The 231,692-nt window shown below is 44.4% G+C and overlaps 1 protein-coding gene and 4 non-coding genes across 12 annotated transcripts; all 5 read right to left on the reverse strand.

Annotated features, from left to right (window-relative positions):
• Positions 1–10,021: 10,021 nt before the first annotated feature.
• Positions 10,022–141,474, reverse strand: PUM1 (pumilio RNA binding family member 1). Of its 8 annotated transcripts, XM_073317829.2 has the most exons (23): positions 141,269–141,460; positions 136,733–136,799; positions 135,667–136,040; positions 106,880–106,948; positions 84,894–85,002; positions 82,760–82,938; positions 77,267–77,433; positions 73,993–74,263; positions 63,142–63,235; positions 61,736–61,852; positions 47,004–47,155; positions 38,694–38,832; positions 36,906–37,049; positions 35,410–35,706; positions 34,378–34,614; positions 23,771–24,038; positions 23,126–23,255; positions 22,282–22,416; positions 20,488–20,625; positions 18,232–18,357; positions 16,657–16,778; positions 15,426–15,618; positions 10,022–11,776 (listed from the first exon to the last, which is right to left on the reverse strand). In XM_073317829.2, the coding sequence occupies exons 3-23, from the start codon at positions 136,027–136,029 to the stop codon at positions 11,645–11,647; spliced, it is 3,582 nt and encodes a 1,193-aa protein (XP_073173930.1). In that variant the 5' UTR covers positions 136,030–136,040; positions 136,733–136,799; positions 141,269–141,460; the 3' UTR covers positions 10,022–11,644. The 8 variants fall into 8 exon arrangements, with proteins under 8 accessions (XP_073173930.1, XP_073173931.1, XP_073173932.1 ...); XM_073317830.2 differs by lacking the exon at positions 136,733–136,799 and having other exon boundaries at positions 84,894–84,999; positions 141,269–141,464; XM_073317831.2 differs by lacking the exon at positions 136,733–136,799 and having other exon boundaries at positions 22,288–22,416.
• LOC140900598 (small nucleolar RNA SNORD103/SNORD85) lies at positions 14,753–14,838 on the reverse strand. Its single transcript, XR_012155668.1, has one exon. It is a non-coding gene; the product is annotated as a small nucleolar RNA SNORD103/SNORD85 (small nucleolar RNA).
• LOC140900602 (small nucleolar RNA SNORD103/SNORD85) lies at positions 36,716–36,805 on the reverse strand. The gene has a single exon (XR_012155671.2). It is a non-coding gene; the product is annotated as a small nucleolar RNA SNORD103/SNORD85 (small nucleolar RNA).
• LOC140900601 (small nucleolar RNA SNORD103/SNORD85) lies at positions 40,533–40,606 on the reverse strand. Its single transcript, XR_012155670.1, has one exon. It is a non-coding gene; the product is annotated as a small nucleolar RNA SNORD103/SNORD85 (small nucleolar RNA).
• LOC140900600 (small nucleolar RNA SNORD103/SNORD85) lies at positions 51,620–51,706 on the reverse strand. The gene has a single exon (XR_012155669.1). It is a non-coding gene; the product is annotated as a small nucleolar RNA SNORD103/SNORD85 (small nucleolar RNA).
• Positions 141,475–231,692: the final 90,218 nt, after the last annotated feature.

Consider the following 231,692-nt stretch of genomic DNA (forward strand, 5'->3'; position numbering starts at 1 on the left):
AGCCAAGGCGCGCCAAGCAGACAAGGAGGGTGGGAGGCACCCAGGTAGCAAGCTGGACCTCTCCCATACACCAGGGTGCTCACCCCAGACACTTCCAGCCCTGGAGTGGAGGAGCATGTTTGGATCTCACAGCCATGCTCAGGAGCATGCTTTGCTATTGCTTTCCAGCCTATGACTGATTCCCCGTCATCCCCAAGCCCCGCCACGTTGCAACTGGGTGTCCTAAGATGGACGCCACCATCCCACTTTCCATCTCGGACCCCCCAGTACTCCACAACAGGCTGTCTTGCCTCCTTAACGCCCTCCTCAGGGCTGGTATGCTACAAGCACACAGTGCAAATGAGCCATAAGAAGAGTCCCAAGAGTCTGTTTGCCACCCCAGTGCAGAGGGTCCTTCAAATCCCACCACATCTAGCCCTTCAACGTAGCACATGCCACACTACTGCGTCTACCATCGCGCCTAGGCTCTTCTTCACTCCTCTCCTGTCCTGCCAGAGTGCAGCCCTGTCTTTCCCAGCCAGAGCCCCCGGCCTCTCTGCTGGGAGTTCATCCGATCATCAATCCCCCCATTCATAGATTCATAGATATTTAGGCCAGAAGGGACCATTATGATCATCTAGTCCGACCTCCTGCACAACGCAGGCCACAGAATTTCACCCACCACTCCTAAAAAAGACCTCACACCTATATCTGTGCTATTGAAGTCCTCAAATTGTAGTTTGAAGACCTCAAGGAGCAGAGAATCCTCCAGCAAGTGACCCGTGCCCCATGCTACAGAGGAAGGCGAAAAACCTCCAGGGCCTTCCAATCTGCCCTGGAGGAAAATTCCTTCCCGACCCCAAATATGGCGATCAGCTAAACCCTGAGCATATGGGCAAGATTCATCAGCCAGATACTACAGAAAATTCTTTATTCCATTAACCTCTCATCTCAGGCAGGCCAGCCAGTCTTCCCTGCCACTCTTCCCCGGTCCTCAGCCCTCTCGCTCCAGGACGGAGAGACATCAGCAGGGAAGCCTACTGCTCTGGTTCAATGCTCAGACAGCAGCTCCCTTCAGCCCCCATGCTCTAGCTCAGGGAGATCAGCTGGTTAGCTGGCCATCCCCTCTGCTACCCTTCAGCCTTTCACCAGGGGCCTCCTCCCTCTCCCATGTTCCCTCACCCTTTATAGCCCCAGCTGCTGCCCCACCCTCTTATGTGGCCAAACTGGGAGCATGCTTTCTGGCACAGGACTTGCTCCACTTACAGGGGCCAGCCCCCCTATGCCAGCCCAGGAGGCGTACACTGGGATGTCTGTGCCTAGAACATGAGTGTGGGAGTGAGGAGGCCCATGGGTGCCAGGTTTGTATAATTTTTGGTGGTGCCAGAACAGGTCCAAGCAGAGACGTCTCATCCATAGGATGGACCGGGGCAACCGCCCCAGGCCCCACGCTTTGGGGGGCCCCGCACTTCAGGAGGATGCAGGGTCCAGCGTGGCCTGGGGTGCTAGCGGGGGGCCTGGCACTGGCAGCAGCGAGTGACCCAGCCCCAGCACGCCCCCCTCCGCCACACCAGCTCCCAGTGCCGCTCGTGGGAGGGGGCGGTAGCCGGAAAGAGACAGGGCAGGAGGTTCGGGGGGGTGGAGCGGGCTGGGGCCGAGTCGCTCGCTGCTGCTGGTGCCAGGCCCCTCGCTAAGCCCCGAGGCCGCCCTGGACCCTGCATCCCCCCGAAGCACGGGACCCCCTGAAGCATGGGACCGGGGGCAGTTGCCTTGGTCCATCCAATGGATGGGCCGGCTCTGAAAATACAAGCCCAAACATTGGTGGAGCCGGGCCCACATTCCTGAATATTGGTGGAGCACTGGCACCATGGGCTATGCTGCAGGCCTGGGCTGACTGGCTTGCTGGGTGACCGGGGGAAAATCTCGCCGGCCTGTGGTTTCCCCCGTCAATAAAATGGGGAAGCCCATTCATGAATAGCCCAATGAGAGGAGCAGCCCATGTGCCTGTCACTGTGCAGCTGCTTTCCTGGGTCACCCTGAAGAGCTGACCGGCCCGGCCCAGCAGCCAGAGAGGGCTGAACTCCGAAACCGAAACCTGCGAAGCAGCAGCCTTGTAGTCCTGAACAGAGAGACAAGGTTGTAGCCAGCTGACAGTGCTGGGCTTGTGAGGTCTCCGCTCCCTGCATGGGAGGTTCTGGTTCTCAAGTACAACCTCTCCACCAGATCAGCACAACACTAAAAGCGGCCAAATATTGTGCTGAGACTCCCCAGGCCTGGGCACCAGAGTCTTGAAATCCTGTTGGTGTCCGATTCAGCTAAATGCAAATGGAGGAAGAATATAAGAACAGCTATCCTGGGTCAGACCAGTGCTATCCTGTCATCTGACAGTAGCTGGTGCCAGATGCCTCAGAGGGAATGAACCAAACAGGGCAACTATCGAGTGATCCATCCCATCATCTAGTCCCAGCTTCTGGCAGTCAGAGGTTTTGGGATACCCAGAGCAGGGATTGCATCCCTGACCATCTTGGCCAATAGTGATTGATTGATCTATCCTCCATTAACTTATCTAATTCTTTTTGAACCCAAAAAGAAAAGGAGGACTTGTGGCACCTTAGAGACTAACCTATTTATTTGAGCATAAGCTTTCATGAGCTGTAGCTCACGAAAGCTCATGCTCAAATAAATTGGTTAGTCTCTAAGGTGCCACAAGTCCTCCTTTTCTTTTTGCGAATACAGACTAACACGGCTGCTACTCTGAAACCTTTTGAACCCAGTTATACTTTTGGCCGTCACAACATCCCCTGGGAACGAGTTCCACAGGTTGACTGGGCTTTGTGTGAAGTATTTCCTTATGTTTGTTTTAAACCTGCAGCCTATTAATTTCATTGGGTGACCCCTGGTTTTTGTGTTATGGGAAGGGGTAAATAACATTTCCCTATTCACTTTCTCCACACCAAGGATGAGCCTGTACTTGGGGCACTGGACCGACTTGACTTGAAATTAGACGAAGGTTTCTAACCATCAGAGGAGTGAAGTTCTGGAACAGCCTTCTAAGGGAAGCAGTAGGGGCAAAAGACCTATCTGGCCTCAAGATTAATCTCGATAAGTTTATGGAGGAGATGGTATGATGGGATAACATGATTTTGGCAATTAATTGATCTTTGACTATTAGTGGTAAATAGGCCCAATGGCCTGTGATAGGATGTTAGATGGGATGGGATCTGAGTTACTACAGAGAATTCTTTCCTGGGTGTCTGGCTGGTGAATCTTGCCCATATGCTCAGGGTTCAGCTGATCGCCATATTTGGGGTTGGGAATGAATTTTCCTCCAGGGCAGATTGGCAGAGGCCCTGGGAGGTTTTCGCCTTCCCCTGCAGCATGGGGCATGGGTCACTTGCTGGAGGATTCTCTGCACCTTGAAGTCTTTAAACCATGTTTTGAGGACTTCAATAGCTCAGACATAGGTGAGAGGTTTATTGCAGGAGTGGGTGGGTGAGATTTGGTGGCCTGCATTGTGCAGGAGGTCAGATTAGATGATCAGAACGGTCCCTTCTGACCTTAAAGTGTATGAGTCTATGAGACAAAACAGATCTGTGATTCTGATACAGATTTCCTGTGAGGCCTTGGGCATGTCACTTAATCTGCCCTATTTCACAGATGTCTGTGAGGTGCTCAGACAGTCTAGTGATGGGGTATCTAGAGACACTGTAAAGCTTAAATCTCAGTCTGAACTTCCTCAAAACTGAGCCTGGATCTGGGGCTTTGGAGTTATCTTTAGTGGAACTCCGACCATTTTGTTCCCGAAAAAGCCTCTCCAAGCCATTGTTTTCAGAGGGGACAAAATGGTTTCACAACCATAGAAAAATCCTTGTATGTCCCACATGCCCTGCCCTTGCTTTGCAGACGACGAAGCTAAGACATGCAGCTTTGCTGATCTTCGATTTATTAACTCCTGTATTGACAGATGCTGCAGGCCTTTGTGGTTTGAAGCCCACGGGACACATGCAGCAAGGAGTGAGACAATTCCAGGTGCCGTCCATTATCAGTCCCCAATCTGGGGTATTTCCAATAGCACTGTCATGGACAAGCCAATTATTAAGGTCACTTTAGGTCACACACGGGAAATGTCGCATCAGTGGGATGTGGCACATTTGTATCTACACATCTCAGCACTTCGCTTTCATAGATTTTTAAAGCCAAGAAGGACCATCTAGTCTGACCTACTGTTTACCACAGGCCATTACATTTCACTCAGTTACCCCTGCATTGAGCTCAATAACTTGTACGTTTGACTAAAGTATATCTTCCAGCAAGGCAACCTGTCTTGCTTTGAAGCCGTCAAGAGATGGAGAATTTATCTCTTCCCTTGGTAGTTTGTCCCAGTGGTTAATCAACTTTACTGTTAGAAATCTGTCCCTAATTTGAATCTGAATTCACTACAACGGGAGGTGCTCAGGTTCTCTCCCCCTTCAAAGCTGCAGGACGAGGGAGAAGTTAAGCTGTGTAAAACTCTTCAGTGCTTCTAAGTCTGTTGGGTGGTAATGGCCCATGCCATATAGTTAAGGATAGCATCTCTGGATTCTCATATTGCATTTAGTCTTTCATGGGGTTTTCGGATGCACTGATTTAGGAAACTAACCGAAACAGTTATGAACACATGATACTGCACTAATACAGCAGAGCACTGGGGCCTCTAAAATGAGATTTAAAAAGAAGGCAAGAGGACTCCTGGTACATTCGGCCAGCTGCCCAATGCCACACAGTACAAAGGCGTGTGCCCCATTGGGAAGATGGCTAACACGGCACCACTCTGCTCTGACGCCCCAGCTCGCGTATTCTCTAGAGACAGCACTACAATCGGATCAGAAGAGAAGCACCTTTCAGCTAACTCTTGAGAAGTAGGGACTAAGGGCATAGGCACCAACTTCTCCTGGTGCCTGTGGGTGCTTGACCCCTCTGCCCTGCCCTGCCCCCATTCCAACCCCTTCCCCAAAGTCCCTGCCCCAACTCCGCCCCCTCCCTGCCCCTATTGGACCTCTGCCCCAAATCCCCGCCCCGGCCCTGCCTCTTCCCCTGAGCACGCTGCGTTCCCACTCACAGGAGGATCCTGGGAACTACAGGCCAGTCAGCCTCACCTCAGTCCCTGGAAAAATCATGGAACGGTCCTCAAGGAATCAATTCTGAAGAACTTAGAGGAGAGGAAAGTGATCAGGAACAGTCAGCATGGATTCACCAAGGGCAAGTCATGCCTGACTAATCTAATTGCCTTCTATGACGAGATAACTGGCTCTGTGGATGAGGAGAAAGCAGTGGACGTGTTGTTCCTTGACTTTAGCAAAGCTTTTGACACGGTCTCCCACAGTATTCTTGCCAGCAAGTTAAAGAAGTATGGGCTGGATGAATGGACTATAAGGTGGATAAAAAGCTGGCTAGATTGTCAGGCTCAACGGGTAGTGATCAAAGGCTCCATGTCTAGTTGGCAGCCAGTATCAAGTGGAGTGCCCCAGGGGTCGGTCCTGGGGCCGGTTTTTTTCAGTATCTTCATAAATGATCTGGAGGATGGTGTGGATTGCACTCTCAGCAAGTTTGCAGATGACACTAAACTGGGAGGAGTGGTAGATACGCTGGAGGGTAGGGCTAGGATAGAGAGGGCCCTAGACAAATTAGAGGATTGGTCCAAAAGAAATCTGATGAGGTTCAACAAGGACAAGTGCAGGGTCCTGCACTTAGGACAGAAGAACCCAATGCACAGCTACAGACTAGGGACCGAATGGCTAGGCAGCAGTTCTGCGGAAAAGGACCTAGGGATTACAGTGGACAAGAAGCTGGATATGAGTCAACAGTGTGCCCTTGTTGCCAAGAAGGCCAATGGCATTTTGGGCTGTTTTAGTAGGGGCATTGCCAGCAGATCGAGGGACGTGATCGTTCCCCTCTATTCGACATTGGTGAGGCCTCATAGAATCATAGAATATCAGGGTTGGAAGGGACCCCAGAAGGTCATCTAGTCCAACCCCCTGCTCAAAGCAGGACCAATTCCCAGTTAAATCATCCCAGCCAGGGCTTTGTCAAGCCTGACCTTAAAAACCTCTAAGGAAGGAGATTCTACCACCTCCCTAGGTAACGCATTCCAGTGTTTCACCACCCTCTTAGTGAAAAAGTTTTTCCTAATATCCAACCTAAACCTCCCCCACTGCAACTTGAGACCATACTCATCTAGAGTACTGTGTCCAGTTTTGGGCCCCACACTACAAAAAGGATGTGGAAAAATTGGAAAAAGTCCAGCAGAGGGCAACAAAAATGATTAGGGGACTGGAACACATGACTTACGAGGAGAAGCTGAGGGAACTGGGATTGTTTAGTCTACGGAAGAGAAGAATGAGGGGGGATTTGATAGCTGCTTTCAACTACCTGAAAGGGGGTTCCAAAGAGGATAGATCTAGACTGTTCTCAGTGGTAGTTGATGACAGAACAAGGAGTAATGGTCTCAAGTTGCAGTGGGGGAGGTTTAGGTTGGATATTAGGAACAACTTTTTCACTAGGAGGGTGCTGAAACACTGGAATGCGTTACCTAGGGAGGTGGTAGAATCTCCTTCCTTAGAAGTTTTTAAGGTGAGGCTTGACAAAGCCCTGACTGGGATGATTTAGTTGGGGATTGGTCCTGCTTTGAGCAGGGGGTTGGACTAGATGACGTCCTGAGGTCCCTTCCAACCCTGATATTCTATGAAGGTCTGCCTGAGCTCCTGCTGAATAGCTGCCTCCTTCGCATGCACAGCTCTGTCTAAGATCTTGAGGGTGAAGGCTGGGATGTGGAAGCAAATGGCAGCACAAATCCAGGTTTTCTCACCCTCCCCCCCCCCCACAAACTCACTCTCCTGCTGGTAATAGCCCATCCAAAGTGACAACCAGCAGGAGAGTGAGTTTGTATGTGGGGGGGGGTGGAGGGTGAGAAAACCTGGATTTGTGCTGGAAATGGCCCAACTTGATGATCACTTTAGATAAGCTATTACCAGCAGGACAGTGGGGTGGGAGGAGGTATTGTTCCATGTTCTCTGTGTGTATATAAAGTCTGCCACAGTTTCCACGGTATGCATCCGATGAAGTGAGCTGTAGCTCACGAAAGCTCATGCTCAAATAAATTGGTTAGTCTCTAAGGTGCCACAAGTACTCCTGTTCTTTTTGTGGATACAGACTAACACGGCTGTTACTCTGAAACTTGTTAATCATATTGTTCATTCCAATACATGTTAAAACCAAGCGCTCAGTTTAGTAAGGCTATGCTTTAGAACATAAGAACGGCCAGACGGGGTCAGACCAAATGTCCATCTAGCCCAGTATCCTGTCTTCCGACAGAGGCCAATAGCAGGTGTCCCACAGGGAATGAACAGAACAGGGAATCATCAAATGAGCCATCCCCTGTCATCCATTCTCAGCTTCTGGCAAACAGAGGCTAGGGACACCATCCCTGCCCATCCTGGCTAATAGCCATTGATGGACCTAGCCTCCATGAATTTATCTAGTTCTTTTTTGAACCCTGTTAGTCTTGGCCTTCCCAACATCCTCTGACAAGGAGTTCCACAGACTGACTGTACATTGTGTGAAACAATACTTCCTTTTGTTTTAAACCTACTGCCTATTCATTTCATTTGGTGGCCCTTAGTTTGTGTGTAAATAGCACTTCCTGATTTACTTGCTCTACACCGGTCATGATTTTATAGACCTCAATCATATCCCCCCCACCCCAACCCCGGTCATCTTTTCCAAGCTGAAAAGTCCCAGTCTTATTAATCTCCACATATGGAACCTGTTCCATGCCCCAATCATTTTTGTTGCCCTTTTCTGAACCTTTTCCAATATATCTTTTTTGAGATGGGGCGATCAGATCTACACGCAGTGTTCAAGCTGTGGGTGTACTATGGATTTATACAGAGGCAATATGATATTTTCTGTCTTATCTCTCCCTTTCTTAAGGATTCGCAGCATTGTTTGCTTTTTTGACTGCAGCTGCACATTGAGTGGATGTTTTCAGAGAACTCTACACAATGACTCCAAGATCTTTCTTGACTGGAAACAGCCAATTTAGACTCATCATTGTACATGTATAGTTGGGTTTATATTTCCCAGCGTGCATTACTTTGCATTTATCGACACTGAATTTCATCTGCCATTTTGTTACCCAGTCACAAAATCCTTTTGTAGCTTTTTGCAATCTGCCTGGGACTTAACTATCTTGACTAGTTTTGTATCTGAAAATTTTCCCACCTTACTGTTTATCCCTTTTTCCAGATCATTTATGAATATGTTAAATAGGACTGGGCCCAGGACAGACCCCTAGGGGACACCACTATTTACCTCTCTCCATTCTGAAAACTGACCATTTATTCCTACCCTTTGTTTCCTATCCTTTAACCAGTTACCAATCCATGAGAGAACCTTCCCTCTTACCCCATGACAGCTTACTTTGCTTAAAAGCCTTTGGTGAGGGATCTTGTCAGAGGCTTTCTGAAAATCTAAACGCCTGTATCCACTGGATCCCCCTTGTCCACATGCTTGTTGACCCCCTCCAGAATTCTAGTAGATTGGTGAGGCATGATTTCCCTTTACTAAAAGCATGTTGACTCTTCCCCAACAAATTATGCTCATCTGACAATTTTGTTCTTTACTATAGTTTCAACCAGTTTGCCCGGTACTAAAGTCAGGCTTACTGGCCTATAATTGCCAGGGTCTCCTCTGGAGCCCTTTTTAAAAATTGGCATCACATTAGCTATCCTCCAGTCATTTTGGTACAGAAGCTGATTTAAATGATACGTTACAGACAGCAGAACTCTTGGGTGAATACCATCGGATCCTGGTGACTTCTTAGTTTAGTTTATCAATTTGTTCCAAAATCTCCTCTAATGACTCCTCAATCTGGGAGAGTTCCTCAGATTTGTCACCTAAAAAGAATGGCTCAGGTTTGGGAATTTCCCTCACATCCTCAGCTGCGAAGACCGATGCAAAGAATGAATTTAGTTTCTCCGCAATGCCCTTATTGTCCTTGAGTGCTCCTTTAGCATCTTGATCGTCCAGTGGCCCCACTGGTTGTTTAGCAGGCTTCCTGCTTCTGATGTACTTAGAATTTTTATTGTTATTACTTTTTGAGTCTTTGGCTAGCTGTTCTTCAAATTCTTTTTTGGCCTTCCTAATTATATTTTTACACTTCATTTGCCAGTTTATGCTACTTTCTATTTTCCTCACTAGGATTTAACTTCCACTTTTTAAAGGATGCTTTTTTGCCTCTCACTGCTTCTTTTACTTTGTTGTTTAGTCACGGTGGCTGTTTTTTGGTTCTCTCTGTTTTTTGACTTGGGGTATACATTTAAGTTGAGCCTCCGTTATGGTGTCTTGAAAAAATTTCCATGCAGCTTGCAGGGATTTTACTTTTGGTGCTGAACCTTTTAGTTTCTGTTTAACTAACCTCCTCATTTTTGTGTAGTTCCCCCTTCTGAAATTAAATACTACAGTGTTGGGCAATTTTCCCTGTCACAGGGATGTTAAATTTAATTATATTATGTCCCTATTAATAAGCGGTCCAGCTATATTCAGCTCTTGGACCTGATCCTGGGCTCCACTCAGGACTAAATCAAGAATTACCTCTCCTCTTGTGAGTTCCAGGACTAGCTGCTCCAAGAAGCCGTCATTTAAGGTGTCAAGAAACTCTCTCTCTGCATCCCGTCCTGAGGTGATATGGACCCAGTCAATATGGGGATAGCTGAAATCCCCCATTATTATTATTATTGAGTTTTATTTTAATAGCCTCTCTAATCTCCCTGAGCATTTCACAGTCACTATCGCCATCCTGGTCAGGTGGTCTGTGATATATCCCTACTGCTATATTCTTATTATTCAAGCATGGAATTACTATCCATAGATTCCTTACCCAGTGCATCATCCTTTTAGAATTGTTTTGAGAGAGATCCTTAAGGCCAGAAAGAAAGAGGCAAAGGGAATAAGAAAATTTGTCCTGGTGGCACTATACTGAAAATGTTCAAATAAAGCACAAACCCAGATTCCAAAGTTCTGTATTTTTCAAAATAAAGATCACACGTTGTTTAGAGACAATCTACACAAGAGTTACAAAAAATAGTCGCCCAGGCATAAGCATACACAGGTTTGTTAATTATACACATATGGTTACAAGTGTGCTTGCAAAAAAGTTCATTGGAAATATACACAAGGCTCTGTAAATGTACACCGTGTAGTGTTACAATTCTATATTCAAACAAGGAAAATTGACAGTATGTTACATTCACTTACAAGTAGACAAAATGCAAAATACAGTTCATCTTCTGTACAAAAAGGGAAGGTGATTCACACTTTACAAGGTGAAAGGGGACTCTGATTGTAAGGAAAACTAGGGGATTCTGTACTTTTGCACTTTTTTTTACTGTCACAAAATAAGCAAAACATTACTTTTTTAAGATTCAAAAGAACACTATTTTGAACTGAATCATTCTGTATAACATTTAGAAAGGATCGCTACTGTTCGACTAGGTGACAAATAAAACCAAGCTTTTTTTTTTTTAAACATTAACTAGGCTGTATAAAGAGAACATTTCCTTCAAAAGAAAAAAAATTTACTTCTGGTTGAAATTACAATTTACAATATACAACACTATATGCTACGACCATAAAAGGTGTGAATATACACTGAAATGCACAGGTTTTGCTAATTTTTTTCTTACCAAAAAACGGGTTTATGTTGATTCAAACTTCTCCACATTTACATTACAGAGGTTTACAAATGTACAATTGTACAATCAAAAGTATGTTCCACTACTAGGGTACATTATAGATACAGATTAGACATCAAAACAAGAAAATACTACAAATTTTTATATATGTAAAGTCTACACCAAGTATACACTATATATTTATAGAAGCAAGACCAAAGCCGAGTTGGATTTTTTTCCCCTCATGCTAAATAATCAAATTTTGTCTTTCAGTGTTAACAGAACAAACTGAGTAGGCAGTAAACAAATACACCCGCCCTTCTTGATTTAAAAACTTTCTGGGTGCTTACGTTTTCTTTCAAAACTGACTGCTAAGCTACCTTCTTTAGCATGTTATGCTCCAAAAACAAAACAGAAAAAGCAATTAAAAAGTTTCAAAAACTTAAAAAATTTTTTAAACTGAAGCTTTAGCAAGTTGAATTTTTTTTTAATATTTATAAACAGCGTTAAATGCGGGTTTTTTGCCATTTAACTAAAATTCAAACTTCTTGCTGAGTTTTGAATAAAAGGAGAAAAACAGGTATTTGCAAAAAAGTCACCTGCGAGGCGGATGAATTAAAAACATTTTTTTTTCTTCAAACCAACCACCCTGAAAGTTTCCACATTTGGAATATAGATACAACAGTGAACAAAAATGTGGCCTCCCATGTACATCTGATACCTATGTACAAGTATTCTATACACCAGTAAAACAGCAGGGCAATTAGTTAATTAAAAAAAATAATTAGTACATGTTATGCATAATAAAATTAAAGAAATTTACAAAGGCTTATTTTTTGTTTGTATTTTTAGTAGTTTAGCAACCATAAAACATTTTCTAACTGTATACTGGAATATTGTCGGTTGCTGGTTTTTAAATGCCTGATGGCCAGTGAGTTTCTCTGAAATTCATTGTCTCAAATGATACCATTTGGTGGTCCACAAATTGGCCCTAAGTCAACCCCATTTTTCATGTAATATTTCTCCAGCTTGGCCAAAATGTGCTTGCCATAGGTGTACTTGCGCAGGGTTGCAATGTGAGGCCGGATCTAGGAGACAAAAAGGTTTATGGAAGTTTAGAAACCAGAACCACATACGCCCTGAGGGATTTCTGTACTCAGACTCCTTCAAGGACAGTCTTATACCATAATAGTCACCTCCTCTCCCATTCCCCATCACCCAGCCACAACTCCCCTCCCACTGATCAATTGCTAACATGGAAAAGTAATATTAGGAAAGTAATGTATTTTAGTGGCCTTTTAATAAAAACTTTAGCAGTTGGAAACAAGGAAGAGAGCCAGCACCATGTGCTCAGCCAGCCTTCTTTGGAACATCTGATCTATGGACTACACTTTAAAACCCTATTCTAATACCTTAGTGGTTTAATTTTAATTTATAGTTCAGTAACGTAAGTGCAGCAGTGACTTTAGCAAAGGAAAACTAAAAGCAGTTTGGGTTATTTTTAGGTGGGCAGCGTCCTCAGTTTAAGAGCAGTTTGATTTAGAGGTGACTGGAAAATGGAAATCCCATCCCACGAAAAACATTGTATTTTTGAAAAAGTTTGTCTTTTCATCCTGCTTTGGGACAAAAATGTGAAGTTTTCCGTGGGAAGGGATTTCCAGGAAAATCCCATTGAAAAAGATTGGAATTTTGCAGCTTTTCTACAGACAAAGTGAAACCAACAAGAGCCTTCCAGGTGGACAGCTGGCTGCCAAAGCTGGGAGGAGGCTGACAGCCAGGGAGGTAGAGAGTTGGGGCATTCAGCCTCACCTGGAAGGCTCTCATCAATTTCACTTCCTGCCTACTGGGAGTTGCTGGAATTTTCAGATGGAAAATTTCAATGTTGTGGAAAGGACATTTTCCACCAGAAAATCATTCTGATGGACAATTCCTGAACAGTTCTGATCAGATTTCTAACCCCAATGTTTACAAGGGACTTGTCTTCTTGGGGAAATTAACTGGCAGAACTATAACAGTATAAGTACCCATGAGGACACTATTCTGGGGTAAAAGTCACTTTTATTCTGAAATAGAGCATCCACACAGGGGCCTAGTACATGGAGTACATGTAATTATACCACTGTAGTTCTGCCACTCAATTTCTCTAGGTAGACAAGTCCTAAGAAAAGGATGAGTCATGACAGCGATACATGAGAAAGATCCACACTGCTTGTGTATTTCTTCAATGACGTAACTAGAAGGCATATTTTAATTTCAAGGTTGAAACTATAGGAATGGTGAGTAAATACATTGAAAATTGATGCATAAATATTTTCTCCTTCTCCTCTCCTCCCTAGGAAAGAAAAATACATTATTGTTCCATTTCCCTAAGGTAGGAAATCCTAAATCCACCCCCTCTTCCTTTAATTCAGGCACGAGTTGATTTGAGCCCATTTAACCTCAAGAACCCAATTATCGGTCTTGTAAACGTCACAAACCTTTTTGCCTTTCCCTTCCTCACCCTAATATTTCCAAAGCAGGTTCAACTGGATAATTTGGAAACTGGCTGTAGAAAACACGCTAACTCCGCAACGGTGTTTCTTTGTCTTATCCCTCAACAGCCTGCATCTGTGATTCTTTTCTGAGTTTTCACTGTCCAGTTTGGTGATTGTATACAGTTTAATGGTTTGGTCATATTCTTGTGTGTTAAAATAAATGTATCGTTTTTACAGTATAATGGCATTGCATCAATAAACTGGCTGTAGAAAACGGCCATTAAAACAATCTGCAAGCAAAGTCCATTATTTTGGATGAGCCCTGTAGAAGACAGACTACATTTTAAAAAGCCATGTTATTACGCCCATGACATAGTTACACAGAAACCTAATTAGCTGCTTATTCTGATCAAAGGAAAGGAACTGGCTTGACAGAAGGAAGCACAAGGTACTAACACCCCTCCCCCCAAGTGACAGTATAGCTATTGCAGAATTATATGCTGGTATAAATACCCACCTCCAGAATAAAATTACATTATTTCAGATTACGCCCTCCATCTTGGCAGCAGATAATTAAACCCTGTTCAGAATTTTAGTCTTTGCTTGTAGATTGTTTTAATGATAATTATTCCACCAAAACTATACCAGTTAACTTCCCCAAGCAGACAAGCCCACACACACTGTGGTGTACAAATTACATACATGCTCCTTTTATTTTAAAGGAACACTGTCTGGTCAAATGACTTAATGTCTAGCTTCAATTCTCAAAGGAGTCTAAAGGAATTCAATTTCATTAGGATTTGGTACCTGACTCCTTGGGTTCCACTGAAAATCCCAGCATTTAGATTTTACATTCCCATGTTGGCAACTCTCATAATTGTATTATTAGTCTAGCTATAATTGGTGCTTTTCATACAGCCCCAATCCCTGCAGTTGTGTGATTGTATGAAAATCTCAGATTTAGGGGGAGTTTTTTTAAACAAGTTTCTGTCCCTTGTGGTTGTAGAGAAAAACTTGAAAACACAATTGCTAAAGGTTCAAAAAACAGAAAGCAAATAAAAAGCCCAAAATTATTATTTTAAAAATCTCATTATTTTGAATCCAGGGTTGGTAGTATTGCAATATTTAAGACAAATTTGTTTCCTTATTTAAAAAACAAACAAATCTAATCTTGCAACCTTTGTAAACTCAAACACTGCAACAGTATACGAATAAACTAACAAAAGTAAAACTGACTAATGTATTAACTCACCAAGCTGACTAATGTATTAACTCACCAAAAATGCAGAAAGCAAACAGTGCAACTAAAGACAGAAAGCAAAATTGAGTTTTCAATTTGATTAATCTAAGGTGTTCTTGCTAACAAGGAAATTTGTTTAAAAGTAATTTTTAATCTGACACTAGCTTTTTAAATGCAGTGTATGCTGCATATTCCAAATGGATGAAGCATTCCATAGCATAGAAGTTACATCAAGTTTTTAAAGAAAGTCTATTTAAAGTGCTGTTGTAATGTTTCAGCATGAAATGACAAACATGGTGACTGTCCTTAGAATTCCTGTTAACAGCTCTGGATTCAGCTGTTTCTAGAAGTCTGACTCAGCTCCTCTGAGTACATGGTGAGGTTCTCATTATTGAACAGCGTTCTCAGTGAGGGCAAGTGTGTCATCATCGCCAGACCTCTGAAACGTACCTGAATTTCAACATGTCTAGCTGGCTTTGTTACAGCCCAAATTGTATCAGCACTTTTGTTATAAAACCCCATGTTCACATGCATGTAAGTAGGCCAGAAAAGACTGGTAAAGACCCTAGATGAGTTTTACCTCCAAGTGTGTAAATGGTATACCTGGTAGGAGGGATAAACCAATGGCAGTCCTCGTGATGAGACAAGTATGAGTCACTCTACAGAGAGAGATATATGCTTGAAATGCCAGCTTTCAGGGAATATTTTTAGGATCTCAGGACTGCCTCTCAACTCTCATGATTTTTGAAAGTGCCAGGATTAGAGCCACGCACAGCTCACTAAATATGAGCTTTATCAGGAGGAATTCCTCATTCTTACTGCTAGAGATTAATGAATTTGTCTTAGAATGTAACACGCAATGCTTGGCACTAAGCAGTTCAATGAGTTGAGAACCTGACTGATAGGTTGCACTCTGAAGAGGTTTAGGTTCCAGCCACTTAGATCTTTGTGCTACAAACTCCAAAATCTATGATGATTCCCAAGCACAAACCCTACTGTTAGTAACTGGTGGCAGCTGCTTACCTTGTGCATGACAATCTTCCGTTGAGCTGGTTCTGCCACATCAATCATTTTCTGTACCACGTAGTTGGCATACTGATCTTTCATCATGGTGTATAAGGCACTGTGAGGGCCGTCATTCATAGTGCACACCTCATCAATCAACATGGCACGCTCCGTGCGGGAGGCGTGAGTAACACATTTCTCCACAACATTGCTGCAACACAAGAAGGTGGTAGTATGTCACCCCACAATATCCCGATTTAGCTTTCCAGTCAACCCCAGAGTGATGATCTTGAGGTCTCTAACTGAGAATGGCCATTAGGAAAGCCAGGAAGTGCTGGTATGGAAACTCAGCAGCATGATATTTTGGAATCTTGACCAAAGAACTTTTGGTTTCTATTAACGACAAAGCTCAAAAGGCTCACATGGACTAATATTTAAAAGTTCATCCACATCCCTTTCATCTGGAAAACTCACAAGAACAAGGAGTGGGGCAAGATTTACAGGATTTCATGGTTTGGGCTGAGATGCATACATCCAAGAGCAGTCTTTCTAGAACCGCTGTTTCACATCCTGAGCAAAACTAGGAAGCATAGAAGCACATGCAAAAAAAGACGTTTACTGCACTATTTCAAACCTTGGATTTGATAAGCAATTTGAGCAAAGGATCAGCTCAGGTCTTATTTCATCCAAATTAACTTGTGCTTCCCTAGTTTGAAAGCCTATAGTGTAAAATTTTAAGTTTATATCCCATCCATGCTATCTGAGTTGTCCTTAGCATGTCCCTCTTAGCATTGTATTTCAACTTGAAAGGAGATCCTGGGTTAGAACAGGGAAATGCAGGACAATTAAAAGAGGGATGTGATATCTTAGTTTCGGTGAACACCTTCCATAATTACTCTGTTTGACAGGAAGGCAAATGACTGCTATTGCCTGTCATCTCTGGAGGTCCAAGTGTAAAATGTGACATACGAAAAGGGAAAAGGGTTTGCTGGTCTCAACTTCTGTTCTAGAGGACCTGGGTTTATAGCACAGAGTCACCAAGTGATTTGCTACAACTGTTGTGTGCTGCACAGGGGAGACAATGAACTGATTAACACTCTGCATGGGAGATGGACAGTACATCTCAGTAAAGCAAGCCAGGGAGGAAGCAATTTGGAATAACTGTGTTAAGATACTTCCCTGGCATGCTAGCACATGTAGGAGAAACAGTGTTTTTATAGGATTTGGACTTTACGAAGCAAATGCAAACCTGGCAAATTTATGTTGACTCAACACGAGCACGTTGCCTCTAATTTCTGCTACGATCTTGCTTTTGTCCTCAGGCCGACCATGTTCTAGTACATGTTGGATAACATAGTTCCCATATTGATCCTGTAACAAAGCGTATGGAAACCATTAACGCTAAACCAGCTCCCTGTGCTAGTAAGTTTTGTAAACTTTAGTTTAACTACACACTAATTAGTCTAAAATTAGCTGAAATGATATAATCAATATTTCTACTGCTAGAGAAGGTCACATTCTAAAATTTTAATATGACATAAAAGACTAACTCTGTGCCAATTATAATCCAGAATAATTGGTTCTTGAGCATGAAGCATGTTGATTATACTAACTGCTTAAGCAAAGAAACCATTTCAAATGTCCTCAACCTCCAAGTTCTAGAATACTGAAACACCTACACTAGAATACTAACACAGTTCACAGAGCCAATCCCCTGTCCTCCCCTCACATACCTTCGAGACACCCCACCTGCCCCGCCCTGCACTGTAACACCCAATGAGAATGGCTAGGTGTGTAGCCTGCCAGTGAGCCAGTAATTTCTTTTCTTCACTTTTCAAAAGGCTAAAAAGCTTTGATGCTTTCAACTTGTACCCAGAAGGTATATTTATACAACAGCTGGGAGGGTGCTCCCCAGCATGGGTTGCGAAACATGCGCTAGCTCTGCATGTGGCTTTGGCAGGCAGCATGAATGGTGGCTCAGACTAGTCCCCTGAGTACAAATGCGCCTGACCCCCCAGTACGTCCTCAGGTGGCTAGCCTGAACCCCTGTCCATGCTGCCACGGGTACACTGCTATTTTTAGCATGCTAGCTTGAGCACAACTAGTGCATGTCTATCTACGCATGCCGAGAAGCCTCTTCTACATACTGTCTAGACCAGCAGCTCTCAGCCTTTCCAGACTACTGCAACCTTCCAGGAGTCTGATTTGTCTTGCGTACCCCCAAGTTTCACCTCACTTAAAAACTACTTGCTTACAAAATCAGACAAGATACAGAAGTGTCACAGCCACACTATTACTGAGAAATCGCTGACTTTCTCATTTTTGCCATAGAATTATAAAATAAATCAATTTCAATATAAATATTATACACTGCAATGTAAGTATAGCATATAGAGCAGTATAAATAAGTCATTGTCCGTGTGAAATTTTAGTTTGTACTGACTTCACTAGTGCTCTTTATGTAGCCTGTTGTAAAACTAGGCAAATCTCTAGATGACTTGCTGTACTCCCTGGAAGACCTCTGGGTACCCCCAGGGGGACGTGTAGCCCTGATTGAGAACCACTGGTCCAGACATACCCTTATATTATAATACTTGCAACCTTGGGTTCCTTTTATGCTGCCACCCTTGTCTTCTCCCTCCTCCCCTGGTTGTGGGCTACACCCCACTACATCTTGTCCCTCGTCAGAGACTGTAAGCTCCCCGAGGAAGGGACTGTATGTCTGTACAGCGCCGGCAATACCAGAGCCCCAAAACTTCAGCAATCCAGAGCAATAACGAAAACAGGCTGTACAGCAATCTCCCTCCTAATTCCTGCCCACTACCTGCACAAGCTGCTCGGTGTGTTGATGAAGCTCCTCCAAGATGGGAAGAGTCTGCTCAGGCAGACAATGCTCTAGGATCCGCTGAATCACACGACAGCCGTATGGATGCGTAGACAATGCGAATACCTGCATTCAACAGATACAAGTCAGTATAGGAAACACTTCTTTTAGTCCCACTTTTTGAAGCTTAAGCATTCTTTATAATTGAATAGAAAAGTGATCGTAAAAATAGCAGCATCTTATTCACTGAATCTGTTCCACATATGTAACCAAAATTATGACTGAATGATTGCTAGTGCTCAGGTCTTCTGAGTCCCAATTTATTGCTCTACCTACCAGGCCACACTATGAGTAGTAAGGCTACGTTTATGTCATGGAAGTTACAGAATCTGTGACTTCCAGAGACCTCCATGACACTTTGCGCTTCAACCTTAGGATTCCTGCGAGGGGCAACAGCCTCCTGAGGCTCCCCCCACTCCTTACAGGGTTCCAGCAACAGGCGACAGCCTCTGAGGGGCCCCTCCCGTGGGACAGCATTGCACCACTGGCCTGCTGGGTGTCCTTGGACAAGCCACATCTCTGCCTCAGTTTCCCCATTTGTAAAATGAGGATAATGATATTAACCTTCCTTGTAAAGTGCTTTACAAGAGCTGGATGTTGTTATTATAAAGACTGATTTACAACTTTCTGCTTTGGCTGTATGGATACTTTATGCTGGTTATCAACTATAGTTACATGCCAAAAATTATGTAAGAAGTGGCTTAAAGAGGTGACAGGTAAAAAAGCTTAGTGGAGGGTGAAGTACATTCTGTCCTTCAATCAGTACTGAGGACACATGATAAAATACACTAATAACTGAATTTCCTCAACTCTCTGGGTTTATTTTACGACCTTACCATTTCATTGTAGGGGTACCAGGTGTCAAAGAATCTTCCCCCTTCCAAAAGCATGAGAATAGGTTGAGAAGAACTCACCTCCCTACTCAGTCAAGCACTCTTGCTCAACTTGTTATTTAAAGCAAAATATTCTCTTCAGCTGTTTAAAACCAATTAACACAAAGCCGCTACTCTATCTCAGCCGGATAGGCTATAAAAATTATAATAAAAAGCTTCTTCTGAATTGAACAAGCACACAAAAGCCTCTTCAAAGGCAGTTAAATTCTGACATGATCTTGAGGTGCCATGTTTACGCTTTCAGTATAAAGTCCAGATGGAACTGGCTCATTTCACAAGATGAGAGAAGATTTTTCTAATCGCCAGTGTCTGGGATCTAAGTTTCTAGCGATACTCTTTCTGCCTTTTAGATTGCCTCCTGCATTGATACTCCACTGGAAGAGTTAGAACGTAACTGCCTAGCTTGTTAAGGAACATGGCAGGCTAGAATCTTGCTTGCTGTCCTATAGCTGACAGGTTTTGCAATGCTAATGGTAATAAACGAACTGGGTGTGTTAGTAAAGAAAGAAGCAACTTGAAAACAACCATAGAGAAGACTCAATGTATAAGAAGGTGGTTTTTTTAACTGTTACTTTTCTGACCATAAGTGTGCTTTAAAAGGTAAGCGAAATGAGGACTGAAAGAGTCCTAGCATCAAAACGAAAACTCACTTTCAGGCTGGGATTTCATCTTTCAGCTTCAATTCAAAGCCAATTATGGCAGCAGAGCTGGAGACACTTAAAATAGGGATTTTATAATGAAAAGGTCAGGATAACTGAACTACAATAGCACAGATAAAGGCTGCTACATAATTAAATGGCTATTCATAAGCATACTAGGAGTTCCAGGAACGGAATGGGACAGAAATGGCTCTACATCTCTGGAGGTAAATTAAATTAAACTTTCTGGCCCACAACTGGACCCTTGGGAAAGCTTTTCAAAACAAATGTCACGATGAAAATTTACTAGTCCAGCCACAAAGCAAAGCATACTCATCATCCTTACTATGAAGACTGGTGGAAAAAACCTAATTGTTCACCCACCAAAAAAAAAAAATATTACTTGTTCCAGTGAAATAGATTTTTGCAAGGCTGCTCTGTGAGATATCTCGGCAGGCAAAAGGACAATGCTTGTGACTGAAGAGGTGTCCACCCATATTTTATTGCTAAATTCTTCCCAGGAGTGTTTGCAGGAAACAAGCCGTTACAGCTGAAAACCCAACGGTCTGAGTGAGTTATAGCAACTAAGCTTCTGTTCAAAGTGATACTAAACACCACAAATAATGAGGGCTCAACATTTTATTTCTATCTTCTCAAGAACTTACCTGCCCCTTAAATGCATCAATGATAAACTGCAGGGACTGAGGCTGTACACACTCAATACACTTCTGCACCACGTGATTACCATTCTGGTCTTTCACACACTTCAGTACATGGCCATCTAGCTCCCGTACCATCTCGTTCTATTGGAAAGAAAGACAGATACAAACAGAAAGCACCCCCGGAGTTCATAGCTTACAAATATCCATGCAGAATCTTCATTAATAACCCCCACCAAAAAAAAAACCCAACCAAAAAAACCAACTAAACAAACAAAAAACAAAGGACATCCACGCTAAATCTAAAGTTTAAAAGTCCTCCATGAAGAACTTGGTTGTGTCTCATCACTACCGTAATGAAAGTTTTCCAACAGTTGATGATGCAGTGATGCTATGCACTAAGCTTACTGTGCTACACAGATAACTAATAAAAAGCCATTTATGATTACAAAGTTAGGTGAAGCAGTTGTCTAGTTAAGGAACAACCGACAAGCATCCTGTCTCAAACATCCATATGCATTGCAGTTAGCATTCATATGAATAATACAGAACGCAGAGAACTTACATTAAAAAAATTTGAAGTGAAACTACATGAGAAATACTTTAGTCATCAGTGAAATGCAGCCATTGCTGGAGTAGATGGTGATAATTATTCAGAGCACAGCAATGCCATACAATAGTACAGGACAAAGTAAGTGGAACTTAGGTAAGATTAATCTAATTATAATAGGAGTTTAGGCGACAGTGGAGCTAACAGCTCCACTCTTATAAAACATGGTGTGGAATCTATAAAAACAACCAACGGTCAGGATTTCACTTTTACAACTGATCCACACCATGCCACTTTCAGGATCAGAGAACTGCTCCACACCATACTGGGACATTAATTCAGCAAAGACTTAGACTGATAGGAACTTCTCTTGGGCCCCCACACCACGATTTCTTGCAGCACAAACACCCCTCCCTATTGCTGTGCTGAAGAAATAGCCCAAAGTAAATATACTTCTAAATTAACAACTGAAATGGGCTTTAATAAGCCAATGAGAGATCCTTAAATTGTGATTCCCAAAAATCTTTGGTTTCAGAGTAACAGCCGTGTTAGTCTGTATTCGCAAAAAGAAAAGGAGTACTTGTGGCACCTTAGAGACTAACCAATTTATTAGAGCATAAGCTTTCGTGAGCTACAGCTCATGCACTGCATTTCTCATTTTAAATATCTACGTTGTTAATGAAATCCTGGATGAGGGAATGGGATCTTTGCCAGTCTGTTCGCAGCAGAAGCTAGGTGATTTCCCATGTGTGTCTAATACTTGGTCTCTCTGGCTAATATCTTGGAAGGAATAAAGAATTCCTCCCAAGTACGCAAGAGTGCATTAAGTATATAGTTGATGTTGAAAGGCAGGATTTTGACCTCCTACATTAATGCAGCAAAGTCCTACTGAGTGGGAACAATTTGGGAACAAAAAGCAACAATTTGGGAACTGTTTACTTGGAGGGATTTAAATAGACGTCTGCCAATTCACTATCAACGTCCCCACGTGCCACATTACAATGTGATTACAGGAAACACTGGAAATTGTTTAACTGTGAGATGGCACAGTCTGATGGCACTCCTTGTCTGTAATGGATTCACAGAATGTCACACACTTATCATGCACATGAAACATAACATATATACCACAAACCAAATCTAAGGAAAACCACTGACAGACAAAAACAATGCAACAAGTGTATAATAATTCAAGTACCAAACAGCAAGAAACATTCAACATCAAGAAGAAAGTTAAAATGGAAACTTACAATTACCTGCTGGTCTGGGGGGATAAACTCAAGAGCCTTCTGAATAACTCTGCAGCCGTACATCTGCAAAGCCAGGGACAGAACGTGCCCACGGATACGTTCTGCCAAGGCCAACTTCTGATCAAGACTGCCAAACTAGAAAGGAGGACAGACACTGTTGTTCTAACATGCACCAAACCTTTGTGAAGCCCAGGAATAGACTGGGAAAGGAGGGGCAGTAAGCAGGTTATAATGTTAAAGTCTCTGGTTTCGCATTTCAAAGCCCAGAAGAGCATGTGGAGTCCCTGAAAGAACTGCATGCTCTCTGGGTGTGTATCAACAAAATGAGGAGGTGACTGTGTGTCAGACATGCCCGATACATTCAACAGAAGTCAAGTGACAAAGGTACTGAACTCACCACATTCAGACACACATACCAGCTGATTAACACAGTGACACTGAAAAAGTTCCTGGAAAGACCATGCACTCCAAGCAAGCCCCCCCTAATCAGCCCTTCGTACAATTTCCATACAAACAGGATGTGGCCCTCAGGCCAAAAAGTTTGCCCACCCCTGTTGTAGAGGATCTAGGCACCTCCCGAGGGGAGAATTTTTAAAGAGCTATCTGACACCTGGTGCATCCTAAAGGCAAAACAAGTACTCTTCCGAAGCGTTTAAGAGCCTCAGGCCTGAGTCATCCCAGCAGGGAGAATTTAGCAGCATCTGGAGATGGAGTGACTACCCTGTCAGTGCTGAACAATCTCCTACCCTTATTTGGTGGCAGGGTCTTTACATAGCTACCCTCCAGCACCCCAGGATTAGTTCCTGTCGGACAGGAACTAGCAAACAAGGGAATGAAAACTCACTTCAAAGAACTTCTGTATGACGTAATTGCCAAACACATCGACCATCAGCTGGTAAGCTGCCTGTAGGATTTCATTGAACACAAGCTGGCGCTCAGCAGGGGTGGCACGCTCCAGTTTCAGCTGAATAAACCTGAGGAACAGGATTGGTGTGATGTTATAATTCGAAGGGCTACTGGCACATGCTCCCTCACTGTATTCATTCTACTAAAAACCCATTCCAAAGCCCCATGTTTTCTGGCTCAAAATAAACCGAGTTACATACAGTGCCTATTTGAAACTCTAGGTGATGGCACAAGTACAAATATCCCAAGAATCTCCCTGTTGCACAGCAAAGCACATCCTGACGCAGGGTTATTGGTTACTTCCTGCTTGGACAGCCCTTTGAACACTGGGAGCATGAAGTGATGCTGGCACAGCGAGCAGGTTAACTAGGTAATGAGACTGCTCCTATTTACACACAAAGCACTTGGGGACAAACACTGGTGGCAGAATATCTACAAAAAGGAGCATGAGAGTGAAGCAATTTGGTTGCACAGTTTCCGCTCCTGTGTAGAGCCTCCTTGCTTCTGATGTTCACTGCACACTGAGCTGAACAAGAAGGGAGTGTCCTAAAAGTGTCATATTGTGTATTGTTTTTAATCCCACCTGGATCCATGCTGATCCTGGGAAAACTCCATGATGTGCCCGGCAATCTCCCTGAGCTGCAGGTTAGGGTACCGGTTATTGCGGAAGTCTTCGAGCAGCCTGCTTCGGCCAGAGGGCATGACATCAGACATCCCGTAGCGCAGGCGAGAGGAGGGGAACAGTGTGCTGCTGGGGCTGAAGAGGCTAGAGGCACTGCTTGCACTGCGGTACTTGGCTTCAGCTCCAGGGGCAGCGGAGATGTAGCGGCCGCTACCATTTGTGAGCCCTCCTGTGGGTCACAAAAATGAGGATGTTTCAAAAGCTAAAGGTGAGCAGCTGAATGACTGGGCTCCAGACAGAGACAGGAGCTCTTTGTAAGACTCTTTCTATGCTATTCTTAGTCCAGCTAAACTGGTTTTGCTGGCAACCTGTTCTTGAAGACAGACTGGACAAACTGTCCCAGGAAACAGTTTAGCTAGGACTGTGTTTAAGCATGGTTCTTTAATTCGGCACTATTGCATTTAAGCAGAACTGCCTAAAGATTTCACTGGGGAGTTTGGTTTAAAACTGGTAAGGCCTTTAGTTCCTGAGACTGTTTAAAGGAGTCTAAAAATCTGGCATGCTGTCAGTTTCAAGTCTTTCCTATCACAATACAGCAACTGTCCGCATCCCTTTCTGACTCTCCTAGCCCATCCAGGGCCCACCCTGTACTTTAAAGTCCCTTTTAAGGATGTAGTGTAGTAATATGTACAAGTGTGAAAGGGTAACATCTGTATTTCCACAAGTGGCAGTCCTTGCTAATGCAATAGGAATTTAGCAGCTTTTAAAGTTGCAACAGTGTGGCTGGCCCATCTTGGACTGTCTCCCCCAGGACAAGACAGGCTCCCAAAGCTACTTTTACAACTTTAAAGGGATCCTCAGGTGCATTAGAAGTGTTTCAGATACATCTGCGCCAAGTCTCCCTGTCAACTTGTGTGGTTTTTCAATCATATTTTCCTAATTTTCCAATGTTTTTCTTTCCTCTGTCGTCGCGTGAAACGACTCACTCAAAATAAACACAAGAAAACAGTGAAATTCAACACAATGAGCTGCCAAATGCACAAAAGAAACAGAATTATTTATTTTCCACTACAGTCTTTCAGTTAGCAATTTTACCTCTTATTGGTTAAAGGGAGTCCTACTGTCCCTTCAATATATGTTTCGCTGGGAAACCTCGGTGAGCAAATATAATTATTGAAAAGCTTTCAAAAGTAGCCCCAAATGATCATCTTCCTGTTAGGAGAAGTGGGGAAGAGTTTAGGATTCATACTACATTTAGGGGATGCACAGGTGGATGGAAAGTCACTTAAAAAACCCAAACACCGTTTCTTTATCCATAACTGTAATTTCTCACAAAGTTCCATCAACTGTTACAAACTCGCCCGGTCCTGCCACCCACTCAGCTTCGCTGAAGACTTTTCCCCTTTACATACAGTAGTGTTTCTCAACCCTTTTGATACTAGGGACCAGCTTCCTAAACTGAGTCAGGGAGAGCTCACGGACCAGTCGTTGAGAAACACTGATATACAGGACCCAGGCTCCCTCTAGTGGACAGCTGTTGCAACTCATCTTGAGGAACAAGATTTTACTATTAAGAAAAAAAAAAAAAAGGAGTCCTTGTGGCACCTTGGAGAGGAACGAATGTAGTTGGGCAGAAGCGTTCGTGGGCTAGAGCCCACTTCACCGGATGCATGGAGTAAAAGATACAGGAGCAGGTATAAATATATGAAAGGATGTGGGTTACTTTACCAAGTGTTAGGTCAGTCTAACGAGATAAATCAATTAACAGCAGGGTACCAATAACTTTTGAAGTGGTGAGGGAGTGGCCCATTACAGACAGCTGAAACTACACCATCTGCTCAAGAAACTCCCTAAAGAAGCACAGGAACAAATCTGCACAGACACACCCCTAGAGCCCCGACCTGGGGTATTCTACCTGCTATCCAAGATCCATAAACCTGGAAATCCTGGACGCCCCATCATCTCAGGCATTGGCTCTCTGACAGCAGGATTGTCTGGCTATGTGGACCCTCTCCTCAGGCCCTATGCTACCAGCACTCCCAGCTATCTTCGAGACACCACTGACTTCCTGAGGAAACTTCAATCCATCGGTGATTTTCCTGTAACACCATCCTGGCCACTATGGATGTAGATGCCCTCTACACCAACATCCCACACAAAGATGGACTACAAGCCGTCAAGAATAGCATCCCCGATAGCATCACGGCAAACCTGGTGGCTGCACTTTGTGACTTTGACCTCACCCACAACTATTTCAGATTTGGGGACAATTTATACATTTAAGTCAGCAGCACTGCTATGGGTACCCGCATGGCCCCTCAATATGCCAACATTTTTATGGCTGACTTAGAACAACGCTTCCTCAACTCTCGTCCCCTTATGCCCCTACTCTACTTGCGCTACATTGACGACATCTTCATCATCTGGACCCATGGGAAGGAGGCCCTTGAGGAATTCCACCAAGATTTCAATGATTTCCACCCTACCATCAACCTCAGCCTGGACCAGTCCACACAAGAGATCCACTTCCTAGACAGGTTTCAGAGTAACAGCCGTGTTAGTCTGTATTCTCTGTAACCAGTTAGTCTCTAAGGTGCCACAAGTACTCCTTTTCTTTTTACTTCCTAGACACTACAGTGCTAATAAGCGATGGTCACATCACCACCACCCTATACCGGAAACCTACTGACTGCTATACTTACCTACATGCCTCCAGCTTTCATCTAGACCACATCACACGATCCATTGTCTACAGCCAAGCTTTAAGATACAACCACATTTGCTCCGATCCCTCAGACAAACACCTACAGAATCTCTATCAAGTGTTCTTAAAACTGCAATACCCACCTGGTAAAGTGAAGAAACAGATTGACAGAGCAAGAAGGGTACCCAGAAATCACCTACTACAAGACAGGACCCACAAAGAAAGTAACAGAAAGCCACTAGCTATTACCTCCAGCCCCCAACTAAAACCTTTCCAGCGCATCATCAAGATCTACAACCTATCCTGAAGGATGACCCTTCACTCTCGCAGACCTTGGGAGACAGGCCAGTCCTTGCTTACAAACAGCCCCCCAACCTGAAGGAAATACTCACCAGAAACTACACACTACTCAACAAAAACACCAGCCCAGGGACCAAACCTTGCTACAAACCCTGGTGCCAACTCTGTCCACATATCTATTCAAGGGACACCATCATAGGAACTAACGACATCAGCCACAACATCCGGGGCTCGTTCACCTGCACATCTACAAATGTGATATATGCCAACACTGCCCCTCTGCCATGTACATTGGCCAAACCGGACAGTCTCTACGCAAAAGAATAAATGGACACGAATCTGACATCAGGAATCATAACATTCAAAAACCAGTCGGAGAACACTTCAATCTCTCTGGTCACTCAGTAACAGACCTCAAAGTGGTAATTCTTCAACAAAAAAACTTAAAAAACAGACTCCAACGTGAAGCTGCAGAACTAGAATTAATTTGCAAACTAGATACCATCTGATTAGGCCTGAATAAAGACTGGAGTGGTTGGGTCATTACAAAACCTAAACTTAATTTCCCCAATACTAATTTCTCCCTACTGTTACTCACACCTTCTTGTCAACTGTCTGTAATGGGCCACTCTCTTACCACTTCAAAAGTTATTTCTCCTCCCTTGGTATCCTGCTGTTAATTGATTTATCTTGTTAGACTGACCTAACACTTGGTAAAGCAACCCACATCATTTCATGTATTTATACCTGCTCCTGTATCTTTTACTTCATACATCTGATGAAGTGGGTTCTAGCCCACGAAATCTTATGCCCAAATAAATTTGTTAGTCTCTAAGGTGCCACAAGAAATCCTAGGAGTTTTTTTGCTGATACAGACTAACATGGCTACCACTGAAAGATTTTACTATGTGGTTCAGAGAAAGACATTCTTATCCAAGTGGAACCCAGTCTGCAAAGCCAGTATGGGGGCAGAGAGGAGCACAGTGCCCGAAAATCCAATAAGGCATCTCTGACAAGGAGGTGGAAGAGAAAGAGGTTGAGTGATGCATACATCTGTAGGGCTGCCCACCTGAAGAGCATGCCTCCTTTAGCCAAGCTTGCAGCTGCCAGTGCTGGGAACAAAATTAACTGCACTTTCCCATGGTAATTAGTGAAGAGGTTCCCTGAGAGAGACATCCCATGGGAGTCAAGTAACTGAAAATGGTCTCACTGAGTTCCCACTCCCCTGGGAAGAATCTCCTTGATTGTTCAGCTTCTTCTGGATACAAGGGGCATATATGAAAATTCCCCATCCTGCACACCCCAGGAGAGAGAAGATCTCTCTGCCAGTGGTGTGGCTCTCATTTTCTATGTGCACAGTGGCTAGCTGAGCAGGAATTCTGGGAGAAAGTGAGCCAATGGCTTTCTTGACTACTGGTAAATCTAGGAAATTTATGCTTTAATAGTACTCCCTCCCAAACCAGTTCCTATGAAGGTCATTTTTCATCTGAAGTGGCATCTGATGAATACATATGATGGGAAGGTCTGATAGCTACTTAGAATCCTAGAATCTCAGGGTTGGAAGGGACCTCAGGAGGTCCTCTAGTGCAACCCCCTGCTCAAAGCAGGACCAATCCCCAACTAAATCATCCCAGCCAGGGCTTTGTCAAGCCTGACCTTAAAAATATCTAAGGAAGGAGATTCCACCACCTCCCTAGGTAACGCATTCCAGTGTTTCACCACCCTCTTAGTGAAAAAGTTTTTTCCTAATATCCAACCTAAATCTCCCCCACTGCAACTTGAGACCATTACTCCTTGTTCTGTCATCAGCTACCACTGAGAACAGTCTAGATACATCCTCTTTCAAACCCCCTTTCAGGTAGTTGAAAGCAGCTATCAAATCCCCTCTCATTCTTCTCTTCCGCAGACTAAACAATCCCAGTTCTCTCAGCTTCTCCTCATAAGTCATGTGTTCCAGTCCCCTAATCATTTTTGTTGCCCTCCGCCGGACTTTTTCCAACTTTTCCACATCCTTCTTGTAGAGTGGGGCCCAAAACTGGACACAGTACTCCAGATGAGGCCTCACCAATGTTGAATAGAGGGTAACGATCATGTCTCTCGATCTGCTGGCAATGCCCCTACTTATACAGCCCAAAATGCCATTGGCCTTCTTGGCAACAAGGGCACATCGTTGACTCATATCCAGCTTCTCGTCCATTGGAACCCCTAGGTCCTTTTCTGAAGAACTGCTGCCGAGCCATTCGGTCCCTAGTCTGTAGCGGTGCATGGGATTCTTCCGTCCCAAGTGCAGGACTCTGCACTTGTCCTTGTTGAACCTCATCAGATTTCTTTTGGCCCAATCCTCTAATTTGTCTAGGGCCCTCTCTATCCTATCCCTACCCTCCAGCGTATCTACCACTCCTCCTAGTTTAGTGTCATCTGCAAACTTGCTGAGGGTGCAATCCTCACCATCCTCCAGATCATTTATGAAGATATTGAACAAAACCGGCCCCAGGACCGACCCCTGGGGCACTCCACTTGATACCGGCTGCCAACTAGACATGGAGCCTTTGATCACTACCTGTTGAGCCCGACAATCTAGCCAACTTTCTATCCACCTTATAGTCCATTCATCCAGCCCATACTTCTTTAACTTGCTGGCAAGAATACTGTGGGAGACAGTGTCAAAAGCTTTGCTAAAGTCAAGGAACAACACGTCCACTGCTTTCCCCATATCATCCACAGAGCCAGTTATCTCGTCATAGAAGGCAATTAGATTAGTCAGGCATGACTTGCCCTTGGTGAATCCATGCTGACTGTTCCTGATCACTTTCCTCTCCTCTAAGTGTTTCAGAATTGATTCCTTGAGGACCTGCTCCATGATTTTTCCAGGGACTGAGGTGAGGCTGACTGGCCTGTAGTTCCCAGGATCATCCTCCTTCCTTTTTTTAAAGATGGCCACTACCTTAGCCTTTTTCCAGTCGTCCGGGACCTCCCGCGATCACAATGAGTTTTCAAAGATAATGGCCAATGGCTCTGCAATCACATCTGCCAACTCCTTTAGCACCCTCGGATGCAACGCATCCGGCCCCACTGACTTGTGCACGTCCAGCTTTTCTAAATAGTCCCTAACCATATCCCTAAGTTGGACAGACTTTTAGGGCCAGAGGGGCCCATTATAATTCTCTAGTCTGAGCCCTGGTGTAGCTTGGGCCGGAGCCTGCATTGAGTCCAGGCTTGTCGTATAAATGACAGGTTTAGGATGGTTTTATCTCCTTGAGCAAGGCAGAGGGCCTGGCTGAGGCTTGCTCAATTTGGGGTTGGAGTGAGAAGAGATGGCTCATTCAGAATGCCTGGCTTGGGTAAGAGGGAATCAACAGACAGGGAGTGCAAGACAACAGCTTCTGTATCCTGGTTTTGGGTAGTGGGGAGATCTGAGACAGAAGCAGCTATCCCAACACTGACTTTGCTGAACCAGTCAAGTCACTTCCCACTTCAGGCAGGAAACTTTTTGCTGGGTTTCTCCTCAGTGCATGGTGAGGGGCCTCAGGTGTTAATCTGATGGCACTGTTTTATTCAAGAGCCAGCCAGAGAGGTACTGAGATGGTGAATTCAAGGTGCTCCAGAGCTGTGCAAGGGAGGGCACAGGCCTCTGGAGCAGCAAAGTGACAGTTGCAGCCATGCTGCTCTAACTGTTCCTGGAAGCAGCACTTGGGGATTGCGTCATCTGCAGGGTCTCCAGGCTGCTCGGAATGGGGGAACTGCTGGAATGAAAGCTATTCCCAGCAGAAGGGCGATGAAAAGAAAACTCTCTGAGAAACAGCCAGCTATGACTCTTACCAAGGGAGACACTGAACTTGGGCTAGTGGGTGATATACAGTGGTTGTCCACTAGAGGGCACCTACATCCTGTTTAAAAAGAAAAGGAGTTTTCAAACCAAAATGCCTTGCAAACTGCAAGGAAGGGCAGGATTACCCAGCAGTAACGCCATACCAGCTGATTAACACTTCTCATTGGTGATCTTTTTGTACAATCTATTGCAGAGCCCTGAAGCGTGCCACTAACTGCAGCAGAACACATGGCATTAAAACCCATTAACTCAGATTAAGGTAGGGTGTGAATTTCAAGCAAAATATCTACTCCTGACTAACTCTCTGTGTAGATACCCTTATTCTGGAATAAAAGCATCCAAACAGGGATTTAATCTGGGTAGTTTATCAGGAATAACTCTAAATGAAGAAAAACCCTAAGGATTCAACAACTTTCTAAGCACCTGTTTTCCCCAACCCTGCAAAGGAGAGATCACCCATGCATTACATGTCTACATTATAGCCTCTCATTATGTGCTACAAGAATTTAAATAGCAAAGTTTCCACCAAGAGCCACAACATTTAAGACTTCAAAATTTGACCCCCGTCTCTCCTACATATCTGCAAGAATCAATATGTTCTGCAATGGAATTTGAGAGGTTAGAAGAAAAAAAATATTTTGTGCAACCTAAGGCAACAGCAGAAACACTACTGGAGAGAGACTGTATGTATACTGAACTAAAATCCATGGAGGGTAGCGTTACAATAATATATTTATCTTGCCTATGCAAATTTTGTACTTTCGAGTTGTGATATAATCATCTCCCTCAGGGTCTCCCTCTTGCAGTCTCTCTTTGTAGGCTATTTCAAGAACTGCTTATCTGCAGTTCACGGTACTTGGTACTGCCCAAATAACTCTCAGGATTACAATGCCAGAAAGAACCAACTTGGTTAAATATAAACCATATTTCACAGCTATGATATAATCAGACAACTGAAAGAACTGGGATGAATCTTCCTGGTTTGTACAGCACTCAGTAATAGAGAATACATCACTTCCCAGTTAAAAGACCATAGCCATGAAATGGCTAAGGGCATGTCTACACTACAAACTTAAGTCGACCCATGTTAGGTCCACGTACAGCCACCGCAGCAATTACTTAACTTTCTTCTTTTGGTGGTGCATGTCCTCACCACGAGCGCTTCCGCTGACTTAAGAGAGGCAGTGCGGGGGGCTGAGAGCCAAGGCTCTTAGCTCTGTGAAGCTCCCCACTGGGAACTCGGCAGCCCCTGTGGCTCTTGGCTCCCTGCTGGGAACACAGCAGCTGTCTGGGCTCCGAGCTGGGAGCTCTATGCCAGGAGCCCAGGCAGCAGCTGGGCTCCCAGTAGGGAGCTGGGAGCTTCGGTGCACCTGGGCTACTGGCCAGGAGCTGGGACCCTGGCCAGCAGCGAGCAGCTGGGCTCTCACTGGAGCCCTCCACCTGCTCCAGGGTGACAGCCCAAACTGTGAGTGGCTTTCTTGTCAATTTCATGGCTCCATACCTCTTGAGGAGGTGGAGTTACTAGGTTGGTGTAGTAGGACACTTACATCAGCAGGAGTCAGGCTATAGTGTAGACACTGACATAATTAGGTCGACCTACCTTACTTCGACCCAACTCTGTACTGAAGACCAGGGCTAAATAAAGGACAAATCTGGAACAACTTGTACACCATTTAACCAATAGGACTGCTGATTCTAAATAAAATCAAACCTCAACCTTATCTACCACCATCTCATTGTGGTCCTGAAACAAAGTTGCTTGCAAGAACTTGACTTTTCTTCAAGTTGATACATTGGTAGAACTTTATTCTACACCAGGTTTCTTCGATCCCTCTTTTGCAAACTGATTAGGAACAGGTGGTTTAATAATCCCTTATAACTGGCCCAGCTGTCTTTTAAATCTTCACTGAGTGAGAGTTCCTTCCTCTCCCCATCAGAAACTAGTTCCAATATTAAGCTCTAAAGGGGATGAGACCAGACTCTGCACTAAGTCAAGATGATGAATCTAGTGTTATCAGATGATGATTAAAACATCCCCAAACTCAAAGTGAACTGGGCATTCACGAACATGACGAGAGCTTTCACTATAGCGTGAAATCCCAAAGCCCCATTCTGCACTCATTGCATGATAGACTTGTGGAAGAAGCTCACTTAATTAACACCCAAATTGAGTTTGCATTAAAAAAAAAAATCAAACCAAATTAAAAAAATCTAAATGGCTAACAAACAAACGTTATTGAGAACAGCCATAGGCAGGGAGAGCAATTATCTGCAAGGGAACTGCTCTTAAATCTGCCCTTGCGTCAGACTCTGTTTCTAGACAGTCGATCTTTAGCTCCTATTTTAATGTTTTGTACTGATTTTACTGTGGGACATTTAGCTTCAGTCTGATGAGCACCCAACTATACAAAATAAAATCTACAAACTTTCCAAATATATTCAACCCCTGAAAAGCTCCAGGTTACACCAACTCCTCTCTCTCACATCAAAACTCACCTTCAGGGCTACTGTATCATAACCCCACTGCACCCAAAATCTTACATTCTACACTGATATGCCATTAAATACTGAATACAATGCTCATGTAGACCAGGAATGTGCTACACGCTGATACACACAAACTAAATTACAAGTAGGAGATATGCATGATAGACTCGTGGAAGGTGGTCACTTAATTTCAACACCCTGGTGTTGAAAGGTGCCTGTAATGGGAGATCTGTTCTAAATATTTAGGAGATTTGCCAATCTGGATGTGTGTTCATATGAAGAGTCAAAAACAAGGTAATAACCTGAATATTGAATAATTTCCTATTTTGTACAACACATTATAATGAAAAACCAGTTAGTTACCAGTCCCCCTGAATCACTCTAGAGGAGTGAATTCTCTCATGTGGGAAGGCAGTGCTTACAAGCCCATCATTCACATATGAACACATGCATTAGTTTAGTATATTATTATGAATTTTAGTCCAACAATTTTCTATATATTTTTGTACATTCAATGTCTACAACTCATTTCATTTCAATCTTTTCTAAGAACAATTTAAAAAGGCTAGTTGTTTTTAATGACATTTCTTACAAATTATTTAAGTCCTGGTTGGCCAGGGATGTCTTCATATAGCAATATACTAAACTCAACGTCCAACTATGAATTTTCTTTTGATAGGCCACATCAATGTGAAATTTTCATCAACTGAACAGCTACACCTAACACAGCATAAAACTAATGCTGCTCTGGAAATTGCTACGTTTGGTATAAACTATCAGATTGCCTTAACCTACTAATTCCTTATTCAAAAATCTTTAACCTACAGGTTAAAGGATAGCTTAAAACATCTAAAAAGGTTATGGGTCAAGCCTACCTGCTCTTTTTTTTTTTTTTTTAAATAAATAATGCTGGACACTTTTATTGTGCTTTTCTTCCATGCACTCAAAATGCTTTAGGAAGGGAGTTGAGTATTACCCACAGTTTAGAGACAGGAAACTGGGACACCGAAACTTGCATAAAATGAGAGTGAATCACTGGAAAAGCCAGGATTAGAACCCAGCTCTTTCAACTCTCCGTTCAGAGTTCTGTCTGGTGTGTGAAAGTAGCAGGTCTGCCATAAAAATACCAGGTGTGGACGATTCCCAGAGTGTGCTTATCTTACCTAAATAATTAAACAGTAGTTTAATTCTCAGCATGGAGAAAGAGCTCACCAGTAATTATTTCCATGTTGGGATAATATTCCTTACCCAGGTTTAAGCTTGAAGAGGATCCATGTGAAGATAAGGAAGGTGGTGGAGTCTGCGAATGGCCAGGTCCTTGACTAGGAAGAGGCATACCAACAGGCCCAGGAGAGGAGGAAAATCCAAGGCCATTATAAAAACTGTGTCCAATAGGCGTCAAACTGCTGGATGTCCTCTTGTACAGGTCACTGCTCCCTGTAAGGGAGTCTCGGCGGGAGCCACTGCCAGTGTTAGAGTTTGCAACTGAAATGGGAGAGAATAAAACTAAATTAAATTTACAAACCATTCAGGGTGATGGGAGTGTTGAGAAGTATGTAATAAACAGAAAAATGCACCTGTGTCCACTTTAACTGCTTGGCACAGGACTCCTCTTTTCATAAGTTAATGGGAATTGTGTATATGCACCTCCTGGCACAATCAGTCCCTAGAACTGTTTCCATCAATGCAAAGAGGCTGCTTGGCCCAATGCCAAGTTTGTTTAATAGAATTTGTTGATCTAATATCTCTAATACACTACCCATGAAAAAGGATTTTACAGAAAAACACTGACAGCTCTTGGAATTAGTAGGGGCCCAACAATGTAGCTTGTTCAGCCTCAGGTGATGAGGGTTTGTGTCACCCTTGACTGAGTCTATTCGGACCATCAGGCATGGATGGGCTGTGGATGGAAACATTGTTCAGCCACGGGAGAGGTCAGCCTCATGGGCAACAGGATGATGAAGAACTTCCCCGAAAGAGCATTACAGTATTAACACAGGAATTGCCAGATTGCATCAGATCAAGCCTCCATCTAGCTCAAATTCCTTTCTCAGAGCGAACAATACCAGATGCTTTGGAGGAAGGTAAAAGAACCCCGTAAAGACACAATTAGAACCTGTCTAATAAGGGAAATTTCTATCTAGCCCATGGCAGTCAGTTGGCATAAGCCCTAAAAAAGAAGGGTTGTATCAGCCTGGGCCTTCTCTAATTGATACTCAACAAGCACATTCAGCTTGTTCCGAGCTGTTCCATCTCCAACAGACCAGCTAACATGCCTACCTGCAGTTCCAAAACCTCCCAGAGCAGATCCCAGCGTGGCACCGAGAGAGCTGCTGCTTCCAAAGCCAAGGGAAGTGTTGGCAGCCTGGGCGGAGCCCTGAGAAAAGAGTGAGCTGCTCTGGGAATTGCTGCTCAGAGAGTTGTTGCCATAAAATGAGCTGGATGCCAGGTTGTTGGTGGGCTGCTGCTGGGGTTGGGGTTGAGGCTGCTGAGTTCCTAGAGGGCGAAATGGTCCATTTGTTGTTCCTGCCAGACCACCAGCTGCACCATTGGCTGAAGCTGCAGCTGCTGCAACCGCTGTAGAAAAGCAATTAAACAATATAGTCTAAAACAATCCATGTTGGGACTTAGAACTAGCAGGTATCATTTATTTACTACTGATTTTATTTACTACTCTTCCCTCTGGGTGATACTCTCTCCTATGCAGGGAGTTGTCATAAAACATACACATTTTCCACTTAAGCAGCACGCAGTGCTGCACAGGCCTTGTGTTGATCTTCTGTCTCTTGTTACACAGCTATGGTTTGAGATCACTTCAGTTGTGCTACGAACACTGAATGTTTCTTTTTTCCAGATAGTTTGTCAGTGTCTTGCTCATTTGCTGGCCTGCAACAGTATCCCCTCATAGCTCTGTGACACCTGGTCACTGTATTTGGGTGTGTCTCTTTTTCAAGATAATCACCATTTGTGGAGGATTAAGCAAACGGTAGCCAAAGCAAACCCAATCTGCTTCCAAGCTAAATTTTAAAGGGACAACTGTAGCTTGAATTAAATTTAAATTCTGTAAAAACTGAAGGCCAATAGACATATGTCCACCTAATTAAAAACATCCAATAAAAACAAATAATATTCCCCTGACATGCGTGAAACCCCAAACATGTAGTACTAAGGATCTGACAATCAAAATGATTTTGATTTTTAATAATCTAAGGTATTAAGTAACATTAGCCAACGTTGTTAACACAACATTAATGCTGAGAGTTTCCTTTAGAAATGAGTTATTTTATGATTAGGGAACGTTTCCTTCCACTCTTCGATCATTTAAAGCTGTATGAAGAGATCTGGCTCAAACCTCCCCATAACACCTCCCAAAATATCCTAATAAAAAACCCCCAAACACAGTAATCCAAAAAATAACCCTGGGAAATTTCAGTTAAAAAAGGTGACTGAGCATGGTAAATTATTATAATGGAAACTGTTTCAAAATCTTCATTTTAGTAGGTGCCCCCAGGTACTGCTGATAATATCAGAATTTTGCAAAGTGGTGCCAAAGGCTATTCTATGCTCACTCTTCAGTTACGTATTTTGAGGCTCAGCCCACAGAGTACAGAGAAAGTTCTCAGCAGCAATCCCTGTAATGAATCTCAGTGAGGGCAAGTGTGTCATCATTGCCAGAACATCTTCAGCAGAGTGCACAATCATCATTCACAGAATTGTCCCCGTCTTCCACATGGACGGGACAGATTTTCACATGTTTCTAGCTATCTGGAACTTACCTGCTTGCGCTGCTGAGGAACTGATGATGACAGGAGCAGGGGCTACCAAACGCACAGGGGCCCCCAAGCCATTCCTAGCCCCTGCATTCACCACCAGGGCACCTGTTTGGTCATAGTATGCTGCAGGAGCCAGCATAGGATAACCTAAGAATACAGAGACAAATTAACATATGCAACTAAGCCATCTACCACCAGGAGCTACTGACATTTCAGATTATTTCAAGAGAAGCTCTGATTACAGCTACAGGACATTTTCAAATGTAAATAGGTGAAAAATTGCATAAATTCTGCTTCTGCATGTGTACACTGTTCCACAGTTCAGACTAAGGGGGCGTAAATAGCTGTGTGCACTGAAGTGCTGAGCTGTAACTCCTCCATGTGGATGCTGCACGTGCAAACTCAAACGTGCTGAGTTCACACTAAAGGAGTCCTACCAGCACAACTTATTTCCCTTCCCTTACAGGAATAAGCTATACACGTGTAAGGTGCCTTTGATACCACACCACCGGTGTCCATACTGGTGAGGGCGGGGGCAGCTATACCACTTTACTACACCATTTGTGCACACACACGAACACGCCATTATAAAGCTTGGCTGACGCAGAACATCCCAACATCTGATCACGAAGAGGGGCTGCTGATACACATTGTCAATCACTGCCCTCCCAAAGTCAAGGGCCAGATTGTCAAGAAAGGGCAACTCCCATTTAGATGCCTCACCCAAGTAACTAGATTTTCAGAAGTGCTTAACATTTCTCAATGGAGGCTGAGCCCTTTTGAAAATTTGGCCCAAGTAGTATTAATAATGCCCAATTTGAGGCTACCTATAAATCAAACACACCTTGCAACATGCATGTTCCCTTTCACTCTATAATCAAAATAAAGCCTTCTACAGTTACACTCAAAGTCATATGAAGGCCTATACCCATATGGAATTCCCAAGCAAGAGACTTCAGGCTGACAAGTTATAGAACATTCACTTAACCTAACTCTGACCAACCAGACATACTTATATCCCTTTAGCATGCCAATAATGGCCTGTATACTTTACAATACTGCAGTTTATAGGACAAGAGAGTTTGTAACAGTCTTGTGGGTCACAGCTAATGTTATGGGAGCTCATCTTCTGCAGACCTTGGTGTTCTGGACAGCGAGGCTGCCTGCATGTGCCCCCACAGGAACAACTATTGGGAAGTGATGATGTAGGTTGCTGAGGAAGAAAGATGTCAGCCTACCCAGGCTCCACAAAAGACCCAATACAGTGGAAGACTAAATTCTCAGCTGATCGTGACCATCTTCCTCATTGGCTTCCATGGTACAAACAGAAACAGTTGTGACAAACCACATTAGACAACTTAATTCATTGTAATTATTATATTTAAAACCTCTAGCGTCTACATAAAATCGTGGGCGTATTATATGAGGGTGAAATCCTAGCTCCATTACAGTCGATGGGGGTTTTGCTACTCACTTTATTGTGGCCAGGATTTCACCCAATGCAAAGATCCATAAAGATACAATAGATACCCAAAACTTGAAATTTCAACAGAAGTCATTAATTCCTTCAAACAGCCAAGCTACCGAACGTATTCTCTTCTGACTTTATCCTAAGAGTAAGAGTATTTAACCTGTATCCTAAGAGTAAGTGAAGCAGGACAGGAGATAACATTTCTTTTCACCTTTGACAAAGGGATTTAAACCATCAGAAAGCATGGCTGGTTCAAAGAATATTAGTAATAGTTTATCTAGTGTGCTCCTTTGTTTAATGGGCATTGACAGAGTCCATACCTGGCATCCCTGCTGCCAGACCTTGTCCAAAAGCAAGAGCAGAGTTTACTGCTGCAGCTGCCACGAGTGGATCAGTCTGCTGTCCCTGCTGGTTCTGATTTGGAGTCAAAGGACGCTGACTGGCTCCTCCACGGAGAACCTGAGTGAAAAACAGGATCGTTAACTAGTCTGTCTGCTTTGAAACTAGTGTATAAGTCAAAATAACTGAAAACATTTCTACAACTTTCATGAACAATCTATTTAAGAAGTTTATGCAGTGTTGTTTTGGCCATGAATACAGCCCAGGATATTAGAGAAGCAAGGTGGGTGAGGTAATGTCTTTTATTGGACCAACTTCTGTTGGTGAGAGAGACAAGCTTTCAATGAAGCTTTCAGGTCACCTGAAGAAGAGTCCTGTGTAAACTGAAAAGCTTGCCTCTCTCACCAACAGAAGTTGGTTCCATAAAAGATTATCTCACCCACCTTGTCTCTCTAGTTAAGTGTACAGCTTCCTATGCACTATGACAGGGATTCTCAAACTTAATTGTACCACGACCCCTTTCCGACAACAAAAATTACTTCACAACCCCAGGATGGTGGACTGAAGCCTGAACCCGCTGAGCCTCACGGCCCAGGACGGGGGGCCAAAGTCCGAGCCCCATCACCCCGTGCGGGGGAAGTGGGTGGGGAGGAGAAGCCAAAGGGCTTCAGCCCCAGGCAGGAGGCCTGTAACCCTTTCAGCCCCAGGTGGTGGGGCTCGGGCTTCAGCTCTGGGCCCCAACAAGTCTAAGCCAGCCCTGGTGACCCCACTAAAATGGTGTCGCGATCCACTTTGGGGTCCTGACCCACAGTTTGAGAACCGCTGTGCTATGACAAATGTGTGACAATTAGCGTAGTTTTTCTTCTCTCTATTCTTAGTGGACTATGCTCTCAGTTACAAAGTCTTATACACACTGAAGTATTAAACTCAGAAGACCTGATGTCAAAATGGGTACAAATGCTTTCATGATACCTAAAGATGCCCCTGTCAAGTTTACTGGACCTGACCTGGGAAAATTTCACCCACTAACCTTTTCATTCCTGTTTCCATACATCTCTAACTTACACCATTGTAAACAAATCTTTAAGAAACAGTCACTGCTCCTGGAAAAAGATGGTTATTGGTATTTGCCCTTTGAAAATAACACATCTGGCTACTGATGTGCACAGAGACGACACTTAAAGCTTACCAACTTGAGCAGAAATGAAGAAACACTCAGTTTAGTTCTCATAGGCTAGTGAGACATGGTGGCTTGGCTTGAGTTTTTCCAAGCTGTAGACCCATCTGTGAAACAGTGACCCCTTCAATAACAAGATCACACAATGACTTTTACATGTAGCCCTTGCAGTTAAAGTGTGTGATGCACTAACTGCTCTGCGGTTTATCCAGGAAAGCCTGCTACTTCCAGTGATTATGAAAAGGTGTGCACCCACTTGTGAGTTCAGCCTATTAAAAGCTGTCACGTGGTGCCACGCACGTTAGACATTTTACAACAACAGATCACACAGAAAGGTGTCTCCTGCCCGCCTCCCTCAAAGTTATTAGAAGCAAATATTTATTTGGCGCACCAAAAGAGAGAAGAGTGTAGTTAACAGATTTTCACAAACACTCAACTCACCTCCAGTCTAAGTGGTTTCAACAGCTGCAGTGAACTGATGAGCACACACAATGCTGGTGCAATATACTGAACATTCATAATGAAGGACATGTCACAGCAAGTGAAATATTGGTGTTTTTATGAATCTGCCATCCTCTTTGGGATGTCCCAAGCAAGAAAGAGAAAGTATCCATATACATCATTCTAGCAGGTTTCCAAAAGTGCTGGCTCAGCTCTCTGACGTTCTCATTACCAAACAGCGTTCTCAGTGAGGGCAAGTGGATCATCATCGCCACACTTTTGGAAACCACTAAAGCACAGGGGAATCAGGGCAAAACTGGTATTTTTAAATGAAAAGCTAGGTTTCCCAAACGAGTTCTGAAAAAATCACAGCAACACGTGAGCAGCACTTCTTCAAAGTGCGCATCTGGGAGGATTTCCCTCAGAAATGCAGGGTGTGTCTCATGGGGGAAGAAAGGTTTGCGTTTAAAATATATACACACATTTTTAAGTCTAAAGCACTTTGGCCACTTTTGGGGCTGTAAAAATAATGACAGATACTACAGGTTATATCTATGATACATGGTTTTTGAACCAGACAATAACCACTCCAAAAGCCATTTCACATATACCTGATTTACAGGGTGCAGGACCCTACTCTGAATGCCAAGCCTAAAGTGGCAAGTCTGTCACACTTCGTTTCTTCTGCTTTACCAGTGCCTGCATTTCTTGGTGTAAGCGTGGAAGCTCAATTCAACCGCGCATGTTGGTGACTTGCCAGGTGCAGACGTTTGAAGATTGACTTTGTCGTCAGGAAGCAAAAATTGCCCTTCTCATAACTGGTCCAGAATCAATGGAGTGAAAGAGTATTGCTTTATTTTATCTGGAAGGGCTTTAAGATGGTACAAAGCATTTGTTTCTGGTTCTAGCAGTTCTAAAGACAGCAGCTGCTAAGTCCAGATGCTAGCTATATAGTGGAGAAGATGGCATGTAGATTCATAGATATTTAGGCCAGAAGGGACCATTATGATCATCTAGTCTGACCTCCTGCACAATGCAGGCCACAGAATTTCACCCACCACTCCTAAAAAAGACCTCACACCTATATCTATGCTATTGAAGTCCTCAAATTGTAGTTTGAAGACCTCAAGGAGCAGAGAATCCTCCAGCAAGTGACCCGTGCCCCATGCTACAGAGGAAGGCGAAAAACCCCCAGGGCCTTCCAATCTGCCCTGGAGGAAAATTCCTTCCCGACCCCAAATATGGCGATCAGCTAAACCCTGTGCATATGGGCAAGATTCATCAGCCAGATACTACAGAAAATTCTTTCCCAGGTAACTTGGATCTTACCCCATTTAAAAACCCATCACAGGCCATTGGGCCTATTTACCATGAATATTTAATTACCAAAACCATGTTATCCCATCATACCATCTCCTCCATAAACTTATCGAGTTTAATCTTAAAGCAAGATAGATCTTTTGCCCCCACTACTTCCCTCGGAAGGCTATTCCAAAACTTCACTCCTCTGATGGTTAGAAACCTTCGTCTAATTTCTAATCTAAATTTCCTAGTGGCCAGTTTATATCCATTTGTTCTTGTGTCCACATTGGTACTGAGTTTAAATAATTCCTCTCCCTCTCTGGTATTTATCCCTCTGATATATTTATAGAGAGCAATCATATCTCCCCTCAACCTTCTTTTAGTTAGGCTAAACAAGCCAAGCTCCCTGAGTCTCCTTTCATAAGACAAGTTTTCCATTCCTCGGATCATCCTGGTAGCCCTTCTCTGTACCTGTTCCAGTTTGAATTCATCCTTCTTAAACATGGGAGACCAGAACTGCACACAGTATTCCAGGTGAGGTCTCACCAGTGCCTTATATAACGGTACTAAAACCTCCTTATCCCTACTGGAAATACCTCTCCTGATGCATCCCAAGACGACATTAGCTTTTTTCACAGCCATATCACATTGGCAGCTCATAGTCATCCTATGATCAACCAATACTCCAAGGTCCTTTTCCTCCTCCGTTACTTCTAGTTGATGCGTCCCTAGCTTATAACTAAAATTCTTGTTATTAATCCCTAAATGCATGACCTTACACTTCTCACTATTAAATTTCATCCTATTCCTATTACTCCAGTTTACAAGGTCATCCAGATCCTCCTGTAGGGTATCCCTGTCCTTCTCTAAATTAGCAATACCTCCCAGCTTTGTATCATCTGCAAACTTTATTAGCACACTCCCACTTTTTGTGCCCAGGTCAGTAATAAAAAGATTAAATAAGATTGGTCCCAAAACTGATCCTTGAGGAACTCCACTGGTAACCTCCCTCCAACTTGACAGTTCACCTTTCAGTAGGACCCGTTGTAGTCTCTCCTTTAACCAATTCCCTATCCACCTTTCAATTTTCCTATTGATGCCCATCTTATCCAATTTAACTAATAATTCCCCATGTGGCACAGTATCAAACGCCTTACTAAAATCTAAGTAAATTAGATCCACTGCGTTTCCTTTATCTAAAAAATCTGTTACTCTCTCAAAGAAGGAGATCAGGTTGGTTTGGCACGATCTACCTTTTGTAAAACCATGTTGTATTTTGTCCCATTTACCATTGACTTCAATGTCCTTAACTACCTTCTCCTTCAAAATTTTTTCCAAGACCTTGCATACTACAGATGTCAAACTAACAGGCCTATAATTACTTGGATCACTTTTTTTCCCTTTCTTAAAAATAGGAACTATGTTAGCAATTCTCCAGTCATACGGTACAACCCCTGAGTTTACAGATTCATTAAAAATTCTTGCTAATGGGCTTGCAATTTCTTGTGCCAATTCTTTTAATATTCTTGGATGAAGATTATCTGGGCCCCCCGATTTAGTCCCATTAAGCTGTTTGAGTTTCGCTTCTACCTCAGATATGGTGATGTCTACCTCCATATCCTCATTCCCATTTATCATGCTACCATTATCCCTAAGATCCTCTTTAGTCTTATTAAAGACTGAGGCAAAGTATTTGTTTAGATATTGGGCCATGCCTAGATTATCCTTGACCCTCCACTCCATCCTCAGTTTTTAGCGGTCCCACTTCTTCTTTCTTTGTTTTCTTCCTATTTATATGACTATAGAACCTTTTACTTATTGGTTTTAATTCCCTTTGCAAGGTCCAACTCTACTTGACTTTTAGCCTGTAGAAAGAGCACGTAAGGTCCAGTAACTCTCAACATGCAAGAGCTAAAAAGCAAATGCTTTATATCACTGCAAAGATGGTACCTCTCTGATTTCCAGCAGTATAACAGATTTATTTTGTTTCTAGCCCTGAAGAACCATTAGATACTAGTTGTTAAACTATGTTCTCCCTGACTATGTTCTCCCTGACTAATGTTTTCAGCATTAGTTCTGAACTAAATATAGCAGGTTCAAGCCTCAAAGACATCTAACTTGCAATCTCTGGATATGTGCACAAGTTTTAGGTAAATACATCTGAGAGGGTCGATGCAGAGCTTGAAATTCAGATTAGCATGCATTTCTGAGGTATAAAATGAGAGGGGCAGAGACTATTCTTACTCATGTCATGATGGTAAGGAGGAGGACTATAAACAAAGGAACTGGTGCCACCAGCAGCCCTTTTATCATCCATCTTGAGCTGGGAGAGTTTAGCAACAATGGAATAATTTATTATAACATTAATCTGGAAGTTATTTTTGAAACAGAAAATACTGAGTTGAATATTAAGTTAACTTTCTGGATTTCCATACAGATGCAGACTATTTATGATGCATTTTTACTTTGCTATAATGAAAAACCACCTTAAGTAACACAATTTAACTATCGTTCCACATCACATTATATTAGTACTTTCAGAGTCATTTTCATTTTCCACTCTCACATGCTTGTAGGGACTAATTTAGCACTCACCTGATCTACATCTAATAAGGGTTGTTACTATTAATAAAATATGCATTTTAAAGAGCTAATATGTACTTAACTAATATTAATAGCTTAGCTAAGTTAGTAAGAGTTTTCAAAATGTTCTAACTCTCTTTATAGTTCAAGTCTTGCTGCATTAAAAATGGATATTAATATGCATTTTTATGACAAATGACTTGTAATACTGGAACAGAACAATGGTCCATCTCTCTGACAACGACCAAATATAGTGGCTTCAGAGAAGATATAAGCCGCATTATATATCTTATTTGCAATATTATCATGGGGAAATTTCTTCTGATTCCAGCTGGTGATCCGCTCAGTAGTTGGTCCTCATTACTGTTGCACACACTTATTTCTATAAGCATTGGTTAAATCACAAAAGTATTTGCCTCCATATTGTCCTGCAGTAGAGTTTCAGAGGCTAATTTTATGCTGATGTAAAAATGATTTCATTTTATTCATTTTGAACTTCTACTTCTTAAATGCTTTATACTCCTTGTTGTAGTGCAGATAAAGGACAAAAAAACCAAAAAAAAAAAAACCCAAACAACCTGGCTGGCCTTTTCCATATTGCATCGCCTCTCACATTCCTCCTTTCCATCTAGTTTTTTTCCCCTAAGTGGCCTTAATTTGGTTTGAATTAACTCATTTCCAAAGTGAATTAAACTAAATTAAATTAAGGTCATTTTAACTTTAATTAACAGAGTTCACAAAGGGGTTCAATGTGGTTTAACTAATCTACTTTAATACCTTTAGGTAACCTGGAATAATTTTTCTGAGTGTCCCTGTGTAGACAAGCCCTTAGAGTCTCCATAAATACTTACTAAAAGACCTAAGGGATCCAGACTGTTATGGCCTATCATCTGAACTCTCATACACTTCTATAAGGGATTTTCAGCTCTTAAAAACCCTCGTAAGAGAGGAATGAAACACACAAAAAGTAATGTTTAGGAAATACCAAATTTGTGATACAGATCAATGTAAGTCATAAGTAAAGATAAGATGTCACGAATTCCGTGATCTTCAGAGACCTCCGTGACATTTTCCACTTCAGCCCCAGCCACCCCGAGAGGAGGCTCCAGAGCCTCCGGGCACTGCTGGGACGGGGGGACCCCAGAGCTCCAGCCGCTGAGGCTGCAGTGGAGGCCCGTGGAGCTGCCTGCTGCAGCAGCGGGTGCTGGAAACCCCTTAGCCAGCAGCAGGGACTGGGCTCTGTTCCTACCCCAATCCCTGGGCTTCAATCATCTGCTGGCCAACCCAACCATTATTTTAAGTAAAAGTCACTGACAGGTCACAGGCTTCCATGAATTTTTGTATATTGCCTGCAACCTGTCTGTGACTTTTTCTAAAAATAACTGACAAAATCTTAACCTTAGTCATAAGAAAAGTTAAAGCCAAGGCAACGGAGCTCTCCCTTTGTGCCTAGGTATTGCAGGCATCTGAGCTTGAGGATTTACAAGCACGGCAACTTTGCCATTGGCAGCAAAAGCACTTTTTAATCGTGACACACATTTGGTGAAGATACATTTACATGTGTTGCATTACAGTAGCATCTCAAGGTCCTTTGTGTTAGACGCGACACAGACATATAACCAGAGATAGTGCCTGCCCCACAGAGATTACAATCTAAATAACCAAACTTGGCGCTAATAGTGTTGTGAAAGATCTTAAAATTTGCTCCATGTTTGGGTTCTTTGGGATCCTACATTTTCAGAACATATCTGCCTCTATGTCACGGCTAGAGTTTCTGCAAACAGACATGCAAGATCCACCTTGATTTGCGCAGTGCTGCTGCCATCTGAAAATGTGAACAAGGAAGAAGGAAGAGCAGCAAACTTCAAGGTTCTTTTGCTTCAGATACTGGGAAATGGGAATGTTAGTAGGTTTATTTTGTTTTTTAAACATTACAGTGAATGAAGGGGAGAGGGGAGGACAGATAATACACAAGTCTAAGAATATTCGTATTTTTTTAAACTGGGCAAATGTTGAAGCAACCCATATTTGCACAGAAAGAAATCTCATCCCTCCTTCTCAGATGGAAAATGGGTTGAGTATGAGGTGGGAAATGCATCAGTATGAAAAAAATGTACTGAGATTAAGCTGCTTCCATCATATTAAAACTGTTATAGCTTCAGAGCTGTAGATAGTCAATAGCAAGAGAGCTATGGCTATTGCTATGTGATGGAAACATCTTATTCCTAATGCAATTTTTTCACACAAATGCCTTTTCCCCATTAAACCTGCTTTGCATAATTTTAATTCTCATTCATCGATTTCTTTTTGCTGCAATATATTCACTTTTTTAAAACTACTTTGCTTAAACTTGCCAACAGCTGTCCCCTATCTCCTTTATGTGTTGGAATTGAAATAAGTTCTAACACTTCTATTCTACTGTTCTGCTAGTTACAACTTCCAACAGGGGTTCAGCCAGATATCTGAAGCAGCAAGAAGCTATTTTTAAATTTCCTTCTTTCACTGCTAACTGGTTTTGATTTGGCAGCAAATAATGTTGTGCAAAAGAGACCATCACTGCCAGACCGCATACAGGAAACTCCAAAACACAGAAAGAACGGTATGATCCCAAATGGTGACTTTACAGGTAATACTTTCTCCTCTATTCTACAGAGACAAGGTCTTTTGAATCAACTGAGTCTCACATATGTTCACGTGTTGTCACTGGAAATAGCAATTCTTTAACATATATGAGCATACTTATGTAAATCCCAGGTACCAACTGTACCTGCAAGACACTGCCACTTACCTGTTGTTGTCCCTGTTGGGTCTGTTGAGTGGTTTGCTGATTTGCTGAGTTAGTTGCAGCGGCAGCTGCTGCAGCTTGCTGTTGGAAAAGACTGGCAGGATAAACTCCCCAGGGAGTAACTCCATAGTACTGATGAGGGACTACTGCAGGCCCTAAAATGCCAAAGGAGGATTCAGTCAACTTCTATAGTAAACAAGACCTGCTCAACAGTAAGCCATGACCAAAAACACCTGCACACATCACACTTGATTCAACAAAGCCTATTTTAAAGATGACCTGTAAAGGATTTCAAAAGCACTGATGCTCAGGGGTGTAGTCCAGGATAAATGGAATTTACTCACTTCTCATATGGAGTTTAGTTGAGGTTACTTTACCCAGTTCTTGCTTTTTAACTACTACACCACAGATTGGGCTAGTGCCTATTTTTATTCCTTTATCACAACATAAAAATAGGGCTGGATGTTTTTTCTTTGGCTTGTTCTTTGCTTTTTATATACCAGGCATGTCAACATTTAGCAGGAATCTCAAGTGATTTTTATTGTGAGCTCCAACGCAGTAACTGAAGGTGCTGCTGATGAACCTTTAACAAAGGCATCTTTTCTCCAAAACAGAACGGTTAAGCTATAGGTGTGAACACTGTTTTACAACATAGTTATCAAAAAGTCACTTCTGCTCTCAAGACTCCTGTGGTGTCTGTCATTGAGCTCTCCAGTCACCAGGGAGAGTTTTCCAACCTAGAGAACCCCCGGATTTCCCATGCAAAAACAAGCAGAATCAAAAAACAAAACAAAACCAAAACCCCTTTCAGGCCTTTTTTATACAACACATAAACCTGTAATAAAAAAGGATTAAAGGGCACAGGTCCCACTTTTAACATTTTGTATGTCACATTTAAGAGCGAATGAATGATCAATAGAATTGTGAATTTTCATGTGGGTTGTGTCAATTTCCAGGACTCTCGGTTATTTTAATTCTGGCCTGGCTTAGCCTCTTTCCTTAAAAGTTTACCCAAAGAAGACTGGTGTACAATCAATCAGATGAGAAATCTGTACGCTGCACTTCCCGGTAGAATGCATCCCATCCAGTACAATAGCGTTTGGAAGCAATAGAATATTTTATGTCTGCTTCGTGTCTTTTGGAGAGATCAGCTGAAGGTTAAAATCTTCTAATTTCTACCTTTTTCAAAACCAATGCAAAGCCTGAGGGCTAAATTACTCACTGTTGCAGTGAAAATGACTTTAAATTGGAATGTGCTTGTCTGAATGAAATACAAGACTAAATTTTACATCAGATCCGCTCTCCACTGTAGCAGAGATGTGTATTTACTATGCTCAGACAGAACGCTCGCCTTCTAACAGAGGAATCAGAGTAGCAGCTGTGTTAGTCTGTATTTGCAAAAAGAAAAGGAGGACTAGTGGCACCTTAGAGACTAACCAATTTATTTGAGCATAAGCTTTCATGAGCTACAGCTCACTTCATCAGATGCATTCAGTGGAAAATACAGTGAGGAGATTTATATACACACACAACATGAAAAAATGGTTGTTATCATACACACTGTATGATGGACTACACAAAGATCGACTACAAGCCGTCAGGAACACTATCCCCGATAATGTCACGGCAAACCTGGTGGCTGAACTTTGTCCTCACCCATAACTATTTCACATTTGGAGACAATGTATACTTTCAAACCAGCGGCACTGCTATGGGTACCCGCATGGCCCCACAGTATACCAACATTTTTATGGCTGACTTAGAACAACGCTTCCTCAGCTCTCATCCCCTAATGCCCCTACTCTACTTGCACTATATTGATGACATCTTCATCATCTGGACCCAAGGAAAAGAAGCCCTTGAGGAATTCCTCCATGATTTCAACAATTTCCATCCCACCATCAACTTCAGCCTGGACCAGCCCACACAAGAGAGTCACTTCCTGGACACTATGATGCTAATAAGCGATGGTCACATAAACACCACCATATATCGGAAACCTACTGACCGCTATTCCTACCTACATGTCTCCAGCTTTCACCCAGAGCACACCACACGATCCATTGTCTACAGCCAAGCTCTACGATACAACTGCATGTGCTCCAACCCCTCAGACAGAGACAAACACCTACAAGATCTCTATCAAGCATTCTTACAACTACAGTACCCACTGTCTGAAGCGAAGAAACAAATTGACAGAGCCAGAAGACTACCCAGAAGTCACCTACTACAGGACAGGCCTAACAAAGAAAATAACAGAACGCCACTAGCCATCACCTTCAGCCCCCAACTAAAACCTCTCCAACGCATGATCAAGGACTTACAACTTATTACGAAGGATGACCCATCATTCTCACAAATCTTGGGAGACAGGCCAGTCCTTGCCTACAGACAGCCCCCCAACCTGAAGCAAATAGTCACCAGCAACCACACGCCACACAACAGAACCACTAACCCAGGAACCTATCCTTGCAACAAAGCCCACTGCCAACTCTGGCCACATATCTATTCAGGGGACACCATCATAGGACCTAATCACATCAGCCATACTATCAGAGGCTCGTTCACCTGCACATCTACCAATGTGATATATGCCATCATGTGCCAAGAATGCCCCTCTGCCATGTACATTGGCCAAACTGGACAGTCTCTACATAAAAGAATAAATGGACACAAATCAGATGTCAAGAATTATAACATTTATAAACCAGTCGGAGAACACTTCAATCTCTCTGGTCACTCGATTACAGACCTAAAAGTCGCAATATTACAACAAAAAAACTTCAAAAACAGACTCTAATGAGAGACTGCTGAATTGGAATTAATTTGCAAACTGGATACAATTAACTTAGGCTTGAATAGAGACTGGGAGTGGATGGGTCATTACAGAAAGTAAAACTTATTTCCCCATGTTTATCCCCCCCCCCCCCCCCCGACTGTTCCTCAGACATTCCTGGAAATGGCCCACCTTGATTATCACTACAAAAGGTTTTCTTCCCTCCCCACCCCCTGCTGGTAATAGCTCATCTTAAGTGATCACAATCCTTACAGTGTGTATGATAACACCCATTTTTTCATGTTGGGTGTATACAAATCTCCTCACTTTATTTTCCACTGAATGCATCCGATGAAGTGAGCTGTAGCTCACGAAAGCTTATGCTCAAATAAATTGGTTAGTCTTTAAGGTCCCACTAGTACTCCTTTTCTTTTAACAGAGGAATATACAGCTTAGACCAGGGGTAATCTATTATTTTCTGTCAAGGTCCAAAGGTATAGTCAAAGTCCAGATTCCAGAGAAAATAATACAAAAATAATAACAATAGCGATAAGTAAATTTCACAGTTTGTTCAAAAGCATTTGGCAGTCTGGATTTGGCCCACGGTCTGCTGTCTACCCCAGCTTAGATTGTAAGACAGACAAGCAATGCATTCAGACAAAATGTATTAGCGCATCTGATAAAAGTTCAATTGCAAAATGCTGCAATCAAGAACAAATTTTGTCTTTCATAGTGGGTATTTGGATCAGAGAACAGGGAAAATATTCCTTCCCCTTTCTACACTACACTTATGCTTGGAAGACAAAGAAAAGGATAGAAAAGAGGCTTTTAAGTAGCAGGCTTGGGCCTTGCAATTACATATACTTGCTCAAAAAAAATATATAATGTAACTTTTGAAAGCAAAACAGCATTCTGGACTCAATCTGTACAAATTGGTGCGTTGCCGGTTCAGAATCAGCATTATGCTGCAAGATGGTGAAGTTAAGCAACACTGTTACTCTGAGGGTGACATTGGTTAATCTTACTGTGCTGTCCTTATCAAATCATTTTACATTTGTCTGTCTACATAGGATTTTGTATAGGACCAATCACTGTACTATGTAAACAGTGTCATCACAGCCCCAAAAGCTCTTTTGCACAGCAAAATCACCTTATGAGTAGCCTGGGCTCCAATGCCACAAGGTAAATCAGGGTGAGAGCAAAGATCTATTTCCAGGCAATATCAGTTCATTTTGCACATTAAAATGCATTCCAGTGGTCTGGTGCTCTGTGAGAGAACTCCATTGATGGTGAGAAAAGCGACTATAGATCCCACTCAACAGATCTGCTCCGAGGTAGCAACAGCTTATTTTACATGTTAAAATACCTTTTAGCCCTGTTACCATTGCACACGAATACCGAAGCACAGCCCATTGAACAGTCCCAGCATGCTGTTGCCCATCTTCATCTAAGCAACCAAGGGTGCTTAGATCAAAATGCATCAGTGCCTGCTGGTATCTAATCAAAGCAGGTCACAAACTGGGACCTGTAGTTTCTGCAAGCCACAATTCTGTACTGACGAGAGGCAGCTACAATCTGCTTCATTTTATGCAAACAGGGTAGCTGTCAGGCTCCTGGCAAATGCATGGCAACCTTCATTTGGACAAAGATCAGGCATCTCTATTCCAAACCAAAAGAAGTTATTAATCTGAGCTCTAACTACCATACACACATAGTCTGGACTCTTCCTCGGCTACAGATTGCTCATTTGAACAGCTACAGCTTTAAGTGTAAAAAAAAGAGAAAAATTACTGAAAACTGCAGTAAACTCTTTGAAACAAAGCATTCTGAGCATTTTTGCAAGTCTGGCTTAAACTCATCTGAGCACATGGTGAGGTTCTCATTACTGAGTGGCTCTCTCAGTGAGGGCAAGTGTGTCATCACTGCCAGACCTGTAAAACTTGCAGTTATTCTTCACTTCAAGAGACTAACCTAGCTTTATACTTATGAAAGATCCCACAGAAAAGGAAGAACATCCTAGTGCATTTGAAGTCAAGTACTTCTACTGTGCTGTGCACCACACACACTGAAGAGTTTATGCACTCAAAAAGTGTGTACATGTTAAAGTGAGTTTAAGAAATACCAGTAAACTGAACAGCAAACGTGGTCACAGTAAAAATAATTCCTTTCAATATCAGTGTTACCATCATATCTATACAGATATTTGTAATCATGCCATTCATGTGAATCAGAGTATGACGACTCATACTCAGTGAGGAACTTCAACTACGAAGACACCTGTTGGGAAAATAACACAGCAGGGGACAGATTATCCACCAAGTTTTTGGAATGTATTGGAGACCATTTTTTATTGCACAAGGTGGAGAAAGCTATTAGGGGAGAGGCTGTTCTAGATTTGATTTTGACCAATAGGGAGGAACTGGTTGAGAATTTGAAAGTGGAAGACAGCTTGAGTGAAAGTGATCAAGATTCTAAGGAATGGTAGGAGGGAAAAGAGCACAATAAAGATAACGGATTTCAAGAAGGCAGACTTTAGCATCTCAGGGAGTTGGTAGATAAGAACCCATGCAAAGCAAGACTACCGGGAGGAAACAGTTCAAGAGAGTTGGCAATTTTTCAAGGCAACATTATTAACGGCACAAGAGCAAACTATCCCACTCCATAGGAAAGTTAGGAAGGATGGCAAGAGGCCAGTATTTGCTTAACCAGGAGATCTTCACTGATCTGAAACTCAAAAAAGAGTCCTACAAACAGTAGAAACTAGATCAAATTACGGAGGATGAATATAAACAAACACAAGCATGTAGGGATAAATTAGAAAGGCCAAGATGCAAAACAAGATTAAACTAGCTAGAGACAAACGGTAACAAGAAAACATTTTGACAATACATTAGAAGCAAGAGGAAGACCCAGAACAGGGTAGGCCCGTTACTCAATGAGGTGGGAAAAAACAATAACAGAAAACGTGGAAATGGCAGAAGTGCTGAACAACTTCTTTGTTTCAGTTTTCACCAAAAAGTTTAGTAGCGATTGGATGTCTAACACAGTGAACTCCAGTGAAAATGAGGTAGGATCTGAGGCTAAAATAGGGAAAGAACTAGTTAAAAATTACTTAGACAAGTTAGATTTCTTCAAGTCTCCAGGGCCGGATGAAATACATCCTAGAATAACTCAAGGAGTTGAGTAAGAAGATATCTGAGACATTAGCAATTATCTTAAAAAAAATCATGGAAGATGAGAGATTCCAGAGGACTGGAAAAGGGCAAATATAGTGCCAATCTATAAAAAGGGGAATAAGGACAACCCGGGGAATTACTGACCAGTCAGCTTAACTTCAGTACCCCAAAAAATACTGGAGCGAATAATTAAGCAATCAATTTACAAACACCTAGTAGATAAAAAGATAAGTAAAAGTCAGCACGGATTTGTCATGAACAAATCCTGTCAAACCAATCCAATAGCTTTCTTTGACAGGGATTGGGGTTGTCGAAGATGTGGTATATCTTGACTTTAGGAAGGCTTCTGATACTGTCTCACATGACCTTTTCATAAACAAACTAGGGAAATGCAGCCTAGATGGAGCTATTATAAGGTGGGTGCCAGAGAATAGTTATCAGGGTCAAACTGGAAGGGCATATCACCCAGGGTCCCGCACGGATCGGTTCTGTTCAATATCTTCAGCAATGATTTAGATAATAGCATAGAGAGTACACTTATAAAGTTTGAGGATGATATCAAGCTATTTGAAGGATAGCATTAAAATTCAAAATGATCTGGACAAATTAGAGAAATGGTTCAAAGTAAACAGGATGAAATTCAATAAGGACAAATGCAAAATACTCCACTTAGGAAGGAACAATCAGTTGCATACATACAAAATGGAAATGACTACCTAGAAAGAGGTACTACGGAAGGGAATTTCGGGATCAGAGTGGATCACAAGATAAATATGAGTCAACAGTGTAACACTATTGCAAACAAACAAAAGTGCAAATATTCTGGAATGTAGTACAGGTGTGATGTAAGCAAGACACAAGAAGTAATTCTTCTGCTCTACTCAGTGCTAATTAAGCCTCAAGTGGAGTATTGTGTCCAGTTCTGAGCGCCACATTTCAGGAAAGATGTGGACAAATTGGAGAAAGTTCAGAGGAGAGTAAGAAAAAGGATTAAAGATCTAGAAAACATGGCCTATGAGAAAAGACAAAGAACTGAGTTTGTTTAGCCTGGAGAAGAGAAGACTGAGGGGGGACATGATAACAGTTTTCAAGTACATAAAAGGTTGTTTCAAGGAGGAAGAAGAAAAATTGTTCTAGCTAACCTCTGGGGATAGGACAAGAAACAACAGGCTTTAATTGCAGCAAGGGAAGTTTAGGTTGGACATGAGGAAAATCTTCCTGTCAGGGTGGTTAAAAGCACTGGAATAGATTGCCTAGAGAGGATGTGGAATCTCTGTCATTGTCTAAGCTGCTTTCAAAAACCTCTGAACACCTGTCAGGCATGGTCTAGATAATACTTAGTCCTGTTGTGAGTGCAGAGGACTGGACTAGAAGACCTCTCAAGATTCTTTCCAGTCCTAGGATTCTATGATTCGATGACTCAAAACATCAGTGAGGTTGGCAACAGTATATTAGCAGGCTTGGCAGTACCACCACCATTTAAAAAAGAAAAATCTAAACAGATTTCACCATGCACACAAAAACAGACCAATATATTTCCATCAACAACAATCAAAATTTATAGGGTGGCAAAGTAAAAAAAAATCCTGTTTGAGAACATATTGGAAACAAAATCCAGTGAGTAAGACTTCTGAAGTAGACTTATTATATATGTGCTAGCAAATTAACAGTAAAAACAGGTATGATCTGTTGATTTAAGGATATTTAATTTGTATATTTTGACATATGTTGATAATTTGTGTTTTAACAGTTTAAAGCTTTAACTTTTTGAATTTTATCATAAAATAATTGTTTGACACGCCTCCAATAATCTTGCGCAGCTGTGAAAACTTAAAATAAAAAAATCTAAAAAATGCTTAAAAATAAGCATAGATATCAGCCAAAATTATAAAAAAATTCTTACTCTGCCATGTATTGGTTGATCATAGGATGACTATGAGCCGCCAATGTGATATGGCTGTGAAAAAAGCTAATGCGGTCTTGGGATGCACCAGGAGAGGTATTTCCAGTTGGGATAAGGGGGTTTTAGTACCGTTATACAAGGCACTGGTGAGACCTCACCTGGAATACTGTGTGCAGTTCTGATCTCCCATGTTTAAGAAGGATGAATTCAAACTGGAACAGGTACAGAGAAGGGCTACTACGATGATCCGAGGAATGGAAAACTTGTCTTATGAAAGGAGACTCACGGAGCTTGGCTTGTTTAGCCTAACTAAAAGAAGGTTGAGGGGAGATATGATTGCTCTTATAAATATATCAGAGGGATAAATACTGGAGAGGGAGAGGAATTATTTAAGCTCAGTACCAATGTGGACACAAGAACAAATGGATATAAACTGGCCACCGGGAAGTTTAGACTTGAAATTAGACGAAGGTTTCTAACCATCAGAGGAGTGAAGTTTTGGAATAGCCTTCCAAGGGAAGCAGTGGGGGCAAAAGATCTATCTGGCTTCAAGATTAAACTCAATAAGTTTATGGAGGAGATGGTATGATGGGATAACATGATTTTGGTAATTAATTGATCTTTAAATATTCATGGTAAATAGGCCTAATGGCCTGTGATGGGATGTTAGATGGGGTGGGATCTGAGTTACCCAGGAAAGAATTTTCTGTAGTATCTGGCTGGTGAATCTTGCCCATATGCTCAGGGTTTAGCTGATCGCCATATTCGGGGCCGGGAAGGAATTTTCCTCCAGGGCAGATTGGAAGAGGCCCTGGAGGTTTTTCGCCTTCCTCTGTAGCATGGGGCACAGGTCACTTGCTGGAGGATTCTCTGCTCCTTGAAGTCTTTAAACCACGATTTGAGGACTTCAATAGCTCAGACATAGGTGAGAGGTTTTTCGCAGGAGTGGGTGGGTGAGATTCTGTGGCCTGCGTTGTGCAGGAGGTCAGACTAGATGATCATAAAGGTCCCTTCTGACCTTAGTATCTATGAATCTATAAGCCTAAATATTAGCAACTAGTTTATTCAATGGGCTGAGGAGTAATTGCAAACAGAATGGTGATAACTGCCAGGGAAACCCAATTTCCAGACACTTGACACCAAAAACTTTTTAAATGTACCACACAAATTCTCATTTCTCTGCACAGATAGTGGTATCCCCAAAAGTACGTCAACACTAAACCCATAAATAACTTCTTTGTAAGACTTTTCAGCCTATATCTCCATTCAAATCAATATTCCTTAAAAATAGTTAATTTGATGCTTGTGGGGGGGAAAAACTTCACTGGATTGACAGTCCTGGAGAGATGACACAATGTCTCCTCAGTTGGCAGTAAATTAGCCAAACACCACCATAAAACGTCCCTTCTTTTTAAGGAGCAACTAAAAGGAATAAAACCTATAACTTAATTTCTGCCATTTCACCAACATCCACGCCCTTCAGTTTCCTTCCAGTCTAGCACTGCCCCAGGAAAATAGGAAGGCCTCTTCTCAGTAGATTTGGGGTACATCTTTAAAGGGTTCAAAGTAGCATCGTCAGTGTGCTACATACCCGTGTACAAAAAATACACGACTGCACCACAGAAATTGTTGACGGGGCAGCTATTTAATAGCTAATGTTTATATTTGTACTGCCGTCTTTAGATTTCAGAGTTAACACTCCAATGAGATTAACAGGTCAATTCAGACATCTTAGAGCTATGGTTCCAGGCTATGCTGCATAGAGTTACACTCCTTGTTTTTTTAAAGGTTCTCCTCTCACTCAGGAGAGGTAGATTTTTTTTTTTTTTTTTTTTGGGAAATGAAAGCTTAGATTCTGGAGCATAATCCTGGGGCAGGGGTGTGTATGCGGTGACAAATTCTGGCCAAGGCCAAAACACTTCTATTGCAGCTTTGACACTGCTCTAAGAAGTGTGGTCCTGAATAGGTTTACTACTTTCTAGACTTGTAAGTGAAGTTACAGATGGTCTTTCTGGTAAAAGTAATGTATGATGGTGCGTTCCTACCAGTAAGCTTTGGTCTATTTGTTACTAAAGCTTAACACGTTTCCTTCCCATGGAGAGTATTAGTCATTCATTCATTCACAGCTACACAGCCATCACATGGTAGTTCATTGACTCCTAGACTATTACAAACATCCTTGTTTAGGGGCCTATGAACTCTATTTTATTATTGCGAATTTTCAGATTTATTATTTTCTGACCCCCGCCATTTTTAAAAAATTAATTCTGTCTTTATCGTTTTATCAAAATTGTTTGACACATTAAAAATTAAGTAGCCTTACTATAAATGCATAAAAATGTTTAGAATTGGATTGCAACAGGAAAAACAGATTTTACAGAAAAAAAATCCTACAATTTAAATGAAACATCCTGTAGATATACAGTAAAAGTAATGTGTTTCAAATCACTCTTTAAAGTAGAACCCGGTAATATGATCAAACTGACATTGCTGAACAATAACACAGAAGTCCACAGAAGAGTCGATTTAACTGAATTTATATTTGAATAATTAAAAAATAAAAAATAAATGCACTAAACATAAAATAATTCATCTCTGCAGTAGTCACTGTTGCCATTTTAAATTAAACTCAGTACTTTCAAGCTTCCTATATTCTGAAGGAATGCTTAAATTAATTTCAAATTTGATTAAATAATTTCACACTATCAAGTCAACAGTTTACTGCTGAATAGCATTACAAACTGACAAACTTAAATGTCATTATTTTTCCCATCTCCAGCAGACTTCTCCATTGTGGTACATTATGGTTAGTCAGTCTTTTTGTGTTTTCCTCAGAAAGTGATTCCCTATTGTCTGTAAGTAGATTTTTATATTTACTAAAGCTTCTCTCTCTGTCTACAGAGCTGACAGGGAAGATGATGTAAGGTAGGGCAACCTCTGTTACTTTAGGCACTCATCCCTTCATAACTTTCCAGTAAGTGCAAAGGTCCAGTGGATCTGGAATGGGCTCATTCTGAGTGCTGTGCAGAAACACCAGCCATTGTTCATACAGTTCTGGTCAGGGGTGGGTGAGAGGTGGTAGCTTGCTGTACTGATTGATGTTTTGTTGCATGGGTGGAGTCTGCCTGGGATCAAACAAACAGATCAGTTGCAACACATCTTTTACTGGATGGACATCCCAGTGTTTGGAGAATTTGGTAAAAGCAAGCTGACAGGCTTCATGTGGATTGTCCAGGATCTCTCTCTCCTTACCTATGGAGAAGTCATCCAGGAGTCTGTCAGTTTCTTCACCAAACCAAAAGTTTTGGCTGTTCCAGAAATCAAGATCCCAGGTCTTCCAGAATACTGAAAGCTGAGACAGCTGTAGGGTGGTGGTCAGATGCTGACAGATGGTAAGGGCCGTTATTATTTTGGGGCAAGCTTCAGATATGAAAGCTGTCTTAAGTTTCAGCAAGTCTGATTTCTCCTGACTGCTAAGTTATGTCAAAAGGTTTGTCTCAGCCTGTGCTTTTTCAAAAAAGTCCCAGTCGAGATCAGTGTGCTGTGCATGATATTTTACTGCCTGAAACCAGCTATTCCATCTTGTGCGTACTGCTTCAGGAGGGACCTTCATGGTGTGCACTTCTTCGGACTTAAGAAAAGCAACCCATCTTTGCTTTTTTGACTGGCTTTTTGAAGAAGGCAGATTTCATCCAAGTAATGAAAGATGCCACATTGCTAAAGAAGTGAAAATGCTGCCATGTCTCACCTATCAGATTGATTATATGACACAGATATGTCACATGTACACTGTTGGGGCATGACTCATTTCAGTGTTTCTTTGTATGCTTTGATGCTATATGCAGCATTGTCGGTTACAACTGCACAAACATCACTGAGACTGAGCTGGTTCCTATTCATAGACTCCAGAACACAGTGTGAGAATGTGGAGTGGTTGCAGCTCTCCATGAATATGACATCGTCAAATAGTACTAATCTGTAACACCTAAAAATACACATATTCTGATGTCAAAATTTTTCTACTTGTTTGTTACTAAACAAACTCAAAAATCTGTAATGGAAAAAAAAATCCAGCTTCATATCCACTATTAAATCATTTAATGTTGAAGTTTTTTTTTAATATTATACAAGCATAATATTACAGCTGCACTGCAATAAACAATTAAATTTCCTAATGCAAATTAAATATAAAATGTTTGATAAAATTACTAACAAGCATTTTATAGAATAGCTCCAAAATCCCAATTTGGTGCTTTTTGGGGGAGAAGGGTTAAGGCTATTTTAAGGGGTTATAGCATCTTAAATGCTTTTTCTTAAATTATCTGTACTTTAAATTGTATAAGTGTTTAGTATTTTCTAAGTATAACAAATGTTTTCCTAAAGACCAATGCATACATTATAAAAAAGCACCTACTTAAGAACCTGTCATCATAGTAAAAGAAAAATAAACTTACCTATGAGAATATTTAGCACACTGCAGTCTCCGATATCTGTTGTCTTGTCGACCACTGGAATCTTTTCCACCATGGATTTAGGCCAGCACTGCCACATGTGCTCCTGATAAACACAAGGCAGAATCTGCCAAAGTTCTGCTTTATTTTCAGGCAATGCTTCCCACCATGACTGCAGTGTTTTAAGAGGAAAGGTCGAAGCGTCTTCATTTTTCCCCCTGAGATGACAGTCTCAGCAAAGACCACAAGAAAAACTGCAAACTCCCATCTGGCATCTGCAGATTTCATACTGCCTGCAACTGTTCTCTGTAGAGAGTGAGAACCTCGATGATTCTCATCATATGTGGCGTGATTCTTCAGATAGGGTTTTGATATTAGATGATCGTTGCAGGTATCTTTTCGGGTCCAGTCTACTGTATGTTGACAGCATTTGCAGAACATCATACCACCCGATTCATAGATATCATTAGGCAACAGACTAGCTCTGAACTTTGGTGTCAGTGCATGGTTTCTTAGCTTTTTTGGATGAGCATTTTCCAGTTGTAGAATGCTTTTTAGACATGTTTAATTGTGTACTGAACCATGGGGAGGGGGGAAACTGCACTAGTAGTAGCAGGCCATGTGTCTAAGCAACTGTCAAAAACGAATATACAGTACACCCTTGTTATAAATGCCCTTCACAATAGCAAACCTTGGGCTGTAGCCAACCCTGGATCCCACCTTGAATGAGCAGCGGCACACACAGTTTCTCCAGCCCTGGGGCCGTGTTGGGGGCACAGAGAGCTCCTTCAGCTCTGGGGCCACAGCAGGAAGGCATCATTATTATTTTGTATTGTGCTGGATTTAAAAAAAACGAAACAAAACCACACAGCTGGATTCAGTGTTACGGTTTTGATTCCGCAATTCCGTCCATGTTCTCGTTGATGCAGCTTCCATAGGGCTCTACTTCTTGGCTTTCTTCCATTTCATCTCAGCCTTACCTGTGTGCCAACAATAGGCTTTACCCTAACACCTCATCTTTCATTTTTATTATGCCCCGACCACACCTAACGTTCAGCTCTTCAAAATTACTTAAAAAAAATTATAATCCTGAAAGGACACTCTATAATCTTGATTCTTCATACTGTTTTATATACTCTACCAAAAACACCATGTGATATGGTCATACTTGTAATCCCATTTCATCATAGCTTGACTTTATGTTGGCCCCAAAGCTTAAAAGCTAACTAACAGTTATGTAACAGCTGGTAAATATTACAAAGAGTCACATATCAAACTTACTATCCCACATTGCGCAAACCAGAATACTGTAAAACTTGCTTATAGTAAATACAATCTAGCTTTGTTTTAACTGTATCTTGGAGTGGAAAGAAGCGACGGGGGTGTTATTTAGGTAAACCGACTGCATAAGAATTAAATGTTATGAGGTTGTGCAACCTTCACTGAGTAATGTTCTAATCTAACTCTGCACATTTTATTTAGAATCTCCTGGACTTCCTCTCTCCAGATGGCTCAGTGAAAGAATTAAATGTGGTTGTACAGAACTAATCTGGTTTTGAAAGAACCCGCAGGACTCTCACTACTTGGGCCAGAACTTCATGACTTTTGGAATAAAAATTCAACATGCAATGTATTTTTTACACTTTCTAATAATTGCTTACTGGAGCTACCGTTTCAAGACACAGCAATTTTGGCTCTTGAAGTTGGGAAAGGGTTCAGAGACTAGACAAGGTTGGAAGAAAGAGGTCCAGTATGAAGGCAAGAATGACCCACATTAGAACTGCTATCTAGAGCACTTTATATTCAGCCTCTGCACAGGTGAGAGATCTTTTGACATATAAGATCTGGAACAAGGTAATTAAGGGACTGGAAAGTATAAAGTTCAGAAAGGATCCTCCAGTGAAGAAAAAAGCATAATTTACCAAATTTATCATAGCAAATCTCAAATTAATAACAGTAACAAATTTTACTTAACACTTCTTGGCAGGAAAACTTTACTCTATACCCTGTAACGCAGGCTTCAAAAGTATTTGGCTTTCAGATGTCAAATAAAAAACTCATAACAACCCAACACCAATCACATATTTGTCACTATAAGTGCATATTTGTCACTATAAATGAAATGTCACCTCTCTTTCAGGATTTTTGTTCTTAATCTTAAACTGTAAAACAGAATCCATACTGAGCGTTACCGGTTTTGATCCTCTAATTTAGGCGTTAATCTATAGGGACAAGACTTTCAAAACAAAAACAAAATTCTACTTTAAGTTTTATAATACCCTTATATACCACACCGACATCCACTTATTTTTTCAGTAGAGCTCAAAACGTGCTAACAGATTACATTAAGACTGCTCTGATAGCGACAGTTAAAACATTTTAGGCATAGAAAATTTCATCTAATACACAAACAACTCTAAGTTGCTCACCTAAAGTTGCAGCTGCTGCAAGTCCTGCTGCATATGGATCTGTTCCTGGTGGAGCAGCACTGATGATGTATGGATTGGGGACAAAGGCAGCGGGAGCTAAACCTGCTGAAAACATACCTGTCAGTAAAAACAAACTTAACTAGAACTGCAGCCCTACCAGAATACCTACATGTTTTGGCTATTTACCCTGGCTGCAACTGAAGAGGATAAACAGGCTTGTGTAGCTATGATTTAAGAGTAAGAAAAGCTGGCAGCTACTTTGAGAAGACAAATTATGCATTTTCACATGTAGTTCTTTGTAGACAGCAGACAGTAAGTATCCAGGAGTCTTATTGAAACAATCAAATGTGAAATTCATAGCAATGTTACTGTCCATACGTATATGGGATTTGACTCCGAAGATGCAACATCCCTTAAAGGGCTGGGAAACTAGTCAACTAGAAAAAAAACAACGGGAAAATAAAGAGTAACTCCCAATTAATTTATACTGGTGGGTATTAATACATACCCATAAAATATGTTTTCCCTTGAAGTTCATTTTTGTCATAGGAGCTCAAAGCACTTTAGAGATATAAAAGCATTTTCATAAAAATTTTGTTCAATCTACTAAATTAGGGGAGAAGATGACAGGGGTCTACACCAAAACTGAACAAATATGGAGTGCAACATACATGGTACACGAGAAACAGTGTCTTCATAATTCTTTCTAGCACTTTAAAACTAAGTTCAATTCAATTAGGAAAACCTACAGTTAAACTCTTTGATGCTAGGAAATTTACTCTCACCATTAATGAGTGAGCCCTTGTGAGCGGTTCACCTATTTTTCTATAAACAAGATTATGTACAGTTTTCCCCGAGTCAGTATTTCTTTAATACTATGAATGGTAACATTTAAATAACTGCATCTTAAACTTCTAAGTCTCACCCAGAATAGCCTGAAATTCCATTCTGTGGGAGAGTTAATCAAGACTAAACCATAGTAATACATAAAATATGGACTCGAGTTTCTGTGGTCTGTACTAAAATGTGCATTCTTCTTCATTTCACTGTCCCATTTACCCCAATTCATGTCTGGCTCAGAGTAAATGAATACTTAGAAAATACTCTCGTTACTGAATAGCATTCTCAATGCGGGCAAAGCAAGGGTCATCACAGGTAGAGAGGAATTTTTGGATGCTTTTTAAACGTATAGCAAGATGTTACCAGAATTTTGCAAGATAATCTTCAAACGTGGTCTGCTTCTGAAATCTGCGTGCCAATTATCCATAACTGGGACTGTACTTTTAAAACCCCTCTAAAGCCTAAGGACCTGTTTTCACTGCCAGAGGCTATTCTGAAGGCAGCCATTAGCAAGTAGCAGCAGCCACCGCCAGCCATCTAATAGAGGCGTTAAATGAAGGACTTACCTATGTGCGGCTGATGGGCAGCGGCCAATGCGTACTGCTGCTGCTGTGCTGCCGTCAGCTGCTGAACAGCAAGTGCATTTGGTCTCTGAAATAACTGCAGGGACAAAAGAACAGGCTTGGTTCTTTATTTGTGCACGAGAAAAGTTCTCTCTGATTCCCTCCCGACGCAACCCTGACATGTTAGATTTACTATCGTAAGAGTACAGACACTCTTCATGATACGGAAACATGTCTAAAAGAGAGACTAACACATTTATTTGAGCATAAGCTTTTGTGAACTACAGCTCACTGCATCGGATGCGTTCAGTGGAAATGCATGGCATGCAGCCGATGAAGTGAGTTGTAGCTCACGAAAGCTTCTGCTCAAATAAATGGGTTAGTCTCTAAGGTGCCACAAGTCCTCCTGTTCTTTTTGCAAATACAGACTAACACGGCTGCTACTCTGAAACCTGTTTAAAAAGAGAGGTTCACAGGAGTTTTAAATTCATAATCTACCACAATCATCTAAAAATATTTTCATTCCAGCATTATTAACTTATCGTGAAGGTTTTCTACCTCCACACTCCCTGAAAGCTTCACTCATCAACTACTCTTTAAAGAGACTAAGACAAACTTCGTAAATGTGGCCTGTGGGTCACGGCAAGCTAGCAGCTCACCAGGCTGTTTCCAGCTCTAATACTATATTAGATATACTAAATACTTTATTACTTTCCCATGCAGGCAATTTCTGTTGCCACAGAGATGTTATGAGACTGCAAATGGCAGTAGAGATGGGCTGCAGGACTGGGAATGGGATGGCAGATACGCACGAGAATCTCTGTAAAACGTGATCCATGCTGAGAAGTTAAAGAACCCTAATATAACACGAGGGGGAAAGCTTTCCTTACCTGTTAATTTTCTCTCTAAGATCTTCTAAATCAGTCCAGACACTTGGTGCACATAGTTCTTCGCTGACAGTAGACAGAAAGCAGACACTGGGACTTTCTGGTGATATTATCCCCTGCATAAGGGTTGCCAGCTCTCACAGCTCAGCTGAATCTTTGAAAGCAGTTCACAGTATTATTTAAGTGTAATATAAAAATCGCACACCTTGAGACACTGAAAACTGCCATTTGCAAAACCACTGGAAATGCTGAAGAGAGCACCAATCTTGAAGGAAGGGATAAGGGCTGGCATAGAAAGTCTTGAAGCAAAAAAAGGGACAAAACGTTTCTCTCCAGCTTCCAATGCCAGTCCAGATTCTTGGGGCCTGCCAAAGGAGTGAAGTGCCATATAGAGGGGACAGCCTAATGCCTCTTGGCTGCCTGCAGCACAACAACTGGCTGATGCCTGAACATCAGCTTGTGAATATGAACACTGGAGAACACACATGCCAGGTAGCTGCCTTGAATAACTCTAGTAGCAATGCTTCCACCTAACTTCCTAGCGAAATATACTGTGAAAACAGAGGGAGCTGCCTTTGTTGTACTGAAGCAAGCTTTCCTGACTAGAAGCTTTATCCACTTGAAAAGAATGGATTTGGATGCTATGCTGTTTTCTGCCGCCTTCCTCCACTTCCATCCTTGTAGGACTGTGGGCTTGTCTACACGTAAAACATTGCAGCTGCGCCACTGCAGCGCTTCAGTATAGACCAAGGGTTCCCAAACTTGGTTCGCTGCTTGTTATGGGGCCACTTCCCGCAGCTCCCATTAGCCGGGAACAGCGAACTGCGGCCATTGGGAGCTGTGAGCGGCCGTACCTGCGGATGCTCAGGTAAACCAAGGCGTCTCATGGCCTACCAGGGGCTTTCCCTGAACAAGCGGTGAACCAAGTTTCGGAACCCCTGGTATAGACACTACCCATGCTGATGGGAGGGGTTCACCCATCGGCGTAGGTAATCCACCTCCCTGAAAGGCAGTAGCCAGGTCAACAGAAGAATTCTTCTAGACTTAGATCTGTCTATGTTGGGGGTTAGGTCAGTTTAACTATGCTACTTCGGTATGTGGATTTTTCACACCCCTGAGCAACAGAGCAGGGTCAACCTAACTTTTTAGTGTAGACCAGGCCTCAGACAGAGAGGCCTAGCTTCTTTATAAAATGTTAAGACTGGGGTAGATGGACAATAATAATTCAGCCTGATTCAGGCAGGATGTAGTTAACTTCAGCATGAAACACAGAACTGTTTAAAGAATGGACTATCTTGATAGAAAAGTCAGGTATAGTTCTTCACAGAGCACGGCTTTCAACTCTTATCCTCCTTGGTCAGGAGATGGCAAATACGAACAAGAGAGCAATAGCCTACGGGATATTCTTCTTCTGCCGCCTCCTCCTCCTTCTGTAGGTCCAAACTAAGGAACAGGATGTAAATTTAGTACAGTATTTTAGATCCAAAAAGGAAGAAGTTGTCTGAATACAAGTTTTGGCTTTTGGCAACCACTATATCAAAATCTAGCTACATCTCGGTTTAAGTACATCTGTGTTCCCTGAAGGCTGATGAATGCACCCGTAAGATGCTGGTGCTCATTCCTAAGTCTAGACCATTCCGAAGCAACTCCAGGATGTTGGCTATGGAGAAGCACATCGAATCCATGGTTCATCAATCACACCAGGGACACAATGTTCTCCAGATCTTACAATCACGGGTTGATATGGAACATATGCCTATGATAACCTTTACTCAAAAGCCCTTTCTTCCAAGAAGCATCCTCTCAACTGTGATGACCTAAGCCTAAAGAAATCTGGATCTTCATAACAAGTAGGGTCTTTGTGCCAATAAGTCATCTGTAGTAAGCAGGTGGATCAGTTTTGTATTGACATGCATGGACATTTCAAGACAGACAGGACATCTTGATTAATCTGAGACTCAGAAAGGTGTGCAGGAATGAGGGTTCCCAAGGATCTGCCAACTCTCTGCAGCACCCTCCTTATGGACCAATGTGAAAAAATGTATGACAGCGTGCTGGGTGTATTTACCTCTAGAACTCACATTCATAATCATGCTGTCTACCATTCTGTTGTCTCCTTCACCAAACACAAAGTTGGTCCAATAAAAGGTATTACCGCACATACCTTGTGTCTCTACCTTCCTGTGGTCATCGCATCTACTTGTGGTCCCCTTCACTACAACAAATCCACCCAAAGCTCTCTCAATTTTTCACTCTCCTTTACATATTTGGGATCAGTTTAGCCAGGTCACTGTGTTGTATTCTGGCTAGGTGAACAACAGATAAGTTAGATGGGTGTTTTTCCTGTTCGTACAATCAGCAGCTAGTTTGCCTCGGCCATATCCTTTTTCCTCATCAGTTTACCTACGTGATGGCAGTCAAGTTCTCAAACTGCATCTCACTGGAGCTATTTTTGAACGCATGGTGAAAGCACAGAAGAGCAAGCCTGACTGCTCTTACATCTGGAGAAGATTGAGCCCATTTCAGCTGAAGACAACATGGAAAGGATCTGCTGTTATACTTTGTGTTGTCGGTCTCCCATTTAAGAACATTCTTGCTGGGTGCTTAGCTGCACTCCCAGATGTATTAACATCTACATCAAGGTTTGCATACTTCTCTCGAATCAGTATTTAGGCATCTAGTTCCTGAAACTAGCACAATCTGGAAATGGCTGTCCTCGCTGTCCATTATAATTTGACCCAAAGTCATCCATGTAGAGGTGAGTGACAGCTTCAAGATGATGCATACAGGTTGAATACTATGTAATACTGAAAATAGTTCCAGGGCTGTGAAATGCTGGGAACATGAACACAAGTGCCAGAGCAGCATTGGGCATAAGTATCTGTAGACTCATCTGAGCAGACACTTCAGAGAATCATAGAATCTCAGGGTTGGAAGGGACCTCAGGAGGTCATCTAGTCCAACCCCCAGCTCAAAGCAGGACCAATCCCCAATTTTTGCCCCAGATCCCTAAATGGCCCCCTCAAGGACTGAACTCACAACCCAGGTTTTAGCAGGCCAATGCTCAAACCACTGAGCTATCCCTCCCCCCCATTCATTTGGAAACTCCCTCAAGGAAACTACTTTACTTTAGTTGGTACAATTAGATTGAACAAGGCTGCTGAAAGTTTTGAAACTGAACTCTAACTATGGATGATGATGCCTAATAGGCATTGATCTGATGTTATATGTTCCCATGCATGAAAGGAATAGAATAGCCTTCCTCCTATGAAGTCCAGGGATGCCTGGTAAGTGTACCTTCATTACTGCTATAAGGAGGTGGGTAGCAGTGTCCAGGTACCTATGTCCTCTTTTCTGAATGAAGGAGGTGCACTTGAAGCACCCCTTCCAGATGAACTGTAGCTGCTTTACCAGGGAATATGATCTGGTTTCTTAAAACTGTGCTTAGTGTAACTGAGACAGAAACTGCCATATATATGTTGTACCCTGCAGAAGGCTGAAGTTTTTGTCTGCTTTCTACAGCTTTAACTACAATGAGCTTCCTTTTGAAAGGCCATCATTGTACTCAGTGACCTCCTCTTCAAATATCTTAAAAAACACTTTTCACAAACATGCAGAATAGCAGGGCTTGGACTTAAATGCAGCTGAAATCTCAGAGAACAGCTGGCTAATTCTACAGATTCTCAGCTCTTGCCCTGTGAAGGGAGGTGGAGATAGTGTCTGGTGGAAGGAGTTTGAGTGGGTGTTTCCAAGGGTGGCAGGAAAGGAACAAGATATTCCTGGCCCTCTCCATTTGCACAGCACATCAGTCATGCTGTTCTCAGACTTGCTTCTAGCCTGGCATCGAGTGAGTCAAACTCACAGAGCTCTCAAGTGGAGATGTGACTTTGGTTGTCTGTTTGCCTTATCAGAAATAAAGTAATTTATAGTGACATATATTCTTCGTGCTACAGTCCACAGATCAGTTACAATGAGCAACTCCAGCCTGTTTGCTGCTTGGGGACAGAATCTGACCCATCCGTCACTGAGAGCAGGGGAACGTGCTGTCTCCTGAATTTCCTTAGTTATTTTCCATCCCCCACAGCTGCAGACAGGTTCAAACCTTGTCTGTTGCAGAGCTTGTCTTAAGAAGATTCCAAAATTTCAAGGGGTTTTCAAGAAAGCTTTCTGATTCAGTCCAGAGAATGGATTCCAGAAGGAGAATGCACAGCACCCACTAGCTGGAACACAGTTCATTAACGTTTCAGAGAATGGTTCCTTCCATGGATAACAGACCTGTCCTGGTTGCAAGAGTCAATGAATCTGACACGGTTTTCATAAAAACTGGGAAGAACACCATCGGCCCTAATAGAGAGATTCGCCTCTCTTGGGTACTGCCCACCTAGGAGGGGATGAACACTTACATGGCAGAAGTTAGACTAATAGAGCAGCTCCTACACCCAGAAATCTCTCTCTCATCGTAAGTCAATTTGGTTGGCCGGTGACTGAGCTCTTTTCATCTGGAAACAGCAAATTAAGAGCTCTTCAGCCTCTATCAGGACCAAGGAGGTGAGCTGAATAATATCTTACAAAGCTGGGCAAGGTCCCTAATGTATGCATTCCAACCTTTTCCACTGCTCCCCAGGACAATACAAAAGACAGGAGGGAGAGAGTGGTGACACTGTTTATTCCTTTCTGGCAGAAGAGGCTATGCTCTCAGGTCTGAAGACCCTATGCTCTCAGGTCTGAAGACCCTAGCACTGGATCTTTGGACGTCTCCCACAGAGGTCTGTTATTGTAAAGTTAATTCTCCACCCAGGACCAGACACGTTTAAAATGAATACTTGGAGGAAGTGATTATTGCTGGCATGGACCCCAAAAGAGATGTCAACAACAAAAACTTATTCCAGTGGCTGGTGCAAAGTCCATAATTTAACTGCCAGGTTAAACCAAAGAAACAGCCTTGATATCCTTCAGGAAGGTTTCACTGTGGGTGAACAAGAGTGTCCAAGCATAAAGGTCATATCTCTGTAGTATCATGTTCTCAGCATGTCCAGGAAAAGGAAGTTTGTACAAATCGCAACATCAAATGCTTCCTTAGGGCATCAACTTTATTCCAACTCCATAAGATCAGAGAGCATAACATTGGAAACTCTTTCTGCTCCTTATGGCACTACCCAGACAGATACCCCATAGGAGGTGTTGTACTTCCTATCCATTAGAGTAGGCCTCCCAAAGACTACTATTTCCAATCACGAGGTTTTTTTTATTTGACATTGCAAGCTTTCTCTAATGAGACCCAGTATTATACTTTTAATTCAGACAGATAGTCCTCAACTGGCATAGCAAATCACTCCTTAAGTAAAATCAAGAAATATTCTCTTTTCAGTTAAGCATCCAATTCCAGTCCTTAACAACACTGATAATCACAGGGCAAAAAAGCCACATCTCCTGTACTGAGACTGGAGAGAGAGCCAGATGACCATCAATATTTAAGTTCACCAAGTTCTGCCATTTCCTTTCTTTTTGGCAGAAGTTTTAGTGCCCAGGGAAAGATGGAGGAGATAGATTATTTATAAAGAATCTTGGTTTGGATGTCCATATTTAAAGAATACTCTGAAACCTTCCCTGCCAGTGACTGACAGGTCTGATCCTGCCACTGAACTGCAAGCAGGTGGAAATATGCATGGTACTGGCTCTATGGATCTTATTAATCAGGGAGAAGACATTTTCAGGTAGCTATGGATACATATTTCTCTGTATCCATTACTCTGAAACCTGAAATATTTCTATTGTCACTATGCGTGCGTGTTTACGGAAGCACAAGTGTGAAAGACAGCAGCAGTAGCAAACATCACTCTGGGATTCAGACCTAGAGGTACTGTTCCTAAAAGAGGGGTCCAACTAGGGGAGGCAAGGATGTCAACGGCTACCTAAGAGAGTCCAACTGCAGACTCTGGAAGGGATGAAGGGTGATGGGCTTGAGGCCTTGGAGCAGCTGGGACACCAGGAGACATGCCTAAAGAAAGCAGATTAAGGCTCTTTAGCAGTCCCTGGTGAAGGCAACAAGAACAGTCTCTGGAGGAGAGAATCCACCCTGTTCTGCATAGGTTACAGGCTCTTCACTCCACTCACTGTGGATATCCTGAGGAAGGCTGTTTCTATCCTAACTACAGTTTGTGGTCCCCCACAAAGTGCTGCAGAGGCTGCTGCATGCTGCTGTGTGACTAGAAATCCCTGTAGGCGTCCAAGGCCTGCTCTATTCTTTGCTTTGTTAAGGTCTCTCTTAACCAGCTGATACTCCACCTGCTGAGGCAAAAACAATTGAGCGCTGAGAGCCAGCAAACCCCATATATTCAGAAGATATTAATAAAGTCTCAATGCATTGTCTCCATCTGTTGGCAGTGAGGAACCTCCAGACACCTGGATTGGTAGAGAAGATCGAAGAGAAAAACCCAAACAAAAAGCTTTATTATAACCAAGTCTTGACCTTAAATTAAACTGTATTTTTATACTCCTGATCTACTGCTGGTTTTGGCTCTGACACGGATATTAGTTTGGGTGTCCTTCCCCTTCCACAAGAGATTTATTTTCACCTTTTCAATTAAAATAGTGAGAATCTAAGAAATAGTGCTTCAGTTACAAAAATATTTGAGCGTATAACATTTTAGCCTCATGTAAGTCATATTCATATACTAGGCCACAGCTCATGGCGCAGACATGTTTGGACGAGGTTTGTTGATATGTCTGAGATACTGTTTTAAGTCCTAAAACTCTCAGAGAGTTTCACCTACACATAAAGCTAGTGTCATAACACACCTTGTCAAGAGGTCATAGGAGAAACACTTGGAACAAACTGAGGCATCATAAGCTTATATTATGTCAATGTTATAAAGTTCAGATTTGCGTAGTCTAGTTTCTTCTGCAACAAACATCTGACATTTCTAATCAGATTATGCACAGTTAAGACTCCCCCTTCTTAATATTGCTTTTAGCCGCACAGATTTATAATCCCTTCAAAGTATATGGCATCTTTTTCGATGCCTCATAAAAGGTGCTATACAAATGAGGTCCTTTTGATTAAGATATATTTCCTTTTGGAAAGAGTTAAATGTAAGCCAGATTTTACTACAGGTCTAAACACAATCACAAACTCCATTTGGTATAGCTTCCAATTTTACTTAGCAATATATTCTACTCCAAAGTACAATGTGTAATTGGCAGACAATGGCACCAGAAACTATTTTTGAACAGACCCCTGGAAACATTGGCTGCTGGACACATTAAGTAAATCCTCCTCTGGTCTTCTGAGCCAAGGATATTGCATTTTATACTGACATATGTTAAGAAGTGGGAAGTTACAATTAGGAGTTAAGAGCCACAATAGTGAAAGCCCTACATTAAATATAGCGCATGTTTTCAAATAGTATAATATAAGGTTGCTACAAGTGTAAGTAAATAGATGAGGCTGCTATCAAAACATAAAAATAAGGTTGACATATCGAAGTACTAGTTCCCATCAGACAGTTTCGGATCTGGTTATTCACAATATCATTACCTTGATCTGAGTAGCTGAACTGAGTGCACCAGATATGTTCAATGGACATATACTACCTGTTGTCTAGCTTGCTTGTGCATCCTCATGTTCCAGTGAAATCCAAGTAGTTTGAAAAGGCAGTATAGAACTGTGGCGTGTGTCAAGGTGTGATGGCAAGAGAGGTAAAGAGTTCAGCAGTGAAATAGTTAAAGTGCATACGTTCTGAAAAAGGCTCTCTGTACTGGCAAATCTGCTTCAGGTGTTATCTGCTTAGTTTACATTTAAAACAAAAAACAAAAAAACCCTTACTGCCATCTATGCAGATCTAATGGAGCCACAGAAAAGAAAACTACTCTTATTTGCTTCACGTAGTAGCAAGCTTTCCAATGAGGCTCTGCTTCCAGAATTTTATTGTCAGTGGTTAGGTACAAAACAGAAACAGATATCTGATTTGGACATAACAGAACTTGCAGAATTGCAGAAAAAATAAAACTTGATTTGACTGGTCAGTGAGTCCCATTTTATATGCAAGACATTGAAGGAGAATATAAAGCTAATTACACAGGTGTCAAATTTCTGCAGTGTCCTTTCTGACCATAACCATACCTTAAAAAACAATTAATCTTAATAAAAAGAAAAGGAGTACTTGTGGCACCTTAGAGACTAACCAATTTATTTGAGCATAAGCTTTCGAGAGCTACAGCTCACTTCATCGGATGCATCCGATGAAGTGAGCTGTAGCTCACGAAAGCTTATGCTCAAATAAATTGGTTAGTCTCTAAGGTGCCACAAGTACTCCTTTTCTTTTTGTAAATTCAGACTAACACGGCTGTTACTCTGAAACCTAAAATTAATCTTAATAAGCTCCAACACAGGCCCACAGTTAGGACTGTGTGAATATTTCCACTACAAACACTGGTTTTCAAGTGTGTAGGTTTCATTATAAAAATGTTTTCTGAGGTGATTCTTTGCATCAAAGCTTTTACTCAAGAGATTAATACCACATTTAAAAAATAAAACTGGTTTGATCATTTCCAAGTCATTAAATTATGAACTAAATATATGCTTTACTAATACCAATTTGTACTCGTGAACCCTAAAAACATCTTGTATAAAGAAATTTCGAACAACAAGAGAACATTATGGGCCACTAGATTACACAGCATATGGGCTACCGAGAAGTGCAGTCTTTCATTGACTGTTTGCGAGGCACACCACCAACACAGGGTTTATGAATTGGCGACTAGATGCATGCTCTTCAGCCTGCCATTACAACGTTTTTGTTTTAAGCAGTAACATTTTTTTTGAAGGCTTTAATACCAACAAAAGAAAAGGAACAAAAGTTTACGGTTGTTACACAAACCAGCACGAACAGGAGCAGATTTAGAGTGGATCCTTGAATCTAGGCCTAGCGTTCAAAAGGGGCCAGAACGTAGATCAAGGACTAGTCCAGGGGTAGGCAACCTATGGCACGCATGCCAAAGGCATGATTTTCAGTGGCGCTTACTCTGCCCGGGTCCTGGCCACCGGTCCAGGGGACTCTGAATTTTAATTTAATTTTAAATGAAGCTTCTTACTCATTTTAAAAACCGTATTTACTTTACATACAACAATAGTTTAGTGATATATTATAGACTTATAGAAAGAGGCCTTCTAAAAACATTAAAATGTATTACTGGCACACAAAACCTTAAATTATAGTGAATAAATGAAGACTCGGCACACCACTTCTGAAAGGTTGCCGACCCCTGCACTACTCTGTCCAGGAAGCATGAGACTGGGCTGCCTAGGTAGGAGGAAAGGTGAAGGAACCCTTTTGGGCTGAGGAAAAAAAGTAAGGGGGAAGGTCCTCAGAAATTACACTGGATCCGGATCTCGTTTTGTCTTAACCCATGATCAAGCAAAAGCAATGTAGTTCACACTTTTCTTCAATTACCCTACAGTGATTTGGTATTCCAGAGGTCCCCAACCAGTGTTGCAACATCTAGGCACAAATGTACCCAAAGGCTTAAGTCAGTTTCTTTGCCTTTGTTGGTCTGTTATTTGAAAGCAGCTTTTTCAAATATCAACTGTATGAAGTCACAATAATTCAGCAGCAGTTTGTTTCCTTCTCTAATAAAACAAACGTGTAGGTTTCTATTTTAACTCAATGCAACTTTATAATTACTGATATTAAATGTGCTTAATGCTACCTGAGATGTGTTATTTTGGCATTTTCTGTTTGCCACTGATCAGATAAGTCTCCTGTACCTGGCTCACTTTAGCAGAGTCCTGAACATGTAATCTCACTCATTATTGAACAATGTTCCTGTTAGGCTAAGTGAGTCAGCGCCTCCAATCAAGTAATGAAGTAACATGCTACCTCTGGGGCGACTCAAACCAGTGAGTTAGATGTGACCACTGGAAGGGCTGGGGAAGGAAAGAGGTGGATTATCTGTGTGAATAGTTTACCTGTTGTTGAGAATTGTAGTCAAAGAGTCCCACAGTTGCTGCTGCTGAGTCCACAGGTACTTGAGTGCCGGAGTAATCAAACTGAAGCGGCTCCATGCCAACATGCTCCATGGGATCCAGGGGAACACTCTGGGATTCCATGTTGGAGAAATCCTCCACGGGCTTGGCACCATTAGTGCTAGTCAGCTGTGCTAAGCCCTCAGATCCGTTCTGGTTTGGACCCAGAAGATCCACTTCGTTAGCAGAGTTCTGGCAGTTACCAGGCGTACGGCTACACAAAAACAAAAAGTTAAGTGTCACTAAAATGTATCTGCTCAAAAAGATAAACTGGCAACACCTTATTGGCAATGTTAACGTCATATCAGTTAGCATCACTAACAGCCGACCCTAGTGCCAACCAGAATTATTGGCAGGTACTTTTTAACTCAAATGCTCTGAAAAGAAACAGCTAGATGTGGTCAAGTTAAGCATACAATCCAAGTATGCTACCAACATATTTCCTCTGAAACAGTTTCTTTCCTACAGATAGTTAAACAAATGAGGTCATATTAATATTTATTTTATCTAAAGATCTGTACAGATGAAGACATCTGACTGCAATGAATTAAGCCATTTTAAAAAAAACATTCTCCAACATTTCGGATGCTTTCCTAGATGCTTATCCTTCCTCCTAACAATGTTGTCATTTTTGCACTTGGCAAACAGCATGCATTTCAAACAGAACTGAAATGAGCATAGTTGTATTTAAATAATTTTATATAGAACCATTTGATATCTAAGTATCTTGGTACATGTTGATCATATAATTTAATGAATATTTGTTAGCTAATTATGTTTACTGCACAGCCACTGATTTTGGTGAGCCCCATCAAAATATAGCCTATAAACAATTGTCAGCAAGAGAAAAATTTAAAAAAAACATCCCCACATTTAAACTCCAGGACACTTTAAATAGGCCCAATTTGGGAAACAAAACCCATGATCTCTTTACCAAGCAACCAATTTGTCACATTATGAGAATTTAGAATATAAATTTAATGAACCCTTACACTGAGTTTAATCAAGATTTAGAAATGGGGAAGTGAAAAAGAGAAAATGGTTGTTCAAAGCCTGTATAATATTACAGGCATTTGTCTCTAACATCTCCTATCATTTCTACAGGAAGCCCCCGCCCCCCCCCCCCCCCCCAACCCTCCAAAATAATAAAAACATCTTCCTTCAGATTAGGATCTCAAACACAATAAGCATTACAATTCTGCAAAGTGAAACTGGCCATTCTATTTTGAGCATAAAGCAAAAATCACAATCACATACAGTAAGAAAAACAAAAGCAAACGTTGGCTCTGATTCTGGGCTCCAATGTGGTTCTTTTAGAGTGCCAAAGCAACATAAGCAGCCCACCTGAAAACCATCAAGTGCAGGCCTGGCATAATGGCCCTGTCATGCCCTTTGAGGGTTGTGCACGGGCACTGCGAAATCTGACTATTCTGGGCTGCCAAACAGCTCTAGAAAGAGATGCCGCAGCGTGCATAAGATAGAGCAGTTCCAGAATCATGCCAAACCCCAGACCAGACTAGAATCCTGAAGGTGTAACTCATGTGCTATGCCACCTAAGCAGAACACAGAGCCTAGCCCACTCAATTATCAATTTTTAGATACTCCGAGCTATTAACACCACAAAGATATGTTATAAATAGGTGCTGTACACCACAGAACTGAAATACTGACTTAGAGAGAACTGGAGATAGCCTCTATAAAGCCTCGAGCCTCTCAAACTGTAACTACTCTAGCTGTATGCTGAGCAAATCAGATTTGGAAAAGGTTTGTAGTAATTCACTGGGTAGCAAGAAAAACAAAAGGAGCTGTGACTGGTTGAAAAGCTTTTGGACAAGACTGCTCTCCTGTGATGACACATCACCCCTCTAAAACAGAGAGCTAACATGGGAATTGGAGATTCCCCACATTATCAGAACAGACAGCGAGATGGTAGTCTCCTGGCAGATCCAATCAGCGGACACATTTGCTCACACCTGTATAGAAATGGGTTCATGAAAGGTCCACTGATATACTCTGAAGTGTTCCCCCACCCCATTTATAAAAAGCAATTTTCTGTGAAATGTGTATGCAATTCCACTCCTGTTTTAAAATGCTTTTGCTGATATTCAATTTATAATTCATAAATGTTTGACCTACAAAATAAGCTTCTCCTCATTTTGCAACTTGCATTTGTAGTTATAAGGAATCCAAGAAAAGGAGATCCCTAACTCCACCACTTGACTTGACTTACTTCAATGGACCCTCCTTCCTGAACACTTCATTAAAAAAAAGAAAAGAAAAAAAAGAAAGATTATTTTGGTGCCAACTTAAACCATTTCAGTTGTTCTCCCTTCTGAAGTCAACTATCATTATGTCCCTTCCTATGGTTGGTTTCTAGGTCAGGAGAAGCCAGTCATGACAACAGTTCTAAAAACTGATAGAATTAGAATTTTTTCAAAAGGTGTGTCATCTTTGCAGAGCTGCTAGGTAATTATTCCAACCAGTTAATGCTGCTGGTCTACAAATCACCTCTTAAAACATTCCTAAAGCTCCTCTCATAATATCTGAATTGCATTATGCAAGGACTGGACTGAAATGTGGAATGGTTCATAGTAATCCTAAGGCCAATGGTTTTTGATCAATTGTTAAAATGGATGCATTTCTCACAGCACCTAATATTTTATTTTATTCTATAGCAGTTTTCATTAGTTTTGAGAGAGAACACGGCATAGCAAGTAGGTAATTATACAGTAACACACACACAGTTTAACGGCCCAAATTCCAGGAGATTCTACAAATCTACAAATGTAATTTTTTAAAAGTTAGACGATGGTCCACAAGCAAGGACAATATCTAGGGACAGTCTCCCGCAGGGAAATAGCTGACCTTTTCATGCCATTGCATGAAATGTTTAAAAACAAATATATAGTATGGAACCAGTCCTGCACAGGTCAATGGACGGACTAAAACTAATAGGTGTTCTCCATCTCTAACTTCTGTAATGATTCCCTCCGCACAGGAAAAAATGCCTAAGATGCCATGTCAACTCGCTGTCTCAACACACACATTCCTGAGCCAAAAAACAGTCTTTTTGGCATTGCCACCACAAGGCTTATTATTGGATCAGGACTCCATTATGTTAGGTGCTGTACAGACAGAACAGAAGACAGCACTCTTGCAGGATTTCCAACAAAATTAAATGCAACACAAACTAATTCACAGGTAACAAAGCATATACCTGAAATCTTTGACATCTGCATCAATCCCATTTTGTACAGGCAAACCATTGGTCTTATCCATCACATCTCCCTCCTCCTTTAGATCTCCTAATTTATCGCCATCAAATGTGCCCTTATTTTTCTTATCACCTTTATCATTTTCATCATTCTCTGCATCCCTTGGACCCTGGAAAAAAATATAGCATTTTAATGTATTCATTTTGAGATCAAGTTTACTTTTTTCCCCCGGGGATTTCTACCTTAATAAATTACAAAGTTAAAGGGACATGTCCCCTTAAAAAGTCATTTTTACTTGTAACAATAATAGGTAACATTTAACATTATCATAACTGGAAGCAATTAGGGAATGAGTATTTTTTTCTTTCTAAGTCTACTTTGTGTATTTTACAACATTACATACAATCAATTTAACAGTTTTCTCTATGTAGTAAGTCAGGGCCTGATTCTGTTAACACATTAAACATTTACTTTAATGAGTAACATTTTCAAGAGCACTCACATTCTATTTTCAAAAGTGACTAGGCATTTAGCAGTTTAAAGAAAAGGAGTACTTGTGGCACCTTAGAGACTAACCAATTTATTTGAGCATAAGCTTTCTTGAGCTACAGCTCACTTCATCGGATGCATACTGTGGAAAGTGTAGAAGACCTTTTTATACACACAAAGCATGAAAAAAATACCTCCTCCCACCCCACTCTCCTGCTGGTAATAGCTTATCTAAAGTGATCACTCTCCTTACAATGTGTATGATAATCAAGTTGGGCCATTTCCAGCACAAATCCAGGTTCTTTCTTCCCCCCTCACCCCCCCACAAACACACAAACCCACTCTCCTGTTGGTAATAGCTTATCTAAAGTGACTTTCAATAAGACTTAGGTTTCTAAGAACCTACAGTCACTTTTGAAAAATGGGACTCATTCTTTTTAAAATTTTGCCCAACGGGACTACGGACATAATTAAAATTACTCTCATGCTTATGTGTTTGCAATGGGCCATACTACAGTTTCACATATTTGTGTGTGGGGAGGGGGGCGATGTCTTCAAACTGCACACAGAGAAAATATTTTCCACTAAAGAAAGCTGCATTCATTAACAGTCTACTACTACAAATAAGGGAAAAGTAGTTCACACATGACACCAGTGGTGCCTGAACCCCATGAAAACGATAGTAAGTTTCCATCCTGCCTTACTACAGGATTATCTATTGGGAGAACCTTGTTTCATATTTGAACTAGACATTTTGTGTTTAGAAAGTAAAGTTCTTCTGATGCCACCAGTCAGCAAAACAGCATTTTTATTAATTAGCATCACCAGTAGAACTAGGAAATGCCAGTTCAGTTATGGATATGAATTGGGACCAATCCTGCAACCTTTACTCACCCAAACAGGACCGTCAAACAAGCCTATTGGTTTCAGGAGTGACCCTCATTCTCAACTTCATTTCACAGTTTAAATATGGCAATAATAGATAGTTATTCCGCACATTAATAATAGTGCATTGAGCTTCTTGGTGTATGCAGTGTTGTTGTAGCAGCATCAGTGCTAAGATTTTAGAGAGAAGGTGGGTGAGGTAATACCCTTTATTGGACCAACTTTCTGTTGGAGAGAGAGACAAGCGCTCACTAACAGAAGTTGGTCCAACAAAGGATATTTGCATCTGTCTACATGGCTCAGGATGTGAGGGAGATTTCCAAACCTGAGCCATTCTTTTTAGGTGGCAAATCTGAGAAACTGTCCCAGATTGAGCTGTCATCAGAGGACTTCTGAAACAATTGAACAGTAATAAGTTACCAGGACCAGATGGTATTCACCCAAGAGTTCTGAAGGAACTCAAATGTGAAATTGCAGAACTAACAACTGTAGTCTGTAACTGATCATTTAAATCAGCTTCTGTACCAAATGAGTGGAGGATAGCTAAATGTGACGCCAATTTTTAAAAAGGGCTCCAGCAATTATAGGCTGGTAAGGCTGAATTCAGTACCTGGCAAACTGGTTGAAACTATAGTAAAGAACAAAATGGTCAGACACATAGATGAACAGAATTTGTTGGGGAAGAGTCAACATGGTTTTAGTAAAGGGAAAATCATGCCTCACCAATCTACTAGAATTATTTGAGGGGGGTCAACAAGCATGTTGACAAGGGGGATCCAGTGGATATAGTGTACGTAGATTTTCAGAAAGCCTTTGACAAGGTCCCTCACCAAAGGCTCTTAAGCAAAGTAAGTTGTCTTGGGATAAGAGGGAAGGTCCTCTTATGGATTGGTAACTGGTTAAAAGACAGGAAACAAAGGGTAGGAATAAATGGTCAGTTTTCAGAATGGAGAGAGGTAAATAGTGGTGTCCCTCAGGGGTTTGTACTGGGCCTAGTCCTATTTAACATATTCATAAATGATCTGGAAAAAGGGGTAAACAGTGAGGTGGAAAAATTTGCAGATGACACAAAACTACTCAAGACAGTTAAGTCCCAGGCAAACTGCGAAGAGCTACAAAAGGATCTCTCAAAACTGGATACATAGGCAACAAAATGGCAGATGAAATTCAATGTTGATAAATGCAAAGTAATGCACATTAGAAAACATGATCCCAACTATACATATAAAATGATGGGGTCTAAAGTAGCTGTTACCACTCAAGAAAGAAACCTTGGAGTCATTGTGGAGAGTTCTCTGAAAATATCCACTCAATGTGCAGCGGCAGTCAAAAAAGCGAACAGAATGTTTGGAATCCTTAAGAAAGGGATAGATAAGACAGAAAATATCATATTGCCTCTATATAAATCCATGGTACACCAACATCTTGAATACTGTGTGTAGATCTGGTCGCTCCATCTCAAACAACATATATTGGACTTGGAAAATGTTCAGAAAAAGGGCAACAAAAATGATTAGGGGTATGGAACAACTGCCATATGAGGAGAGATTAATAAGTCTGGAACTTTTCAGCTTGGAAAAGATGACTAAGGCATGATATGACTGAGGTCTGTAAAATCATGACTGATGTGGAGAAAGTAAAGAAGGAAGTGTTATTTACTCCTTCTCATAACACAAGAACTAGGGGTCACCAAATGAAATAAATAGGCAGCATGTTTGTTTTAAACAAAAGGAAGTATTTTTACACACAATGCACAGTCAGTCTGTGGAACTCTTTGCCAGAGAATGTTTGGAAGGCCAAGACTATAACAGAGTTCAAAAAAGAACTAGATAAGTTCATTGAGGATAGGTCCATCAATGGCTATTAACCAGGACGGGCAGGGATGGTGTCCTTAGCGTCTTTTTCCCAGAAGCTGGGAATCAGCGACAGGGGATGGATCACTTGATGATTACCTGTTCTGTTCATTCCCTTTGGGGCACCTGGCATTGGACACTTTCAGAAGATAGGATAGTGGGCTAGATGAACCTTTGGTCTGACCCAGTGTGGCTGCTCTTATGTTCTTATTACCTTAGCCACCTTATCTTTCAATCATATTGGGACAGTTTTCCTTTAAAGATAGTAAATTACATTCTATGAGTTTGGAATTGTAAGGACATGTATGAAGAATCCTCTGTTTTCATCATAAAACACCACTTAGACCATTCTCCAACATTAGATTAGTTAACAGTTTCCCCGCTTCCTTCAAATTTTTCAGATTTCTAAGTACCTGTCAGCATCCAAGCCCCACTTCTTTCTTATTAACAGCCAGGGCTCAACAAATTTACCAGGCACCTACTAATTAGGGGCTGACAAAAAAAAGAAACTGACAACGTTTGTGGACGATACCAAGCTGGGAGGGGTCACAAGTGCTTTGGAGGATAGGATTAATATTCAAAATAATCTGGACAAACTGGAGAAATGATCTGAAGTAAATAGGATAAAGTTCAATGAAGATAAATACAAAGTACTCCATTTAGGAAGGAACAATCAGTTGCACACATACAAAACGGGAAAAGACTGCCTAGGAAGGAGTACTGTGGAAAGGGATCTGGGGATCATAATGGATCACAAACTAAATATGAGTCAACAGTGTAACACTGGTGCAAAAAAAAGCAAACATCATTCTGGGATGTACTAGCAGGAGAGTTGTAAGCAAGACACAAGAAGTAATTCTTCTGCTCTACTCCACGCGGATACAGACTCAACTGGAGTATTGTCCCCCATTCTGGGTACCATATTTCAGGAAAGATGTGGACAAATTGGAAAAGGTCCAGAGAAGAGCAACAAAAATGATAGCAAACATGATCTATGAGGGTAGATTGAAAAAAACTGGGTTTATTTAGTCTGGAGAAGGGAAGAGTGAGGGGGTACATAAAAGGTTGTTACAAGAAGGAAGGAGAAAAATTGTTCTAGTTAACCTCTGAGGGTAGGACAAGAAACAACGGGCTTAAATTGCAGCAGGGTGGTTTAGGTTGGAAATTAGGAAAAACTTCCTATCAGGATAGTTAAACTCTGGAATAAATGTCTAGGGAGGTTGTAGAATCTCTCATTAGAGGTTTTTGAAAGCAGGTTAGACAAACAGCTCTCACGGATGGTTCTAGATAATACTTAGTCAAGTCTTGAGTGCAGGGGACTGGACTAGATGACCTCTCAAGGTCCCTTCCAGTCCTATGATTCTTTGGAATGAGGTTCTCCAGAAGGATGCAGAAGCTATGTTCTGATGGGAAACTCAGAACAACTAGTAGGAGTGAGTACAACACCTGATATGATAGATGAGGCACCTGTGCTCCACCATACCCCTCCTGTATCAACCCTAACTAGTAGATGTCTGGGAGTTTTAGAGCTATTCCCTCTTGGCAGTTTGAGGGTGTAAGATTTCTTCCCACTGCAGTGGGATGGGACTTGAATATACCTTTCTCCCTCCACACAAGCGGGAGTGGGGGGGCGGCGGCTAGTTAACAGGTAGTATGAGCTGGCTGCTCTGTTCCCTTCTTTGCCAGAAGTGCATTGTGGGGAGCAGCACACTGGTCGCAGAAAAGAGAACAGTCCTTTAATAAATTCCCGCTATGTAATGTCAGGCTTCAGAGTAACAGCCGTGTTAGTCTGTATTCGCAAAAAGAAAAGGAGGACTTGTGGCACCTCAGAGACTAACCAATTTATTTGAGCATAAGCTTTCGTGAGCTACAGCTCACTAATGTGCAGTGATTTTTGCAACACTTTTGAAAACAGAGAACAAGTCTCATAGCAAAGCATGCTTTACAGAATATTCAAGAACACCAGCATTTAGCCAAGTATTTTTGCACATCATATTTCTAGTGTCTCAATATGGCAGGTGTGTTCACCAACAGGATCAGAGATGGCTGGCCATCTCACTCCTGCTGTATTTCTTTCTTCTATATCCCATTACGTAAGCATGAACAACAACTAAAACGGTGGCTTACCCTTTTTGACATGCTGGTGGATACAACCATAACACCCACAAGAGGTAGAATATCTGTCTTTAGGAAGGAAGTAAAAAACAGCAACAAATGGAGGGGGAAAAAAATCACAGAAACCCAAATTTCAGAATCAGGCACACTTACAAATCCTCCTTTTCTGAGACAGGAATCCCCAGGAGATGAGCTCAACACGTATTCCACCATGCTAACTCCAAGTCCTCCGCTCTCTGACCGTGGCGACAGCACCGAGTTGACATCACTGTTCACATGAAAGCCTTGACCAGGTCTTCTCTGAACCATTATTGGTTGAGAAACAGAATGATCTACAACACACACATACACATATCTTTAAGATTCATTATTAGTAGTACTACCTTACAACGTCGTGGCCCCATTCACAGACCATGGTACAAACAGAACAGAAACAGTCCCTGACCAAATGACTACATTTCATTAAAAGTCGATGGGATGTTGCAGCCTACATCCTATTTTCAAAAGTGACTTATGCCTTCTCTATACTACACAATTAAGTCGACCTATGTTAGGTCGACTTACAGCCACTGCTGTAATTACTGCGTTTTTTCATGTCCACACTATCCTCCTTCTGCCAGTGGTGTGCGTCCTTACCAGGAGCACTTGCACCAACTTAAGAGCAGCAGTGTTGGGGGATGAGAGCCCAGGCTCTCAGCTCAGTAAGAAGCTCCCAGCTGGAAGGGCACAGAGCGGACAGGTGAAGTAAGTAACAGTGTTTATACAGACACTGCATCAGTCTAACTACATCAACCTAGAGCGCTACGCCTCTCCCGCAGGCGGAGTTATTAGGTCGGTGTAGTGAGGGGACTTACATCGGTGGGAGCAAGGCTGTAGTGTTGACATTTACAGAATTAGGTTGACGTAAGATGCTTTATATTGACCAAACTCTGTAGTATAGACCCTGAAAACTTTATCCTAGAACTCATGGTCTCTTGGCTCAGCACACCCTCCCGTAGGCCATGCAACGTTTTGATGGGGGAAAGAGGCAGACTGGGGTAAATTTTACTGGTGTCCTTTCTGGAGCTAGAGATCTGTCCAGTTGTTTGGAAACATGCATGAGGCTCAGTGGGGCCTGGGAGCATGTTCAGTATAGATGGAACTTACAGAAAATTGAGAAAGGGCTTAACATGTTCTGTAGAGCATGTGCAAATGACTACTTCTGTGACTTAGAACTTATCTTTGTGGAAAAGGTATTCAGATTTGGTCAAGGCACCTTTCTGATCACTGGATCATGCCCCTAACAAACAGCTTCAGTCTGCCTACTTCAAACCACAGAGGCACTGGAGCTATTGATTTTAAAAAGTTGATTTTTTTTTTTAAATGTTCACAACACATTTTGCGCTACCCTCAATCTCTGAAATGGCTGCACTGGAGGATTTATAATTGATTTTTAGGCATCCATAATAATTGCAACTGTTCCACCTATATTATACATGTACACATGTATGATTTAGTAGACTAAATATCTGAGTGACGATTGCTAAAATTTTCTTTTAAACTATCACATGGTGCACACAACCCAAAATAAAGTGGTAAACAATGGTTTAAGAATGCTTCCCACGATACACATTAGAACAGGAGTTCCCAAATGTTTTACTAAGGCAACACACCATACTGTGTCTTTTTTTTTTTTTTTGAGACCCACCATTACATATATGCACTGTAATCCTAATCCTGACCCAGTGAAGAGGGGATATCCTGTAGCAGAATGGGAGGAGAGGGAGGAGGAGAGTCAAGTGAGGTGGAGAGCGAACCCATCTCACACTCACTCCACCGCAGTGGCTCCTGTCCCACAGGGCTCAGCTCAATTCCCCGCTCTGGACATTGCAACCTGGTGCACAAAGTCACAGTGTCACTCAGGTTTGGCCCAGCCACCCCTCCATCACATCAGAAAGGCCAAACCTGAGTGGTTGTGTGATCCTATGGACTAGGTTGTAATGTCCAGAGTGCAGAACTGATGGGTTAATCTGGCCCTGATGACAGATCTAAAATGTTCCTGCAACACATTGGTGAGTTGGGACCCACTGTTTGGTGAAAACTGAACAAGAATGTGGATTTTCTTATATTCAGAATTATTTAAAACCTATCTATTTCTACTGATCCTTTTGTGATTTTTTTCATCTTTTTGTTAACTTCAGTTTTACACAGGACTGGTATATGAATAGCAATAATCAGAGACAACCAGGTTTTTGACATATTTGGTAGCTGTGAAATTCAGAATTAGCCAGCTTGCTGAGGAAGTTACCTGATGTTCCCCAAGCACTGTCTCTCCACTGATCTCCTAGAAATATCCCTTTTGGTCCATCTTTGCTTGAATCATCAGTTTCCCAAAACTTTTTACCTGGCAACAGCTGCTGCAAATAAAAAGGAACAAACATGTTTAATGTTAGCATAAAAGTGCAAGTGTAAACCATAAACATTTTCCTTGTGGAACCAAAAAAATCAGTCATGTTAAAACAAGCTAATAGACACTTTACAATCAGAGTGCTTATGCTTTCCCAAGGTGAGAGCGATGAAGCGATTGTGACACCCTGTGGAAGCATAGAGTAACTCAGAAAAATAGGAGGGATCCTATATGCATCAGCCCTTTATGCCTAACACACACACCCCATCAGCACTCTCACATTTCTATGCATGAAAGCCATTTGTAACAAATGTTAGTAAGAAAGATATGCTCTCATCAGAAGTGCATGTTTTAATGAATCAGAATTGCATCTGAATTGATTATAGTTACCTATAGAATCTTCACTCCAATATGGGGGACTGGGAATTTCCATCTCTCGCATGCAAATATTGTGGGTCTGATCTCATAAGGTGCTCAGCGCCCTCAACTCCCAGTGCATTCCATGGGAGTTAAGGGTACTTAATGCTTTGGCAATATTTGTAAACAGTGATGAGAGTGAACAGTTCTAAGCCACTGCTTCTGCACAGCTTATGTTATTCTGAAAAGGTGCTTAACTTTTCTTCTAATTCAGGGGCAGCAGGACAGAAAACTACCCTCAGGTTAAATCAATTCCAGGAAAGTGTAGTGACAGCAAAAAGGACAAACTTCACAAACATATACCAGGCATAACAGATGCTTTTTAAAAATAGCAGTTCCATACGGCAAACATCTGCCTTATGGCAACTACATATGGCAAGACGAATTCCAAGTGCTGCTTACGTGCCTTAGATAGTAACAGTACAATCTTTAAATTAAATCCTCTGTCTCAATGGGAGTGGTGTGATTCAGAGAGAGAGAAAAGTAGCACAGTCACAGCAAGGACTTCAATAAATAAGACTATCTGCTGAATTCGGGACAGAATGGAAGGAGCTGGAAGATTAACAAACACCTGAGAATCTCTCATTTAGATTACCGCACAGTACGAACTAGAAGGACGAGTCAAAGTGTCCTATATATTAGAAATGCTAAGCAGCTCAAGTCTATATAATTTAGCAGAAGGTTTGTGTAAACTCAGGGTGTTACAGGATAACAGAGCCAATATTCACTCCAAGACAAAGAGATACATTTGATGAAGCAAGCTTAAATATGCATAAGCAGCTTTTAAATCTATATTTGGGGGGAAGGAAGAAGCAGCTATACAACTTTTGTTTAGTACGTATTTTTAACTTAAAGTCTTATCTGATTCAGATACACATTTTAAAACAATCTCTCCATGACAACGGATACTTGAAGGTACATGGATTTGGATATCAAGAGTAATAGGTTGCACAAAGGACAGCAAAACAGGTACTATAATAAAACTGCTACCTCACCTATGAAAAGCAGAATTCCCTATACTGCACCGCTTTAAAAGTTACAAAAGATAAAAAGGTAGGTTATATTCAGATACATAATCAACAATCAATGATACTGTGGAGTATCTAACACCAAACAACACTACTGTAAGTCCTTGCTTACAGACAGCCCCCCCCAACCCGAAGCAAATACTCACCAGCAACCACACTCCACACAACAGAACCACTAACCCAGGAACCTACACTTGCAACAAAGCCCACTGCCAACTCTGGCCACATATCTATTCAGGGGACACCATCATAGGACCTAATCACATCAGCCACACTATCAGAGGCTCGTTCACCTGCACATCTACCAATGTGATATATGCCATCATGTGCCAAGAATGCCCCTCTGCCACGTACATTGGCCAAACTGGACAGTCTCTACGTAAACGAATAAATGGACACAAATCAGATGTCAAGAATTATAACATTCATAAACCAGTCGGAGAACACTTCAATCTCTTTGGTCACTCGATTACAGACCTAAAAGTCGCAATATTACAACACAAAAACTTTAAATACAGACTCCAATGAAACACTGCTGAATTGGAATTAATTTGCAAACTGGATACAATTAACTTAGGCTTGAATAAAGACTGGGAGTGGATGGGTCATTACAGAAAGTAAAACTTATTTCCCCATGTTTATTCCCCTCCTCCCCAGATGTTCTTGTCAACTGCTGGAAATGGCCCACATTGATTATCACTAGAAAAGGTTCCCCCCTTCCCCGCTGCTAATAGCTCACCTTACCTGATCACTCTCCTTAGAGAGCATAAGCTTTCGTGAGCTACAGCTCACTTCATCGGATGCATGAAGTGAGCTGTAGCTCACGAAAGCTTATGCTCAAATAAATTGGTTAGTCTCTAAGGTGCCACAAGTACTCCTTTTCTTTTTACTGTCTTGGTGCCATGGCAAGCCTATTATAGAAGCTACACTGGGAAGCAACTGAATGAAAGAGACCATTACAGGATCTGCAACCAAAAAGAATGATTTCTGAAAGTAAGAAAACAGATGGAAGGGCACTGGCCAAGCAAAACTGAACCCTTTAGAATCACAGAATCATAGAATATCAGGGTTGGAAGGGACCTCAGGAGGTCATCTACTCCAACCCCCTCTTCAAAGCAGGACCAATCCCCAACTAAATCATCCCAGCCAGGGCTTTGTCAAGCCTGACCTTAAAAACTTCTAAGGAAGGAGATTCCACCACCTCCCTAGGTAACGCATTCCAGTGTTTCACCACCCTCCGAGTGAAAAAGTTTTTCCTAATATCCAACCTAAACCTCCCCCACTGTAACTTGAGACCATTACTCCTCGTTCTGTCATCTGCTACCATTGAGAACAGTCTAGAGCCATCCTCTTTGGAACCCCCTTTCAGGTAGCTGAAAGCAGCTATCAAATCCCCTCTCATTCTTCTCTTCCGCAGACTAAACAATCCCAGTTCTCTCAGCCTCTCCTCATAAATCACGTATTCCAGTCCCCTAGTCATTTTTGTTGCCCTCCGCTGGACTCTCTCCAATTTTTCCACATCCTTCTTGTAGTGTGAGGCCCAAAAGTGGACACAGTACTCCAGATGAGGCCTCACCAATGTCGAATAGAGGGGAACAATCACATCCCTCGATCTGCTGGCAATGCCCCTACATATACAGCCTAAAATGCCATTGGCCTTCTTGGCAACAAGGGCACATTGTTGACTCATATCCAGCTTCTCGTCCACTGGAACCCCTAGGTCCTTTTCCACAGACCTGCTGCCGAGCCATTCGGTCCCTAGTCTGTAGCGGTGCATGGGATTCTTCCGTCCCAAGTGCAGGACTCTGCACTTGTCCTTGTTGAACCTCATCAGATTTCTTTTGGCCCAATCCTCTAATTTGTCTAGGGCTCTCTGTATTCTATCCCTACCCTCCAGCGTACCTACCTCTCCTCCCAGTTTAGTGTCATCTGCAAACTTGCTGAGGGTGCAATCCACACCATCCTCCAGATCGTTTATGAAGATATTGAACAAAACCGGACCCAGAACCGACCCTTGGGGCACTCCATTTGATACTAGCTGCCAACTAGACATGGAGCCATTGATCACTACCCGTTGAGCCCAACAATCTAGCCAACTTTCTATCCACCGTATAATCCATTCATCCAGCCCATACTTCTTTAACTTGCTGGCAAGAATATAGTGGGAGACCGTGTCAAAAGCTTTGCTAGGGGAAAGCCTGCACAAGTAGCAGGCACAGAACAAATTTAAATAAACTAATGAACAAAATGGAAATTAGCAGCACTGCTGTTTATAATCACAAGTCTTAATCTATATACTTCAATGGGGAAAACTCAGGGGGCAACAGGAATTATTGTACATGATTCACTCCCCACGTAGCATTACCACTGAACAAATGCTCCAAAGAGGTGGTGCAGAGAGAGGAGGAAACAAAAGCACCATCATGCTGGAGGTGGAAAATACATCAAACAGATCACACACGCAAATCAGAGGATACAAAAAAGAGATCATGGTCAGTAATGGTCATGAACTAACTTGCAAGGAGCCTCAAGGTCCAAAATATGAAGTGTCCAGTTATATGATGATGTGCACCAATTGGTGGCAATGCCAGATGGCATGGAGTGCTTTGGGTCCCAGCACAGAGACCTGTTGGCTCCAAGAGCCTTTAAAAGGGATGTGATTTTCCTACAGGAAGATTAGTGTACCACACAGGAACACAGACAAAACCTCAATTTCTCTATCTTGAGTAATGAAAGGCCATGCATCAGAATGGCACCCAAACAGGACATAAATATAGATAAATCTAGGAAGCTGAGACTACTCAATGGTATTGCATTTCCTCTTTTACTGAAGGCATGCACTTCGGTAAGTTCTGCCATAGCCCAGCTTCTCCTTCTACCTCATCATGCAGCCAAAGCTTTCCTTTTTGCCACTGTCTTGCCACAAACAAATTCAGTTATGTAAGAAGTCATGCTTCTGAATTTGAAAGAAGATAAGCTATACCCCACAGTTCTTGAAACACTTACCACTTCAGTCATTATTAGATATTAAAAATCCTGCAGTATCTCCACTACTCTTTAAAACAGGTTAACTATCTCTATCAATAGTGAAATAAAGATACATTTGAAGTGCTTTGTAGTACTGTACGTACTATGAAATCAGACTCTGAAAGGCTCCTTTTAGCACAAGAGGAGGATTATTTCCTTTCCTAGATTCAAAACCAAGATGGTATAACACTATCGGATATTGGCTTTCTGCACCAGAAATTCGAAAGTTCCAGTTCTCAAGAACCATACTTTTAATTGGATTCTCCTTCAGTTCAATGTATGAAGCCCCACTCACTTCAATATGGTTTCTATCTTGCATGTCATTGTCTGGCCAAGACCACTTATCCATTTAATAGCCTCCTCTGAATTTTCCAATTTACTCTCTCCCATTTTCAGATACAAGGCATTCCCCCTTGCCAAAAATTTAATGATCTCAAAATTAGCATTCTATTTGGTGGCACTAGCTCCCTTTTTCATCTCCTTCCTTTAAATACAGTGCAACTGTAGAAGGCAGACACACCTTGCTCTGTTTGCACCCGTAGCTCCATGGGAAGAACATACCCTAGGTTTTCCCTTTCTGGTCCTTTATACTCTGGTTTAACCCCTAATACAACCAGTGACTATTACAGTTGGTAAGCGGCAAGGGAAATATCTATCCAAGAACAGTATTAGGGGGACAGTATCAAACTTTTTAAAAAAAACCGAACAAATGAGTTTGTGGGTGAATCTAGGTCTCAAAAAGGTGCTGGATTGACAGCCTTACAGACTAGTCTTAGTTATTCAAACTACAGGTGAGGAACAGGAAGCAAAAGTGCGAGCAGACCCCATACTGCCCTCCAACGTGCTCCAAAACTAATCTGGAGAATCAACTCTAGGGAGGAGAAGACAGTTCACTCTCCACGGCCCATGCAATCATCGTTCATCTTTCTGCTAAGAGAGAGTCAAACAACTGGGTCATTTGGTTTTTGTTAAATGGATAATTTGTCCTCTGGAACTGGACTAAGCCTAGGTCATTTCAGACAGACAACAAGAAGCAGGAGGGTAGAAACTTCTGATCATTATAGTATACCAACCAGCAACCTAGAAGCAAAATGGTTCTTTATCCATTTTTTAAATGTCTTTATGGAGACTGAATGGCTCTCTTACAAATCCCTTGAGATATTTAGTTCCCAATAACATAGTCAAAGCAATTCTCTAATCTCTGGAATATTACTTGTATTGCAGTAGTGCCCTGAAGCCCCTAACACGGATCCCCTATAGTGATACCTACTGTACACATCTGTATTTTTTTTAAAGAAGTCCCCAGCCCCAAGAGCTTACAATCTAAACATAAGAAGGAGTACTTGTGTCACCTTAGAGACTAACAAATTTATTTGAGCATAAGCTTTCGTGAGCTACAGCTCACTTCATCGGATGCATTCAGTGGAAAATACAGCGGGAAGATTTATATACATAGAGAACATGAAACAATGGGTGTCACCATACACAGTGTAAGGAGAGTGATCACTTAAGATGAGCTATTACCAGCAGGAGGGGGGAGGGGATCCTTTTGTAGTGATGATCACTACAAAACTCCGCCCCGCCCCGCTCTCCTGCTGGTAATAGCTCATCTTAAGTGATCACTCTCCTTACACTGTGTATGGTGACACCCATTGTTTCATGTTCTCTATGTATATAAATCTCCCCGCTGTATTTTCCACTGAATGCATCCGATGAAGTGAGCTGTAGCTCACGAAAGCTTATGCTCAAATAAATTGGTTAGTCTCCAAGGTGCCACAAGTACTCCTTTTCTTTTTGCGAATACAGACTAACACGGCTGCTACTCTGAAACCAATCTAAACATAATTAGGCAACAGGCACAGAAACAAGGTGGTGTGTGGGCGGGAGGAGAATTAACAGAGTACAACTTGCAGCTGCTTCACCATCTTCTCTGTGTACAAGTAGTAGTAATTCCAGCACAGATAAAGATAGTGTTAGGGGGGTGAAGCATTTACAAACAGGGCAAGATTTTCCAAGCCTTCCAGTAGTGTTGTGTGTTAAAATAGTCATTAAGTATCTACTAGCCACAGATCTGAAGGAATTTATCGGCTGTGTCTCTCCTTCTGCTTCCACCACCACCTCAACTCATCAGAATTTCCAGTACAGAAAAAGACTATTACCCAGCCACACTGAGAATCAGAATTTCTCAGATGAAGTGAAACAGAGTTGCTAAATTAAAATTCAGCTGCAATGAGCCACTCATTTAATAGGATGGTAACTGTAAATGTAATATGATGCAGTGTTCTGAATAAACCACACCCCCTGTGACGCCAACGGAAGCTAAATAAGGCAGAGTGTGGGCGTGCACACGCATGAACTAAGGAGACAAAGGAGAATCACATAGGCTATGCTCTTTCAATAAAATACTCTTTGTTGGTTTACAATGAAATTGAACACCCTTCAGGAGCTTCCAGTTGCCAGATTTTTTCCACCATGGAGGTTACATAAAATGTAGTGTTTGGTTCAGCAAATTCTCTATTTACACCTTCAGGAAAATCTGCTTTAAAAAATAATCAGTTTAAAATACTGACTTAAGAGTCAAAAGAGAAGCACTTGTGTTTAAGAAAATTGCCAGTTAGTTGTTGGAGTCATAATTTTTCAGGTCACTTTAAATACCAATACTCCTAAAAACAATCGCATCCTCCGGAACAAATGGGACTGTAGCCTTAAGAGCTGGCTTTTTTTTACCCCCAGAGAGAAGTATTGTAAATGACTAGGTTCAACCTTTGTTGAATTTTTAAGAGGTCAATGTCATTTTGTCTTTTTAATGGAAGATAAATTAGTTTTAGGATCAAAAATTAGATTCTTAATTTTAATGTTTGATATTTTGAACTTTCAACTGATCTTTTAAACGCTGTGGATTAATGAAAACCTCTAGTCTTTTTTTTTATATCAAATTTAATATATTTTGCAAACAACTTACAAATCGCAATTACACCAAGCCATGCAATGAAACAAGTGGGGAGGGAGATTTTTACACTATGAATCATTATGTGTTTAATTTTTCTCAAATACAATTGCATATAAACATCTCGGCATGCCTGTCCAGTTAAAGGTTAGGAGTAGGGGAATACCCTTATGCAGTCCAAAACAACAGGTTCTTAAACACCATAGCAAGCCATCTTTAGTCACAGAATCACAGAAATGTAGGTCTGGAAGGGACTTTGATAAGTCACCTAGTCCAGTACCCTGCTCTGAGGCAAAACTAAGAATTATCTAGACCAGCTATTCTCAAGCAGAGGTCCGCAGCCCCCTTGGGGCCACGAGCAGGTTTCAAGGAAGCCACCACACAGGGCAGGCATTAGACTGGCTAGGGCCCAGGGCAGAAAGCCGAAGCTCGAGTCCCTGTGGCAGCGGGTCTGAAGCTGTGGTGGGGCTGAAAAAAACCCACTTGTTGTGGCACAGATGGACCCCAGAGTTTTTATACCATATTGGGGGGAGCCTCAGAAATACAAGGGTTGAGAACCCCTGATCTGGACCATTCCTGAGAAGTGTTTGTCAAGCCTGTCCTTAAAAATCTCCAACAATGTAGACTCTAAAACTGCCCTGGGCAATTTGTTCCAGTGATTAACTACCCTTATGGTTAGGAAGTTTTTCCTAATGTCTAAACTAAATCTCCCTTGTTGCAACTTAAGCCAATTACTTCCTGTCCTGCCTTTAGTGGATAAGGAGAACAATTTATTGCCCTCCTCTTTATAACAACCTTTCATGTACTTGATTGAAGCTTATGTCCACACTCAGTCTTCTCTTCTCCAATCAAAACTAACACAAGTTTTTCAATCTTTCCTCCTAGGTATATTTTGTAGATCTTTAATAATTTTCGTTGCTCTTCTCTGAACTTTCTTCAATTTGTCCATATCCTTCCCAAAGTGTGGTTCCCAGAACCACAAACAAAACTTCAGTTGAGGCCCTATCAGTACTGAGCAGAACGGAAGAATTACTTCTTGTGTCTTGCTTACAACACTCCTCTAATACAGTCCAGAATTATGTTCGGTTTTTTGTTTGTTTGTTTTTGGCAACAATATTATATTGTTGATTCACTGGGTAATGGGCCTACCCTGTCCCTGATCTTCCTCTTGCTTCTAACTTATTTGTAAAATGTCTCCTTTTTTACTCTTTATTTGTCCCTAGATTGTTTAATCTCATTATTTATTTAATTTCATTTTACCATTTAAATTATAATACTTTTTTTTTCTTTTAAAAAATAAACCTTTTTAGAACAACATCTGAATTTAATACAAAATCTGTTAAGGCCTAAAATTATAATCTCTTAAAACATTTAAATAAAAAATAAAATATGCTAAATCCATGAGCCTCTATCAAAAAAAAAATTAATTATAGACTGTTTTTCAAGAAACAGGAAAAGAATTGGGGGGAAAACATCTAAATTTTGAGGTCAAGTTTTATAAATAGGACACAATAGGTCATATACTGTAGTAAGGGCTTGATCCTCTGGGGGGCCCAAGGGCTGTCCTACTGGGTGCAAGAGTATCATCACAGACTAGGGATTTGGCCTCTGACTTCAGGAGACACCATCATGTACTGATTAAGATCATCCACTGAGCACACCCGGGTGATCTCATGCTCCTATTTTATAGCCTCTCCCTTTCTGAGCTGACTGGCTCAGTTCTCAAAATTGTGAATATTCATTCACCATTTTCTAACATACTAAAGAAGCACAATTAGTAAGAGTCTGAAAATATTAAGCTATATATTTGCTTAAAATAAATGTATATACTTATAGTGTGCCCTCCTAAGCAGTAAAAAGATATACCAAATCGAGCATAAAGGTACTATTTAGTTGTAAATCAACATGTTTTAATGGTTACATCTACAAATGAGAATGCATTTGTGTTTAGAAAAGAACTGAGGTACAAAAGAAAAGTTGCTTAAAATCAATGATTGAAATCAATCCACCTTTTTTCTTCAAGAACTTTACATCCCAAAGTGTTTTTTTTTTTATAATTTTGAAGTGAATCACAAGCTTGGCCTGTACAAAATACTGATACAAACATTTTCACTGACTATCACTCAAACAACCTTCTCTCTGCCTTTGTAGTGGTTATCTGCACAAAGTTGCCTAGTATTAACAGAGCATACCAAAACATCAGAACACTGAAGAACAGTCCTGCCTTCACATGGAGATTACAGTATCTGTTTTTGTTCAACGTGTGTAAAATCATTAGAATACAGCATTTAACAATTTGATGGATGATGTTAAACAACTCCTCCAGCCTCCAAGCTATCAAGAGCTGCTGTACCCAAACTTAAAAATGGCTTGGCAACAGACACAGCTATTAGCAAAGTGTAAAATTAAGGAATAGGCTTTGACCATAAGAATTTTTTCATGTAAGTGCTTTCAGTTGTGATAAAGAATTCTCTCAAGGAAAATCATCCATTTCTGATCAGCCCTGCAGTACGAAAGTTCAACAGGTAAGAAGCAAATCTATGAACAGAAAATATTTGAAGTTTTAAATTAAAATGGGCCTGAGTTGAGCATGGGAGCCAGCCAACTTGCTGAAAAAACATAACTTATACTTCTATTGTATTCTTTCAGCGAATCAAAGGTCATTGCACAATTAGGCTAACACCAATAGTTGGGCACAGTTAAGGGGCAAACGCATTTCTTTTAACTTAGTTTTTTAAAATGGCAACATGGAGCATTTAAAAAGGTTAAAATGAAGTATAATTCCACACTTAAGGGGTATGATGACGTAAGGATTCCCACTGATACACGATTATAAACTGGGCAAATTAAGTAAGTGGCTGATTTAGATATTAAGCAAGTAGGCTCATATTGTGACACAAGATGGTGATGCCATTTGAGAGACTATAGTAGCAGGGTGAGAACACCATGGAAAATCCCACAAATAGACGCTCTGTCCTTTTATAGTATCTTGATCATGGTTAGAAAACTCATACATAGCATTGCAAATTTACTGTTTTACAAATAGAGTCAGATATCACCTGCCCTGAAGAGGCTGCAGTCTACACAGCACTTTAGTGAGGGGAGTACAACATGCTTTACAAACTAGCCAAACTTCTTATTTTTAAGGTGTCCATCATCATGGTACCTAAGTGCCGGTCACAACTAAACTAAAACCAGCATTTGCGTCCGTCTCCTAAAGGATAATTAATTTTGGAGAGTACAGGAAAGTCATTACTGGAGAAGCTTTAGCAAAAAAGGGGAGTTTTGCATTCTGGTACGAATACAGACAGGCTTGGGCACATTTTGGCAACGAGTTTATTTTTGGTGCCCCCACTACTGAGAATGCTCTTCATTAATGGAAATGCAGCATCTTGTTTGAGGCCTCTCCAGATGAGTGGGTCACAAACGGGGAAGTAGTCTTCAATATCTCACAGCCATTGTTGCTTAACAGGTTTGCGGCTGTGTGCTGTTCCAGTTACAGCTATCATGTAGTATAACCTTTAATGCCAAATACAATGAGTTGCAGTACAGCAACCTGGAGGTGGCAAAAACACAGATCACAGTAGCTAAACCCTTGTCAGGAAAAAGTCCAAACCTGGGAAGACATTCCTCACCCACTTGTGTCTCCAACATTACGGAGGGGCCCAGCATGATCCCAAGTCTTCGCACTACTTTGACAATTTGTGAGCTGATACTTTCAAATTGTTGGTGAGGTTAGAGTATTGGTAAGGTCCTCTAAATGCTTCTTTGTTCCCATTATCCTTGTCTTCCTTGGATTAAGTTAAAGTCGGGTGCTTACCTGTGTGTTTCTTTTTGGCATTGGGTTATCTTACTGCTGGCAGAAACTGCATAAATCGAGGAAGCTGCATGCAGCTGAACATAGTCTTCATACATACTGGTGGCACAGGAGACCATGACATCTCACACTTCCTCTAAACCATTCCAAATATTCAAAATGAGAAGTAAGAGCGGTGTTTCCTCTAAGCTGCGCAGCGGCCCAAGAGTCAATCAAGTGAAGCGCACATCTGGCGACATGTGTTCAGGTGCCCCTCCCCACGCTGCTCTGCAGCTGTACTGCTCCGGCCCTCTGTCTTGGAGCCCCTGGCCAGCTGCTCCTGGGTCCCTCCTGCTTGCTGTGCAGAACAGGGAGAGGTGGGGGGCGCTGATGTCAGGGGCAGGACAGAGCTACTGGCAGCTGTCACAGCCTGAACTACCCTTCTGGTGAGTGCCGCTGTGCTAAAAGAGACAGCGCACAGTCTCTCAAATTTCCCCAGCAGCCAGCACGGATACACAGTCTCTCTCACACTCACCTCCCAACACATACTTGTATTATTGTTGTTACTTCTTCGTAATTCCCATAATGCACGTATATTCTCTGTAATTTTATTCTTTCCAAGTGATGTTGTTTTAGTTTTTTGACTGCTCTGGGCTTCTGTGTCTTTGCACACTCTTAGTTCTTCTCCCTTACCAACTGCTCCTTCAAGATCTCCTTTAAGTGACTCTTCGGCCCAACAGATATGGGGAAAGAAGGTATATCAAAATGGGTGCAGACTTCCTTTACATGTCAATGGTTCTCGGTATGCTTCCTAAATGTCCTTGTTTTTATTAAAACATAACAGCACAGTGTAAGACAAAGCACCCTGACAAATCTAAATAAAAACAGAACAGATGTAGATATTAGGGGGGAGGAAAGAGGTGCCATAGTGCTCTCAGAAGATGGCCCTCCACAATGATGATCACTCCCACTAACCAAAGAATCCAAATCTCTAGCTTTCAGACAGAGTGCAAGGCTCACTTTTTCCACAGGTATGTGACCGAAGGGGAAGTGTTAAGGATGATAATTTTGTTTATGGGGTAGGGGAGGGGTGGAATGAAGTTGGTTTCAGTAGGTGGGTTTTGAAGATGGGTAAGGTTACAATGTAGAAGAGAAGCGTGTTTTTAAAATATCCTGCACCTCTATCCCAATGAAGCAGCAATGCATGTTATGAATTCAAAAACTATGTATTGTCAGGTTTTGTTGTTTTAAAAATTATGACAAGACATTAAACTCTCTCAATCTCATTATGATGTCTTGGTTTGTATACAGCAGATGTGGGCAAACTACAGCCCATGGGACCGTCCTACCCAACCCTTGAGCTCCCAGCCGGGGAGGCTAGTCCCTGGCCCCTCCCCTGCAGCCACACGGGCAGCACTCTGGCCCGCCACTCCTACTGGGCAGCGTGGCTGGCTCTGGCCAGATGGCGCGGCTGTGAGCTCCTGCTGCTGGTAAGGGGGCAGGAGGTTTGGGTAAGGGAGCAGAGGGTCCTGGGGGGCAGTCAGGGAGTGGGGGGCAGTCAGGGAGCGGTTGGATGGGGCACAGGGAGGGTTGGGAGTGCGAGACTGGAGGGAGGGCGCCTCTCAGGGGACAGGGAGGGTTGGATAAGGGGGTGGGACCCTGGGGGGCAGTTGGGGCGGGGGGTCCCAAGAGGGGGCAGTCAGGGGACGAGAGGAGCAGAGGGCGGTTGGATAGGGGGTGGGAGTCCCGGGGGGCTGTCAGGGGGCGGGAGTGTGGATAGGGGTCAGGACAGTCAGGGGTGTTGGATAAGGAAGGGGCGGTTGTCCCAGGAGGGGGCAGTCAGGGGACAAGGAGCCGGGGGGGGGAGGGGTTTGGAGGTTGAGGGGGGCAGTCAAGGGGCGGGAAGTGGGAGGGGGCGGGGGCCAGGCTGTTTGGGGAGGTACAGCCTTCCCTACCTGGCCCTCCATACAGTTACGCAACCCTGATGTGGCCCTCGGGGGAAAAAAAATTTGCCCACCCCGGTATACTGGCTTCAGAAAACTCCTCAAACGAATTAACACAAGGTGCTGATGAATATTGCTACAAAATCCATATAGAGGGGAGCAGGAATAGAGGCAGGAGGAAGGAAGAAGCATTCAATGCCTTCTTTCCCAACAGAAGAAAAAGGGGCTGTCTCTTACTCATCCTTCTCTTTCTGTGAACTTGCCAGTCTTAGCTCAGTGTGCAAACAAGTGTTAATGAGCTTGCATTTCCTGCAGATGACATTCAAAAATCAGGAACTTATAATCTGAACATTCCTTCTTTTCCTCACACATATCCCAAACATTAGTTTCTTTTCTTTTTTTACTATTATTTGTTTAGATATTTTTGTCAGTGTTCTCTCCTTCACATTCAATAGAAACACAACGCAAACTAACAGCATCAAGCTAGTGCAGTGTCTAAGAAAAAGAGAAGTGCAGTTTTCTGCATAGCTCTAAAGCCTTTATATTAAAAACACACTCGTCTATAAAGTCAGTGCATGCAGCCCTGCATTGATCGCAACTAACCCAATAGGGCTGACTCAAGAAGCGGTGGATGTGCACTAGCTTCATCAGGGATACTGAAATACCGCTAAGAACTGAGCTGGTAAACTGCTGCACCAAAGCCAGAGTATGAGAAAAGGAAGCACAAACATATACATAGTGGAGAGGGAATCTTGTGGCCAAATCTGACTAGGTAAACAAGAGCAGTGTTATCAAACATTAGTCTTTGCTTTGACTAGAAAGCAAATTGAAGTGACCTCCCTCTCCCAAACCTCACACTTCAATTTGTGGACTAGCTCAATGCCTGAACAGTGCACTCTGTGAAATTTCTACAAATGTCCTTACTAACATAAGACGTTGTAAGAATACAAACTGTTATTATATAGAGACCTTAGCACTTGGAGGAAAAAAAACAAGAGAACCACCATTTGGAGGGTTAAGATGAAAACACCAACCTCTGACAACCTATTTCCTCAAAAATACTGTTAAGCCCCAAATTATGTAACATGACCATATATACAGGAATGTCCTTAGATTTTTAGTCAACTGACTAATATGGTCAGATATCAAATAGAGGTGTAGCACAGGTGTTTCCTTGGTCTTAGCAGATATCCTCAAAATGTCTGTGCACTTCACTAAAGACAAACATCTTAATCAAGTGATGTACTAAAATAAATCTACGTATGTCCTCACTTCTAGTAATTCATCTTTGAGATTTTTCATACCACATGCAATGGATATTAGCAGTTCCAAGTCCAGTCTTCAGAGCACTTAGTAACATAGATCTCTTATCATTCCTTCTTCCACTGTCTTGAGCCAATAGTACTACAAACTAAGGCCTTAACCCTACCATCTGACCCGTGGGAGTGCTGCCCCAGTGGCTTCAATGAGCTTTCATACTTGAGCAAGGGCTTCCTCACACAGATCATACTGCAGGATCAGGACCTTGCTAAGCAGAAGAGAAGTGTTTTCTCCAAGGTGATCCTTTTAATGGAACTGGGGGATGCCTTTTCACTTGGGTCACAAATTTGATGTTGGGGATCAGGAGGACGAATATAAATAAGCATGATCTTTACAGATCGGCACAGAAAAAGGGAGGCTCTCAAACATGGTGGTTCTTTCGCTGATCATGTAATTTTAAGGTGGATTCCTCACTTATAGCTTTTGATGGATTTTCTCTGGAGCATTCAGAATGCTCTTTTAAATCCAGTGGATTCATCCATAATATCCTGAGCAGCTACTTTTTAAATCCAAGTTGCAAAGATTTTTAGAAAAAAGAACAGGAGGACTTGTGGCACCTTAGAGACTAACAAATTTATTTGAGCATAAGCTTTCGTGAGTTAGATGCATCCGATGAAGTGGGCTATAACCCACGAAAGCTTATGCTCAAATAAATTTGTTAAGTCTCTAAGGTGCCACAAGTACTCTCTTTTTCTTTCTGCAGATACAGACTAACACAGCTGCTACTCTGAAAGATTTTAGAAGATCAGAACTGCTTTTGGTTGTTGGAGGAGGAGGGAGGCTCTTTTTCCAGGGCTGGGAGAGTTTGCTAGATTTTTTTAAATTCTAAATTTAAAGGAAGAAGTTCTAACATCTCAAATTCAAGTTGTTTAATCTTTATTTACATGCAAATATTTATCTGTTCTAGTTAATCATTCACTGCCACAACTGTCTCCAGCTAGCATAATTTTTTTGTTGGTCTTCTAAGAATCTTCAAACATTGTTTTGTAAGACAGTGAGTGTGTTTTTGGCCTTTTGATAAACCAATGTACGGTTTCAGAGTGGTAGCCGTGTTAGTCTGTATTAGCAAAAAAACCCAGAAGTGGGTTTTAGCCCATGAAAGCTTGTGCCCAAATACATTTGTTGGTCTCTTAAGGTGCCACAAGTACTCCTCGTTTTTTTTCAATGCATTGTTGGAATCACTAGCATAGAAGTATCCTTATGTTGTTTTAAAGTTTGCCACTTTTCAGCATGGTTACAATCGAGAAAAGTTTAACAGCTGAATAACATGCACAGATGAAAACGTTTTGTAGAATAAGGAGAAGGAATCCAACTGGGAACACATCTAGCGTGCTTTAAAGCCAAACCACACCTCCTGGACTCCTCTCTCAACACTCACTGTAATCAAGCGAATTGATATTCTCTAGATTCCAAAGAATCTGACTACAGAAAGGATGGGAGAAAACAGAGACACAGATCGAATTTGCATTCAGTTCCAGCTTTTCTGTCAAGGCAGGAAATTTATAATCAGAACTAGATCAGCACAAGAAAAAAAAACCCAGCAAGCAAAAGCATCGACTGTGCTAAAAACAAGTTACAGATAAGCTAGACGCAAGAATCACCAACATCGAACACTGCATCATTTGCTTTGGTAATAATGTGGTTGTAAAGTGAGCAAACTGCTCTTAAATTGAGTAGATGAAGGAGTTAAGTGACAGAGATTCATTCCTGCAGCAAAAGTCAAATATCTAGATTCCTAAAGGTATGGAAGCTCAGGACTTAAACTTACCCTCCTGTTAAAGGGTCAGATAGTTTCGCAGGTGGAGAGAGGAGCCTGCAAGGAGCCTTCCTCACGCCCTCTTGTGCAGCCCACTGGTGTGTGCCTAAGGGATACATGATGCCCCAAAGATTCTGGGAACGAGCTGGGACCATGAACCTCTTTCCTTGAGAGACTGGATCAGCCTCTGGCATGCCAGTCTGCTTGGGTGGGATTGTGCCTTCTTAAGCACTACTTCCCTGCACTCCTCATTGGGCAGAGAGGTTCTACACAGAGCCATCGTGGGCCTATGACCAAATGGCACAATTTGGTCAGATGGGTCTTGCAAAACGGATAAGAACTCTACTCAGAGAGCACCCACACAACACTGTTTCCTGATCTTTATGAATAGTGGATGGAGGGACCAGATCTCAAACTAGTCATGTGAAAGTCACTAACACAGCACGTTTAAAAAACACAGAGATGGTGTAATTCGGGAAGCAGCAATATTTTGTTCTGAACTACTACTGTATGGAACTACAAACATGCATTTTTACCCTATGTCATTCAACATCTGCAAAGGGATGGGGAAGAGCAGCCATTTACAGCCTCCCAAAGAGGGATCACAATTCCTGGGAAGATTGAATTTAGCAACTGAGAAAACAACATCCAATCACATGACTTTAAAACAAGCATTTTAGGGGCTGGGTCAGTGAATCTGTAATGAGCTATTAAGCTTCTGCAATTCAAATTGGTTGGTTTAAATCCACCCCAACTTGATAGTGACTAAGAGCTACAACAGGCTGCTAAACAGCTTTTAACCAGTATGTCAAGTAAGTTTGGTAGCCTATTGGGAACCGGCTGGAAAGAACAACCAGTATCAACACTCCAAGATTCTCAGCAAAGGCCAAGGACTGAATGGGCTGTACAGACTGAAGTATACTTCTCACAGTCCAAGGTAGTCCCTGCAGCTACACTGATGGAGCTGTGCAAGAGAAGCTTGGGCTGGTGCTGTCCCCCTTCTATGGGTACAGAGCTGCAATTCTGCACTTTTCACAACATACCAAATGTAAGAAGAAAGGTATTTTGAAGAGTAGCATTTGTCAAAGCAAAACGGAATTGTCACTAAAGGGTCACCAATGGAATCTACAGCCTCCATGGGACTGGTCTCCACAACAGACTAGAATGGGGGTGGACAAGCAGAATGATTTTTAAAACTTCCTTGTGTTAGTGAAAGAATAAAATTTAATGAAAAAAGAAGCCACTACACACTAAAGCTGCCTCTTCTGGAATCAGAGTAGCAGCCGAGTTAGTCTGTATCCACAAAAAGAAAAGGAGGACTTGTGGCACCTTAGACACTAACCAATTTATTTAAACATAAGCTTTCGTAAGGTGCCACAAGTACTCCTTCTCTTCTGGAATGTATATGTAGTAGAGCTATACTACAGAGTAGAATTGGTAATATTGTGTATATCATCCAAAGTATTTCTGCTTAGCTTGAGGAAAGTAAGTACTTTTCTTTTTTGATGTCTGTATACTGACAAAAAGAAAAGGAGGACTTGTGGCACCTTAGAGACTAACCAATTTATTTGAGCATAAGCTTTCGTGAGCTACAGCTCTAAGGTGCCACAAGTACTCCTTTTCTTTTTGCGAATACAGACTAACACGGCTGTTACTCTGAAACCTGTATACTGACAATAGTTCAAGGTGGAATGGCAGGATTTTTGTAGTTCCATACAGCAGATTTCAGCATATTAGCTGCACATAAGGACTGGATGATGTTTGTAATCCAAGGAACTTTGCCAGGGGGACTTTTTGCACTGGAACATATTTTAAGATCCTCTGAGGACAGGATCAGACTTTATGATTTATCTTATTTCCACTTAAGAGCTTTGTTACTTGCCTCTTGCAATGATTCAAACACTGAAAATACCTTGGAACAGCTATCTTGGTGTGTAGCTCTGTTCTTTGAGTACTATACTGAGCATAAGCCTGTTGAATCATTTGCTATTTTGCAGTTTTATTTTTGAATAGGTCTATCTACTTTCATACTGGGTATCAACCTCACTCTGGTATTTGACCAGCAATTGAATGCTGGGACTAGTTGGGAAGCTTGATGAACTGTTCTTATTTATCACATAACTAAAATGATATGGAGAGGAGTGTTCGACTTATGAGGAATAGTTAAAACTAAACATGCACTGTTTGGTTAAGCAGCACCTACGTAGGAGGGAGGGGACAGAGAATGGTCTACAAATATATTAAAGGTGCAAACATTAAGGATGCAAAGGAATTATTTAAAGATGTCACAAGAGAACAAAACTTCAGGATAGAAGAATTCCCAATGAATGTTAGGAAAGCTTCTAGGGATGTACTGTGCTATAAGAGTCTAAGGCAAGGGTGGGCAAACTTTTTGGGCCGAATGCCACATCTGGGTGGGGAAATTGTATGCAGGGCCGGGGCGCGGGAGGGAGTGCGGTGTGCAGGAATGGGCTCAGGGCAAGGGATTGGGGCAGAGGAGGGGTGTGGAGTGCAGAAGGGGGCTCAGGGCAAGGGTGCAGGAGGGGTGCAGACTGCAGCAGGGGGTTGGGGTGCAGGAGGGGTGCGACAGGGGGCTCAGGGCAGGGAGTTGGGGTGCAGGCGGGGTGCGAGGTGCAGGCAGGGGGCTTAGGGCAGGAGTTCGGGCTCCAGCCCGGCACTGCTTACCTAAAGCAGCTCTGGGTGGAAGGGGCGCACACCGGGGACAGGGCAGGCTCCCTGCCTGCCTGTCCTGGCCCCATGTTGCGCCACTCAGGGAAGCAGCTGGAACCATGTCCATGCAGGGCCCCGGGGAAGAGAGGAGAGGGGGGAGCAAGGACACGCTGCCCTTGCCACGCCTTCAGGTACCTCCCCCGAAGCTCCCATTGGCCACAGTTCCCCGTTCCCAGCCAATGGGAGCTGGGGGGTGCCTGGAGGCAAGGGCAACACACAGAGCCCTCTGCCCCCCTTATGGTGCCAGCTGCTTCTGAGAGCGACACGGGGCCTGCGGCACCATGGGGAGCAATCCCACGGGCCGGATCCAAAGCCATGATGGGCAGGATCCGGCCCACGAGCCGTAGTTTGCCCACCCTTGATCTAAGGGATGTAGCAGAAGCCCAACTGCTTGGGGTATTTAAAACCTGACTGGACATAGCTCTAGAAAATGTGCTGAAGAACAAAAAAAAGTCTTGCCCTGGCTGGAGAGGGACTAAATGGAAATCAACTTTCAATCTATAATATGTGATACAGTACATCTATGTAGACTGTGGACCCTCACACAGTCAATACCAAACAGAACATTATGACCAACAACGAGACAAGTGTACATGTTAAAGCTTTCCCTAGCAATGCTCCCCTACTGAAAACCAACAAGAGTGTGGAAGATCACTGCAGATAGCTGAGCTGTTCAGCCAGGGAACAGAGACATCAAAGGCATTACAATCTGAGGAATAAGCAACGTGGATTTTTTTTTAGAAATTAAATATACATTACACCTAAACTGCTAATCCCATGTAGCTGGCATGGATAAAGAACAATAGCACACTGTGCAAAGTTGTTTTGTAAACAGCAGTATCACTCTCTTTACAAAAATTAAGAGAGATCAGAATCAGCAAGCAGGAAGCCTTGATTTATATCTATCTATTTTAATCTCTTTTTGCTTCTGTACTTCATTATTTTCATAAAGAAAGGTCAAGTTTCATTGGCTGGTAATCATTAAAACATGTTGATTTTCAACTAAATACAGACTTTAAACTAATTTTTCCCCTAATTAGGAGGATATCTCTGTACATGTTCTTTTAAGTAACTTCATAGCTTAATATACATTTATTCTGATTCTTAATATTTACATTATGATAGAGAACAGTGAATGATGCGGTATTTATTAAATGATTAGTGCCAAGATCATTTAGATGGAAACTGGAATTCAATTAAAATGCACAACCCATTTTTAAATGATGTTAAATGTGCTAGATATGTAATATTTATCAAAACACCTAGGTTTATTTGGTCCTGCCTCAGCACTGGAACTGATGACCCCTTCCAACTCTAGATTCTATGATTCTACATTTTACGTTTAAAACTGATTTATTAAAACAAAATATTTATATTTAGCAAACTGAAATTATCCCCAACAACCATGTCCTTCAAGATTTAAGAATTAGCAGATCTCATCCTCACCCCTCCATTTTTATTCAGATATTTGAAGAGGAAAACAGACTTTCCTGCTTTTTCCAACTCCAATAGGTCACTCAACTTTGAATGAAGTAGTGACTGAATTGAAATAGCGACTGAACTGAAAATAAATATTCTCTCTGCACCTACAGCTATAAAAAAACTGGTTTGGCTCTTCAAACTCTGGTTCCAGGTGCTTAGACAGACATTTACACCTGTTCAATAACTTGACTCTCTTTAAAACTCTGGCAGCAAACATTTACTACTTGAATAACTGAACTGAATTTAAATTATTTTAATAGGATTATAATAAGTTCAGGCCTTAACATAGGTTGTCTATTTCAAATTTAATTCTAAATAAACCTGTATTTTGGGGTTTTTTAAGAATCATCGATTTTCATCCACTCTGACAAGAACACTGGCTTGAGGAGCCAGCCAGCCAACTCACAAGACAGAAGAGAAAATAAACTGGTCTTTGAACAACAGAAGGAATATTAAAGTGAGCCAGAAGAGACCGGGAGAGCAAAACATGTTTTGCAACTAACATGGACATTTAAAGTTGGGCTGGTCATTTGCGTTGTTACATTTCACACCATGTCTGAAGCTAGTAATTCTACATTTCCTCTTAGGATACAAGAATCAAGTAAATTATTATTACTTTTTTTCATTTAAGACCTGATAACCTTCTTTCTAACTCTTCTGCTGGCATTGGTAAACTCACAAGAGAACTTTTTACCCACACAACTTCATGGACTGAGGATCATTTTAGTGGAGGGGGGAATCTTGCTTTTTGCCCCAGTTACCACCCTTGATGTTGCCCCTTCGCCGTGTTCTTATTAACTTACACAGAAATAGACACCCATCAGTTTTGAAGCATGAGGTTAAGATGTCTAACAAGTTTAAAGCTGCAAGATCTCCATGTATAGCTTTTTAAACTTCATCACAATAGCTGAAACTGCCTATAGAAATGGAGAACAATCACTTATAGAGAAAAAAAAAAAAGCAGCAGCCTTGGTTATGTTGTCTATTAATTACCTGTATACCTAAAAGGAACATGGGACAAGTGTATGATACCTCGTAGCAAGACATAGGAACACAGGCCATACAACTGGAAGGGATCTCTTGGGTCATCAACTCCAGTTCCCTGCTATTGCAGACAAGCCCATCATATAAACCCCTTCACATAAACTAAGCAAGTTCCATTCTAATGTTTCCACCATTCAGCACAAGCACCATTTTATTACTTGCTGATGGTAGAATACCTGGAGGGCTCAGATGTTTCTCTTCCTAGGTTGGAGTGCCTCCTAACAGACTCTTTGCAACAGCCATGATGCAGGACTTCCTCAAGGGAGGAGTAGTGGATGTAGTTTTGAGAAGAGAATCCACCTCTCATTTCTGAAGAAAGAGCTCTTCTCCCTTCGTTCCATCACACACACACACACACACACACACACACCCCCTGTTCTAAAGATGTTTCACTTACCTCTCCCATAGCCCTTCCCTCCAGAGCTAGTGCTTGAAAATCATGGTTCAGTTCATCCATTGAACGCACCTATTATAAATAGAGGAGAAAAATATGAGGAACTGACTATTTCATTCCTATTACAAATAAAAAGGTAATCATAATTTATAATTTTTTTTCAGACATAAAATGCCAGTGAACCTTACTCTTTAATAAAGTACACCACAAGACTGTTTAGGTGCAAAATATGACTTACCTTTACAACTCTTAAAATCTGGAGTATATTTTCTACCAATTCTACAAATATATTCAAAAGTAAATATAAGCAACTTTAAGACAGATAAGAGTGATTTCCCTTGCTACAGTAAAGATTAATATTGAAAAAAGAGCTGCATTAATATCTCTGTGCACAAGCAAATGAAAAAAATGCAGAGGTTAATATGATCTCCATTAAAAGACAGGATAGAATCAACATTCACAATATTAAATAATGAAAAATAAAAAAAATTTTGAAGTAGCACACTAACATTTAAAATCAACAGGTTGGCAGAGTATATAGCATAAAATCATCAACCTTAAACAACACCTCACCATCTGAGCTTACAATGGCTCTTTACTAAAGTTTACCTGATCCACATAGATTGATATCACACATTCTGCCTGCGAGGGATAGGAAGTGCAAATTCAGATGCACGTTAGTTTTAAAACAACACCAGATTCTCTGAACATCTTTATACTACTCCAAGTTTACAATAAGCCTTAAGAAACAGGTTACAACTGTTTCTTCAGCAACTTAGCAGGTCTTCTGAAGTCGGAAATCACACTATAAATAAAAACTCCTCTCCCAAAACAAACTGTTTAAAAATGGTTTTGCATAGTGAAACATTAATAAAGGCTTTCAACATAAGGACTATTCTGAGAGAAAGCACTGTTTGTAGTGTTCTAATATTTCTCAGCGGTTACACAGCATTTTTCATCTATACAATTCAAAGTGCTTTACAAAGGTGAGTAAGAATCACTCTTCATATTGCAGATAGACACGCTAGATCCAGGAGGGAAGCAACCTGCCCAAAGTCACAGTGTGTAAGTGACAAAACCTAGATTCAAAGAGAGGTCTCACGACTTCCAGCATATAAAATGTCTCCCTAAAAGTAGGAAAATGTGAACTGAAACATTGGCAGCACAGGCCTGGTAGGCACTCATGTAAGGTGTCAACAATGTTGCCCAACTTTTGCTCCATGACTTCTACTCTAGACTCTTCTCACGCCCAACTCCTTACAAGCAGCAGAATCATCTCTAAAAAAAACAGGAGGACTTGTGGCACCTTAGAGACTAACCAATTTATTTGGGCATAAGCTTTTGTGAGCTACACTCCGATGAAGTGAGCTGTAGCTCACGAAAGCTTATGCTCAAATAAATTGGTTAGTCTCTAAGGTGCCACAAGTCCTCCTTCTCCTTTTGCGAATACAGACGAACACGGCTCCTACTCTGAAAAGAATCATCTCTGACTCTGTGAATCACCTTCCTTTCTTCCACACTTAACTTCAAGAAAGAAAAAACGTGGTAGCAGCAGCAACCTTAAGGAACTCCATCCTTGGAAGCCTGTCTAAAGATGAAGAAGCCAACCCTTAGAGCCAACCGCAACATCCCTGGAACTACAATGGGAGGAGACTGAGGGAAGAATCTAGGGGAGTGGGAGACAGATACTGTTTTCCCTTGACTCAATCTATCAATCTCAAAAAGCTGGGGAGGGGGAGACAAACAGATAAAAGTCATAGCAGGAAGACCCAAGGAGTTAAAGGAAAGAGGTGGTGAGGGGATAATGGCAGAAAAAAAGAACTGCAAACAAAATATAGAATGAAACATTTTAAAAATGAAAAAGTGAGGTAAAGGAAGAAAGCAAGACAACATGTACGCAGCTTAAATTTAAGTCTATATTAGGGATGTTCCTATATTTCAATGTCTTTCTATGGGCAGTTATCAGCAATACAAAATTTACCAAATCTTTTCAAATTATATTTTGAGAACAAAATATTGACTTTTCTTTTGGCTCACGATCACCTGCCAAAATTATTATTTGCTTATGGCACCGATACACTTAACACTAACTCTGGTTCCAAAATACAAAATTCAATATGTAATGACTGAACTCCAGGAAGTGTCATCATAGAAACTTACATTTAAACTACAGGTAAATCTCCCCTATAAACACAGTTTACTTCAAACAATCCAACTATAACAACAGACTAGAGGTCCAATGTTGCAAAGGTACATGTAACTTAACTAATATAAGCAGTTCCATTGAGTTTAATGGGACTACTTGAAAAAGTGACTGGTGTATGTTTGCTACAGGGCTCAATAATCTAATCAGACATTCCAGACACCCAGGTACAAGAAACTAGCAATTTCCTTAATGATTACCAAGTGTAATGCACGGCAGTTAACATGTTCTTATGTGCTGCAGTGCTAATCTTTCAAAGTTGTCAGGCCTAAAAATTCAACCATCTTTTAATGACCCAAAAGACACAGTACTGTTTTAAAATTTAATCTAGATTTAGGAGAGAAAGGTGGAATATCAAAACAAGGGCTGCATCACATCAATCCTCCACTCCCACTTAGCCCTGGTCTACACTAAGAGTTTAGGTCGAATTTAGCAGTATTAGATCAATTTAACCCTGAACCCATCCACACAACAAAGCCATTTTTGTCAACTTAAGAGGCTCTTAAAATCTGTTTCTGTACTCCTCCCCATGGAGGGGATTAGCGTTGAAATCAACATCGCTGGATTGAATTTGGGTTAGCGTGGATGCAATTCGACAGTATTGGCCTCCGAGAGCTATCCCACAGTGCTCCATTGTGACCGCTCTGGACAGCGCTCTCAACTTGGATGTACTGGCCAGGTAGACAGGAAAAGCCCTGCAAACTTTTGAATTTCATTTCCTGTTTGGCCAGCGTGGCAAGCTGATCAGCACAGATGACCGTGCAGATCTCATCAGCAGAGGTGACCAAGGAGTCCCAGAATCGCAAAGGAGCTCCAGCATAGACCGAACGGGAGTTACTGGATCTGATCGCTGTATGGAGAGAAGAATCTGTGCTATCAGAACTCCGTTCCAAAATACAAAATGCCAAAATATTTGAAAAAATCTCCAAGGGCATGAAGGACAGAGGCTATCACAGGGACCCACAGCAGTGCTGTGTGAAACTTAAGGAGCTCAGGCAAGCCTACCAAAAAACCCAAGAGGCAAACGCCCACTCAAGGTCAGAGCCCCAGACATGCCGCTTCTATGATGAGCTGCATGCAATTCTAGGGCATGCCCCTACAACTACCCCACACCTGTACGTGGACTCCTCTAAGGGAGTCTCACGCAACAGGGATGAGGATTTTGGGGACGAGGAAGATGATGAGGAGGGGGAGGTTGAAGATAGCGCACACTAGGCAAGCGGAGAAACTGTTCTCCCCGACAGCCAGGAACTGTTTATCAGCCTGGAGACAGTACCCTCCCAAGCCGGGCTCCCGGACCATGAAGGTAGAGAAGGCACCTCTGGTGAGTGTACCTTTGTAAATATAAATATATGGTTTAAAAGCAAGCGTGTTTAAAGATTAATTTGCCCTGAAGACTTGGGATCCATTCGCAGCCAGTGCAGCTACTGAAAAAGTCTGTTAGCATGTCTGGGGATGGAGCAGAAATCCTCCAGGGACATCTCAATGAAGCTCTCCTGGAGGTACTCCCAAAAACTTTGCAAAAGATTTCTGGGGAGCGCAGCCTTATTACGTCCTCCATGATAGGACACTTTACCACCGCAGGCCAGTAGCACATAGTCTGGAATCATAGAATATCAGAGTTGGAAGGGACCTCTGGAGGTCATCTAGTCCAACCCCCTGCCCAGAGCAGGACCAATCCCCAACTAAATCATCCCAGCCAGGGCTTTGTCAAGCCTGACCTTAAAAACTTCGAAGGAAGGGGATTCCACCACCTCCCTAGGTAACGCATTCCAGTGTTTCACCACCCTCCTAGTGAAAAAGCTTTTCCTAATATCCAACCTAAATCTCCCCCACTGCAACTTGAGACCATTACTCCTTGTCCTGTCATCTGCCACCTCTGAGAATAGTCTAGAACCATCCTCTTTAGATCCACCTTTCAGACAGTTGAAAGCAGCTATCAAATCCCCCCTCATTCTTCTCTTCCACAGACTAAACAATCCCAGTTCCTTCAGCCTCTCCTCATAAGTCATGTGTTCCAGACCCCTAATCATTTTTGTTGCCCTTCGCTGGACTCTCTCCAATTTATCCACATCCTTCTTGTAGTGTGGGGCCCAAAACTGGACACAGTACTCCAGATGAGGCCTCACCAATGTCGAATAGAGGGGAACGATCACGTCCCTCAATCTGCTGGCAAATCGCTCCATAAGAAAACATGGCAGAGTGTGGTCCAGGTGTTTGCTGGCATTCAAGAAACATTCATTCTTTATCTCTCTGTGTTATCCTCAGGAGAGTGATATCATCCATGGTCACCTGGTTGAGGACAGATGGCGGGATCAAGAGGACAGATGGCGACAGCATGATGAGAGGATGCAATGCTGAGGCTACTGGAGGATCAAACTGATCTGCTCCGGCATATGGTTGAGATGCAGGAAAGGCACAGACTGCCACTGCAGCTCCTGTGTAACTGCCCTCCTCACCCAGAAGCCCAAGAACGCTGGGGAGAGAGGGGCATGGCAGCTCCAGGCACCCAACCACTCCACCCCAGAGGACTGCCCAAGCAACAGAAGGCCGACATTTAATAAGTTTTGAAGTGCAGTGTGGCCTTGTCTTCCCTCCTCCGCTACCCCACCTGGTGCTTCCCTCCTCCCTCACCCCTCCCGGGCTACCTTGGCAGTTATCCCCCTATTTGTGTGACAAATTAATAAAGAATGCATGAATTTGAAACAACAATGACTTTATTGCCTCTGCAAGTGGTGATCGAAGGGGAGAGGGGAGGGCGGTTGGCTTACAGGGAAGTAGAGCAAACCAAGGAGGCGGGTTTTCATCTAGGAGAAACAAACAGAACTGTCACACCGTAGGCTGTTCAGCCATGAAACTGGTTTTCAAAGCTTCTCTGATGTGGAGCACACCCTGCTGTGCTCTTCTAACCACCCTGGTGTCTGGCTGTGCATAATCAGCAGCCAGGCGATTTGCCTCAATTTCCCGCCCCGCCATAAACATCTCCCCCTTACTTTCACAGATATTGTGGAGCACACAGCAAGCAGTAATAACAATGGGAATATTGGTTTTGCTGAGGTCTGAGCGAGTCAGTAAACTGCGCCAGCGCGCTTTTAAATGTCCAAATGCACATTATACTGCCATTCTGCACTTGCTCAGCCTATAGTTGAACAGCTCCTGACTACTGTCCAAAGTGTCTGTGTACAGTTTCATGAGCCATGGCATTAAGGGGTAGGCTGGGTCCCCAAGGATAACTATAGGCATTTCAACATCCCCAACAGTTATTTTCTGGTCTGGGAAGTAAGTCTCTTGCTGCAGCTGTTCATACAGACCAGAGTTCCTGAAAATGCGAGTGTCATGTACCTCTCCTGGCCATCCCACGTTGATGTCGGAGAAATGTCCCTTGTGATCCACCAGTGCTTGCAACACCACTAAAAGTACCCTTTGCGGTTTATGTACCGGCTGCCTTGGTGGTCCGGTCCCAAGATAGGGATATGCGTTCCATCTATTGCCCCACCACAGTTAGGGAATCCCATTGCAGCAAAGCCATCCACTATGACCTGCACATTTCCCAGAGTCACTACCCTTGATAGAAGCAGCTCAGTGATTGTGTTGGCTACTTGGATCACAGCAGCCCCAACAGTAGATTTGCCCACTCCAAATTGATTCCCGACTGACCAGTAGCAGTCTGGCATTGCAAGCTTCCACAGGGCTATCACCACTCTCTTGTGAACTGTGAGGGCTGCTCTCATCTTGGTATTCTTGCGCTTCAGGGCAGGGGAAAGCAAGGTCACAAAGTTCCATGAAAGTGCCCTTAGGCATGTGAAAGTTTTGCAGCCATTGGGAATCATCCCACACCTGCAACACTATGAGGTCCCACCAGTCTGTGCTTGCTTCACAGGCCCAGAATCGGCATTCCATGGTATGAGCCTGTCCCATTGCCACCAGGATGGCCAAATTGCCGGGCCGTGCTTTGAGAGAAGTCTATGTCCATGACCTCATCACCATGCTGCAGTCATCTCCTTGCCTGCTTTTGCAGGTTCTTCATATACTGCGTGATAATGCACGAGGTGTTTACAATGCTCATAACTGCTGCGGTGACCTGAGCGGCCTCCATGCTTGCCGTGGTATGGCGTTTGCAGGACAGAAGAGTTGCAGGGGAAGCAGTGGCTGGATGACCAGTTTTGCAGACCTACTGCACAGTCTGCTGCCAGGACACAACAGCTAAACGGGCTGCACACTTGCCGGGGTATGGCGAGACAAGAGCAGCTGAGCAGAGTTGCAGCGGAAGCAACCCTGAGAGATCACCAGGAGAGCAGAGTGCCAGCGGAAGCAGTGGATGACGATGGTCATGTTCAGAGGACCTGCGAGGTGGATTCATAGCATCAAGAGAGCAGAGTGGCAGTGGAAGCGGTGGATGACAATGACGGGTAGCAGTCCTACTACACCGTCTGCTGAAAGCAGTATGGCACCCGCACTGAAAAAAGGAGCGAAACGATTGTCTGCCATTGCTTTCATGGAGGGAGGGGCGACTGACGACACGTACCCAAAACCATCCACGACAATGTTTTTGCCCCATCAGGCATTGGGAGCTTAACCCAGAATTCCAATGGGCGGCGGAGACTGTAGGAACTATGATATAGCTGTGTCCACAGTGCAACGCTCCAAAAGCTGATGCTAGCCTCGGTACTGTGGACGCACTCCGCTGACTTAATGCGCTTAGTGCATTACTGTGGGGACACATAAAATCGACTGTATAAAATCACTTTCTAAAAAATCGACTTCTATAAATTTGACCTAATTTCGTAGCGTAGACATACCCTTAGGCAACCAGCTGCAAACTTTAGGCACGGAGAGCTTGTGTAAGAGCAAAGCAAGCAGAGTGGGAGGGGATAGAGGACAGAGGCCACAGAGGTGTATGCATGCATGAATCCAAGAAAGCGGACAGGATTTGAACTAGACAGATCAGCCTCTCCAGTTCACAATTGCATATTAAAGGGGCAATTAGTAAAATGGTTCCCGATATTTGGATGGCACACAAGCAATATTCCAGCATTCCCAAGGACTTAGTTTTCAATTTTTACAAAAAAATCCTGGGTTTTACAAAAGCTATTAGTTGGTTTTGTTACACTGATTTTCACCAAAATCTAGACCACTCAAACACATTAAAATACTGATTATGTTAACAAAAACCAATACACTACATTGGGTCGATCTGTTTATGCTAATAAGTTAGTCTGAGTGTAAATACCAGGCTGCATATTGAAGTAAGGCAACGCAGAAGATACACATATGCGCAGACATGCATGTACGGGGTTATGTCAGTGCTCGAGTCCTAAAAGAAGTAGTACTGAACCCAGCTCCCTGCTCTGGAAGGAGAAGGCCAGTTTTGGGCTCTGAAGGTTCCCTCAGAAGGAGATGGTGGCTTGGTAACCTGGGTGGTCCCCAGGGTAACCCCCTGGGCCTGGTTCCCCACTCTGGAAGAGAGATGCTGGAGGAAGCAGCATGGGGACACAGAGACCTTGCTTCCTCCGCCTCTTCTGGGCCCACTCCATAAGGGGAGAGAGCAGCTGTATTCTCTTTTTGTGGGGGGAGAGGTGGAAGCTTAGTGCATGTTGCCTCTGTAGACCTAGGTTCTTCAAAGTGGATTTGGAGAAAGACATAACTTGCACTCCTGATAAGACCCCACACAGGGACCTCTGGGGGTAGACTCTTTCACTCCTGAGTCAGGTTGATGTATGGTGGGGTCCCCGAGCCTGGGTCCGACCACGGCCTCATGACCTTTTCCATTAGGTGCTTTGTAAGGTGAAGTTCTTGCCCTTCCCAGGTACAGATAGGGAATGAAGAGCATATACTGGATCTTGCTGTGATGTGGGCTACCCCAAAGTAGTACAAGCAGCACTGGTAGTCACTGATGACCAAGAAGGATTGCAGGCAGGAAGCACAAATTTTGAAGCCCAGAACTTCAATAGAGTACGGGGGTTGGGGAGACTACATAACACAAACTGTCATATAAAAATTTTAAAACTCAAGAATGTAAAATCTATTTACAGATATCTAAATATATTTTCACTATTACAGAAGAAAGCTGAAGCTTCAGACTAGAGGTTCCAATCCAGACGATGTGGCAGTGATAAGAAACTGGAGAGGCCGTCAGTCCACCCCACCCTCTATCTCCATGGTCAGAGGCACTAAGTGAGCCAGAGGACACATGTGGACCAATGGACATTGCTTGCAAAATTCCTCAGCTCTGGGGGCAAGGAGTACATAGGTACTCCACAGAGGAACACACATAGAGACTAGCACTCAAAAAGAAAAACCCTTCTCAATCAAGTCTCACTTCCTTAGTGATTGTAATTTCATAATCCTATTAATCTTCCACAGTCTTCCAGGGTAGGAAAGACCTTAATTTCTAATGTAGGTCACCTTTCAAGTAAAACGTTAATATTGGTAAATGATTTATTTAATTTTTACTAGAAAAATGCTAACAAACTACCGTCAACAGCCTTGGTGATAATACAAAAAACATGCACTGATTTGACTGTATCAATGTAGTTAGAGCACTACAAACCCCAAGCATACACCCACATGACATACTTCAGTAATAAGCCGCACCAGTGTAAATTCAGCTTTGCACAGGTGCAATTATCTAGGATACAAAACCAGGACAAAATTTTTCAAAATGTCATCAGGGCCTAAAAATTTAAGACTTGTCAACTTCCACTGGAAGTCACTGCAATTTACCAGTTAAGTGCTATTTCCTGGGAATTAGAGGTAGCTTCCCCCAATGCTAAAACAATGCAAATCTGTTTTCTAATTCAACAAGTACTGTTTGTCCTCACCCAAATCATGCTACAATAGTTTAACATTTGTGACAGGGTCGGGCCAGATGGCTATAGGAGAGTAATAGAAGGCACACATATAAGCCCCAGGCTAAGGAGGTCCCTTTTCCCTGGGTAAGGTAACAGGGAAGGTTCCAGAACAAACACGAACCTTCTGGAGACAATTAAAACAAGCTGATTAGAACACCTGCAGCCAGTCAAGAAGCTGCTAGAATCAATTCAGGCACGCTAATCAGGGCACCTGCGTTTTAAAAAAGGAGCTCACTTCAGTTTGTTGGTGTGAGTGTGAGGAGCTGGGAGGAAGAGGCACTAGGAGCTGAGTGTGAGAACGCGGACTGTTGGAGGACTGAGGTGTACAAGCATTGTCGGACACCAGGAGGAAGGTCCTATGGCGAGGATAAAGAAGGTGTTGGGAGGAGGCCATGGGTAAGTAGCCCAGGGAATTGTAGCTGTCACACAGCTGTTCCAGGAGGCACTCTAGACAGCTACATTCCACAGGGCCCTGGGCTGGAACCCGGAGTAGAGGGCAGGCCTGGGTTCCCCCCAAATCCTGGTCAGACACAGGAGGAGTCGACCTGGTCTGTGAATTCAGAAAAGCGGCCAAGCTAAGGGCTGCCATGAAGCTCCAAGGCCAGCAAATCTGCCAATAATCGCAAGACCCACCAAGGTAGAACAGGAACTGTGTCACGCATTACTGTTGATGTTGAAACAGAAAGAACTCGTTTCCTCTTGACTTAACACACAAACAACAGCACAATAATCGTAACAGCCGAACACACTCCATGATGTTGTCTTAGAACTGGCTTAGCTGTATTGCTTTCTAACTGTGTACTAATCTCTCTCCTCTGAGGAAAAAAGGCTGCCCCATCATGCTGTTCTGTGGCAAAGACACCTCCTCCACCGAATGGAAGACGAGTCAAATGGCCTGCAAATGTCTGCAGAGGTCTAAAACCCATGCCACCTCATTTCTCTTCAAAGCTGTGCCTTCTCACTTCCAACAGCAGCAGAAAATGTCAGCTACTCTGAAGTACATTCAGCTACCTTTTCAATTTTAACAAAAAGGTATCCTCAGGTTTATTCTGTGAATTAACTGGAAGGCATCAGAAGTACACTATAGACAAATGCAAACAAAATAAAGACGTCTGTTTACTTAGCAAAGGCCCTAAAATGCTTCTACCTGTTTTTATGGTCACAAAACTTTCAAGGCAGAAAGGTTGGAGGGAGGGATATCTGTGGAGAAGTTTACAAAGTTTAACTAGGTTAACTAACTTTGAGCACCATGATGGAACCCATCATAGCCTTGTCTAGATTAGAGACATTTGACAAGTTTGCCACCATATACTTAAGCCAGTAACAATTTGTGTGTACACAGAAAAGTGCTCATAATGGTGCACCGGTACTACAGCCACCATCTGAATTACATTTGCTTCAAACATGATTAACCACCAAGTGGTCCAAGAGAACCATGCCAATCTCCAAGTATGCAGTCTCAGTGTAAGCTGAGATCACGTGCAATACAGTTCTGCCATGAATGTCTCTCAGTGCATAGGTCACTCACTGCTTAGGTGTCTTTCTGATCTATTTTCACAATTCCACTGCACAGGGTTCAAACTGGCCAGAAGGCATACCTGTAAAAACAGCATTACTTGTGCCATGGAGCTCAGTTGAGAGTTATTTTCACCGTGACTATCATCTTTTACCTACCACCTCTGGTCAATAAATTTGTCATACCACCACATCTCAATGGAGACCATTATATAATCAAATTGCCAGCTGGTCAGAGGCAGACATTTAGGCATGACTGGTATAGCTCTGGGGAGAGATGATGGTCCAGGGCCAGCTAAACTGGGTCATAGCCATTTCACTCAGTCTATGTTAAGCAACTGGAGTGGCATCTCCACAGGTAGCAAACATATTTCACATAAAGATACATGACTCAAGATGCAGTTCCAAATCTAAAAAACTTCCTGATTACATGAGGAAATGGACCAAATCCCTTGGACTCACCCTTCCACAAGCCTGAGGTGCTATTAGATAGCATGGAAGCGCCTCTTGACTTAATCCTGAGGCAGAAGGAAAAATTGATTGCAGAAGCCATGCAGGCCAGGGAACCAACAAGCTGGACTAGATTCCCAATAAAATGTGCAAGATGTCTTATTGCAGGTGTGGCAGGGACCAGGGCAGTGGAGACAGCAGCCAAGCTGAGGAGTTCAGAAGAAACGGAGAGCAAAGGAGCCCTTTTCTATAGTCTATATGAGTCTTGGCAGAATTTGATTTTTAATTTTTTTAAAAAATGTTTTAACTATTTTTACAGCTGTGGGAAATTAAGGGGAGAAGGGTTGGGGTTAGAGGTAGGACAGCACTGACAGTGGGACTGCAAGGGCCCAAGACACCTGAGAGTCAGGTCTGGGGGAGGCTGCGGTCCTGGGCTGGCAAACCAGAGACCCCCAGTCCAGGCTACAAGGAAGAGGACAAGCCCCTGGTCATGGGGGAAGCCACCCTGATGCGGAACAGTCCCTGTCCAGGGTCAGTCCCCGCAATCCTGACTGGTGAGTGAGCAGGGCCGTGACAGCAGAGCTGCACAGGACTCCCTGCACAGCAGCAGGGACAGTGACACCCAATCCCTGCAGACGCAAGATGCAGGCAGGCACCAAGGGGTATTTTTTCATCAATTTCAGTGTGTCAGTTTACTGACAGCAATCAATTTAAACTGAATTCTGACAAGCCCACCTATTTGTAGCCTTTGATTTTAATATTTACCAACCAGGGCAGAATTTGCAGGGTCAGGAGCACAGCAAAGAAATTTTAGAGTTCTTACGAATTCCATTAGTGTTTATAAAATGGCAGATGGAACCTCATGAGGGTGTAAATCTTCACCTCTCCCTCTACCCCACAAGTTCCTATTCCACTGATCTCCAACATTCCCCAAAGTCCCTGCCTCCAAGGCACAAGCAGCAGCTGTAACGGCTCATCGTCAGCACTTCCAGGACAGTTACTCCATAATTTCAAAATCTTGACATTCCCCTATCTTGGTTACAAGGGCTGTTATTCCCAGTCAAGGCAGAAGTGCCTGACTTGGCATTTACCGTGGCTAGCTGGCCCACACAATGTGGCTGGACTTGCACTTAATGGAGGAAAAGGGGAGGAGGAATGCAAAAAAGTAACAAACTGCAAATCTAAAAACAGGATAACGTTCTGCAATAAAAATATACACTATTCAGTATGGCACACACACTTTCCTTTCATGACTGAGTCAGTCCATATGCTGGACCATGGCACTTCAGTAGCATGTTGCTATTATCTTTCTGCTATCACAGGGCACGAGTTGAGGGTGAAAATGACTGACAGAACTAACTAGGGATGTAAATATTTTAAAAGACAACTGTTTAAACTACTAAAATCATATCATTTAACCAGTTAAAGAGAGAGGGGCCACTCCAGCTAGTTGGCTCAGCACCGGGGCTGCTCCAGCCAACGTGCAAGTGTTTAACGGTTAAGATGGGTTAACGGTAAGACTAATATTTACCAGTTAACCGTTTCATATTTTACAATCCCTAATTCTAACCCCTATTTTTCCCCAATCCTGAACGGTTATGTCTGAAAATATTTCATAAAGCAAGTCCTCCTGCCTTACAGTTAAGTTTTTGGGCAAGTCAAATTACACCCACAGAAGCTCACACAACCAGTCCTCCAATATCATTATGCAAATATCTAGTACAGATTATCAGTCCTTCCTCTTGCTCTCTCAAACAGTTCCCTCCAGAGACGTTTTCCAGGCAGCCTATAATGAAGTAGCCTGTATTACTCCATGTGCCAAGACTATCACCAGAGGACTCTCCATGAGTCTTCCCCACTTTTCTGGCATTAAATCAGCACCACCACCACCACCCCTCATATTTGTAAGAGCTGTGCATGAAGGCTAGTCATAGGTCCTTTACATTTCCATCCCAAAAAGAAAGCAGCTCCTAAGGCACTGGAATCTGAAACTGAAGTTGCAACTTGAGTGAGGAATTAAAATTCAGATGGGTGGGGTATTAAAATAATAGTTAATAAACACAGGTTGTGTACCTTTCCCTATTCCCAAAAAATATCTACTCCACAATCGATATCTCAGAAGGGGGCAGGTGGATCAAACCCATAGAGATGGAACACCTGATAAAGAAGGATATCCAGGAAGAGGAAGAGCAGAGGAGGTCTATTCATGGAACTGCACCCAGAAATGAAGAGAGAGGGATTGAATTAGGAGTCTGAGGTGCATAAAATAAAAGGATCATCACTGAAAGGCAGAACAAGAATGCTGAAAAATGCAGAAAGGCAAGACCAGCACAGACAGGCGGACAAAGAAGTGATTCTGCAGCATTCAGATACTACAGTGATGAGGGCCTTCTAACTACAGTAGAACCTCAGAGTTATGAACAAAAGGGTTACGAACTGACCGGTCAATCGCACCTCATTTGGAACTGGAAGTACACAATCAGGCAGCAGCAGAGACAAAAGAAAAAGCAAACACAATACATTACTGTGTTAAATGTAAACTACCCAAAAAAGGGAAAGTTTAAAAAAACTGGCATGGTAAGGAAACTGTTTCTGTGCTTGTTTCATTTAAATTAAGATGGTTAAAAAGTAGCATTTTTCTTCTGCACAATACACTTTGAAACTTCATTAAGTCAATATTCAGTTGTAAACTTCTGAAAGAACAACCATAACTTTTTTTCGGAGATATGAACATTTCAGAGTTACGAACAACCTCTATTCCTGAGGTGTTCATAATTCTGAGGTTCTGCTGTAGCTGGAAATACAGATAGTGCAGAGATATGTTAGGAGAACATGTGACAGTTGCAGCGGAAGTTTTTAATGAGCAATTAAAGACAAAGAAAAACTGACTGCTGCTTTGACCTTGCAACTGGCCCCTTTATTATTATAGTGGCTGAAGGTATTACAGTTGCCCCACATCTTCAGCTCCTTCACAACTTTTCCTCAGGCACTCCACCCCTTCGCAAGAGGAAAATGCGTCTCCTAATGAGTGCACTTGCAAGACAATATATCGCTTACACCCTCTTCTACATGATACATTCCTTCTGATAATGCAAACAGGCCTGCACGTGTTTGTGTATAATAAAGTTTATTCTTGAAAACAAGGGCTGAGTATTTTGCACATCATTCACTCCTCCAAGAACTGTTCCTTTAATATTAATCTTTCTTAACACCATCCAATACATAACCCTGCCCAAAAAACACAATACCTGAATTATATAATTATCTACAAACGTCCACTAAGGCTAAGTATCATTATGAATTAAGAATATTTTTTATACATAAAAATGAACCAAGCTACGTCACACCATATTCTACGAATTCCAGTCACTTCACTGCTCCACACAAAGTTCCTGGCCATCATTTTGAAAGCATGTGCCCAGAGCATTTATTTGCTCAAAGCTCTGCTGACTGTTCTAAGAGCTTCAAGTATAGCTACTTGCTTGTCCAGCTTTTCATAGGTTGACACCAGCCCAGCTGTCTTGAAAGTCCACTGTTAATTGAAAATGTTAAGTCAACTTTCATGTCATAAAAATTAAGGCAGATAAAAGACATATTAGTCCCTGAAGAAAATCACTGTGGATCAAACATCTCCATCTTATTTTCAGTCTCCAGAATGAATAACATTATTCTGTACCCCCTGAACTTGTGTCTTTGCAAGTTTCCGCAACATACCCTAACCCTTTTTTGTTTTGTTTTGTTTTGTTGGGGGATGAAGATGACAGAACAGGCAAATGGGTTCTATAAATAATTACTGCAGAATTCAGGAAACTCAAGTACTTAAATTTCCTAATCATCTCTGGTTCATTGGCCACCATGAACCCATGCCTATGTAATACTATATATTGCCCTGCAGACTTCCACAACAAGAGCAATCACTGGTGGACTTCCCAATCCCAAACCAGTCACCTACTAACCAGTAATTATCTAAGGTAGCCAGTTTACAGAGGGTAATTGCAACTTGCTTTTTCAAGTTGAAGGAAGTTCATCATGATGGTCTGGAACTTCAGTGGCAGCATACCAGAGACACAGAGCCTTTCTTAGCCTGAAGTTATACAGCCATTACTGGTCTTGAGCATAACTTTAATGTACCTGTATGGAATTGTGGTAGGACCCAAAAGCAAGATCCACCCACTAATGATTGTTTGTAAAAACAGCACATTGCCATCTAGCCGGATGGTGGGTGCACAACTACCGCATCACAAACTCACATGAACCACTCTTTCCAGTCTCTGGCTCTTTGCACTTAATGCAGAAATATAATTTACACTACTATAACATCTAGGAGCCTGTCATGGACCAGGACCAATCTGTGCTGTACAAACAGAACAAAAAGAGACAGTCCCTGCCCCCCAATAGCTGCTCTGCTAGACAGCAGAAAACAGATGTACACACACGAGGAGTACAAGGAAACAATGAGATTATACTGGTCAGCAGGCTAGGCGGCAGTCTCAGCATACCTCCTTCATTAGCCAACTCATGACAACTTTTTGAAACATTCCAGAAGCCTTTCCTGTTAAGCAAGGAACAAGAACCAGGCATCCTGAACTCCATTTTGGGAAAAGGACTAAAAACGGAGCTGGCAATGGGGGACTTGGGGACGTTTCCCTGAGGAATATGGCCTCTTCTCCCACAGTTCTCCTGTACCCGTGATGGATCACATAAAACCTTTTGAAATCTACCACAAGCCACTGTTTCATGGAGTTGTGCTAGGAACTGTGGGAAAGGCACTCAGAGCACAGTCATTCTACAATACTGTAGCAAGGGCACTAGCGCACATAGAGACAAAAAATGCAAACAAAGTGCACCTGAAACATCATGATTAATGTGCACTAGTACTGTCAATACTCCAACCTGTGCAGTCCCACAGAAAAATTCTCTAGCGAAGACGAGGACCATGGTGCTAAATGACACTGTTGTCAGTAAATCAAAAGCCAGAAGGTTAAATACATAGGTAAACAGTGCCACAAGCTGTCTTTTTGACCACTCTCAACAGTGGCTTCACATAACTTCTTGTTAAACCAATGTGAAAGCAGCATCAGATCTACTTTTTAGTTTCTTAGTGTTTAGTTTAGTTAAGCTCCCATATTTCTGGTGTCTCAGAATAAGTCAGTTTTCATCAAAATGACAACCATTAGCAAGGAACTTGAATGCTAATTTAAAATAAATTTTAATGTTTATGGCTAGCCACTTGATGTAAACTTTGCATGTTGCATTGAGAAAATTTGGATGCTACAGTCTCTTCGTATGAATTTCATTTAAAAGTACTGCAGTATGATACCAAGTCTCATTTAACATGTGATCCTTAAGTGTCTTAAGATATTAAAAGACCGTAATAACCTTAAAGAAATGTAATTTATGTAAGATTTATTTTCTCCCAGACAAACAAGTAGTAAAACCACCCAGAAAGTCTAACTTCATCCAAAATCCCTTAGGCCACATTTGATGGACTTCTCCCTTCATAACAGGAATGCTTCCATCATGCCAGACACACTGCTAGCCACTTTTACAAATGACCAGGAGTGGACCTTGAACTTTTTTTTTTTTTGGGGCGGGGGTGACAGGAAGAAGAGTAAAACAAAACAAAAAAAAAAAAACACACACACACACACACACCTTGAGAGTCAAATAATTTTCTTCTTTCCTGGAAGTCTTAGTACAGACTTTTTGCTTCATAAATAAATATTAGATCTTCTTGAAGAATTTTATGTATTCTTTCCCTATTAGGGCTGGGGGAGCTTCAGGGTTTGTTTTTTCTTTGGTAGTGGAGAATATTAAATGAGAGATTGAATTTCTGCATTTATTAGTGGTAAGGATGTCTGAACGGGACTTAAACTGTCATCTATTTCCACTGATGCTGCATTAAATAGAGCATCCAAGGATAATCTAAACTAAAATAGAGGGTCTCACTGTGTAATTGCTGTAAGCAAAGTTCATTGCACACACATGGGACTGTTTCATTCCCACCACCACCCCACCTCCTATCCCCCTCTATTTCAGGGACTTCCTGCAAACTCCCCAATAGGGGTACTCTCTGAATCCCCCTCCATGGTACTTTGTATGCACCCCATTCCCTTTTTTTTTGCCCTCATTTCCCCTTCCTCCCCACTATTCTTATTTATCTTCTTTCTGCTAGAGTGAGAAGTCATTTGGGGTGTCAATTTGCAGTATCTCAAGACAGTACAAAAGGAATAAATGCAAACGATAACAATGCGAAGGAAAGATAGGAAGAGGCCAATATAACTGCCTCAGGAGCTCTCTAATGACCTGAAAATCAAAACAGAATCCTGCAAAAAAGTGTAAACATGGATGAATTGCTAAGGAAGAGTACAAAAGAATAGCACAAATATGTAGAAACAAACATCAGAAAGTGTAAGGGAAAAAATGAGTTATACCTAGCAAGGGACATAAAAAAAAGCAGTAAGACGAGATTCTTTAAATACATTAGGTGCAAAAGACAGACTGAGGAAAGCATAGGTCCTCTACTTAGCAGGGAAGGAGAGCTAATAACTGATGACATCAAGAAGGCTGAGATCTTTAACACCTATTTTGCTTCAGTCTCCACTAAAAAAGTTAAAAGTGACCAGATACACCACACAATTAATATTAACAAGAGGGAAGGAACACAAGCCAAAAATAGGGAAAGGACAGGTTAAAAAATATTTAAATTCGATTTATTCAAGTCTGCAGGGCCTGATGAAATTTGTCTTAGAGTAATTAAGGAACTAGTTGAAGCAATCTCAGAACTGTCAGCTATTATCTTTGAGAACTCATGCAGGGCAGGCGAAGTATAAGAAGACTGGAGAAGGACATCGTATCTATCTTTAACAAGGGAAACTAAGAGGACCAGGGAATTCTAGAACAATCAGCCTAACTTCAGTACCTGGAAAGCTACTGGAACAAATTACTGAATAAGCACTTAGAGGATAATAGGGTTAAGGAACAGCCAGCATAGATTTGCCAAGAACAAATCATGACAAACCAATCTAATTTCCTTCTTTGACAGGATAACTGGCCTAGTGGATGGGTGGGAACAATAGATGTAATATTTCAATTGCATTAAGGCTTTTGACACAAACCCACATAACAGTGTCATAAGCAAACTAGGGAAATGTGGTCCAGGTGAATTACTATAAGGTGGGTGCGTAAAGGTTGAAAGACTATACTCAAAGAGCAGTTACCAATGGTTCACTGGGAGGGCGTATCTAGTGTAGCCCCTAAGGTGTCGGTCCTGGATCTGATATTAGTATTTTCACAAACATCTTGGATAACGGAGTGAAGAATATGCTTATAAAATCTGCAGATGACACCAAGCTGGGAGGGGTTGCAAGCACTTTGAAGGACAGGATCAGAATCCAAAGTGACCTTGACATATTAGAGAATTGGTCTTAAATCAACAAGATGAAATTCAATGAAGTGCAAAATAGTTCACTTAGGAAGAAAAAAAAAACCATCTAATGCAGTTCCAAAAAAGACTAATCTTATTCTGGGGTGTATTAACAGGTGTGTTGTATGCAAGACATGGGAGGTATTTATCCCGCTTTACTCAGCACTGGTGAGGCCTCAGCTGCAGTATTGTGTCCAATACTGGGCACCTAAAATGATCTGTAAGGCTAGGTTAAGAAACTGAGCATGTTTAACCTTGAGAGAAGAAAACTGAGCGGGGACCTGATAACAATCTTCAAATAGAGTAGGGCAGTGGTTCTTTAACTTGTTCCGCCGCTTGTGCAGGGAAAGCCCCTGGTGGGCTGGGCCGGTTTGTTTACCTGCCCCATCCACAGGTTCGGCTGTTCGCGGCTCCCAGTAGCTGCGATTCGCTGCTCCAGGCCAATGGGAGCTGCTGGAAGCAGCGCGGGCCAAGGGACGTACTGGCCACCACTTCCAGCAGCTCCCATTGGCCTGGAGCAGCGAACCGCGGCCACTGGGAGCCGCGATCAGCCAAACCTGCGGACGCGGCAGGTAAACGAACTGGCCTGGCCCGCCAGGGGCTTTCTCTGCACTAGTGGCAGAACAAGTTTGGGAACCACTGGAGTAGGGTAAACTGGACGGTGATCAATTGTTCTCCATGTCCACTGAAGGTAGGCCAAACAGCAATGGACTTAACCTGCAGCAAGGGAGATTTAGGTTCAATATTAATATCTAACTATAGGGGTAGTTAAGCTCCAGAATATACTTCCAAGGGAGGCTGCAGAATCCCCATCACTGGAGGTTTTTAAGAATAGGCTGGACAAACACCAGTCAGGAATAGTCTAGGAGGTTGACTTGGTCTTGACTGAGTGCAGGAGGTTGGCCTGGATGTCCTCTCGAGATCCCTTCCAGCCCTACATGTCTATGATTTTAAACTGCATGGGGGGGATGAGCAGAACTGAGATAGGGATACTGTTATGCTGGAAGTCATTAATGACTACCATCAACCAGTTCTTCATTACATCCAACAGAGAAATGCCATGGCGTTGAGCATAAGGCCTTGCATCGCTTGGCCGCTCAAAGCAATCAATCTGAATTACAACTCCAATTGATATGTTCTTTCTTGAATCATTGAGGATATTGGCCCCAATCTTGAAGAGATGGAGAGAGCTGCACTAATTTCAGCGAGACTTTGCACAAGCTTGGTAGTCCACTTATACAGATTGCTTGGCAGGTTCAAGACCAGACACAGTACATTCATCAGGTCAATAACCTCAGGTGAAATCTTGACCCAACAGCTATCAAAGGCAAAATTCCCACTGAAGTAAGGGCAGCCAGAAATACCTCCCTTGTGTCTAAAGTACACTTCTTGGTGCTATATAAACAGTCTAACTGTAGCATCAGTTTTCTATTTTTTATTCCTGGAAAGTAATAAAGAGTAAAGAGTTTCTTTTGTTATCTGTCTGGATGGATAAAGTATTTGATTTCTGTTTTTATGATTAATAGTTTATTTTAAGACTGAGGCACCTGAGTCTGGCCTTCTCACTTACCTCTGTGGTGTAATCACACAAGCAGATGCTCACCCCAAGAAATAGTATCCCTAATACTGCTTACTTTTGACCTATATGCATTTGTATGACAATCACTGCACTACCCAAGTATCTTGTGAAATTTACATATGGGCTATCTCGAATGTTAATAGTCTTCCATTACATTTTTTAAAAATTTGCTGAATTTTTAAAGTAGAAAAAACTTATGTATTCTAGTAATACACAATTCTCAAATTGTAGCATATACTGAACATTTAAAGTTATCAGTATTATGAGAGCAAGGACAAGTAATATGAAAATGTTGAGCCTGATTGTAGCACTATGCAACTAAATCTCTTTTTTAATCCCCAGGAATGAAAGGTAACTTCATACAGTGGAGATGTCTGAATTGTTCAAGGTAACTGTTTTAGGATATAAAGAAGGTTGGTTTACAAACCTTTTGAAACAAAAAAAATTTTAAGCTAACCCTTTGTGAAGGTTTATAATACATAGGCAGCAGCAGCCAACTGCTCTTATTAGTTAGTCTAGAGGAGATTTTGACTCGCATCTCTTTTTGTCTTGCCTGTAACATACATGCGATGCTATACACAATACCAGAGACAACATTTACCAATTCGTGACAAAAAAGCCCCATACAGGCTTGTCAATGGCAATTAGGTGCCAGGGTTAAAATATGTTGTTCCATCAACTGATTACTGTACTATTTTTAGTCCTCTTCTATAACAATAGTCAGGAGAGAAAGAATGTGAAGTCGCAAGTATCAGACAGGATTAGAAGCTTTAACTACTATTTTTGTAGTAAAGAATTCATAATTAGAACTGCTACTACCATTAGCATTTGAAGCAAAATGCTATTAAAATTACAGACGGGCTAACATTTTACATGGCATTTAGCCAAGATGGTTAATAGTTATGGAAATACTTAAGACAGACAGTCTTGTTAAACTGCTGTTTTTGGTTCGTTAATAATAGTTTTTTACTTTGATTTTATAGAACGACTAGAACATACCCCTTCACACACCCCACAAATTAAAATAAGCAAAACCCCCACATATTAAATCTGTGCACAGTATTTAACTTCAAGATCAGTTGAAGAAAAAGCGTATTTTTGTTCTTCCTAGGCAAGGAGGAGTCAAGTAGATTAAAAGGATATGGTACCATATAATGAAATCACAAAGACTGCACAAGTGATCAGGTGTGCTCTGTGAATTAAAGCTAGGTACCTTGTAATGGATTTAATTGTTAGCAGGGCCAATATAAATTTACAGACTCAAAAACAAAAATATCAACAAATCCTGAAGAACTAGCCAGTCCCTGTAGATTAAGGTTTTCTACAGAAGATGATATATTCTAATTTCAAGCATTCATTTCAACACAGTGTTAACTTCGCAGCCAAATAATTTAAATGGTAACACTGTCAACTATTTCACTGCTACCATAACACCCAGCTATTGTGCTTACCATGAAAGTACATGGAAATTCCAATGGAAATTCCATTAATTTGAAAGGCTGTTTCATGGTATAAGACTACAGATATTAAATATGCAAACAACTGAAAACTGAATGTGCGGTCACAGGATTTCTTTCTTGCCTCAAGCTGCAGTGACTCTCCTTGGCAATGTGGGCCAGATTGCAGTAGCACCTAAACTCTGCTAGGCGCTTTCCAAAAATGTCTCTGGACGAAAAAGCTTACAATTAAACAGCACTTCCTTTGGAGCAACACTGGAGCCTGTCTCTGCTTGGCTTCCCAGATCGTTTGAGAGAAAGAGGAGGTGATCCCCTCCTTAAGCAAGCCTTGACCATGTTGTTTGCCATCCCAAGAACCAAACCTAGCCCTTCATAGAATATCAGGGTTGGAAGGGACCTCAGGAGGTCATCTAGTCCAACCCCCTGCTCAAAGCAGGACCAATCCCCCAACTAAATCATCCCAGCCAGGGCTTTGTCAAGCCTCACCTTAAAAATATCTAAGGAAGGGGATTCCACCACCTCCCTAGGTAACGCATTCCAGTGTTTCACCACCCTCCTAGTGAAAAAGTTTTTCCCAATATCCAACCTAAACCTCCCCCACTGCAACTTGAGACCATTACTCCTTGTTCTGGCATCAGCTACCATTGAGAACAGTCTAGATCCATGTGGTAGTGAAACATAGTAGGGAGGCTGCACGGTTTAAATAGTGGATTTGGAGAGAAGTGAGGAGTCAGGAGAACTGGATTCTACGCCCAGTTAAATGTAAAGTATTGATTAAGAAGTTCAGTGCTCCCCATTCAGAGGGCTTCACAGAGACAAAACCCAAAATGAACTCCAATCCTCACCCTGCCACTCTCACTATATTTCTCTTACTGAGTGCATGGATAATTCCTCAGATGTGAGGAGATAACTAGGGACAGAAGAATGCTGCAGGGATTAGCTAATTAAAGAAGCTCTCAAAGAAAGTAAATCCCTAAAAATTGTTCTTGCATCTTCAAACCATGACAGACTTCCATATTACTCATTTACTGTAATTTGGACATAAAGCCCTGCATTTACTGTAATTTAGAAGGGGATATCACTGAATATTAAGGAACAGCGACACTTGACTGAAATGTTGAAAGATCATGGTCAATGTCTTCATTTCCCTGTAACATCTGTGTGCAAGGGGGAAAAAGTAGCTTTTCTTAGTTTTCGTTAAGTGCTAAAGGTAACTCTTCTAAGATCTCTAAGCCAAGTGCCTTTTTTGTACTGGGACTTGGTGGCCCCAGGGATCTGTAATAAGATACGTGGTCTTTCAGCATCAGACCAAATAAAGCCTAGACTGGTAGTCATCAGAACTCCTATGTGATATCTGTTTAGTGACTTATGTGAAATGAGTTACTGGTCTCAATTCAAATTTTTCTGGATAAGTGCCACAACAAAAAACACCATCACAACAGCAACCTGGGCAGATAGTCTAAAGAGTCAACAGACATAAAATACGCATTGAACTTTCATCCTTTTCCTGTTTAGAGGTTAAATATATTGGCAGAGCAGACCTTGTTGCCAAGAAATTTTAAAGACAAAAAGATACTTGTTTTGTAGTTACTTCTAGACCCTTCGGGTTTTTAGGAAATCAACCTATAGTGCACTGGTCCCCAAACTGTGGGGGTGAGTCCCCCTATGGGGGCATGGAGGAACGGGGGGGAGAAGGGGGCACAGCAGGGCTGAAGCCAGCCCTCCCTGGCGGGGGGTGGGGGAGCTCCACTACCAGCCTCACTCCTCCCCCAAACCTGTTCAGCCCTCAGTCCTGCTCTGCCTCCAGGCCCAGCTCCACCCTCACTCCCTCTCTGCCCCCAGACCAACTCCATCTCAAACCCCAGCTCCTCCCCCATGCCCAGTCCCATCCCCAGGTCCACCTTCAGCAAATCTCTGCTGCTGATGAAGCCTTGGCTATTAATCGGGGTGGGGAGCGCGGCCACATTCCATTACTTGGGAATGGGGTTTGAGCACCATTGCTATAGGGCAGGAGTTGGTAACCTATGGCACGCGTGCCAAACCCAGCACGCGAGCCAATTTTTAATGGCACGCTGCTGTCTGCCCGGCTCCGGCCAGACAGCAGCGTGCCACTAAAAATCCTGCCCGGCCCGGCCCGGCCCGCTCTTTTCAGGCCTCCACCCACCGCTCTCTCCTTGCAGGGCAGGCAAGCTTCCCCCTCCCACCACCTCTTCCCGAGCGAGGGTGCTGGGTTCCTGCCCCTCCTCCTCTCCCTCCCTGCAGCTGATCAGCTGAGGGCGCTTGCTACGGAGGGGGAGAGGTAAAAGTGAAGGAGGGGGAGAGGTAAGAGTGGAGCCGCAGCATGCTCTCTGCTCCGGGGACCTTGGGGAAGGGGGTGGAATCCGGGCATATCCCCTCCAGCCCCCTGCCATGAGCCGCTCAGGGCAGGGGGCTGGGAGCACCCCCACACCCCCAGCCCTCTGCCCTGACCCCTGCACCCCCCTCCACGCACCCCCCAGCCCCCTGCCCTGACTCCTGCACCCCCCTCACACACACCCCCAGCCCCCTGCCCTGACTCCTGCACCCCCCTCACACACACCCCCAGCCCCCTGCCCTGACTCCTGCACCCCCCTCACACACACCCCCAGCCCCCTGCCCTGACTCCTGCACCCCCCTCACACACACCCCCAGCCCCCTGCCCTGACTCCTGCACCCCCCTCACACACACCCCCAGCCCCCTGCCCTGACTCCTGCACCCCCCAAATCTCCACTCCCACCCCTCGCACCAAACGGGAGCTCCTGTACACACATACCCACATTCCCACCTGCACCCCTCGCACCAAATGGGAGCTGCCCAGGTAAGCATTCCACACCCAAACCTCCTGCCCCAACCCTGAGACCTCGCCCTCATTCTAGCTCCTGGCCAGACCTGCACCCCAACCCCCAGCCTGCTCCTTCACCCTCAGCCCTGTTCTCAGCACACTCCCACCCTCATCTCAGTGCAGAGAGAGGAAGAGAATGGCTAGAACCAGGGAGAAAGTAAGCACCTATTCTATGTGGACAGGGCCAGAACTCCAGACTGGCAGCGGGCTGAGCGGGGCCGGAAGCCGGGACCCTGGCTGGCAGAACCCCAGACCGACAGCAGGCTGAGCCCACTGCCAGTCTGGGGTCCTGGCCACCAGCCCCGCTCAGCCCACTGCCGGTCTGGGGTTCTGGCTGCCTGCCCCTTGCCAGCAGGGGTCCCGGCCGTAGGCCCCACTCAGCCTGCTGCCGGCCTAGGTGAACGGAACCCCAGGCTGGCAGCAGGCTGAGTGGGCCCACGGCGTAAGATCAGCATTTTAATTAATTCTTAAACATTTTGAAAACCTTGTTTACATATGACAACAGTTTAGTTATATAATATACAGACATAGAGAGAGACCTTCTAAAAAACGTTAAAATGTATTATTGGCACGCAAAACCTTAAATTAAAGTGAATAAATGAAAACTTGGCACACCACTTCTGAAAGGTTGCCGACCTCTGCTATAGTGTGTCTGAGATCAGGAACCTTTCAAAAGCAGTTACATCAGTATCTGTACACAACAGCAATACTGGATTTATAAAATACACCACATGCACCAGATTAACCAAGATGAGAACGGAGTCTTGGTTGATAACATTTTTACTAACCAGAAAAACTGAGATTTTTTCCTGAAGGGGAGAGAGGAAAGGTTAGAAAAACTACACATAAAATAGCAATTGAGCGAAGACACATTTTTTTCTTCCATTTTGAAGGTTATTGTTTGGAATAGGATGACATTGTCTACTTCTTTTGGAGCACTGAGAAATGTGTTCTTTGGTTACACCTGTCAAAGCCATCCACCATTTGAATTCTTTACAGCTGTCATTCCAAGGAGGAAACAGCAGCAGCAGACAGGTGAAAAAATAAAAACATGGTAAACAATGAAAAGCAAGCATATTGTACATGTACTTTAACACACGTGTTATATAACCATTGCTGAAATGTTATTTACTGAATTTGCATAAGTGTCTTCTGTGCCACAGAGAGAGAGAGCTCCCAGCCCCAAAGTGCTGACAACAGGTTACGTCTGAACAGTTGACACAAAGACACAGGAAAAGGGATTAGGAAGCAGCCATTTAAAAAAATATCAAAATCTTCCCACCGTTTGCTACAATCTCCTAAACCCTGCACATTTCACGCTAAACTGTATTAACGCATAATTAACCTGCACAACCTTCCGCTACCACTGATTTTCTCACTTGATGCCCAGCACCGCCCTCCATTTTACTGTCTGCAGCACAAGCCCTATACCACTTGCAGATATGGATACACAGTCCAAACACAGCCAGATGGTCCCCGCTTCAAAGACTTTACAAATCTGAAAACCTGACCCATAGGGTGCTCAGCACCCTTCAATTCCGATTGACTGCAGTGAGATTAAAGGGTGTGGATCAGGCCCTAAACAGATACCATACCAACAAAAGAGGAGTGAAAAGATACTACACAAGGCGGGAGTTTTATTTGTTCATTAAAAATTTGGTTTTTAAATTGTGTCCTAATTTTTAATCCTTTACTGTTCATTATCAACCTGTTCCGATTTTTCAAGTCATCTTATGAGAACTTAATACCTCCAACCTGGACCCCAGATATTCTCCTTCCACCTCCTTAAAAGTGAGTGACACATGACCCAAGATGATATATACAGGACTAAGGCACTGATTCTGCGAGCGTATGTTGGCAGACACCTGTACACACATGGAACATCTTACAAGATCAGGGCCCAGGAGGGAAAGAAATGACAAAAGTCATACAACTTAGAACATTTGGGAAATCACTGCGGGATAAGGTGCAAAACAAGTCAACACAGGTCACTGTCCCATACCATACCGATGACCTTAAATTGACCTTTAATTTCATTTAATTAAAAAAGGATATGCTGAATGCAAAAACTGGTTAACGTAAAGTTAAGTCTGCACAGTTGAAACCACAATATTAGGAAACTAAACACTTATGGTCGTAACGAAATTAAGCGTGTTAAGGTGGAGTATTGTAAAGCATATATATCACAACAGTAATATTTGAAGCTACCATGAAAAAACAGAAAAAAATGCTATATACTTGCAAAACCGCTATATTGATACTGCTATATATTTCCTGACTTTGTGATACTAAATGGCAGCCTTAATGTTAGATTATATTTGCAGTTAATATCTTCATGTTTGGGATTTAAAACAAAACCAAACAAAAATCCTACACATAAATGCTTTAAAAAAATAAAACAAAAAAAAACTAAACAGCCCCAACTAGATTTTCAAACAACATGTTTTTCAATAAGCCGTTACTTGTGCTGTTATTTAACTCGAGAGCTTTCTGCAAAAGAACAGCAGCAGTACATTTGTGGCAGCGTAATAAGTCTTTGAAACAGTTGAAACAGGTCAAATTAGTTTTGTTTTTTTTTAATTAAAGCTTAAAAGTTTACAGACTACTACAGAATGCAGTGAAGATTGCAGACACCTAGAAACCGCAGGATATAATTTTTTATAGCTGCAATTTTCTACCATTTTTGGTGGCGTTGCTACCTTTTGGGGGGCAGGGATTGAGAATTTTGCTCATTTGTGCATTTCAGCATGACAAAGCCATCCTCACACAAAATATCCCAATGCTACTCCAACCAATGTGTAACCAGTGTTTGGTGCCTACTGATTATCACTTAATAGCAGCAAATTTGAGAGACCATAAAATATTTAAGAAGTAGATAAGAATCATCCTCTGACCTACATTAACTACGTCAAAAGATTTAGTTAACAGATAAAGCTGGAATACAACTTTTATCATTACTCAAATCTTCAGTTAGATGATTTTTTTTAAACAAACTAATGGCAGTCATTCCAGACTGGAGTCCAACCCATCATTTTTCTTCACGCACATTTTAGCTAAATACTTGTATTTGCATGGAGGAAATAATTAGGCATAATATTTCTGAAAAATAAGTTTAAAAGACACTGCCAACTTTTTTCCTAGCTCTATTTCATATTCTGGATTTCATCCTATGCTTCTTAGGGAACTGAAATTAATGCAGTTCTTTGTTTACTTCTTTGCTTATGCATGTGCTGATATTACTCAAATTGCACAATTTTCACCATAGTGTTTACTTGTTAGACAGCCCTGTGGAGAAAGCAGAACACTTTTCTAGAGGGACGTGGGGTTAATTTCTGGTTTATTTTTCAAACTTTGTGATAGGGTGATTCACTTTTAAATAAATTAGCTCTTTGAGAATGGAGGTGGTGTCACACCAAGTTCTAACAAGTTGAATATTAAGTCAAATTTTGGCCATGCTCCTTTAAATAGTGAATTTAAACAATCTTTTTTTCTATTTTGACAGAAAACCAAAAAGCTATGTAAGCAATGCTGAGGTTTTAATGAGGTTACAGAAGCTTTGTTCCTGCTGCTTTTAAGAGATTTCTGGGAACCGCTGACTTCAAAAAACATGCTTACCTCTAAATGCTGTTGCTGTATCTCCCTTATTAGAGAAAGCAGGTTTTTTAGTTCATCCCTGTACTTGAAGAGTTACCCCTACATGTCACAGTCAGATAGCTAAGGAGTGGTACATGCACTTGTTTAAGCCCCAGCGTATAAAATAATGCTGTGATTTAAACCATACCTTTGGTTAATGGTTAAATTCTCTTTTCTCTTTCTTCATTTATATGCACAGTAGAAGTATCCGATTATTCTTTAGGACATTAAATACATGTGAAAGCAAAGTTCTGTTCCTTAGCACATGGTGAAACAACTGTTTTTTATAAACTGCTTTCTTCCTCATTCAATTAACCATGCCCTGCCCCCTTTCCCTCACTTCTCCTTGTGCTGCAGACAAGTACCAGAACTGTGTGCATTTCAGTATTAGAGTGTGAAGCTTTCACCATTCCTACATGCTTTAAAGGACAACACAGTTTTGTAATACCATTACATAAAAAATAATGTAACCACAGCATTAGGTTTGATAAGAAGCAACAAAGAACACTAAACTGGTTCACACATACAAAAATCAATAAAGAGGACTGATGAATTTTGCAAACAGATTCATTTTAACTACTGTCACAGAGTGCAGTGGGATTTCCAGTTCAACACCATCAAGAGTGAGAAAACATTTCATTTATAACTAGTGAGGCATTCAAATTCTGAAAAGAAAGAAGTCTGGCTGACACCATCCAAACCACACAATAACCGGCTTAAGCTTTAAGAAGGTTCATTAAAAGCAGCAACCCTAGCATGATTTGTTCATGTATTCAGTCTGAAATATTGAATTTTTTTTTTAATTTTATTATTACCTGATGTTCTGCATGAATGTTATCCCCAGTAGGCCAGCGATGTTTGCTGTTATTATAGCCGCCTCCACCACTTCCTCCTCCCCCAAGCTGCTCACCATGCTGCCTCTGAAAGAAGTAATCCACCATAGCGTCGTCCTGAGAGCGGCCTGCAACTCCTATGGATCCAGGGACAGGACTGGAGTGGGTCCCTGCTGCAAGCGCTTGATTTGCAGCTGGCTGTTGCTGAGCCTGGGACCCTGTTCCAGATGTCAAAACAACAGGCATGTTGGGATTAGCTGTATCTTGTGTGTGCTGCTTCAGGTGGGGGCTGAACGAGTCCTGCCAGAGCACTGCTTTTCTCTTCAAAACACACGCAACGCTCATTCCACCAACACCTAAGGAGACACAGGGTTTTCCATGGTTAATCGTTTTAATAACTGATTAAGCACACATTGCCTACGTCAAGAAAAAAATCTTTACTTCTTTTGACATGTTTATGCTTTCCTGTTAGTCACAACTGACCCATATCTCAGAAAGCTAAATTTAACAAACTTCATTTCAGTAAAATATATTAAAAATACACACTAGCCAAAACAACAGTTAATTCTACAAGATGCTGCCAATACAGCTAAGATATTCACAGTTGCCTGTTCTTGGAATCAGACCACCAAGTTGTGCAACTGAAATTTCTTGTGTGGCCAGCACACTAAAATTTTGTCTCAGTTTAATCTAAAATTGAGCACTGAAAACTTCTCGGGGAGAAAAACCTGGGGCATGTAATGGAATTCAAAATACAACATCAATGTTTATAAACTTCTATATTAATGGCAGTTCTGCTACAGAATCTGTCATTTGCATGTAAATACTACTAGATTACTACTTCCAATAGTTAGATAAACCAAAAAAGAAACTTAAAGCAGCCAGTTTTTCAAATTCAAACCTAAAATATTATTTGTACACATGCTATTAGTCATGCCCCAAACATAACTTGCACTGTGTTGCAAACACTAAGGCTGGCTTTGGCCATGAGGCAGTAAGATATACGCACATATTTATGGGAGATTCCCTGAAGAAAAAAGCAGCTAACCTCTTAGTGACTGGGACACCAACAGAATGTTCCAGAGCTAGATCAGCCGACAGCCTCAATTCAGTTACTGATGGGAGAGAAAAAAACTAAACTCTGACTGTAGAAACTATCTAGCATAGCAAACAAAGCAAAAAAGAGAATCCATCCCACACAGCGACCAGAATACTATGACAATAAGTGGGTAAATAATATTGCTAATCAGTTAATAAATCACTATCCCCAAAATGTTCTGATACAGTATGAAATACTGATTTCATGCTGCTGTGGTAAGCCTTTTTTGTTTTGTGAAAGCAAAAAGATCAATAATCCAACACGGACAGTGATACCACAGAAGATTCTATACACCTTGATGGTAAAGTGCTTTTTTTTTCTTTATGTAATTCCTACCCCATTAAAAAATATATATATATACAATCAGGTATTTAAGTCAGAAGAAATGCATGCACTATTAAAAATGCTAAACAGACCTCGGACTTCTAAACTTCGTGTCAATTATTGCCCTGGTCACCCAACTGCAAACCCACAAATATCATGAATAGTTAACAAAGATGGACTGACAGCAGAATTTGCCCCTCATTCATTATCATCACAACTGCATACCATCATACAACTTCCACATTCATGATATGGCTCTCCCTAGCATATCTTGACTGAAAACTTTGGCCCAAACCTGCAAACAGTTCTGTGGGCTCTGAAGGGAACCTTTATCTCCTCTTTTCATCACACTACTTTTTAATAACCATCAAATTCTACAAGTGACTCTCAGGAACAACTTCATAACTGCACTGGAGTGCAAGATGGCAACAAAAAGAAAACTTAATTTTGCTCAAAAATTATCTGGATTTTCCCTACCAACATGAAGTGTTTTTTCTCTTATTCATCTGTTAGCGGAATCTGAATATAGAAACTTCAGTAATAGGATTTTTTTCCCTCTCCTTAAGTTTCTTTTTTTTTTCCTAGAGCAATGTAAACGGGTAACTTTGCACTTATGCACACCACTTTACATGTTCAAAGAGGTGTACAGACAAATAAATTTATTTAGCAAAACCTCATTGGTTCTAACTTTGATGTAAATCTTACCACAAAACCTGGTAGTCTCATTCCACTTCTCAAATATAGCACTATAGTGAGGTCTCACTACTAAAGCTTTATTATTTTTACAAGATACTCTTTTACCAACATACACTATTTAGCTTTCCTATAGTAAGTTCTACTCACACACAAAGCAAACAAAAAAAAAAAACTAACTGAATCAAACTCTCCTACAGAAGGAAGAAGAAAGATAGATTATTTCTATCATTAATTTCTTATAAGGGACTCATACTATGATGATGATGGCAAAGTACTTAGGTACTTGTGGGGTAATGTTATGGATAACTAAAACTGAACCAACGCCTGTCAAAATAAATGGAAAAATATATTGTGAGGCAGTCTTAAACACACGCACAACCCGCCCCCCAACCTTCCCATGGTCCCAATCCTTCAAAGATTCACATATGTGAATAACTTTATGCACTGTGACAGGTTTCAGAGTAACACCCGTGTTAGTCTGTATTCGCAAAAAGAAAAGGAGTACTTGTGGCACCTTAGAGACTAACCAATTTATTTGAGCATAAGCTTTCGTGAGCTACAGCTCACTTCATCGGATGCATACTGCCGATGAAGTGAGCTGTAGCTCACGAAAGCTTATGCTCAAATAAATTGGTTAGTCTCTAAGGTGCCACAAGTTCTCCTTTTCTTTTTATGCACTGTGAATATTCCCACTGAAATCAATGGGACTACTCACAGCACAAAGTTAAGCATGTGCATAAATCTTTGCAGCATTAATGTCCAACTTAATTTCCTTATTCACAAAATTTTGTCATCTGCAGTCCCATTCCCTCCCCACCCAGTTAGAGCAAATTAGCAGGGATTTAATCACTCAGAGACAGTGATCCCCTTTTAATTTTTCTTTTAAAAACGTCCATATTACACAAAACTTTCCAAATGCTCTAACCAACTAATATGCCATCATTTTCTATTACGGCCATGATAGATAATAGCACATAGTTGAGAAGTAACAATAAAAGGTTTGGCAGTTGTGGCCCAATTGAGGGATTTCCCTTAATGACCTAAGTGATACCCCACACGATACGGAGAAATGCAGCATCCTGATTTTCAAAGCTTTTAATGGGGAAGGGACCTGCCCTTTTCTATGTTTGAGACCTGCTCCTTCTTTAGCCTCAGCATGCTACATATCTACATTTACATAAAATACCTTTTAGAGGTTCCATCACCACTCCTGAAGTTAAGGGGTGATCAAGCTTTATCTTTCCCACATCTGAGGGGCTGTCACTTGCTCCCTCAAATCTCACCGGGGAGGAGAAAGTGTTATAAAATTATTATTCTCTTGACACTAGAAAATCCCAGGCAAGAGCTAACAAGAGCATTATTACGTTCTGTACAACTGTCTGTATTCTCAGAAACCTCCTCTTTCATTTAACATGGATATGGCAATCTCAAGTCAGAACAGAAAACTTGGCACAGGAGACATTTTGAAAGAGAGCAAAGGGGGAAAAAAGCATGATGGGAAGTTCCAGTTTAGTTCTGAGATATATGTTTTAACAGAAATGTTGTGATAAATGTAGCACACAGCTGAATACTGTCATTCAAAGCATACAGAGCATCAGAAATATGTTAAGTCACCTACACAACACATACTGGTTAACTAACCAGCAGCTGCAACTCATATCACTGCAAGTGTCTTATAGCTACTCAATCTCTTTTACTTTTCAAACTCTTTCTGTATTTTCCATATAAAGAGTTTCCCATGAGTGTTATTCATTTACAAAATAAACAGCCTCCTATAGGACATTACAAAAAGGGATTGCCAGAGTGAAATTACTATTAACATACGTTTCTTTCCCCTTACACACACACACACACAGGTAAACAAGATGTTTTATGTTATCATTACCATAAGACTGCATGTAATTTCCTGTCTGTAAGCAACATAACTTTGAGGACACAGCTAAACAAATTCTAACTACAAGAAGCAATGGCCTTAGAAAAAATAGCTGTATTCTGCATGTAGCATAACTACTACTAATAAATTCAGAACTCAATAACTGATCTCCAAGCGCTCCGATTTAAAAAAAAGTTTGCAGTAGTATTTTAAAAATTGGAATGGACATGAAATGTATTTTGCAAAATTAAACTATGGAAAAATAGAGGCCTTTACAGATTCCTAAAGTTAGACTACGAATCAAAGCCACCTTACCCATTGTTTAAGAGGCATCTGGTGTACAAAAACGTAAAAGTTCACATTTTCATTAAAACCTAAGGAGACACAGCAGGAAGTGGGTAAATTGATAACCCACTAAACTTCTTAAACCAGCATTAAAACACGTCATAAGACAAATGCTAAACCACCCACCCTCTCAGTAAAAGGAAATTCCTTACTCATGATCTGCTTAATAAAATTTCTACTTGGAACCAAGTTATTAAGCACTGAACAGAAAAAAATGAAAATGGGAGTCTCTCTCAGTGTGGGGTAAAGAACAAGTTCCAATGTTGTTCTCTTCAAAACAAAACTGCTTAATTAAAAATGATCCAACACAAATACTACAGAGGGAGTAAGGACGAAGAGAGAACAGCACTATGTACTTATAGCACATCGGAAAGTATTGTGTGTGTTTTATTCCCTTCCACTTGAAATGATAAAGACCTTCTCTTACAGACTCTCACACACCAAAAAAACAACAGGGCTTACACACACAAAAAAATCCCAACCATTACAGAGATAAAACACAAACCGTAGGAATACTGGGACACTTATGACAATAAAAATAGATCACTTTTTTATTTTTGAGAATTAAATGCATGCACCTCCAGAAATCCCAGGTATATCTTATATACATTACACACACACACATATAAATACACATACACACATATACAGTTTCCCAGCAATTCCTGTTGATAGGAATCTGAACTGTGTACAAGCTACGAAAGGTTTGGACGCTATTTATCACATTTACTGAATCCCCCCCCTTCCGCCCCCCCCCGGCGGCGCCGTACAGCCAGGTTAAAATGCACACGATGAATTACATGCCGAGAAGAACCCCCACTCGGGTATTGTTTTTTTAAACCAAAATAGCTTGAATCCACCCCCTGCACCCCCCAAAATAAGGATGATTTCTTCTCCCCCCAGGAGGATCAGGGCAGGGGATTGCCCCAACTTCACAGGGACCCAAGAATAAGGGTTAATGGAGTTTGTGGGGGGGGAGTGGAGGGATTTAGGACACATTATGGGGCCCCCTGCACCTCCCCACTCCCCCTCCCTCCTTCCTTTGTAACAATAGGGGCCTTGCTCTGACTCCAAAACATGTACAAGGAACAGAGCGAGAGGAGAGACCCAGGCACAGCGACCGGCGGGGGCTGCCTTTCGGGGCCCCATCAACCCCCACCTCGAGCCCCTAACCTCAATATGACCCCACCGACTGGTCCCCTGGGGTGTGGGGCCCAATTTAGTCCCGGTCCAGTCCGGATACTTACGGGCGGAGCGGTAGGATGAAGCTGGATCTCAGCCCCCCCCAGGCCTCTCGCTGGCTGCCTCTCCCCCTGCCTTTCACTCCGACAACATGGCGGCCCACTGGGCACTGGGACGGCGCGATGCATCATGGGATGGCTAGGCAGGCCCAGCTTGCCGCTGAGCCTCCTTGTCCCTGCTCCAGGCTGGGTGGCAACCAGCGCAGCATCAGCTCCTGTGCTGGGGCTCAGCTAGACTGGGCCCTGGGCCTTCTCTCCTGGGCAGCTGTCTGTGTTAAACACAAGCCCAGATCCAAGGCAGTTCGTCCGCATGCCCGTAAGCAAGACAGAGAGCTAGCGTTGCACGGATACGCCGAGCACACCATATGTACACCCTGACTGGGCGTCCCAGCCTTATACACACCCCAAATGGGTTTTACACACACCCTGACTAAGTTGATCTACCCAATACACAACACCCCATGATATTTCGGTGTGGGATTTTTAAAGCCCCTGCTCCAGGAATGATGTTATTAGGTGACCATCTCAGCTTTCAACATTTAAAAACTAAGTTCCTATTCCTCATAGTTGTAGAAAAAAGATTGAAAACATGACCTGAGCCTAACCTAAAGACTCAGGAACCAGAAGATAAATAAAAAGAACACTTTTTTTTAAATCTTATGATTTTTTGGGGTCCTGACTCACAATTTTTGAACACTTGGGGTTGGCAATGTATAAACCAAACTGATCCTCTCCAGCTGAGAGATCCATATTTGCAGAGTGTTGAATATCACACAAAAAACACGTATCAATTCTCTCCAGCTAAGACTGAGCTCTTATTTTAATAAAAACCTAAAGTGTTACACAACAACAACAGGGATATTGCAGTATGCACCACTGCAAACTATAAAGTTCCTTTCTATAGTCCCCTACATTCAGCAATCTCAAAGCATTTTAATTACATTATAATTAATTAAGCTACATGATACCTCCATGTTGTTGATAAATATTATTATCCCTATTTCATAAGGCACAGAAAAAGAAAGGGCCAGATCCTCAGAGGTATTTAGGCACCTACCTCAAACTGAAATCAATGAAAGTTAGCACCTAAATACATTTGCAGATCTGGGCCAAAGTGACTAGGGTTGCAAAGACCCTGATCCTACAAAGACTTTGCGTGTACTTAACTTTACCACCATGAGTACATAGATTGTAAGCTTTTTGGGACTGGGAACCATATTTTTGTTCAGTGTTTGTACAGCACCAAGAACATTGGAGTCTCGGTCCATGGGTGGGGTGCTACTACTGCAATACAAAATAATTCATTATTGTTATTAAGCATTTCTATTTATTTCAGTCAGACTGCTCATGGGAGCAATGTTAAGCATGTGTGTATGTTTTTGCAGGGTCAGGGCCTAAGTGTGTGGCAAAACTGGGAATAGATCCCAGATCTCCTAACTCCCAGTCATGTGCTTTGATGATGCTTCTTCCCAGAATAGGATACGTAGGATAGGGAAAAGCAGAGGCTGTTGTACCAAATTCCTAGCCAGTCTCCCACCAATTTGGAACTAAGTCCTGACCTAGAGGCAAAATCTTCTATTTATCCACAGGATAGTTACAGAGCTAAGCTTCTTGCACACGCTGCCTGAAAACTTTCTTCAATTCCTACTGTAAACTCTCTCTGTACTCTCTTAAACATAGCCAAAACCCCAGTCAGGATCAGAGCTCCATTGTGCTAGGTGCTATATGAGAAGTTACAGTCCCTGTCCCAAAGTTCCTACAGACTGATCCCTTGAAACAACCTGTGTCTCATTTCTCTGGTGTGAATGAGAAATATCCAGTTCATAAATGGCCCATCTAGTAAAGCCAAAGAAAAAGACTTAATCTAGATCACTGATAACAAGATAGGGAAATATATAAAGGATTATATATAGTATAGCATACTAATACTGCATACTCAGTATGTGAGATATAAGCCCATCACTTCTGAACCAAACAACCCACAGCCGTCTGCAATGTGTCCCTCAGCGTCAATACAGAGATAAAGCCAGTGGGGACTACAGATCCCAGCATGCCATGCTCTTCCTGAATCGAGGTTTAGGTCGTTGCTATTACAATAAATCACTGCATGCTGGCTCTTGTAGTTCGTGTGATTGCATGTGCACATTAAACGGGGACAGTCAATTTGAATTCGTCTAATTTTCCAAAAAGAAAGGTAAACATAAGTTCAGATACTACTCCTACGCTGAGTCTCCTGCAATTTTTTGAGGCTTTACAATTTCGTTTTCCTATTAAAAATGTTTTCCCACTCCTGCTGGTGCATGAAAAGCTCACACAATCAACAGAAGAAACCAACTTTACTGGGGGAAAAGTGAAAGTGATCAAAATGGTATTTCATAGAATCATAGAAATCCTGGGCTGGAAGGGACCTCAAAAAAGTCATCCAGTCCAGCCCCCTGCGCTTTGGCAGGACCAAAAGTAAACCTAAACCATCAGGACAGGTGTTTGTCCAACCAGTTCTTAAAAACCTCCAATGATGGGGATTCCACAACCTTCCTTGGAAGCCTATTCCAGAGCTTAACTACCCTTACATTTAGAAAAAAGAAAAGGAGGACTTGTGGCACCTTAGCGACTAACCAATTTATTTGAGCATAAGCTTTCGTGAGCTACAGCTCACTTCATCGGATGCATACTGCTGATGAAGTGAGCAGCTCACGAAAGTTTATGCTCAAATAAATTGGTTAGTCTCTAAGGTGCCACAAGTACTCCTTTTCTTTTTGCGAATACAGACTAACACAGCTATTACTCTGAATACAGTTAGAAAGTATTTTCTAATATCTGACCTAAATCTCCCTTGTTGCAGATTAAGCTCATTACTTCTTATTCTACCTTCAGTGGACATGGAGAACAATTGATCACCGTCCTCTTTATAATGGTGCTTGACATATTTGAAAACAGCTATCAGATCCCTCCTCAGATTCTGTGAGCTGGATACTCTCTGCTGGATAACATCAGTGCAACAATGCCTGATGTTATTGAACAGGCAACCAAATTCATGGTTGTGTGCTACAGACAATCAAACCGTACCACCATGTCAGTCAGCAGAAACCATGGGCAGTGAAAATTGGCAAAGGTACCACATCAACACCAAAGCTCAGCTCCCTACTACCAACAACAGAAGCATTTATGGGAAACACAAAATGAGCACAACTTCAGGCACATGTGTGTAAAAGTGGTTTGGATCCAGATACACCATACCTTGATCCGCTGCAGTATGGATGGATATGCAATGACAGTTCCAAATCTATGTTCCCCAAAACTGTACCAGACAATGTTGTTCTTCCTCCTCCAAATATTTTGAAGTTAATCAAATGCTCCTGAGAGAGTGATGTATGTGTACTTTGTAAATGTATGAGATGTGGATGTAATATATTCTTCACATGCCAGAGAGGTGTGGTGGATTGCAAGGACCTGACAAAATCAGCTTCAGCATTTGCAGCTGAAAACAACAATGGCAAGCAGTGACCTGTAGTACTCATTTTAGGACACTCAGGTGTAGATTGAATGAGAAAGAACACTAGTAACCATTTATAATGATTCTAAAATGAAATATTTGGTTAAAATTATTACTATCATTATAATTTTCTTAGTATTTTTCCTTGTATGGACCCCTTAAGCAAGGTTGACCAGAATGGCTGCCGGACTAAAGCCAGTTCTGACACAACCTGCCTCTCTCAAGCCAAGATAACTGTGACTCCAACCTACACTATTGAAGTACTCATTAATGGTTCCTAAATGCTACTGATAACAGTATCATTGTGAAAATAGTTGCTCCTGTTATAAGACTTAGGGCTTGTCTACACTGGCAATTTACAGTGCTGCAACTTTCTCGCTCAGGGCTGTGAAAAAAACACCCCCCTGAATGCAGCAAGTTTCAGTGCTGTAAAGCACCAGTGTGGACAGTGTACCAGAGCAGGAGCCGTGCTGGTAGCTATGCCCCTCGTGGAGGTGGGTTTTTTAGAGCACTAGGAGAGCTCTCTCCCAGCGCTCTGCTGCGACCACACAAGCCATGTTAAAGTGCTGGCATGGCAGCCCTTTAACGTTGCCAGTGTAGACAAGCCCCTAAGGCTTGCCTGCCTACACTAAACTGTTTTGCCACTTTAGCTATACAGGTATAGTTGAAGTGACCAAAAAACCACAAAAAACAACCCTAGTGTGCATACAGCTACACCAGTGTAAAAGTGCTTATAGCAGTATAACTTATTCTAGTTCAGCACATTTATACCATATAGCTGTAGTAAACCAGTAAAAATCACACCCCTAACCAACATAATTATAGCAGTATAACTTTTCTAGTGTAGACCAGGCCTTGCCCCCACTGCCTTTCACATGGAAAGTTCCCAAAGCACTCTGGGAAGTGATACACAGGCTGTTTATGAGGATTCCTCCACCCATCACTGGAATTCAGACACATCTGGGGTGAGATGCAGCAGCTATTTAACACAATGCTGCACAACACCCGAGGACAGGAAAAGAAGATCATTTACAACTGCAGGGGGCATTTAGGGAGGCAGAAGGTAACACCTGATACCTTCTTCTACTAGGGCCATGTCTACATTAGCAAGCTTACAGCAGCACAGCTGTACTGATATAGCTGTGCCGCTATAAGAGCGCTCGTGGAGCCACGTTATGTCGACAGGAGAGAGCTCTCCCATCAACAAAATAAAACCAGCTAAAAGAGAGAGCAGCATCTCCCACCGACATAGTGCTGTGCGCACGAGCGCTTCTGCCGACAGAACTTACATTGCTGCGGGGGTTCACTTCCCTGAGTAACAAAAGTTTTGCTGACATAAGTGCTAGTGTAGACATGGCCTAGATAAGAATATACTAGAAATTTAAAAATCAGCTTTCTCAAACCAGTACAAAGTGCTAACATAATAATAATTCTTAGCTCTTACATAGCCCTTTTCATCAGTAGATCTCCAAGTGCTTTACAAAGTAGTGCAGCATTATTATCCCGGTCATAGTTTCAGAGTAACTACACTTGTATTTCCCTTCCATGGTCTACCAAGGGCACCCACTTTAGGCTTCTGGTTCCCAGCTGTCACCTCTCTTTGGCAGAGACTCACATCTCACACCGTAACTAGGGGTTCTTTGTGGCTGAACTGTTCCCTGCCTACACTGTGATATCCCCAGCAAGCCACACTGCCTAGAAGGCCAGCATCTGCATTTTGCTTTCTCTTCAGAGGCTTTTTCTTAGCAGTATATTGCTTCTTAAGGCAAAAGCATTACAGACTTATTATTGTTATTATTAAAAACAATAAAAGAACCTACACTCATGCTAAAAATCTTACCAGAGGTTACTCCTACTCCAGTCTCAGGCTCTGCTAGGTGTCAGTCCTTCAGAACTCACAATTGGGTTTCCCCATAGTTACAAGTTCATAACTGTCTCAGCTTCAGAACCAGAACACCAGCTGAGCAGGTTAGCCATTTCATTACACAGCTCTGGCCTTTCATTTCCAGTCTCTCGGAACAGGTGATCTACAGACAGTGATACTCTCCTCAGGGCTTAGCTTCAAAAGACTGGGTTTTTGCATAACCAGAGGTGAGGGATTTGCATTACCATCTCCCTAGGGATTCCCAAGGAAATCTACTTCACACTTATAGGCTCCAAGATTCCATTCTTGTCTGGCACATTTTCGAGATAGTCCTTTGAACTCCCAGGCCTGACATCACATCTTCCCCCTAGAGAGGTTACGTACAATTCTGGCCCACAATAAAACACAATCTTTGCATTTAATATAACGGATACAACAATACTTAAACTTAACTCAATAAGATCTCCCAAGGATATGCAGAAAATTGCCATATCTCTCACAATCACCATTTTAAAGACAGGGAAACTGAGGAACAGAGCAATGAGGTGACTTGCCCAAATTCACACAGCAGGCCATTGACAGAGCCAGGAACAAAGCACTGGTGCTTTATCGCTTGCTTATATGGATCTAAAGTAAGCAGGTAACATACAGACCCAAGCTAACCTGATTTAAGCATTAAACTGTTTTAACTGCATCTATCCTGGGGATTTGCACCATTTTAACTAGACTGATTTTATAAATTAAACCTGTGCACTTTTCTAGTGTAGACAAGGCCTAAGTTGGAATTTGCCAGGACATCAAGGAAGAACATAGACCAGAACTTGCCTTTCAATGTCCTCAATTGTAGAGATTTGATTTGTCAGCTCCATTTTTGTAAGGGCAGGCGGCCTCTTAGGGAGCTGTTCCTGTTGGTATTTCATGATCCTCTCCCAGACATGAGGGAGATCCCAGCCCCACAGCATTGGCTGGGTTGCATCTAGGGTCTTTGCTGAGCCTGCATGTAGGGTCTGAGCCAAAGCCTGCGGAAAACAATGGAAAGATTTCCCTTGACTTCAGTGGATTTTGGCTCAGGCTCCTAGAGCTCCTGCAGCAGGAGTGGAAAGCAGAATTGACTAGAGGGTTGTCAGTTTCATTTTGCTCCTGTTTTACTCCTGGGGGAATTCTGCGGTAAAATATTAAAAAATCTGCACACAATATTTTAAAATTCTACAAAATTCTGCATTTTATTTTAAAATAACCATAATATAATCATGCCAGTTTCAATTATTTTGATAATTTATTTCAAAATATCTGTCAGCAAGTATACCTGTAACAATACAGACACAAAAACAGATTTTTTTTTGACAAATATATTCCTTACTAGACATATTAATACAGGACTTTGAGTAATTCATTTAAATTGCAATACAGAACTGTATTTCCTGCACTTGTCAGAAACAGTGCAAAGGCTTGGGGGAATCAGGGGTAATGGAGGAGCTAAGGGACAGGGAAGGAGCCTGGAGTGAACCTGGAGGGTTGCTGGGTGTGGGTGGGAGAAGTATGGAACAGGATTTTTTGGGGGGAGGGGCAGGATTGTTGAGGAACCTCCCCCATGCTGACCCCAAACCTCTGCCATTCAGTAAGGCATATCTGCCCCTGTCGCCATACCCTTCATCCCTGTGGGTCTCTGCAGCCTCCTCCCCCATCCCCATGTGTTCCCGCAGCCTCCCTCCCCTGTCCCCAGGTTGCCTTGCACCTCCACTTCCATTCAGCCCCTGGCTCAACACTGTCATCCCACTAGCTCCTGAGCCAGTCTGTCCCCCCCACTAGCCATTCTGAACCCCATTTGCCCCACTCTGTGAGCCCCTCAGCAGCCCCATTTGCCCCATTCTGTCTGTCCTAACCTGGCTCTGCAGCTGGGGTGCTGTAATGAACATCTGCTCCTGGGGAATTCTGTGCCACTGCACACACAAAGAATTATTTTTTCTCACATTTTCTGCTGGAAAAAAATTCTGCAGGACACATGAATTCTGCACATGCACAGTAGCGCAGAATTCCCCCAGGAGTACTATTTTTACCAGTTCACATGCAGGAACATTAGCACAGGAGCAGGAGGTTGCTAGAATTGGTGGGGAGAGAGGCACAGGAAAATGCAGGATTCCTGTGCTCTCTCACCAGCTACAAAACCCTAGCAAGATGAAAGGGTTTGTGTGTCATTGCCAAATGCCTGAACCATCTTGTCCCTTCAAATGCAAGTAGGTATAAGGAAAATGCCACCACTCTTGCCAAGAGATTTCCACAATCTCCCTGGGCATGGAAGGGCTCACAGCTGTTTACAGGGCCGGCTCTAGGCTTTTTGCCGCCCCTGCAAAAAAATTCTTGCCCCAAGCTCCGAGCGCGCAAGTGCCCAAGGATGGCTGGAAAGCCGCCCCTGGAATTGTGCCACCCCAAGCACATGCCTGTTTGGCTGGTGCCTAGAGCCGGTCCTGGCTGTTTAGATGCTTGCACAAGGTGACCAGATTTTCAAAGTGAAACCATAGGACAGCTGCCGTAAGGCGGGGAATCGAGTGGGCATCCAGGACATGGTTTGGATGTGCATCAGGGAGATGGGCATGGAAAGAATAGGATCCTCGCCTCACTCATCCCTCTTCTCAGTTTATTGAGCCCCTCCCTCTCCTTTCCTGCCACGATGTGGATTTGACTGTACATGCAGGGCTGGTTTAAGGATTCATGCATGTCAGGGCTCACCAGGAGGGTATCACCATGTGACAATCCTGGTGGGAGTGCATCCTTTATGATTATTATCTATCACTCACCACATGCCAGGCACTTTCCAAGCACAGAGGAGAGCATAGTCCACATAGCATACAGTCTGAAAAGACAGATGAACGGTGAGGGACAGAAATCGCAGTGCACATGCCCTCAGGGAGCCAGCTTTTTCACTAGCTCATCTGCCCAATGGTTCCTTTAAATAGCCAGAGCCTGCATGGAGTGACAAAGCACAACAGGGACACCTGGAAAAGGCTCCTGTTTTGGGGAGACACACGGGCACCCTATTAGCTTGCAAGTATGAAGGACAGTCCAGCTTGTACCTATTTCTCTTTTTCCTGGCCAGTTCTCTCTCGAAGCAGAGCAGCTATGCATACCTGAGGGCTTGTCTACACTACACAGTTTTAGCGAGAAGGCTGTATCGACACAGCTTTGTCGCTAAAAGTCAGTGAGTGTAAACGCTCTCTGTCGGTATTTTGTTGGCACTTTTGCTGAAAAAATACTTCCAGCCCCGCAAGCGGCGTTAGCTTTGTCGGTAGAAGAGCGCTCCTGCTGACAAAGCCACATTCACACTGCCTCTTGTGTTGGCAAAACTTTTGTCTTTCGCGGGGGGGGAGGGGGGGGGCTTTTTAAAGTACCCATTAAAGACAAAAGTTTTGTCGACAACATCACAGTGTAGACAAGCCCTTTCGTGTTTCCAGGTGGGCTGTTCCCACCCAACCCCAGCTTGCTGAGTGCTGAAATGATTCTGGGACATGAGCAGAGGCAATGGTGATATTATCTGGAGAGAATGAGTGAGAACGGCTGAGCTTCACATGTGGGCTATTTAACACTCATTGGCTGGAGGGCCAGCAGACTTTGATTTAAGGTTGCCAGGCATTTGTGTTTGACCTTATTTTTTTCAGCCAGATCCCATCCTTCATTCTTGTAGTCAGGGAGCACAGCATGGCTCAGGGAATTAACAATGAGGCCACAGAGCCCTGACGCATAAGGACACTAGTTCAAAGCCAATTCAAGTTAATTGTAGCTAGTGTACTGTGCTGGGAGTCTGGATTGCTATGGATCTGAGCCTCCTCTCCTAGGTACTTCTCTCTATCCCAACAAAACTTCATTGTCTTTACCTGGGTTACTCCTGATTTACAGCAGCGTGTGAGCATAAAATCAGGACGCCGATTCTGCCACTCACTTACCTTGTAACCTTCAGCAAGTCACTTCCCTGCTCTGTGCCTCAGTTTCCACATCTGTGAAATGGGGGTAATGATACTGACCTACCTTTACCAAGCACTTTGAGATCCTCAGACTAAATGTGCTACATAAATGCACAGAATGAAAGCCATTCTCCATATAAGCAGCCACCAATGTAGATGGGCTATTGGGTCTCCTGCCCTCCTCTGTGAAGGTCATAGAGGTAGTTTTGCTGAAGGCTTTGGTGTTCCAGAACACGTGCTATGGAAGCAGACCAGGGCACTGGAATGGACCGGGGCATGGGAAAATTGTCCTGTGCAATACTTGTTGCATGTATAAATAGAGGCTGTTGATTTCCAGGGCTGGCAGTCCCAGCACTAACTCAACAGGCAGTGACCTGAACTTCTTGTCTGGGTAGCTCTCCAGGGGCACTAGGCTCTTTTAAAAACAAAGAGATGATCGCAGTCACAGACAATCCTTCTCATCAACCTCAGTGGGGCTAGACAATATACTGGGGTTCCCATGCCACTTCATGATATTGGGTAGAGACCCTCTCCCCCTTACCCTGCCTTTCCTCCCTCCTCTTCCTCCCACTGCCCCCAACCAAATCTGTAGCCCAATCTGTGTCCTTGTTTTGGAATGGCACTTCTCCAGGCCAGCCAGATTCGGCTGTCACTCCAAAACAAGGACACAGATTGGACGACAGACTGGGTGGGTTTGAGTCAACGAGCAGATGGGCTGGGGGCAGGATGGGACAGGACACAAGCCCCACAAAGTTTGAATGAGGCTTTCTTCCGGCAGCTCGCAGAAGCTACTAGATCGCACGCCCTGGTTCTCATGGGTGACTTTAATTTTCCTGATATCTGCTGGGAGAGCAATACAGCGGTGCATAGACAATCCAGGAAGTTTTTGGAAAGCATAGGGGACAATTTCCTGGTGCAAGTGCTAGAGGAGCCAACTAGGGGGGAGCTTTTCTTGACCTGCTGCTCACAAACCGGGAAGAATTAGTAGGGGAAGCAAAAGTGGATGGGAATCTGGGAGGCAGTGACCATGAGTTGGTTGAGTTCAGGATCCTGACACAGGGAAGAAAGGTAAGCAGCAGGATACGGACCCTGGACTTCAGGAAAGCAGACTTCAAATCCCTCAGGGAACGGATGGGTAGGATCCCCTGGGGGACTAACATGAAGGGGAAAGGAGTCCAGGAGAGCTGGCTGTATTTCAAGGAATCCCTGTTGAGGTTACAGGGACAAACCATCCCGATGTGTCGAAAGAATAGTAAATATGGCAGGCGACCAGCTTGGCTTAATGGTGAAATCCTAGTGGATCTTAAACATAAAAAAGAAGCTTACAAGAAGTGGAAGGTTGGACATATGACCAGGGAAGAGTATAAAAATATTGCTCGGGCATGTAGGAATGAAGTCAGGAGAGCCAAATCACACCTGGAGTTGCAGCTAGCGAGGGATGTTAAGAGTAACAAGAAGGGTTTCTTCAGGTATGTTGGCAACAAGAAGAAAGCCAAGGAAAGTGTGGGCCCCTTAATGAATGAGGGAGGCAACCTAGTGACAGAGGATGTGTAAAAAGCTAATGTACTCAATGCTTTTTTTGCCTCTGTCTTCACTAACAAGATCAGCTCCCAGACTGCTGCGCTGGGCATCACAACATGGGGAATAGATGGCCAGCCCTCTGTGGAGAAAGAGGTGGTTAGGGACTATTTAGAAAAGCTGGACGTGCACAAGTCCATGGGGCCAGACGAGTTGCATCCGAGAGTGCTAAAGGAATTGGCAGCTGTGATTGCAGAGCCATTCGCCATTATCTTTGAAAGCTCGTGGCGAACGGGGGAAGTCCCGGATGACTGGAAAAAGGCTAATGTAGTGCCAATCTTTAAAAAAGGGAAGGAGGAGGATCCTGGGAACTACAGGCCAGTCAGCCTCACCTCAGTCCCCGGAAAAATCATGGAGCAGGTCCTCAAAGAATCAATCATGAAGCACTTACATGAGAGGAAAGTTATCAGGAACAGTCAGCATGGATTCACCAAGAGAAGGTCATGCCTGACTAATCTAATCACCTTCTATGATGATATTACTGGTTCTGTGGATGAAGGGAAAGCAGTGGATGTATTGTTTCTTGACTTTAGCAAAGCTTTAGACATGGTCTCCCACAGTATTCTTGTCAGCAAGTTAAAGAAGTATGGGCTGGATGAATGCACTATAAAGTGGGTAGAAAGCTGGCTAGATTGTCGGGCTCAACGGGTAGTGATCAATGGCTCCATGTCTAGTTGGCAGCTGGTGTCAAGTGGAGTGCCCCAGGGGTCGGTCCTGGGGCCGGTTTTGTTCAATATCTTCATAAATGATCTGGAGGATGGTGTGGATTGCACTCTCAGCAAATTTGCGGATGATACTAAACTGGGAGGAGTGGTAGGTACACTGGAGGGCAGGGATAGGATACAGAGGGACCTAGACAAATTGGAGGATTGGGCCAAAAGAAATCTGATGAGGTTCAATAAGGATAAGTGCAGGGTCCTGCACTTAGGACGGAAGAACCCAATGCACAGCTACAGACTAGGGACCGAATGGCTAGGCAGCAGTTCTGTGGAAAAGGACCTAGGGGTGACAGTGGACGAGAAGCTGGATATGAGTTAGCAGTGTGCCTTTGTTGCCAAGAAGGCCAATGGCATTTTGGGATGTATAAGTAGGGGCATAGCGAGCAGATCGAGGGACGTGATCGTCCCCCTCTATTCGACATTGGTGAGACCTCATCTGGAGTACTGTGTCCAGTTTTGGGCCCCACGCTACAAGAAGGATGTGGATAAATTGGAAAGAGTCCAGCGAAGGGCAACAAAAATGATTAGGGGTTTGGAACACATGAGTTATGAGGAGAGGCTGAGGGAACTGGGATTGTTTAGTCTGCAGAAGAGAAGAATGAGGGGGGATTTGATAGCTGCTTTCAACTACCTGAGAGGTGGTTCCAGAGAGGATGGTTCTAGACTATTCTCAGTGGTAGAAGAGGACAGGACAAGGAGTAATGGTCTCAAGTTGCAGTGGGGGAGGTTTAGGTTGGATATTAGGAAAAACTTTTTCACTAGGAGGGTGGTGAAACACTGGAATGCGTTACCTAGGGAGGTGGTAGAATCTCCTTCCTTAGAAGTTTTTAAGGTCAGGCTTGACAAAGCCCTGGCTGGGATGATATAATTGGGGATTGGTCCTGCTTTGAGCAGGGGGTTGGACTAGATGACCTCCTGAGGTCCCTTCCAACCCTGATATTCTATGATTCTATGAAGAGAGAACAAAGAAGCCACAGCGCTGCATGGGGGGAGGCACTCCCAAGCGCCAGGATGAGGGGTTTGACTAAGGCAGCTGCTGCAGAGGGGGCTCCTGGGACACCGCCAGGAGCTGGTGGGACAGCTGAGAGTGCGTAGCAGGACTCACTCTCCACCGCCCACAGCCAGAGTGCACGGGCTGTTGGACTGACCCAAGGAGTTGTGCAGAGAGTCTGTGTGAGTGTCTAACTAGACATGTGGGGAGCTGGGTGCTGTATCAGGGAAAGCAAGTCTGTCTAACCCCTGCTAAAGGTCCTTCCCTGGATTTAGTGCTGGCTTTGGTGCACGTGTTGCTCTCTTGTTAAGCGTGGTACTTGCTCCGGGGTTAACTCGGACTCCCCTCGAAGGATGGGCTGGTATTCATGCAGAGGCATCTCTCGGTTGTGGATCTGGGACCTCTTCCTCAGCCCTGAGAATCTGCCACCTGACAAGTGGCGTCACGAACGGGCTTTGGGGAGTTAGGCAGGGACCCTTGGGAACGTGCCTGCTGTACAGGCAGTTGGAGGATTGAGGCATTTTTGAATAACACAGCCCCTCGGCCAGCCTCCCCCAACCCAGCCCCCTCTGGGTGGCCTGCCCTTTCCACTGTGGCATACCCCATGCGGGCTGCATGCTTACCTCCGTTTACAAGGGATCCCCAGACCAGCTTCCCGGGCAGCGCTGGAGTCCACATTTAACATGCACTGCCTCCCTGAGTACAAGATGGTGGGGATCCTGGTAGGCCAGGTGCGGGGAGCCTCCCGCAGGGAGGTGCAGATGACCAGAATGTTACAGTCAAAAATATTTTTAAGCAACTGGATCAGATTTATGGGCCCTCCTCCCCTCCACCCCCGAACAGATGAGAGAGTTCTTTGCTCGGGCTCAGAAACCTACTGAGACACTCAGGGACTTAACCAATAGCCTCCAGTGACTCTCTGTTCCATCACCAGGAGGAGCCCTCCCTGGTCCAGGGCCTAGAGCAGAACTTGGCCTGATGATTGGCAGACATAGCCCAAATGGCATAACTAAAGACTCAAAATGTCCGAATCAAGCATGGAACACTGTCATCCACTCGTTGCCTTCCTTGATACGGATCTAGTTGTAGGCGCCATGAAGGTACATAGCAAAACCTAGCCCAGCAAAATCTCTCAAAAGTTCATTAGTAAGTGGCAAAAGGCAGTGATTTCAAACTGTCACTCTATTCAGAGCCCAGTAATCAACACACGGATGCACGGAGCTGTCTTTTTTTGCCACGAAAATGATCCGAACTCCAGCTGGAGAGGTAGGAGGATGAATAAACCCCTTATCTAAATGATCACTGAGGTATTCCCGGAAGAGTGTGGAGTTCCAGTTGAGAGGGAATAAATACAGCTGAACAGAACGTCAGCCCCAGGCTGTTGGTCCATGAGGCAATCATAACTGTGATGCGATGGTAAAACATCTTCCCTCCTTTAGTCAAAGACATCAGTGTAGTCTTGAATTTTCTCCAGAATACCCAAAGTAGATAAAGGTAGATGCTGCCTTCTCTGTCATCCCTTCAAGTCCCCCTGTCAGCAGATGCATCATGAGGGGGTTTGGGTCTGACGCCTGACCCTGGGAGACATAAATGGGAGCAGAATCTTGATGCAAAGTGCACTGTGCCTGATCCCCACTGGATGCGCAGGTCATGGGTGACCAGCCAAGGAATACAGAGGATAGAGGAGAAACGAGGGATGAGATCAGTCCAAATTGCAGAACTTCCCAGTGGCCCTGGAGTGTGGCCATTGTCAGCAGCGTTGTTAGATGAGCCACAATCAGCAGTGTTGTTAGATGAGCGAAAGGAGAGAGGGGACCCATCAATGCGTTCCACCAAATCGGAGAGGCTCTTATGCTGAGTGGGAAAGTTATCAGTCTGAGCAAAATCTCGGCCCATGAAGTTGTCGGATGCCCCTGAGTCCACCTCAGCTCAACTTCAGACATGGCAGGATGTCAGAACTGAAGAGGAAGTTCGAAGACGGTGGCTCGCTGGCTAACCATGGCCAGGGTTCCAGTTGACAAAATGGGCTTTCCCGACTGGGTCAGGAAATGAGTCTTACTGGGGCATCTCTGGATATAGTGCGCAGGCTCCCTGCATGATAGGCATAAGTCTCAGGCTCGTCACCGGCTCCTTCCTGCATCAGTAAGGCAGCGTCAAATCTGGTTGGCCTATGGGGGTAAAAAATGGACTCCCTTTCTAGTTGGCGTTTAGCCAGGCGATTCACAGCTTGACCAGGGCATCTAGGTCAGATGCTGGCTCCACCCATGCCAGTTTTTCCTTAATTTCATTCAAGTCATGCCAGAAATGGTAGTGCCATCTAGTGTCATCCGCTAGGTGCTGGAATTCTGCACCAAACCTGGTGACTGCTCTATTCCCCTGGCATAGGTTCTGAAGAGCGCTCTTGGTGGAGCGGGTATGAGTCAGGATATCACAAACCAATTGCCATGGCGTCAATGAATTCCTCCAGCTGGCCTAGCCAGGGGCTGAGAGTCTCCAGGAGGGGGGACGCCCAGGCCAGGGCCTCCCCAGTTAGCAGGTTGACAGTAAGCCCCACTCGACCTAGCCAATGGTAAATGACAAGGGTTGTAGCATGAACAGGAGCAGCCGCTGATTCAGGAAGCCATAAAATTTCCCACAGTCACTGTCAAACTTGGCTAGCAGCAGAATCTTCATTTCCCAAGGGACCATGGCCCCAGGTGAGTGAGACCTGTACCCACAGGGCCACAGTCTGGGTCTGTAGCCTCTGCCAGGTGTCCATCACCTCCATCAGGAAGAAAGAACCTTTAATGGGGGTGAACCTCCTAGCTACTCCTTGCTCTCTGGGGCTGTTCAAATTGTCAGGGACATGATTGGGACATGGGTAATCAGATCTAATGGTCAGAGCCATGGGGGTAGCCTTGCCTGGAGATTAGAGCAGAGCCCAGCTGGAGTCAAGGATCAGGACCATGGGACACCTGGGGTCGTAGTGGAGAACACTGCTAAGGGTCAGAGCCAGGGATCCGCAGCCAAATACCAGAGCTAGGGGGTGAGCGGGAGATGCGGTCAGGAAGTGGCACCAGGAGTCAGAGCTGGGGTGTCAAGGATAGAGAAGGGCAGGGGCTGAAGTAGGCACAAGACCAGGCAGGAGGCAAGGCCAAAGCAGCTGCAGGCAGAGAATGCATTGGGCAGCCAGTGAGCTCTAGCTTTTGTGGTTATGGTTGTTCTTTAAAAAGTTTGCAATGGAACATTGACTTAATGCAGCTTTGAAACTTTACTATGCAGAAGGGAGCGCGGGGGGGAGCAATAGCTCAGTGGTTTGAGCATTGGCCTGCTAAACCCAGGGTTGTGAGCTCAGTCCTTGAGAGGGCCATTTAGGGATCTGGGGAGTTGGGGATTGGTCCTGTTTTGAGCAGGGGGTTCGACTAGGCAATTTCTTCAGGTGCCTTCCAACCCTGAGATTCTAGAATTCTGTGAAGAAAAGTGCTGCTTTCCCTTTATTTTTTTAGTAGTTTATGTTTAGGGCTGCCAATTTTGGTTGGACGTATTCCTGGAGATTTAATCACATGACATAATCTTTAATTAAAGATTAATCTTTAATTCCTGGCAACTCCAGGCCAGTCCTGGAGGTTTGGCAACCCTGTTTATGTTTAACACAGTACTATGCTGTATTTGCTTTTTCTTTTTCTTTTGTCTCTCCTGCTGCCTCCTTGTGCACTTCCGGTTCCAAATGAGGTGTGTGGTTGACCAGTCAGTTTCTAACTCTGGTGTTTGTAACTCTGAGGTTCTCCTGTAGTGTCCATCCCCCCACCAATCAGACAGGCTCTGTGAGATCAGCTGTCTCCAGTGTGTTGCTAGGAGACTGACCCTGCTGCAGCTGGCTCCCTGACACTTATGATCCAGAAAAGGATATTACTCTGGCACAGGTGGCCATAAGACTTATCGAACCCCGCAACAGCTGGATCCAGCTACTTGCGGGGAACAGGCTCAGCATCCCTTATATGGGTCCGGGCTTGCCGGCATACAGCTGGACTCCAGGATGCTTTGTCAACAGGGGATCGTTATAAGTGACACTGAAACAATGTCCCGTCCGCTGTTGTTTTAGGCATGAGCCTGCTGCAGCTTTGCTATTACGAACTGCCGGAGGCGCTGCGGGCTCATGAGTCCCGGCTACTCCGTCAGGGGAGGAGGGCGTGGCAGACGCCATCAGAGAAAGACAGAACTGCCCCACTTTGCCAACATGCACCGTGAGATTGGAAAGGCTAAGATCTGGGACACGTGCCCCTGTGAGGAGACCATTCTCAAGTGTAAAACAAAGACTGGCATAAGGGGCAAGGATTAATCTGCCAGCTGGAGCCATACCCTGGCACTGGTGCAAAGCCCATTTTGGTGGCTCGCAGCCTAGTGTCTGTGAAGAAAGGGGGGTTGCCTCAGAGTTGACTGGGAAGATGTGGTGATCCCCAGAAAGAGACCAGAGGCTGGGAGTGTCTGCATTGCCTTGCTGAGCAGTGCCAGTGAAGGCCCTGGAGAGGCCTGGCTCCAGGAGATAAGCATGGGCACTGCACTAGTAATCATGGAACAGAGGGAATGTCTAATCGAGCTGATTCGGAAACACTCTTCTGCCTTCTCCAAGCACCCAGCTGCCTCGGGTGCATGACCCACATCCAGCACCAGACGGTCACCAACCATGCCCTGATTAGAGAGAGGTTCTGCCAGTCCCACCTGCTTTCTACCAACCAATGAAAGAGATACTCAATGAAATGAAGCAGGCAGGTGTTTTCAGGCTATAGTGCCTGGGCAGCCTCCATTGTCCTGGTCAAGAAAAAAGATGGGAAACTCCACTTCCGTGTAGACTGTCAGAAAGGTACCCGAGTTATGCAAAAGGGTGCATGCTCACACCCGGCACACAGCACTGACCGCCCTTCAGTCTGCCTCCCTGTTCTCCCCCATTGACCTGACTAGGAGGTATTGGCGGATAGTGATGGTGCTGAAGGACTAGGGAAAAAATGGCCTTCACCACACCCATGAACTCTCTAAGTTAATGCACATGCTGTTCAGCCTCTGCAATGCTCCAGGGACATTTCAGTGATTGCATGGGCAGGAAGAACTTCAGGACAATCTTCCTGTACCTGGGCGACATCATCGTATACTCAGAGACATGAGAAGCACCTGAAACACCGGCAGTGGTGTTCACCCAACTAACCTGATATGGACTGACAATCAAACCCTCCAAGGGCCAATTTCTGAAGGAGAAAGTGGCATATCTGGGCCATGTTGTGACAGTGGGGGGAGGGGGTATCCCGCAAGCAGAGACGGTGCAGGTCGTTGAGATGTGGCCAATGCCCACCACAATATGAGTTGTCCAGAAATACTGGGGTTTGTTGGATACTATAGACATTTCATAAAAGACTTTGCCAAGCTGGCTGCTCCTACACGCCCTGCTACGGGGCTCTCCACGGGTGGGGCTGCCCGGAAAGACCCTCTGAACTGGGACTTTTGAATGCTTGAAGTCTGCCCTGGTGAAGGCACTGAAACTGGCCTACCTGGATTACACCCTCCCATTCAAACTGTATATGTAAGCAAGCCATCAGGGCCTGGGAGCTCTGCTCCCCCTGGACTATGACAATCAGAAGAGGGTGATCGCCAGCTGGGAATTGAAACAGTCAGAATGGAACGATGAATGCTACAGCTCCTTGGAATTTGAATTCCTGACCCTGGTCTGAACCATCACCAAGAAGTTTAAGGGCTACCTGGCAGCTGTCTTCTTCACCATATACATGGACAACCATCTCTGGAGCAAGTGGGCTCTGCCAAGCTGGCAGCACGAGAACAATGCTGGGCCTCCAGACTGGCCAACTACATCCACTCCATGGAACTCTGGTCTGGCCAGAGTAGTGCCAATGGTTACCTTGTTGACTCACATTTAGCTTGTGATCCATAGTGACCCCCAGATCCCTTTCCGCACTCCTCCTTCCTAGGCAGTCATTTCTCATTTTGTACATGTACAACTGATTGTTCCTTCCTAAGTGGAGTACTTCGCATTTGTCCCTAATGAATTTCATCCTATTTATTTCAGACCATTTCTCCAGTTTGTCCAGATCCTTTTGAATTATAATCGTATCCTCCAAAGCACTTGCAACCCCTCCCAGCTTTGTATCATCTGCAAACTTTATAAGTGTACTCTCTATGCCATTATCTAAATCATTGATGAAGATATTGAACAGAACCGGACCCAGAACTGATCCCTGCAGGACCCCACTCGTTATGTCCTTCCAGTTTGACTGTGAACCACTGATAATTACTCCTTGGGAATAGGTTTCAGAGTGGTAGCCGTGAAAAGAAGCCCTTGAGGAATTCCACCATAATTTCAACATCAACCTCAGCCTGGACCAGTCCACACAAGAGAGCCACTTCCTGGACACTACAATGCTAATAAGCGATGGTCACATAAACACCACCCTATACCGGAAACCTACTGACCACTATACTTACCTACATGCCTCCAGCTTTCATCCAGACCACACCACATGGTCCATTGTCTACAGCCAAGTTCTACAATACAACCACATTTGCTCCAACACCAACACCTACAAGATGTCTATGAAGTGTTCTTACAACTACAATACCCACCTGCTGAAGTGAAGAAACAGATTGACAGAGCCAGAAGAGTACCCAGAAGTCACCTACTACAGGACAGGCCCAACAAAGAAAGTAACAGAATGCCACAAGCCGTTACCTCCAGCCCCCAACTAAAACCTCTCCAGCGCATCATCAAGGATCTACAACCTATCCTGAAGGACGATCCCTCACTCTCACAGACCTTGGGAGACAGGCCAGTCCTTGCTTACAGACAGTCCCCCAACCTGAAGCAAATACTCACCAGCAACCACACACCACACAACAAAAACACTAACCCAGGAACCTATCCTTGCAACAGACCCCGTTACCAGCTCTGTCCACATATCTATTCAGGGGACACCATCACAGGGCCTAATCACATCAGCCACACTATCAGACTCATTCTCCTGCACATCTACCAATGTGATATATGCCATCACGTGCCAGCAATGCCCCTCTGCCATTTACATTGGTCAAACTGGACAGTCTCTATGCAAAAGAATAAATGGACACAAATCAGACATCAAGAATTATAACATTCAAAAACCAGTCGGAGAACACTTCAATCTCCCTGTTCACTTGATTACAGACCTAAAAGTCACAATACTACAACAAAAAAACTTCAAAAACAGACTCCAATGAGAAACTGCTGAATTGGAATTAATTTGCAAACGGGACACCATTAAATTAGGCTTGAATAAAGACTGAGAGTGGATGGGTCATTACACAAACTAAAAACTATTTCCCCATGCTTATTTTTCCCCCTACTGTTACTCACACCTTCTTGTCAACTGTTGGAAATGGGCCATCCTGATTATCACTACAAAAGTTTTTTTTCTCCTGCTGATAATAGCTCACCTTAACTGATTACTCCCATTATAGTTGGTATGGCAACACCCTGTGTGTGTATATATCTTCCTACTGTATTTTCCACTGTATGCATCCGATGAAGTGGGTTTTAGCCCACGAAAGCTTATGCGCAAATAAATTTGTTAGTCTCTAAGATGCCACAAGTACTCCTTTTCTTTTTGCGGATACAGACTAATGTGGCTGCTACTCTGAAATCCATCTAGGTTGTATTTCCCTGGTTTGTATATGAGAAGTTCATGTGAGAAGTATCAAAAGCTTTTCTAAAGTCAAGATATACCACATCTACCGCTTCCCACTATCTACAAGTCTTGGTTACAATAGACTTCATCTGCCTGCCAGTGGATACTGACCCTGCTATGTGACAGGAGTATTAAACTTTTGCAACTCTCACCCAGGACAGGTAACTGGGGCCAGGAAATAAAGACCAGTTTCTTATCAGAGGCAGTGTTGTCTAGTGGCTAGGGCATGGATGCGGATAACCCCTATTCTATTCTTTGTTTGGCCACTGACCTGCTGTGTGACCTTTGGAGCAGGGACTCTCTTATCTTATGTGTCTGTACAGTGCCTAGCACAATCGGGCCCTGATTTCAGGTGGGGCTTCTAGCTACTGCTGTGATCCAGACTCCTATTACAATGTTGCTTCTCAAGCAAATATACAGAAATACACACAGAGTAAAGAATCCAGATAGTTTAGACAGCAGAAATCATGACTATATAAATCACACAAAGGCACGTAAGGAGCCTGGACTAGAACCCAAGTACTTTAGCTCCAAAACCACAGGCTTCAATCACTTGAGCAAAAGGAGAATCTTTTAAAGCTACCACTAATAGTAGGTCCATAGCCTACCTGTGGTCAGGCAGTAGTACACAACATATACATATCCTATACGCAAAGCCAGTACAGTAAAAGATACCCAAAGAGGGGAGACCATTATTAGATGACCCCAAAATTATGTGAGTGGGGCAGCAACATGTTGTTTTCTACTCTTGTCTGTGATAGACGGGACCCCAGACCCTCTAGTCCAGGGGTGGCAAACTACGGCCTGCGGGCTGGATTCGGCCCACAAGCCATTTTAAGCCGGCCTGCGAGCCGCACCACATGGCTCCCGGAAGCCACAGCATGGCCCCGCTCAGGCTCCTACATGCTCCAATGGGAGCTCCAGGGGTAGTGCCTGTGGATGCGGCAGGGTGCAAAGCCGCCTGGCCGCACATCCACATAGGAGCCAGAGGGGGGACATGCCGCTGCTTCTGGGAGCCGCTTGAGGTAAGCGCCACTTGGAGCCTGCATCCCCTGAGCCTCTCCCCACACCCCAACCCCCTGCACCAACCCCCCACCCCAGCCTTGATCCCCCTCCCGCCCTCCAAACCCCTCGGTCCCAGCCCAGAGCACCCTTCTGAATCCCAAACTCCTCATCCCCAGCCTCACCCCAGAGCCCACACCCCCAGCCGGAACCTGCACCCCTTCCCACACCCCACCCCAGCCTTGATCCCCCTCCCGCCCTCCAAACCCCTCGGTCCCAGCCCAGAGCACCCTTCTGAATCCCAAACTCCTCATCCCCAGCCCCACCCCAGAGCCCACACTCCCAGACGGAACCTGCACCCCTTCCTGCACCCCTGCCTCAGCCCTGATCTCCCTCCTGTCCTCCGAACCCCTCGGTCCCAGCCCACAGCACCCTCCTACACCCCAAACTCCTTATCCCCAGCCCCACCCCAGAGCCCGCACCCCCCTCCTGCACCCCAACCCCAATTTTGTGAGCGTTCATAGCCCACCATACAATTTCTATTCCCTCATGTCGCCCTCAGGCCAAAAAGTTTCCCACCCCTGCTCTAGTCTGACCTCCGGTATATCACAGGCCACTAAACACCATCCAGCATCCACACAAATGCAACAACCAGAATTAGACCAAACTATTACAGCCCTCCAGAGGCTAAACTGTTGTGTGCCCCTGGCAGAGAAGAGGAAGGACTGAGGTTCACCAATGCTGGGAACTGATTCAGTGAGATATCCCCAGATGAATAAGAAATGGCTTTCAAATATGCAGGCTTGACCAAAAGACTCAAGAACCAGAAACACTGCTGCATTATTTGGACATTGCTTTATGAAACTCAGCTGTCACGTGACAAAGAGTAATATCAGTCCTGAAGTCACCCACTTTATTCAATACCCCATGCAGCATGATGGCTCAATCAGCTAGTTTATTAGAAAGGCCAGGAAGCTAAGGGTTGGTCAGCGGCAAAGACCTGATTTCCACAGGTAGCGGTAAGTGTTCAGTACTAGGAGGAGCTTCTCTGGGTTTAAAGCATTTTCATACATGCTGCTTCCAGGAGGGAAATTGCAACCTCACGGCATTGTGAAACAATCTCCATCATTCCTGGAAGTACTGCTCTTGGACTACACCCTCTACAAACCCTTACATGCACAACTGCTCATGGGCATAAGTATTTTCAGGATCAGGCCCTAGATTTTAAACACAGTTGGCCAGGAAATCTTATTGTCCCTGAAAAAAACAAAACAAAAAAACCCCCAAAAAACAGCAGCAACAAAAAAATTCATTTTCATCAATTTTTTTCTTCAGAAGTTTTCAGGTTTTCATTGAAAAACTGTCCATCAAAAATTGGATTCAGTACCTGCAGATTGAGAAAGTCCAGAGGAAACTTTTCAGGTTTTGGTTACTGCAAGGGGAAACATTTTCAGGTGTCATAGTTTTGATGAAAAGAAAACAAAACAAAAAGTCAAAATCCAACCTTTCCCGCTGAAGTACCCATTTTGACAAAAAAACAAAAACAAAAACAAAAACCACCATATTTTGTTGAATGAACAGTTTGAATGAAAAATTTCAACCATCTCTCAGAGCAAACTCTTGAGGGCAAGGACCATGTCATGCTTGGTGTTTGTACAGAACCTAGCGCAAAGGATCCTTGATCCTGACCGGAGCCTCTGGATTCTGTAATAATAATAAGGGAGTGCTACCTTGGAAAAAGACCTCAGGGTCATTGTGACCAAATACATGACAATTTCCTCTCTCTGTGCAAAACTGGTCAAAAAACCAAACAAAATTAAGATGCATATTGAATGGGATAGGAAGTAATAATAAATACATGCAAATGCCATTATTTATACCACTGGTATGTCCTTGCCTGGGGTACTGGGCTCAGTTCTGGTTGCTACATCTCAGCAAGGATACTGCAGAAATAGCCACGTCCAGAGACAGACAACAAAAATGCACAGAGAAACCTCTGTATTAGGAGAGATTAAAGGACTTGTGTCTGTTAAGTTTCAGGAGAACGTGGATAAGAGGACATGGAAGAGATCTATAAAATAATAAGCCGTTTACTAGGGCTCCAGCCAGCCTCGAGCTATTGGGAGTCAGAGGAAACTTTCCCTGGGATCAGGTTATCACCTAACTGCTGCTCTGGGGTTCGTAGCACCTTCCTCTGAAGCACCCAGTGCTGGCCACTGCTTGAGACAGGAAGCTGGGCTAGATGGAGCCTGGCTCTGATCCGGTCTGGCAGTTACTGTGGTCCGTTTTACCCTTTCTCATAATAGAACAATAGAAGACCAAGGTGTCAGTCAGTGAAACTGACAGACAATGGATGTGAACCAGATAAAAGGCAATACCTTTTATACAACATATATGTAACCAGTGGAACTCACTGCCACAAAAAATTATTGAGGTCAAGGCCCAGATTTGCAAAGGAATTTAGGCACTTAGCTCCCATTGAAATCAATGTAAATGCCTAAATGTCTCTGAGGATCGGGTCCGAAGAGCTGAATAGGATTCAAAGAAGGATCGGACATCCCCAGTGACAGGAGATGGGATGAAAAATGTTTGGAAGGCTTCTAAACCCTCCAGCTGCAAGACACAATCCAAGTACTAAGTGAGGGGATCAGGAAGACTCTTCCTCTCTGGGTAGATTATTCCACAGTTGCCCATTGCCATGCTTTTGAAGCATCTGGTGCTGGCCACAGACAAAAAACTGGACTAGACGGACCTCAGCTCTGACCCAGTCCATTCATAGAATCATAAAATATCCAACCCCCTGCTCAAAGCAGGACCAATCCCCAACTAAATCATCCCAGCCAGGGCTTTGTCAAGCCTGACCTTAAAAGCTTCTAAGGAAGGAGATTCTACCACCTCCCTAGGTAACGCATTCCAGTGCTTCACCACCCTCCTAGTGAAAAAGTTTTTCCTAATATCCAACCTAAATCTCCCCCACTGCAACTTGAGACCATTACTCCTCGTTCTGTCATCTGCTACCACTGAGAACAGTCTAGAGCCATCCTCTTTGGAACCCCCTTTCAGGTAGTTGAAAGCAGCTATCAAATCCCCCCTCATTCTTCTCTTCCGCAGACTAAACAATCCCAGTTCCCTCAGCCTCTCCTCATAAGTCATGTGTTCCAGTCCCCTAATCATTTTTGTTGCCCTCTGCTGGACACTTTCCAACTTTTCCACATCCTTCTTGTAGTGTGGGGCCCAAAACTGGACACAGTACTCCAGATGAGGCCTCACCAGTGTTGAATAGAGAGTAACGATCACGTCCCTCGATCTGCTGGCAATGCCCCTTCTAAAACAGCCCAAAATGCCATTGGCCTTCTTGGTAACAAGGGCACACTGTTGACTCATATCCAGCCTCTCGTCCACAGTAATCCCTAGGTCCTTTTCTGCAGAACTGCTGCCGAGCCATTCGGCCCCTAGTCTGTAGCGGTGCGTGGGATTCTTCCATCCTAAGTGCAGGACTCTGCACTTATCCTTATTGAACCTCATCAGATTTCTTTTGGCCCAATCCTCCAATTTGTCTAGGGCCCTCTGTATCCTATCCCTACCCTCCAGCGTATCTACCTCTCGTCCCAGTTTAGTGTCATCTGCAAACTTGCTGCGACTCGCTGTCATGGGATCCTGCGTGCTGTGTATACATACCGACAAAGACCAGGTTCAATCACATGAGCGCTTGTCACGTGACTCGATTCATTTTTTCCACCTGAGGAAGCAAATCAGCTGCTGCAAAGGTGTTGCTGAGACCTATCTCCCTTTAGAAGGGCCAGCCGCCCTGGGCCAGTGCCACAGGATGGAATTTCTGTGTTTTTTTTCAGTTGGCTTTTTTGAAAAACTCGGAAATTATAGAGCAAAAAAACTTCACTAAAAGAACATTGTTAAGGTTGAGAAGTCAAGCGTTCAGAAGTTAGGAGATGTGTCTGCAACCTTAATTCAACCCCTAATGTGTATGCATTATGACCCAGTCTTCAATTACATGATCATAGACTATTTTTTCCACAGGACCCCTGCCGCAGTCAGTGCACAGGATGGACCTGCTTTGGGAATGATTCAGCATTGTTCAGTGAAGAAGACATCTGTGGGATCCTGCCTCACTTGTGGCAGAAGTTGGAAGGTGTGCAGGGAATGAAGCAGGGGACTGCAGGAAAAGAAAGGATGGCTGTATGGCTAAGGCAGTTGAATGCTGCCCTGAAGAATGGGATTCTACCCCTGCCTCTGCCCCAGGGTTCCTACATGATGCTGGGTTTGTCACTTAAACCAAACTTTTCACAAGTGGCCACTAAGGTCACGTCTAGACTACCGACATTTGCCAGCATACCTGTGTCGGGTGGGTGTTGAGGAATGATCCCTGGCAGAAGCCCCTTGTGTAGATGCAGTTACACTGGCAAAACCACATGTTTACTGGCAAACTTGTTTCACTCTGGGGTATTGAATTAGATGTGCTGGTAAAGGGGCTGTTTCGTTGGTATAACTAAGCTGTGGCCATGTTAGAGGCACTTTGCCGGTGTAGTACAGCGTTGTGGTTGCACTAGCAAAGCGCTCATAGTATAGACCTGACCTCATTGTGTGCGGCTCATTTTCGGCGTTTGAGGCACCCAGGGGTCTGATCTGCGATGTGCTAAGCACCTGAACTCTACGGAAGCTGTGCTCTGAGCTCACAAAGTGCCATATAGTGCGAAAAGTCAGGTCCTAGGTGTCCCCAACTGGGCACCCAAAATTAGTGGATCCCTTTGATGTTGATTTCTCTGGCCCAGATCCTCAAAGGTGTTTTGGCTCCTAACTCCCACTGATTTCAATGGAAGTCAGGCGCCTAAATACCTTTGAGATCTGGGTCTCTGGGTCTTAGTTCCCCAGCTATAAAATGAGGATTACACCATTCCATCCCCTCATTGGCTCGATGGGAACATAAAGCCAGTGTCTGTGCAGCACTCTGGTGCTCTAGTGATTGGCGTGACAGAAAAGTCCGTAAGGAAATGGAGAATATTGTCTCCAGAGCAGGGTATGAATAGTGTGCAGGAAATGAGGCCTGGGCCACACACTGACCAACAGGGAGAAAACAAAATATTGAATAGCTGCTCGTTGGTTGAACACATCCTTCCTGTGCACCAAGCGCGGGAGGGCCCTGTGGAAAAAATAGCCTATGATCATGTCAGCAGAGACTATATCTGCAGAAGGGGGCTGAATCATGCTTGCAAAGGCAACTAACATCCAGAATTTCCTAACTTTGGAGTGCTTGACTTTGCAACCTTGACAACGTTCTTTTGTTTTGTTTGTTTGTTTGTTTTGGGGGGGGGAGTGTAATTTTATAGACTTTTATCATGTCCCCACTTGTTCATCTGCTTTGTAAGGTAACAAGCCCTTTCTCTTCAGTCTCTCTTCAGTGGGAGTTTTTCCAGGCCATTGATCATTTTTGTTTTTTCCTCTGAACCCCTTATAACTCTTCAGAGTCCTTTCTGAGCAGGCGTGACCAGTCCTGTACACAGGATATTGGAATATGCTCCGTCCTGTTCCTTGTGCATCCCAACATGTCGCTGGCTATTGGACTTGCTGCACGTTGTAGACAGCTCAGTAGAGACCTCTGATCAATGATCCTCAGGGTCCCTTCTACTAATTAGGACAAACAGACAACTTCAAATTCCAGGGTTTCCATCCTAAACTGGTTGCAATCCCATTATTTACTAGATGCTGTGCCCCACCCCAGAGGCGACCACGCTTAAGAGATGGACAATGTGACTTCTGTCTATATGGTTTGTAAACAGCCTTTTCATCATGAGAAACAACTGGGGCTGGAACAGAGTCACATCCTTGGTGGATTGGGTCCAGAAGAAGACCTGTCATGCACACTCACCAGCAGGTTGCATGGCCATAGCCCTTGAGTTGTCCCACTGAAGTCAATGGGAGTATTTCCAAAGTATGGTTGTGACAGAATGTACCTGCATTCACAACCAACACACAATTGTAATAATGTTTGTACAAGGCATCATTGTTGTGAGGCGTTATGTAAAAAACTCAATTTGCTGATCAATAATGTCATGGCAAAATGCACGTAGCTGCATTATATGTGAATTTATAAACATAACCTGAGATCATGACTAATAGTAAGTTTTCCACATAAGTCTGGGGAGTGGTCAAAGCAGTTCCTAAGAGACAAAGGGCAAGCTGATGCCTCAGCCAGGTGTAAACAAGGCGGATGGGCCATTACCTGCTAAGTGGCCATTCTTTGGCAGGAAATGGGGCAAGGACAAAAATCAACATCTTAACAAAGAAACAGCGTGGAGCTTCCTTCCACACAGACAGCCGGTCACCTCGTTCCCAGCTGGAGATACTTCTCAAAGGGGGGACAGGACTATAAAAAGAAGGGGCAGATGCCCCAAGACACCCCTTTCTCCCCTAGCCCATCATAGAATATCAGGGTTGGAAGGGACCTCAGGAGGTCATCTAGTCCAACCCCCTGCTCAAAGCAGGACCAAACCCCAATTAAATCATCCCAGCCAAGGCTTTGTCAAGCCTGACCTTAAAAACTTCTAAGGAAGGAGATTCTACCACCTCCCTAGGTAATGCATTCCAGTGTTTCACCACCCTCCTAGTGAAAAAGTTTTTCCTAATATCCAAACTAAATCTCCCCCACTGCAACTTGAGACCATTACTCCTTGTCCTGTCCTCTTCTACCACTGAGAATAGTCTAGAACCATCCTCTCTGGAACCACCTCTCAGGTAGTTGAAAGCAGCTATCAAATCACCCCTCATTCTTCTCTTCTGCAGACTAAACAATCTCAGTTCCCTCAGCCTCTCCTCATAAGTCATGTGTTCCAGAACCCTAATCATTTTTGTTGCCCTTCGCTGGACTCTCTCCAATTTATCCACATCCTTCTTGTACTGTGGGGCCGAAAACTGGACACAGTACTCCACATGAGACCTCACCAATGTCGAATAGAGGGGGACGATCACGTCCCTCGATCTGCTCACTATGCCCCTACTTATACATCCCAAAATGCCATTGGCCTTCTTGGAAACAAGGGCACACTGTTGACTCATATCCAGCTTCTCGTCCACTGTCACCCCTAGGTCCTTTTCCGCAGAACTGCTGCCTAGCCATTCGGTCCCTACTATTGAATCTCAACAGATTTCTTTTGGCCCAATCCTCCAATTTGTCTAGGTCCCTCTGTATCCTATCCCTCCCCTCCAGCGTATCTACCACTCCTCCCAGTTTAGTATCATCCGCAAATTTGCTGAGAGTGCAATCCACACCATCCTCCAGATCATTTATGAAGATAGTGAACAAAACCGGCCCCAGGACCGACCCCTGGGGCACTCCACTTGACACCGGCTGCCAACTAGACATGGAGCCATTGATCACTGCCCGTTGAGCCCGACAATCTAGCCAACTTTCTACCCACCTTATAGTGCATTCATCTAGCCCGTACTTCTTTAACTTGCTGACAAGAATACTGTGGGAGACCGTGTCAAAAGCTTTGCTAAAGTCAAGAAACAATACATCCACTGCTTTCCCTTCATCCACAGAACCAGTAATCTCATCATAGAAGGTGATTAGATTAGTCAGGCATGACCTTCCCTTGGTGAATCCATGCTGACTGTTCCTGATCACTTTCCTCTCATGTAAGTGCTTCAGGATTGATTCTTTGAGGACCTGCTCCATGATTTTTCCGGGGACTGAGGTGAGGCTGACTGGCCTGTAGTTCCCAGGATCCTCCTTCTTCCCTTTTTTAAAGATTGGCACTACATTAGCCTTTTTCCAGTCATCCGGGACTTCCCCCGTTCGCCACGAGCTTTCAAAGATAATGGCCAATGGCTCTGCAATCACAGCTGCCAATTCCTTTAGCACTCTCGGATGCAACTCGTCCGGCCCCATGGACTTGTGCACGTCCAGCTTTTCTAAATAGTCCCTAACCACCTCTTCCTCCACAGAGGGCTGGCCATCTTTTCCCCATGTTGTGATGCCCAGCACAGCAGTCTGGGAGCTGATCTTGTTAGTGAAGACAGAGGCAAAAAAAGCTTTGAGTATTCCACAAAGCATTCCACAGGACAGAAGCGACTTTGTCTGTACAAAGTGCAAGCTGGTCTCCATATTGGAAGAGAAGATTGAAGGTCTGGAGCAACAGATAACAACCCTGCGTTGCATACGAGAAACTGAGGATTTTCTGGACAAAACTCAGGATAGGCTTCTACGGGCACAAAGCTCTAAAGATATAGAGCAGGTTGCACAGAGGAGCCAAGAGGCCAGTGAAGAAGCTTGGCAACATGTGACCTCCAGAAGAGGTAAGCGGAATGTCCGGGTTCCAGTAACACAGACACAGGTAACTAACCGCTTTCATGTTCTCTCCACAGGTATCGTTGCGGAGAGTGGACCAGATGATATGTCTGGGGGGAGAAAGCAGAAGGAGATTCCGCTGGTTGGAAGGCATGAGATGCTATGTCCTGAGGTTGGGGGTTCCACGACCACCACTCCCAAGAGGAGAAGTCGGGTGGTGGTGGTCGGGGACTCTCTCCTCCGGGGGACTGAGTCATCTATCTGCCGCCCTGACCGGGAAAACCGAGAAGTCTGCTGCTTGCCAGGGGCTAAGATTTGCGATGTGACGGAGAGACTGCCGAGACTCATCAAGCTCTCGGATCGCTACCCCTTCCTGCTTCTCCACGTGGGCACCAATGATACTGCCAAGAATGACCTTGAGCGGATCACTGTGGACTATGTGGCTCTAGGAAGAAGGATAAAGGAGTTGGAGGTGCAAGTGGTGTTCTCGTCCATCCTCCCCGTGGAAGGAAAAGGCCTAGGTAGGGACCGTCGAATCGTGTAAGTCAACGAATGGCTACGCTGGTGGTGTCGGAGAGAAGGCTTTGGTTTCTTTGACCATGGGATGGTGTTCCATGAAGGAGGAGTGCTGGGCAGAGACGGGCTCCATCTTACGAAGAGAGGGAAGAGCATCTTTGCCAGCAGGCTGGCTAACCTAGTGAGGAGGGCTTTAAACTAGGTTCACCGGGGGAAGGAGACCAAAGCCCTGAGGTAAGTGGGAAAGCGGGATACCAGGAGGAAGCACAGGCAGGAATGTCTGTGAGGGGAGGGCTCCTGCCTCATACTGGGAATGAGGGGCGATCAACAGGTTATCTCAAGTGCTTATATACAAATGCACAAAGCCTTGGAAACAAGCAGGGAGAACTGGAGGTCCTGGTGATGTCAAGGAACTATGACGTGATCGGAATAACAGAGACTTGGTGGGATAACTCACATGACTGGAGTACTGTCATGGATGGTTATAAACTGTTCAGGAAGGACAGGCAGGGCAGAAAAGGTGGGGGAGTAGCACTGTATGTAAGGGAGCAGTATGACTGCTCAGAGCTCCGATACGAAACTGCAGAAAAACCTGAGTGTCTCTGGATTAAGTTTAGAAGTGTGTGCAACAAGAGTGATGTAGTGGTAGGAGTCTGCTATAGACCACCGGACCAGGGGGATGAGGTAGATGAGGCTTTCTTCCGGCAGCTCACGGAAGCTACTAGATCGCATGCCCTGATTCTCATGGGTGACTTTAATTTTCCTGATATCTGCTGGGAGAGCAATACAGCGGTGCATAGACAATCCAGGAAGTTTTTGGAAAGCGTAGGGGACAAATTTCCTGGCGCAAGTGCTAGAGGAGCCAACTAGGGGGGGCGCTTTTCTTGACCTGCTGCTCACAAACCAGGTAGAATTAGTAGGGGAAGCAAAAGTGGATGGGAATCTGGGAGGCAGTGACCATGAGTTGGTTGAGTTCAGGATCCTGACACAGGGAAGAAAGGTAAGCAGCAGGATACGGACCCTGGACTTCAGGAAAGCAGACTTCGACTGCCTCAGGGAACGGATGGCCAGGATCCCCTGGGGGACTAACTTGAAGGGGAAAGGAGTCCAGGAGAGCTGGCTGTATTTCAAGGAATCCCTGTTGAGGTTACAGGGACAAACCATCCCAATGAGTCGAAAGAATAGTAAATATGGCAGGCGACCAGCTTGGCTTAATGGTGAAATCCTAGCGGATCTTAAACATAAAAAAGAAGCTTACAAGAAGTGGAAGGTTGGACTTATGACCAGGGAAGAGTATAAAAATATTGCTCGGGCATGTAGGAATGATATCAGGAGGGCCAAATCGCACCTGGAGCTGCAGCTAGCCAGAGATGTTAAGAGTAACAAGAAGGGTTTCTTCAGGTATGTTGGCAACAAGAAGAAAGCCAAGGAATGTGTGGGCCCCTTACTGAATGAGGGAGGCAACCTAGTGACAGAGGATGCGGAAAAAGCTAATGTACTCAATGCTTTTTTTGCCTCTGTTTTCACTAACAAGGTCAGCTCCCAGACTGCTGCGCTGGGCATCACAAAATGGGGAAAAGATGGCCAGCCCTCTGTGGAGGAAGAGGTGGTTAGGGACTATTTAGAAAAGCTGGACGTGCACAAGTCCATGGGGCCGGACGAGTTGCATCCGAGAGTGCTGAAGGAATTGGCGGCTGTGATTGCAGAGCCATTGGCCATTCTCTTTGAAAACTCGTGGCGAACGGGGGAAGTCCCGGATGACTGGAAAAAGGCTAATGTAGTGCCAATCTTTAAAAAAGGGAAGAAGGAGGATCCTGGGAACTACAGGCCAGTCAGCCTCACCTCAGTCCCTGGAAAAATCATGGAGCAGGTCCTCAAAGAATCAATCCTGAAGCACTTGCATGAGAGGAAAGCGATCAGGAACAGCCAGCATGGATTCACCAAGGGAAGGTCATGCCTGACTAATCTAATCGCCTTTTATGATGAGATTACTGGTTCTGTGGATGAAGGGAAAGCAGTGGATGTATTGTTTCTTGACTTTAGCAAAGCTTTTGACACGGTCTCCGACAGTAAGTTAAGGAAGTATGGGCTGGATGAATGCACTATAAGGTGGGTAGAAAGCTGGCTAGATTGTCGGGCTCAACGGGTAGTGATCAATGGCTCCATGTCTAGTTGGCAGCCGGTGTCAAGTGGAGTGCCCCAGGGGTTGGTCCTGGGGCCAGTTTTGTTCAATATCTTCATAAATGATCTGAAAGATGGTGTGGATTGCACTCTCAGCAAATTTGCGGATGATACTAAACTGGGAGGAGTGGTAGATACGCTGGAGGGGAGGGATAGGATACAGAAGGACCTAGACAAATTGGAGGATTGGGCCAAAAGAAATCTGATGAGGTTCAATAAGGATAAGTGCAGGGTCCTGCACTTAGGACGGAAGAACCCAATGCACAGCTACAGACTAGGGACCGAATGGCTAGGCAGCAGTTCTGTGGAAAAGGACCTAGGGGTGACAGTGGACGAGAAGCTGGATATGAGTCAGCAGTGTGCCCTTGTTGCCAAGAAGGCCAATGGCATTTTGGGATGTATAAGTAGGGGCATAGTGAGCAGATCGAGGGACGTGATCGTTCCCCTCTATTCAACATTGGTGAGGCCTCATCTGGAGTACTGTGTCCAGTTTTGGGCCCCACACTTCAAGAAGGATGTGGATAAATTGGAGAGAGTCCAGCGAAGGGCAACAAAAATGATTAGGGGACTGGAACACATGAGTTATGAGGAGAGGCTGAGGGAGCTGGGATTGTTTAGCCTGCAGAAGAGAAGAATGAGGGGGGATTTGATAGCTGCTTTCAACTACCTGAAAGGGGGTTCCAAAGAGGATGGCTCTAGACTGTTCTCAATGGTAGCAGATGACAGAACGAGGAGTAATGGTCTCAAGTTGCAGTGGGGGAGGTTTAGATTGGATATTAGGAAAAACTTTTTCACTAGGAGGGTGGTGAAACACTGGAATGCGTTACCTAGGGAGGTGGTAGAATCTCCTTCCTTAGAGGTTTTTAAGGTCAGGCTTGACAAAGCCCTGGCTGGGATGATTTAACTGGGAATTGGTCCTGCTTCGAGCAGGGGGTTGGACTAGATGACCTTCTGGGGTCCCTTCCAACCCTGATATTCTATGATTCTATGAGTACATTAGCTTTTTCCACATCCTCTGTCACTAGGTTGCCTCCCTCATTCATTAAGGGGCCCACACTTTCCTTGGCTTTCTTCTTGTTGCCAACATACCTGAAGAAACCCTTCTTGTTACTCTTGACATCTCTCACTAGCTGCAACTCCAGGTGTGATTTGCCTCTCCTGATTTCATTCCTACATGCCCGAGTAATATTTTTATACTCTTCCCTGGTCATATGTCCCACCTTCCACTTCTTGTAAGCTTCTTTTTTATGTTTAAGATCCGCTAGGATTTCACCATTAAGCCAAGCTGGTCGCCTGCCATATTTACTATTCTTTCGACACATCGGGATGGTTTGTCCCTGTAACCTCAACAGGGATTCCTTGAAATACAGCCAGCTCTCCTGGACTCCTTTCCCCTTCATGTTAGTCCCCCAGGGGATCCTGGCCATCCATTCCCTGAGGGATTTGAAGTCTGCTTTCCTGAAGTCCAGGGTCCGTATCCTGCTGCTTACCTTTCTTCCCTGTGTCAGGATCCTGAACTCAACCAACTCATGGTCACTGCCTCCCAGATTCCCATCCACTTTTGCTTCCCCTACTAATTCTTCCCGGTTTGTGAGCAGCAAGTCAAGAAAAGCGCCCCCCCTAGTTGGCTCCTCTAGCACTTGCACCAGGAAATTGTCTCCTACGCTTTCCAAAAGCTTCCTGGATTGTCTATGCACTGCTGTATTGCTCTCCCAGCAGATATCAGGAAAATTAAAGTCACCCATGAGAACCAGGGCGTGCGATCTAGTAGCTTCTGCGAGCTGCCGGAAGAAAGTCTCATCCACCTCATCCCCCTGGTCCGGTGGTCTACAGCAGACTCCCACCACTACATCACTCTTGTTGCTCACACTTCTAAACTTAATCCAGAGACACATTCACAAGAGACAAAGGAAGCAGCCATTGGACTCTGGGGGAGGGGTCCTGACCTAAAGAGTTTGGTCAGTAAGACTGCTGAAAGCATGTGGTGAGAGAACTTTGCTTTACATCTAACATGGTTTGTTACGTTAGGCACCAGTCAGTGTTTTATCTTTCTTTGTCTTGTAACCACTTCTGACTTTTATGCCCCAATACCCGGACTCACTTAAAAATCTCTCTTTGTAGTTAATGAACTTGTCTGATTGTTTTATCTCATCGAGTGTGTTCATGTTTTAGCGTCTGGGTAATGCCTTTTGGAGTAAAAAGTTGTGTGCGCATTATTCCCTTAAAGGAATAACGGACTCCGTGTAGTTGCACTGTCCAGCAGCTGAGGGCTGGGCAGCACAGGACATCCGCTTCTGGGGGAAATCTGGGGCTGGGAGTGTGTTGGAGTCACCCTGTGGACTCTTTAAGGCTGGTAGGAGCCCAGGTGTGGCTGGCTGGCTACAGCACACACAGATGGAGCCGGGAGTGATGTACATGCTAGAGGCTGCTTGTGAGCAGTCCACATTGGAGGCTGCCCCAGCAAGGCATTGCAAAGGGGCCCCCAGGTTACGGGCAGGGGTGACCCAGCTACTCATTGGTCTGGATTGTACCCCGCTATCTCAGAATCTGATGCACAATGATCCTAATAGGAGGAGGAAGCTGCAAATCTGGGATCAGCTGGATAATCTGCACCCAGGCGACAAGAGCTGGTGTAAAATCTGCTGATTTCCCATGGCTTGGAGTGGGCAGCGCGCTGCTGAGTCCACCTTCATGGGGAATGTTACAATAAACATTCGCTCACAGGCAAAGGCGTAAAACAGCTGTCAGTGAAAACAAAAGCCCTGGAGAGGCTAGAAACGGATCAGAAAGGTAAGGGGTGGGGGGAACCAGGAAGGAGGTTAAAAGTCTCTTCCAGGATTGTAGCCCCAGCTAATTCTCTCCGCACTCACCGCAGCTTGACTGCATTGACTTCCATGGAGTTACACCTGATTCACGTCAGTGTGCAGAGCCCAAGTGTCGCATCCAAGGTGATGGATGCAGGGTACCCCTGTGCAAGGTGTTGAAGGGGCCATCTAGAACAGCTTTCCTACATCCTTGCCACCCCGGTACGCAGGAGCCAGAGGACCAGCCTTCAGCTCCCATGTTGTACTGCATCATGGCCCTTTGCCAAGCAACTGGCCCAACCCTCACTGACCCGGAAGTGAGTCTGTCTTCAGCCTGTTCCCCACTCGCAGAGGGTCTGTTCCTGTTGCCCTTGCCTCCAATGGGGACAGGGTTGAGCCCAGAGGAGTATCGCAGCATCCCCATACGGGACAGTATTGCTGGTAGAGTGAAAGCTGTGCAGCTTGGGGGTGTAGAGACGGTTGAAGCAGAAACAACTAAACAGGAAAGAACAAAAGCAAAGTCTCCCTGTGCCATATGTGCTGCGCTCTCTCAATCTCAGTCTCTGTGCTCTCAGCACCCAGGGAGCAAAGGACATGGGTGCCAGCAACAGCACTCGAAGTCCCATGTGGAACAGAGGGGTGAGCACAGGCCCCACTTCCCTCCCCCCCGGGCAGTGGCGCTGGGGTGGCATCAGGTAGGGGAGAAGGAGCACACATCATATGCTGTTGCAGTGATCACCACTATGTGCATTGCCCAGAGGCAAAGTGAAGTGGGAGAGAAGGCGCAGGGATCTCACACAAACAATGGATGCAGCTCCCTGCGGAGTGGGGGGAATGTTAGTCTCTCTATGGATTTGGAAACTGAGCCACAGAGGGGAAACATGTCCTCCAAGAAAGACTTACCCCAGTGAGCTGGGAATGTAACTCAGCAGCCCTGATAGCCAGGCCACTGCTCCAACCACACTCCCACCCTACTTGACTTTTCATGCCTGTTCCATTTGCAGATCCCCCTGGCTAGTCAGCATGTTGTGGGAGTTTGGGAGCTAAGGAGAAGATCCACATGGACCCTGATGTGGATTAGGAGTCTTTGGACAGACTCCATGAGGAACCCGAGAGTAGGACAGTGGTTTGTTTAGACAATGGCATCATGGGGACACTACTGGGGGAGCAGTTAAGGTCAGGACAGCAGCACTGGAATATTTAGCTACTGTGTGTTTCAGAAAATTCTGATTCTCCTGGCAAGCAAGCAGACTCTATGGAAATCATCACACAGATCTGTCTGTGCACGAGCTAGGATCCATGGCATGCGCCCATCTCAAGCCATCACTTGGGAACACACCCGCAAGCGGGGAACATTTAAGTGAGTCCATAACTGCACATCTAGAAATCAGATGTCTGTCAGTCAGCAATTAGAACCCAACCAGTGATCAGGACTGCATGGCTGAACTCAACTCCTATCTGTCATGGCGGCCCTGGTCTTTGTGGGTCTGTGTTCACTCCCCCTCGAATCCCAGAAGGATCTGTTACATGCTTTCAGAGCCCATCACCGTGCCAGTCTTTCCAATGGTGATTCAGTAGGTGGCGCTCTTCCCACTGCATCAGCACTGAACCAGGGCCCCTGGGTGGTGTCAGGGGGTTCTAGCTGCTGAAAGTGCCATCTTCGAGATGAGGCACAAAACTGAGGTCCTGGACAGCTCTCGTTTTGCATGCATCTGGTGTCAGGGTAAGGGGATGAAGATCACATTCTCCGAGCATCCTAAGGTCCAGACCCTCAAACCTATGGGAATTAGGTGCCCAAATACCTTTGAGGATCTGGCCCTCAGTCTTCTAAGAACCTCGGTGTGATTCCCCAGCTAAATTAGAGGCGTCAAAGAGCCCAATTCACAGGTGGGGTGCAAATCATGCTCCCTCACACCCACTTCCCAGTGTGTAGGTGACTGAAAGAATCTGAGCTGATGTAGCCTGACATGCTGAGGAGACAGAAGAAAGGGAGCCTCCTTCAACTTAGACCCTCCTGCTAATTGCTTTTCTTGCAACATTCCTTGCTCCCTTCTGGCCCCTTGGGGTGTGAGTTACACCAGCGTACATCCCCTTTGACTGAGTTAGTCACTGAGCCCAAACCAGAAGTGATGTGTAAAGGGGTTGTAAGTTACACACTGTAAGGGGGCATAAGTCTAAGTAGAGGAAATCTAAGCTTGTGTAACACACCCCGTCTACTGGGGCCCTCAGCATGTGCATCTTCCTCTAGAAGGGTTATCACATCTTGTGCGTCTTGCAATGTCTGGGGCTTTTCTTAAAGTCCCAGCTTCTGGATTCATGTGATTAGAGCCGAATCCCAGCTTGCATATGAAAAAAGAATGTTTCTAGCCCTCATGATTGCAGGGAAAAGCTTGAAAACAGGACCCATACAGCAGGTGCAGACTGGGCATCATCCAACATAGTTATCCTTTGGAAAACATCCCCCTAGACTCTCTCAATTTCAGAGGGTATAAATGCTGAGACCCAGAGAGATAAAGTCACGTGACTCAGCTGGGCCCTCAAAAAAAGTGTGTGTTTGTGGGTCCAAATTAGCATCCAGGCTACCCATTCTACACATTAAGAGCCTAATTCTGTTCTCACTCATGTCAATGGGCATTTTGCCACTGACTCCAGTAGGCGAGAGATTGGGCCCTGAGTGTGAAATTGACACACACACTCTCACAGCCAGAGTTACCCCCCACCTCAAGGGGGAGTGTGACATTACACCCCATATTCTTCATAGAAATATTATTATGATATGAATATGACCTAACTAAGGTGTGTTTTAGGCAAGATGGGTCATGTGAGGTGTCATTGGAAATGTTATGATTTACTGGATATTATTATCCTATTTGTAGGCATGTATCATTTCTGTATTAGAGGTTAGGAGTATAGACTATGTATCAATTACAAAAGTGCTTGCACCTGGGGAACGCCCACCAGACAATAGGCAATCAGCCTGGATGGGCCGTTAGGGAGAACAATATGACTCTGAAGATACTAATCTCTCTCCTTCCTGAGAAGTTTCCTGGGATGCTGCTTTGACACTGGAGGGTCATGTGATCATGTCACCTGGTGCAGGATACCGTCTTGCAATGCTGATATTTTTCCTATGGAAGGGGTGGGGGCCAAACTAGGAAACAAAGGATTCCCACCATATGTAAATCCTATTTAAGGCTGGGGAGTAAGTTAATCTAGGTTCTTCTGCACTGCACCACCACCATGGGTGGTGGGTATAATAGGCCAGGGGAGGCGCAGCTGGCGCTGCTGTGGCAACCAGACTTCTGGTTGTGGGATTTTGGGGAGGAAGTTTTGATTTATTATGCCCCATGCAGGTTCCAGGGTAGCTGAGGAGGCAGTGTGTGCTATTCAGCTTCATAGGCTCCAGGGAGATTTCTGATGAACCCAGGAAGCTGAGTAGCAAATACCACCTCCTCAGCCACCCTGGAATCTGCCTGGGGCACACCAAAAGCTTCTTTCGGAGGAAAGTCTGAGAGACACTTTTCTCTTGGGGTCTGGGGACGGGAGGTTCAAGGTGGCTTCGGCTGGCTCAGCTCAGGGCTCCTCTGGATGGGCGGGCTGGGGCTCGGGGCTTCAACTAGCTTGGGGCTCCTCCAGGCAGGTATGGGGGAGGGAGGCTCAGGGCTCCTCTGGGCATGGGGGCTCAGGGCTTTGGCTGGCTCGGCTCAGGGCTCTTCCAGGCAGGTGGGGTGGCTCAGAGCTTTGGACAGCCTGGGGCTCCTCTGGCTGGTGGGGGGGACGGGAATCTTGGGGTGGATGTCTCAAATGTAGTACAAGAAACTGCTACATGTAGGAATTTGCTACCTATAGCAGTTACTCATATGAAAGGGATTGTAAAAAACTGCTGTAGCACACTCCTACAGATGGCGGTTTCTAACACTACACCAGCCTTGGGGCTGGGGCTGGGGCTTGGGCTCCGCCTCCAGCCGTGGGGGGAAGGGAGTCTTGGGGCTTCTCTGGGTGCAGGGGTTGGAGCCAGGGCTAGCCTCCCTGAAGGAGGGCTCCACCCACCACCCATGCGCCCCACTTAAGAAGGAAGACTGCTGAAAACACCTACAGAAAGGGAACTATGCTGTGAGGGTGTGTGGGGGGGAGGCAGGGGATAAGCCCAGGAGAGAAAGATCTAGCCTGTAAAAGGAACCCCTGGAGATCTGAGCTGCTAGCAGTGCAGTTTACCTTCAAGAAACTCTACAACCTGCTTGAAACAACATTTAGGGTGAGAATTTGCTACTTTTAACCAGTTAATTTAGTGTATTAAGCTTAAGTTGCATGTTTTGTTTTATTTGCTCTGCTTTGATCTGTTTGTGATCCCTTATAATCACTTAAAATCCACCTTTTGTAGTTAATATGTTGGATCATATTAAAGAAGTTCTGTATTAAAATCACAAATGAGTTTGATTCCCCATAGTTTAAATTCCAGGGTATTACTAATTAAGAGGTCTCTTGATTTTTGGTGCTGTTTCTCTCCCTCTATGAGTGAAACTTGCAAGCTGCTAATTGTGTTAGTACATTCTAAGACAGAGTCTGTTCTCAAAGCAATTCTTTGTAACAACAACAACTACTCACACAGAGAGATTCTCAAAGCAATACTCTGTAACAACAGAAACAGCACCCAGAGACTCCCCACCCTTTTGTTGTATTCATCTCGCTTTGTTAACAATTGTGATTAAAATAGAGATAGAGGATGTATGTGGATGGATGCTTGGTGTGGTTGATAACTGAATGATCAGGGAGGTGCCAACCTAAGAATCCAGTGTCTGTTGGCTGAAGAAGGCGTCAAGTGGAAATAACCAGAGGACCCCTGGAGGGCAGACTGGAATCCACCCAACAGCCTCAAGAATGGGAGAACCAAAGAACAAGATAACATCTGGCAGCACGGAGCCCTCAGGAATGTGCCATCTGCTGATTGATTCAGCAACAGCACAATGAAGCAATTCCCATAGACTGGCAAAGGAAGAAATTCCTATAAAAATGGACTCTAGAAAGTGAGAACTTTGGGGGTCTGATTCTGCAAACCAACTTCCAGGAGCATCAGATGAGCATCTGACAAGGCCCTGCTCCCTCCTCATGTCCAGGCCACCTGGCCAGTGGCTTGGCATGAGCAACTCTAAGGCTGGTAACTATGATAACAACCTTGCAGAACCTGTGTGTGTATGAATGAATGTGTGAATAAATAGGAAATTGAATAGAATGTTATAGCTATAACTAACTGCTTACTATGATTCTTTCTGTATTCACAATAAATGTGGCATTTTGCCTCTTCCCCTTTAATAAGATCCTGCTGGATTTTATTTTATTGGTATAACAAATACACTTAGTTTTTGGTTATTCTAAAACCCAGTTTGTGCAATTCATAACTGGAGCGGGGTGGAGGGAGAAAGCTGTGCATATCTTCCTCCACATTGAGGGAGGGAGCGAATTTCATGAGCTTAAGCTGTGTAGATCTCTATACAGTGCAAGACATACAATTTTGGGTTTATACTCCAGAGGGCGTGTGCACTTGAGTGCCAGGCAATTCCCCAGATGAGTCTTCCCACACAGAGCTGATTGCAGACTCTGATTCTACAGCTGGGGGTGTCCCTATCTGCGTGTGTACAGCAGGAAAGGGTGAGGGAGCCCAGGCTGGTGGAACGGACAGGCTCAGTGGGACCCTAGTATATCAGGTGGCACCCCGGAAGGGGGGTCCAACCCGCCACAGGGAGCTCCTCAGCTTCTGGTGTAGTCATTACTACAGTCTGTAGAAATTCCTTACATGCTGGACCTTGGGCCAGCACCTTCCTCCAACCTCCTTGCAATACACACATAGGACTGGAACAAAGACTGTTTTTCTTATGCACACCAAACGGCTCCGATTCTGAAACTGATCTGCGTGACAGCAGCTGTCCACTCGCACACTTTCGATTGCGGGATCGGGGCCTAGGGGAGGACTTCTCTTACATGCCCCCTCCACAGCTGCTACCCCCAGGATGAGGGAACTAGGGAAGTTCTGATGGGCTGAGGGACCTTCATCTGGCTCTGCCAGCATGGTGGGATTTCACATTAGGAGCTGTTTCCACATGCTTAGTGCAAGATTTGGGTCACTCACATGTAAAGCTTGCACTGCATCCTCAAACACCTGACCCCATGACCCTAGCACCGGGCATTGGTGAGGTACAATGCTTAGAGAGGAAGGATGGTAGAGTGGTCAGGGCACTAGCCTATAACTGAGAAGATGTGGGTGCAAGTCTCTGTTCAAGGGACATCATCATAGGACGTAACTACATTAGCCATACCATCAGGGGCTCATTCACTTGCACATCTACCAATGTTATATATGCCATCATGTGCCAGCAATGCCCCTCTGCCATGTACATTGGCCAAACCAGAGAGTCTCTATGCAAAAGACTAAATGGACACAAATCAGACATCAAGAATTGTAACATTCAAAAACCAGCAGGAGAACACCTCAATCTCCCTGGGCACTCAATAACAGACTTAAAGGCGGCCATTCTTCAACCAAAAAAAACTTCAAAAACAGACTTCAGCAAGAAGCTGCAGAACTGGAATTAATTTGCAAACTTGACACCATCAATTTAGGCCTGAATAAAGACTGGGAGTGGCTGCATCACTACAAAAAATAATTTCCCCTCTGTTGATACACACACCTTCTAGTCAACATCCACCCTAACTGAATTGGCCTCATTAGCACTGACCCCCCACTTGGTAAAGGAACTACCATCTTTTCATGTGCTGTATATTTATACCTACTTACTGTACTTTCCACTTCATGCATCTGATGAAGTGAGTTACAGCCCACAAAAGCTTATGCCCAAATAAATCTGTTAGTCGATAAGGTGCCACAAGGACTCCTCATTGTTTGTTCTGCTACAGATGTCCTATGTGACCTTGAGCAAGTCCCTTAGTCTCTCTGTGCCTCAGTTCCCCATCTGTACAATGGGGATAACAGCATTGCCCTGCCTCACAGGGGAGTTATGTAAATAAAGATTGTGCAGGGCTGTGATACAACAGTAATAGGGGCTGTGTAAGTACCTAAAATATCTAGCTAGCTAAGGTGGAATTAAAAAACGAGCCACTGAGATGTCTCTGTAAAGCAATTTACAACTGGACACTAACAAGTGCCGATGAAACCTGTCCCCAAGGCATAAAAATACCTTCCTTGCAATTCAGTCATTTCACCCTATTGGAAATGTTTCTATTCCATCCTTTCATTTCCTCTAATTGCATCTATTTAAAACCAACCCACCCAGGGAAACAACAGTCATAATGCGCAGGTCTTTGTTCACATCACATAGTTCCTATATGTTCCCCAAAACAGATGTTTCCTTCTTCCCTTCTGCTTGTTTATTGATGAGTTCTTACACAGCAGTCAGTCAGGCTGGATTTTCTTTCTCCCTAAAGAATTGGAGGTTAAGCGTTTGGCTGAGGAAGTAGGCAGAGAGGCTCTAGACATACAGGAGGCCCTGAAAAGAATCTCTAGGCCTTTGTTTGATTTTGTGAAAAGTGGCTTTTTTACTTCTGGACATCTGTGATGCACGGTAATTCTGTGGCTGCAGGAGGGGAATGCCATTTCTTTGCTGAATAAATTAGCCCTTTGTTGCTGCTCCTCTATTTCATTTCTTTTGCTTGGGTTCAATAAAATAACTCACTTTTCATCACGCGCTTCCTGTTTACGACAGCAGAAGATTTCTTCACATTAAAGCTGCATGAGATGGCTGGACTCTTCAATTCCATTGGAGGCAAAAGAAACAGTAATGGCAGAGCGAGGGGCAAGGTGAGCTGGCTGGCTGGCTGTAAAGAGACTAGCTCTAGCTACAGAGCCAGGGCTAGAGAAGAGACGTCCTTCCAATTTTCAGTGCTCAGAATTCACAGAGCCATCCCTGGCCTCTGCAAAATTTAGATTTTAAAAAGGAAATGAACTCGTAAGGCATGTGCGGCACCCTGTGCCTCAAAGCAGCACCCTGGAGCCCTCACCTTGGCCACTGTCCTGTAACTAGGATATGTTTTGTACAAGGTCTGCCAAGTGAGGTATCGTTTGAAAAGTCTTGATCTGTTGAACATTAATGTCCTGTTGGATTGTGTGTGTTGTCATTGTATGGGAAGTTATGCTGTGTTACTGAAATAGGTTGAGAACAGCCACAACCAGCCTGTCAGTTACAACAATGGACCAGCCAGATGCACCGATGGCCCGTTAAAGAGAATCCACACTCCTAACACTATCCTCTGCACTGTGTACAATGGAGATTTCTCAGAGAGAGCGTGTAGACAATGGAGAATGCTTGACCCACGAGGTGGACCCCCCTGTCACCAGCAAAGATCTTTTCAGCAAGCTGGAAGAAACTATAAAAGAGGGAAAGTGGCATAATCACTTGGCCTCACTCCCCACACAACTCAACACCTAAGCAGCAGTTCTGCAGAAACTGGTTATGAGCCAGCAGTGTGCCCTTGTTGCCAGGAAGGCCAACGGCATATTGGGCTGCATTAGTAGGAGCATTGCCAGCAGATCAAGGGAAGTGATTATTCCCCTCTATTCGGCACTGGTGAGGCCACACCTGGAGTATTCCATCCAGTTTTGGTCCCCCCACTACAGAAGGGATGTGGACAAATTGGAGATAGTCCAGCAGAGGGCAACAAAAATGATTAGGGGGTTGGGGCACACGACTTAGGATGAGAGGCTGAGGGAACTGGGGTTATTTAGTCTGCAGAAGAGAAAAGGGGGGATTTGATAGCAGCCTTCAACTACCTGAAGGGGGGGTTCCAAAGATGATGGAGCTCGGCTGCTTCCACTGAGAACAGATGACCGAACAAGAAGCAATGGTCTCAAGTTGCAGTGAGGGACCTCTAGGTTGGATATTAGGAAATACTATTTCACTAGGAAGGTGGTGAAGCACTGGAATGGGTTACCTAGGGAGGTGGTGGAATCTCCATCCTTAGAGGTTTTTAAGGCCCGGCTTGACAAAGCCCTGGCTGGGATGATTTAGTTGGTGTTGGTCCTGCTTTGAGCAGGGGATTGGACTAGAAGATGACCAGTTACCCATTCTACACATTAAGAGCCTAATTCAGTTCTCACTCATGTCTCCTGAGGTCTCTTCCAACCCTAATCTTCTATGATTCTTTGACCTAGAAACACATCTGGAGGGCAAAGACTGACGAGGGGAAGGTGGTCCCAGGCTGGAGGAGAATCCCAGCCTGTGTATGGAAGAGCTGTAACCTGCTTGTTCTGTTGATCAGCATGAGACACTGCTTGATTCAAATCCTGTTTAGTTTACAGAACTTCAATTGTGCACTTGTTTTATTTTATTTAATAAACCATCTCTATCCTTTATGCCTACCTTTTATAATTGCTCAAAATTTATCTTTCTGTAGTTAACCAACCTGTTTTATGTTTTACTTAGAACAGTGTTTTGCTTGATATGCTTGGGAAATCTGCTCAGGAACAAAAACTGGTGCACATCCACTCCACAGTGAGGGAGGGGCGGAGTGGGTTATAAACGTATACTGGTCAGGCTTCTGACCAGGGCAGGACAGTGCAACTCTGGGGTCCTAGGCTGGGGAGCTCAGGGGAACTGGCTGGAGCCTCTCTATTGTTAGTTCATGAGTGGCTGAGAGAAGCATTCATGTAACTCACCTGAGTGTGTCCCTGCCTATGGATGTCTGTGTAAGTACAATACCTCACAGAGGTTTGTGGCTTAGCAACAGCACCACAGTGTGAGAGGGAGCCCAGGACGGAGGACTCAACCATTGCACAGTTCAGATGGCACCCTGGAGAACTCATCACACCATGTCTTCCCTAGGAGTGTTTTACCAATATACGAATACCAGAGGACTCGGATTGTAAGCGCCTTCAGGCAGAGACCACCTGTTTGTTCTGTGTTTATATGGCACCTAACACAATGGGGCCCGGTCTGCAACTAGAGCTCTTAGGTAAGACAAATAAACAAACTATTATTAATAGTACACTATACAGGCAAAACACGCCTCAGATGGATGCAGCTTAGACTGGCCAAACTGCACTTTTACTGGTATAGCTTATTCCACCACCCACCCTCAGGCAAAATAAGAGATGCCAGAAAAAGCATGGCTTAGCCAGTAGAACTGCATTTACTCGAAGGGCTTCTGCTGGCACAGCTCCGTCGGTCACAGCTCACATCTCATCAACACCCTGACTGACAAAGCTATGCTGGCAGAAGTCTCTAGTGTAGACTGGCTTTACTGTCACCTCTCCCTCCCAACCCCACCTCATCCCACTCTGACTGTTTGGCCCCTGCTGTCTGACACCTAGCCTGGGAGCTCTCCTGGACAGGGTCTGTCTTTGTTTTTTCTCTGTACAGCACCTAGCACTGGGGCCAATCCCTGATTGGGTTTCCTAGATGCTACCATGACCACCCCCTTTTTTTCTGGCCTGAATGTCAGGGGTGATCAGCTGGAGCTCCCATTGACTTCAGTCCTTTAACTGAAGCTGTAGTGGCTCGTAGTTAGCTATGGAGACCCCCAGTTCAATCCCCAGAGAGAGGCGGTTTGTCACATGTGGAAAGCGTGCCGAGGATGGGCGAGGCGGAGTGATGTGGTAGGAAAGGAAGATGCTGCAACCTGCAGCTTTGGGATGGACTGCAGAGACAAGAGAGGAGATACAGGCAGGCCAGAGGCAGGCATGGCAGAGACCCAGGGTGTAACAGCTCAGGTGAAGGAGGAGCAGGTGTCGGAGGAAGAAGCTGGATTTGTGAGAGCAGATACGGGGGTGAACTCCATGGAGTGCAAAGAAGCCAAGAGTGGTGGCCTGTTTGGCTCTTTATAGAGAGAATGTGCAATGGTGTCAGGTGCTGCAAAGATTTAATTGCCACAAATCTGGGGAAAGCACATTAGTGGCTCTGAGCTGTGTGGGGAGAGTCAGATTGAGGGTTTCTGCAGGGCAGACTGGTTATGAGCAGATATTACTGTGTAGCACTGTAGGGCGGGAGGTGCTCCTCTTACTCCATGCTCATTTCAAAGACTTTTCCTCCCTATTATTAAAACAAGAGGAATTTTTGCCCCAGCAGGAAGTAAGAAGGGGAAAATAAATCCCTCAGCTACTAGGATTCACTGGAAATGTAACAGCTCCAAAATTCAGATCCTGGGTCCATTTCATGAACATTGATATAGTTGAAGCTTAGAGTGCCCAGCTAGCATTGGGACCCCCTCACGCTGTAAATACATGTAACAAGAGGCAGCCCTGGCCCTGAAGAGTTTCCAGTCTGAATACACAAGACAGCCAAGGATGGGAGGGCAAACGGGAGAGCAACTTGCCTGTGATGATACAGTAGGACAGTGGCAACGTCAGGATTAAGACTGAGAGACTCTTAAATCCCTTTCCAGCGCTCAACACACTGGACCATGCTGCCTCTCAAGGCATTATTAAATGTTTTCCCACCCCACCACCGTCAGCTGCCACTCAAAATGCTGCTCACATGCACAACATAGAAATAACCATCGAATGCTGCATAAAGCCTGGAGCTCAATGTTTGCTTCATTCACATGCCTCTTCTCCAGCCAAAGGAAGCATGGAACTGGGTTCGTCAGAGGAAGTCAGGCATACTTCTAAACAGCGTTATAAATGTCACAAGAGAAACAAAAAGAAAAAAGGAGTACTTGTGGCACCTTACTGACTAACCAATTTATTTGAGCATAAGCTTTTGTGAGCTACAGCTCACTTCATCAGCAGTATGCATCCGATGAAGTGAGCTGTAGCTCACGAAAGCTTATGCTCAAATAAAGTACTCCTTTTCTTTTTGCGAATACAGACTAACACGGCTGTTACTCTGAAACAAGAGAAACAGGTTGTTTGCAAGTACAATACACCCACCAGTCAGATAATGGGCTAGCATTAATGATGGGCACATCAAAGGCCCTATAATGAAGTCTACCCAGGCACCACATTCAATGATTCATATGGGAGTTCAGACACAATAAAAACATCCAACCAGCAGCTAGGATACGAATTACAGGCCAGATTATTGGCTGGTTTCATTGATTTCAATGGAGTTGTGCCAACAGAGAATTTGGCCCAAGGAGAATAGCATGGGCCCCAGAATGCACTATGAACTACATTCCGCAGAGGAATTACTTGACCCAGTGTTGCAATGCAGCCACCTCTTAGTTGGAATGTGGCAGCTGCTTAACAGCAGCAGTAACAGTTTAAGACAGATACAGTACCCCTGCACTTTCTATTTGAATTTCCAGAGGGAATATAGGGAAATTATATTAATTACAAATTGACTGGAACATCAGTTTATATCCCAATTATATTTTTTCTAATCATGGAATATTTTGAAAACTTCAAAGTTATTTGCATTTATTTTTTCCACCTGTTTTGGTGGAATTTTTATTCACATGGTTTCCGCTGACATTTTTGTTTCTTGTTTTCCATTTCTGAGACATGAAACATTCAAAAAAAAAAAAAAAGTTTTGTGGGCAGTTTAGACCCATGATGGGATTTAAAAAAAAATTCAGAGATTAAAAAAAAAGAAAAGTTAAGTATTTCTTCTTTCAAAACCAGAAAAGAAAAGGAAAAGGCTTCAGAAAAAAACAAAATCCATTTTTGGTGAAAAGTTACAATACTGAAATAAAGGGCATTTTTGACAAAAATAAAAATCACTGAACAGGTTTTGACTAGCTTTAACTCACTTTTTGGGGGAAATGACAAGGGATCTTTAACACCCTCAGTGATCTGAGTTTTTATACTCTTGGTATCACCCTAGTATAGGACCTTGGTTTTATTTTTCATAAATTTGTGCCTTGCATACCTTAAACTCTCCAGGCCTGATTTTCCAGCATCTCCCAGTGGTTCCCAATTCATTGTAACTCTGTTGACTTGAATTGGTTCTGATTTACACCCATGTGAGCAGGAGGAAAATTGAGACATAAAAGCACTTTTCAGATTGCATATATTCAGATCACCTTAGTCCATCAATGAAATGCAGCCAATTCTGGGGTGAAACACAGCTGTGCAGTGCTAAATAATATTTTCAGACAAATTGGTGCAAAAGGATCTTTTTGCCCTTGGATGAAAGGAACTACAGAAGGGTAAAGAATTAAGTATTGTCAGGGCCTGGGTCACCAGATGGCAGTGTTGAAAATAATCTTACAGGACTTAAAAGTGGCAATTCTTCAACAAAAAAAACTTCAAAAACAGACTCCAATGAGAGACTGCTGAATTGGAATTAATTTGCAAACTGGATACAATTAACTTAGGCTCGAATAAAGACTGGGAGTGGATGGGTCATTACACAAAGTAAAACTATTTCCCCATGTTTATTTCCCCCTCTACCCACTGTTCCTCACATGTTCTTGTCAACTGCTGGAAATGGCCCACCTTAATTATCACTACAAAAGGCTCCCCGGCCCCACTCTCCTGCTGGTAATAGCGCACCTTACCTGATCGCTCTTGTTACAAAAAGAGAAGGAGGACTTGTGGCACCTTACAGACTAACAAATTTGTTTGAGCATAAGCCTTTGTGAGCCACAGCCCACTTCATTGGATGCAAGTGAGCTGTAGCCCACGAAAGCTTATGCGCAAACAAATTTGTTAGTCTGTAAGGTGCCACAAGTCCTCCTTCTCTTTTTGCGAATATAGACTAACACGGCTGCTGCTCTGAAACCAATCTTACAAGTTCTCTCTTAATGTGAGAGTAACAGCCAGCACTTGTGGGGAGCATCACCTACTGGTTAGGCCCTTTAAAATCCAGAGTGGGGGGTTGGTAGGGGTGCTCCCACTCCACCAGGCTCCAGCCCAGGGCCCTGTGAGGGCTACCAAAGGGGTCTGATCCTCAAGAGCACCTTAAGGCTGCCCTCCCCAAGCCATTTCCGACCACCCATCTGTTGTCCAAGGTTTGCAGCCTGTAGCAAGAAGGTGTGAAGGGAGGTCAGCTAACCACTTGGTGCCTCTTCACAGCCTGATGTGGCCTGGCAGCTCAATCCCACTTGGGGGACAATTTGTCCCCTTCAACCATGTCAGGACCAAGCCTCTCCCCTTCCAGGGTAGTCCACAAACCAGGGCCAGCTCTAGGGTTTTTGCCACCCCAAGCTCTGAGAGTGCAACTGCCCAAATAAAAAAAAAAAAGAAGGCGGCGGCCAGAATGCTGCCCCTGGAATCATGTCATACCAAGCACATGCCTGCTTGGCTGATGCCTAGAGCTGGTCCCACCATAAACAGAACAACAGAAATTAACACCAATAGGCTGAGAGAGGGAAATGCTTCCCTCTCTGGGTATAACAGCAGCAGCAGGTCCTCCCTTTCCTCAGGGATGGCGCTGCAGGCAGCTGTTGACAGGCAAGATCCTACCTGCCCCTTTCATAGACGCTGCCTGTTAAGAGTCCTTTCTCCTCCCTAGACTGCCCACAAACAAGCTGCTCTGCTCCCTTTTAACTCCTCCTCCAGCCTGTGCATCTCTTGCAGGTGTGGCGGGGCAGGGCGGGGCTGGCTGAGCCCACAGCAGCTCCTTAGCCTCTTGTTGCACAGCATGGGATTTGTAGATCCATCCCAGAAAGCAAGTTTTTAGTGGTTGAAGAAATGCTGCATTGTTTTCTGTTTTGCGATGTAAATTCTTTGGATGGAGCTGTTGCAAGCACAAGGGACTTTGCTCCCTCTCTCTCTTTCTAACTAGAGACAATTCTTGAGGCAGAGCTGATCCCTGGGAACCAGGCACTGGGGGTTGGGCTGAAACCCCTGAGAGAGGGGATTGCCTGCATGCTGTTTGTGATATCTCTGTTCCAGGATTAGCGTACATAGTGTAAACAATTAAGTTACACTAAGAATATACAGACTCCACATCACTGATTTTTTCCAGCAGGAAGTCAGCCTGCAAACCCCCCATGTCTGCTATACCATTTAGCAGAGCTGTGACATTATTTAGGACCATCTTTTTGCTCTGTATTTGTACAGCGCCTAGCACAATGGGGTCCTGGTCCATAGGCACAAATAATAATGTGTAGTAGTAGCACAGAAAGAGGGGGAAGGGATAATACACCAAATTCCAGCTAGTTTCGGCTCCCCACTCGCTGCATGGTCACAATAAAAATAACAGTAACTAGCGCTTCACGCTGCACTGCTTTTCATCTTGACAGCCACATCCTCAGACACAGGTACATACAGGCTGCTCTTTCCTTGCCCTGCATCATTTACCCTGTTGCAAAAGTGGGTATGGTACACGACCGTTCCAATTTTACTCCCCCTTTGCACTGGCATCTGTGATCGTATGAGGTGCTGGGCACAGGAGAGTCAACCCCAAGTTGAGCCAGGGAGGACGGTCTCAGATCTCTGCCCCTGCACTCGTCCTGATCTCTTCAACCATCTTTTTCATATTGTTTCCTTGTGCGTCTGGCTGGGACTCACAAACACTTCCTGGACTATCTCAGCTTTATTTTATGTTAATTGCAGATATCTCCATCCTTGGTGTTTATATGCTTCCAGTGCTTGCAGATTTCTCTTCCCCTTACTTGTAGCTAGACATATTTAGCTCCTTTAACCTCTCATCATCAATCAGTTCCCACCAGCCACTGTTTTTTGGTTGCTCTTTTCTGAACTCCTTCCAGTTTGTCAATATCCTTCTGGGGATGCAGTACCCAGAGCTGAATGTAAATTCCCAGGAGCAGGATCTACCTTGGAATATGTCAATGGCCTGTTATACAGGTTCTGATTAAAAGAACTTGGCTGCATTGATTGGGATAAAATCTAGACAGAAACAAATGCCTCTTTAGAAGGCTGTTCTACCCTGACAGGTGGCTCTAGGAGAATGGCATCATGGGACTTTGGAGTTCTCAGCACTCGCAACCCCAGATCAAACAGGCTCAGTAGACCTGGCTGAAAATTTCTTTGAAAAGCCTGTCACCCTCTCTACTGGGGCTTGGGAAGGGGTCCTTGGCTGGCAGCCTTCATGGCTGTCTCTTCCAGTACCTACACCAGGAAATTCACTCCCCCCATCCACCCCCACACACACACTCCACCCCACCCCAGGGACAGCAAAATGTGATTATCATTATTATAAGCTGTGAACACAAACCTGCACTGGGACCCTGCACCAGTTGCTGCTGGTGCTTATAATCCATCTCTCCATTGTCCAGAGCCACTTGCACCAGATTCTGGTCTGAGTCTCCATATCCTGTGACCAGCTCAGTCATATGGACATCATGCCATGATGTGTCAGTGGGTGGTGCTTGTATCCATCTCCTCTCCAGGACCCTGGTGAGGTAGGGGGCATTATCACCCCTATTTTAGAGATGGGGAACTGAGGTACAGAGAAGGGAAATGACTTGCCCTAGATCACACAGGAAGGCCAGAGCAGGGACTTGAACCTGGCTCTCCTGCAGTCCAGGCCAGTGCCCCAACCACTGGCTCTAATCACTCCCTTAATCTGAATCACCCCAGTGTAAACCTGAAGTCACTTCACCAACTTCAGCAGCGAGACTCTGGCTTGACAGCGGTGGGGCCCAGCTCAGAATCCAGCCCTTGGCCTGTGACGCTCTCCAACTGCACGGTTTCCGAACCAACCTGTCGAGGACAAAATAGGCTTCAGGAATGAGAGTCCTTCACACCTGCACCAGGTCCCTGATTGGTAGCATGCTGCATGTTGCCCCAGCCAGTGGACCAGCCCCCAGCCCGGGCTTTGACCTAACCGCCCCCTTGTTCTGTGTTAACCTGAAAATGCCAGCCAAACCTCACAGCACTCATCCTTCCTTTTAACTACCAGCAGGCTCCGGCATCCTGGCTTGGAGCTGAACGTTCCCAGGGTTTGGATTAAAAGGGGAGGAAGGACTTGGGGTTGGGCCCACCTCTATGTTTAATATACTATGAAAAGAGAAACATAAAGTCCCCTCTGTAGGACATGAGCCCCAAAGTATATGATCTACTACGCTAGAGTCCTGCCTGACCTGCTGCCCTCATTTGTATCATGTAGTGCAAGGACTGTGGACTTGGAAAACTTCCATTTAATTGTATCTGGCAGGCAGAGAACTCCTTGCCTGATACGTCTAAAAATCTAGATTATGTCCCCAGAACTTCTCTTAGCTCAGCAGATGTTCCAGGGAGAGGTAAAGTCCTGGTGAAGTGAGGGCCAAATCAAAATGAAGGAAGTAGCTCAGTATTTGGCCTTTTGTGTATTAAAAATGTCCATCTTTGTATGTTCAGCGAGATTATTATTAATATTCCAGGAGCTCCTGGACTCCCCAGCTGAGATCAGGGCCCATTGTACTGAGCACTACACACACAGTGAGAGACAGCTCCTGGCCCAAACAGCCTTGTCAGGGTTCCCTCCCCACTCTGAACTCTAGGGTACTGATGTGGGGACCCGCATGAAAGACCCCCTAAGCTTATTTCTACCAGCTTAGGTTAAAAACTTCCCCAAGGCACAAATCCTTCCTTGTCCTTGGATGGGTACTGCTGCCACCACCAAGTGAGTTAGAAAAAGATTCAGGAAAAGGACCACTTGGAGTTCCTGTTCCCTAAAATATCCCCCCAAGTCCCTTCACCGCCTTTCCTGGGGAGGCTTGAGAATAATATACCAACCAAATAGGTAAACCAGATTCTTAAAAAACAGAACTTTTATTATAAAGAAAAAAAAAGTAAAAGAAGCACCTCTGTAAAATCACGATCGAAGGTAACTTCACAGGGTAATCAGATTCAAAACACAGAGGATTCCCCTCTAGGCAAAACTTTAAAATGACCAAAAAAAAAAAGAAACAGGAATAAACCTCCCTCTTAAGACAGGGAAAATTCACAAGCTAAAAACAAAAGATAATCTAATGTGCCTTGCCTTATTTATTTACTCTTTTTGCAATATTGAGACTCATTTCAGGATGATTTTAGGAGAAGGCGTTTTCTGACCTGATGCTTCTCTGCTTCCCCAGAGAACACACAAACAAAGAGCACAAACAAAGCCTCCCCCACCCCGATTTGAAAATATCTTCTTTCCCCATTGGTGCTTTTGGTCAGGTGCCAACCAGGTTATTTGAGCTTCTTAACTCCTTACAGGTAAGGAGGAATTCTAGGCTACCCTTAGCTCTTTGGTTATGACAAGCCTACAGGCTAAATCAACTAGACAGACAGTCAAATGGGAAATGCAGGCACAGACAAGGGCACAGACTTACCCCAGGTCACAGGCAGAGACAGACCTAGAACTGAGGCTCGTCAAAAAATTTCATTAAAACTTTTTTTAAAAATAGAAAATTGGATTTTTCCCAAACAAAATTTTTCACGAACAGTGTCTGCTTTCCGTGGGAAAACTGCAATTTTTTGTTGAAAAAAAATAAGAAAGCCTGGAAACTGAAAATTTCAATTCAGATATGCCCCCATGTTGCGTCATGATAGTTTGGGTGCTTCACATCCCCATTCTTCTCTATGGGCCAGGCTCCCCAGCTCGACTACATCTCCCATGAATCACTGCAGCCATGTGACTCCCAGGATGCATTGCCTGGCCTCACCCAAAGAGGAAACTGCAGCAGTTCAGGAGACGTATTCTGAGTCCATAGAGGAGAATGAGGGCATCAGGCAATGCACTACCAAAGAGAAACACAGACTAATGTCAGACAGACTCGAAATGAATCTTTTTGGGTCAGTTCAACAAACCAAAACGGAACATTTCAATGTGGTAATGTGGAAATGTTTCATTTCGATCAGAAATGCCAAAATGTAATGCTTCACCACTTCAAACAGAAATTTTGTAGAACTTTTCATTCCACAAAAAATGTCAGTATTTCAACTTTTCAACCCAAATCGGAACAAAAAATATATTGAAATATCGGAACCTCTTGCAGGACAATTTTTCCTCATCTTCCAATTTTTGCTCATCTTTCTTCTTGAACATAGAAGACAGTGAGGCTTACAGAGGACCCACAAACTATTTAAAGGGATACTACTCAGTTCTCAAACACTAGTTATGCTTTAATCTACTTTCTTTTCTCTTCCTAGAAACCTCACCACAGTTGTTTGCCTCATAAATCACTGGGAAGGGGGCTAATGAGAGGGTATGCAGGAGGAGAGAGATGTGGTGTGATTTGGACTGCAGGAGAAGGTTTCAGCTCTTGAGTGGCAAACTCATTCCTGTAGCTGGCAGAGGTGGGAAATGCAGAGAACAAACCAGAAATGTACATTTTATTTACATCTTGCAACTACAGATAGGCCAGAAACAAACTGTCAGATCCAAACTCCCGATGTGGATCTAAACTTAATGGGCCAAATCACAACCTGAGATAGAAGCATGCCTGAAGTCTGGAGTTTGAAATCCAGAATGTCCTCAAATTTCAGGGTGTGGGGCTTTGGCCGCTTAAAGAGAGAAATTTTAGCTGAGAACTTGGATCAGAAACTTGGATGCAGAGCTTTTGGATGCTGGATTTTGGTACCAGCCCATCTCTTTGCAATATCAGTGACTCTTACCTCTGACAGCCTATACGGAAGACATTTGCTCCTGATATAATAGCCAAGTTTGTCAGGATTTCTAAAGTATCTTGTTATCTGATTTATGACAGCAAGTCAATATTTACAGCATTTGAAAATGCTGAGTCAGGAAAATATGCCTTTAGCTTGAGATCTATTTTATACCTTTTGGAAATTGTATTCTGAGCGCACACAGTGAAATTCATTAATTTTCAAAGAGCTTAGTTTTGAAACCTGAACCTTAGACAGATTGCTGAAGTGTGAATCTATCTTCATTGAAACGTTGAGAGTACTGTGGGATGGCTTCGTGTTTCCATTAAGCTCAAAATGAGACTAGTCCACAAGCTCAGAAAAGTATTTGAACTTCTACAAAACTAACCTACCTTGGATTAAACAGCAGAAATATTAAGGGCAGCTATGGATTTTGTTATTGCCTTCATCTGTAAGAGAGATCTTAAACATCATCATTAACTAAAACCCGTTTCCACGTTTGTCTTCATATTAACGCAGCTCAGTATCAGTTAAGGCTGCACTGGAATGCAGCATTGCTGCATATTGTAAACATCTGCTTTAATACATGGGCTGACTTTGGTTCACAGCCTCTGGTTCAGGTCGCAGATCTTGCACCAGGCCCAGTGCTCCAGGCTCTCCGTCCTACACATATCAGCAAAAAGATCCATCGTATTTTCTCCAAAGTACAAGCCACCTAAAAAAATGCAATTTATTTCCCCCAAAGCCACTTCCAGATCTCTTTTTCTTTTCAAGGATGTTGCTGACAGCAAACTACTGAGCAAACAGCACAAAATTCATTTTTACCGAGTGTTCATTTACATGAAAAGATTTTAGTCGTGGTTTTTGGCTGGCGGTTTTTTTAAAAAAATGTCTTCAGTGTTATGAGTCAAAACCAGACTTGTTTTTATGGCTGAAAGCCTGAATATAGCTTGGTTGCTTGTCTATAGGTATCAGTTTAATAGTATTCCCTTTTTATTAGCTTGTTTTCCCCCCACAGTGCTAACCCCCTCCCCCTCAAAAACCCACTTCCCAGTGCACTGAAATTTCAAAGAGTTATGGGGCCTGCCAGAAAATGATGTGTGTTGAATTTAGAATTTCCAGCATGTCTGTGATGTACTCAGGATTTCACACGGTTTACAAGCTGAATGCAAGTTTGGCAGCTGCGCCACAAAGGTTTATCATGTACTAGCTTTCTTATAGCTTAGGCTAGAGCTGGGGGCGGGAGGACAAAGGGGAGTTAACAGAAGGACAGACACTTTGAATGCGGCCCTAGAACCAAAATCTGAGGTCTTGATTCTCATTTACACTAAGGCCCTTACACACTGCTCTGGACAGCCATTTCCTTTTAGAGCCCTGGGTGCTTCAAGCCCTTGTGAACTGCCCAAGGGCTTTAGCATCAATGAGATCCAGGTGCTGCCTCTCCAGCAATGTACAGCACAAGCTGGCATTATATTCTCCAGTGGCTGGATTATTCTGACCTCTTGCAGTTTTACTTTACTGAGGATAAGAGTCAGGGCCAGCAATACAGCCCACATACCAGCTGGCCTCGTCTTTTTAAATCACTGCCCAAGTGGAACATGTTATTGTTACATGTCAGGGGGGATATTTCAGAGCCTTCCAAGAGCGTCAGGAATAACTGAAAGCCCAGTCTCCCCTAATGCCATCAAAGTCACATCCAAGTGACTCAGAAGAGCTCTTCCTGTGTTCGTGCAATAACGACATTTCCCTGGAATTAACGTGGGCTTCATATAGAAGGGGTTACTATAAATAACCTCACCAGATGACCCAGCCCTAATACGCAGACTAGAGGCTCAAAGGAACTAACTTCTTAGCCAGCTTCTTGCTTTGGCTCGTGTTGTTTCACTAATAATACTTAGCTCTTACGTAGCCCCTTTCAGCCATCGAGCTCCAAGTGCTTTTCTACTCAGGTCTGTGCCATTGTCCGCAGTTTTCAGAGGGGGAAATCAGTTTGCCTAGTTTAATCTAGCAGAAATGGGAATGGAATCCCCATCCCTTGTCTCCCAGGGCAGCACCCTACTCTTTAGCCCACGCCGCTAGCCAACCTGAAGCCAGCCTGCCTTACCAATTCTCTTGCATTGAGCTAGAGATGGAAAACATTGCTCCAGGTTTGGAAGACCCCAACATTCATTCCTATTTAGGAGTGGTTGGTTAAGGCCCAGGAATCTCAGTAACACTCGTTCAGCTTCCCAACGGTGGCATGAAACCGGGCAGCCCCTGCTCAGCATGCGCTCTGCAGAAAGGACCAAATTCAGAGCCAGCAGGACTTGCGCTTGCTTAGCCTGGGTCCAGCCCGGCTCAGTGTCTTCAGGGGTCTGAGCTGGAACCGGGAGGTCAGAATGGGGCCTTGTGGCTTTAATACATGTGGGCTCAAAATCATCAATTTTTTCTAGAGATAGTGAAGGGGCAGAGGAGGGAGGGGAGAGGCAGCTGGGGCAGAGTGGGGCCAGACAAGGATGAGGGCCAACAGGGGGTGGAGCCTGAGGGGCAGCAGGCATAAGTGAAAGGCTCAGGACCGTGCTGACCATGCAGAGCTGCAGCCATGGGGCAGACTGGTGTCTGGAGGGCAGTTAAGTCTGTGTCATGCCCTGGCACAGCTGCAGGTGGTTTTGGGAGGTTCCACGGGAGTCTGTCAGCAGAGGGTCCGGGGGAGTCTGTCCTCAATGGCAGCAGGCTGCACGGCCCCAGTGCCATGCGGTGATTAGGAGCTCCTGCATCCTCATCCTGCTCTCTCGCCTTTCCCCATCACAGCTCCAGACAAGCCATGCAGTGGTGCTGGGACACTTTTAATAGTGGGGGTGCTGAAAGCAGTTTTTACTTTTTACCTCCACGCCCCCCCCGTATTCCCCAGAGTGGCGCCAGGAGCAGGGCCATGTCTCCAGGATGTGGGGACCCGGACAGGGTAAGGGGGCCGAGGCTGGGAAGCTGGGGGTGGGCATGGGGCCAGGAGCAGAGCCCCGGTCACGGGGCTGGCGACTGGAATGCCAGGAGCTGAGCCCTGGGCCCAGGCCTGGAGCAGGGGGCTGGGCACAGGGCCCTGGTGGGCACGGGGCCAGGAGCAGGGCCCTGGGCTTGGGGCCAGTGCCTGGGGAGCAGGGCCAGCAACCAGGGCCCCAGGAGTAGAGCCCCAGGCACGGGGCCAGCGCTGGGGAGTGGGGATGGTGGCTGGGACCCGAGCCCCGGATGCGGGACCAGCAGCCAGGCCCCCGTGTAAAACCTGGGGGTTCTGCAGCACCCCCCGCACCCTTAGTTCCTGTGCTTAGGAAGCCATGTCCCTTGTCTGGGCTCAGCTGCCTCACCTGCAGACAGGAACTGCTAGCCATCTGGTGGGGTGTGCTGGCCCCGCTCGCTGGCAGCCCAGCGCTTTGCAAACATCAAGCCTCCGGTTGGTATTCATTCATTCCTGAGCACAGCCAGTGCATCCCTCCCTCCAAGGCATTTCTATTAACAAATACTGATAACGCCTGGCACCTAGATAGCACTCTTCACACGCGACCTCAAAGCCCCCCCAGAGATGGGTGGCTCTTGTTACCCTCATTGTGCACATGGGGAAAACATGGTGTAGACACTTGCCCGTGGTCACAAGGCGAGCCAGGAACAGGGCGCCGATCTCCTGACTGCTTTCCTGGCACACCTGGGCAGAGCCACAGCCAAACAGAGCACACAGTAACCACAGCACTCCCTGGACCTGCCTGGGCAGGTTTCTGCACTGGCACCAAGCTGCCGGACCCATCTGCATCAGAGAAGGTTTTGCCTAGCCAGCGCCAACCCTCCTCCATCCCTCCCACCCACCTGCACCTGGCCTCCTTGCTTCGGAGTGGAGCCTCCTGCTCCAGCTTGTCCCTAACACGAGGGCTTCACAGGAGGCCACACCCTTGGGTACGTGCTCTAGGCAGATGTGGGAGCTTTTCTGCCAGCTCTTCCTTTGCTTAGAACATCCCGCAAGAGGGCTCTCCCAGCCCTTTTGACACAGCTTGACTCTTCCGAGGTAGTATCGTGTAGCGGTTAGAGCCATGGACTCAGAAAACCTGGGGTTGGTTCCCAGATGGCCTGTTGTGTGACCTTGTGCAAGTCACGTCACTGCTCTATGCATCTGTTTCCCCAGCTATAAACTGGGTATAATGCAGAGGTCCCCAAACTGTGGGGCGCATCCCCTTGTTTGGGGGGCATGGCTGGGGCCTGGTGCAGGAAGGGAGCGCCACCCAGCTCCACTCTTGGCCCCGGCTGCCAGCCCTGCGCCTGGGGTCCTGTCTGCTAGCGTCTGCCAGTCTTGGCCCCCAGCCCAGGCTCCACTCCTGACCCTGCCCCTACACCCAGCTGTGGCCCCAGCCTTGGCCCCCTTACTCCTGTTTCTTACTCCCAGGAGCCGCAGTCCCGCTCCTAGCCCTGTGTATGGAGGGTGCAGACAGGGGTAAGGGCAAGGGTGCAACCCTGAACATGTGGACCACTGGTATAATGATACCAACCTCCTTTGTAAAGTGCTTTGAGATCCACTGGTGAAAAGTGCTCGTTAAGAGTAAGGGATTTTTTTTTTGAAGTCACATATGGGGCTTCCTTATGCTGCAGTGACACAGGTTGTAAGCCCTGTGGTTTATTTTGCTCTGCGAACGGTTTTGCCTTCATTTTCAGTGAACTGTACCCGTAAAGCACTAAGGCGTCGGCGGCTCCAGGCAGCCCTTACGTGCCAAGGTCAGTGCAGACTGCCACAGGGGAGACCACGCCGTGCTCCCTTCCTACAGACGTCGCTTTTGTTCTTGCCCCTTTCGTTGTTCCTCACTGTGCTGCGAAGGGGCCTCACGGGCCTGAGGGAAACCCCTGGACACAGAACTCTGTGTGGCTGCTGCCAAAGCCTCAGGGGCAGGGGAAGACGGGGGGGTGGAGCACAGGTGGGTGCATGAGGGGCGGGAGGAGGCACGGGGGGTAGACTGCAGTGATCCCACTGCATATGAGGCTGCACAAACACATGGGCAGATCCGGATCCTGCCTCAGGCAATGGGGAACAGGGAGGGACAACACCACAATCCTCACTGGAGTCGGTGAGACGCCCTATGGGTGTCAAAGCCCACAGGACCCACTGCTCAGAGCTCAGTTTCCATCAGGGCCCAACTCTGTGGGCTTCCCTGGAGCTGGATGACGGACACATGTGACTCCACAAGTCCGTGTGTCTTCACTGGGGTAGGAAAGTTATTGAGCTGGTCAGCAGATGGGAGAGCAGATGGATTAATATGCAGCTGAGACAGAGATTGATCGATGTCTGCCCAGGCCTAGCGAGGGAGCGAACGACGCTGGGGAAAGAGAAATTGAGTAGTTTGTAGCTCAAGGAGGGGGAGTAACCTACAAGGAAAGAGACTGCAAAGGAGCTAGAGACAAAGTGTTCCAGACCGACGCAGCCGACTCAGACAAAGGAAAGACATTTCCAGGCAGAGGCCAAAGCGAACCCCCCTTGGGGTGCAGTGGGCACACAAGCGGCCAATTGCATCAGAAAGAACCTGAGTCCCGGGATGTGCGTAGAGTCTGATTAGAAATAAATGTGACCCCAAGTCCTTGCAGATGCAAATCCTCCTGAGCTGAAGGGGAGGTTTGGGCATGAATTTGAACCCTGCAATGGCACATCCATCTCCGTTCTACAGCCTGATTCTTCGCTGCCCTACGTGTCAGAATGGCAGAGGGTTGTCTTCTCCATTGGTGTTAGTGATGGCGCAAGGCAACGATGAATTGAGGCCACCCTGACTAGTAATTATGAACATGCCTTTGGTCTGCAGGCTCAGGTCCCATTCAGGAGCTTTAACATAGCAGTTAGACCCAACAGAGCCCCCGTCAGGTCTTTGCTGGCAATAAAACATTCAGAGGCTGCATGCTTTTCCTTATCTCTGTAACCTTCTGCCAGGCACTCTCAGCAGCAAAAAGGACAGAGTTCAATTGTCCGGGGGGTTTCCTTAGAAAAATCATGGAGCAGGTCCTCAAAGAATCAATCCTGAAGCACTTACATGAGAGGAAAGTGATCAGGAACAGTCAGCATGGATTCACCAAGGGAAGGTCATGCCTGACTAATCTAATCACCTTCTATGATGAGATTACTGGCTTTGTGGATGAAGGGAAAGCAGTGGATGTATTGTTTCTTGACTTTAGCAAAGCTTTTGACACGGTCTCCCACAGTATTCTTGTCAGCAAGTTAAAGAAGTATGGGCTGGATGAATGCACTATAAAGTGGGTAGAAAGTTGGCTAGATTGTCAGGCTCAACGGGTAGTGATCAATGGCTCCATGTCTAGTTGGCAGCCGGTGTCAAGTGGAGTGCCCCAGGGGTCGGTCCTGGGGCCGGTTTTGTTCAATATCTTCCTAAATGATCTGGAGGATGGTGTGGATTGCACTCTCAGCAAATTTGCAGATGATACTAAACTGGGAGGAGTGGTAGATACGCTGGAGGGCAGGGATAGGATACAGAGGGACCTAGACAAATTGGAGGATTGGGCCAAAAGAAATCTGATGAGGTTCAATCAGGATAAGTGCAGGGTCCTGCACTTAGGACGGAAGAACCCAATGCACCGCTACAGACTAGGGACCAAATGGCTAGGCAGCAGTTCTGTGGAAAAGGACCTAGGGGTGACAGTGGACGAGAAGCTGGATATGAGTCAGCAGTGTGCCCTTGTTGCCAAGAAGGCCAATGGCATTTTGGGATGTATAAGTAGGGGCATAGCGAGCAGATCGAGGGACGTGATCGTCCCCCTCTATTCGACATTGGTGAGGCCTCATCTGGAGTACTGTGTCCAGTTTTGGGCCCCACACTTCAAGAAGGATGTGGATAAATTGGAGAGAGTCCAGCGAAGGGCAACAAAAATGATTAGGGGTCTGGAACACATTAGTTATGAGGAGAGGCTGAGGGAACTGGGATTGTTTAGTCTGCAGAAGAGAAGAATGAGGGGGGATTTGATAGCTGCTTTCAACTACCTGAGGGGTGGTTCCAGAGAGGATGGTTCTAGACTATTCTCAGTGGTAGAAGAGGACAGGACAAGGAGTAATGGTCTCAAGTTGCAGTGGGGGAGGTTTAGGTTGGATATTAGGAAAAACTTTTTCACTAGGTCGGTGGTGAAACACTGGAATGCGTTACCTAGGGAGGTGGTAGAATCTCCTTCCTTAGAAGTTTTTAAGGTCAGGCTTGACAAAGCCCTGGCTGGGATGATTTAATTGGGGATTGGTCCTGCTTTGAGCAGGGGGTTGGACTAGATGACCTCCTGAGGTCCCTTCCAACCCTGATATTCTATGATTCTATGAAACTTAACAAACATCAGCTTGAGTCCCCAGCCAAACCCCTGGAAATGAGCTAATCTGCACTCGGATGCTGTGGCGATGAGCAAGGGGTCGATGCCCTTATGGGACCCTCACTGGTACCTAGATACTCAGTGATGGATGCAGGTAAGAAAGAAGGGTCCCAGCCTGGGTAAAACTGGGGCTGCCGAGCAGGACCTCCCGTCTGACCACAGCCCTGACCCAGGCACTTCCTGGGGTGCTCCCAAGCCCAGATTCTCCCTCCTGCTGCTCCTCCCTGGCTGCTTGTTCATAGCCTCAGCTGCTCTCCAGGTCTGCAGCTCCCCAGCTGCCCTGCATAGGATGCTGCGGCTTTAATCCAACACACTGATCCAGTCTCACGGCCTGTTCTCCGCCTGCCTTGCCCCTGTTAACCAGCCAGCCTTGGTGGGCTTGTGAGATCAGCGGCAACATTACTAACATCCCAGCTGGGTTGGGGTTGTGCGCACACTGGACTCACCTCTTTCTGCTACACACAAACCCAGCATGCCTCAGCCATCTGCACCCTGAACCCAGCCAGCAGGCCTCCACGCCAAGGCTGGCCGCCAATCTCTGAGGATCACAAGCTACCACTACAATGGGCTCCACCATGCCCCCGCCCCCGCCCTGGATCCTGCCGCAATAACCGTGCAGCCAAAGCAGGGGTAGCTCCTCCACCTGTGCTGAATCCACACCTGGCACCACTGGAGAGGAGTGTGCAGAGCCAAAAGCCTTCCGTTTAATGTGTTGGCGGGCTAAGGACACGTCTGCACAGGGGCCTGGGCAGGACAGCCAAGTGCTCCCACAATGCACCAGGAAACACTTGCCAGCACAGCTCATGTTATCCAGGTGCTAAGAACTTTGGGGCATGCACCCCGAAATCCTAGCACCTAACCCAGGTTACTGTGGAGCCAGCGAGGACACAGGTGTGCGGGTATGAGAAGTGTGTGGCTTGCCGTGTGGATACTCGCAGGTAGGCTTCGCTCACCAGTGTCCACCCCCAGGGGCCTGGAACCTGGTAAACACTTCTGTGAACACATACCCAGAGCTCTGGGCTGGGCTCTTGTTAGTGGAACCCGTCAGAACAGTGGATTCTGGAATTATCACCCCATGGAGATGCATGGGGCAATTCAAATCTCACTTAGCTGTTGTTCCAGACTATCTTGTACCCTGTGTGCTACCCTTCCATTTCCAGGGGTTTGCGACACCAGGTGGCATTCTGAGAGACAGAGAAGATGCAACATATGAGGAGACATACACACACAATGCTCTGCCTTGTGTGGATAGAGCTGAGCAAATAAATTGACATTTCAGGAGGGAAAAAGTCAAGAAACATTTCAACACTTTTTTATTGCAGCCCCTCCCCTTCCCTCACCCCACTAGCCATTTTTAAAAGTCTGCTCTGGAGCTGGTCCAAATTTTCCAGATTTGTATTTCAACGTTTAGAAATGTCCAAACATTCTGCATAGCCAAACATCCAAAACATGGTGGCTGTGCGCAAATTCTCAAAAGCAATACAAACCCCTTTGTGACACTTTTCCCTGTGTGTGTGTGTGAGTGTGTGTGTGAATCTTTTATTTTTAAAAATAAATAAAACACCCTGACTTGCAAATTGGCCTCCAGCCTGACATCATTGCTTCCTAGAGTTGCCATTTCATATTGTGCTAAGTGGTTCAATTCTGTGCCATTTGAAATGGTCCCACACGTGTGTACAGTATTGTACCAGGAGCCGCACTGTGGCAAGATTAGGCACTGCTCAGCCCTGGCACTCGCCTGGTTATATTCCTTTCTTGGCTCCCACCCGATGAAAATGATCACATTTCTGACTGCCTTCAGCAAGCATTCCTGAGCCATTTAAAAATTAATTGCCACCATAATAATGAACAGACAAATGCTTGCCTGAAACATGTTTTCATTTCCCTTAACTGGATAATTCCCTAGAGAATTATAATCCACCCCAGGCCCTTAATCACGTCTCACAATATAAAATGCATTCCAAATGCCACAAATAGATAGCAGATAAAGGACAATGAATCTTTATGGCAACAAATGCTGCATAATAAACTGGAAGATACTCCTGAAAATCAAATCCCAATGAGTTTAACTGAAAAATACTGTAATAACTGAAATGTTTTACTGTATTAGTGTCTCACTCATAAATGTCACATTAGATCTCAAGGCCTTGGGATGATCATTCTGTATTAATTCAGAAGGCTCCATGCCTCTCCAGTGTAAGACATCATTAACCCTTTTGCTTCTGCTGCTGTTGCAGGAACAGCCTTGAACCCTCACAGCTCCAGCTAGCCCCCTAGTTCACTGTACGGAGATGTCTCAATGAGTTGGAATCATGGTAGTCCTTCCTTCATTTACATGAGAACATAAGAATGGCCACACTGAGTCAGACCAATGGTCCATCTAGCCCAGCGTCCTGGCTTCAAACAGTGGGCAATGCCAGATGGTTCAGAGGGATCCATCCCCTGCCATCCAGTCTCAACTTCAAGCAGTCAGAGGTTTAGGGACACCTGGCGTATGCGTAATGGCCATCGATGGGCCTATCCTCCATGAAATGGGCCTATCCTCCTCATCTAGTTCATTTTTTGAACCCAGTAATAGTTTTGGCCTTCACAATGTCCCCTGGCAATGATTTCCACAGGCTGACTGTGCATTGTTTGAAAGAATACTTCCTTATGTTTGTTTGAAACCTGCTGCCTATTAATTTCATTGGGTGACCCCTGGTTCTTGTGTTATGTGAAGGGGGAAATAACACTTCCCTAGTCACTTTCTCCACCCCAGTCATGATTTTAGAGACCTCTGTCCTATCCCCCCTTGTCGTCTCTTTTCCAAGCTTAACCGTCTCCTTTTTTTAATGTCTCCTCACAGGGAAGCTGTTCCATGCCTCTAATCATTTGTGTTGTTCTTTCTCTCTACTTTTTCCAGTTCTAATGCATCTTTTTTGAGATGGGGCAACCAGAACTGCACGCAATATTCAAGGTGTAGGCGAACCATGGATTTATATTTTCGGTCTCATCCCTTACCTAATGGCGCCTAACTTCCTTTAACTGTTTTGATGGCTGCTGCACTCTGAGCCATGGTTTTCAGAGAACTATCCATGATGACTCCCAGATCTCGTTCTTGAGTGGTGACAGCTACTTTGGACCTTCTCATTTTGAATGCATAGTTAGGATCATGTTTTCCAGTGGGCATTACTTTGCATTTATCAACATTGAATTTCATCTGCCATTGTGTTGCCCAGTCACCCAGTTTGGTGAGATCCCTTTGTAATGCTTCAGAATCTGCTTTGGACTTAACTATCATGAGTAATTTTTTTCATCTGGAAATTTTGCCACCTCACTGTTTACCACCTTTTCCAGATCTTTTATGAATATGTTGAATAGGACTGATCCCAGCACAGACCCCTGAGGGACACCACACTCCATTCTGAAAACTGACCATTTATTCTTACGCTTTGTTTCCTATCTTTTAACCAGTTACCAATCCATGAGAGGACCTTCCCGCTAATCCCATGACTTTGCTTAAGAGCCTTTGGTGAGGGACCTTGTCAAAGGCTTTCTGAAAATCTAAGTACACTATATCCACTGGATCACCCTTGTCCACAAGCTTTTTAACCCCCTCAAAGAATTCTCGTAGATTGGTGAGACATGATTTCCCTTCACAAGAGCCATGTTGACTTTTCTCTAACATATCATGTTAATCTATGTGTCTGATAATTCTGTTCTTTACTATGGTTTCAATCAATTTGCCTGGTACTGAAGTTAGATGGCCTGTTATTGCCAGGATTACCTCTGAAGCCTTCTATAAAAATCAGTGTTACATTAGCTGTCTGCTAGTCATCTGGTACAGAAGCTGATTTAAGTGATCGGTTACATATCACAGTTAGTAGTTCTGCAATTTCAAATTTGAGTTCCTTCAGAACTCTTGGGTGAATCCCATCGTATCCTGGTGATTTATTAATGTGTAATTCACAGGCACTTTGTGCTGAAAGGATAAAAGGTACAGTTTAGTTTGTTCCTGTGTGTGTTTTCTTTCTAATGTATAAAGAGACCCTGATTTTTGTTTAAAAAGGGTATTTTCCCTCCCATTTGTTTATTTTTTCTTAAGACACAAGAGGAGCAGTGAGGTTGGTCTATCACAGGTTTGCAGGAGGACTCCCTGGAGGTCTCCATGATGTGGATTATGAGCCTGATCCAAAGCCCATTGAAATCAAGGGGAGTTTATGATAAAGGAAAATTGGGTCTGAAGTGAGACACATACTTTGTAGCCAAGGGCCTTGAGAGGTGTGTGTAATATATTTAGTACAGTTATTGTTCCATACCTATACCCATCACATATTACAGTGGGAGAACACAGCCACAGTCACATTTGCTCTAGTGTCCCCAGTGCGAAGGGCCTTTTCCAGTTGCTTGCGACCTCCAGAGACTTTCACATTTTGGACTGAAATTCTCCAGCTCTGGCTGTACCCGGGAGTGAATTTTGATTTGTGAAAATCTGAGAGAAAACAATTCTTTCACTCCACACCTCCCTCTCATTCACGACATACCCCCCTGCAGGCCCAATTCTGCTCTCCGTTGCACCCATCTATATTCAGAGTAAATCCATTTACTGCATTGGTTTGCTCCAGATTCATATTGTTCTCATTCTAAACAGAATTAGACCTGGAATGGGACACCGAGCAGGGGATCCCTGCTTCCTTCACTACAAACCATCCAACCTTGTCACTGAGGTGTCATACAGCCAGCACAAGACTTATACTTAAGTCCCACTCAAGACTTCAAATTAGATCTTAAATGGGATCTAGGTGCTACATAGGCTTTCTGTTGGCCCTCTATAGATGGCTGAATGAGGCAAGGGTCCGGGGGAAGAAGCAGAATATGATCGTATAATTAAAGATGGTGTCATGATTACAGCGGGGTGAAACTTTTCATCCAAAACTTTATTTCAGTGAAAAATGCAGATTTGGCGACTGAAACATTTCATGAATACAGGTTGGTTTCACCATATTGTTCACATTGGGGGGGGGACCCCCCAAAAGTCAAATTGTTTCAAGTTTGATTCAAAACTCCTTTTTCATTTCAAAAATGTCCTTCAATTTTATTTTAAAAATTCAAAAATGTTAAAATAATGCCTGAAATTGGAATGAAATGTATTGTTTTTGGATCAAACAAAACATGTTCCTTGACCCAAAATGATTTTTTTCAACTTTTTGGTTCAGCAAAAGTTTCATTTTTGAGTTGACTCAAAACAATTCTCCTCCCTCCACTCTGATTTTTCAGAATTGCCCCAAACCAAAAATTCAGCTATCAGCTCCAGTCATAATGCATGTACACCAGAGGGAAGAGGAAAGAGTGACCGTAATTCTTTCACCTCTCGATTTTTCAGTGCTTTAACTTTGCAATCTTCGCACTTTCTCAGTGCAGTTGGGAGCAGCTTTCCATTTGTCAGCTGAATGTGAACTCTCCTAAGATTTGGGAGTGCTTGGATTCAAGGTGTTGGTTTCAGCTCCTCTCTAAAAAAAGAACAGGAGGACTTGTGGCACCTTAGAGACTAACAAATTTATTTGAGCATAAGCTTTCGTGAGCTTATGCATCCGATGAAGTGAGCTGTAGCTCACGGAAGCTCATGCTCAAATAAATTTGTTAGTCTCTAAGGTGCCACAAGTCCTCCTGTTCTTTCTGCGGATACAGACTAACACTGCTGCTACTCTGAAGCCCCTCTCTAGTACAGGTGTAACCTTTGAGTGGGCTAGAGTTCACTTCATTTCCCGTCTCCAGTGCCTTAAAAACCCCCCAGAGTTCAGTCTCTCAGGATTTTCAGCAAGGATTGCACAGGGTCAACCTCTGCACATTCAAGTCCCAAAAGGAACTAAAGAAATGAATTTAATTAAATAACTTTATAAAATCTTATGATAAAGAAACAAATAATCTAATTTTTACAGCGTGACATGGCTATTTTTATAATCCGCAGACATTACTTTCACAGTTATACATAAACATAAATAAAGGAAACAAATTAAAATCTGAACAGTTCAGTCCCCACAGAAACACCGTGAGAAGAAACAGAAGGTTCCCAGAAGCGCAGGGTTAGTTCACCTAAGTCTCCGTTCGAGTCTTTGATCACCAAATCTAGACAGTCTGCTGAGTCTAAACAACATCTTCCTTCCACTTGCTTGCAGGGCTCTTCGGCTGGAATCCAGGCAGACTCTCCCCCTGCTGACATCACTGCCAGCCAGCGCGCTGACGGATTAACCCACTGCTCAGTGTCTAGATTTAAAGAAAACCCCGTTACAAGAAAATACAAATCTGAGACTAGCAAACCAGAAATGACTCTTTCCCCATTGCTACAGTTAAAGAAAAGTGGGTGGATCGTACTAGTTGAGACAATGTAACTACAACAGTTTGGCTAAAATCAAAACAACGGTCAAAGTGTACAATTAAAATAAAAGAAGTGGTTTTCCCCTCCCAGTTTCCCCTGGTGATAATTAGCATTGCCCAGGCCTCCCCGTTCAAGGGTTAACAACAGCACTAACCTGCTGCAAAATGCTTCAGACTTAGGGACAACAACCTGCTTCCTGCTTCTGGGCTCAGCTTCTCCCAACTCACCCAGGGCACATGGCCCCCTGCAACGCACCTGCCCTGATCACTCGCCCTCAGGGCATCTGACCCCAGCAACAGGGAACCTAGTGGACCCAAAACTACCACACCCAATTCCAGAAGCTTCTGGATGTGGAGTGCTAAATCTGCCTAGCAGCAATGACTCAGACACTGCTCACTCCTATCTCCCCCCAGTGGGTCTCTTAAAGAGATGTCTCCCTATTAGGCACATGGGTTACACAGGCATATGTACATTCCAGATATATACCCTAATCATCTTTAAAAGCCCACACAAATGAATTCAGTGAAAGAAGGCTTGTAATTTCTGGTGTCCTGGGAGAGCGATTGTAATTCATCCAATTACTTTTGTTGTGAGCAGAGAGGGGTGAATTGGTTTGCAGAACCCTTGAAGTTAATCAAGTTTGGTTAATTGTTCTTGCTGTAGTTTTCTGATTTTCTCATCTTCCCAGACTGAGAAGGAAGGAGGTGTATAAATTACTCTAACGAAGGATGTGGGTATCAGGTTGCATACTGCTTTGGATTACTTCAGGGTGAAAGTCACAACAGAAATGTAAGAGCATTATCATCAGATTTTCTCTCTGCACCCTAAGAAGGAAATTCAGAAGTGGATGTTTCCAAGAAGAGCGCTTTCTAATTCAAATTAGAAAATAGGGTCTGCACCGAGGATTTGCAGGCCCGGATTAAGGCCTAGGTACTGCAAGGAGAATGCTCCAAAGGAGTTAAACTCCTAACTTCTGTTTAGGCTCCTAAGTTTCATTGATTTCAGTGGAAGTTAGGAACCTAAATAGCCGAGTTCCTTTTGAGCATTCCACCCTAAAGACCTGTGTGAAGTGCCCTAGCTTCTGCAGCCATGTGATTACATGAGACTCTTAGCTTTCATTACCAACAACAGCAACAAAGACTCTAGCTGTTATGATGGGGAAGAAGAGCTTGAAAACATGAATTAAGTGTAACTGATGCAGTGACATTTAATTCAAATGGAAATTTAACAAAATATGCAGCCGGAGGCAGACGCTGAGCATGTATAATTTCAGCCCAAACACTTAAAAATTCGCAGTTATAAGCAACTGAAAACAGGCTCTTATAATGGGAAGTGTTGGGAAAGCTGGCCTATAAGAGCAGTTTTCAGAGTAGCTGCCGTGTTAGTCTGTATCCACAAAAAGAAAAGGAGGACTTGTGACACCTTAGAGACTAACCAATTTATTTGAGCATAAGTTTTCGTGAGCTACAGCTTACTTGTATGTCTTCCGGGGAATAAAGTTTCCCTGCACATTTCCTGGAGGCTGAGCTGTGTCTAGCTGGTTGCAAGGCCCCCAAGCAGTAGATGTGTGCATGACATGGGTGGCCTGCTTTCTCTAGGGAATGCCAGGCTGGCACTAGCAGGCTTTCCTCACCCCCACAACTTTAATAAGCAGTTGGCCGCATGCCAAGTATTTGTGAATCCAGAGCACACCATGATGTGTGACCTAGTTCTTCATTGGTCCACTGACCCTTTATTTCTGTCCTATTTCTAGGCTCTGATTGGTCCTGCTGTTGCCATAGAGACCGAGCTCCATCTCCCCCCCCCCTTCCATCCATGGCACCAAGAAGGCATTGGCTAGCTCTTGTTTCATCAACCCTCGCCAAGACACACATCCGGCTCCTGATTCTCCCCGCTCGGCCAATGGAGCTGAGGGCGGATTGAGTCACCATGACGGGAGGGAGGAAGATTTCCTCGCCCTTCACAGGGATCCCATTAAATTTGCTTTCTGCACCCCCTCCTTACTAGGCCAAGCCACAGGCTCTGCACAGGGGTTCCCGTCACTTACCCTGCACTCTGCCCCCACCAGGGTGTGTCCCTGGCCTCCTGTGTGTGTTGCTACAGTTGGAAACTTACTTCTGCTCGGTGTACTTTATCCCTGACACTGAGTGCTCAGCAAATCCTCCCCTGCTCTGCTCACATGGGACAGGGAGACAGTTCCTGTTATGGACTGGGAGCTGAGGGGCATTGATAATGCTGCCCACTTCTTATTTACAATGTCACCAGAAAGTGAGAACAGGCATTCGCATGGGACTTTTGTAGCCGGCATTGCAAGATATTTATGTGCCAGATATACTAAATGTTCATATGCCCATTCATGCTTCAGCCACCATTCCAGAGGACATGCTTCCATGCTGATGATGCTTGTTAAAAAAATAATGCATTAATTAAATTTGTGACTGAACTCCTTGGGGGAGAATTGTATATCCCCTGCTCTGTTTTACCGCCATGCTGCCCTATATTTCATGTTTGAGCAGTCTCAGATGATGACTCAGCACATGTTGTTCATTTTAAGAACACTTTTGCTGCAGATTTGACAAAACGCAAAGAAGGTACCAATGTGAGATTTCTAAAGATAGCGACAGGTCTCGATCCAAGGTTTAAGAATCTGAAGTGCCTTCCAAAATCTGAGAGGGATGACGTGTGGAGCATGCTTTCAGAAGTCTTAAAAGAGCAACACTCCGATGCAGAAACTACAGAACCCAAACTACCAAAAAAGAAAATCAGCCTTCTGCTGGTGGCATCTGACTCAGATGATGAAAATAAACATGCGTCGGTCTGCACTGCTTTGGATTGTTATCGAGCAGAACCTGTCATCAGCATGGACGCACGTCCTCTGGAACATTGGATGAAGCATCATATGAATCTTTAGCGCATCTGGTGCGTAAATATCTTGCAACACCGGCTGCAACAGTGCCATGCGAACACCTATTCTCACTTTCAGGTGAATTGTAAACAAGAAGCGGGCAGCATTATCTCCTGCAAATGTAAAAATACTTGTTTGTCTGAGCGATTGGCTGAACAAGAAATAGGACTGAATGTATTGTAGGCTCTGAAGTTTTACATTGTTTTCTTTTTGAGTGCAGTTATTTTTTGTACATAATTCTACATTTGTAAGTTCAACTTTCATGATAAAGAGATTTCACTACAGCACTTGTATGAGTTGAATTGAAAAATACTATTTCTTTTGTTTTTTACAGTGCAAATATTTGTAATAAAAATAAATATAAAGTGAGCACTATGCACTTTGTATTCTGTGTTGTAACTGAAATCAATATATTTGAGAATGTAGAAAACATCCAAAAATAGTTAAATAAATGGTATTCTCTTATTGTTTAACAGTGTGATTAATTGCTTGAGAGCCCTAATAATAACAGTAGTATTCTGAGTCTCTTCCAAGTGTAACTCTAAACAGTTAACCTGGATGGAAAGTCTAAGGGGATTTTTGTAGAGTATGGACTGAGCACACATCTGGCCATCAGGAGAGCTGGATTCTGTCACTGATTCCGTTTTTGACCTTGGGGAAACTGAGTCACTGGACAGGGAAGTGACTTGCCCATCTGTAAAATGGAATAAACAACACTTACCTGCTCCCAGTGAAGGATGAGTCCAAATTTGTTGTTTGTACAGCAAGGTAAGATCCTCAAAACAAGGGTGCTAGAGAAGTGCAAAGTGTGATTAATTGCATCGTTGTTACAATGGTGCTTTGAGACACTTAGGCTGACAATGCCAAAGGAAGACAAAGGGTTAGAATACATGATCTGCACTGCATCCTGGGAAACTTTTGCTGCACATTTCCACATCTGTCTGGAAACACAGCGCGTTCCCACATCCTTTTGACTTCATGTTTCTTTTCCCAGCCCCTGACTGTTCCTAATGCCAAGCCTTCTGTTCGGCCCTTATACGCACCCACACCGAGCTCCCAAAGACCATGGTAATAATACCACCAGCCCTACACCTGGGTGAGTTAAAGCTCCACTTTCTACAACTGCTCAGCAGTTCTCCAGCAGGGTCCTGAGGCCTTTGCAGAAGCAGAGTTCGAAGTCCGGATCCTGTGCAGAAATCCAAGGCTTTGTCAGTGCCTCCTCCGTGCCCCTCGTCTTGGAACCAGAGCTCCCGCTGTTTAACATGCTTGTACTGCACCAGGCTCCAGTGCGGCTTCCCGAGCCAGAGAGGCAGATCAGTGAGAACAAGAATGGCACTTTTTAATATTTAAACAAAAGTGTTTGATCTTTAAACCATAAGGTTATTCTTCAGAAGATCAGCCAGCAATAGAGCAAGGCTGGTTACTGGCTCCATGCCTCTTCCAGCGGCTTCCTTCATTTCAACAGAGGGATCAGGAGGCAAATGGATGCAAACTGGCCTCCAAAATCTAAGCCCGATTCTGGGGGTGAGTGCTGGTTTGTATTTTTGGGGTATTGGCTCAAACCAGCTCCAGAACCAGCTGTCGTCCTCCTCCTGCAGTTTGGACTCATCATAGGGTTTGCACACAATCAAATAGCTCATAGATTTTCAGGCCAGAAGGGACCATCATGATTATCTAGTCTGATCTCCTGCACATCACAGGTCACAGAATTTTGTCCGGCCCCTCCAGCAAGTGACCAATGCTCCATGCTGCAGAGGAAGGTGAAAAAAACCCCAGGGTCTTTGCCAATCTGACCTGGGGAAAATTCCTTCCCTTCCCCAAATCTGGTGATCAGTTAGATCCTGAGCATGGGGGCAAGATCCACCAGCCAGACACCTGGGAAGAAATTCTCTGTAGTAACTCAGAGCCCTCCCCATCTAGTGTCCCACCACCGGCCGTTGGAGATATTTTGCTACTAGCAGTCACAGATGGGTCACATGCCATTGTAGGGAGTCTCATCACACCATCCCCTCCATAAACTTGTCAAGCTCAGTCTTAAAACCGGTTCGGCTTTTTGCCTCCAGTGCTCCCCTGCAGTCATCCAAGGCTAGCCAGACTCATGCAAGGCTAGCCAGACTCATCTCTGGCTGCCAGACGACTCCATCCATCCTTATGGGGTGAGAGCCAGGCCTCCACTCCAGGGATGTTCATAGAATCATAGAATATCAGGGTTGGAAGGGACCTCAGGAGGTCATCTAGTCCAACTCCCTGCTCAAAGCAGGACCAATCCCCAACTAAATCATCCCAGCCAGGGCTTTGTCAAGCCTCACCTTAAAAATATCTAAGGAAGGAGATTCCACCTCCTCCCTAGGTAACGCATTCCAGTGTTTCACCACCCTCCTAGTGAAAAAGTTTTTCCCAATATCCAACCTAAACCTCCCCCACTGCAACTTGAAACCATTACTCCTTGTTCTGGCATCAGCTACCATTGAGAACAGTCTAGATCCATGTGGTAGTGAAACATAGTAGGGAGGCTGCACGGTTTAAATAGTGGATTTGGAGAGAAGTGAGGAGTCAGGAGAACTGGATTCTACGCCCAGTTAAATGTAAAGTATTGATTAAGAAGTTCAGTGCTCCCCATTCAGAGGGCTTCACAGAGACAAAACCCAAAATGAACTCCAATCCTCACCCTGCCACTCTCACTATATTTCTCTTACTGAGTGCATGGATAATTCCTCAGATGTGAGGAGATAACTAGGGACAGAAGAATGCTGCAGGGATTAGCTAATTAAAGAAGCTCTCAAAGAAAGTAAATCCCTAAAAATTGTTCTTGCATCTTCAAACCATGACAGACTTCCATATTACTCATTTACTGTAATTTGTTCTGTGGCTTCTGGTACCTAGGGCTAGCTAAGGAGCTCAGAAGGAAGCCACAGTTTGCTCATAACATGATAGCCCATCTAGGAACAGGGACAAGCTGAAGAGAACACCCGCTGCTGCTCCAGCTCCAGGCTTTGGGCTTGATTCGCACAGCCCTTCATGGGAGAGGCCCAGGTCATTGCAGAGGTCATGTGTGCATCACAGCAGCGTGATCCTCTGGCCCCCTGAGCGTAGCAGAGGTGTACGTGGATACACACACAAGGGAGCCGGAGGCAGACCCTTCTCGACAACCGGGCTCATGCCCTTTAACACATTCCTAAAGGAAGTCAGGTACTGCCCCATCATCAGAAGGAGACTTCCCTCTTTACCACTGCCCCAAAGAAGCAGAGCTGAACAAAGCCTGGCAGTGCTCTCAGAGAGAGAAGCTCTCTATTAAATTGAGCGCAGTCCCCTGTGGGCAGTTCCCAGCCCCGCTCACAATGCTGGTGAAATGCTCGATATTACAGCACCGGTGCTGGAGGAACTACAGCAGGGTGGAAAGTGGGGACTTTTCCCCCTGAAAAGTGTGGCCAGAAACAGAATGAAAGTTGTTTAGTTCAAATTTTCAATAAAAAAACCTGGAAACCTGCCCAAATTCCAGACGAGTGGAAGAGTGCTAATGTTGTGTCGGTGTGCAAAGAGGGCAAGCAGGATGACCCAGGGAACTACAGGCTGGTTAGCCTGGCATCAATCCCAGGCAAAATAATGGAAAAGTGTATATGGGATGTAATTAGCCAAGAATGAAAGGAGAGGAATATAAGGATCGCCAGTCCACATGGAAGGAATGCCAGTCCACACAGTTTCATGGAAAATTGTCTTGTCAAACAAACCTGATTTCATTTCTTTGATGAGATCACAGGTTTGGCTGATATGGGTAATGCCCAGATGTGCTAGACTTAGCCTTCTGTAATGCCTTTGACATTCTGATTACAAAATTAGCACAATACAATTTCAACAGAGCATCTGTTACATGGATTAAGAACTGGCTGATGGACAGATCTCAAACAGTCGTCAACAATAAGGAATGACCACCGAATGGGGGTGTTTCGAGTGGGCAGAGAGGTGCAAGACCAGGGGTACAGGAGACGCTGGCCCTCCCACCCCTTTGGCCCCAACCAGACCTGGAAATTTGTCCTGACTGCCCCTCTGTCATGGCCAGACCAAATCTGAGTGGAGTTATGATCCCATGTGCCTGCTTCCCCTGCACCTTTGCAGTGTTTTCAGTGCTCATATGCACTGTGCACCCCCAGCCCCAGGGAGAAATGAGCAGAGGGCACCAGGAACACCCAGTGTCTAGGGGTGTGGGAGGGTTGGCTTTTGAGGCTTTCTGGGGAAGTGGAGACACAGGAGGAGGATGGGGTCTGAGGCTCCCAGAACTTCCTGGCCCTGGTGCCTGGTTTTGCTTTTCAGCCTAGCCCCCCTTTCTGGGGAAGAATCAGGGGATGGGTGTGGGGATGGGAGGTTGTGGGGCAGGATCTGGGGCAGAGAGAGCTCAGAGCTGGGGAGAACTCAGAACTAGGTGCAGGGGGGAGGAGAGCTTGGAGCTGAAGGCAGGGTAATGGTGGGGGCGGAGGGGGGAAGTATGAGATCGGGTGTGGGGCAGGGAGACCTTGGAGCAGGGTATGGGGTAATGTGGGGAGGATGAGCATGGGGGCTGGGTGTGAGGTGGATAGAGCTCTTAGCTGGGTGCCGGGCAGTGTGGGGGGAAGATCAGGGGCTGGGTGTCGGGCAGGGAGACAGCTGAGCTGTGTGTGGGGCAATGTGGGGGGAAGGGAAGGAGTTGGGGGGCAGCAGGAGGGGAGCATGTGTGGAGCTGGGCACAGGGGGAAGAGCGTGGACTGGGTATGGGGGTGCTGCAGGGCCAGGGGGAAAGCTTGGCTCTGGGTGTGAGGGCAGGGCTGGCTGCAGGGCAGGGGAGGGAGAGCTCTGGCCCCCTTCCTTAGGAAAATGCTGGTTGCACTCCTGCCGTGGGGCTTGGCAGGGGTCAGTGCTAGGTCTGACGCTAGTCGACGTTTTCATCAATGGTCTGGAAGGACATTTCAAATTTCAGAGATTGGCTGAGTGGGAAGCAATGGCGAGGACAGGGCATCAGACAGGGTGATCTGGATCGCTTAGTAACCTGGGCCCGTCAAACACTGTCAAATGGAAAGTTGTAAGTGTAGGAACAAGGCAAGCAGTGGGGGCTGTGTCTTTCTCCCTTGCTCAGTAGTGTGGCAGCTTGGTTTCCCAAGCCCTGCAAGCACATGGAGAATGGTTACTATCCACAGAGTAGCGCTCTCTTCTCCATTCCTTGCCTTACTGCTTTTCTGTGTTGCAGAACCAACAACCAGAACCCAGCCCTTGTATGAATCATTTCTCCCAAAAAGTCTGTATAAACACACTCAGTAACTTAAATGCACACAACACATTGGGAAACACACAGCTGTTTACTGGAGCTAATACGCCACAGCAAAACGCACACTTAATCTTCCTGCTGGGAAAGGCCTTTCAAAATGTGCATGTTTAGGCTTTGAGATGTTCTTTAGCTTGAACAGCCTCATTGGAATAAAAGCTGCAAACAGTTCCATTAAGGCCAGTAACAGCTATGGCCTAGAGGGAGGGTTGTTGCAAGAACCCCTTTCCTATTAAGTTGATTCACAGATTATCATTCCAGAAGGGTCCATTGTGATCATTTGGTCTGACCCCTGAATAACACAGGCCATAGGACTTCCCTGAATTCATTCTTGTTTGAACTAGAGATGATCTGTTAGAAAAACAACCAATCTTGCTTTTAAAAGGCAAGTGATGGAGAATCTACAGTGACCTTTGGTAAGTGGTTCCAATGGTTAATTATCCTCACTGTTAAATATTTACACCTTATTTCCAGTTTAGTCTGTATCTGAGTCTAGTCTTCAACTTCCAGCCATTGGCCCTGGCTGGATCGTTGTTGGCTCGATTGAAGAGCCTGTTAGCCAAGTTTTGCCCCCCATGTAGGTACTTACAGATGGTGAACAAGTCACCACTTCACCTTCTCTTGGCCCTGGTCTACACTAGGACTTTAGGTCGAATTTAGCAACGTTAAATCGATTTAAACCTGCACCCGTCCACACAGTGAAGCCCTTTATTTCGACTTAAAGGGCTCTTAAAATCGATTTCCTTACTCCACCCCTGACAAGTGGATTAGCGCTTAAATCGACGTTCCCAGCTCGAATTTGGGGTACTGTGGACACAATTCGATGGTATTGGCCTCCGGGAGCTATCCCAGAGTGCTCCATTCTGACCGCTCTGGACAGCACTCTCAACTCAGATGCACTGGCCAGGTAGACAGGAAAAGAACCGCGAACTTTTGAATCTCATTTCCTGTTTGGCCAGCGTGGCAAGCTGCAGGTGACCATGCAGAGCTCATCAGCACAGGTGACCATGATGGAGTCCCAGAATCGCAAAAGAGCTCCAGCATGGACCGAACGGGAGGTACGGGATCTGATCGCTGTTTGGGGAGAGGAATCCGTGCTATCAGAACTCCGTTCCAGTTTTCGAAATGCCAAAACCTTTGTGAAAATCTCCCAGGGCATGAAGGACAGAGGCCATAACAGGGACCTGAAGCAGTGCCGCGTGAAACTGAAGGAGCTGAGGCAAGCCTACCAGAAAACCAGAGAGGCGAACAGCCGCTCTGGGTCAGAGCCCCAAACATGCCGCTTCTATGATGAGCTGCATGCCATTTTAGGGGGTTCAGCCACCACTACCCCAGCCGTGTTGTTTGACTCCTTCAATGGAGATGGAGGCAATACGGAAGCAGGTTTTGGGGACGAAGAAGATGATGATGAGGAGGAGGTTGTAGATAGCTCACAGCAAGCAAGCGGAGAAACCGGTTTTCCCGACAGCCAGGAACTGTTTCTCACCCTAGACCTGGAGCCAGTACCCCCCGAACCCACCCAAGGCTGCCTCCTGGACCCAGCAGGCGGAGAAGGGACCTCTGGTGAGTGTACCTTTTAAAATGCTATACATGGTTTAAAAGCAAGCATGTGAAAGGATTACTTTGCCCTGGCATTTGCGGTTCTCCTAGATGTAGTCCTAAAGCCTTTGCAAAAGGTTTCTGGGGAGGGCAGCCTTATTTCGTCCTTCATGGTAGGACACTTTATCACTCCAGGCCAGTAACACATACTCGGGAATCACTGTAGAACAAAGCATTGCAGTGTATGTTTGCTGGCATTCAACCAAAATCCGTTCTTTCTCTCTCTGTGTTATCCTCAGGAGAGTGAGATATAATTCATGGTCACCTGGTTGAAATAGGGTGCTTTTCTTCAGGGACACTCAGTATAGCCCATTCCTGCTGGGCTGTTTGCCTGTGGCTGAACAGAAATGTTCGCCGCTGTTAGCCACAGGGAGGGGGGAAGGTTGAGGGGGTAGTCACGCGGTGGGAGGAGGCAAAATGCGACCTTGTAACGAAAGCACATGTGCTATGTATGTAATGTTAACAGCAAGGTTTACCCTGAAAGAGTGTAGCGACTGTTTTATAAAATGTGTCTTTTTAAATACCGCTGTCCCTTTTTTTTTCTCCACCAGCTGCATGTGTTTCAATGATCACAGGATCTTCTCCTTCCCAGAGGCTAGTGAAGCTTAGAAAGAAAAAAAAACGCACTCGCGATGAAATGTTCTCTGAGCTCATGCTGTCCTCCCACACTGACAGAGCACAGACGAATGCGTGGAGGCAAATAATGTCAGAGTGCAGGAAAGCACAAAATGACCGGGAGGAGAGGTGGAGGGCTGAAGAGAGTAAGTGGCGGGCTGAAGAGAGTAAGTGGCGGGCTGAAGACAGGGCTGAAGCTCAAATGTGGCGGCAGCGTGATGAGAGGAGGCAGGATTCAATGCTGAGGCTGCTGCAGGACCAAACCAGAATGCTCCAGTGTATGGTTGAGCTGCAGCAAAGGCAGCTGGAGCACAGACTGCCACTGCTGCCCCTCTGTAACCAACCACCCTCCTCCCCAAGTTCCATAGCCTCCACACCCAGACGCCCAAGAACGCGGTGGGGGGGCCTCCGGCCAACCAGCCACTCCACCACAGAGGATTGCCCAAAAAAAAGAAGGCTGTCATTCAATAAATTTTAAAGTTGTAAACTTTTAAAGTGCTGTGCTTAAAGTGCTGTGTGGCATTTTCCTTCCCTCCTCCACCACCCCTCCTGGGATACCTTGGTAGTCATCTCCCTATTTGTGTGATGAATGAATAACGAATGCATGACTGTGAAGCAGCAATGACTTTATTGCCTCTGCAAGCGGTGATTAAAGGGAGGAGGGGAGGGTGGTTAGCTTACAGGGAAGTAGAGTGAACCAAGGGGCGGGGGGTTTCATCAAGGAGAAACAAACAGAACTTTCACACTGTAGCCTGGCCAGTCATGAAACTGGTTTTCAAAGCTTCTCTGATGCGTACCGCGCCCTCCTGAGCTCTTCTAACCGCCCTGGTGTCTGGCTGCGCATAACCAGCAGCCAGGCGATTTGCCTCAGCCTCCCACCCCGCCATAAACGTCTCCCCCTTACTCTCACAGATATTGTGGAGCACACAGCAAGCAGTAATAACAGTGGGAATATTGGTTTCGCTGAGGTCTAAGCGAGTCAGTAAACTGCGCCAGCGCGCCTTTAAACGTCCAAATGCACATTCTACCACCATTCTGCACTTGCTCAGCCTGTAGTTGAACAGCTCCTGACCACTGTCCAGGCTGCCTGTGTACGGCTTCATGAGCCATGGCATTAAGGGGTAGGCTGGGTCCCCAAGGATACATATAGGCATTTCAACATCCCCAACAGTTATTTTCTGGTCTGGGAAGAAAGTCCCTTCCTGCAGCTTTTGAAACAGACCAGAGTTCCTGAAGATGCAAGCATCATGCACCTTTCCCGGCCATCCCACGTTGATGTTGGTGAAACGTCCCTTGTGATCCACCAGAGCTTGCAGCACTATCGAAAAGTACCCCTTGCGGTTTATGTACTCGCCGGCTTGGTGCTCCGGTGCCAAGATAGGGATATGGGTTCCGTCTATAGCCCCACCACAGTTAGGGAATCCCATTGCAGCAAAACCATCCACTATGACCTGCACATTTCCCAGGGTCACTACCCTTGATATCAGCAGATCTTTGATTGCGTGGGCTACTTGCATCACAGCAGCCCCCACAGTAGATTTGCCCACTCCAAATTGATTCCCAACTGACCGGTAGCTGTCTGGCGTTGCAAGCTTCCACAGGGCTATCGCCACTCGCTTCTCAACTGTGAAGGCTGCTCTCATCCTGGTATTCATGCGCTTCAGGGCAGGGGAAAGCAAGTCACAAAGTTCCATGAAAGTGCCCTTACGCATGCGAAAGTTTCGCAGCCACTGGGAATCGTCCCAGACCTGCAACACTATGCGGTCCCACCAGTCTGTGCTTGTTTCCCGAGCCCAGAATCGGCGTTCCACAGCATGAACCTGCCCCATTAGCACCATGATGCATGCATTGGCAGGGCCCATGCTTTCAGAGAAATCTGTGTCCATGTCCTGATCACTCACGGGACCGCGCTGACGTCGCCTCCTCGCCCGGTATCGCGTTGCCATGTTCTGGTGCTGCATATACTGCTGGATAATGCGTGTGGTGGTTGATGTGCTCCTAATTGCCAAAATGAGCTCAGCGGCCTCCATGCTTGCCTTGGTATGGCGTCCGCACAGAAAAAAGGCGCGGAACGATTGTCTGCCGTTGCTCTGACAGAGGGAGGGGCGACTGACGACACGGCTTACAGGGTTGGCTTCAGGGAGCTAAAATCAACAAAGGGTGTGCCTGTACATCAAGGAGTATTTCAGGCAGGACTGCACGGAGGGTTCCAATAAGAAATGGTGCACCAAAGTTATCGTTGTTATTGGAACAAGGAGGTTAGCCTGGCCTCTGATTGATACATGGCTAGATTAACCTCGCTGCGCCTTCTCTGTGACTGACTGCAGTGTGATCTAGACAGGGGAGGAGGAAAATGAGTACAAAACAAATCTGGTCTATTTCTTGTTCTGACCCACTCCATCTATCCTTTACATCTTTGGCTGGCAGCAGACAAAAAAGGGGCGAAATGATTGTCTGCCCTTGCTTTCACGGGGGGAGGGAGGGTGGGAACGGGGTCCTGACGATATGTACCCAGAACCACCCGCGACAATGTTTTAGCCCCATCAGGCATTGGGATATCAACCCAGAATTCCAATGGGCAGCGGAGACTGCGGAAACTGTGGGATAGCTACCCACAGTGCAACGCTCCGGAAGTCGATGCTTGCCTCGGTACTGTGGAAGCGCTCCGCCGAGTTAATGCACTTAATGCACTTAGAGCATTTTCTGTGGGGACACACACACTCGAATATATAAAACCGATTTCAAAAAAACCGACTTCTATAAATTCGACCTAATTTCGTAGTGTAGACATACCCTTGGTTAAGCAGATTGAGCTCCTGGAACCCATGATGAGACTTTAGTCTTTCATTAAAGAGAGTGTGTGTGTGAGAGAGAGAATACACTGTGCTCTGAAGCTATAGGCAAAGGGCATAGGTCACAAAAATGTGACAGGTTGAAGTGTACATACAGAAGAGCAAGGAGGTGCAGAGGGGTTGGCCAGAGGCATGGGATCTCCATCGTTCCTCCTTCACAGCTGACCCAACCTAGCCACCGCTAGAAGTTGTTTATGTTTCTGCGAAGAGCTGGCAAGGTGTCAGCCTTATACAGGTGAAGAGCTTTTGCTGTGGGGGTGAAATTTTTCAATTTTCTGCTACTGAAAAGGCAAAAAAAAAAAAATTCCGTTGAATCTCCCCAGATCTTTTGTCGTGATCAGACATTTCCCCACAGACATTTCCCTTTATTAAATGGCTATCTCTGGTGCTTATCTAGCTCCATCACCGGAGCATCTCACACTTTTCAATGTAGTTCTCCTCTCCCCTAGGGGGCAGGGCAGAGCTATTATCCCCCAGGTACAGACCAGGGAACTGAGGCCCAGAGGGGCTAAGGTCCAGATCCACAATGGGACACAGGCATTGCAACACTGAGTCTCACAGCGCCTAACTTTTAGGTGCCCACGGAATGGAATGCTAAACTGTCTTGTACGGAAAAACAGCAATGAGGCGTCCTTGTGGCACCTTAGAGGAGAACAGATTTATTTGGGCACAAGTCTCTAAGGTGCCACAAGGACTCCTCGTTGCTTTTGCTGATACAGACTACACACAGCTACTACTCCGAAGCCTGTCTTACACTGTTCAGTCACTAGGTGGTGCTGTGTGTCCCATATAGTAGAACCTCAGAGTTATGAACACCTCCGGAATGGCTTTGAATAAATACGGCTTTGAAACTTTACTGGGCAGAAGAAACATGCTGCTTTTAACCATCTTAATTTAAATGAAACAAGCACAGAAACAGTTTCCTTCCCTTGTCAAATCTTTTTTTAAAGACTTTTCCTTTATTTTTTAGTAGTTTACGTTTAACGCAGCACTGTACTGTATTTGCTTTTTCTTTTATCTCTGCTGCTGCCTGATTGTGCACTTCTGGTTCCAAATAAGGTGTGTGGTGACTGGTCACTTCATAACTCCGGTGTTCGTAACTTGAGATTCTACTGTACCTTATTTAAGCTAAGCTAAGCTCTACTGGGCACACCATTAAAGGATCTCACAGTGGACACAGCTCTCGCTCTCTCTCAGAGGTTGCTTTGTGGTCAGTCCACATCTGATACAGAACCCTGACCTGCAGAGGTGAAAGTAAGCCAGTACAGTCCGGTACCAGACCAGCTTCCCCAGGCTGGCGATTTAAAGGGCCTGGGGCTCCCGGCAGCGGCCAGAGCCCCAGGCCCTTTAAATTGCTGCCAGAGCCCCTCTGCCGGAGCCCCCGTGTAGCGGAGCTGGCCGGGAGCCCCAGGCCGTTTAAATCACCGCCAGAACCCAGGCTGCGGCTGCAACCCTGGGGGCTCCAGCAGCAGGGCTTGGGTGGCGATTTAAAGGGCCCGGGGCTCCGGCTGCTGTGGGGAGTCCCAGGCCTTTTAAATTGCTCCTGGAGCCCCATGGCCGGAGCCCCAGGGTAGCTGTGGCAGCCGCGGGCTCCAGGCAATTTAAAGGGCCTGAGGCGGTAGCGGCGGCTGGAGCCCTGGGGTAGCAACAGTGGGGCTTCGGTGGTGATTTAAAGGGCCAGGGGCTCCAGGCACCGCTACCGCAGAGCCCTGAGTCCCAGGGTAGCGGCGGCAGCTGGGAGCCCCTGGGGCTCCATCAGTGATTTAAAGGGCCTGGAGATTTAAAGGCCTACCTCTTCTGGTTGAGGCCACGCCCCTTCCAGTTGAGGCCCCGCCCCCCTGCTCAGCACTCCAGCATACTGGTAAGTCCTTTAAGTTACTTTCACCTGTGCTGACCTGACAGTAGCAGCCCTACAACCTTCCAGACACAAGGTGTAAGTGTCAGCCCAATAAATCACAGGAACATCACTGTGATCCCCAACCCCAAGTTAGGTGCCCAGGCTCCTGTACAGTGAATGAGGAGAGACAGGAGCCTACACTGCGATCCACAAACATTAGCTGGGGAGCCGCCTGAGCTAGCCAATGGGGGATGCTGATGACAGGGGGGCGTGCTAAACCCCGCATTGGGTGCCTAAGTCCAGGCTCCAGGGAGGTGCCTCGCTCTTCTAGTGACTAACGAACCAGGCGCAGATGGAATTTGGCCATCGAAGTCACATATGGGAGCTGATCCGGGTGGGGCTAATCCAGGAAGGAGCTCATAGTTGGGTTGCCATGCATCTGGTTTTCGACAGGAACGCCTGGGCAGCGCCGCTGACGGGGCCATTAAAAGTCTGGTCAGTGATGCAGCAGGACTAAGGCAGGCTTCCTGCCTGCCCTGGCTCCACTTGGCTCCTGGAAGCATCAGCACATCCCACCGACTCCTAGGCGGAGGGACAGCCACAGGGGCTCCGCGCACTGCCTCCACCATGAGAACCAGCTCTGCAGCTCTCAGCCAGTGGCAGCTGCAGGGGCGGCACCTGTGGATGAGGGTGGTACCTGCAGACGAGGGTGGCTGTTAGGGGGCTTATTCTTTCACCCGCTTCCTTCCCTGGTCCTTCTCGCATGAACAGAGAGCAACAATACCCGAAGTCCAAAGGTGCAAACAATTTGATGTTTATTGGGGTGAACTTCCAGCAAGCATGTTTCCTTCCTTAGTGTCCTCCTTCCCAGCTCTGACACCACAGAGCCTTACACCTGTGTCCTTGTTCCCATTCCTGCCCTTAGCCAAACATGATTCCAACTTCCTTACCCCCATTCCCTGTTCCCATTTCCCCCTTTAGCAAAACATGATTCCAATTTCCTTACCCCCATTCCCTGTTCCCATCTCCCCCTTTAGCAAAACATGATTCCAATTTCCTTACCCACATTCCCTGTTCCCATTTTCCCCACACTTTTCCCTACACACACCCACACACCTACCCACTCACTTCCTGATTGACTGCAGACTATATAGTAAAACTTAAGTTCTGCTTGGCTATACCTTAACCAATCATTTTACTGAAATTTAACTAACCAATCCTAACATGATTATGTAACCAACTATATCCCACCACCTTAATTAGTTTACACCCAGCAAAATTAATTATACAGCAGACAGGAACAATCACAGAACCAGACAGAGATTATACAGACAAACAATAGCAAAGTGGGAATTATAATGACAAAACAATACAGAAGTGAGGATTTCACATCCCAGCTATTGATAAGTGAGTTCTTGCCAGACAGGATGCTATCAAACTAAGTTTCCTTTTACATTTTCTAGGCACTTCCCTTTCTCTGGAGGCGATGGGCATTATCAGGAGAGGATTGTATTCCTAACAGCCCAATAGCACCTTATTTCAATGTGACTAGTTTGGAATGTGAGGATGTGACCGGTCGCTTCCCAGCTTATGGCTGCCTCTGCTGCTTAGCCAAAGGCCTTAGCCTAAGAACAGGGCCTCAGACTGTCACAGTAAGAGGAGGCCCTTACACCGGCCGACAGTGATTTTGATTCTTTCTTTTATACCTCTATAACTAGCCAAGTGATAAGAATACACCTAAATTCTTAAAGTACAGGCCTTTACAGACAGGCCTGAATATCTATATCCTAACAGTGGCACCTGCGGATGAGGGCAGTGCGCAGAGCCTAGGAGCTGAGGGAAATGCCGGCTGCTTCCGGGAGCTGCCTGAGGTAAGTGCCTCCTAGAGCCCGCACCCTGAACCCCCATCCCAACCCCCTGCTCCAGCCCTGAGCCCTCTCCCACACCCAAACTCCCACCTGTAGTCCGCACCCCAACCCTCTTCCCCAGCCCTGAGCCCACACCCCACACCCTTCATCACCAGCCCCACCACAGAGCCCACACCCCCAACCGGAGCCCTCACCCCCTCCCGCACCCCAACCCCCTGCCCAGCCCGGTGAAAATGAGCGAGTGAGTGAGGGTGGGGGAGAGTGAGCAATGGAAGGAGGGGGGATGGAGTGAGCGGGGACGGGGCCTCGGAGAAGGGGCAGGGCAGGGGCAGGTGTTCAGTTTTCTGCATTCGGAGCGTTGGCAACCCTAGCTCGGAGGCCATCTACCAGATCAGGCCCCTCAGGCAAGTTCACACGAAACAGCCAGGAAGAGAAGGTGGTACCTCCTAACTGTTAGCCCAGTGACTGGGGCACTCACCTGGGATGGGAGAGACCCCAGGCCCAGCTTAACCTGTGTGGAGGAGATGGGGGCCCCTGACCACTGGAAACCCTCCCCCAAGCCAAACAGATGTGGTGGGAGGAGGCAGGACCCGCATGTGCACTGGGGTGAGTGCGGCAGACGCACACACACCACTAGGGTTGTATCTGCAGCAAAGCTAATGCGTTTCAACTGAGAATTCAGCCCCTTTGCTGCAGATATCACAGCAAAGCTCCTTTTCTAAGCAGTCTCCATTGTATCCTGCATTACAGGCTCTGCGCTGTGCTCACACGTGTATGCCAGGGAATGCGTTTCCTTTCTTTAAACATGGCCTCATGCTTCCTTTATCTTCGCAGGTGTCAGGGTCATCTCCTTGTCAGCCAGCACCTCTGCTGGGCAGTGACTGTTCATTGGCAGTGTTACCCATGGTATGCAGGGTGCTCTCTGAACGCTTCCAGACAGTTCCTGCTCCACGGAGGAATTCTTCACACACCCCCTAATGTGTTGCCGTGGAAGAAGGGAGATGAAACTGGTTTCAATATCTGGCTCAGAGAAGACCCGAAGCTCTGCCTGGCTCTATCTCTCTCTCAAGCCTATTTCCTGTGTGATCCCAGCCAGTGGGATTCACGGGCGGCACCATGCTGCCCCCTCCATCCTCCAAACCTAGGCAAGGGATAGCTTAGTGGTTTGAGCATTGACCTGCTAAACCCAGGGTTATGAGTTCAATCTTTAAGGGGGCCATTTAGGGAGGCATCTATCTGCCGCCCCGACCAGGAAAACCGAGAAATCTGCTGCTTGCCAGGAGCTAGGATTCACGATGTGACGGAGAGACTGCTGAGACTCATCAAATCCTCGGATCACTACCCCTTTTTGCTTCTCAACGTGGGCACCAATGATACTGCCAAGAATGACCTTGAGCGGATCACTGCAGAGTACGTGGCTCTGGGAAGGAGGATAAAGGAGTTTGAGGCGCAAGTGGTGTTCTCGTCCACCCTCCCCGTGGAAGGAAAAGTCCTGGGTAGAGACCATTGAATCGTGGAAGTCAACGAATGGCTACGCAGGTGGTGTCGGAGAGAAGGCTTTGGATTCTTTGACCATGGGATGGTGTTCCAAGAAGGAGGAGTACTAAGCAGAGACGGGCTCCACCTAACGAAGAAAGGGAAGAGCATCTTCGAAAGCAGGCTGGCTAACCTAGTGAGGAGGGCTTTAAATTAGGTTCACTGGGGGAAGAAGACCAAAGCCCTGAGGTAAGTGGGGAAGTGGGATACCGGGAGGAAGCATGAGCAGGAGAGCGCAAGAGGGGAGGGCTCCTTCCTCATACTGAGAAAGGGACTATTAGCAAGTTATCTCAAGTGCCTATACACAAATGCACGAAGCCTGGGAAACAAGCAGGGAGAACTGGAAGTCCTGGCACAGTCAAGGAATTATGATGTGATTGGAATAACAGAGACTTGGTGGGATAACTCACATGACTGGAGTACTGTCATGGATGGATATAAACTGTTCAGGAAGGACAGGCGGGGCAGAAAAGGTGGGGGAGTTGCATTGTATGTAAGAGAGCAGTATGACTGCTCAGAGCTCCGGTATGAAACTGCAGAAAAACCTGAGAGTCTCTGAATTAAGTTTAGAAGTGTGAGCAACAAGGGTGATGTCATGGTGGGAGTCTGCTATAGACCACTGGACCAGGGGGATGAGGTGGACGAGGCTTTCTTCCGGCAACTAACGGAAATTACTAGATCGCAGGCCCTGGTTCTTATGGGAGACTTCAATCACTCGGATATCTGCTGGGAGAGCAATACAGCGGTGCACAGACAATCCAGGAAGTTTTTGGAAAGTGTAGGGGACAATTTCCTGGTGCAAGTGCTGGAGGAACCAACTAGGGGCCGAGCTCTTCTTGACCTGCTGCTCACAAAGCGGGAAGAATTAGTAGGGGAAGCAAAAGTGGATGGGAACCTGGGAGGCAGTGACCATGAGATGGTCGAAGTCAGGATCCTGACACAGGGAAGAAAGGAGAGCAGCAGAATACGGACCCTGGACTTCAGAAAAGCAGACTTTGACTCCCTCAGGGAACTGATGGGCAGGATTCCCTGGGAGAATAACATGACGGGGAGAGGAGTCCAGGAGAACTGGCTGTATTGTAAAGAATCCTTATTGAGGTTACAGGGACAAACCATCCCAATGTGTAGAAAGAATAGTAAATATGGCAGGCGACCAGCTTGGCTTCACAGTGAAATCCTTGCTGATCTTAAACACAAAAAAGAAGCTTACAAGAAGTGGAAGATTGAACAAATGACCAGGGAAGAGTATAAAAATATTGCTTGGGCATGCAGGAATGACATCAGGAAGGCCAAATCACACCTGGAGTTGCAGCTAGCAAGAGATGTTAAGTGTAACAAGAAGGGTTTCTTCAGGTATGTTAGCAACAAGAAGAAAGTCAAGGGAAGTGTGGGCCCCTTACTGAATGAGGGAGGCAACCTAGTGACAGAGGATGTGGAAAAAGCTAATGTACTCAATGCTTTTTTTGCCTCTGTCTTCACGAAGAAGGTCAGCTCCCAGACTGCTGCACTGGGCAGCACAGCATGGGGAGGAGGTGACCAGCCCTCTGTGGAGAAAGAAGTGGTTCGGGACTATTTAGAAAAGCTGGACGAGCACAAGTCCATGGGGCCGGATGCGCTGCATCCGAGAGTGCTAAAGGAGTTGGCGGATGTGATTGCAGAGCCATTGGCCATTATCTTTGAAAACTCATGGTGATCGGGGAAGTCCCGGACGACTGGAAAAAGGCTAATGTAGTGCCCATCTTTAAAAAAGGGAAGAAGGAGGATCCTGGGAACTACAGGCCAGTCAGCCTCACCTCAGTCCCTGGAAAAATCATGGAGCAGGTCCTCAAGGAATCAATTCTGAAGCACTTAGAGGAGAGGAAAGTGATCAGGAACAGTCAGCATGGTTTCACCAAAGGCAAGTCATGCCAGACTAATCTAATTGCCTTCTATGATGAGATTACTGGCTCTGTGGATGAGGGGAAAGCGGTGGACATGTTGTTCCTTGACTTTAGCAAAGCTTTTGACACCATCTCCCACGGTATTCTTGCCAGCAAGTTAAAGAAGTATGGGCTGGATGAACGGACTATAAGGTGGATAAAAAGTTGGCTAGATTGTCAGGCTCAACGGGTAGTGATCAATGGCTGCATGTCTAGCTGGCAGTCGGTATCAAGTGGAGTGCCCCAAGGGTTGGTCCTCTGGCTGGTTTTGTTCAATATCTTCATAAATGATCTGGAGGATGGTGTGGTTTGCACCCTCAGCAAGTTTGCAGACGACACTAAACTGGGAGGAGAGGTAGATACGCTGGAGGGTAGGGATAGGATAGAGAGGGACCTAGACAAATTAGAGGACTGGGCCAAAAGAAATCTGATGAGGTTCAACAAGGACAAGTGCAGAGTCCTGCACTTAGGACTGAAGAATCCCATGCACCGCTACAGACTAGGGACCGAATGGCTAGGCAGCAGTTCTGCAGAAAAGGACCTAGGGGTGACAGTGGACGAGAAGCTGGATATGAGTCAACAGTGTGCCCTTGTTGCCAAGAAGGCCAATGGCATTTTGGGATATATATGTAGGGGCATAGCCAGCAGATCGAGGGACATGATCGTTCCCTTCTATTCGACATTGGTGAGGCCTCATCTGCAGTACTGTGTCCAGTTTTGGGCCCCACACTACAAGAAAGATGTGGAAAAATTGGAAAGAGTCCAGCGGAGGGCAACAAAAATGATTAGGGGACTGGAACACATGAGTTATGAGGAGAGGCTGAGGGAACTGGGATTGTTTAGTCTGTGGAAGAGAAGAATGATGTGGGATTTGATAGCTGCTTTCAACTACCTGAGAGGTGGTTCCAAAGAGGATGGATCTAGACTGTTCTCAGTGGTAGCAGATGACAGGACAAGGAGTAATGGTCTCAAGTTGCAGTGGGGGAGGTCTAGGTTGGATATTAGGAAAAACTTTTTCCCCGGGGAGGGTGGTGAAACACTGGAATGCGTTACCTAGGGAGGTGGTAGAATCTCCTTCCTTAGAAGTTTTTAAGGTCAGGCTTGACAAAGCCCTGGCTGGGATGATGTAGTTGGGGATCGGTCCTGCTTTGAGCAGTGGGTTGGACTAGATGACCTCCTGAGGTCCCTTCCAACCCTGAGATTCTAGGATTCTAAAAAAAAGAGAAGGGCTGGGCACACGCTTCAAAGCTGCTCCTGCATCCTCGCTCGCAGACTAGTGCTGCCTAATGGACAGAGCACTGAACTGCGACTCAGGAGACCTGAGATCTCTGCCACTGGCCCACTGGATGACCTCAGGCAGGTCACTGCTCTGTGCCTTGGTTTCCCCCATCTGTAAAATATGGATATTGCTATTCACCTCCTTTGTGCAGCACGCTGATATTTCCTGGTGTAAAGCCCTGTGTGAGAGCTGAGTGTTATTATTTCATCCTGCAGCACGCACTTCAAGAGCAGACAATTGCAGGGAATCACTTAGAGCCTAGTTTCCCCTGGACTGCTGATACCTAAGTCCAAATACCTAACAAGAGCCTGTTTCACTCACAATCTGGCATCACTTGACAGTGGCACACCATGACTTGCCCCTTGATGTTCTTAATTGCACAGGCCCAGACGCAGCGGCAGATTCCTGGGAGGAACACAGGGCTGCATGTGAACAGACTCGCAGAGAGTGGCTTCCCTGGCTGTCACGCCTTGCACCTTGT

This window comes from Lepidochelys kempii, chromosome 19 (genome assembly GCF_965140285.1).
Source record: "Lepidochelys kempii isolate rLepKem1 chromosome 19, rLepKem1.hap1, whole genome shotgun sequence".
NCBI lineage: Eukaryota > Metazoa > Chordata > Testudines > Cheloniidae > Lepidochelys > Lepidochelys kempii.

What these genes read in the sequence shown, in the direction of transcription:
- PUM1 (XM_073317829.2), bottom strand. Translation starts at nt 136,029, where the DNA reads ATGAGCGTTGCGTGTGTTTTGAAGAGAAAAGCAGTGCTCTGGCAGGAC. An exon ending in TTCCTCAGCAGCGCAAGCAG is followed by an intron (nt 35,707 to 36,905) that starts GTAAGTTCCAGA and finishes GCTTTTCTACAG; the next exon opens with CGGTTGCAGCAGCTGCAGCT. An exon ending in CAGGATCAGCATGGATCCAG is followed by an intron (nt 23,256 to 23,770) that starts GTGGGATTAAAA and finishes CCTGTTCCTCAG; the next exon opens with GTTTATTCAGCTGAAACTGG.